At 39.9% G+C, this 248,201-nt stretch overlaps 5 protein-coding genes across 21 annotated transcripts; 1 reads left to right on the top strand and 4 right to left on the bottom strand.

Moving 5' to 3' along the window:
* Nucleotides 1-13,322: 13,322 nt before the first annotated feature.
* Nucleotides 13,323-24,661, bottom strand: pofut3 (protein O-fucosyltransferase 3). Of its 2 annotated transcripts, XR_013820102.1 has the most exons (5): nucleotides 24,381-24,661; nucleotides 20,833-21,043; nucleotides 15,976-16,811; nucleotides 14,074-14,377; nucleotides 13,323-13,648 (listed from the first exon to the last, which is right to left on the bottom strand). XR_013820102.1 is itself a non-coding variant. In XM_079862264.1 (4 exons), the coding sequence occupies exons 1-4, from the start codon at nucleotides 24,459-24,461 to the stop codon at nucleotides 14,141-14,143; spliced, it is 1,365 nt and encodes a 454-aa protein (XP_079718390.1). In that variant the 5' UTR covers nucleotides 24,462-24,651; the 3' UTR covers nucleotides 13,323-14,140. The 2 variants fall into 2 exon arrangements, 1 of the variants encoding a protein (XP_079718390.1); XM_079862264.1 differs by having other exon boundaries at nucleotides 13,323-14,377; nucleotides 24,381-24,651.
* Nucleotides 24,662-36,427: 11,766 nt separating this feature from the next.
* psd3l (pleckstrin and Sec7 domain containing 3, like) lies at nucleotides 36,428-163,661 on the bottom strand. 7 transcript variants are annotated; one of them, XM_079862232.1, is made up of 16 exons: nucleotides 162,142-163,661; nucleotides 143,945-144,056; nucleotides 139,946-140,702; nucleotides 137,260-137,643; nucleotides 111,794-111,985; nucleotides 107,423-107,503; nucleotides 106,068-106,180; nucleotides 104,837-104,895; nucleotides 95,907-95,996; nucleotides 62,778-62,821; nucleotides 49,349-49,539; nucleotides 45,071-45,141; nucleotides 43,402-43,559; nucleotides 43,039-43,183; nucleotides 42,319-42,462; nucleotides 36,428-39,176 (listed from the first exon to the last, which is right to left on the bottom strand). In XM_079862232.1, the coding sequence occupies exons 1-16, from the start codon at nucleotides 162,673-162,675 to the stop codon at nucleotides 38,976-38,978; spliced, it is 3,276 nt and encodes a 1,091-aa protein (XP_079718358.1). In that variant the 5' UTR covers nucleotides 162,676-163,661; the 3' UTR covers nucleotides 36,428-38,975. The 7 variants fall into 7 exon arrangements, with proteins under 7 accessions (XP_079718358.1, XP_079718359.1, XP_079718360.1 ...); XM_079862233.1 differs by having other exon boundaries at nucleotides 111,794-111,982; XM_079862234.1 differs by lacking the exon at nucleotides 162,142-163,661 and adding an exon at nucleotides 157,363-157,496.
* Nucleotides 146,143-198,897, top strand: sh2d4a (SH2 domain containing 4A). Of its 2 annotated transcripts, XM_079862266.1 has the most exons (10): nucleotides 146,143-146,253; nucleotides 181,611-181,714; nucleotides 182,393-182,624; nucleotides 184,112-184,271; nucleotides 192,218-192,341; nucleotides 192,425-192,560; nucleotides 194,037-194,232; nucleotides 195,211-195,341; nucleotides 197,745-197,962; nucleotides 198,698-198,897. In XM_079862266.1, exons 3-10 carry the CDS (start codon nucleotides 182,450-182,452, stop codon nucleotides 198,791-198,793), a joined length of 1,236 nt encoding a protein of 411 aa, XP_079718392.1. In that variant the 5' UTR covers nucleotides 146,143-146,253; nucleotides 181,611-181,714; nucleotides 182,393-182,449; the 3' UTR covers nucleotides 198,794-198,897. The 2 variants fall into 2 exon arrangements, with proteins under 2 accessions (XP_079718392.1, XP_079718391.1); XM_079862265.1 differs by lacking the exon at nucleotides 146,143-146,253 and having other exon boundaries at nucleotides 181,498-181,714.
* A 670-nt stretch (nucleotides 198,898-199,567) lies between these two features.
* Nucleotides 199,568-220,174, bottom strand: slc38a9 (solute carrier family 38 member 9). Of its 2 annotated transcripts, none has more exons than XM_079862262.1 (15): nucleotides 220,071-220,174; nucleotides 217,588-217,700; nucleotides 216,559-216,691; nucleotides 212,551-212,669; nucleotides 212,324-212,387; nucleotides 212,142-212,235; nucleotides 204,824-204,994; nucleotides 204,652-204,708; nucleotides 203,795-203,992; nucleotides 203,198-203,308; nucleotides 202,600-202,706; nucleotides 201,359-201,472; nucleotides 201,119-201,267; nucleotides 200,798-200,887; nucleotides 199,568-200,723 (listed from the first exon to the last, which is right to left on the bottom strand). In XM_079862262.1, exons 2-15 carry the CDS (start codon nucleotides 217,668-217,670, stop codon nucleotides 200,558-200,560), a joined length of 1,656 nt encoding a protein of 551 aa, XP_079718388.1. In that variant the 5' UTR covers nucleotides 217,671-217,700; nucleotides 220,071-220,174; the 3' UTR covers nucleotides 199,568-200,557. The 2 variants fall into 2 exon arrangements, with proteins under 2 accessions (XP_079718388.1, XP_079718389.1); XM_079862263.1 differs by having other exon boundaries at nucleotides 217,588-217,833; nucleotides 220,071-220,138.
* Nucleotides 220,175-221,455: 1,281 nt separating this feature from the next.
* On the bottom strand, nucleotides 221,456-243,454 carry ddx4 (DEAD (Asp-Glu-Ala-Asp) box polypeptide 4). Of its 8 annotated transcripts, none has more exons than XM_079862253.1 (24): nucleotides 243,377-243,454; nucleotides 242,901-242,970; nucleotides 241,305-241,335; nucleotides 240,203-240,247; nucleotides 239,871-239,903; nucleotides 238,422-238,469; nucleotides 238,060-238,116; nucleotides 236,924-236,950; nucleotides 236,785-236,844; nucleotides 236,481-236,507; nucleotides 236,340-236,408; nucleotides 236,086-236,127; nucleotides 235,953-235,988; nucleotides 235,822-235,866; nucleotides 234,069-234,211; nucleotides 232,241-232,393; nucleotides 231,947-232,101; nucleotides 231,264-231,393; nucleotides 231,001-231,167; nucleotides 230,419-230,564; nucleotides 224,932-225,031; nucleotides 224,494-224,764; nucleotides 222,165-222,272; nucleotides 221,456-221,919 (listed from the first exon to the last, which is right to left on the bottom strand). In XM_079862253.1, exons 2-24 carry the CDS (start codon nucleotides 242,922-242,924, stop codon nucleotides 221,836-221,838), a joined length of 2,001 nt encoding a protein of 666 aa, XP_079718379.1. In that variant the 5' UTR covers nucleotides 242,925-242,970; nucleotides 243,377-243,454; the 3' UTR covers nucleotides 221,456-221,835. The 8 variants fall into 8 exon arrangements, with proteins under 8 accessions (XP_079718379.1, XP_079718381.1, XP_079718380.1 ...); XM_079862255.1 differs by having other exon boundaries at nucleotides 236,355-236,408; XM_079862254.1 differs by having other exon boundaries at nucleotides 243,371-243,443.
* Between the last annotated feature and the right edge of the window lie 4,747 nt (nucleotides 243,455-248,201).

Here is a 248,201-nt window from a genome sequence, read left to right as displayed (position 1 = left end):
TACAGTTTTTACTCTAAAATTAGCAAAGAAATGTTAAAAACAAGCATGTCCCACTGATGCTTTCATAATGTCAGCAGTTGCTGTTAAATTAATATTAAAATGTTTCATTTTGTGTTTACAGTCTAACAAATCTAACAAATTTCAAACAAAAACCTGTGAACAGACATGCAGTGTGAAGGTCTGTCCACGGGTCGGACACGGAAAGAAAATCAATGTATAGTCTCAAGAACACTGCAGCGTTTGAGCTGTGGATATCACACAACACTTCTGCTTCAGATGGGTTCTTCAGGCCTATTTCTCTCTGCCACTCTTGCAACTGCTGAAGATAATCACAGAAGAACATCCAACCAGAAATGAACCATCACTGAACTTACTTAAGATGGACTATGACACTATTTTCTTCTAGATCTGCCACAGCAGAAACAATCTTTGTTGCATTATTTTCCTGTTATCACTGTAAAGCTGATTTGAAACAATCTGTATTGTAATAAGCACTAAATAACGGAGACTTGATAAACCTTTTATAGAAGTATATCCGTAAATTACAGCACAATCATAGTAATTGCTTCAAAAGTCACAGGAATGTTCCTGTTACACTAAAGCAAAGAATGAGGTTTTACCTCGTGGGATAGAAACTCTTTAATGCCATCCGGTATGTGCTATCAGAGATCTAAAATGACTGAAATGCTTTTCATTTAACCTGTAACTGGTCTGTCAGGATTTCTTTCATTAAAGGTACCAAAAACCTTTAAGCTGGCCATGATTAAACCGCTTGTTAAAAAAACACAACTTGATCCTACAGAATTAGTCAATTACAGGCTGATCTCGAATCTACCTTTTCTGTCAAAGATATTAGAAAAAGCAGTGTCTTCACAACTGTGTTCCTTTCTTGAAAGAAATTATATCTGCGAGGATTTCCAGTCCGGATTTAGACCATACCATAGTACCAAGACAGCTCTCATTAGAGTAACAAATGATTTGCTCTTATCATCGTGGTTGTGTCTCTCTAGTGTTACTCGATCTTAGTGCTGCATTTGACACTATCGACCACAACATTCTTTTAAATAGACTCGAAAATTATGTTGGCATTAGTGGAATTGCACTAGCATGGTTTAAATCATACTTATCTGACCGTTATCAGTTTGTAGCAGTAAATGATGAGATGTCTCATCGATCACAAGTTCAGTATGGCGTACCACAAGGCTCAGTACTAGGACCGCTGCTGTTCACTCTGTACATGCTACCATTAGGAGATATCATTAGGAAACATGGCATTAGTTTTCACTGTTATGCTGATGATACTCAGCTCTATATTTCTTCAAAACCTAATGAAACTTACCAACTCACAAAATTAACGGAATGCATAGCTGATATAAAAAATTGGATGACTCGTATTTTCCTACTTCTAAATTCTGAAAAAACAGAGATTCTAATTATTGGACAAAAAACTTCCTCACGTAATAATCTAGAATACTGTCTAACACTCGATGGCTGCTCTGTTAAGTCTTCGTCGTCAGTTAGGAACCTGGGTGTGCTCTTTGATACCAATCTTTCATTTGAAAGTCACGTGTCTAGTATCTGTAAAACCGCATTTTTCCATCTTAAAAATATATCTAAATTACGCCATATGCTCTCAATGACAAATGCGGAGCAATTAGTCCATGCGTTCATGACCTCACGGCTAGATTACTGTAATGCTCTACTGGGTGGTTGCCCTGCACGCTTAATAAACAAACTACAGCTAGTTCAAAACGCAGCAGCTCGAGTTCTTACCAGAACCAGGAAGTATGACCATATTAGCCCGGTTCTGTCAAAACTGCATTGGCTCCCTATTAAACATCACATCAATTTTAAAATATTGCTGATTACTTACAAAGCACTAAATGGTTTAGCTCCGCAGTACTTGAGCGAGCTCTTAACGCATTATAGTCCTTCACGTCTATTGTGATCTCAAAATTCCGGCCAGTTGATAATACCTAGAATATCAAAATCGACTACAGATCCTTTTCCTATTTAGCACCAAAACTCTGGAACTGTCTTCTTACCATTGTCCGGGAAGCAGACACACTCTGTCAATTCAAAGCTAGATTAAAGACACATCTCTTTGGCCTAGCATACACATAACACATTATAGACTTCTATAATTCAATGTTAGGCTGCATAGATTAGGTCAGCCGGAACCGGGAACACTTCCCATAAATCCTGATGTACTCGTTACATCATGAGAAGAATGGCATCTACGCTAATTTTAGTGTCTTTGTTTATCCCGAGGTTTTCCCGCAGCCTGCCGGATCCAGGCCGTATCCAGATCTGACGAAGGACCTGCGCCTGGATCCGATGTCAACGCAGTGCTGAAGTGCCAACTAGTCTCTCCCTATGGAGGATCCCTTTACCACTCTACAGATAAAGCTTTTTCGGGAATTTCGTTTCACGTATCTACCCCGAACTGATAAAATAAAATAAAATTCTGTATCAAAATTTATAAGGAAAGACCAGTAATTTGTTTAGGCTTGGTCTGTAGGGAATTCCAAACCTGCGCACATATATTCAAACGCACATAACTATAGAACCAATTCTTAATGCGCATGTGACCGCCATCAGCGTTTCTCACAGGTTCGCGTTTAAAGTCTGTGTAGAGAGAATGGTGTCGTCTTAGCGGCCCCTAATTTAATAACAAATGATCGTTGCGACGGAAGCGAATCAATCAAAACTAACTTTAGCTGGAAAATAACTTTATTAAAGAACCGCTATAAAGCCAAAACAATCTCTGTTACCATAAATTATATGCTTATCTCTGTAAAGTTGCTTTGAAACAATCTACATTGTTAAAAGCGCTATATAAATGAAAATGACTTGACTTGACTTAAAGGAATAGTTCTCCCAAAAATGAAAGTTCTCTCATCATTCACTCATCTTCATGCCATCCCAGACAATCCCAGAGTCAAGTCAAGTCACCTTCATTTATATAGCGCTTTTAATAATGTGAAATGTTTCAAAGCAGCTTTACAGTGATAATAGGAAATTACAGTAACAGATTGTTTAGGGTTTACAGCAGCTCTAGGATAAAGTTATTGTCCAGCTAAAGTTAGCTTTGACTGATTGATTCACTTCCGTTGCGAAGATCATTAGTTATTAACTTAGGGGCCGCTAGGACGACACCATTCTAACAGGAAAACCCTCAACGCGCTCCGGCCGCTCATCCGCACAAAACAGTGCCTGGTGTCTCGAGAACGCACTCCCTGAAATAGGTTCCAAGGTGCAAACGATTATCACTTATCTCTGCGCAAACCTCTGCGCAAACACAGACGTGTCGCGCACATGCGCATCACGTGTTCAGTGCGCGTTTGAATATATATATATATAAACTGTATATATATATATATATATATGCGCTAGCGTGTAGTTCTTCTTTACAGATCAACCCTCAACAAACTACTTGTCTGGCCTTAAAAATGTATAATGCAGAATTATTTATCGCGTCCATGTAGCCATGTGAACCGGAACTATTTTGACAATGTTTTATCTGAAGAGAGGTAAAGGGAGGGGAAGGAGGCCTTCACAGGGGAGAGTCTAGTTGATACTTCAGCATTGCATTGTCGTCGTGTCCAGGCGCAGGTCCTTCATCAGATCTGGATACGGCCTGGATCTGGACTGCGGTAAACCTCGGGAAAAATAGAGAGACTAATATTAGCATAGACGCCATTCTTCTTATGATGTAGCGAGTACATCAGGATTTATGGGAAGTGTTCCCGGTTCCGGCTGACCTAATCTATGCAGCCTAACATTGAATTATAGAAGTCTATAATGTATTAGGTGAATGCTAGGTCAAAGAGATGTGTCTTTAATCTAGCTTTGTACTGACAGAGTGTGTCTGCTTCCCGGACAATGTTAGGAAGACTGTTCCAAAGTTTTGGTGCTAAATAGGAGAAGGATCTACCGCCAGCAGTCGATTTTGATATTCTAGGTATTATCAACTGGCCGGAATTTTGAGATCGCAATAGACGTGAAGGACTATAATGCGTTAAGAGCTCGCTCAAGTACTGCGGAGCTAAACCATTTAGTGCTTTGTAAGTAATCAGCAATATTTAAAAATGTATACAATGTTTAATAGGGAGCCAATGCAGTGTTGACAGAACCGGGCTAATATGGTCATACTTCCTGGTTCTGGTAAGAACTCGAGCTGCTGCGTTTTGAACTAGCTGTAGTTTGTTTATTAAGCGTGCAGGGCAACCACCCAGTAGAGCATTACAATAATCTAGCCTTGATGTCATGAACGCATGAACTAATTTTTAAGCATTTGTCATTGAGAGCACAAACAACGTCTCTGCAGCTCAGCATAAGTAATCCACGACTTCTCAAGAGATCTAATCAGTTTGGTGTGAAAACAGACTAAAAATTTACTTTTTTCTTCACTGCACTAGCCATTGCAACAGTCTCTACCCTTGTGCATAAATACACTTTGGTCATGCTTTAGTTTAGGGCTCAATTCTCACTAATAACTAACTATTAACTATGACTTTTGACTAATTACTGCTTATTAATAGTTAGTAAGTTGTTAAGTTTTGGTATTGAGTAGATTAAGTATGTAGAATATGGTCATGCAGAATAAGGCATTAATATGTTCTTTATAAGTACTATTAAACAGACAATATCCTAGTAATATGCATGATAATAAGCAACTAGTTGATTGTAAGAATTGGACCCTAAACTAAAGTGTTACCTACTCTTTAGCATAATACTGATTGCATGTCTTGTGGTCTGTAAAATCTGATTGCGATTAAACCAGATGATAGCAAAATTAGTGAACAAAAAATATTATTAGTTTGGGCTCCTAAACTTTACGTTGGCATTAGTAGAATTGCATTGGCATGTTTCAAATCATAGTTATCTGACCGTTATCAGTTCATAGTAGTAACCGAAGAGATGTCGATCACAAGTTCAGTATGGAGTACCACAAGGCTCAGTACTAGGACTGTTGCTGTTCACTCTGTACATGCCTTGGGAGATATCATTAGGAAGCATGGCATTAGCTTTCACTGTTACACCACGACTTCAAGACTGGATTATTGTAATGTGCTAGTTGGTTGTCCTGCATTGTCCATAAAAAAGCTACACAGTTAGTTCAATATTTGAGAAAATATGATCATATCACCCCAAATTCTATCATCAAATTTTGCATAAAATATAAAATACTGCTACTTATTAAACAGCTCTAAACGGCCTAGCTCATTTATATTTAACCAGTCTTCTATGCTACAATCCATTTTAAGGTAAAAAACTATTGATTGTACATATAGCAAAGTCCACGAAAGGAGGAAAAGCTTTTTTTACGTTTTGCTTCTAAACTCTGGAATAGCCGTCCTGATAATATTCGGGGCTCAAACACTGAACATGGCACTTTATAAATGTCTTGATCCTTAGGAAATGCTCTGGTTTAACTTTTCCACTCACTAAGCTCCATGGACAAGCGCAACTTTGTTTTATGATAGAGAAAAATTCCCCGAGAAGCATCTGCCTTCAGAAATGTGATTGAGCGTGTCTGGTGGAGGGGCTCCACGGCTCTGCTGGTGTCCTGAGCTCTTGATCGGAGTGAGTGAGTGAGTAACCCTCCAGAGTCCAGTCAAACTGTTTCGCACTGCTCCACTGCCACAGCTGTTGCTGAATTACTGGGAAAACTCCCTTGGAGGTGGAATGGACAGAACTTTCCCTGGATGATTCAGACTCCTAATATAGATGATGAAAACAAATTCTCTAAAGTCAAGCATGAAATATAGTGATAATTGAGGTACTCTGTGTGTAAAGTTGCAGGTTTTTTTTTTGTATTAAGCAGAATTTTTATAATTTGCTAGAGCTAAACTGTCTAGGGCAGTGGCTGTTCAGGAGCAGGACTGAAGGACTCTACTTTCCTGCAGAGTTTAACTCAACCTGATCAAACTCACCCGCCTGCAGCTTTCTAGTGCTGCTGAAGACATTGATTATCTGGTTCAGAGGAGTTTGATCAGGGTTGGAGCTGAACTCTTCAGGATCCCGAGGGACAGGGTTGCCCAGCGCTGGCAGATTACAGTGGGTGCACTGGAGAGAGGAAAATACCGTTCATTACAGTTCTGATCTTTCTGAATAGCCTCATGTCATTTGGTTTGTGCAATGTTGTCACCTTTTAGAGCAAACCTCAAGGACCTTGAGGGCCAGAATTGCCCATCCTTGTTCAAGAGGCCATTGAGGGAAATGTTCATTGTGGACTTCAGTGGAATAATCTGTTATTTATTTGGACGACATTATCATGCTGGCTAAAATAACTGGACGCGAGCCTTGGCCGACTGGTGTTCCAGCATCTTGACAGCTGTGGTTTGCACTTGCATCATTTGACAGTGGACATGTTGTCATCTTCAGTAGCAGCCATTTTGTGCATAAATCACGTCAACCTTACCTTATTACTCACCCAGCAAGTCAAGTCCCCTTCATTTATATAGTGCTTTTTACAATACAGATCGTTTTAAAGCAGGTTTACAGTGATAACAGGAAAATAATGCAACAAAGTTTGTTTTGGCTGTACGGCAGATCTAGAAGAAAGTCATTGTCTAGCTTAAGTAAGTTTTTAATTGATTAATTTCCGTTGTAAAAAACAGTTATTAACTTGGGGCCACAGTTTTCAGCTGGCTGTTCAAGCACTAGAAGAATGACTGCTTCACTGGCTGAAAGAACTAGTGTGATATTGCAAAGAGCCAAAGTGGATGTAATGTTGTAAGACCAAAAGAACTTGTTAGGCCTAACTTGTTGCACTGTTAGGCCAGAGAAAATGTCTGATCTGCCACACAAGGTTGTAAACGGATCAAAAGACTATGTTTAAGGAAAACAATAGAATATAATTGTGTACTTTCCTATTGCGCCTCTGGTGTTCAGTGCAAATAACCATGGATGTTTACTTGATTTTAGACTTACTAAAGTCATAGTCAAACTAGACTTAACACTTCTATTAGTACAAATGTTAGCAGAAAAGTTTCATCTTCCACTGCATACCAAAATTCAAACTAGTAATTTGAGAAATCTGAAGTAATTATGTGTGCATTACAAGGCTTTACATTGAAAGAATTACTCTCTTCATTACAAGTTATGTAGAGTAACTGGTACTGAGAAGCACACAGAATTTACTTTAGCATGAGGATTTATTAAATGCTTTTGCAGATCCGCAACGTGAGTGCTAACTCATCAGCAGCAAGTACTGGCATGTGATTGGTTCATAGGAAAACACAAGAATACTACAATTCTTACTCTTTGTTCTTGCAGCTTTTTGGTTTTTGCACAGATTAGAAGAGAATCAGTATTTCTATTTTTAATTACTTTTTGCCGAAAGTTATTGTTCTGATGCAAGAAATGTACAGAGACTTGCTATTGCAAATACATCCACAGACAAGCTGATATGTGACCCTGGACCACAAAACCAGTCACATGGGTCAATTTTTTGCAATTGAGATTCATACATCATATGAAAGCTGAATAAATAAGCTTTCCGTTGAAGTGTGGTTTGTTATGACAGGACAATATTTGCCCGAGATGTGACTATTTGAAAATCTGGAAAAAAATCAAAACATTGAGAAAATCGCCTTTAAAGTTGTACTTTTATGTTGGCGATTGTGCTGCGTTCACTCACAAAAATAAATGTTTTATATATTTACGGTAGGAAATTTACAAAATATCTTTATGGAACATGATCTTTACTTAATATCTTAATGATTTTTGCCATAAAAGAAAATTCAATAATTTTGACCCATACAATGTGTTGTTGGCTATTGCCACAAATATACCCGTGCGACTTGTGACTGGTTTTGTGATCCAGGGTCACATTTGAGCATGTAAGACATACTGCTTCTGCACTAACAACACATGAAATCACACACAGCAGATCTATACGGGTGGAGCTGGAGGAGGTGGAGGGTTTCTGAAGTCCTGCTTACAGCGAACACTGAACCAAAGGATCTGACTCTATCACCGCCCTTGTTTTTTTAAAAGTTGCCAACCACTGTTTTATTATTATTATGTTATTTATTATTATTCAGTTATTTTTGATAATTCTCACAAAACTTTCATGGTCCCCAGATTATTTTGTTGTATGACAATCTGAACATGCAATATAACAAAAGAAGGAACAGAGTTTTTTTTCTAGCTTCATTTATTCTTTTGTATCAACGCTTGAATGAGGGTAAGTTTGATAAAAAACAAAAACTAAATTTTGAACAAAAAGCTGAGAAAATCTCTCCTATTTTTTTTTTAAAGACTACAGCGTGCATAATCAATGCTTTTATCGCTTGTTTCTGCTCCTTTTTTGCCTGTGTTTTGCTCTGGAGATTCTGTACTCTTTCAGAAGTTGTGTAATAGCGCCACCTACCGTATAACAGTGAAAACACGGAAAGCTAGAAAATTCTGTCAGTGGCGAGGAAAGAGTTAAAGGAATAGTTCACTTTAAAATGAAAATTCTGTCATCATATACTCACCCTCATGTTGTTTCAAACCTGTATGAATTTCTTTCTTCTGCTGAAGAGAAAGGAAGATATTTAGAAGAATGTCAGTAACTAGACAGTTTCTGGGTCCCATTGACTTCCATAGTAGGAAAAAAATATACTATGGAAGTCAATGGGACCCAGAAACTGTCTGGTTACTGACATTCTTCTAAATATCTTCCTTTCTCTTCAGCAGAAGAAAGAAATTCATACAGGTTTGAAACAACATGAGGGTGAGTATATGATGACAGAATTTTCATTTTAAAGTGAACTATTCCTTTAAATGTTGATTAAGAAGCTCACTGGATGCAAATGCAACAGAGACCCATCAGTTTGTGCCATGTAGTGAATTATGGACCAATCAGCCTGAGTTTCATGACTGAACTAGATATCTAACCCTTTAGAATTGGTAGAAACCTACCAATTCACTAAATTAACGGAATGCATAGCTGATATAAAAAATTGGATGACTCGTAATTTCCTACTTCTAAATTCTGAAAAAACAGAGTTTCTAATTATTTGACAAAAAACTTTCTCACTTAATAACCTAGAATACTGTCTAACACTTGATGGCTGCTCTGTTAAGTCTTCGTCGTCGGTTAGGAACCTGGGTGTGCTCTTTGATACCAATCTTTCATTTGAAAGTCACATGTCTAGTATCTGTAAAACTGCATTTTTCCATCTTAAAAATATATCTAAATTACGTCATATGCTCTCATTGACAAATGCGGAACAATTAGTTCATGCTTTCATGACATCAAGGCTAGATTATTGTAATGCTCTACTGGGTGGTTGCCCTGCACGCTTAATAAACAAACTACAGCTAGTTCAAAACGTAGCAGCTCGAGTTCTTACCAGAACCAGGAAGTATGACCATATTAGCCCGGTTCTGTCAAAACTGCATTGCTCCCTATTAAACATAGCATAAATTTTAAAATATTGCTGATTACTTACAAAGCACTAAATGGTTTAGCTCCGCAGTACTTGAGCGAGCTCTTAACGCATTATAGTCCTTCACGTCTATTGCGATCTCAAAATTCCGGCCAGTTACTAATACCTAGAATATCAAAATCGACTGCTGGCGGTAGATCCTTCTCCTATTTAGCACCAAAACTTTGGAACAGTCTTCCTAACATTGTCCGGGAAGCAGACACACTCTGTCAGTTTAAAGCTATACTAAAGACACATCTCTTTGACCTAGCATTCACATAATACATTATAGACTTCTATAATCCAATGTTAGGCTGCATAGTTTAGGTCAGCTGGAACCGGGAACACTTCCCATAAATCCTGATGTACTCGTTACATCATAAGAAGAATGGCATCTACGCTAATTTTAGTGTCCTTTGTTTATCCCGAGGTTTTCCCGCACCCTGCCGGATCCAGGCCGTATCCAGATCTGAGAAGGACCTTCGCCTGGACCCGATGACAAGTGCCAAGTGCCAAGTGCCAACTAGTCTCTCCCTATGGAGGATCCCTTTCCCACTCTACAGATAAAGCGTCGTCGGGAAAACTCAATTCGCGTATCTACACCGAACTGATAAAATAAAATAAAATTCTGTATCAAAAACTATAAGGAAACACCAGTACTTTGTTTAGGCTTGGTTTGTAGGGAATTCCAAACCTGCGTATTTTCAAACGCACATATATAGAACCAATTCTTAATGCGCATGTGAACGCCATCAGCGTTTCTCACAGGATCGCGTTTAAAGTCTGTGTAGAGAGAATGGTGTCGTCTTAGCGGCCCCTAATTTAATAACAAATGATCGTTGCGACGGAAGCGAATCAATCAAAACTAACTTTAGCTGGAAAATAACTTTATTAAAGAACCGCTATAAAGCCAAAACAATCTCTGTTACCTTAAATTATACGTTTATCTCTGTAAAGCTGCTTTGAAACAATCTACATTGTTAAAAGCGCTATATAAAGATGACTTGACGACTAGTGTGGGTTCTACTCCTCATTAACTAACACTGTAAGTATTATGCTTCGCTCTGTGTCAGTCAGTTTAGCTCCATCTGAAGCAGTTTTTCTTTATTCTGCAAGCGTGAGTGTTGTTTCCTCTTCATCCACTTTGCTTCCCAAGAATGAGCCTGTGTGAGGAAGTGTTTTTGAGATAACAGTGGTTAAAGAGGCTGTTTCTCTCACAACCATCATCATCATCAGCAGCATCTGTGCTGGACACAGTATGAGTTTATCTGCGGGTGTCCACTGAGGACCAGTGACCTACAATTACATCAAATATAGACATTACTGTTGTACTTTCTCTTTTGGTGACAGACATCTGTTGGTCTGCTGCTGCTCTTCTCAAGAGACCGAGCCAGAGAAACCTCTTCTGTTCTTCTTTACCCATGCACTTCTATCTTTCCTTTAACATCTAGGGCTAATATGAAGAAGACTTAGATTTATAGTTTCCACACTTTTTAGATTAAGCTTGGATAACTTCTGAAGGCACCACCATGACTCGGCAGTAAAGACCAACTTTGACCAGCATGAATATCCATGCAAAAACGCTGGTCAGCCACCAGTCTCCGCTGAAGCCGGCTGAGCAAGGATCTCACGGTGGTTAGGCTAGTTAAGGATCTACTGTAAGTGGGGAAACAAACAAGCATCCAAAGCACTGCTTTCCTGCTGAGCATCTATGCTGCTTGTAACAGATTATCAGGCATGAAGCATAACCCTGGCTCTTGAGGGACATATCTGGCTCAACGTGACGCTTATCACAGCCTCTTTCCAGAAAACAGCACTGCGTTCATCCTATCAGAGCCTGTTGATCTCCAGACCAATGCTCCAGTATCAGTATGGTTTACCATTCTTGGCTTTCACATGTCGCTATATTGCTAATCTTTGGATCAGTTTAACATTCCTTTAAGTTGGCTATCAACCTATCAGAAGTTTATCACTGCATTACATGAAAAAACTCGCCAACAGCTAAAACTCATAGAATGATGATTTCTGGACTTAACCAAAGAAAAGTAAGCAATGATTCATACTGTCTACATTGTTCAGCGGTGTAGAGATAACAAGTACTCACTTGAATTTGAAAAATATCTGCAATTCCAGTTTCTGTATGTCTCCAGTTCAGGTTTTAGGTATCTAAGGTGTTTCTGTCTGACATGCCACTGGTCACTATCAAAATAATCTGATGGACGGATAAAAGTGAACCAGTGACTTGTTGCTGTTTAAGTTTTAACAAGTTATTAAAACATTTGAATCCATAATTGTACTTTTGTAGCAGATTAACAGAACTTTACATGGACTAAACCACACCTATAGTACATGCATTTCATTTTAAACCTACTATACAATCATCTTCAATATCAGATATACACTGACGAATCAAAACATTATGAGCAGTCACAGGTGAAGTGAATATCATTGATCTTCTCCTGACAAGGCCACATATCAAGGTCTGGATACAGGTTGGATGCAGGAGAGATGGACAGGAATGAAGATCTGAGCGACTTTGACCAGTTATCTCTGAATCGTCGAGGCTTGTATGTTGCTCCCGGTCAGCAGTGCTGAGGAGGATCAAACACAAACCGGAGACAGGGTGTTGAGCAGCGAAGTCTATCCCATCAGGTCCGAGCCAACAGAAGGTCCACTGTGGCACAAGTCACACAAAACTTTAATGCTGTTATGGGAGGAATTTCACACACAGTGTGTCGCACTTCGCTGTGTATATTGTCAACTCATGACCCTGTCCACCGGCGAAAGCGCCTACAATGGGCAAGAGTCAGAACTGGACCTTAGAGGAGTTGAAGAAGGTCGTCTGGTCCAGTGAGTCCCACTTTATTTCACATCACGTGGCCTGCTGTGTACATGTGCGCTGTTTACCTGGGGAAGTGATGCATCAGGATCACTGTGTGACGACATGAGCTGGCAGAGGGAGTGTGATGATCTGGGAGACGTTCTGCTGGGAAACCCTGGGTCCGGCCATTCCTGTGGACGTCAATCTGCCACCTACACCTGCCTAAACACTGCTGCACACCAGCCCTTCGTGACACCGCTGATCCCTGGTGGAAGTGGCTCCTTCTGCAGGATAATGCCCCGTCACACTGCACTCACTGATCAGGAGGTGTTTGAGGAACATCATTATGAGTTTGAGGTCTTGTCCTCCAAATACCCCAGATCTCAAACCTATTGAACGTGCTGCACCAACAAGTTCAATCCACTTTTGGCTCATCGGTGTGTATATATTCACAAATGTGTGCTGGTAACCTACGTATAACTCATTGTAAATATTACTGCTCAGTAAGCATTAGCTATAACATTTTGTACACTTTTTCAACATTGTACTAAAGAACCAAATCCTTATTCTAACTGAACAACCTATCAAAAAGATACAGAAGTAAAAAGTAGCACTTCGAGCAGCAATACAGCGGAGAATATTATCAACGTCACTATTATATTGTTATTTGTCTACATTCAGAGACGAAATACAGAAAGGCACATGTGTGTACATTCATTGTGGATGTTTGTCTCCATCTAGTGTCAAAAAGGGTGAAGAGGAAGCACTTCTTCTCAAGACTACACTGCAATAAACGAGGGAATTTTGTTTTTTGAAAAGCCTTTTATACAAGAAACCTGTGACTCCTATCATCTATACTAGAATGTGTAAAGTTGTCATTTGTTTAAAGAATATCAGGCAACGTCTGCTGCCTTGAGGACTAATATTAAAACAAAGGAGATGCTCAGGAAACACAGTGCTGTAAATATATAAAAAAAACTTTGCTTCTCCCTGATTTTCTGACAGGTTGCAGATCTTCAACCAGAATCTATGAATAAAACTATGAATGTCACAGTCAATGAACAAAAAACACAATGCCACACATCTTTCATGTTTTTATTACAGAGAGTTATACAACACTCAGTGTGAAGTGATTGTACCTTATGAACTGGTAAAAAAAAAATCCTTCTTTATTTAATAATTAGAAATTACTTAAAAAAAAAAAAAAAAAGCCATAAATCATAACCATAAATTGCATGTTAGTTTGTTTTAATTAAGGGTTTTTATTGACCTGTTTTACTATTGTTGTAGAGTAGGGGTGTCCAACCCTGCCTCGTCCTGCTCACACACACCTGATGATCCCGAAGATCTTTACAGCGGCATCACGTGTGTTTACTGGGTCGCAGGATTAGACACCCCAGCCCTGTTGAAGACATTTTGGAAACACGTTACAATAAGTCCCATTTGCAAGTCCCATTCAACTACATTATGAACAATTAAAATACTTCAAAAGCATTAATTTCAACATTTACAAATACATTATCATCATCTGTAAATATTATTTGAATTGAACAGTTTTTTAAACTAACATTAAAAAAGACAAATAAACTGTAACATTAACAAAGATTAATAAATACTGTAACAAATGTATTGATCATTGTTAATGCATTAACATGAACTAACAGGACATTATTGTAAAGTGTAACTGTAAATTAGTAATTAAGTAACACATGGTTAGTGCATATCCTGAGCATTGCACTGACTGATGTCCATATAAAGATTATGTGTGATAATGTTATGAATGACATAACTTTCCATATGAAAATAGCCCTATAAATTACACATTACCTTGAAGTCCTTTCTCGTCCTGAAATGCAGCCCACAGGTTTACCATCAACATGAACATGACTAGAGTTCAGGTGTCGGTTTCCTCTGGGTCGGTAAAGACTTCTCTCCAGAACTGTGTGACGGTGAAGTTTCTGTTCCTGCGCAGCATCAGTCCGAGCGCTCTGGCTTCTCTCTTGGACTGCTCATAACTGGATCTCCACATCTGCCGAAGAGGCGAGCTTGAGCTCTTGGCAAAGTCAAACAGTTTTGGAGATGGGCACTTGAGGTGGCTCTCTTCAGCCCGCCAGACTTTAGACGGCAGCTTCTGTCATCGACCGAATAAAAGAGAACTAGTTAACAATAGCAAAAAGTTTTGACTTAAGTTAAATCAACTCAAGTTAAATCAACTCAACAACTTAACTCAACTTAAGTTAGGCTAAATCAACTCAACAACTCAACTAAATTTACCTCAACTAAACTAAACTAAACTCAACTCAAGTCAACTCAATTCAAGTCAACTTTACTCAAGTCAACTTAACTCAAGTCAACTCAAGTCAACTCAACTCAAGTCAACTTTACTCAAGTCAACTTAACTCAAGTCAACTCAACTCAAGTCAACTCAACTCAACTCAAGTCAACTTTACTCAAGTCAACTCAACTCAAGTCAACTTTACTCAAGTCAACTCAACTCAAGTCAACTCTACTCAAGTCAACTCAACTCAAGTCAACTTAACTCAAGTCAACTCAACTCAAGTCAACTTTACTCAAGTCAACTCAACTCAAGTCAACTTTACTCAAGTCAACTCAACTCAAGTCAACTTTACTCAAGTCAACTTTACTCAAGTCAACTTAACTCAAGTCAACTCAACAATGTATCTTAACTCACATCAGCTCAACTCAAATTTAAATCAACTCAACAATTTAACTTTACTCAACTCAACAATTTAACTTTACTCAACTCAACAATTTATCTTAACACAAGTCAAGTCAACTCAACAATTGAACTTTCGTGTAAAAGCATAATTAGAATGGAAACACCACTTTTAAGTTTGACCGTATTTTCGTTTTCGGTCAAATTGCCCTTTGAATGGGAGTGCTTGGGGCACGACTATGATAGCATCAAAATCGCTATTTTTAAAACACTAAGAAGGCTCGACACAACATGAAACTTTGCTCAAAGTATCACCAGGGGCTCTACACATGAATTCCAGCATTGAGAACATTGTTTGTGTACACAGAGTTTACTAAAAAGAAAGATTTTGAACAACTCACTGTAGCTGTGTCCGCCGGCATTTTGACAGTCAAAAATAGTCGATCTCTGAATGCGAATGAACTGACTCTGAATTTTAGTATTGTTTCTTATATGAGCATCCTTTTTCAAATACAAGGTCAATATTGACTTTCACTAACGACAAAACAACAAATTATTCGTGAATTTATATGGAACTAAGCTTTAGGAGCTTTCCATCCTTACTCTCCTCCCTGTTACGTTGCATTCGGAGATCGACTATTTTTGACTGACAAAATGCCGGCGGACGGAAACACTAACTGATAAAGTGAGTCGTACAAAACCTTTCTTTTTAGTAAACTCTCTGTACACAAACAATGTTCTCAATGCTGGAGTTCATGTGTAGAGCCCCTGGTGATACTTTGAGCACAGTTTCATGTTGTGTCGAGCCTTCTTAGTGTTTTAAAAATAGCCATTTTGATGCTATCACTGTAGTGCCCCATGCACTCCCATTCAAATGGCATTTTGACCTAAAACGAAAATACGGTCAATCTTATAAGTGGTGTTTCCATTCTAATTATGTTTTTACACGAATGTTTGACTCGGGTAGATTAACAAAAATAGCCTAGGTTGCAATTTGGCGAGAGTTACCCTTTACCTCAAAACAAGTAAATGTAGAAACATCAAGTCATTACCTTTTCCTGCCTGTGGATATTCTCCCAGACCCTGTTGCACACCATGCACTCAAAGACGTCGATGAAGTTATCCTGACCGATATCCTGAACACCCCACGGACGTTCCTTCAGTTCTGTCACCAGATTCACATTCGAGATTTCACGTTTGTGCTTCCACTCCAGGTACTTAAGATATTCCCAGTCATTCTTGTCCAGCCTCTTTAAATACTGAGCGAGCTTCTCCGGCGGCTCGTCGGGATGGACCACGACCGCGCTCCTGTTATCCGGCAGCCACATGTGTACGTTGGGAGCTCCGTAATACACTGGCACAACACCTATCTTGAGCGGCCTCCACAGTTTCTCAGTGATATAGTCCTCACAGATGGCATTCTCAAAGGCCAGGACGAACTTGTACTGGGCGAGGATCTGGTAGAAATCCTGATCATCCATTGCAGTGGAGTCTCTCAGATGGGGCGGCAGGTCTTTATTATGAAGACACTGCCCGTACGAGTCCACTTGAATGTGCTGCATCAGCTCTTGAACGTAGACATCTCTATCGGACGGCGGGTGGCAGTCAGACTGGACGTACACCACAGGCGCCAGGGTTTTCCTCAGGTGGTTTTTGTAGGCCAGAGGGAACAGATGTGTGTGAGCGGTGAGCGCGCGGATGCCCTCCAGGTGTTGTGTGGTAAGGGGCAGGTGAGCGTGCCGGCTGAAGCTCGCCGTGTGGTTGAACAGGGTAATGAGCGGCTCGTGGAAAAGCTTGTAGTTATTCTTGGGCGACTCCTCGTGAAACAGCGCCCACTGGTGCTGCTCGAGTCTCGGGAGAGGGAGACTGTCAACGCTGAAATCGGTACCTGATGAAAACAAAGAAGTAGAAGGAAATGGGTGAGTTCAGTACAAGGTCTGTAAACACTATTTGTACAATTATGTTGAATGCTATTGGTCCTTTGGTTTAATGTTAAAATTGAAAATAATATTAAGATTTAATAAATAAACATGGGATTGCTGTTCCAGGTGGATGAGCTTTTATTTATGTGATCTCACATGAGATCCACCAAAAGCAAACCACAACATTCATGATGAAGGAGGTCCAAAAATATATAAAAAGCATAAATAAAGCAAACCACTATACAAACAAGAACCAACAATGGGGTATATATACACACACACACACACAAGACTAAATAAGTCAATAAACGAGGAACAGGTGAACACAATGGGTTGCCATGGAAACACATAACACATTAGAAAACTAGAGAAAACTAGACGCATGAACAAGTAGAACTAAAGCAAACCCGAAACAGAGGTTGCGTCCGAAATCGCGTCCTTTTTTTGAATAAGTAATTACTTTGCTAGCACTAAAGAAGTATGTTCTGTGTAGTATGAATTCAATTCAATTCAATTCACATTTATTTGTATAGCACTTTTCACAATACATAGTTTCAAAGCAGCTTTACAGAAAATGCATGTTTCAACACATTACAATTTAGGTTATTATTTTGGTTACAAGGTTATGAGATGCATTATGCTTGCTCAAGCAATTAGAAAAGATGTAGAAATACCAGGATTCCAATTTAAAGGAAATAAACACAAAATATGTCTATATGCGGATGATATTCTTATGACAATCTCCAACTCAGACTCAGTTTACCTAAACTTATGCCATGCCTTGAACTATTTGGTTGGAAGTCAGGATACAGATTAAATTTAGACAAAACTCAAACCCTCTTTTTTAATTATTAACCACAGGAGAACATACGAACAAAACAAATAATATTAATTATTTAGAAGTTATGTGACAAAAAAGTATCCATATCCATATCCATATCCATAACAAAAGAACTAAAAGTAGATTTGGATAGATGGATGGCTGCCCTTAATCAGCTGTATAATCCAATTGAAATTATAAGAATAAACGTTACATTAGTTTCTATTCCAATCACTGCCTGTAGAGATTCCCCAAAAACAGTTTAATGACTGGAACTGCATGATCTCTAGATTAATATGGCAAAATCAGAAGCCTAGGGTCAGACCTTAAACACTACAATTATCGAAGGAGAGAGGAAGACTGTCTCTTCCCTGTTTGGAGGATTATTACACAGCAGCACAGTTGAAATATCCAGTTTGTCTGTGTAATGATGAGTATGAAGCGAAATGGAAAGAATTAGCCGAACATTCCTCTCCCCTTCTTATTAGGGGATAAAGCCACTAAGATTAAGCACTCTAATTAACTGAGCCGTTGGACATTGGTTCCTCTCAATATTTGGTTCAAGGAATGTAAAAATGTTGAGCTCGAGAAACAAACAGGGTTGTTAAGATGGGTGGCCTATGACAAACATGTTAAACCTGCACAGTTGCATTCAAGGTTTAAACAATGGACCATAACCCTATACCCTACAATCTCATCCAATACGAAAAATAAAAAAATTACCAATCAGAATCAAGGACTGGAACTAACCGTTTAATAAACTGAAATAAAATTGTTATTGGGATTCGAGATGGAGTACAGCTTCGGTACAGTATATTTAGGAAACATACCAACTGATCTTCATACTCAAGACAAGTACCTATACCTAAAGAATTACTGGTTGCTGGTAAGAAAGCAAAAACTAAGAAATGGCTGAATGACAATCCACCAACAAAATACAGTGGATAGTGTTGTAAAAGATATGAATGATATGAACAAAACTGACCTTCTCGCTAAGATTAAACATAGATACATTTTACATCGGGAGATATTGTAAATGTACTGCTATGTGTGTTTTATCATTATTAGTATACTGATAATCTCTTCCTATTTTTCGGTATGTGAAATATTTGTCTAATGAAAATATTCTGGATTTGGATGTTTTATGAGGGGACCTTGAACCTTTTATGGACTTGAAAGGAACATTACCAAATGTCTGTCTGTCTGTCCATTGGGAGAGTAACCCCTAATATGAAGTGAACTGTATATGAACAACATAACTGTGTGTGATACCCCTAGTGACCAGTCTGTTCTGTTCTACTAAAAGAATATATTAAAAAAGTATTAAAAAAAAAATGAACCAGTATAATATAAGCATGATTTTCAGTGGATAAACAAAGTTTAAGTTGAGTTTATGTTTGGAAACTACCCCCATATGACCCAGAGATTTCTGTCCATTCAATAAAAAGCATATAAAATGTGGTATATATTAAGGATGCATGATATATTGATACTATATTCCCAATATTACAGATTCTTCATTTTATCAATTCGGCTGATATTAGATATTTACATTTTTACATGTAGATAACCTTTGCTGTCATCTAACATTCATCTGTAAAACTGCATTTTTCCATCTTAAAAATATATCTAAATTACGTCATATGCTCTCATTGACAAATGCGGAGCAATTAGTCCATGCGTTCATGACCTCAAGGCTAGATTATTGTAATGCTCTACTGGGTGGTTGCCCTGCACGCTTAATAAACAAACTACAGCTAGTTCAAAACGCAGCAGCTCGAGTTCTTACAAGAACCAGGAAGTATGACCATATTAGCCCGTTTCTGTCAAAACTGCACTGGCTCCCTATTAAACATCGCATCAATTTTAAAATATTGCTGATGACTTACAAAGCACTAAATGGTTTAGCTCCGCAGTACTTGAGCGAGCTCTTAACGCATTATAGTCCTTCACGTCTATTGTGATCTCAAAATTCCGGCCAGTTGATAATACCTAGAATATCAAAATCGACTGCTGGCGGTAGATCCTTCTCCTATTTAGCACCAAAACTCTGGAACAGTCTTCCTAACATTGTCCGGGAAGCAGACACACTCTGTCAGTTCAAAGCTAGATTAAAGACACATCTCTTTGACCTAGCATTCACCTAATACATTATAAACTTCTATAATTCAGTGTTAGGCTGCATAGATTAGGTCAGCCGGAACCGGGAACACTTCCCATAAATCCTGATGTACTCGTTACATCATAAGAAGAATGGCATCTACGCTAATTTTAGTGTCTTTGTTTATCCCGAGGTTTTCCCGCAGCCTGCCGGATCCAGGCCGTATCCAGATCTGATGAAGGACCTTCGCCTGGACCCGATGTCAACGCAGTGCTGAAGTGCCAACTAGTCTCTCCCTATGGAGGATCCCTTTCCCACTCTACAGATAAAGCGTCGTCGGGAAACTCAATTTGCGTATCTACACCGAACTGATAAATAAAATAAAATTCTGTATCAAAAATTATAAGGAAACGCCAGTTTAGGCTTGGTCTGTAGGGAATTACAAACCTGCACACATATATTCAAACGCACATAACTATAGAACCCGTTCTTAATGCGCATGTGAACGCCATCAGCGTTTCTCACAGGTTCGCGTTTAAAGTCTGTGTAGAGAGAATGGTGTCGTCTTAGCGGCCCCTAATTTAATAACAAATGATCGTTGTGACGGAAGCGAATCAATCAAAACTAATTTTAGCTGGAAAATAACTTTATTAAAGAACCGCTATAAAGCCAAAACAATCTCTGTTACCTTAAATTATACGCTTATCTCTGTAAAGCTGCTTTGAAACAATCTACATTGTCAAAAGCGCTATATAAATGAAGATGACTTGACTTGACTTGACCTGAACGTTAAACACTAATAATTGAATTACACTGTTAAATGTAATCTTTAGCAAATCTCCAAATATATTTCCATTTTCCTACTGTACATCATAATGTTGTGATGGCTACATTTATTTGTAGCATTTAAAACAATTGATACTTGTTTATAGCATTTTATTTAGACAATCTTAATATCGGCTTGTTGGTATTGGACCGAATTGTAATATTGGTGCATCCTTCCTCAATATATATACCAAATGAATATGAATGAGGGAATAAAATTAATGTTTACACCACAACTCACCATAGAAAAGAAAAGCTTTTGTCTGTGGATGTGAATGATAGGACCTGTTAACAGTGAAGAAGCATCTGTTGCGGCCACAGTGTCCGAGGCGTCCCAGCTCTCCCGTCAGAGGAGACCACCACACGATCACAGGGTACGGGCCCTCAGGCGCCTGTCCCGGGACCTGCCGTCTGCTGTGTGCCTGCTCAAACCGGCCCAGCTCCTCAACAACCTGCAGAGAGAGACACGAGTACAGGACGGCTGAGACCACTGCACACATGAAGAGGAGGAGGAGGAGGAGGAGGAGGAGGACAAGAGTACAGGACGGCTGAGACCACTGCACACATGAAGAGGAGGAGGAGGAGGAGGAGGAGGAGGAGGACACGAGTACAGGACGGCTGAGACCACTGCACACATGAGGAGGAGGAGGAGGAGGAGGACACGAGTACAGGACGGCTGAGACCACTGCATACATGAGGAGGAGGAGGAGGAGGAGGACACGAGTACAGGACGGCTGAGACCACTGCACACATGAGGAGGAGGAGGAGGAGGAGGACACGAGTACAGGACGGCTGAGACCACTGCATACATGAGGAGGAGGAGGAGGAGGAGGACACGAGTACAGGACGGCTGAGACCACCACACACATGAAGAGGAGGAGGAGGAGGAGGAGGAGGAGGACAAGAGTACAGGACGGCTGAGACCACTGCACACATGAAGAGGAGGAGGAGGAGGAGGAGGAGGAGGAGGACAAGAGTACAGGACGGCTGAGACCACTGCACACATGAAGAGGAGGAGGAGGAGGAGGAGGAGGAGGAGGAGGAGGAGGAGGAGGAGGACACGAGTACAGGACGGCTGAGACCACTGCACACATGAGGAGGAGGAGGAGGAGGAGGACACGAGTACAGGACGGCTGAGACCACTGCACACATGAGGAGGAGGAGGAGGAGGAGGAGGAGGAGGACACGAGTACAGGACGGCTGAGACCACCACACACATGAAGAGGAGGAGGAGGAGGAGGACACGAGTACAGGACGGCTGAGACCACTGCACTCATGAGGAGGAGGAGGAGGACACGAGTACAGGACGGCTGAGACCACCACACACATGAAGAGGAGGAGGAGGAGGACACAAGTACAGGACGGCTGAGACCACCACACACATGAAGAGGAGGAGGAGGAGGAGGAGGAGGAGGAGGAGGAGGACACGAGTACAGGACGGCTGAGACCACTGCACACATGAGGAGGAGGAGGAGGAGGAGGACACGAGTACAGGACGGCTGAGACCACCACACACATGAGGAGGAGGAGGAGGAGGAGGAGGAGGAGGAGGAGGACACGAGTACAGGACGGCTGAGACCACCACACACAGGAGGAGGAGGAGGAGGAGGAGGAGGAGGAGGAGGAGGACACGAGTACAGGACGGCTGAGACCACTGCACACACGAGGAGGAGGAGGAGGACACGAGTACAGGACGGCTGAGACCACCACACACATGAAGAGGAGGAGGAGGAGGAGGACACGAGTACAGGACGGCTGAGACCACCACACACATGAGGAGGAGGAGGAGGAGGAGGAGGAGGAGGAGGACACGAGTACAGGACGGCTGAGACCACCACACACAGGAGGAGGAGGAGGAGGAGGAGGAGGAGGACACGAGTACAGGACGGCTGAGACCACCACACACATGAAGAGGAGGAGGAGGAGGAGGACACGAGTACAGGACGGCTGAGACCACTGCACACACGAGGAGGAGGAGGAGGACACGAGTACAGGACGGCTGAGACCACCACACACATGAAGAGGAGGAGGAGGAGGAGGACACGAGTACAGGACGGCTGAGACCACCACACACATGAAGAGGAGGAGGAGGAGGAGGACACGAGTACAGGACGGCTGAGACCACCACACACATGAGGAGGAGGAGGAGGAGGAGGACACGAGTACAGGACGGCTGAGACCACCACACACATGAAGAGGAGGAGGAGGAGGAGGACACGAGTACAGGACGGCTGAGACCACCACACACATGAGGAGGAGGAGGAGGAGGAGGAGGACACGAGTACAGGACGGCTGAGACCACCACACACAGGAGGAGGAGGAGGAGGAGGAGGAGGAGGAGGAGGAGGAGGAGAAGGAGGAGGAGGAGGAGGAGAAGGAGGAGGAGGAGGAGGAGGAAGAGGAGGAGGAGGAGGAGGAGGAGGAGGAGGACACGAGTACAGGACGGCTGAGACCACTGCACACATGAGGAGGAGGAGGAGGAAGAGGAGGATGAGGAGGAGGAGGACAAGAGTACAGGACGGCTGAGACCACTACACACATGAGGAGGAGGAGGAGGAAGAGGAGGATGAGGAGGAGGAGGACAAGAGTACAGGACGGCTGAGACCACTGCACACACGAGGAGGAGGAGGAGGAGGAGGAGGAGGAGGAGGATGAGGAGGACAAGAGTACAGGACGGCTGAGACCACTGCACACATGAGGAGGAGGAGGAGGAGGATGAGGAGGAGGAGGAGGAGGAGGACAAGAGTACAGGACGGCTGAGACCACTGCACACATGAGGAGGAGGAGGAGGAGGAGGATGAGGAGGAGGAGGACAAGAGTACAGGACGGCTGAGACCACTGCACACACGAGGAGGAGGAGGAGGAGGAGGAGGAGGAGGAGGATGAGGAGGAGGAGGACAAGAGTACAGGACGGCTGAGACCACTGCACACATGAGGAGGAGGAGGAGGAGGAGGATGAGGAGGAGGAGGACAAGAGTACAGGACGGCTGAGACCACTGCACACATGAGGAGGAGAAGGAGGAGGAAGAGGAGGATGAGGAGGAGGAGGACAAGAGTACAGGACGGCTGAGACCACCACACACATGAGGAGGAGGAGAAGGAGGAGGAGGAAGAGGAGGAGGAGAAGGAGGAGGAGGAAGAGGAGGAGGAGAACAAGAGTACAGGACGGCTGAGACCACTGCACACATGAGGAGGAGGAGAAGGAGGAGGAGGAAGAGGAGGAGGAGAACAAGAGCACAGGACAGCGGAGACCACTGCACACATGAGGAGGAGGAGGAGGACATCTCACTCTGTCTGCAGACACAAACTTCTTCTACAAGCTGTTTTATTTGTTAGAGAGGTGGAGAAAACTCCTATATGAGACATGCAATACATCTAATAGTGAAAATATCAACCAAATCAGCTGTTATATATTTCATATGTCAGGTTGCAAGGATGGAAAAGGGGAGATTTTAGTAAAAGGAAATACCAGGGATGAGGAAAAGGACAGAGATTTATCCAGATGTTAGTGAGAGACTTGAGCAGATCCCGAGAGCCACCTGTGAACAAGAGACACTTTAAAGCGAGCACACTTATGGTTGTGTTCTGCATGGCCGTGTCTCAAACCCCAGTGAGCTGCTACGAGTAGGCGCGTTCACGCCACGGAATCGAGCGCGTGCACGGGCTAGGTGAGACGCTTAGAAGTTTAGAAACAAAGGCTCTCGCCATAAAACAACATTTGATGGTTAGGTGTTCAAATCTTTGCCGACTATTTGAAGCTTCAGATAAAAGATAAAGTTAATATTTTACCTGAAATGTCATGATTAAAAACACAAACGCACACGCGCAGAGACAAAAAGCACAAAGTTTTTTAACAGAGATTCGCCACATGTCAAATACGCTGTCCGTGAGCGTGACATTAAAAAGTTAATACTTCCAGCTTATTTCTTTGAATTCTATGTTGTTGTTGTTGTTGTTGTTGTTTTAAAATAGGCATATCTGCATGTTTTTATTCCTGTAAATATATTGATCCTGTAGCGGCTGTCCGACGAGCGTCTTTCCGTATAACTTCATCGTCACTTCCGTTATGCGCCCCTTTAAACTACAGAGAGGAAGTTACCATGGAAACACATGCTTTGAGCATAGACAGTAAAATAAAGGCTTTGAGGCGAGTGATGTCGAAAGTTTCAGGTTTTGTTTCGTCCGTGGTTTTGCTATTTGCTGTGTGTGACATTAGTGTCTATAGAAAAATATTGCGCACAACTTTAGCCTGATATAAATATTTACAAAAAAAAAAAAAAAGTACTCATGGAAGCTTATGTCCTCCTGAAGATACACCAAACCAGGTTTGTACAGAAGTATATGTTCGACATAATCAACACACATCTCGCTAAATATGAAGCTCATCACAGTCTGTGCATTTGACCACATGCTCTTTTATCTAGTGATAGATGATTTGTCCTTAAACATGACATTTAATGCAATGTAAGATACATACATTCACTCATATAGCCTAACTAATCTTCAGACCAAATCTGCGAAACAAGCAGATCATGATTCACCAAAAACTATCGTGCTAAAATGTATTCTAGATTTACGAAGAAAATGTAGGAACAACTGAAACCACACGTATACAAAAAAGCTCTTTCTTAATAATTATATTATATCATATTATATTAGTATATATTATATTTTATTAGCCTATATTATATTATAAATTATAAAATTAATAAATAATACAATATTTGATCATATACAGTGAAAGAGTAAGAAAAGCTGCCATATACCGCAGCTGGCGAATGAGAGGTCTGTATAAAGGAGTTATTCATTTGTGTGGTTTATGAACTGGTTTTGAGAATGATCGAGGATCTGGCGACGAGAGTGACGAAAGGCTGAGCGGAAAACCCTTATATGGAGATGATGATGAGCGTCTTTATGCAAATGACTAGCCTCGTGCACGCGCCCGCTCATGTACAGCACTTCAAGTTCACTTTCAAACTCATGTGTCTGTGAATCCTATGTGCACACAATGAATGAGACCCAGTGTTTGAGAGACATGTGCTGAGATAACTCCTGTAACTCCACTACACACTGAACAAGCTGAAGACACGAGAGAGAGTGTTTGACATGTTTCACATCTGTGTGTAGTGTGGTGTGTATGTGGCTAATCATTTGATGTTTGTGTGTGGAGTTACTGTGCAAAAACACAATTTTTAGAAGAGTGAATATAGTTTTGAACGAAGTGTTTGCTTTTGCAAGAGATGAGTGAAGTTTTGCATGTTGTGTGTGTTTTGTGTGTGTGTGTGTATGTGGAGTTTAGATAAAATGAGCTATAGTTAGAGACATTTTGTATAAGCAATTACATTACAAAAAAAAACTAATGTACAATATATAAACTATTCTATGTTGACACAGAATACAGTTTGACACAGTTTGACAATTTAGTTGAATAATTAAGAAACCGATGACAGGCAAAGCAGAATCCCAGAACAGGATTTGACTGACAGCGTTACATTTATTCAATGACAGGCATAAGCATACATGTTTAATAGCCCATATTTTAATGTATATTTCATTTTTTTATGTTTTAATAATATGTCTGAAATGTAATCTAACTACTAGGGGGAGGGATGCACACACACACACACACACACACACACACACTCACTCACACACTCACTCACACACACACACACACACACACACACACACACACACACACACACTCACTCACTCACTCAAACACACACACACACACACACACACACACACACACACACACACACACACACACACACACGTCTGCATTAATAGATGAAGTTCACCGGGGCAACAGTGAGTCATACCTGTTAGCTGCCATGGCAACAACACAAATACTTTGAGTGTTTGTTCTCCTTCATGTTTGAGAGGAGAAATCCTTCTCCTCCAGTGAACGACAAACACACTACTTCACACTCAAACAAATCAAACACACATTATTTTTCGTAAAGACTTTACAAAATAGAAATGCTTTTGAGGGTCTTTTTTATTTTACGACTGGCTGTTGTTTGATTTTATTGTGTCTTTAATTCATAAATGTGTAGTTTTTGACAAACATATTCCTGTCCAGCTCTTCTGGCAAAATCAAACAATCGGATTTGACTTTCAGATCATACACACATCAGTCAATACACACACACTACAGATCATTCATCACACACAGGGAAAATACGTAACGTGTGTTTTTTTGCATTAAAAAAACCCTCTTCCTCATCATCTTCCTCTTCCTCATCCCCTTCCTCATCATCTTCCTCTTCCACATCCTCATCATCTTCCTCTTCCTCATCATCTTCCTCATCCTCATCATCTTCCTCATCCCCTTCCTCTTCCTCATCATCTTCCTCTTCCACATCCTCATCCTCATCATCTTCCTCATCCCCTTCCTCATCATCTTCCTCTTCCACATCCTCTTTCTCATCATCTTCCTCTTCCACATCCTCATCCTCTTTCTCATCATCTTCCTCATCCTCATCATCTTCCTCATCCCCTTCCTCTTCCTCTTCCTCATCATCTTCCTCATCCTCTTCCCCATCCTCTTCCTCTTTCCCATCCTCTTCCTCTTCCTCATCCTCTTCCCCATCCTCTTCCTCATCCTCTTCCTCATCATCTTCCTCTTCCTCTTCCTCTCATATGTTCATATCATCATCTGTGCACCTGAACTGCTTATTGCGTACAGTTGGAGTATTTTGAGTCGTTGTGTGTAAACCATGACAACTGTGTGTTATTGTGTTTAACTTCTGCCTGCCTGTGTTTAATGTTTTAGTGAGTGAGAATGTGTTCAGAGTTTTGCAGAAGAGTGCATGAGGTCTGCAGACGGTGTCTAACCGCCTGAACCTGAGTGATGTATTCGACTGATTGGTTTAGGCCTTTGGTCCAGAGAACGAGGTTTAGTGTTTTAGCAGTTCAGATCAACTGTAATACTATTACAAAAGAGTTCAATTTAAAATTAATGCTGTTCATTTCAACTTTCTATTTTTCAGAGAATCCTTCCACAGAAATATGAATCAGCAGCACAACACCGATAATAATCAGAAATGTTTCATCATATTAGAGTGATTTCTGAAGGATCATGTGACACTGAAGACTGGAGCAATGATGCTGAAAATGCAGCTTTGATCACAGGAATAAATTACACTTTAATATATATTCACATAGAACACAGCTGATTTACATTGTAATAATATTTCACATTATTACTGTATTTTTGATCAAATAAATGCAGCATTGGTGGTTCTTTCATAAACATTAAAAATGATACTGACTCCAAACATCTGAACGGTGGTGTGTATAAATAAGCACAAATCTCATGTTAGCAACACTCTCTTGTGTGTATCATATAACAACTGTATCTGAGGATCATATAGTATTACAGTCTGAAAACACAAGTTCATTGTGATCGGAAAGAGAACAAAAGGAACAAACTAAGAGTTATCTGAGAGACAGCACAAGAAAGAGAGTAACATGTTATTCTCTGGAAAGTTTAGAGCTGCTAATTATAACTAGAGCAAATGCATGTTTTGGATTTGGTTGCTAGTGGCAACATGTGTAGGTGGCCACAGATTTATACACTGAAGAAAGACATAAGAGTCCAATTATGAGAAGCACAATGGGCACTTACACGAAGACCAGCGCTCTGCTTGACTTTGATAATATGTCTGCTATTGACACACATTAATCACACATTAAAATCTGCCTGGATTTAATGGAGAGTTTCTAACATTGCACATATCATTAGAACATAAGAGTGTTGAGTTATAATATTGGCCCGTTTTGCATGAATTACAATCAAGTCACCTATAGCGCTTTACACAATACAGATATCTTCAATCCTACAGTGGATACAATCCTAACTACACTCTCAGAAAAACAGGCACAAAAGATGTCTCTGGGATGGGACGCTTTCAGAAGGTACACAGAGACACCTTTTGTCTGATATAAAGCATTAGACATACTCAAGTATCACATTGAGAGATATATGTGTAAGTTTGATTTCATTCATGCGATTCTGAAACTGAAATACTGTGTCCTGAGGTCAGAAACCCTTTAATCGCTCTTTACTTTGAGGAAAACTACATACAGACATTCAGTGCCTTCCCTGTCCAGAAATGTCAAAGTGCTCGTGTGTAGAGAAGCAAACCCACACAGATGTCCTTGCTGTCCATTAGCTCCTCCATCATCTCAAGAGCATCTCAGACATCAGGTTTCCAAGCAACTGTTTCCAGTCAGCACTTTCATCAAACTCTCTCTCGCCCATTAAAGACGGCAAAGACAACATTACAGCTTTGATTCATTTCAATCTCTTGATTCAACGAGGTACACGAGGATCCTTACACACGAGGCTTCTGCCTAAGTGCCGTTTAATGTTGAGAGTCAATGAGATTTCACATCCAGAACTTCCTTTTGTTGCAGTTCTTCTCCTCTTCTACCTTTTGTTCAGCGCCTCTGGGTGTTTAATGGTGCGATTCATTTGACAGAGGTTTTGTGAGAAATGCCAGTGATACATTTTTATCTAACATAATACTTCACCCAAATCCTTTAATAATAATATAGTGTACAATGGGATTATCAAGCTATTTTGGCATAAGAATAACCTTTACTATTGACACCCAATGATAAATTCAGAGGGTTTTCAGTGAACGATGATCTGTAACTGAAAGATGCTCACATATCTGCCATGTTTAACAATAAAGTAGACTATAAACCTGTATATTTTGTATAAACCAAACATGCTACTGGGTTGCAAATATTCTACTTAAAACACGTGTTCCTGAGAGCAAGAGCCGGTTCACAAAGAACGCACTTTTGCTGTTAAAAAAGTGAGACGCAGGTTAGTAGAGCGGAAAAGCGGTCTAGAATAGAGATGGTTAAAGATGTCCGTCTAGGGCGTATTTACATTGAAAAACAATGGAAAAGTAGCGCAGTGGAATGGGAAAGGGCATTCTGTGTAACCGGCCCCTTAATTGTTTAATTATGGTTTATACATGCTAGCAAACACTATAGAATAACACAAGATGTGTTACTCATATTGTTTTGAATCAGTTTTGAATGGGGAAGAGTGCAACGCTCAATATAGTGGAATAAGTCCCGCCTTCTAAATAAGAGCCAATCGCTGATTGGTAAAGTCATCGTGTCACTAAAGCTCCGGTTCCTATAGAGACAGTCAGATGCAGCCTCAAAAATGTCATTCTGTCATGATTAGAGCATTTAGAAACTAAATTTATGAGACAGTTATTGTCTGATTTCATTGGTGATATCAAAAATGAGATTTAATCGTAAGCTTTGGACAATTTGATGTTTCCTCATTCAAAGAGATAGGAGCTGCACTTGCATGAGGCGTTTCAAAGATGGCCACCGAGTGAAATGACTTGTCTTAAAGGGACTTTGATGCTAGTTTCCATGACAGAGTTCAAGATAAATCTTTTCATATACTGGAGCTGCCAGTTTGCTATGATTATTAAACAGCACAAACTATGCAAAATCAGCAGTCTGAATTCACTGACTCATTTTTTATCAACTCCTTCAAGTGGACATTATTAGTGGAGTAATGTAGGGAACAGTGAATGAGGGTATAGAGGGTGATTTCAGACACAGCAGCAAAAGACCAATGGTGCAATAGTCAAACACGTCCATCTAGCGTGTGTTTACATAGAAAAATACAGGGAAATAGTGCAGTGGAAAGGGAAATAATACAGTGGAAAGGGAAATAGTGCAGTGGAATGGGGAATATTGCAGTGGAATGGGAAATAGTGCAGTGGAATGGGAAATAGTGCAGTGGAAAGGGAAATAGTGCAGTGGAAAGGGAAATAGTGCAGTGGAATGGGAAATAGTGCAGTGGAAAGGGAAATAGTGCAGTGGAAAGGGAAATAGTGCAGTGGAATGGGGAATAGTGCAGTGGAAAGGGAAATAGTGCAGTGGAATGGGGAATAGTGCAGTGGAATGGGAAATAGTGCAGTGGAATGGGAAATAGTGCAGTGGAAAGGGAAATAGTGCAGTGGAAAGGGAAATAGTGCAGTGGAATGGGAAATAGTGCAGTGGAATGGGAAATAGTGCAGTGGAAAGGGAAATAGTGCAGTGGAATGGGGAATAGTGCAGTGGAATGGGAAATAGTGCAGTGGAAAGGGAACTAGTGCAGTGGAAAGGGAAATAGTGCAGTGGAAAGGGAAATAGTGCAGTGGAATGGGGAATAGTGCAGTGGAATGGGAATAGTGCAGTGGGATGGGGAATAGTGCAGTGGAATGGGGAATAGTGCAGTGGAATGGGGAATGGGGAATAGTGCAGTGGAAAGGGAAATAGTGCAGTGGAAAGGGAAATAGTGCAGGGGAATGGGGAATAGTGCAGTGGGAAATAGTGCAGGGGAATGGGGAATAGTGCAGTGGGAAATAGTGAAGAGGAATGGGGAATAGTGCAGTGGAATGGGAATAGTGCAGTGGAATGGGAATAGTGCAGTGGAAAGGGGAATGGGGAATAGTGCAGTGGAATGGGGAATGGCTAATAGTGCAGTGGAAAGGGGAATGGGGAATAGTGCAGTGGAATTGGTAATAGTGCAGTGGAATGGGGAATAGTGCAGTGGAATGGGAAATAGTGCAGTGGAAAGGGAAATAGTGCAGTGGAAAGGGAAGCAGTGGAAAGGGAAATAGTGCACTGGAAAGGGAAATAGTGCAGTGGAATGGGGAATGGGGAATGGGGAATAGTGCAGTGGAATGGGGAATGGGGAATAGTGCAGTGGAATGGGTAATAGTGCAGTGGAATGGGGAATAGTGCAGTGGAATGGGGAATGGGGAATAGTGCAGTGGAATGGGGAATGGGTAATAGTGCAGTGGAATGGGGAATAGTGCAGTGGAATGGGAAATAGTGCAGTGGAAAGGGAAATAGTGCAGTGGAATGGGGAATGGGGAATAGTGCAGTGGAATGGGGAATGGGGAATAGTGCAGTGGAATGGGTAATAGTGCAGTGGAATGGGGAATAGTGCAGTGGAATGGGGAATGGGGAATAGTGCAGTGGAATGGGGAATGGGTAATAGTGCAGTGGAATGGGGAATAGTGCAGTGGAATGGGAAATAGTGCAGTGGAAAGGGAAATAGTGCAGTGGAATGGGGAATGGGGAATAGTGCAGTGGAATGGGTAATAGTGCAGTGGAATGGGGAATGGGGAATAGTGCAGTGGAATGGGTAATGGGTAATAGTGCAGTGGAATGGGGAATAGTGCAGTGGAAAGGGAAATAGTGCAGTGGAATGGGGAATAGTGCAGTGGAAAGGGAAATAGTGCAGTGGAATGGGGAATAGTGCAGTGGAATGAGGAATGGGGAATAGTGCAGTGGAAAGGGGAATAGTGCAGTGGAATGGGGAATAGTGCAGTGGAATGAGGAATGGGGAATAGTGCAGTGGAAAGGGGAATAGTGCAGTGGAAAGGGGAATAGTGCAGTGGAATGAGGAATGGGGAATAGTGCAGTGGAAAGGGGAATAGTGCAGTGGAATGGGGAATAGTGCAGTTGAATGGGGAATAGTAGCCTGGTAATACCAAACTCTGCTACTTCGCTTTGCTTCGTAGACAGAGTCTGGCATGGCATAATTGAAAAGCGGTTTCTGTCTCGCGGGGGGGGGGGGGGGGGGGGGGGGGGGGGGCTGGTATGAAGTTTAAAATCATTGGTTACCTGTAAGCCAATCACATAACGTTTGGTTATGGCGTGTGTTATGCGCAGGCTCAGCCGCATCTAACTTCCACTGTAAACATGATACGAAAACAAAACCATGGCTGTGAACGACTTTTGCAAATTATGTGAAGTAAATTTACGCATCCATGGTACAATCAGCGTCTACGTCACGGCTCTCAGCTCGCCCTCTGTTCGTTGATTGGCCGGCTGTTTTCAGGACGGAGGAAAACGGTCGCTATCTCAGACTGAGTACAGAAGCGAACTGAAATTGAGCGGAAGTACGAAGTCTGACAGTCAGGCTAGGGGAATAGTGCAGTGGAATGGGAATAGTGCAGTGGAATGGGAGATAGTGCAGTGGAATGGGAAATAGTGCAGTGGAATGGGAGATAGTGCAGTGGAATGGGGAATAGTGCAGTGGAATGGGGAATAGTGCAGTGGAATGGGTGATAGTGCAGTGGAATGGGAAAAGGCGTTCTGTGTGAACGGCCCCTTAGTTTGTCAGATCAATGATATTCCACTTGTTCACCCTAATCCTCTCCTATTTTCTCCCATATCTTCCCTCTCTCTTCTTCATCTGTTCCTCCTATTCCCTCACTTCTTCTTCACCCACTCCACCTCTTCTCAGTCCAGAGCTGGGAAAGCTACTGAAAAAATGTAACTACCACAGAAAAATGGACTAAGCTAAACTAAAACTGAACTGAACCAGCTAGCTGTACAACAAACTACATGACAAAAGTCTTACAGCATTTAAGATCATTCATATTTTCCTTTTATAAATATGAAATGTTCAATATGTGAAAAGAGGGTGATGTTAAAAGGAGAGTTTTGATGTAAATTGGTTACACAAATGCAAATAAATAAAAAGAACATCAATCCAACTGAAGATATTTTGTATTATATTCTAGGTGTAAGTATTTAGGCATGACTTTCAATGAACTTTTCAGTTAATCTGCTTATGGACAGGCGTTATAACCAATATCTTAAACCATGTCATTGTAAATACAGTATGCCTCATTTAACTGTAGCAGTGATACAGAAAAACAAATAGTATTTAGGTTTTTACACCACTAAAATCAGATTTCAAGATCCTCCATATCACTGCACAGTCAATAACTCCAACTTGCAACTAATATAATTATATATTCAGCTTTATCCGCATACATACTCACATAAAGTGATATTTACTATACAGCAACTCTAAACTGCTGGATTGTTTAAATTGCCCCGCTCCAAACGGCTCAATGGCATTCAAGAATAATAATCACAATCTTTCTGTAAAGCTGAAACAATGTGTATTGTGAAAAGCGTAATACAAATAAAAGTGACATGACTTGATTACTCCTCGTGGTCAATAATTACTATGAATAAATCTATTCATGTCACCCTTGTTTATGTGACTGCTACATTTCTCTGGTTATATCCACAGTATTGCTGTCCTCTGTTTTTGCTTGGCATTTAATGGTCCAAGAAAAATCATTTAATAAAAATGGTGCAAAGTGAAGGTATAAATGGAGATATCTGATGAGAGAATCTGGAGTGAATGTCAATTTTTGCAGGTTATGACTGTAGTTTGGTGATCATAAACGATAAACCTTTTATTCTTTTATCCAGCTTGTGTGTGTGATATGTGTGAAGGACGAAGGTGATCCTGTGAGGAGAGTGTGATCTAGCGCTGTCAGACCATCCTCATAGTCTAAAGTTCACTATTAACTCTAACCTTTTCCACATCACAAAACACTTCCACATTACCCGGGCATTGCTCCAAACATGATGCTGAAGGGTTGAACTATCAGCCATGCATTTAAATGTGTTTGCACACGTTTGATATCATTCTCTTGATGGATATGTAGAGGATGAGCTGCAGTTAGTTCTGCGCTTGTTTTCCCAGACACATGGCCAGGCCAGTTAATGTTCTGTTTCTCCTGAAAATCCTTACATTATCCATTTGAGTGTCCAACCTGTGTTGTGTATCAGCCTCACCACCTTCATTAAAGCAATCGGGCTCCATTACATTCATTTCCAGTGCATGTGAAGGCACTGGTTACGAAGTGTTTCCCAGTCACAGCTGTTGATGAGTGTAACCCGCCTCTCGCTCCTAAAGCTGGTGTCTTATCCGAGGACAAACAGCATTTATGTTCTTGACAGAAACATGGCTTATGTAAGCAGATAACAGTGTTCTTGAAGGCTCTTGAAGTAGGGTGTGCAAGACTAGTCGATTAAACAGCTCGTCGACATTGTAAATACTAATCGATTATGAAAATGCGTTGAAAATGAAAATCAGGTTGATGTCAGAATCCAATGTCAGATTGACATTAATCTCCAACGTTGGACAGACGTATTGTGGTTGAAAATTAAATTTGGATTGACGTCAGAAACCAACATCAGTCGGGACGTCAATCTGACTTTCATTTCCAACCAAAATCATCCCCTGACTGACGTTACTCTCTACTCAAGACCTTGGCAGAAATGTAGTGGAGTAAAAAGTACGATATTTGTCTTTCAAATGTAGTGAAGTTAGAGTAAAAAGTTTCCAGAAAAAAATAATACTCAAGTAAAGTACAGATACTCAAAAAGTGTACTTTTACAAGTAAATGTACATTGATGCTGTCCACCTCTGGGTTGAGGGTTGTCTAGTGTCTGCGCAGGCAGGGTGGGTTATCTGGATATCTTTAAAGCTTATTGAGGAAGAGGGTTCACTGTAAATTAATTCATGAAAAAACTGGATTCAGCTCAGATAGGCCTTTGATGGATCCAGCTTGGAGGCCTTTGCCACTATTCAGATAAGAAATGAACTAATATAAGGGAAAAGTCTGGAAACGGTGTCATGTTAGCGGCCCCTAAGTTAACAACTAATGATCTTTGCAACGGAAGTGAATCAATCAAAGCTAACTTTAGCTGGACTTTAAACTTTAACTTTATTCTAGAGCTGCTGTAAAGCCAAACAATCTGTTACTGTAATTTCCTCTTATCACTGTAAAGCTGCTTTGAAACAGTCTATATTGTTAAAAGCGCAATATAAATGAAGATGACTTGACTGGCCGTTTAGAGGGCTTTGGGGGAAGGGTAAACACCGTAGAGAGACAGTACTGTACGGTGCATGAGAACTGGATGTCTGAATTGATCAGAGCTTGTCTAAGTGCTTTAACTGTCCATTTCTAGAAGACATGGTAGAAGAAGACATGAAGGAAGACAGTGATGTCTCGCTGGCGGGGGAGACCTGATGTCTTGAGGTTCGGGACCGCTCGGGTAGGCTGGCGCCCTCGCTCCTCGGGCCACTGGATCGCAGAGGAGATTCCTCAGAGACCAAAGATCCTTCATCGGACTGGAAGAGCTGGATCTGGGACATGATGAGCGGGGCCGAATGCCGGAAAACTGTCGAGGAACAGAGGTGAGAGACGGCGATTTACAGGCTTCCTTAGAGCTGATTGGCTGGATTATCTGAACACGCTCCTCACAAACTTTATTAAAATAAACTTAATAGTGCACATATATGTTTTGCTTTAATGTATGTTTGGCTATCTTCAAACTTCTGTCATGTTAATGTTACTTTTATGTAATGTTTATTTCACCTCAGACAATTTCACAATTTAATTTTACCTCAGATTGCATGTTTTCTCCGTCACTCAGAGAAATGTCCACTCAGACGACAAGAACATTATGAATGACAATTATATAGTCAACAAAACTTTTTTTTATGGAATATTGCAGTTTTTTTTTTTTCAAGTGGCTCGTAATCTTGAATCAGAATACCTTCCACTTGCAGCATCTCTTCTCTTCTCTGATGACGAGGGCGGAGCAATAACCTGTCACTCACATGACATCCAAACCACAACCATCAAATCATCCAATCATTTCCCCACAGACAAAATCAAGCCCCGCCCACATTTGATCTTGTTCCAGAAGAGTTTCACTCGGATATACGTCACAATAGAAGAAAAGATGAGCACAACAACAGTTGCTATATCAATATCCTGACGAATACAATAGCTTTAAGTAATGTATAGTTGCTGGTCAAGGTTTTCATTTGCATTTATACACAACGCCTGCTAATTCAATATGTGTTGACTTACAATAAGCAGGCTAACTGTTATTTGAGGAAATTGGTTTATATTAAGCTTGAATCAATTTGTCCCACATATACTAAATGACAAATGAGTGCAGATGCAATGAACGATTAAATACAGTATTTTATTCACTGAAGCCAACATTGTGTCCCTGATCTTAGTGGGCAGGCGTAAGACACGCATGCCGAGAGACCACAACCAACACATCCAGTCTTCTGAACACAGGGCAACAGGCATATTTAACAACATTTACAGATTGAAAGGAGTGGTACAGGATCACAGCTAAAAAAGGTATTTCACTCTATCTGAGTTTGGACACCAATCGGCCCAACTGATGGCTAAGGCGCATTAAAACCAGCAGCTCTCCTTCAATACTCACACAATTGCATTTTGAGAGGAGATCATACATTACAGGGTTTGATACAGAGTAAACGGACAAAGATGACATCCCTGGAAAAATCAACATCATGGTAAACATGAGCATTTGCACCCAGGAGATAAAAAGGAGTATTCCAGTCAAAATATTGTCATTAAGAAAGAAAGATATTCCACTTTTCATTGCAAACCTCTTCACTGCTTCACTGCACGCAAGTCACACTTTATGCGGTTTTTCATTTGCGTTGTTATTGTTATTTTGAAACCCTACAGTGCACTTGCATGCCACCATCTCTTTGTTAACCCTTTTTCTGATTTTCTTGTATTGTTCTCCTCATCCTATGTAAAATATGAACAAACTATTTAAAAGGACTAAATCTGTGTACAACGTGCACTGTTAAAGGGTTAGTGCCAGAGTCACAGCTCACAGAAAACTGTTTGGTCTGGAGAAGCGGTGAACACCAGTCAACATAACACAGACTAACACATGAGAGGAAGAGTCCATCTCTTCATATATATCACCACTCATCCCGATGACAGTTCTGTAGCATTCATTACTATCTGTGTATATACTGCTCAAAAGTAATTGCATTTTTTTGTTCTAAACAGCAACAAATAAATAAAAAATAAACATTGTCTAAGTGCTTCTGTGTGAGCAACAATATAAAGTCTGTTGAAAGAGCTAGTAATGACAAAAACACAAAGTAGATATGAACGAATCCTTTCTATCTGTCAAATTCGAACAAAAATAAAGTGTCCTTAAAAACATTTCAAGTAAACAAATGTCATTATAGACGGCAGGGACTAATATCTGTAATGTGAATAGCTTTCCATGTAGATTCCTTTTAAACCCTTAAAAGTTCAAACAAGTGAATAGATCCGGCATTGACGGTCGCTGTTGGTGTGTAATAAACACGTTCATATAGTGTTCACGTCAGTTCTGTCTGTAATGAAAATGACATCGTAAAATTCAAGATCAGCATCACGTAAAGCAACGGTTTCAAACCTAAATGCTCTAAACTCTTCTAGAAAACGTGTCTTTGAACAACCTAAACATGACAGCAAAAATACACAAGCACAGACAAACACACACAACTTTACACGAGTGAAAATGTACCTTCGGCTGTGTACCTTCAATAAAATCAACCAGCGATTTGGTTATGCTTGAAAAACCTGCGATATAATGAAGTAACATATCACTACCCTTTATAAAGCTCTCTAAAAGAGTCAAAAGAACTGATAAAGTGCACTATAAATACTACTGTCATCTTTACAACAATAATGCTCTCAACTGAGAATTAAAAATTCAAATATATAAGATTATAAAATACAGAAAAGGAGCATTGGCATTTACACTACTGAAAAAGCAGAAGTATACTCTTTACTTCAACAAACAGATAAAAAAATAAATGGCACAAACTGCACAGTTGTTGATGTGAAGATCAACATCATCTCGCAGTCTGAGACGCCGCCACTCAGCAAGTCCCTCCAAATCATCATTAGAAAATAATCTATGTAGAGTTTCGGTCCTTTGCTGCGACATGCTGGTACAATCCATTAACGATAAGTGTGAGCAGATATTATACTGAGAGTCTGGTGGTTTGTTAGTAGGTGGTTAGTATGTCGGTAGTGGATATATCAGCGACGACAGCGGGAGGCTTTCGTCACAAATTCGGTTTCATAACCATGCGCCGAAATCCTGAAACTCTTCTCGCGTCACATCAGGCCACCGCTGTCGGTTTATATCCGCCGCTTGTTTGTATGCTAAAATAACAGCTAACGCTCCGAGTGAGACTATATCTACCGCCTAGCATATGTATGTATGTGGACGTTTCCAAGAAAATACTTCTCTTGAAAGAAAAGCAAATTAGGGGACAGCACAATCAAGAGAGTCACGTTCTCTGAACGACACCGGTAGCACTTTATTTTACAGTCCCGCTCTGCATGCACGTACTATAGTAACTATAGATGCTAACCCTGAAACTAACCTTAACCCATGTAGTTACCTAATACTACGCTTGTGTTCGCACTCGTACTGTAAAATAAAATGCGACCATGAAATCTTTACACGCTAACAAATAAAAAGAAAACCACACTATTTGCTCCACAAGCACCAGCTGGTCAAGGGAGACACCGAGATTTACAACTTCCAATCAATTGATCAATTTACATTTTACACAAATGTTACCCGATACAACTGTCGGCAGGTAAATAAATTACATCAAAATACAGTCACGCGTGATATACAATGGCTCTCCGTGAGGAAGCAGAAGGCCGCCTATGTGAGCTTGGGCGTTTCGGGCCGGTAGTCCTTGCGCTCGGATGTGTTGCGCTTGACCTTGGCGCTGGCCGGCTGAGACTCTTGGTTGAGAGAAGGGCTGGACTGGGACTTCTTCAGCGCTGGGTCCCCGTCCCGGGCCGTCAGGATCTCCTTCACACCCTCCTTCAGAAGCTTCACGTACATCTCGTAACGGTTCTCCTTCAGAGAGGAATCAGAAAACCCATTAGACTCCATTATCATGTCATCAGCTCCAACAACGGCTCAGCTCTGAACCCTGGCTGTGACTCGGACAGATACTGAACCTTTGAAGACGTCCCTCGCGACTCACTCGTCTAAAGGAGTAGTTCACTTCAGAATTAAAATTCTGATAATTTACTCTCTCCCACGTCATCCAAGATGTTTATGTCTTTCTTTCTTCAGTCAAAAAGAAATGAAGGTTTTTGAGGAAAACATTTCAGGATGTTTCTCCATATAGTGACTTCAATGGTGTCCAACGGGTCGAAGGTCCAAATGTGAGTTTCAGTGCAGCTTCAAAGTCTCGACACGATCCAGCCGAGGAATAAGATTCTTATCTAGACAAACCAGCGGACATTTTCTAAACAAAATAAACCATTATATACTTTTTATCCACAAATGCTGGTCTTGCACTAGCTGTGATCACGTTGAAAGGTCACGCGTGTTCCGGTTAAAAAATGTAGGGCGAAAAACTCCAACTTCAAAATCGCCCAACATCGTTGTTTTACCTTTTTTCACGTTATAAATGGCGTTTGACTTAGTCTTTGCACATTCGGTTTGTAAACACTGGGTCTCAACGTAATTACGTAATGTGTACAGCTAGTGCAAGACGAGCATTTGTGGTTAAAAAGTATATAATGGTTTATTTTGTTTAGAAAATGGTTTGTCTAGATAAGACTCTTATTCCTCGGCTGGATCGTGTCGAGACTTTGAAGCTGCACTGAAACTCACATTTGGACCTTCGACGCGTTGGACCCCATTGAAGACACTATATGGAGAAACATCCTGGAATGTTTTCCTCAAAAACCTTCATTTCTTTTCGACTGAAGAAAGAAAGACATGAATATCTTGGATGACATTGGGGAGAGAAAATCATCAGGAAAACTTAATTCTGAAGTGAACTACTTGTTTAAGGCAAGACCACTGTTTTTTCATGCACTGGAGCTATTTTGCTTCCATAACAAGTCTTCTTTCAGACTAGTGGATAGAGAATATCCAAAACACACATTTAAGTGTCTATTTCATTACACTTCATCTATTACGTCTGTAGATTTCAATTACAATACATATCTTAGAAGGCATTTTCAGAAAGTCTGAAATATCGACTTCAGCAGCTCTAGCAAACACCAGACTTTACAGTTGTATTCCTTATCTGTGATCTGAAGGGTTTCACAGAGGGGTTTGTTCATGTATAATTTGCCTGATTAAATATGTTATATATTTTATTCCTAAAAACCTGGTGAAAATGTATATTTTTTCTGGCTGTTGACAGCATTTTTTAATTTATGTTAAAAGAGATCCTAAATCCCCCCTGTAAAAACCTTTGACTTTAGCGTGTCAACAAAACGAAACAAGAATTTTGAACTTTATAAAATATGTTTAGATTTCTGTCTTTGGAAATGTATGCAAATGTAATTTAACAATGCTCATTTTGCATATAACATAACATTTCAGAAACCTGTATTAGAAAACAATTTAATGTACTGTGGACACATGTTGGGGAAGTATGGTGAAATCGCAGATGTTTTGGTGTCTTGCTCAGAGCACACACACAGCACTCCTCACATTTGATTTCAGCAGCATGTTGCTTTTCTAGCACAAAAATGCACACTGGGTAAACTTTGTAACGTGGGACTATTCTCTGTTGATCGTTTTCTGTACTGAATGAAATCTAGTTATAATAAATCTATTATAATTTTCCTCAGTTTCTACCATTTGGAATTCATTTTATTCACTGAGCTTGTTGCAGTGCATTCTGGGATTGGCTTATCTGGGAAGGATATATGCGATGCTGCAAAGAGTTTGCCCAAAGCCTGCGGTCTTAAACAGCTGTTGTGTTGAAGGTGCACATAAAGATGTGGCCTAAACACACCAATCACTAATGTCTGGAACGGAGCTAAACTCTAATACAGTGTAATAAACATTAACTTACAAAAGTACGAAATAAATCTCATATCATTCTGATTATGGGATATATTTCTCAGGGTGGTCCTGGCAGTTAAAAGGAGCGATTCATTAAAGATCCACGTTCAGGAGGGTCTTTTACCCTTCAACTGTAAAACACACGGACTGGATATTGATCCTGATGCCTGGCCAAAGGACTTTAAAGGGTTTATTTCTTCCCACAGAGGTGTTTCTTTTATTAACTGTGGCTGAAAGCCCATCAGAGTGGATGTGTGTTGCATCGGTGTGTGATTGGTCCAGTTTGTTATTAGGAAGGGTTAATACACTGCATTACCAGAGAACTAATAAAACTGAGTTCACTTTAACCAATTACATCATTCCACTGGGTTAACCATAATAGAGTGTATAATCTACATGTGTATATATTTGTGTTATTTGTGTCTCAGTGTTGTATTATTTATGGCACACATTGCACCCCCTGCGCTTGATGACGAGCCATTATCCATCTGTTCAACTGACTCACTCAACGCAGCTCGATAGTTCACACTAAAATGAACATTGTCATCATTTACTCTGCCTCATGTCGTTCCAAACCTGCATGGCTTTCTTTCTTCAAAGAAGATGTCTGAAGAATGTTGAAAGAAGATGAATGTTGGTAAACAAACAATTTTGGTTCCCATTGACTTAGCTGCTTCTCGGTAGAAAATATTTGTTTGATGATTTTGATCAAAAACATCTTTGATAACAGGAATGAATGGTGTACACTGTCAACACAACAACTGTGTATCAACAGACTTCAAAGATTATTTGATTTTTGGAGATGTTTTAAACAAAATTGTTACAATATTAATTATTATTTATGCTTTAAGACTACATCAAATGATTAAGGTACATCAAAAAGCGCTGATTTGAATTCATTAAATATGAACAAGTATTTACACAGCATCTTGTTTAAAGTTTAAAGCGCAGCCTCTCTGATAAGAGCACAGTTTGATTCTCCTCCTCTGACCTTAACTATCAATCTCAGCCAGAAAATGAAACGGCTTCAGTAAACACATTTCCATAAATTCTGGGCGAGTTCATCCCTGACAGTCTAGATGAGGAAACGTCAAAGACTATGAATGCGAGTGGAAAATACGGCCAAGGTAAACCTGAGATGCTTGATTGTGTCTCTTGATCATAAAAAGGCAAGGCCGCCTACCTCAAACTCTAGGTAGTGCTCCTTCAAGCGGTACTCATCGATCTCTTTGGCTTTGACCTTCTTATCTGGCGGGTAGGATCTGTGCTCGGCTAACTCTGTGGAGACGTGCTTCAGCTTGGCCTCGTGCGACTTGAGCTGCTCTTCCTGAAACACAACAGACACATCAAACCATCACCAGTTATCCCAGACCTCAGCTCGTCCCGTCAGCGGCGCCTCAAGCTGGTGCACACTGTGAGATTCTGGCCACGGTTTGGCCGTCTGAGACTATTTAGCAAAGCCTAAAAGAATCCTCTGATCCTAGGCTAAAATCTGAAGTCTTTGATTGTTAGTTTGACATGTTCAGCCAATTAATGACCGTTGTGATCACATTTTACCTCTGACAATTCTGGCAGTGTCAGAAGATTCGACTCACAGTCCTGCAGTGTCCTTGTTTTTCAAGAGATTTCTTTGTAGCCACCGTTTCAATCCCGCGTATAATGCAGCTCACAATCACTGAACACGTCATTGACTAATAATGTAAAACTCCAGATGAGTTTGCTTGTGTGCGTCTGTGTTTAACGTGTCTTAACTGTTGTACAGTCTGACATTAATGACAACTGAGATCTTACAGTGTGACATGACTTACAGTGATGATCATGTTCGTACAGTCTGACAAGCAACAATCGTAAAGGACTATAATAAATCGCAGTGTGCACCGGCTTTCCTCTCCTGTGAACACACCTGAGACATGCGTGTGGTGGTGGCCGGCAGCAGCGGGCGGCTGAACTTCTTCTGAGAGCCAATGGCAGCGGGGAAGGACGGGGCCGAAAACATGGCCGCCACTGAGTTTATTATTCCAATCCAGGACTCCATTTCCTCAGGGCTCCTGCAGAGAAGAGATTTCACATGTTCACTTGAGGAAGGCCATGCGACAGTTGTGCAAACTCACAGTCAGCCTCACGCAGGAATAAAAGGCCTGCGGGCAGACCAATGGAAGAGATAAACGAGGCTTAATTGAGCTTGAACTGAAGCATGAAATTAGATTTGTGGTTGAGTTTGCAGTGTTTCAGTGTAGAAGTGCTGGTGTCTGCGAGCGGATCTTACTGGGCCTGGAAGAGGAACACTCTCCAGTCAGCCGTCTTGAGCTTCAGCACATTGGGCTTCTTCTCGTAGTCCATGGCCTTGATGGCGAGAGCGTGATGCACGCTGATGGCGTTCTTCAGATCGTCCTCCGACAGGGCCTTCTCCGGCTTATACTCGTCCTGCAGAGGCACACACACACACACACACGACAACGTTGAACAACGGATCAGCACAGGGAACTGAGGAATTACACTAGACTGCTTCAGATTACAGTACCTTACAGATTCAGTAGATGTGTGTGTGTGTGTGTTTGTGTGAGAGTGCATGCGAGCGAGCGTGTGAGTGAGCGTGTGTGAGAGTGCTTGTGTGCGAGCGTATGAGTGTGTGCGAGTGAGTGTTTTGTGTGATAGTATGAGTGTGTGTTTGTGTGTGTGAGTGTGAGTGGAGCGTATGAGTGTGAGTGAGCGTGTGTGTGAGAGTATGAGTGTGTTACAGTGTGTGTGTGTGTGTGTGCGCAAGCGTGTGTGAGTGTGTTTGTGAGTGCAAGTGTGTGTGCGTGCGCAAGTGTGTGTATGAGTGAGTGTTTGTGTAAGCACTATGTATTTGAAGAACTTCAAACTAAAAATACACTTTACTCCTGTTCGCCGTTGTGATGAGATACTTAGTAAATTGTGTTCACTCAATGGCTGGCTGTCTAAGTGGTGTCCGCAAAATAATACAGAATTCATAGATGATTGGAAAAGTTTTTGGGGCAGACCTGACCTGTTGAAAAGAGATCCCAAACCCATTTAAGGGTAATAATTTAATTGATGTTCAACAAATAAAAAACAGCAATAATACAAATGAACAAATTATAAAGCTCGGGTTGCTGAATATTCGATCCCTTACTTCAAAAGCACTTATTGTTAATGATATGGGACCAGGATGTTGGAGCCATAAAGTTACAGAGACAGAATATAATATTGTTACACAATGGACTAACAGGATGAATTGCATGTTTTGCATTTCCTGCAGACAGCCATTTTAAACAGGAAGTGATGTAGGAAGGGGGAGTGCATTTTTTTAACCTCTTTTTCGTTTACTTGCTTGAAACAAAGTTTTGCTCAAACTGGTTTGGAGTAGAATCAAATATACTTTCCTATATAGAAGCAGCCACAAACAAAAGGAAGCCATTACAAGTATAATCTTTCTAAGCATATTATTTCCTCCACAGTAAAGGGCCTGAATGAAATGATAATGAGGAAGCCATCCAGCAGCACATCTCCTGCTCCTCTGATGAGAGTCGTTCGCTATGATTGCTGAACATCATTAGCTGATAAAGCCTTGCAAACCTGAGGCTGCGGGGACAGTCAGTCACCAGCACTAATATATGCACAGGTAGACATTTCACGCCATTGTCTCACGCCTGTGACTTCTACATCACTGCACAGCTAACTAATGCAAGATGAAATGGAGCACATAAATAAACTATTGTACTGGAGAATGTGTGGTGCTGGGACACTTCTTTCTTTGATGGGCTCTGAAAAGGTTTGTCAGACCCGAAATAAACGTGTGAATGTGATTACCTCTCAGCATCCGAGTCTCCCAGGAGGAGAAATTGAATTATTATTGATCATGTTAGCGGGTAATGATGGAAATTTGATTAATATGCAGTGCGGGGAGGGGACAATGAAAGAGTGGAAAAACAAACCTTCTGCAAATAGAGGATCATGCCTTTGAGAACAGCATAAAAGGTTTTCCAGCCTCGCTTTCCTCTTGGTGCTAGAGAATACAAAAAATGTAAATATTAAAATCATGATGATAACATTATTACAGAGGAATTAAAAATGTCTCCACGCCATTAAAACAACTGGTTGTGTGATGTAAAAAATTAAACATAGATAAATCAAATTATAACTTTTGCTCCATTCATGTAAAAATGACAGCCTATGCAATGCCACTGAAAACCAAAGTGACACATTTGAGAGAGAAAAATAAATAAATAAACCCACCCTAACTGCATACGTGTGCACACCCTTTTATAAACGGGTATGTGACTGTGTTGAGAATGAACTAATGGTAAAGCTCAAGCTCTGTCTTCAGCTGAAGGGACTCGGATCAACTCCAAATAAACCTCGGCTGCTCTTGTAGGATCTTCTAAGTTGCTGCTACTACAAGAGCCATGGATCATTGTTGAAAGGTTTTGCTCAAGAAAGAGCTACAAAAACATTTCCAAGGCATCAGATAAACCATGGAGCGCAGTGAAGACAGTCATCAACAAGTGGAGAAAGTGCGGCGCAACAGTCACATGATCAGGAACAGGGCCGAAACTGATGAGAAGACAGCTCTTTCTGGCAAGCCCTGGTTGCTCCCTACATGTGACGACTACAGTCAAACCAAAATTTATTCAGACAACTTTAACATCTCTCATCTTATCACAGTTATTCACTATAGTTTAGAAAATGGTAATAAAATATGACATGAACTCAAATCAGTTGATATTTCTCTGGTTTTGTCCATCCTTCTGTTAGACTGTCTCACACATGAAATATGCTGAATATCTGTCAGCTGTTAAATGTAACTACACAATTAGATAATACCAGTTTAGCTCAACCGATTACCAAGCGATGCTTCATTTTGTTCAGTCTGTGTGTAAAAAGGTCGCATTAGCAATTAAAGAAAAAACACGAGATGGTCAGGTCAAAGTGTCTCAGTAATTTTTGGTCCCAAATTTGTATAAATGTTACTGGTAGTCACTGTATGAATTTTTGGGTATAATGTCACAGTTTACTTTATTTTGCAATCCTCACTTACATAAATGAACTATAGAGTCCTGCACCCACTAGTGAAAAAAAAAAGAATAAATTATATCTGGTGTCGAAATAATTTTTGGTTTGACTGGATCTCCCATATTCGCCATCTGTCTGGGTTATTGGGCAGAATGGCAAGATGCAAGCCTTTCTGACACAAAAACATCCAAGCCTAACTAAACTCTGCAAAAACATTTATTCATTCTCCCAAAACCATGTGGAAAAATTGAAAGTGGAAATATTGAACTTTTAGGACAAAGTCTGCATGGCGCAAAAACAAAAGAACAGCATGCCCATGGTGAAGCATGATGGTGCAGAATCAGGCTTTTCTGGAGCCGGGCTTCAGTGGAGGTGGAGGGAACCATGGGTCGCTCCAAGTACCAGTCAGTTTTTGGCACAGAACCTTCTGGCATCTGATGGAAAGCTGAAAATGAAGAGAACTTTCACCTTTCAGCATGACTGATCCAAAACACTCATCTAAATCAACAGCAGAATGACTTCAGTAAAGAAAGATGAATGTTTTGGAATGAGCCAGTCCGGATCTGAAGTCCTGAAGAGGGCTGGGCACAGGACGTGCAAAATGTGTCATTTGGGTTTTCAGTGGCATTGCATAGGTTGTAGTTTTACATTAAACATGCAAAAAGTTCTGAAATGATCAGATTTATTGATCAGATGATTTACATCACAAACTGGCTGTTTTAACAGGGGTGTGAGGACTTTTTATATTCAATGGCAGTTCACAGTGACAATGGCTGTTAAACTCCAAAAATGACAAATAAAAAGATATAAAAATATCATAACTGTAATCCATCTATGACTCATGCACTATTTTTCAAGTCCCCTGAAGTCCTATGCTTTGTGTGAGGAACAAACATGATACATGATCATTTTTGATGTTATCGTTATCGGTCCAATAAGAAAATTAGGCAGAAATATTAAAGTCGATAAATAATGGATTATTTCCTTCAAGCTGGGACACTTTGCGCACTGTTCTCAATGTTTTTGAATTGCTTGAAATATGATTGGAATCCCTTCAAAAAAGGAAAATCCAGTTAAGTGCAACGAGAAGCGCAAGTGCAAGTATCGGCTACATAAAATTATAATGAGAACTTTATAATTGTGTGCTTGGGACATGGATTTTAATGGTGAGACTTTTGTTTTTTTAATCAGGCTCTCAAAAATTATATAAAATTTGGATTTAGATTAATCAGCCGATATATCGGTTATCGGCTTTCAAATATAAAGAATTATGGGTTATTGGCATGATCCAAAATGTTGATATCGGTGCATCCCTAATTAAGATGCTATTCACTGATAATATGCTTCTGCATACTAATCATCACAATCAGTAACAACATAGTAAAAGTAACATGGACTGCTTTTGGAGCTCAACAGAATCTGTTCTCATTCACTTTGTGTTCACATTGGATTCAGATTGACATGAGGGTGAGTACATTTTTTTTTTTTTTTTTAACTGTTCCTTTAGTCCTGTATTTTCCATACTGTTGTGTTAGAAAGGGTCAAACATAGGATGAGCATTACCCTTTGAGTGAGACACTTCAGCACTCTGCTCCCCCTCTGAAGGGCATCACTTTTTTCTGTCGAATGATTCCCGTGATGGTGCCTCTGCAGAACAGCTTTATTTACGGCAGTGCTTTAGGAGCTTTGGGAAGCATCCGAACACTTTAGGGTTCTCAGAAGTGTGCCGCGTCTCACTGATGGCACCTCTGGGACCCTGGCCTGAATGCTCTCAGCATGTGATGCATCAGATCACTAAAGCCCTGCTGTTTTTATCCTGGTTGTAATGCGCTCATTAGACCGCACTGGCATGGCTGGCATTGGAGCGTGGCGTGCCCAATAAACTCATGTCTTCTGCCAGAGCCGGCCAGTAAATCACAAACCAGTGCAGGTCTCAGTTTACCCCGTTAGACATGTTCAAACACCTTCTCTATATTATTATATATCTAACCCTGTTACACAGACTACTGTTCAAAGGTTTGGAGTCAGTAAGATGTTTTCTCTTCTGCACACTAAATCTGCATTTATTTGATCAAAAATACAGTAAAAACAGTGAAATATTATTACAATTTAAACAAGCTGTTTTCTATGTGATATACAGTTTTCTATGTGATATAGAGTGAAGTGTAATTTATTTCTGTGATCAAAGCTGAATTTTCAGCATCATTACTCCAGTCTTCAGTGTCACATGATCCATCAGAAATCATTCTAACATGATAATTTGCTGCACAAGAAACATTTCTGATAATAATCAATGTTGAACTTTTTTTTTTGCTGAATTTATTCTTTGATGAATAGAAAGTTCAAAAGAATAACTTTTATATAATTAATGTTGTAAATGGCTTTACAGTTACTTTTGATTATTTAATGCGTTCATGCTGAATACAACGCATTGTACTGATCCCAAAAGTTTGATCGGTAGTGTATATTATACAAAGTCAGAGATATTTACAGTTTTTGAAAGCATCATCTTAAATGTTCCTTTTGATCATATCAACTGTCCGTATTTGAGATTGTTTTCCCGCATGTTTGCTGGACGAGCTGAAATCGGTACGTCTCTTCAAACGGACACGAACAGCTCAGCAGGTTTTCAAGTGACTCTAGAATCTCATTAGGAAGGAAAAATAAGTGGGCATAATATATGAGAACCTACGGCCAAAATCCCATCTCACCATGTGTGCTTGCCAAAGCACTGAATCACACCTGCTTTAGCCTCGTTCACATCACACAGCGCTTATTTAATGCTCTTCCCCTGCTTACCCAGAAGCTTTACTTGTGAAGCGTCATAAATATAACCTGCTTATGAAAAAGGCTTTTAATTACACAAAGAATTAATGCATTAAAATGCTTCCAATATCTAAGTCATTCAAATGACCTGCCCAGCTTTTTAGCAAAATAAATGTTTAGTTAAACTGCTTTTTATCATGGTGTTTTAAACTTTAAATAAAAATAATAAATCATGGTTTGAGTCTAAGTTTAAGTTTAAGTTTAAGTTTAAGTCTTAAATCGAGTTAAACAATACAGTTTCAGAGTATTTTACTGTATTACCGTATCAAAATCCTTCTGCATGGATCATATACACTTTACATACAGTTGTTGTATTTGAGATGTTGCAAATGAAATGAACAGCACAAACGTCAGAACTCTGGACTGAATCTTACTTTTCTTCCCGTCCATGTCGGCGTGTATTTTGCGCGTCAGGAAGCCGGTTCTGTAGACGGCAGCGTTGGGGTCATGTGCGATGTCCAGGAACGGGTTACTGCCGCTGCTGATGCGACTGATGCTCTTCGTGTGAGAGTGATGGTTCTTATCGGCCAGCTCAGACAGAGACTTCTTCAGCTCATCTCCATCGCTAGAACACACACACACACACACATCCCATCAATGCATGCATGACAACTCTTCCATAGCCCTGACCATCATACGTACACCATAAAGTATCTATAGTGAGAGTTTGAACAGGTTCTGTATAATGTACGTGTGGAAATACAACTTGTGTGCGATGGTCTGATGTGTGGGAGAGTCTGCAGTTATTTAACATCACTGCAGGAATCCCCACAGAAACACACTGACTCATCTGTCATTTGCAGGAAAAAGCAGTTGACTGCATCTAAATGCCTCTTTTGCATGCATTTAAATGACAGCAAAAAAACAAATAAAGACAATTCATGCATCTGATTGGAATGAACAGTCCAATTTATACTAGGTCACATAGATGTTTCTCCACAAAATGGATATAAATGCACTATATGCAACTATTACAGAGTTCCCTTCTGCAATGCTCCCCATATGGCCGTTAGTGCTTCACAGTCACTCCATCATGACTGCTCACTCCTGTATGGATGTCAGCGCTCTTACACATCTATCCATCCTCCTGTCTATCTCGAAAGAGTCTTGGCTGGATTTTACACTTTTTTTTTTTTTTTTATGACCCGACACCTGTCCGATCGATAGAAACGCATTAAGTAACCAAATGTAAATAAATACCCCCAATAATAGAATTGGGATGAAACTGGTGTGCATTTCAGCAAGAACTAAAATTTACAATTTACTTGTTACAATTCAACCAGATATAGTGCCGCACCGTGTAGTTAAGGGTGTGTGGATCAGTTTGCTTGGTCCGGAGCCCAAAAAAAAAAACATTTAGTCCTGTTTAGAGTTCACATTAGCCTTTTTAACACCGAACATTATCAGGGATATGTTCACAGCCTGATTGGTCAGCTTTTATGAAGTAAATTTTGCGACTGAACTTACTGAGCATCTAAAACAATGCAGTGTTTTGGGCTAAACCGCACCAGAGTTAGTTTGGAAGCGGACAGAGACACATCTTTTCAGCGTCTCGGTTCGCTTGTTTGGCGTACACCAGGGTTCACACTTATTCAAGTGAGTCGCACTAACAGAGCAATCGCACCAGAGTTCGCTTTAATCCAACCAAACCTGCCCAGTGTCAACACACCCTGAGTCATTGCCATTCTTGCAAATGTAATTCATGTGCTCTTTTATAGCAACTTATTCACAAAAGTCAGCTATATGCCAGCTGCAGTTAACACACTAAACTGAATTTTGTATAAAAAATATTATATTATAATGTATTATGTTATAGATATTAGTAAATTTTTTGGCCAAGTTTGGCCGATTATATGATTTGCAAAATAGTAAATTGAGTCCCAAAACAACACATATTTATTTGAAATTGAGTCCCAAAATCAACACATATTTATCTTAGATAATGCAAAGATATTAATTCTAAGAGAATTCCCCTGTGCACGTCATTTATATTGTTATTTCCAACTTTAACATTTTAAATTTGTTTTTGCGATTAACCTTTGATGCATGATGAATGTATACTACCATTCAAAAGTTTGTGGATAGTAAGATGTATATTTTTTAAGGATTTCTATTTCAAATAAATACTGTTTATTTGAACTTTCCATTCATTAAAGAATCCTGATAATATAATAATGATAAATATGATAATAATCATAAATGTTCCTTGCCTGAAGGATCATGTGACACTGAAGACTGGAGTAATGATGCTGAAAATTCAGCTTTGATCACAGGAATACATTACATTTTACTATATATATATTCACATAGAAAACAGAAAACATTTTAAATTGTCATAATATTTCTCAGTGTTTACTGTATTTGTATCAAATATATGCAGCCTTGGTGAGCAGAAGAGACTTTTGAACAGCAGTGCATGACTTTAGTTTAGGTTTGTATAAACTACTTTTAAGGTGTTTTGAATCCTTTTCAAGGCTTGAAAGCTTCAATGCTCATTCATTTACTGCAACCAGTTCTTCAAAACTTCTCCTTTGTGTTCAACAGGAGGTGCAAAACCGGTTAAAGGTTTTAAAAAAATCGTTTTTGGGTGAAATATGCATTAAAGGGGACCTATTATGCCCCTTTTCACAAGATGTAAAATAAGTCTCTGATGAGTGTGTATGTGAAGTTTTAGCTCAAATACCCAACAGATCATTTTTTACAGCATGTTTAAATTGTCATTTTTTGGTGCTCAGAAAAAAGCGCTGTTTTAGTGTGTGCCCTTTAAATGCAAATGAGCTGCTGCTGCACGACACAGGGGGCGGAGCTTCAAGAGCTCACGCTTAGTCTCTCAGGACAATTTCATCTCACGGAATGATGATAATATCAGAAACTCTCAGTAACGGCGTTCATTTCGAGTCGGACAATAATGCCTACAGAGTCAGAGTGCTGTATAGAGATGGAACAGGTATAGTTTAGTAGTTTAATTACGGTTATATTAACGTTTGTCATCTGCTTGTATGTATCCACTATTAATAGCCTACAAGTCTGCTGTTTCGACCAGGTCAGAATGATGATCAAAAATATACTGATGAGTTTAATAAAGTTTATTGTACATCACACAAAAGATAAAGCGTCAGTTTTACTTCAGAAAATCACCGTAAGAGCTGAGTAAACACAGTATAAGAAGTGCATAAGTACATAAACGAATTTTGGTAGAGATGAGGGAGCATTTTCTTTGAATACAAAATAATTCCACCTCGTCTTCAGCGGCTGCCTCAGATTTCAGGAGTAAATAGAGAGAGCTATGTGGATTAATACATCCAGCCACACAACACCTACAACGCTTGGGAGACATTCTCGCAGTCAGTGCAGGAGCTGTGGACTCGATCAGGGCGGGGCTATGTTAGAACGGCAGTGTCTGTCAACACTCGTGGGCGGGGCCTGTGCTTAGTGACGTCACTAAAGCCGCATGCTGAAGACAGGTCGTTGGGAGACACTGCTGATGATTTATGGGGATTAATAAAAAAGGAGTGAGTGGATTTTTATCACTATTGGGTGGTTGTGCACACACACTGCCAACACACATTTATGTCCAAACAGCATGCAAAAGTGAATTTTGCATAATAGCTCGCCTTTAAGTTTTAATCTAACAGTGGTAAATCTGGTGTCCTTCTCTTTGTTTCACACAGCAGGAGGAGAAGATTAAAGACAGACAGCTTTAATCATGTGACCGCCGCATGACCATCAGAGGTCACAACTTGAAGAGGGTCTGTAACTGGGCACATGCCACTAAACGGACACTTCACTACCGCGCCTCTACACATTAATGGTTGAGGAGATGCATGAAGGGACAAAGACTGCAAGGTTCTCCAGTAAATGCGAGCACTCTGCCGGACTCTGTCCTGAAGGTCTGAGCTTCTGTCAGTCACGTTGCTAGGAAACTAACAATCCCAATAGCAGCCATTTACCTCGGCTTGCAATAATATGTTTGAAGCTCGAGACCACTACTTCCTCTGTGACATTAGTCGAGTGTCAGGAGGAGTATAAATGCTCAAAGATGCCCTTTACGTACACAGAATATTCTTCAAAAGAAAAGCTGACAAAAAGAAACATTAATAAATACTGACTTAGGCATCGAGTCAGTGTAGTCTCAGCCTGCAGACAGACTCACAGCACAGTCCCTAGTCTCGGTATATAAATAACCCTTTTAGAAGTTTTCCTGCACTTACTCGAGCTGAATCACACCATTAACCGGCAGATGGGATTTACTTACTCGCAAAATAAACCATCCACATACTTCAAATCAGAAAACAATTCATTTCACCCTCATTTCAACTTCACATTACAGGTCCTTTCATTCTCCCTCTCTCTGTTTGGTGCTCAGTCTCTACGTACTGTAGAAAACGCTATATAAACCCAGATATATGATGATGGAGGCAGATTATTTCAGCAAGATGACAAATGAACAGACTTTAATAACACAACCGCACTTTATGTGAATCGGCCGCACTTTTGCACATTTAAATAAAACCATCTAATGAAATAGGGCTGGAAACGTCTGCGCAACATACACAAAGAAATACTTTACATATTAAACCATCACCAGATGAGAAATGTTGACAATCTATTAAAATATCAATTGGAACTGACATTTCATACATCTGACGATAGCGGTTTCATTTTCATTAGTTTATGATTTTCTAATACAATATAAAATACAGCAGCAAACATTTTTAAATGAGTCGATTATTTACAGCTATTGACCAAAAGTTCACAGGTCGCATGTGTTTCCACTGGCTCTTTCACTCTGATTTACACTGGACAGGGCCAGACTAAATAAGTGCTGCTTGTATAGCAGAGCAATCAGAAAGAGTTCACCGTTGTTGGAGGGCAAAGGCTATTTCACATGTGAAGAATGTATAATTGTAACCAGGAAGTATGACCATATTAGCCCGGTTCTGTCAACACTGCACTGGCTTCCTATTAAACATCGCATCAATTTTAAAATATTACTGATTACTTACAAAGCACTAAATGGTTTCCTACCATTGTCCGGGAAGCAGACACACTCTGTCAGTTCAAAGCTAGACTAAAGACACATCTCTTTGACCTAGCATTCACATAATACATTATAGACTTCTATAATTCAGTGTTAGGCTGCATAGATTAGGTCAGCCGGAACCAGGAACACTTCCCATAAATCTTGATGTACTCGTTACATCATAAGAAGGATGGCATCTACACTAATATTAGTCTCTCTGTTTATCCCGAGGTTTTCCCGCAGCCTGCCGGATCCAGGCCGTATCCAGATCTGATGAAGGACCTGCGCCTGGACACGACGACAACGCAGTGCTGAAGTGCCAACTAGTCTCTCCCCTGTCAAGGCCTCCTTCCCTTCCCTTACCTCTGTACAGATAAAACGTTGTCGGGATAATTCCAGTTTGCGTGGCTACGTGGAAGCGATAGGAATTCTGTATTATTAATTTTAAGGCCAGACAAGTAGTTTGTTGAGTGTTGGTTTGTAGGGAAGGACTACACGCCTGCGCACATATATTCAAACACGCATACCTCTAGACTGAACTCGTAATACGCATGTGCACGTCGTCGGCGTTCTCACTGGTTCGCGTTTTTGAAGTTTGCGCAGAAAGAACTTAAGAGTTTTCTGTTAAAACGGTGTCGTGTTAGCGGCCCCTAAGGTAATAACTAATGATCGTTGCGACGGAAGTGAATCAAAACTACCTTTAGATGGACAATAACTTTATTCTAGAGCTGCTGTAAAGCCAAAACACTTTACTGTAATTTCCTCTTATCACTGTAAAGCTGCTTTGGAACAATCTGTATTGTTAAAAGCGCTATATAAATGAAGATGACATGACTTGACTTGTAACCTTTGACACCAAAGAAATGAAAGATGGATTTGTGTCCATTTTACCCCAAGACAAAATGAAATATCTGAAAACATACTGAAATTACTTTAGATGTTAAAATATATTCTCAAAACTCATAAGATTTGTAAACAAAGACAACAAGCCATATTTGTTTGTTGGCAGCAGGGGAGTCGCTAGGAATACGGGCTTGTGACTGTGTGTTGCTCTCGGCCCCTTTGTAGCCCTTACAGATCCAGCTGAGTGGCTGAGATTAGGGTGAGATACAGAGACATCTCCATCAGATTGTGGGTGAGGGACTGATATGTGCCCCTGTTTGGGTCTGTTCCATCCCTGAAAGTCATCCTGAAGGCCAGGGTATACTTCATTTTCAGCGTTACGCTCCGTCTCGCGCACAGTTTAGCACGCAAGCCTTTCAAAAGTGTACTCCGTTGGCCGGGAGCGTGGAAAGAGGCGTTACAGTGGACTCTGTTTCAAGCGCTCAAGTCACTTGCACATGTGCTGTTGTTCTCTGGACACAAAAGTTGGGCTGCACACGACAGTGTGGACGGACCCTGCTGATGATGTCACACGGAGAGTGCGCATACTTTCACCACAGTGCTGAGTGCAGACAGAGAGGTTAGGTAATAACAGTCCGTTACGGTATTTTCTGGTGTTCTGCTGGCAGCGTTGGGGAATGTTATTTTTTTAGAAGTAATGCTTTTCAATATTGCGCTACTCGCTAAAAAGGTAACTAAATATGTTAGTTACTTTTTATGGAAAGTAATGCATTACGTTACTTTAGCGTCACTTTTTCTCTTCTGGACTGGGCTTGCTTGATTGTTTTTTAATAACACACACGGTACATTTTTGGTAAATGCAACAGCCCTTTCCTACAGTGAAATGAATAGCCTCAGGCTGAAGGAAATGTGAGTTCACGTCTGTACAGTAGAGGGCGCCGCTCAAACAAACCCTTCAGCTGCTGCAGTTCTGGGTCAAAGAAGAATAGGACGCAGGAGAAGAAAGTTCAACACTCTTACTTCAGCAATAAAAACAAAGTCATTTTTGCTTATTGGTATGGCTGCATTGGATCATTGAAGGTCAGCAGCGAAGACATTGGTTAATAAAGTGAGATTAAATACAAAGTATATTTGTGTAATTTAACACATTTAATTATTGAAGGTTTGCGTAATAATTAGAGTTTGCTTTTCACGTTTTTATTCATTTTGAGGAACACTGAATGTGTTTTTGTGCAAGTGAGATGAGTAAAATGATGTTCACATTTAGTCTAGAACCACAATACTCATGTTTTCACACACACACACACACACACACACACACACACACACACACGCCTCTGCACTTACGATTCTCTCAACATGGGGAAAATAGAGCTGTCGGTCAGTACATGGGAAAACAAAGTCACTTGTCTTAATTGTATGCATAACAGATATTATTTTGTACATTTTAAAAGTTATGTGCCACTTTACTAGTTGAAAAAAGTAATCTGATTACATAACTTGTGTTACTTGTAATGTTACCAACACTGTGTACCGGTTCTAAGAAGTGTGATGGATTTTTTAATTAACTATAACTAACATTTATTTGTATTGCAGGATTAACAATTATATGCTTTTGAAACCTGAAATGTTCAGTTCAAGTCAGTCAGTGTGACTGAATAATGTCCGAATATAACAAAAGGTGAAATGAAAGACAGATATCTAAATGTATAAACTCATGACTTTGAATAACAAAGCTTCTACCTAGTAACAGAAGGGTTTTCTGAATAAGAACCAATCACATTGTAGGAAAATGATGTAAAGAATCATGTCACCTTTGCCGTGGTATATACAGTATTCTATAAAAACTGTTGTATTTTTTTTGCTGGTGGGATTCTCTCTGAAATTGCTCTGAGATCCTCCGGCGTGATTAAAGCCTATTCGAAGGCATGGTCTGGTTAATGCTGCGGGGCAGGTTAGGGGAACACTAGAGATCTTATTCCCCAGTGATAGTGTTCAAAAAGGAACGAGACGTCGTTCGACTCAGTGTGAGACTCTTAGGTAAGGTTAGATTGTGGTCCGGTAACTATAATTCTTAGGCATTTTATGCGGTCAGAATTGACTTGTCAGATGTGAATTTAAGTCAGGTGCGAAAGAAGAGAAAAATCTACAGCAGAATACACTATTGTGGTGAAACTGTTGGCCCTCATGGCATCGTTCCAGGGTCACCTTATCATGTAAAAGCATTGCTAAGACATAGCAGCACTTGTCTTCACGGTCAACTTTATTAGTGAATTAACTTTGGCCATTGAAATCTAAAGAGACCACTCTCACAACTTGACATGCCTACTGTAATTACTCATGTGTTAACCATCTTTACTGAGATTTCTGGGGCAGAAGTCGGTGTTGTCCCATGATTCTTCCGGTACATTCAGGGTAAGATGGCAATAACATTTACCAAGTATCATTTCAATATGCCTCTCCTCCTGTTCATGAGCGCATTGATGAGCAACAATTTTTATTTAAAAAAATAAAATACAAACTGTAACTTTTGTAAGGTTTACACCAAAGAACCTTTGAGCCAAATTTGTACATAATGAACAAAATTGGTGGGATTTTTTTTAAATGAAAAGTTCCAAAGAATCCCAGTAAAAACTGAATGCGGACCAAACAAGTTTTAAAAGTGTAAGTTCAAGGGTTAAACTAAATGAGAAATGTTCAGACCCTTTACAGTCAATGTGCCAAATTTCAAAATGTCTGTTACATTTTTTAATCTTCAACAAATAGAAAGGGATAGTTCACCCAACATTACAATTCTGTCATCCTTGTCAGACTTCAGTCATTGAAACAGAAACAGATTTTATTTGTTATTTTTTACATTTTTCTACATCTATGAACTCCATTTTTAGCCAAATTCCCTCTTTGCAAAATATTTGATGTTTGCAGCTGTTGTAAAATACTCTATAAACACACCTGTGACCTCATTAATTCAGTATTACTGCACCACTGTGGTCGGTGTGTTGTTTGGCGGTGTTTGGTGTTTTAAGCCCCCAACGGCGCCTTCCAGGCAGCGAGGGGATGGGTAGGTTTAAGGTTGAGGGTAGGGTTAGCTGCCTCTAAGGAGCCATTGGGGGCTTAAAACACCATCGAGCGTTGTTTGGCAACCATTCTGCTGAACACTGCTTTGTAGAAATGTTGATTTCAAGTAGGGATGTCCCGATCCGATCACGTGATCGGAAATCGGGCCCATCCACGTGGTTTCAGACTCGATCGGAATCGGACGTTACCTCCCGATCAGGACTCGGATATATATGTATATATATTCTCATTATTTTTTAACACATCTATAGTTATGCGGTGGCACAGAGTTACGCCGGTTTCACACTGCACGCGTTAGCAGAGCGTATGGTGAGCAGGAGCAGGACACGCGCGTTTTGCTTTCACACTGGCAGCGTTTGTCACGCGCGGCTGAACCGCGGGTTGTGTAAAGACAGAGTACTCTATAATGGATAAGTTGGCATTGCTTTATTTCGTTTTCAAATACATTTAAGAGAAAAGACTTGTCAAGAAGCTTATTTTATTAATAATTTCATATAACTTTTGGTTCATCTTTGTTTTTATTGTTCTGGCAACAAGTTTGTTTTTGGACATTTGTTTTATTTTTAAATGGCTGTTGGTCATTTGATCGACTGTTTAAAACACAATAGATATCATCAATGCACTTTTTGGATAAAACTGCGGTGTATTTTGGCCATGATCAATGCATTGTCACTTTAATTCTGCGTAAGCGGCGCAGCAAAAATAGACTCGGCGCCGAAACGATCGCGGCACTGCTGCTTCTGCTCTGCACCTGCTACGCGCTGCCGCGCCGCCTCTGCGCGCGGTGTGAATGCTCTAATCTGTTAACATGGGCGCCGAAAAAAATACGCGCTGCACGCTCTGCTAACGTGTGCCGTGTGAAACCGGCGAGTGCAGTTCCTAAAAGCACATTACTGGCTTTGCAAACACTGTGGCACTTTTATTTTTTTATTTGTTTACATGTCTGCTGGGTATTTTAAGTTGAGGTGCTATTTGTTTATATATTACACTTTTTTTTATATTTACTGTTGCACGCAGTCCAAAAGTGAAGAACTTATGTTATTTATTACTTGATTGTTCAAGCTACCTCACAGAAGTGCTCTGTTTGTTTACATAGTTGTTGAATGTTAAAATAAGGCGAATTAAATTAAAAATAAGGAACATCCTGGATCTGTTTTTCGCTCTTCTTTATTCTTTTTTTATGTATTATAGAAGTATCGGATCGGGACTCGGTATCGGTAGATACTCAAAATCAAATGACTCAGACTCGGACTCGAGGGCAAAAAAACCTGATCGGGACATCCCTAATTTAAAGAAACATTCCAGCTTCAATACTAAATCAGGCATAATGTTGATTACCGCAGTTTTTTTTTTTCTTTTTTTGTCCTTTTTTTATTTACGCAATCACATATATGTATATGTTTTGTGTTCTTATCTTGTGTTTATACATTCAAAACAGTGCATGTTTTAATGTTTATTGCTTTGTTTTCTTTGTACAATGGTTTCTTAGGGTGTATTGCTTTAATAAACAGAATATATTCAAACATGATAGCACTTTATATTTAATCTGCAAATAACTACTGTATACTCCATGTACATCGTTTCTGGTTTGTGGTTGGAGTGGGGTGTGTGATATATATCGTCTGCGATAATATCGTAATTGTTGTTTTAACGATGTGCGATCTGACATTATCCAGTATTTCCCTCAAACACACACCCAGAGAGAGCATGGGTGTAAGCACATGACGTGATGTAGTCTTGTAGATTAGACTAGTGCGGGTGCGCATTTACAGCATTTATTTATATCACTTAATATAGTTTATAAATATTACACAAAGAGTGCAGTTTTTCTCCAGATATCAGCTTGATAACAAATGTGATTTTGTACTTTTAAGTATTATTAAGTTAATAAACGAAGTTAATATCAAGTGACTTACATTTTAGACACCACATTGCCTGTTTTTGCTCTATTTTGCCAACGGAAATTGTCACCAAAAAAAAGACACAGCACTATAATTGCATCTCTGTAGCTTTCAGCTTTTTGACCGAATCAGTTGAATCAATGACTAAGATTGATTAAGACAGTCACATGCTTCGTTCCTGAATGAATCAGCCATTTGAAAGAATCGGTTGAATGACTAACTCATTAACGGTGACCTGCTGCCACCTACTGGTGGTTTTAATTTATTTCACATTTAAAGTATCTTTTCATGTTGTAAATCATTTCAAATATCAATATTCAACGTTTTATGTTTAAAACATTATTTCTGCATTTGTAGCTGCAGGTTATTCATGTCACCTCTGAGCTGCATTGAACAGTCTGTGTAAATGCATCTAAATGCAGCTTCTGTGTTTCCTCTGCACTGCAAAGATGCATTTTGTTCATACTTAATTTGATTGGTAACAGCCCTATTGTGTCTTATTATAATTGAATTCGATTTAATTGATAAAATTGACACAAAAGATGATGCATGCATTTAATTAGATTTAAAAAATAGATTTATAAAAGTAAAAATGCCCATAAAAGGTAAAAATCTATTAAAACATATTGGAAAAAAAATATTTCTGTCCCTGCTGTGAACAGACCACCACACAGAGTATGAAGAAAATCAAAAACTTTTAGAGTCAACAGTCCATGGCAGTCCTAAACCTATGAAGGACTAAAAATGACAGAACGAAAAATAAATAAATAAATAAATAAAAGTAGAAATAAATAAATAAATGCAGAAATAATAGTAAAAATAAATACATTTTGGTAATATAAATGGCTATTTCTGTATTTTTACATGTATTTATTTATTTATTTATGCATTTCTATATGTATTTATTTATGTATTTATACATTTATTTATATATTTATGTATTTATATATTTATTTATTTATATATTTATATATGTATTTATTTATACATTTATTTATTCCTACATTTATTTATTTCTGTATTTCCACATTTCTACATTTATTTATTTCTGTATTTCCACATTTCTACATTTATTTATTTCTGTATTTCCACATTTCTACATTTATTTTTCCCTGCGCATGTATGCTAATTGCCAATGGCTAACCACGCCCCCTCCACTCACTCTGTCAACATTCGGTAACAGGCGCTATGGCAGCTGTCACAGTCGGAGACATTTCACAGGAGGCAATTGATGATTTTTTAGAGACAGAAAGATTATATATCATCTAGATGTCACCAAAAGGGCCTTAAATATGCATTGGAGGGTTATATTAATAATTTTATTGTTGAGAAGGTCGATAAGCTTCAGCTCCAGAACAAAGATTTACAGTTCACACTTCACAGTGTAAACGTCATAGTTTGGTGCTATTTCGCTTCAAACGCTCGCTTTATACGCGCGTCCTATTCGCTTTGGATTCAAAATGTTCAAGCGTCGAACTAGACGCGGATACGCGCGAATTTGACGCTCTATTCGCGTTTGGTGGGAGCGCAGAAGAACAGGCTGCGATGTCAAGATTGCATGCTGGATGTGTGTGTGTGTCAGAGAGCGGGCGCCGGGGCGCGATGAACAGTGGAAACATAAAAAACATACTCCATTTTGTTCATACAGGACATAATTAAAACTGCAAAGTGTTTAGCCTACTTATATTTGTGTAAAACACAACATTGTGCTTTTGTCAAACTGTAAACTCTTGTCAAACTGTAACCTACAACTGTCACCCAACCAAAATCACACACACACGCTGTTTAAAAGCTAAAATGACAAGAAAAAACATAAAAACGAATGAAAACTGATAACCGCAATGCATTGCAATGGACGAGGAAGCAGAGAATGTCCGAGTGTATTGGGTTAGCTATGCGTACTGTGATTGGCTCATCGCGTTTGGGGGCGTGGCTTAGCCATTGGTCAATTAGCATACAAGCGCAGGGAAAAATAAATGTAGAAATGTGGAAATACAGAAATAAATAAATGTAGAAATGTGGAAATACAGAAATAAATAAATGTAGAAATGTGGAAATACAGAAATAAATAAATGTAGGAATAAATAAATGTATAAATAAATACATATATAAATATATAAATAAATAAATATATAAATACATAAATATATAAATAAATGTATAAATACATAAATAAATACATATAGAAATGCATAAATAAATAAATAAATACATGTAAAAATACAGAAATAGCCATTTATATTACCAAAATGTATTTATTTTTACTATTATTTCTGCATTTATTTATTTATTTCTACTTTTATTTATTTATTTATTTATTTTTCGTTCTGTCATTTTTAGTCCTTCATATAAACCTGCCAAGGTACCAGAAATATCGTCTAATTATCGTTACTGATAAAATCCCAGAAAATATCGAGAGAGATATGTTTTGTCAATATCGCACACCCCTAGGTTGGAGCAGAGAGTTGGCGAGGGCTGGCTGTAATCTGGCACAACGGGACGATGTCTCGCTCTATGACTGTTATCAGTGAGGAACACTGACAGTCTAATGTCATGTTTTCAAGATCATAATTACAGCTCATGTCTCACATGCCACCAATCTAATCATTTGACTGAAAAGCACACCATCACACATGTTTTGGGCCTTAATTGGAGCATGTATTTGATGTGTATTGGTGAGTTACGGGCACCAGAGCCAGCGATGACTAAGATAAAAATAAAACCAGTCATTTCTTTCACCCCTTGTAAGGACTCGAGGCTTTAGAAAGGTGGTGGTGTAGGGTCTGCGGGCCAGTGAATATTGCATGTGCTCAAGGGAATGCCAGCTTGAATCCAGCCTGCACATTTCCAGATCTTATAAAGCACAATTCATTGCTTTTTCTCCACAATTGTCTGTCAACTCTTTTTATTTCTGCTTTAACAGACATGAATGGTGGTGGTGAATGTGTAAGTACTTACACGGCCCATTCCAGCTTCTCATTCTTGATGGAGTTATACAACACCTGCATGGAAAAAAACAGAAAAAGAAAAAGGCTTAGTATGGTATGCATTCAGTTTTAATAGAATTCATATTCACCTGAAGCAGAAGATACTCATTTAGCCTCCTGAAATAACTGTTCTTAACATATGAGATCTGTCCCATGTTATGTGTGATCTGTGTGACTGTAACATCATGGCTGTGTAAAACGTACCAGAACGATGCTTGTGGTCTTTAATTTAATATACCATCTCACTGAGTTATTATGAAGTCAGCCACTGTAGAATCGGTTATAATGAAACACTGTCTCCTCTGGACACTAATGGATCTTTCTCATGCAATGTCATCAGTGAAATTCATTGTGAAAATGTCACACAATTCATTTGCAGTATTTATGCAAATGCACCCCCAGACTCCTGCGTGAAGTATGAGCGAAAAGGTCAAGCTAAACCTCAAAATGCTGCAGATATCTCATTTGTTAGCATGAATATTAGGACACAGACCACATGCAGAACCACGCCACACATCCGTGCAGGTCTCAAATGACAAGCGTCGCTACATTCATGAGCATGCCAGATACAATAGACAGACTGTCATCTGATACACATTTCACATGAAGTAACCTCACCGTAACACTGATGCGACCCTGAGAAGACTCTCATAACACTGAACACACGTCAGCTGAGGTTACGTGAAGCTGCTAGACCACACATGATGGGTCATGACCGTATGGCTGTGGTCTTGTAGTACTGGGAAGTACTGGTGCAAAAAAAAAAGAAGTCATGAAACCAGTCTGTGCTTTCTGACTGACACATGTCTGCTTTTGAACGCATGTATGTGTAAGCGCACACGAGATCGGTGAACACTGATGTGAATCAAATGCACTTCTTGCTCAATGCCTGTCGTGGCGAGGTTTCAAAGCCAAACCAGTTCAGTGTTGTAGATCATGCAATGTGTCACAGTTAGGGCTGGGCAATGATTAATCGCATCCAAAATAAAAGTTTGTGTTTACATAATATATGTGTGTGTACTGTGTATAATTATTTTGTATTTATACTGTAAATACACACATATGCATGTATATATTTAAGAAAAATGTGTTATTTATATATAAAATATTTATATATGTAATATAAATTATGAAAAAAAAAATATAGACAGTATACATGCAAATATTTCTTAAATAAATGCATGTATATATTTAAGAAATATTTGCATGTATACTGTCTAATTTTTTTCATAATTTATATTACATATAAATATTTTATATATAAATAACACATTTTTCTTAAATGTATACATGCATATGTGTGTATACAAAATAATTATAAACAGTACACACACGTATATTATGTAAACACAAACATGATTAATCGTTGCCTAGCACTAGTCAGAATATATAATCTTTGCATTAGATATATCTAATAGATATATCTCAAACAATAATACAGAGAACACTCACTGTGTAGAGTTGATTTCTTTGTTCTTTATGCCTGTTGACTTGAATAATTACACGAAAAATCTGAAGCGGCGTTTACTTCACTGACAAATACTTGAAGCTACACTCCAGCCATTGATTTAATTAAATTATTTAATATTTATATTTCCCTTTCTAAATAGTTTATTAGTTTTTGCTGACACACACATGAAGACTCGACACGTTCAGTGACGCGAGCAGTGTTTACATGCGGGACAGGAATGGTGGCCAGCAGACAAAAACAGTCTCCAGCCAGTGTTGGTTTGTTGTTGTGTCACTAATTGCATTATCAGGTTCTGCGCTCCTATTGGTCTCTGAGTTGACGGCTGGCGCAGGAGAAGTCACACGGCAGGACTGAGCCTCAAACCTTCAGACACAGGCAGAACTTATTCAGAGCTCAGATTTGATCACAATGGTCATTAATCAGCTGTCGGTGAACATGTCAAAATGATTTTGGTCCAGGATCAGATTTTGGCCAAGCATCCGAGGAATCTTTCAGGATTCACAAAATGAGTCTCAGACGGCCAAATCGTCCAGTGTGAACCCGGCTTTACCCATGTTGCAATAGGGGGTGATGTGGCCTAGTCTGATAACTGGAAGGTTTTAAGTTGCAAAGGATAATGCATACTGTACTGTAAGGCACTTTAGGTAAGAAAATTAGCAAATGAGAAAATAGTGTCAACTATATTTTATATTTAAATAATAAAACTAAGTAGACTGATTTCCGGAAGAGTGTAAACAATGTGGAGTTTCCAAAACACTGACATGTTTGTTTGAGACCAAACTAATAGCGCGAGTTTGAATGATTAAGTGTACTGGAGGAATTGAAACCCGTTTGAAAATATTATTTTGTCTTTCTGCCTTCAGCTTAAAATTACTGAAAAAATGTGATCTGATGCATGTAAAATATAGTAATACCATGTTTCAAAAAAATCTGTCGTAGTCAATAGCCGTGTGGGCGTCACTTCAACATACAGCTGATGCTCGGCTCACGGTGGTTTCCGATCTCATCGCCTCTCGCTGTCTCCCACATTGCTTCCTGCCAAATCTATACTGTACTATACGTCTAGAGGAGGAAAATGCTAAAGATTATATAAAATCTATTCTAAATACAATTAAACACAATTATAAAATCTTAAATATATTTAATAATATTATAATATTACAATTTGTGTGTGTGTATATATACATATATACATACACTCAAACAAATCTGAACCAGTGATTATTTAACAAAAGCTATTCAGTAAAATAAATGGTCAAATATACCCATAAACTCCAATATGCTCCAACTCGCATCACTTAAGCCTCTAAATCCAGCTAAATCATCAGTTTTCTTTAAAGGAATTGCAGCCAATGCACAAACAATAACCACAGCCGTTTACTATAAGCGTGTGTAGTAATTTTCCCATGTTAGTTTACCCAAAGTGAGAAGTGTCAATGTTAATGTGTGTACAAACACAAAGCCATGTTCCTCTCACATGAGCTGTGTGTCAGTGGCAGCGGGATGCCGCCCGCAGGACGACACACACATCACACACATCCGACCGAACAGAAAACACACGGGTGTGAAAGAGGGAGCGGGTTACGCTGACATGAACCATATCTGCGAATCATAAATCAAACACAGTGACCAATAAAGCAGAGACGCTGTTAACCTGGGTCAAGGTGACACGTTAATGCGGTCACAATAACAGATGTTAACAACAGCATGCATGTCATTCAATAACAGCAAGAAAGCCATCTATCATGTTGGCTTCAGGTACAGACATAAATCCAGTGTAAGAACACAGACACGTCTCATCCAGAGGGAAATGCAGTGTTTTGTTGAGTGCAAGTATTGCGTCCAGTGCTGCAGACACGATCACACCACACTGAACTACACCACCAGAGCTGCACTATCTGAAGAGCGTTAGTGCGCGTGCAGGAGAACAGCTGCATGTCACTGATCACAAAAACACCAGAGTCCAATAACCACAGGGATTATGTTAATATGCATCACAATGCCCAATAAATCATCTCCATTCCAGGCACACAAACACCACAGCAAATGTCAGGCTGGTTACCTTCTCCTTCTTGGGCAGTCCGGTGTTGAATTCGGCAGAATTGGACACTTTGAGGGACTTGGAGCGGTGCTGGGGCTGACGCCTGAGCGACTCCTCCCTGCCGTACTTCACGGACCCGCCGGGCCGCATGCGGACCTTCCCCGTGCCCTGAACACTGTTCACCCCGATCATCTCCGGCGCTTAGAGCCCTCACACACACACACACACGCGCGTGGAGCGGAGCGAGAGAGGAGGCAGCGGAGTGGAGAAGAGTCAAACCAACAGACGAGCAAAGCAGAACGGCACACACACGTCCCTGCCTTCAAGACTCGACCGAAGCTGCTTTCTCCCGCATCGCTCGCCGGAGTGTGTGGATACAGAGCGATAGTTTCCCTGAAGCAACACGTCAGTGACTGGTAGAGTGAGAGAGACACAGAGAGAGAGAGAGAGAGAGAGAAGGGGAGAGGAGGTGCTCCTCCCATTCTGAAGTGAGCCAATGTTGAGATCGATTAATTTACATTTCACACAGCCGACGCGAGCTGCCCAACAGACTCTGAGAACACAGGCCATCCTGGTCCTGCTCACAGATGTTCAGCAGAAGACACCAGCACTGGCTGCAGATCAGCTCTCGCTCACATGATCACGAGCCAGACGACAGCGCAGCGCTGCCCCGAGGCATGCACACACTACGCACGGTAATAATGCAGTTTATTGGAAAAACGGCCAAATAAGATTCTACATTTGAACGCAATAAGACTTTCACGCACAGCTTTGGGTGTCTTGAGGTGGTTTATGAAAATAATATTAAAAACAGCTCTGCAATAATGAGGCAGATTCTTCCAAACATGCCTTGCCTTAGGCAGTAATTCACAGATCTACTGTGAGAAATCCATCACCTCAGTTTGATTTCATCTGAATCTATAATTCAAAGCGTTCAAAGCGCATACTAATGCTCTGTAAACACACCATGACTGGCTGAAATAAAACAAATTATGAGCAGGCAGGTTTAATCATTTAAGTTTCAGACGTAAAAAAACGGCAAAAGCTCTAATCCGATTGGCTGACAGTCATGTTTACAAGGTTGCTACAATGGACACTTTGGAGGAATAACTCAATTTGCGTGAAAACTTTGTGAAAACTACAAGAAGCTGAACTGCCATCCGCCACGTTTACGATTCTCTTTAAGAGGAAAATATTTCCCCCTCAGTAGTGTAGTTTACTTTCTATGTAAATAAGTTGGACTACAGTATCCGAGCCATGATGGATGGTGTCTGCAGTGACCAATTAACAGAAAATACTTCTGGACAAATGGATAATGGGGAAAAATGACTCAATGTAGATCTGGAGCAGATCATCAGTGTGATTAAACTCACACCGGTCGCTCAGCTTGTGCAGATCATGAACAGCAGGCAGTGATGTCAGTTCTGGAGTGATGCTTACAACACAAATGCAAACATGTCTTGGCATCATTCTTTCCATAGAAACATACAGCACAGGCATGTTATGGGGATAATATATGTGTGAATGATGGTTTACTCTGCTTAATGTGCTGAGCAACTTTATTTCAGCCCTACAGTATTCGGCAGAACAGATGATGTCCTCTGCACTACAGCTCAGGCACTGTGGTACCGACAGACAGACCATGATCACAATAAAGATGAATGGATGGAGGAACGGATGGATGGAGGAATGGATGGATGTATGGAGGAACGGATGGATGGGTGGACAGACAGACGGATTGGTGGATGGGTGAACGGATGGATGGACGGAATAGTGGATGGATGGATTAACGGATGGATGGAAGGGTAGATGGATGGAAGGGTAGATGGATGGAAGGGTAGATGGATGGATGGATGGACGGATGGATGGATGAACAGATGGATGATGGGTGAACGAATGGATGGATGGATGGATGGATGGATGGATGGACGGATGGATGGATGAACAGATGGATGATGGGTGAACGAATGGATGGATGGATGGATGGAAGGGTAGATGGATGGATGGGCGGAAGGGTAGATGGATGGATGGATGGATGGATGGAGGAACGGATGGATGGATGGATGGAGGAATGGATGGATGGATGGACAGAAGGGTGAACGGATGGATGCATGGAAGGGTAGATGGATGGATGGATGGACGGACAGATGGATGGATGGACGGAAGGGTAGATGGATGGATGGATGGATGAACGGATGCATGGAAGGGTAGATGGATGGATGGATGGATGGGTAGATGGATTGATGGGAGGAAGGGTAGATGATGGATGGATGGATGGATGGATGGATGGAGGAACGGATGGATGGAGGAACGGATGGATGGACGGACAGAAAAATGGATGGATGGATAGATGGAGGAATGGATGGATGGATGGACGGAAGGGTGAACAGATGGATGGATGGAAGGGTAGATGGATGGATGGATGGAAGGGTAGATGGATGGATGGATGGATGGACGGACAGATGGATGGATGGACGGAAGGGTGAACGGATGGATGGATGGAAGGGTAGATGGATGGAGGAACGGATGGATGGACGGACAGAAAAATGGATGGATGGATGGATAGATGGAGGAATGGATGGATGGATGGATGGATGGATGGACGGACGGAAGGGTGAACGGATGGATGGATGGAAGGGTAGATGGATGGATGGAAGGGTAGATGGATGGATGGATGGATGGACGGAAGGGTGAACGGATGGATGGATGGAAGGGTAGATGGATGGATGGATGGAAGGGTAGATGGATGGATGGATGGATGGACGGAAGGGTGAACAGATGGATGGATGGAAGGGTAGATGGATGGATGGATGGATGGATGGAAGGGTAGATGGATGGATGGATGGATGGAAGGGTAGATGGATGGATGGATGGAAGGGTAGATGGATGGATGGATGGAAGGGTAGATGGATGGATGGATGGATGGATGGATGGACGGACATATGGATGGATGGACGGAAGGGTAGATGGATGGATGGATGGATGGAAGGGTAGATGGATGGATGGATGGACGGACGGACAGATGGATGGATGGACGGAAGGGTGAATGGATGGATGGACGGAAGGGTGAACGGATGGATGGATGGAAGGGTAGATGGATGGATGGATGGAAGGGTGGATGGATGGATGGACGGACAGATGGATGGATGGACGGAAGGGTGAACGGATGGATGGATGGAAGGGTAGATGGATGGATGGATGGAGGAACGGATGGATGCTACTTTTATCTCAACCAGTTATCTTCAGATTTTGCTTTGTTAGAAATCCATGTCTCATGACAGCCGAATAATAATTAATGATAACAAAAAGGAAAATCCAAGTTTATTCCTCATTTATGCAATCTGCTCATTCTCCCTCAAGTTTAGCATCTTCAGAACATCCAAACCGGTCCTAGTTGAGTTTGAGTCAGAAGAAGATTTATGACCCCGAGGACTGAAATGCATATCCTACTTCATTAGTTCATGTGGACTATATAGCGCAGATAATGCAGAAGACAGAGCACTTCGAGAGGTTTTGTTCATTTTATTCTCAGCAGGTTTGTCATCGGGTTGCTTAAGACGTTATGGTCACTTGCCAGACAATATGCCTTAATGTGAGGAGTGAGCCAACGGGCTGATGCATCATCGTGTCCATCTGTTCCCCACAGTGAAGCAGAGCAACACACTCCAGTCCCTCGCACAAGATGGAGGAGCTCATCGCATCATCATAACTACAGTAAAGCTTCACGCCTTGCAGAATCACATCTAAGAGTTACACGCAAATAATCAACACAAAGTATTAAACAATAATTAGAATTAGTTAAAAAATAGAATACAATTAATTATAAAAACAAAGTTGGAAAACGTGTATAACTGTATTTAAGTATGTTGTAAGATTGTGAATAAATTAACAGATATCTGTGATAAATCACAATTCTTAATCAAATATATTGGCAAATCAAAACAATCTGATATATGTGTAAATATCAAGAACATTTTGATTCTCCATTTCATGACCCGTGTAAGGGAAGTGAACTAATGAACCATGATCTCATTTAAATCCACTTTACTACCATTTTGTATTGAATTATAAAAAAACCTGAAGGCATGACAGAAGTTTTTCACAGCAAATGCATATTTGTAACTGTATTTATTTATAATACCTTGATCTTTCAATTGGTTAAAAGTAAACCACGAGTGAGACCGTGGCCGCTCACGCTCTCTTAAGTCCTAGTGAACATTATGTAGTGGAGGTGTGGATATTCAAATGATGAACACATCCTGACATCACGACCCAGGACCATGTTTTTACAGTAGCATGACCTCTTTCTCTGACTGATGTGCCGGAGATAAAAGCCCCGTTTTTGGAAGGTAATTCCGATATCTTTAAGTAAAAACACAAAAACAAGATTCATGAACGTCTCTGTATTTTCACTCACTCATTAAAGCCAATTGTTTTTTGCATTGAGTGCCTGACAAGTGTGAATGTTGGACTGTGTTGGTACTGACGCCATGTCACGCAGCGCATCAGCCTTCCTGTGCTCTCATTAAAGGCGTTCACACTGACACTGATCTACAGAGACACAGCCATGGAAGTCTGTGTTCTGAGGAGACATGAGCAACAACGACCTCTGGCAATGCAACAAAGTTGAGTTATATGAACTTTGTAAATGAGCAGTGATGTGGCGACGACCATCAAGTCATTTCATATTCATAACGACCTTGGCCAGTGACTTCCTAAGATTACAATGCTAAGATATTTTGTGCTTCTTAATATCAACTCGTACAGAAAGAAACAAACATGTTAAAGGCCAGATCAGCTAATGCACATTCTACTTCTAAAAACAACAACAACTTGACATTTGAATGTAATTTGGGACTAGAGGCGGGATATAAAGTGTTGATTTGATCTATAAATACATGTATGAGTGTAGCTGTGTGGTTCTAGAGCATCTGCCACCAGTGAGGGTGAAGAGCGTGGAGCGCATGACACTGCAGATCGCAACCATTAATCGCATACAAAATAAAAGTTTGTGTTTGCATAATATGTGTGTGTGTACTGTGTATGATTATTTTGTATATATAAATACACACACATGCATGAATATATTTAAGAAATATTTGCATGTGTATATATATATATATATATATATATATACACAATTTATATTATTTATAAATATTTTATATATAAATAACACATTTTTCTTAAATATACACATGCATGTGTGTGTGTATTTATATATACAAAATAATCATACACAGTACACACACACATATTATGCAAACACAAACTTTTATTTTGGATGCGATTAATCACGATTAATGGTTGCACAGCCTTATTTGTATAATTAAGCCATAATTTTGGTTTATTTCACGTGTCAGTATCTTGATAGCACAGTGGCTGATATATTATATATATTTTGGGGCCATCAACTTAAGCGATTAATTACATGAATTATGCAGAAAGACACTATTTATTTATTTATTTATAACTAAAAACAGACAGGATGTCTAACAAAAGTAGTTATTTGCAGTTCTTAGAAATGTACTCTTCTCTTTGTAAGACTCAACACCTGATCATGAATATAGTAGGGGTGACCCCGAATAGTCGAAGATTCGATGCTTTGATAGGAGGAGCCTGATTCGACTACCGATCTCACGGTCGAATCTTCGCAGAGGTGTTATGAAACGAGGATCATGCCACTTTGGCTATATGAGGGCGCTCAATGTCTGATTTCACACAGAACTGCCGGTTTTCTGTCAATACGTTAATATTCAGCCTATTATGATAATGCTGTATATAAAAATGTGCAAAGAAAGAAGCTTTTAATAAATATTTTTTTAACGTGCGTGAATAAATCAAAACACCCCGTGACAGATTTAAGTTTCACTTTCAATCCGTGACCGACAGAGGAGCGTCTTGGCGGCAAGGATTTAAATCTTTAACAATGTCTGGGATAAGAAAATTAAAGTGTGGATGTACACCCGGGCTATTCAATTGGCGGCCCGCAGGCCAAATGCGGCCCACCAATCATCTCCATCCGGCCCGACGGCACCTACCTCCCTCCTCCTCTTTTCCTGGCGGTGCGACAAATTTAGTTTGATACTCGCTCCGATTGACCTGAGAAACGTTTTACGTGCGAATATTTCAGCAGTTATTATATGTGTCCTGAATTTATGTCGACTAAACCAGCGATGCCAATCATTCGTGAATGAATCATTCTTTTGGTTCAATTCTTTCTAAACGCGCTTGCATGCGCGTTCACACCGCCGCCGGAGAGAGCGTCAAAGTGGCCGGTCAGTAACGGTCTAAAACTATTCGGATTCATTCGGACCGCTCCGTCGCTGAATCATCTGAAGCGGTTTCTCGGTCAGTACAGTAACAACAAATAGTTGCGTTTTCTCCCGGTCCCGGACACTATTATTAAACAGCGTTGCGACAACCAGTGGGAAGCGTTTCAGTTCGACAGAAACCTCTCTGTTACAAACCACAAATCACTCGATGATTTAACTAGTATTAAATCAGATGAAACAGCCTCAACATTCCCAACAAGACTGATGAGGAAAGCAGGAGAAACATTGTGGCATGAACAAAATTAGAAGACTTTAATCCCCTAATCACCCTACAAACATTTACCATGAATGTAGCCCTACTGTAGTAATTTACCATGGTTGGGCAGAAATGTGCAATATTTATATTGAATACTATGTAGTAATAAATAAATAAATATAGTGATTTATATTGCATTAGATTTATTAGGTGAGTAGAGGAATATATAATTAATGTTTGTTATGAAATTATGTCAGTTTCTTTGTAAAGGTGTGTATAGTTTTTAACTTGTGTTTAGGCATTTTTTATACAGTGGGAGCGAGTAGCCTGTGGTTATCAAGTCTCACTGTCAGAATATTTTCATTTTAAGCATAACAATTATAAATAAAATAATTATTATTTCTCACCAACAGCTATGAGTTTGTATAATTTATTTATTTGTTCCAAGAAAAATAGTTGTACACAGCTGTAAATGATCAAGTTTTTTATTTATTATGGTTTTATATATCTGCATACTATTGGGTACCACATTTCCAAGTAAATACCATACTTTTTTAGGGTTACTTTAACTTATTTATTGAAATTGTTATGTTTCAATAAATAAGCTAAACCCCCAAACCAACCCACCGGCCCACCTCAACTTTTCGATTTGATAATCCGGCCCTCGAATGAAGCTAATTGAATAGCCCTGATGTACACCATCAGAAAGGATATTCTCCAAGGCTGGATTTAGCAGCAGGAAAACCATGATCGCACTTCTGCCGGCCAACGTTAACAAGTTGGTTTTCCACGGGACATTCTAAAATGCTTAACGTGAAAAAAGCTTTTAAAACGCTTAAAAGGCACTTTAACGTGGCTTAATTCATGTACACAGTACACATTTTATTAAGAAACCATACTATGTGCAGATAAGCAGATGAACCCAGAACAAGTGATTTCAAAACTTTTCAGCCAGTTCTGATTTGATCTTTGGATGCTGTGAACATTTTTAGCTAAAAAGACTGCCACTCCAGTTTAGCATTTATTGAGTTTAGCATTTATAAAGTTGAAAATTCTGGCTACTATCGTTATTTTAATCATTTCTTTATATTATTTTATTTATTTATCTGTCAGGGTTATCTAATCTAACTATTTGTGGCTTGTGTTTTGAATATATGTTCCCCTGCACTTTAGGCATTTTGCACACATTTGCTCCTCATCTTGTGACTTGATTCTGATTTATTTTGTTTTGTATTTTTATTTATTAGAAAGGTATATTCTGTTCTAATTTAATTTAGTAAATTAATTGTTTATTTTTTCAGTGCATCGATGTTGTGCTGTACTTAGAGCCTGCTCGCACAGGTGATTTAGCCGATTTAATTTGATTTGCATGTGAAATGCAAATGCTGTCTTCAGTGTGGCCTTTCTGGAGTTATTTATGTTATTTCTTAGTTTTATTGATCCAAAATGTTTTTATACATTTTCTTCTATATCTTTGTGTGATTTTCTGTACATCGCCACTTTGAAACGTTAAAGCCCCGCCCCCAGCCCCACCCCCAACCCCCTTACACATGATTCGACTATTAGTCGACTATAGGCAAGACTTGACGATTCTGATTCGACTATGAAAATCCATAGTCGGGGACACCCCTAGAATATAGCTTTTAAATATATTAAAAGGCATAGGTAATTTTTTGTTTTGTTTAAATGTGTCTGAATTGGTAATTGATAAACATCAATAATAAACAAATTCCGTTGATCTTTTGCCATATAAGAGGTCATTCTACTATAAAAAATACCACGTTTTCCAAAAATATCATGTGTCCAAGCTGCTAAAATCACTCGTTTGCTACGTCCGCCGCACTGCGCCGTCCCACTGTGGCAGATATTAGCATCACACGTCAACTCCCACTTTAACTGATCGGTTCCATAGCCCGTCCAGTATTACATTTACATTTATGCATTTGGCAGACGCCTTTACCCAAGCCATTCCCTTCCTGCTGCCACTGGCAAGTCGAGACGAGCACTCAATCCAGTGTTCCTGACAGCGGATCAGGGTGAGCGTGGAGAAGAAGCATGCTTTGCACATTTGTAAACTGTATTTTGTGCACAAATCTTTAGACATGAGCATCAAGCAATATACTACAAAACAGGAACGTCATGACCCCTAAGTGTTTAGGGAGTCGCACCGCATGACGTTTTACAGCCTGTGCTAAAAAGGCCTGATATTTGTAGCCGTACTGCCCTTGACACTCAGCCATGAAGCTCTGCACGTGTCCTCTCTGGCTGCTCTACATGCATGTTGTTAGTTTTATCCCACTACATTGCAGATTACATTTTGCAAGTTTTTCACATAAAACAGATAGTTCTGGTCCTTGATTCTGATTGGCTGAGCCGCGCTCAAACACACACCTGTGACCTCATGACATCAGTATTACTGTGCCACTGCAGAAAATATTAATCTTTTTATTGATTAACCGATTTATAAATGCAATAAGCTCTGTGAAGCTGAGGTTTCCAGTGAACAGCTAAAGAGGTTTCTTTGCTCTGCATCAGGCTTAATAACACTGTTTTAAATTCACTGTAAACCTCGCCGTCACAAGGCTTATCGCTTTATTAAGCACTGAAACCGTTTTTTTAATGTCCTTTAAAATATTATTTTGTCCTTTAAAATATTAGAAGAGCATGCCAAACTATTTAATAAGGTTTTCTCTTCAAGAGTTCTTGTAACGAGGCATTTTCCACTGATTTAAGGGCAGAAACACTGAGGTTTGTTAAGAGCGTCTCTTCTGAAGGACTATGGCTGTGGACACAAATAAACTTGAAAGCCTCAGTGTCTGTAACTGTGAAGGTCTGTAACTGTGTGACTTCGTGTCTCCAGTTGATTGGCACACACCGTACACATGGAGCATTTCTCTCATATCTCACATGTCTCCTGCAGTCGGCTTTGATATTTCTAATATCTCATTTCTCATCTGCTCTAGTCACATACTGTGATTTGGTGGCGGACTGTTCAGTGTCATTTACAGTTTTAATGTTTCTGTGTTTATGATTAAAGCCTTGTTTGTAGTGGAGTCACGATGATCAGCCATGTACGTCACAACTGATTGCCTCTATATTTCCTCGCTGCTACCATAGTCACATTAAAGTTTCATGTTGCTGATTAATGACTGTGTTCTTGAGACGGACAGCATCACTGAATATTTCCATGTATTTGTGTATTTGTCACTAACACAAGTTAACCATAGCTGAGCCTGGTTTGCTGATTAGTGTTGCTTTATTACAGCTGCTCATTCATAAGTTTAGGGGTTTGATCCCTAGCTCGAAATATTATTGCATTAAGCATTGTGTCAGTCTGTAAAGGTCATGTGATCCCTCTGTCATCCTTCAGTGGACGTATTATGCGAGCTCAGCTTTATCCTCCACCATGTAAGGAGGAACCTGAGCCCCGTCCAGAGATACAGGCCTGGGGTCTCATTTATAAAACTGTGCGTAGGATCCTTCCTAAAAGTCTACGTCAAACGTCAAAAAGGGCATACGGAAAACCATATTCAGACTTAGGCAAATATGAGGTGCCAATGTGCCGTCACATTACAATGCTAAAATTCATTTAGTTTTTTTCAATCTTTTAAAGCACAATTTTTAAGTGCTTTATATTTTGAATGGAAACAGATAGGCCTTATTGTGCATTATTAAACACTATTTGTGCAAAACTATTTTCTCAGATACGAGTTCTGCTATTATCATGCGCTGAGCAATCCTCGCTGTAGTTAAAACATTAAAACAGCACGCCACAGGAAAAGTGTTCAAAAGCATCGCATCCACTACAAGCATTTCTATTTATTAGAATATACTTTTTTTTTGTAACTTCACGGTAATGATTTTACTGTCTGTAATTCAAGTGCTTAATGAGAATGGCATATTTAATCTAAATGTGTATATCAGATGTAAAACAGTTTTAACTCATTCTTTTATTTACTGTTATTGTGAGCATGCACTGTATTTCTTATTAGGACTCATAAAGAGGATCTAAAGTGGTTTTCCATCATCAGTCCCTCAGATCACCATCGGTGTCGCCAAACTGATCCGTCTCCAAAACGTTGGTGCGCACGGCTCAGAGTTTACTTGCAGGTGCGCACATTATCCCGTCAAGTTTGTTTTTAATTGATCACAACCTTTGCGTGGGAAATGGCGTATGCACGTTTCCAGCCCCGTTTTGAGCATACGCTATGTTTATAAATGAGACCCCAGAGTATCACCGACTCTTCTGAGCTCTTGACTGTGGTCAGTCATTAAGACGTTGTTTAAGAGTGCGAGTAGTGTTCACACTGAAAATCCCACATAGAAAGTGCACACTTTAAACACCCGGATGAAGCACTTAATTAACGTAAAAAACAAGGTGTGGAATATTGGACACTTCATGCACTCGACTGTCACCGCTTTACGTAGCAGAGCAGGGGGAGGGGCTTCAGACTCCATGATGAATGACAAAATTACTGTATTAAATCCATACACTACACAGTTGAGTACATAATGCATAAGTGCATAGTGCGTCATTTGGGATGCAACCTGAGAACTCAGGCATTTACACAGGCATCACTTACATTCTTCAAGAAATGTAAACATCTTGTTTTTATTGGATTATATATTTGTCTACTCTTTTTGCACACGTATCCAACTATACATATGAAACTACTTTTTATCTGATCCCTGTTAAGGCAATATGGCTTGTTTTTAATTTAATATTTGTTGGAATAGTTCATATTTGTGGCATTTTTAATCGTTCATTTTAGTATTCAGAACCATACCGAATATATATGAATATAAACGGATAATGTACTGCAGACAGCTGAAGTGTTGACCAGTTGACGAGGATTAACGGCGGTAATGTTTGAATCGGGGATCGAGTCCGGGGATATTGAAGACCCTCGGATCTTTGGATTTGCCTGAAGTCTGGCTTTGAAACAGAAAGATGATTGACAGCACGCCTCTGTGTAATCAGACACCGATCACTTCTACAACACACACGTATGACGCTTCTATTCTTATCAGACCTATTTTAGCTGAACTCAACACACACACATAATGCTGAAGGTGTTGGCCAAGCTCTTGACCTGCGATGAATTCAACAGAAACACAAACCTTTTCAACACGACATCCATTGTATCTTCCTGGCTTATGTAGTTGTCTCTATTGCACTACAGTTTAATATCTTGATAGAAGCTTTAATAAACACATTGATTTGGTGAGATCAATAACTGATCCGAATGATTCTGATCGTCCCGCTGGTCCAGAAGTGTGTCAAGTGTGTCATTTAATAGAGATTGTTTGTCTTCGCGGCAAGATTGTCTGATATCAGGTTTATAAACGCAGGCAATGGCACAGCTCGTCTGTCTGAAAATAAAACGTTAAATCAAAGGTCAAAAGATTAATTACTGGATATTAGATGGAAAATCGCAGAGACTATCTTTAGACAACGGCTGCTTTGCACAAGCAGAGGAGAAACCTTTGAGCTCGCTCGTCAGGATCACAGAACACAATGTTGTGATGCTTTTCGTTCTTCTATGGCTGATAGGAGTTCAGAGGTATGAACCCGTGCATATAGAAAGTGTTTTTATTACACCACTGAAGAGGATTCAAATATACATTATCAGCAGAAAAAGTGAAAGCTAACTTCTACAGAAGTATATAAAATAAATCTGCACAAGTGCAAGCTGGCCAGAAACGTATTACTCGCACTTGCCACTTGATGCGTTTTACTTGTGTCTGGTTGGACTGATGGCATGTAACGTGAAGCGCCAGTGTTGATGAAGGCCTGTTCATCGTGATTTACAACACTGCCTTACTGATTCAGTTTTGTAATTATTGGTTTACGTGTAAATCTTCAGGAGTCTCCTGCTCTGTGCTTTTCAGTCTCCTTTCCAGGGAGTTGCTTGGAGGATTCATAATGTGCTTATGTGGTCATGCAAGCGCATGCCGTTTGCAAAGAGCGTGTAGATGTAAACGTTTCATTCTTAAGCGGTTAAACTGGCTTTCTGGTTCGCATGTGAACGCACTAACTGTCTTCAGGAGGTTTCTCGAGGAGGACTGATATGCTGAATGTTTTTCTGAGAAATCTAAATGTGATCTTTATCTAGTTGTGGAAGGTGACCGCCTCCAGAGAACAGCGTTACTGAAATACTGATATTCTTGCTGATGAGATAAATTGATGAAATTTATCGAAAATGACGAAACTCGGCTCATTCATCGGTCCACTGATAAAGCTCACATTACTTACATCTTAATCTGAGTAAGAACTAATGAATCACTCATTAAGCCATGTAATTAAAAGCAGTTTTTACAACATACCAGGGATGGAAATTAGCACCCGCCACCAGCCAAATGCGGGTGATTTTGTGTTGTGGCGGGTAAACTCGTTTCACCTACCGGCCACCGTGGCGGGTAAATAAAAATAGCATACTGTTTCACACGGATAGCGGACACTTTTAGAGGCACACCTTCAAAAAAATGTGGCGTTACATCGCAGCCGTTAAGAGGTCTGCAGAGAAAACATCTCAGGAGGAGCCAGTGGACAAAGAGGTGAAGGTCAAAAAACGTTTTTTTTTTTTAAAGAACGATAGAGAAAAGCAGACAATGGGGAGTCCCGCAATTGGTTAGTTTACGACGAAACAAGTTCTGCTCGGTATGTCGTCAACACGCCTCAGAAGATTGTGTGTGTCAGGCACGGCGCCAGGATTTCAGTTTTGGATGGGCCAGACCAATTGTGGGTGGGCCTTAATTTAAAAACGTTATTCAATCACTGTTTAACCTAATAAAAATTACTGACTAATATACCGTTATATTATCTGTGCGTATAATATAGATTTTAATAGCTTGGTGCTCTTTAAATATTTTGTTGCATTTTAAAAAGTGTCGGTGCATAGGACGGACCTATCCGCGATCGCTCTCCATGGTTCTGACCAAAGAAGAGCGCTTTGGAATCTCCATTACGCATCATACCTGGCGTTGTCTCTTAGTGCGCTACGAAGACTCTTGGGGTATAACTTAACTAAAGGTATACCATTGCTAGGCGTCTTCAGGGCTATCATCCACTCGCGAGGCAGAGGCGCTGGCGCCCTCCTAGCAACGGCGCTGGTCGCCGAGAAGGATATGATACATCATGAGATGCGCAAATATGTCTGGAGACAAGACATGTAAGACATGATTTTGACCACTTCATTGAGTTTTGTTTTGTAGAAAGTCTCTTTTTAAAAGATTTTCGTTTTGTATAAATTGTATCTTAATTTTGATCAATGTATTTAATAAATAAGAAGAAAATATATAGCAGACAATGTAAAAAGGCATGATCACTTGCATTGCACGTGAACTGAAGGGCGCCGAAACTCAGCTTGTGCCTCACAGATTTTAGAAATATAGGCTATTATAGAAAGCTTGAAATGTCTACTTTTAAACGAAAATATTCAAAACCAAAAGAAATAAGCTCTCTGATTGTGAAATCCATATGAAATGTGCATTTCTCTCTGGCGTTCATGGCGAGTCCGCATTGTCAACTTCATCTTTGCAGCGCCAAAGAAAACAGCAGTTTATTAATAAATAATTAAAATGTCTCCTTGCTATTTTAGACACATTCATAATCATTACTTTAACCGGTTCTTTGTGGCTAGCTTTAAGCGTGCGGTCGTGCGCTTGAGTGCGGCTATATTACGTAAACGCTCATTATCCTGTGTAGGCTATATAGCCTATTTAAGTAGCATAATTAAAATAATATACAGGGGCGATTTGTCCACGAATGGCTTAAATGAACAATTAATAGTCGACTATAAAAAAAATTTAAAGTCGGAGGCAGCCCTTATTCCACATATTTTCGAGCCAGACTCAGTTGAGCGAGCGACCCTGCGGAATGAGCGAGCGGAGTGGAATATTCAGAAATGCGCTCTCCATTCACATGCTCTGATCAGAACAAACCCGAACCTCACTGTGTGCTGAATTTGCGCAGAAACATCAAAATAGACACAACCAGCTTTTTAAATTTTTTAAAACTAAACATTTAGACTATTTTAGCACAAATTATGAGCTTATTGACGATTTTTTTTATAGTTCTTGACAAAAATAGAATATATTAAACGTTTTTTTTTGTTGTTTTTTTTTTTAAGAAAAGTTTTGGATGGGCCTGTTGAAAAGTGTGCCTGGTGTGTGTATAAGAAAGAAAGAGAAAATGTCAGTATTTCATTGAGACTTGAGATTAAATAAACTGCTTAAGTATTGTAGATCTTGTAGTATTAATTTTCACATGCAGTTACACATTGTCGGTTAAAAACAAGAAAGTGGCTGGTAAAAACATTGAGTGGCTGGTAGATTTTGAAATCCACCAGCCACAGTGGCCGGTGGACAAAAAAGTTAATTTCCATCCCTGCAACATACCCAAAGATTCTGGATCATAAAAAAAAAAAAAAACTCACGTTCTTCACACGAGAGAGACGATGCAGCATTTGGCATTAACATTTGACATGTATACATTTGGCATATACACTCACCTAAAGGATTATTAGGAACACCATACTAATACTGTGTTTGACCCCCTTTCGCCTTCAGAACTGCCTTAATTCTACGTGGCATTGATTCAACAAGGTGCTGAAAGCATTCTTTAGAAATGTTGGCCCATATTGATAGGATAGCATCTTGCAGTTGATGGAGATTTGTGGGATGCACATCCAGGGCACGAAGCTCCCGTTCCACCACATCCCAAAGATGCTCTATTGCAGGGGTGGGGAACGTACGGCCCCCGGGCCGTAACCGGCCCGCGAAACAGTTTAATGCGGCCCGCGAGTCAATTCCTCCCAAAAAAAAAAAAAAAAAAAAAAAACTTCAGAAACAAAAATCTCAGCAATTACTTTTCCTGTTATAGAAAACACAAAATAGACAAAGTGGCAAGCAGCACGAGTCCACGAGCCGTGAGAGCAGGGCGAGGCCAGTAGCGCGAGAGTTAATGAGTCACCTGGGCGCCGCATCGGTTTCAAGTTTCTCACTGATCAGCTTCGGGGCGCATAAAAGGATCGGAACGAAGACAGCGGAGGACCAGACATGGACTTTACTGTGTGTGCGTGTGTTGCGTGTGCGTGTGTGTGTTGCGTGTGCATGTGTGTGGTAGTCGTTCCACGAGGGGCTGCTGCTTTTACTTTCGTTTTGTCATTTGCGTATTAAAGTGGAATGAGTAGCCGACTAAAAGTGGCCGACAGCAAGTGGAATGTGTGGCCGACTAAAAAAATTATTTTAACTATAACCAACCCAATTTGTCTAGATCTGCATTATTTCCTTTGTATAATGAGCTTAAATATTGCTGCGCAGTCGTGTGATTTAGGCTGCTTGATTAACATTATTACAATGTATTCCTATTTAACTCTGATATGTAGCCTATATATATAAGGTCCTCGAATGTGTTGGAATGTTTCACCAGCATTAGCCTTTTCACAGTTTGTATCACACCGCTTGTCTGTGTTTGCACAACTTGCATCATTAAGCCAGTAGGTGGTGACAAGTGACTGTCTTTATGAGTGAACAATTGAAATTTAATTGAACTGATTTAATAGTGCCAAAAACATTGATTAACTCAAGAAAGAAACAAGTTGCTGAAACCAATCTTTAATGCTAAAAAGTTTACATCTATGCAAAATAATCCTTGAAAGATTTCTCATTTAAGGCCATTCCTGTTTGGAATATGTGATTGTGTATTGTCAACAATAAGCAGAAACATTTTGCATTTCCATTTTGTAGTGTGGATCATTCATTTCAACATTTATCCTCATTCTCATGTTTAAGAATCTGTTATCTTGACAAATAATTTATGCTACTGCCCACTGACATGTTTTTAAAGCTATTGTTATCAAAAAATGTTGGCCTTCAAACACCTTAAAATGCACATATGTAGGTCCGAGAAATCCAAATTTTCTCGGGGGAGCATGCCCCCGAACCCCCCTAACTACCTCACATTTGAATGTGTGTGTGTGTGTGGTAATATGGGCTGGTGCGGCTTCAGTGCCAGGATGGAATTTTTTAACCAGTCTGCCCCCCTGCATATAGGCCTAAAATATACATTATTCTCTGTATCGAATCATGTTATCTTGTTACCCACCACCAGCCCCTGATATTTCGGGCTCATCCCCTGATGTTTTTAAAACCTAGAAACGCCCCTGCTCATTACAATGGCCCTTAAAGAATGTTAAAAAATTGTAAATGGCCCTTGATAGGAAAAAGGTTCCCCACCCCTGCTCTATTGGGTTGAGATCTGGTGACTGTGGGGGCCATTTTAGTACAGTGAACTCATTGTCATGTTCAAGAAACCAATTTGAAATGATTCGAGCTTTGTGACATGGTGCATTATCCTGCTGGAATTAGCCATCAGAGGATGGGTACATGGTGGTCATAAAGGGATGGACATGGTCAGAAACAATGCTCAGGTAGGCCGTGGCATTTAAACGATGCCCAATTGGCACTAAGGGGCCTAAAGTGTGCCAAGAAAACATCCCCCACACCACCACCACCAGCCTGCACAGTGGTAACAAGGCATGATGGATCCATGTTCTCATTCTGTTTACGCCAAATTCTGACTCTACCATCTGAATGTCTCAACAGAAATCGAGACTCATCAGACCAGGCAACATTTTTCCAGTCTTCAACTGTCCAATTTTGGTGAGCTCGTGCAAATTGTAGCCTCTTTTCCCTATTTGTAGTCGAGATGAGTGGTACCCGGTGGGGTCTTCTGCTGTTGTAGCCCATCCGCCTCAAGGTTGTGCTTGTTGTGGCTTCACAAATGCTTTGCTGCATACCTCGGTTGTAACGAGTGGTTATTTCAGTCAAAGTTGCTCTTCTATCAGCTTGAATCAGTCGGCCCATTCTCCTCTGACCTCTAGCATCAACAAGGCATTTTCGCCCACAGGACTGCCGCATACTGGATGTTTTTCCCTTTTCACACCATTCTTTGTAAACCCTAGAAATGGTTGTGCGTGAAAATCCCAGTAACTGAGCAGATTGTGAAATACTCAGACCGGCCTGTCTGGCACCAACAACCATGCCACGCTCAAAATTGCTTAAATCACCTTTCTTTCCCATTCTGACATTCAGTTTGGAGTTCAGGAGATTGTCTTGACCAGGACCACACCCCTAAATGCATTGAAGCAACTGCCATGTGATTGGTTGATTAGATAATTGCATTAATGAGAAATTGAACAGGTGTTCCTAATAATCCTTTAGGTGAGTGTATATTAAAATTTTTTAAAATCTGCTGTTCTTTTGAACTTTCTATTCATCAAAGAATCCTGGAAAATTAAACGTATCATGGTTTCCACAAAAAAAGCAAAAACTTATTAATAAGAAATATTAAGCTTTGCCATCACAGTAATAAATTACATTTTAAAATATATTCAAATAGAAAAGTTATTTTAAATTGTAATAATATTTCACAGTTACTGTTTTTACTGTATTTTTGATCACATAATGCAGTCTTGGGCAAAAGATACTGAATGGTAGAGTGTGTGTGTGTATATATATATATATATATATTATATTATATTATATTTATATTATATTATATTATATTATATATATATATATATATATAAGCTGTAAAAAACTGTTAAGTTAATGCATTCCCTGGGAACCGAACCCATGACCTTGGCCTTGTTAGCACCATGCTCTACAGTTTTGACCTCAAGGACCTGATGGCAGTGTGTTGATTAAATGATATTTCTCATGAGAAATGACAGCAGCTGTGACATTCACAAAACTGCACTGGTTTATTGTGTTGTTAGTGTGTGATTGCATCACTCACTGCTTTATGGCATGTACCCGCTATAAACCGGTCGAGCGAACGGTGGTTTATTCTGAGCATCAGTGGATCGCCCGTCTGTGTGTGTTCTGAGACGGGCTCGACTGCCGCCAGCGCCTCATCCTACACATGCAGGTCCACACCGCTTCAAGGGCTTTATTTTTATAGAGCATACAGACACTAACACGCTCTCCTGTAGATTTTTGAGAAGCATAGTGTTTTGGATATGCATGTCTTCATCAACTTTGAGCCGCATGTAGACATTCAGCAACAGTGTAATGCTTTCACTTGATGTCTAATAAAACCAGTTCTGTGATGTCATTCTGAAAGTGGCCAAACCGTTGTTTAGACTGAATCTTTCTCAATGCCTGAATGATCAAGATCTGAATTGCATGTGCGCTGCCCATTAACCTGTAGGTCACACTGAGCCGGGCCGCTTTAATGAGGGTATAAAGTAAGGTGAGTTTAATGGTCAGCAGGAAACAGACCCTATAAAGATTTCATTCAATTAGAGTGCATCAGCTGAAGTGCTTTATTTCAGTATATCAGACGCTCTTAACTGCGGGATGGAGAGTGTCCACTGTTCACCATGTTGTTACCAGGCGCTACATGACGAGTTGCCAGCGTCAAGTCATCTTTTTGTCCTCATTAAATGCCAAATGCAGCATGAAGTAGCAAAGTCACAGTCAGTCACAAGGCTTTGCAGCTTCAGAAAGTTCAAGACCAGTGAGATCTCACTGTGGGCGGAGCTCTCCAACTACATGAAAATATACTATTGAAATGGATTTTTGTCAGTGGTTGACCTAATATATTGCCACGGGCGTTATATTGACTGATATTTAGCATTTATTTATTAACAACACAATATGGTTTTCTGTTTGGCCGATAAGTGTGTGAAATTTATTTTGACAGTTACAGCCCTACAGTTACAGTTACAGATATTTAAACATAACATTTGACTTGGATAACATTTAAACCTGTAGTATTTTTATTTCTCCATTCTGACTTTATAACTCGTAATTGATAGTTTATCACAATAACGAGTTTAGATTTCTCGCAATTCAGATTTTTCTTCTCTTAATTGAGATTTAAATGAAGAATTGCAAGGAAAAAGTCAGAATTGTGAGGTATAAACCTCGAAATTAGCTTTTTACTCTTTTATTCAGGGCCGGATTATCCATAGACGGGATTGGGCGAGTGCCCTGGGGCACCAGCCAATAGGAGGGCACCAGATGATTTAGAGAATGACTAAACCTTTAAAATAGTTGTTTTGTATTATTTTGCTATAAGAGATATAGAGTTATAAGAGATGCAGATACAAAATGAACAGTTAATGATACAATATATACAGAGAAATTATAAAATATATGCATATAAAGAATTGCGATTGGGTCAGGTCACAGTGGATTTGCCCCCTCCCCCCAGTCAGAGTGGAGCCCGCCAATACTATTAAATTCAAAATGGACAGGCAGCATCAGATTAGTGGTTGTGTGAAACGTAAATTAAAAAAAGAGAATATATCACGACAGCTACCCTTCAAAAAGTACCAGCAAGATAAAAAAAATTTATTCGAAATCAAGAAAAGACAGAGACATCGATCGGCATCACCAGCAGAAGGCACTAGCAGCGAAATAATGCCTCAAACGACACGACTCAAGCAGCAGCTAATGTTGTGAGCAAAGGCGGTAACACAAAGTCTAAAAAAAGCTGTTCTGCTAAAGGTAAGGATTATTTACCATTATTTCTGCAAACGTGACACTGTTGTCGATTTGGCATTTGTGGAATGGTTTTCTCTTTTAGCTGGTTGCTTATAGATGCTTATTACATGCTTTTGTTTCAGTCGGACTGAATTCATTCCTATTGATGATTCTGAATGTAGTGTTTACATGAACGCTAAACATGTGATCAGGTCGATGTGCGAGTGGGTATAGGCTACTGCTTGAGTATACAGAGTTTCCTGCTGTTTGCGCATAATATCCATCTTCTACATTGGTTTTTGTTTGTTTTAAGCAGTAGGATTAATATTTATCCATTTCTGGTCATAATTTGGGGATAATGAGCATATGACCGTTGTTGTACCGTGTTTTATCACGCAGTAAAAACGCCCAAAACCAATGACGGGACACTCATTTATATGACACTTTATTCTGCAGGATGAACAGCTCGTTCAGCGCGTCATACGTCATTACGCTATTTCAACGTCATTGCACATACTGGGTCTCATTCATGAAACACGAGCAGAACAAATTTTTGTGTAAATCGTGTGTAAAGTGGTTCTGGCGTAAATTTTCGGATTCATTAAAATGTTCGTATTTCCCAAATGTTAGTTGGTACGAAAGAAATCTACACCTGCTCCCAGCCATGCGTAAATAGTGCGTTTAACATCTGAACGTTTTGCTCATTAATAAGGCTGCATTTTAATTCACTTTAATCGGGTACATATTTACACAGCATTTTGAAAAAATATTATATATAGTAATTACATACGGTTTTTCTTTTTACTTTTATTATGAGAGCCAGTAATAGCATCTGCAAACGGAACACAAGTCCGCAAGTCTTTTTTTATTTTATTTTTATTTATTTTTATATTCAAGCTGTTTATTCTTTTTTTTTTTTTACAAGTCCACAAGTCACAAGTGTTGCAGTCAAGCTTCATGTCGAACCATTTTCTTTTCACTTCTGGGACTGCTCGATTAACAGATGAAACTCCATTAACTGCATCTGTAATATGCTGCCAAGATTTTTTACCTAAAGCATTTAGGTATTACCTAAAAAAAAATTTTTTTTAGGACCTGATACGCCACTATGTACGCTTGAAAATAAAATGTGGCGTTTTGAATGAACTTCTGATAATAAAAACTTCAATTTCTGCATCAGAGAAATCTCTCTTCTTCGTTCGCTTTTGAGAAGACATGTTGAAATCCTTCGTTTCGTGTCATATGATGCCCATATATAGTTGTCAGTCTGATTTAATGGGCGGGATTTATGGTAATTAAGAATGAGCGTGCACGCGCGTCCCATTTACGACTGATTGGAATTCATTAACCCACACACACATTTCACAATCAAATCTGACGTTTACGAAGTATTTGTGAATCAGGAGAAGAATTTTCGGGAATGTCTCTTTACGTGCAAATCACTCACATATTTACTCGTATATTTACGAATGTTTCATGACTGAGACCCACTGTACGCAGTCCTTTCAGTTTGTTTTCAATCCGATCAAGTGTTTTCGTGTTCTCCCAATCGGACTAGAAAATGAATAAACCATCCCTTTCAATCCAATAGAAATTTCATTCGGATCGAGCTCAATCAGATCAATAAGGATGTTTACATGAAGGCTTTTCAGAATCAGTAGTCCGATTGAGCCGTCAATCCGATTACTAATGGATTTGGTTGCATTTAAACATTTTTGCTGCTGTGCGTCTCTGTGGTGCTGAATTGATCTGATTCTGTATCTGTATTTATCTGTTATATTCACTTTGTCCTGTATATAAAATTAGGGTGACCTGGTCTTTATTTGTGAAAATATGATGTTGGTGTTGGTTACGGTGTTTACTTCGTTTTTAAGAATTTCTTTATTTGTGAAAATACCACAATATAGACCTTATGTAGCTCCGCCCCTTTTCAGCGCTGCGTTCGTTGTCTTTGGTCTCCCGGTCTGTATTTTCACAGCGATCTTGCATATAATGAATGAATGGCTCGTTTTAAAATCTTCCCGGTCTACTGACATTTGATAAGACATCTGCTTTAAACATTACAATCCTCATGATAACTTTCGTTAACTTTACATTAAGTAAATCCACTTCAAGAGCTAATTACTCCTGGACAGCGATGCCATAGAGATATACAGAGCGACCGCAAAAACGGAAGTTCAAAGACAATATTCTAGAGATGGCGGCGCCCTCGTTTCTCTGGCACATAAGGTCTATAGGGAAGCTTGTTTCCGCCACACAATAAAAAATAAAAAAGGTAATTGAGACATTTTATCTCACAATTCTGACTTTTATCTCAGAATTGGGTGCTATAAAATCGCAATTGCGAGTTATAAAGTCAGAATTGTGAGAAATAAACTCTAAATTCTGACTTTTTTCTCTCGCAATTGCGAGCATTATATATGAAAACAAGCTTCCATAACAAAAGGATTACACAAACAAGAAGATTTTTTATTTCTAATTTTGTAAGTATTATGTAAAATAAATGTAATTCCATAGCAGCATGTGTTATTTACGGTCTTTAAATGTAGCAAGCAGCCTCGGCCACCCTGCTCTTTAAAATCTTGGTATGGGCCATCAAAAAATCCATATCTTTCTACCACCAATTTGCATGCATCAATTATCATAGCGGGTTATAAAAAGACGGATCAAGAGAGTGATCACCTGTTGTGCTGGTCGTGTCTATTTAGAACGCAGTGTAATTTTGTCTGCGCACTGACAGCAATTAAATCGTTTAAGTTCTGCTACGAAGGTGCTGCTGGCGCTATGAGACTCAGTCTGCCATTACCAGACTTCCTTCAGATGCCAGCCTAGAAATATGAGAGGATATTATATAATTAATATAAGCCATCAATATATTTTGAGTTTTGGCAGGTAATCAACCTGAGAGATAATATCACTGCAGAAAACAAGACAGTGACTCACACTAGAGAAAAACTTGACCTTGTCCTCAGAGTGTGTCACTGTAATGGGCTGAAAACAACTTCAATGATTCTGACCTCGCACTCTCAGATCTTCATAAACTGGTCTGACCCGTCAATATGACCGAGGCACGACTGTCAAAGATGCTTCTTTCCACAGCACTGAACTAACTCATCCTAGACGATAGGGCTGCACGATTAATCGGAAAAAAATCACGATCTCGATTCAAACATAAATGCGATCTCATTTCTTAATGATGGCGATTCACTTCCGTGTATTTCCCTGCATTCAGATCATGCTGCACTCACGCGTTATTGGTCACACTCACACAATAACAAAATAGGGTTGTGATGGCTGACCGACATCACTATGGAAAGCTACCATCGTGATGCCACGCCCCCCACCCTGTCAGACCAGCCCAGTCTCACGGCAGTTCGTGAAAGGTCACGTGTATCTATTGATTCGTGTACACTAGTGGTTGGGAACGGAACCTATGGCTCGCGAGGTCTCTCACCCTTTACCAACAAACGATAAAAAAAATTCACATCAACAGGGATCGGCTCTCTGCAGAAAAAGCAGCCAATTACAAGTCCCTTGTTGTACTACCGAAGTTAATGAAAGTGTATGATAATAATAATAATAATATTCAAGTGCGTGTTCAGTGCTGTTCGCGAGTGTCACGACTCACCACAGCAATCAACTAACCGCTTACGTTTCTGTGGTAAAGTGTAACCTACAGCTCCTGCACTGGGATTCAAGCCAATAGAACAGCAGCGAAAATGTAAAAGTAGGCTATATAAACTTTAATATATCCTTTTATTGAAACGGGTGTTTTGCTGTGCTTTTACTTTCACTTTTGCCGCAGAGACAATTTTATGTCCTAGAAATGTGTCGTATTTTTGATAATCTGCCCAGATTTCAGTTGAAGATTCTGTTTAAAGTTATTAATAACAAATCATGAATGAAAGATAAAGAAAAGAGCAGAATGTGCTTTAAATTGAAAAGAAATATTAAAAGCGCGATAAGTCGTGAAAGAGAACTGAATACTGACAGGAAGCTGTGCGTGCGCTCCGAGCGCCACACGGACACGCAGTCTTTGTCTCCGGTTGAGCGCTTAAATGGCCAAATAAACAGAGAGATATTTCAAAATGCCAAGTCGAGTATCCCCGTAAACACAGTAGATGTAAGTACTATGTACATTCTGTGCCAATTGGAGCAAAAAGCACAGGTTCTATTTAGTTATTTTTATTTATTATTGTATATGTTAATGTTCTCTTATGTTCAACAACATAAAGCTTTAAAATAATTCACTTTAATAAGGGGTCTAAAATAAAGAAAAGAGACTATTTTTTGTTACTCATGTACTTTATTATACTGAATGTCCTTTGTTTTTTTGTTGTTGTTGTTTTTTTTGTACTTGATTGCAATAAATTTTGATTAAAAAAATCAGAATCGTGATCTCAGTTCCCATGGAGAAAAATTGCGATTTACATTTTAGCAAGAATCTTGCAGCCCTACTAGACGAGATAATCTGCGTCCATTACAAGAACTCTTGAGACTAACATCAGTAAGACATACACTGCCGTTCAAAAGTTTTCAATCTGTAAGATTTTTAATGTTTTTAAAAGAGGTCTCTTCTGCTCACCAAGGCTGCATTTATTTTATTTGAAATAGTAATATTGGGAAATATTATTACAATGTAAACAAGCTGTTTTCTATGTGAATATATAGTAAAGTGTCATTTATTCCTGTGATCAAAGCTGGATTTTCAGCATCATTACTCCAGTCTTCAGTGTCACATGATCCTTCAGAAATCACTCTGATATGATGATTTGATCCTAAAAAAACATTTCTGACTATTATCAGTGTTGAAAACAGTTATTTACATTTTTATTTCAGGATTCTTTGATGAATAGAAAGAAATAGAACAGCATTAATCTGAAATAGAAACCTTTGCAACATTATACACTATTATACATCAAACGTTTGGAGTCAGTAAGAATTTTTATTTTATATTTTGGGGGAAAGAAAATAAATCAATACTTTTATTCATCAAGGATGAATTAAATTGATCAAAAGTTACAGTAAAGATGTATTATTTCAAATAAATGCTGTTCTTTTGAACCTTCTATTCATCAAAGAATCCTGAAAAAAAAAGTCAACATGGATAATAATAATAAATGTTTTTTTGATCATCAAATCATCATAATAGAGTGATTTCTGAAGGATCATGTGACACTGAAGACTGGAGTAATGATGCTGAAAATCCAGCTTTGATCACAGAAATAAATTACACTTTAAAATATATTAAAATAGAAAACAGTCATTTTAAATTGTAATAATATGTCACAATTTAACTCTCCTATCCTCTTCCTCTCCTCTCCCTCATCCTCTCCTATCCTCTTCCTCATCCTCTCCTATCCTCTTCCTCATCCTCTCCCTCATCCTCTTCCCCTCCTCATCCTCTCCTATCCTCTTCCTCATCCTCTCCTATCCTCTTCCTCTCCTCCTCTTCCTCATCCTCTCCTCTCCTCTCATCTTCCTCTCCCTCATCCTCTTCCTCATCCTCTCCTATCCTTTTCCTCTCCTCCTCTTCCTCTCCTCTTCCTCTCCCTCATCCTCTCCCTCATCCTCTTCCTCTCCCTCATCCTCTCCTATCCTCTTCCTCTCCTCTTCCTCTTCCTCTCCTCTTCCTCATCCTCTTCCTCTCCTCTTCTCTTCCTCTCCTCTCCTCTTCCTCTCCCTCTCCTCCATCCTCTCCTCTTCTCTTCTCCTCTTCCTCTCCTCATCCTCTTCCTCTCCTCATCCTCTTCTCCTCTCCTCTCCGATACCTGCGATCAGGCCATGAGAGGCTCATAAACGCAGGCGTCTCGTGGAGTTGGCAGAGGACAGTCACGACAGACGCTCGGCAAGGGCACTCAGTTTTGGTGCAGCTTTACATAACGTCATATAAAGTGCGCACTGAAGTTACTGCCAAATTATTAAGCATGCAATACACATTCTGTTAGTGTGTGAAGAGTCTTCATTTTAATAAAGCGGGACAGAAAGGGGCGGAGGTGCACTATCCGGAAGAGCTGGTCGTTGGGGGGGTATTTAATTATTTATGCGCACTGATTTTGGCAGCTCACACACACTGGAGCTGGAGTCCATGCGGGCAGTTTCGGCCTGTTGCTGATTGAGCTGATTGAGCTGTGCCAGCACCGGACATTGCAGAGGCATCATGGGACAAAGATAGTGTAGCAGCAGGGCCACAGATCTGACTGAGAATCAAACCACCTCAAAAAAGGGCACAATCAATCAAAGTTTCCGGTAGATGTCTGAATAGCCTTCCAATAACTGGCTATTGCATTTACGATTAATCTCTCATCTGGACACTCGTGTTATGTTTCGTCAAGAACTGACAAATGATATTACCTTAAGTAACATACTGTAGTGCTGAGTGGCCCTAGAAGGTACATATGCAGGTTTTAAGGGGCTATATGTAGGACTTTTCAGGAATGAATTGCTTTTTTTATTGAGAACAGTTTGTAATGAAATTTTACTTTCACTTTACTTTATTTATAAAGCACTTTACAACTGCACCAAAGTGCTGTACAATCAACAGCATAAAACACATAAACAACATACAACTTCCTAATCCAGATGCTAGCCCAACCTCTCAAAGGCGTAGGAGTAACAAGAAGTCATTTTTAACACGAGCTTTAAAAACATTTAAAGATGTGATCTCTCCTAGTTCAAGAGGCAGACTATTCCACAGCCTCGGACCCGCGACAGTGAAGGCCGGGTGCCTTTGAACTCTAAATCAGATCGAGGGACAGAAAGCAATGACTCATTATTTGATCGTAAAGACCTAGGTGATGATGAAGAGCAATTAGCTCAGACACATAAGCAGGAGCTACCCCATGCACTGCTTTAAAACATACAGCAGAATTTCATATTTTATCCAGGAATCCCTGAGAGAAGCTAAAATAGGTGAGTGTATGATGACTTCTCTTAGCAGTCTAATTGCAAGCGTGATGGTCTGACAGGACCCCACATACAAAACAAGGCGAGACCGAACAAAGGCATTAATAACCTTTTCTAAATCGTTTCTCAACAGAATAGGCTTTACGTAATCTGGAAAAAGCAACTCTTAACCGCAGCATTAATCTGCTTATCAAATTTCAGCTCTAGCTCAAACAAAACCCCTACATGTTTTACTTGGTCATGGCAATATTCTGACCATGTGCCGAAATAAGTGGCAATATCTAAGCATCCTCTGGCAACAAAAAAACCCGAGACCTTCCCAGACTTCCTAGGTTGTGTATGAAAGCCTGTAGACTGATTATTATGTGAAGGATTCGGGCCGGTTTTGCCGGGAAAATCTAAAGGATGTGATGTTTAATCTCCTGAGAGCCTCTTCAGGATAACGCAGAACGAGCCGTTCTGTACTGTAATGTGTCATGCAAAGAAAAGGAATTGATTCAAACTATAGTCTGACATAGCCAGATCTATATAGTCTACAGTCTTAATTATAATTTATAATCAAACTTTCATAACAGTGTAGTCTGAATGACCTCATCTGTCGACATGATGCCGGTGAATCGCAGATCTGCTGCAAACATATCCTCATCGCTATGATCAGATGCTTTCTGAACTGCTGTTTTCTCACCGCTGTCATTTTTGTTGTGTTTATTCTGTTATTGAGGAAAGCACACAGCACATATTCACGTTCATCTAAACGTCGCTCTCAGCAGCGTTGACGGCGTCGGGATGTTGTTAACAGTATATCGCTGTAAAGGTATTTCTGAATTCTTTTACTTCTAAGCAAAGAATGAAAAAGACCTCCGCAGAGAGTATATCAGGGTCTTGAATCACACTCGGTCTCATGAGCAATAAGCTGCAGTTCACTCAACGGCCACCGGTGCTGCTAATAACAAGGGCTTCTCCTGTGTTTAACCCTCCTATGCTTTTAATAAATTACAAGCAGGGCCAGAGTGGGGCCACTTTTCAGCCCGGGAGTTTCAGGCCCAAGACCGGCCCACTTTTTCCATGGTGGAATTCCAAATTAGCACTTTTTCCAAATTGGATAAATGAAGCAACAGTTCAGCTCTTACTATTGTGTAGTTTGTATTAATTACCATGGTTCAACAAATAATATAAAGGTTAAATAATAATTCACTTAGACTTTATAAGAAGCAATTGCAACTTTATTTCACACAATTCTGACTTTATATCTTGCAATTGTGACTTTATAACACGCAATTGTGACTTTATTTCACGCAATTCTGACTTTATATCTCGCAATTCTGAGAAATAAAGTCAGAATTGCGAGATGTAAACTCGCAATTGTGAGATAAAAAGTCGCAATTATCTTTTAATATGTTTTATTCTGTGGCGGAAACAAGCTTCCATACCTCCTGGCCTCTTCCTCCCATCCATCCTCCCTGACGCGTACCATTACGGTAGGGCCGGCCCAGCTATCGGTAGGCGGTGCCGCGGTAGCCTACCTGAGAAAACGTTTTTGAAAAGACGGGCTATGGACCCAACCAACTCTATAGGAGGGAAGGGGAGAACTCCTTCACATGGTACAACCCATGCAGAGGCTGCGCGCTGCGGTGTCAGAATGCGGAACGTGTGTAGCCTAATGTAACTAACGTGACAAATGTGGAAAAAAAAAAATCCTCGACCGGCCCAAAAGTGAAGCGGCCCACCGGGAATTCTCCCGATTACCCACCCCGGGCCTGATTACAAGTTATATTTGTGGATTATAATTAAATTCAGGGCATTAATTTTTTCTTTAAAAAAATATGGTTTAATAACAGTTTGTATTCATTTTTGTTGATCTACTGCAGGGTTCACCAATCTCGGTCCTGGAGGGCCGCTGTCCTGCAGAGTTTAGCTCCAACCAGCTCCAACACACCTGTTTGAAAGTTTCTAGTATGCCTAGTGAGACCTTGATTAGCTGGTTCAGGTGTGTTTAATTGAGCTAAACTCTGCAGGACAGCGGCCCTCCAGGACCGAGATTGGTGAACCCTGATCTACTGCAACTTTTGTTGTTCCTGTAGCTCAAACAACAACGTAATGTCGAAAGCTTTCGATTAGCATCTGCCAAATGCATACATTTAAATCTGTGTGAGCATTACTTGCGATCACAACTCAACATCGGAAAATTTACATAAACTATTAACTCCATATAAAGAGGAAAAACAAATAAATCCTCTCCTGCTCTGTCTTATTGTAAACGCAGACACTTCTAGCCACACAAGTTTGATATCGCACATCATTGCATTCAGCATTCCCACAAGATATATTTGTATTTTCACTTTTAACCATCCTGCTGCATTAGTTAAAGCCTCCAAACGCCCCTGTCGGTCTCCAATAACAGCATCCATTAATAATGAATCCAAGTCAAGAGCGCTTTTGTCCTGAACTTGTATCATGTGTACAAACATCAGGTTGATGGTGATTGATTAGTATCAGATGATCTTCTGAAAACAGGGGAAAGTGGAAGGCATTGTGTGTTCTGGAATATCACCGGGCTTCACGGATCTGGAGAAGCCGATTTACATTTTCAATGTAATGCATCCTTTCACACGTGATCTCACAGAGGAATGCTGGGAGAAGTGTTCGAGTCTTACCTTCAGCAGCTCCCGGGGGAAATCTTGTCCTCCGTTCAGTCCTTCCAGGTTATTGATGAATTCCTGGCACGTCATCTTCTTCCCAATATTCTGTGGGGCATGAGAAACATTTATTGGGCTGTTAATGGGACAGGATGGCACTGCATCTCCCTGATGTAACCCGGACGTGTCCGGAGCAGATCTCTAATGCACTCATCCCAGTGAATCAGCCAGTCCTGCTTTCTCATCACATTTACAGACTCAGGAGAAGCTGGTATGAAAATAAGGAGCCATATTCACAGCTGGGGTGAGATCTTATATCACAGTATTTATCACTATGTAGGAAGTGTCTTTGCTGGAAGTTCAATCTAAAACAGTTTATATATTAAACACACTAGCGTAAGATTTAAAAAAGAAAGAAGGAAATGAATACTTTCATTCAGTAAAGATCTATTAAACTGATCAAAGTGACAATAAAAATAACATGTTATAAACTATTTCTATTTCAAATTAATTCTATTCTTTTGAACTTAATATTCATCAATGAATTCTGAGCAAAGTATCACAGTTTCCTTAAAAATATGAATCAGCACAGCTATTTTCAACACTGATAATAATCAGAAATGTTTCTTGATCATCAAATCATCATATTAGAGTGATTTCTGAAGGATCATGTGACTCTGAAGACTGGAGTAATGATGCTGAAAATACAGCTTTGATCACAGAATAAATTACACTTTACTATATACACACACACACATATTCACATAGAAAACAGCTGTTTTAAACCAATTTTCATCATATATGCTTGATCAAATAAACGCAGCCTCGGTGAGCAGTAGAGACTTCTTTCAAAAACATTAAGAGAAAATACAGACCCCAAATATAGGCCTCTTTTTGGATAATTCAATAAAAATATCTTCATATTATTTGATTGCTTTCTCTCCACATGTGTAACTTGATGGATGCAAAGCAAAGGGTGATTTATAAATGAATGTCTGACATCATATAATGCCAAGCTCATGTAATAATTCACAGACTGATGCAGTGGACCAAACTCTGCTGGAGGAGGCGACGTCTTTAACATCATGCGCAGGATTAAGAATATCAATTACAGCGCCGGAACTGATCTGATCTAATAACATAATATAATTTAACTGTACTGTGTAATTGCTCACTAATGAGTCATTACTGATGGGTCCATGAATATTTGCTCTTTTTACAGTTTGTGTACATAAAATTGTTTTTTTTAAATGTTTTTATATAAAACATTTAATAATATAATGTAACTATTCATTGAATCACTAAAACAGTTCGCATAATGTTAGAGCATTAACTATCCAATGAAAAGTATCTATGTTTTTGGGATTGACCACTGCTTTTACAGGTGTGAGTCTCTAAAAGGCTACGTTCAGACTGTCAGTCCAAATCCGATTTTTGTGCATATCCGCTTGAAATCAGATCAGAATGAGCTAGTGTGAACAGCAAAAAAATCACATGAAATCTGTTTCAAGCTACATCCATATGTGGAAGATGTGAACTTCATATGTGGTTTGAAATCCTGTTCAAATCGCATTTCTGGAGATTCAGTCTGACCGCTCTGATCGGATTTCATGTGGTTCATGTGACTTTCTCACGCCACGTAAATCATAAACATCAGATGTTACACAAACCCCTCCATGTTGCGGTTGTTGTTGTTGCTGTATTTGGCGTATTCCTGTCAATGCCACAGAAACCAATGCAGATATTCCCGAAAACGAAAGAGGCATGGACACACAAATGGGATCTGAACAGTTTCGATACACAGTGCGGACATCAGATTACAATCGCATACACAAATAATCTGATTTGGACTGACAGTGTGAACATAGCCAAAATGTCCCGTTCAATCAGCGACTTACAGTAGCGTCTAGAATACTGACAGAAACCAGATGTCAGTCCGGTTCTGTTCATACAGCGCGGCTTTTCCTAGAATGCTTTTGTCAGTCCTGAATATTTCCAGGTGTGAGTTCGGTTATAGAAAGCGGTTGTCATTCCCGTAAATATCTGAACAGTGTGTGTGAACGTAACCGTATTAAAGACTCAAATACAGGACTGACAACCGCATTCTGCTGCTGTGTGAACTAGGGATGCACCGATTGGGAAATTCTGGGCCGATACCGATACCAATGTTTAACATAACAACTTGGCCGATGGCCGATGCCGATGTTTTTTCTTTTTGTTATTTATTCCTTCTTTTGTGCCACGGAAACATACACGTCTTTCGGCTCTTGATCACACTATCCTAGAATGAGCACAAATTCAATCAGACCAATTTATGAAACAAAAACAAACTTTAATGTCACTTTCTGGTTGACATTAGTTATAACCTTATTTATGACAAGTTCTTTTTCAGTGGTTATGAGGAGCAATATGAGAGAGAAATTTGGTAATCATTGTCTGACCCAACAAAAAAACATTATAATATTCATTTTATTTTTCGTGTTCGCATTTATGAGGGAAAAAACAACGTCAGTTCTCTGTTACGGACGTGAGCGCTCTGAAAGCGGCACTAAAAGACTACTTTAAAACTTTCACAGAGACCTCAAACAGAACAGCTGCCTTTCTTTAAATTGAATTTCGTTTTGAATTAATTATATCTTAATTTTAATCAATGTTTCATGAACCAATTGCCTGGATTTAATAAATAAGAATTAAATATAGCAGAATCACGACACGGAGGCGCCGGCGAGTGAACTGGAGTTCGTCCCATAAATGAACCGAAACTCAGCGTATAATGCACATTCACATTCACAGCGTATTTAGACACATTTAGACGCATTCATAATCATTACTTTTACCGGTTCTTTGTGGCAAGCTTTATGCGTGCGGTCGTGCGCTTGAGTGCGGCTATATTACGTAAACGCTCATTTATCCTGTAGGCTATATAAGTAATTAAATTAATATAAAGGGGCGATTTGTCCACGAATGACTTAAATGAACAACTAGCCTACTACTCGACTAGAAAAAAACTTTTAGTCGGAAGCAGCCCTTATTCCACATATTTTCGAACCAAGCAACAGGACATCTGGGTTGAGCGAGCGACCCTGCGGAATGAGTGAGCGGAGCGGAATATTCAGAAATGCGTTCTCCACTCACGAGCTCTGATCGGAACAAACCCGAACCTTACTGTCTGCTGAACTTGCGCAGAAACATCAAAATATAACCAGTTTTTTAAAACTACACTATTTTAGCACAAATTATGAGCTTATTGGCGATTTTTTTTATAATTATTGACAAAATTAGAATATAGTAAAAGTTTTTTTGTTTGTTTGTTTTTTCTTACATTTTTTTTTTTTTTTAAGTTTTGGGTGGGCCTGTTGAAAAGTGGGGCCGTGCCTGAGCTACAGGACATCGTCTTTCAAAACATAACCTGCGCGAAAGAGAGAAAAAAAATGAATGCGTCATGTACCCAGCACTTCTGAAAATGCACTTCCGAATGCGTCTCTGTCCCCAGCACATTTCAAACCAAACTGACGCCCATGTGACATCGGCGAATGTCATTTTTATTTCCCGATGGCCGATGGCAGTTAACGAGGCAAATATCGCCCGTTACCGATGTTCAGCCGATGCATCGGTGCATCCCTAGTGTGAACGCAGACTTTCTACAATACGTGAGAAACATGTTATGTGAGAAAGCAAAAGCGGAGACACAAGCAGAGAACAATACGAACAATCCTGCGACCAGCCGTGAGATCTGCGACGTAACTCACCGTTTACAGTGAGCTTTAGGCTTTTCACTGACTGCTGCTATTAGACAAGCACGTCTACAATTACTCTGTCTGAACCTTGATTTCTCAGATCGCTGCTTTTATAAAGGCATGAGAAAGACTGCAGGAGCGGCCGCTTGCCTTCTAAAATAAAGCGCAGCCGGTGTTTGTTCCACTGACTTCACTGTTCCTGCCAGCACCAGCCGAGTTTGTAGGTGGATGGCACTGACAAATGTTCAGACTGGCACGAGAAATCAAAGAGAGACGCAGGCTGCTTCCAAACACGACTCCACAAGATCTCGCTCGGCGGCTTCGTCGCGAATTTCATCGCGTCATCCATCACTTTAACAGCTATTGCTCTCTTTCTGTGTGATCTGACATGGATCTGCAATGCACACAGATCACAACATCAGCAAAGTCGCTATGTTGCAAGCACAATAAATCATTCTTAAAAGAAACATTTGAGTCTTGCCCAGTAACCATATATTATACTCATAAATACAAGGCAAATGGTTTAATTCTCATTACTGTAATGCAGGAAAGGACCATCTCATATTTTATTTCATTCTGAAGTAATCATGTTAGCATTTGTTATACCTAATGATATTTATGTTCCTAAAAAACATTGTTCTTATAAAGGATGAGTTCCATTATGTTTTACAGTAAGTGTAATGAAATTGCATTATGGGAAAATGCAGTTAATTGTCCTGTCACAAACAATGCCCTAATAAAAAGAGATGTACGTGATATGGCTTGATGAGTGCGGTTTTGTTTTCCTGTATTGACGTACGCTGTTGTTTCTCAAGAATTACATCAAGAATATTGTGAAGTATTATTACAATTCAATAATTCTGTTTTCTATGTGAATATATAGTAAAGTGTAATTTATTCTGTGATCAAAGCTGAATTTTCAGCATCATAACATGATCCTTCAGAAATCACTCTAATAAGATGATTTGATGATGAAGAAACATGTCTGATTATCATCAATTGTGCTGATTCATATTTCTGTGGAAACCATTCAAATGAATAATTTCTTTAGACATTTTTCACAACAATGGAAAAGTCTTTACTGTTTTGTAATCAATTTTAATCATTCTTTGCTGAAGAAAATTTTTTGCTGTATTAATTTAAAAACAAAAGCTCTTTCTGACTCCAGACTTTTGAATGGTAGTGTAATGTACCGTTGAAACCGGACGTTTGGTCGGGAAATACCAAAGACCCTTTTCTTGAATGGGCTTCAGTGATGTCGCCACTGTTTGCCACGGGACACATCCTCATTCTGAAGAGCATGAGTGAGCAAACATCTGGATATCTGGAGTTCATTCCGACAGCTTTCAGGAATTCAGTACGGCTACGCTCACACCCCGAGCCGTAGCGCTCAATTCTGATTAACTGCTCAGATCTGATTTGTTTTGATTGGCTGCTCACTTTTTATTTTTAAAGGAGTGTGAACAGGTCCCGGTCCCGTAAAATGCGGAAGCAAACACTGAGCTGACTGAAGTCAGTATTACGGGCTCATCTATAAGCCGATGTGCCGCAGAAGTCCACAAACTCATGCGCAGGCAATAAGGAGGACTAAGCCGAGGATGAGGAGAGATAGTTTTCCCTCACTGTCCGTCCACTGATTAACTTCACTGTCACACATAGCCTATATATATATATATATATATATATATATATATATATATATATATATATATATATATATATATATATATATATATATATATATATATAGGCTATGTATATATATACAAATTTTTGTGTATTTATATATCCAGATATATGAGTGTATGTGTATATATATATATATATATATATATATATATATATATATATATACACACACACACACTCATATAAATACACAAACATTTTCATAATGGCTTACACAGAAATAGTACAGAAATTTAAATATTTCTCTTGAAATTTGTTTTAGATTTAGATGGAGAATTTAATAGTATTTATAACTCCTAGATGCACCGATTACAATTTTCTAGGCCGATTCCGATTTCCGATTTTTCATTGAGTTTGACCTGCCGATTCCGATTTCTTTTTTCTAACCACTTTACAGCACACAGAAAAAAAAAAAAAAAAAAAAAAAAAAAAAAAAAAAAATTATATATATATATATATATATATATATATATATATATATATATTTATATATATAAAAAAAATTTTTTTTTTTTTTTAATAAAATATATCCTTTTAACCAATAATAAAAACAAGTTTAAATGGGTAAATTTTATATAAATATTTTTGAGTCTTCATTTTCTTTTATTTCTGACATAACCTAATCCAGTTCTTGTTAAAACACACTAGACATGCACATTCTGTGCATTTTGGGCACTTTTGTTTGAAATCATATTTATTTTGTCCATCAAATGTGTGCTTTCACTTTAATTGGGCGTGAGCAGCGCAGACAAAATAGACTCGGCGGCGAAACCCTCGCTTCACTGCTGCTCATGCGACGCTCCTGTTGGGCGCTCACGCGCTGAGCTCCTGCTCCCGGTGTGAATGCACTCATTGATTAACATGCACGCCGAAAAAAATATGCGTGAAACGGCCGTAATTCACGAGGTTTTCTACATGTGTGTTCCGTGTGCACATGTGATGCTGGTGTTGCGCGATGTTAATCATGGGGAGCCCGAGTGCATTTGACCGGCATAAAATCGGCATATGTCAGACTGACTGGCCGATCACGTGAAAATCGGCTAATTTCGGTCACCAGCGGATCAATCGGTGCATCTCTACTCCTAACTTAATAAAATAAGCTTTTTTTTACAATGAGGAATTATTACATCAAAATGTAGATCTGTGTGCAGGTAGACTACTTTATCTGAATGAAATACGTACACTTCTCTCGCATTTGCTTGCGTGCCACCGATTAACCCTCCTCCGTGCCTTAGGTTGCTGACGTCTGCTCTAGAGTGATGTAAAAGTCGCATGAATCCCAATATGAATGTTCAGACTGAGGTCGCATTGCAAAACATCTGATTTATTACTACATATGTGACTCAGATCTGATTTTGTCATGACAGTGCACACTTTGTTGACTATGCATGACTGTTTACACTGCAGGTCTTGATGCCCAATTCTGATTTGTTGTCTATATCCGTCTGTTTATACGTTCTTTCAATTGTGAGCCATATCCGATTCACGTGTTTACACTTACGCCATACTAGGTGAAACATCGCGCATGCTTGAAGGGGGTTCTTGCACAGATGGGCGAACGTGAAATATGCATGGTAAATGGTAAATGGTAAATGGACTGCATTTATATAGCGCTTTCACAGACCCAATGGCCACCAAAGCGCTTTACAATATTGCCTCACATTCACCCATTCACTCACTCATTCATACACCGACGGCGGTGTCAGCCATGCAAGGCGATCCAGCTCGTCGGGAGCAGCTGGGGTTAGGTGTCTTGCTCAAGGACACCTCGACACTTGGTCAGGTGGAACCGGGGATTGAACCACCAACATGGTGCTAGCTCTGCGATATATGCGAAGTTCACCAAACATCTCCATGATTTTGAGCCGGCGGACGAAAAGTGCCATCATAGCACCCTCCGCATATGCTTCAGTTATTGTGTGCGAGAGAGATCTCAGGACTGGTGGGAGCATACAACACGATCTAATGAAAGTGCGTATCTATACCACTAATTTTATTTCTCGTGCCATTTTATACGCCAAAAATATTTTGTTGCGTGCATGATACGCACTGTAAACCCCTTGGGTAGGATTAGGGGTGTGGAGTGTGTGTGTATTACACGCCATAAAGTGTGTATCATATGCACGCAAAAACAATTTTTGACTTAAATGGCACGAGAAATTAAATTTGTGCTATAGATACGCACTTTCATGAGATCGGGGCGGGCTTTAACGAGGAGCAGTGTTGTTGTTTTTTAGGATTTTAGGATGAGCAAGCCAACCTTTGATATGTTGTGTCAACGTTCGTCCACATTCCTCTTCTACGATGACACAGCGTTTCGTCGGGCCGTCCGTCCCTTTGCAGAAGCGCGTCGGCGTCATTAAACCGCGGAGACGTTGCCTAATGCCTCAGAAAATCCGATCTGCCTGTTCACATGACAGTCGCATTGGCACATATCCGATTTATACCTGATTTATTTCCACATATGAGCGAGGCCTAAAACCGATCTGGAAATATCTGAATGCATGCGTTTTTTTCCTGTTTACACGGTCATAGAACACATCCGATCTGTGTCACTTAGGAGCAAAAAATCGGAATTGCGTCACATTTCACTGACAGTGTAAACGAGGCCAGTGTGATCGGCACAGACTACATGGAATCGGATCTTTTCAATTCAGATTTGTGGCACTAAATCCGGTACAGGTCAGATGTTTTGCAAGAGTCAACAGTCTGAACAGTCATATTGCATAAAACACAAATATCTTCTTTAATCTTTCAAACGTCGTCTTTTTGAGGTTTAACGGGCCCGGGACAGGCTTTGAGGAGATTCCCTGCTCTGCCTCATATAACCTGTGTGATGTGCACAACGCTTCCCTCCACAAGCGCAGTCGTGTATGTGTGTGTGGGTGTCTGGCATACATTTCTGAACAGATCCGCGGCTGCGCAACTTTCAGCTGCATTCACCCACATGACACGAAATCAAACAATGTTTGAAACGAACACGTCTAGAGAAGTGCTGCGGCGTGGGCATGAGATCTCCACGTCTCCACGGCACATGCGTCCTACTGAATGTGTCAAACTAACTCCAAGACACATGATCAAACTCCATGGAGACCAATGAGAGGAGCTATTCTTAGAGTACCCACAATGCACCTCACATTTCACTTAGGAAGTAGTGGGGGGTGCAAAACTTTCTCGTTCCTTCACTGTAGTTACTGATGGCACATACCCAAATCATTTATTTTTGTTTTCTTCCTGTGGTTACAACCAGCTGCAGATCTGACAGGTTTAACCTTCAATATTTGATCACAGATAATTAAATAAATTAAAAAAGCTGACATCCTTGACGCACCCTCCCCAAAAAGCTTTTTTTGAGTAAATATGACTCAGTCATATCCTCCTCCTCCAGTGGGATCTTTACATCCGCTGATAAGGTCAAACGGCGTCTGATTTCATGTGCTTGTGGCAAAGAGGGAACATACTGTCATTTCTCATTTAGCTGCTAACACAAGCAACCCTACCAGAGGGTCAAAGGTCACTTACATGGCCATGAAGGTCAGTGTTGAGCAGCATTAGCGCACAGGTAAGGCAATGAACTCCATCTGCAAGCATCAATGAAACATTATCAACACACTCACTTACAGGTCAAACAGAGAGAACATTATTTTTATCAGGACTTCTGAGATCACACACACATAATCATCTCTGCATCAGGAGAAAATCTAACATCACTTCCATGGCAACAGTCTTAGCAACAAGGAGACGGTTTAGCTTTTTACCCATATACTGGTCATAGCGGTTACTAAGATGGTTGCTATGGAAGAAACGCAACACTGTGATACTGAATGAGCGATTAGACTCAATCATGCTTTATGGAGAATTAGTCAACAGAGGATTTAAACTGATTATCGAACAGAAAACTAATGTTGTGCAAAACCACAATATTTCATATGGAGCGAATTCTATATGACAAAACATTAAACACTAAAATAGTCCTCAGGTAACATTTGAGACAGTATTAGCTGTGCTAGTTTCATGTATTTTGTGTTACTCCACACTCGCTTTCTTCTCTCATAAGAAAGAAAAAATATGTGATCACACTTTAGTTTAGGGTCCAATTCTCACTATTAACTATGACTTTTGCTTCAATAAACTCCTAATTGCTGATTATTAAAAGTTAGTAAGGTAGTTGTTAAGTTTAGGTATTGGGTGGATTATGCGATGTAGAATATGGTCATGCAGAATAAGGCATTAATATGTGCATTATAAGTACTAATAAACAGACAATATCCTAGTAATATGCATGATAATAAGCAACTAGTTAACAGAGAGAATTGGACCCTAAAGTGTTAACAAATATATGTATCACAATAATCTTAAAATTCAGTTCATAACGATATATATCATAATATACACATTTTTATGGAAATGTGTTAGAAGAAATTACCACAAATCTATACACAGATAAACAGTCATGAATGTTGAAATGAAACAGTTTTATCAATATCTGTTCAACATTTTAACTGGTATAACACCCTCTCCTATTCTTGCATTATTCATTTCCACTCATATCAATATCCATGTATGTATTATTTGGCAAGTAGCCATGCAATAAGCAGCATAATGAACAGTCACACAGTCAATGTAGTGAAATAAACTCCAGCTGGGTGATCAGGACACAAACACAAAGTGAACGTCTGTCCCACATATTCTCATACTGATGTAAAATACCTAATCTTGTAAGTAGTGAGTGAATGAGGTGGACATGCAGTACCTTGTGCAGTGATGATGGTGGGGTTACACTGGTAGTACCGATTAGAGAAATGAATTAACACCCGCTCCCTCTCCTGAGTCTCGCCCATTAGTGAGAATGCTTTCAGAAAACATCTGCAACAGAAAAACAGCAATATAACATGACCATCACAAGACACACCAACATCATGCCTCTTGTTTGTGGAGCCACAAAGTGCCCCAATCACAGCAGAAAACAGGAGCGACTTGTGTGGGCAGAAATAAAGCTCCAGGACCACACAAGCAGATGAATGAAAAAGTTTGTGAACACTGGCTGATTATCTGAACTAACTCCTGAACTGTGACCTAAAGTAACTTTATAATAATGATAAAAATAAACTTTTTTAAACAACACAATAATCTTAATTTTTTGTTGCCTACAGGGCTTGGCATTAACTTTTTTGCTCACCAGCCACTGTGGATACTGGTTTTCCAAAGTTACTGGCCACTCAGCATTTTCACTGGCCACAATTTTGACGTCACCATAGGGAAAAACGGCCTTATAGATATTTTTAATATTATCTCATGATTTGGCAGCAGGTATTTAGGCTACTGTCGCTTTAAGACCTGACGCACGGGCACGGATCCATTATAGTGTTTTATATAGCCAACTCCACTGCTGAAATACACACGCATTCGGCGGGTTGGCGGGTGTCAAGCCCTGGTTGCTTAGATGATCTTGATTGATGATCTTGAAACAGCAATGAAGACTGCAGCAAAAACACCACATACTCCTTTCACAACTTTGAAACCTATGTTCTATAAATCACATTGCAGTATGACTAATCTTATATAACAGTATATATCACAATATTGCATTTTTGCAGGAAATTTAATTACTTATTACACAACTATTCCTATTTTTGATATTACAAATTAAACTTTATGTGATTAGATTTTTTTGGGGGACCGAGAAACAACCACAAGGCAAGATTATAATATATGTACTGTGATTATATGTAATCAGTGACGTCATTGCGAGAAAAACTAATTTGTACTATTTAGCACTTGAGTTAAAAACGAAAGACTGTAAACATTTAACCAGATGAGGCACATTTCTAGACATTGCAAAACAGCAGCGATATGGACCGTATGACTGCACATTAGTTGAGACGCTGCTTGGCAACTGTGACCAGCCTTCAGTTACAGCATCAACACTACATCAGAAGCACTCACTTTTACTGATGCACGGTATATAATGTTATACCATCCAGCAGTCCTAACATGGAAATATGTATTAAATAAAAGCCACTTCTAATGAGCTCCACCTTAACAGTGAAGCATGCAGTCAATCACACATCAGATGATGAATCACCCACATGATGACACGAGAAGTACCTGAGCGATTGGTCCAATGTCTGGTCTGTAAACTCGAAGAATGTGAGGTACTCTTCTGCAACCATCTTGCTGAAGTCATTACTGTGGATGCAAACACAAGAAATATATTACATTACTACAGAGAAAACAAAAAAACATTAGCAACAGTTCAACTGGACACAATAATAACACATCACATCTTTTTATACTCACAGACTGTACGTGTGAAATATCAGAGTGACACAGAAATCAGATCTAGTGAAGTTCAGAGCGTTACACTAGCTTATGATGAGCAACCCTGAATAGACACTAGTTTACCCTGACACACCTCTATATTGGAGAGGTTTGCTCAAGAGAAACCACAGCAGAGTAAGCAGATTACATAAGAAACATACATTTCCAGACGCACGTGTGAATGAGTTTGACATTCAGGGTCCACAAACGAATTTCAATATAGAGGCTATCAAGCATTGGTATTAATATATTCAGTCATGATGCTTAGTGTACCAATAACTTCAATGGGGAAGGCAGGGCAGTCAACAAATATATATTTATGAATATAAAATATAAAAATATATATTTATGAATATATATTTGGCCTGTAGTTTGTATTTGTGCTGTGTTGGTAACCCACTATTTTAATCACTCTCCATTCCTCTACTAAAACACTTTAACTTTTAATTTAGTGTACAGTGCAAATTGTTGCGCTTATACTGCATACTGTGGACAGTGATGGTCTACAGACAGCAGGAGAGTGAGACAGCAGGAGAGTGAGACAACAGGAGAGTGAGGCAGCAGGAGAGTGAGGCAGCAGGAGAGTGAGGCAGGAGAGTGAGGCAGCAGCAGGAGAGTGAGACAGCAGGAGAGTGAGACAGCAGGAGAGTGAGACAGCAGGAGAGTGAGGCAGCAGGAGAGTGAGGCAGCAGCAGGAGAGTGAGGCAGGAGAGTGAAGCAGCAGCAGGAGAGTGAGACAGCAGGAAAGTGAGGCAGCAGGAGAGTGAGACAGCAGGAGAGTGAGACAGCATGAGAGTGAGGCAGCAGCAGGAGAGTGAGACAGCAGGAGAGTGAGACAGCAGCAGGAGAGTGAGATAGCAGCAGGAGAGTGAGACAGCAGCAGGAGAGTGAGATAGCAGCAGGAGAGTGAGGCAGCAGCAGAGTGAGGCAGCAGCAGAGTGAGACAGCAGCAGGAGAGTGAGGCACCAGGAGAGTGAGACAGCAGCAGGAGAGTGAGGCAGCAGCAGGAGAGTGAGGCACCAGGAGAGTGAGGCACCAGGAGAGTGAGACAGCAGCAGGAGAGTGAGGCAGCAGCAGGAGAGTGAGGCACCAGGAGAGTGAGACAGCAGCAGGAGAGTGAGGCAGCAGCAGGAGAGTGAGGCACCAGGAGAGTGAGGCACCAGGAGAGTGAGACAGCAGGAGAGTGAGGCAGCAGCAGAGTGAGGCAGCAGCAGGAGAGTGAGACAGCAACAGAGTGAGACAGCAGCAGGAGAGTGAGACAGCAGCAGGAGAGTGAGACAGCAGCAGGAGAGTGAGGCAGCAGGAGAGTGAGGCAGCAGCAGGAGAGTGAGACAGCAGCAGGAGAGTGAGGCAGCAGGAGAGTGAGACAGCAGCAGGAGAGTGAGGCAGCAGCAGGAGAGTGAGGCACCAGGAGAGTGAGGCAGCAGCAGAGTGAGACAGCAGCAGGAGAGTGAGACAGCAGCAGGAGAGTGAGACAGCAGCAGGAGAGTGAGGCAGCAGCAGAGTGAGACAGCAGCAGGAGAGTGAGACAGCAGCAGGAGAGTGAGGCAGCAGGAGAGTGAGGCAGCAGCAGAGTGAGACAGCAGCAGGAGAGTGAGACAGCAGCAGGAGAGTGAGACAGCAGCAGGAGAGTGAGGCACCAGGAGAGTGAGGCAGCAGGAGAGTGAGGCAGCAGCAGGAGCGTGAGACAGCAGCAGGAGCGTGAGACAGCAGGAGAGTGAGACAGCAGCAGGAGAGTGAGACAGCAGGAGAGTGAGACAGCAGGAGAGTGAGGCAGGATGAGCTCATGCTGTGGACAGTGATGGTCTACAGACAGCAGGAGAGTGAGACAGCAGGAGAGTGAGACAGCAGGAGAGTGAGGCAGGATGAGCTCATGCTGTGGACAGTGATGGTCTACAGACAGCAGGAGAGTGAGACAGCAGGAGAGTGAGGCAGGATGAGCTCATGCTGTGGACAGTGATGGTCTACAGACAGCAGGAGAGTGAGACAGCAGGAGAGTGAGGCAGCAGGAGAGTGAGACAGCAGGAGAGTGAGACAGCAGCAGGAGAGTGAGGCAGCAGGAGAGTGAGGAGGCAGGAGAGTGAGGAGGCAGGAGAGTGAGACAGCAGCAGGAGAGTGAGGCAGCAGGAGAGTGAGACAGCAGGAGAGTGAGACAGCTGCAGGAGAGTGAGACAGCAGGAGAGTGAGACAGCAGGAGAGTGAGACAGTTGCAGGAGAGTGAGGCAGTTGCAGGAGAGTGAGGCAGCTGCAGGAGAGTGAGGCAGCTGCAGGAGAGTGAGGCAGCTGCAGGAGAGTGAGGCAGCAGCAGGAGAGTGAGGCAGCAGCAGGAGAGTGAGACAGCAGGAGAGTGAAGCAGCAGGAGAGTGAGGCAGCAGCAGGAGAGTGAGACAGCAGCAGGAGAGTGAGACAGCAGCAGGAGAGTGAGACAGCAGCAGGAGAGTGAGGCAGCAGGAGAGTGAGGCAGGAGAGTGAGGCAGCAGCAGGAGAGTGAGACAGCAGGAGAGTGAGGCAGGAGAGTGAGGCAGCAGCAGGAGAGTGAGACAGCAGGAGAGTGAGGCAGCAGGAGAGTGAGACAGCAGGAGAGTGAGACAGCAGGAGAGTGAGGCAGCAGCAGGAGAGTGAGACAGCAGGAGAGTGAGACAGCTGCAGGAGAGTGAAACAGCTGCAGGAGAGTGAGACAGCTGTGGAGGCGATGCTAGAGAGCACACTGGAGTAATGATGCTCTCCTCTGGAGGACCGTGTCTGGCACTGAGAGTGCTTATGAATATGGATGAGTGCCTGTATGTTCAAATCTGTGTTTAGTGTGTGAGAATGAGAGGGCTGAGGGCAGTTCTTTAAGAGGACTGAGGGTGTTTAACTGCTCCAGTGCAGTCACTGACACACACATCAGACAGAACCATATCTGAGAAAACACTGAGCACAGTTTACCGCAGTAAACTAGAAGATTACTGAAATTAAGCTGTTTTGGATGCTCTTATCCAGGCTATGCAATGTATGAATCCCATTATAATCAGCTTGTAGTTACAAGATCTTTGTTGAGAAAATATAAATTTTCAAGGCATGGACAGAGCTGTGCCAATTTAAACATCAAGAGGGAATACAATGAATTGGGTTTCCACATGCACAACTGGACCCACCTCTGACATTAAACTCACAGCATTTATTTATATAGCTCTTTTCAAAGCAGCTTTAAAGAGTAATACTGCAATAATGAGGGATTAAATTCTGTTTAAAATATGATGCCTTAATGTATTTGTCTGTAAATCCCAAGTAACCAAGTCAAAGTCTTGACTGTGTCAAGGAACGAAAAACTACAGGAGTCTGAAGTGGAAATGTACGGCAAAACATTTGTATTGAAACATTCATGCACCATTTTTTTGCGCAAACTTTGGAATTTATTTTTTAAAAATCTGGCATAAACTGTGCCTACACACTCTTTTAGTGTGAGCAAATTGATGGCCAGGGAATGCTTTTAAACATGCTATATTTTTTTTTTTTAAGTTATGCTTTTGGCCTTTTTGTGGCTTTATTGGATAGGACATTAGAGATTTTGACAGGAAAGCGTGGGGTAGAGAGAGAGGGGAACAGGATCGGTAAAGGATCTCAAGCTGGGAATCGGCCTCGGTTCGCCGAAGTTGCGCTATATGTCGGTACACTAACCACGAGGCTAACGGCTCCGACCATGCTACGTTTTAATGCTGCAACAGCAAGCATTGCCTGGCTCATGGTAATTCCTTTTTGAATTGTGCTCTAAATTGCAGAAATCATGCTCTGGTTGCAAATAAAACATTTTCACCTTAATAACAATAAATATGTGATGTGCCCTTAACTAAGAAGATGGCTTAGCAACATAAGGTACATGCCGGACTCATTCAGTGGTTAAACGGTCGATTAGTTGGTTTCTGCAGTGGCTTTATCAGAGAGAATTCATAGAGAACATGGTGAAGTGATACAGAAGTGTAATGTGGTCAATAAACCCAGAACTACCTGCCAACCAGTCAGACTCAAAGCAAGCATCTATTTCTGCAGGTTGTCGTTCTTCAGATTCAAGTTAGAGGCCAATGTTTTCATGTTCCTCTGGTTTGTGGTTATAAAACGGGTATCCAATCAAACAAAGGAGGAAAACCCCGAACTGAATGTATGTCTGAAAGCACTCACTTCTTGCCCAGGTGTTTGGCCACATCGGAGCGCCGGAAGCCCTCGAGGTGGTAAAGCCGCCGGGCCAGACGCCGGGCCGCTTCATGGTCCCTCCGGCTGCCATTGTGGAGAACATCTGAGTCCTTAAGACAGTCCACAGCATCCATGTCTGAGTCCCAGTCCGACAGCACGTCCTTCAGCCCTGCATCGCTGCTACACAACACACAACCGCACATTACACCGGTACAATCACACAACAATCGGCTAGTCAGTTAGACATTTTTTTTTATATATGTTTTAGGCCTTGTCCACACTAATTTCTCTCCGTCTTGGCCTTCCGTCCACACTGAGACGGCGTTTTTATCAATGAAAACAAAGCTTTTTGAAAACGCTCTTCAAAGTGGATAAATTTGAAAACGCTGTTTTAGCAGTGTAGTGTGGACTGTCAGAACGGAGGCATTTAAAAACGATGACGTAAGTTTAGTCATGTGACGCATACTGTACCAATATTCATGTTTATTATGCCTGTTATGTGCTGTTCACTTTCACACAGTTGCTAAAATACTGTATGTTACTTTGCACTCTTCATATTACAGTCCTGCAAAGATGACAGAAAATTCACTCGCATTTGCTGTCCTGCGGTGTGAACACACAGTTAATCATGCAGACTGTGCACTTTTATTTTGTTAAGCCACACTTTTATTTACCCTTTTTCTCTCTTTTTTTTAGTCTTCTCTCTTTTCTCTTTTCTGGGTATTATTATTTGATTTTGTCTTTTGTTTTGCTTTGTTGTAATATTGTCTTGAAACTATTGTCCTGAGACGACTTTTGAGCAACCGTCTGATATCTCTCTAACAGTAACAGGCATATCTGAAATCTCTGTGTCTAGACCGCATCATCAGACACATTTCACCAGAGAGAAACAAATGCAAAGCCAAATCCACAGGCCGCCGATACAGAAGACCAATGTCACCACAGGCCTCTGCCAATAGAGACGACAGCCAAAACTACACCAGAAACTGTCCTCCCACATCAATGACATCATCCAAGATCTCAGAGTCCAATCTGTGTTCTTCTGTTCGGGCCACTGAGGGATAATACACACAAACACTAGCTGTGTCATGAAGGACAGCATCTGAAGAAGGTTATGGTCATTCACACAGAGACGTGACACTGAGATGCAGTGAGGAGGTTGACCGAATAAGATGAATGACCATGAAAACTTTAATTAAATAGTATTGTTCACTGAGGTTGTCTGTACTTCATTTCATCAAATATACTGTATTAGTCCAGTATCCGCTATCCTCAAGTCCTCACACACGCCTCACCGCAGTTTAACAGTGCCATCTGTTGAGTGCCTGAACAAATGACAACAAGAAGGAAAAGAGTAGTTCCTGATATCCAGTCGGAGATCTGTGTGCGCTCATTGGCAGGAGAGGCGGTTATGCAACCGTGTCTTTGCTCCTCTACTTTGATTGGACAAGAGCGCTGTCACTTCTTCACTGTATAAACGGTGACACAAAAACAAATAGAAATTTCCTTGCACTAATTTCTGTTTCCCTAGTTTAGAAACATGGGCACAGTAAATGATGCTAATTGTGAATAAAAATAGAGAGAATAAAGTTCCTCACTTTTTTTAAGGGAAAAATGAACAAACTTTTTACAGTTGTCCATAAAACTTTATAAACTTTTGTAGTCTGACTGAAAGGGATTTAACATTAAAAATGATATAGGACTAATACTGCACAGATAATGTACCATGCATTATACAGAATTAGAAAATAAGATATTTAATTACTGAAAATACTGGGCATGTCAATATGGCATACTGATTTACATGCAAACAATGGCACATAAAAATAGACAATCACAGAGTTTAACATTACCTTTATGATATATCCTACAAAACAAAATGATATTAGTATGAGTGAAGAGATTGCGCAGTGCAGTTTATGAATGTGACGAATAACTCAAGATCTGAGACACTTGCGCGAGACTTAGAGACACATTAATGCCATCTAAACTAATCCAGAAAACACTTTAAAAGGTATTTTACCATTTAAATGTCATGTGTGAACTGATAAAACACTTGTACCTGTTAAAAATCAATTTATAGAGACTGTAACATTAGTGGTAAAAATGATGAAGAAAACGCTGCAGCTTTTAAAAGTCATTCCTAATGACTGACGTCTCAGAGTTTGTCTATACTGTGTGCTTTGCTGCTGATGTGTGAACGCAGTAAAAGACTGAAAGCTGTTGCTTGTGTGAGCAGCAAATGTGATGCCTTCACTAATCTGCCAATTTTACAGCAATTTAGCAGGTTTAATGTGTGAAAGTGTCTGAAACAGAGACGCACTATATCTGTACATCTGTTTGTGGCTGAACTCGTTTCTCTTTCGACTTTCTGAACGCACTTATTTTTTTCAATATGCAACAAATATGCTAATACTGTCTTCAGAAACACATAAATTATTCATAATATCACACAAGTACATGTGAAATACAGTCTAAATACTGTAATCAAAAACACATTACATTTATTCAGCCTTCAAGTGTTTCTTAATGGTCAACATTGCTTCAAGCTTTTTAATGTCATTTTTCAAGTAAACAGTAAAAAAAAAAAAAAAAATTAAAATAAATTATTGTTTTAGTCACTATAGTTGTTTGATTAATATTTGTCATAATTAAAGGGTTAGTTCACCCAAAAATGAAAATTCTGTCAGTAATTACTCACCCTCATGTTGTTCCAACCCCGTAAGACCTTCGTTCATCTTCAGAACACAAATTAAGATATTTTTGATGAAATCTGAGAGCTGGATCACTCCTCCATAGGCTTCTAAGTGTTTGAAACTTGCTGGCCCAGAAAAGTTATTATACACATCGTTAATATAGTCAAAGTGACTACAGTGGCTCAATCTTAAGTTTATCAAGCGACGAGAATACTTTTTGTGCGCAAAAAAAATGACTTTATTCCACTACTCATTTCCTTCTCTCTGGGCCTCGAGTTAGTTCACGTAGTGTAACAGCGTAGCGCTTCTGGGTTGTACGTAACACACATCACACACATGACCAGCGTCGGCCAATAGTGAGCTTACGTGTGACGTACAACCCAGAAGCGCTACGCTGTTACACTACGTGAACTCACTCGAGGCCCAGAGAGAAGGAAATGAATAGTGGAATAAAGTCGGGTTTTTTGGTTTTTTTGCGCACAAAAAGTATTCTCGTCGCTTCAAAAACTTCTAACTAACCCACTGATGTCACATGGACTACTTTGATGATGTTTTTATTACCTTTCTGGACATGGACAGTATACCGTACATACATTTTCAATGGAGGGACAGAAAGCTCTCGGACTAAATCTAAAATATCTTAAACTGTGTTGCGAAGATGAACGGAGGTCTTACGGGCTTGGAACGACATGAGGGTGAGTCATTAATGACATAATTTTCATTTTTGGGTGAACTAACCCTTTAACAGCAGCAGGACTATTTATACTACATTCATTACTCTGCTATTTAATTGTGTTTTTGATATCAACCAAGATCTTTTTGTCCTACCTGTCTACATTTACTAAACCTGTCTGTACAGTAACATGAGTTTGTTGCCAATCAATCACTAATATTTTACCACTGTGATCACACTGATACTATTGGCCGACACTAATCTGATTATCTTCATCTGTTCAGGAAGTATCTTGCCACACTTTTATTCAAAGACATCACACTGTAACAGTACAGACATTTACATTTTCTGAAATGACTAAATTATTATATTTTTATACATCGGGATCCATAGAAAACTAATATTAACGGTGACATACAACTATTAGCATTAAGGGTTCAATATCACATCCTACTGGAAATACATTCAAAAAAACAAGAAGGATATAATCGATACAAGCACTACACGTCTCTAGTTATTAGCGTCTAGGATTTGTTTGCCCTCTTCAGCATTAAGTTCAGGAATGCAAATAGCTAATAATCAAGCATTTACATAAAGGCAATTCACTGCAGGGTAAACGGTTATTGTGGAGCCGATACTTGTAGAGTTTGACACAAACACAGAGCTGAGACGAGTGACTAATTATTTAAACTTATCCAAAATAATGGTAAAATAGTAAATAATAGTGGACCCAGGTTCAAGTGCCGATCACATTTCTTCTCTTTTCTCTCTACACTATGCTTTACAAAACTAGACAAAGGCAAAGTCTTATTTAAAAATATTTATGCATTTAAAATGCCTTTCTCTTGTTATTGTTATAAATATATTTCCATAATGTTGCCAGGTAGTTACACAAGCTACAACACTTACTATAGGCACCCGGACAGGGTACAAGAGGTATTTTATTTAAATCTTTAAAAAGAAGTACATGCTCTGTATTAAATTATGATTTTGTCATCCTCACTCTCAAATGAGCATATAAAAATCAGTAAATAATAATCTTAATGTCAAGCACTGAAATATATTAATATTACCATGAAATTGATAAGAGCAAAAACATGGCAAAATATTAACTTGATTATTAAAACTGACAATTAGGTTTTTTTTAATGTCTGAAGCAATAATTCCCAGAACTTTGACGTTTTGTTCTACAGCGTAACTGCACACACACACTCCTAATGTTCTCTTATCTAGTTAAGAGTAAAGAGAGAAGTGTTTCTGATATTGGGGGTGTTGTAAGTCTAGTGTTTCACCACAGGGAGGCAGTCATAACAGATCATCAAACATCTGTTTTCACACTCCAGTCCATCAAAACATCATACAGCACACATGAATACAGACAGGTGTGAAAACAATGAAGATGTCCAGGCAGAATGTCTCATATCCTCACCCTTGATATCAGCTTAATATCTATCACACACACTCAACGCCGCAGCAGTTAAACATTACAACTGGGCATTAGGGCACAAGTGCATGATGTGTTTAAAGTGTAGACTTATTGGACAAGTGCAGTGTGTGTGTGTGTGTGTGTGTAGTTACAATTCACTGTGCCATGGTCAGACACAACAAGAGGATCTAATAATAATAGATAGATGTTTGACCAAAAAAAAAACAAAAAAAACGTGTTTTCTAAATGAAAAAAGGAGTTTGTTTGTGCGTTATGGAAGACTCCATGTAATTTACCAAAGAGAGAAACATTAAAACATTTCACTCCAACGTTTGCCCTGCACGCGACGCGACGCGACGCGTACCGTCACAATAGAACTCAACGCTCCCGTTAAAAATGACCGAAGTTGTTTGTATGAATAACCCATGCGCGTCAACTATTCACAGCATCGTCGATTATAAAGCGCGCGTCGCGTTCTGATGTGTCGCGTCGCGTGCAGTTCTCAAACTTTCACTAGTGTCTTTGTTTACCTGCGGATTTCACGTACACGTCCAGAGCGCGAACCTCCCGCTCTCGCACGGCGCTCTCACGAACATCTCGACGGAGACGCGGGCTCAAACGCGCCGGTAAACTTCACACATCGCCGGTCAAAGTAGGAAAATAAAGCGCTGTTGAAAGTTCAGCGCATACTAGTGTCTGCTGCTCATCTCTCGACTCCAGCATTTCCCACAAACCCTTGCTTCTCCCAGCCAGACCTCAGAGGAGGAGAAGAAGAAGAGCAAACTATTCTTCCTCAAAACAACTGAAGGAAGACTGAGGAGGAAAGTAGTATGCTAATGTGTGTGAAGTGCGCATGAGTAGGGTGCTTTAAACATCACCGACATGGCATTACATACTAAAGAGTTGATTTCTTTTTGTTTCAGATAGTAATATAGATAGGCTACATAAATTAATGAGCACATTTTTTTCTCTTAGCCTTCGACAGAGATCCTGTGCTTACCAGTATGAAATCACAGATAACTTACAATAATAACCAAGTTAAAAAAAATATATTTTTAAAGCTAATTTAGCCATTGTTTGGGATGAGAGAAGTGACTTTATTTCTGGCATGTGAGAACCACAACTAGAACATTTCATTGGTTTTAAGAGCACCACTATAAAACTAAGAAGTGACCACACCTCTCACTCGAAAAAGCTGTCTGAAGACCTACAGTCAAACCAAAAATTAATCAGAAACCAGATATCATTTTTTTTACTAGTGGGTGCAGGACTCTAGTTCATTTATGTAAGTGAGGATAGAAAAATAATGTGAACTGTGACAAAATTCTTCATACAGCGACTACCAGTGACATTTATACAAATTTGGGACCAAAAATTACTGAGACACTTTGACCTGACCATGTTTTGCTGAAGTGTTTTGTCTGTAATTGCTAATGCGACCTTTTTACACACAGACTGAACAAAATGAAGCATCGCTTGGTAATCGTTTGAGCTAAACTGGTATTATCTAATTGTGTAGTTACATTTAACAGCTGACAGATAATCAACATAATTCATGTGTGAGACAGTCTAACAGAAGGACAGACAAAACCAGAGAAATATCAACTAAGTTCGTCAAATTTTACTACCATTTTCTAAACTATAGTGAATAACTGTGAAAATGTGAGAAATGTTGAAGGTGTCTGAATAAATGTTGGTTTGAGTATATGTTAAAAGTGCTCTAAGCGATGTTGGGTGACCTCACGTTCGAAGTATTGTCAAACAGAACGAGCTCGACCCCTCCCCCCTCCTCATCCCGTCCCCCCCCCCCCCCCTCCCTTCCGTGCTTCCTGAAACAGTCATGAACAAGTCGAGGGCTTTTCCAATGTAAATTTGCATGTTGCATTTCGGATGTAAAAGCGCAAACAAACTGAATTATTAATGCAGGACTGAATGTAGGCTAATAGTTAAATAACCCTGTAACAGTGATAATAATGTATCATTACTGCAGGGCTAAAAATGGAAAATTCAGCATCTACAGCAGGCCATAAGGTAGGGTTGGGCAATAGCCAACTGCCAAAGAAAGCTGAATTTTTGGGCTAAACGGCGATGTATGGTATAATCTCAGTATTTATTTATTTTTTCTATTTGAATAATAAAAAATAAAAAAACGATTTAATAAAAAAAAAAAAAATCATATCCTGATTAACATTGTCCTGCAAACAATGTCCATATTGAAGGCTATGAAAACAAACATAGTGAATGTAACCTTGCAGTCTATCCAAAAAAAGGGGTCAAATCACATTACATCCTAACATTGCAACATTACAACGAGCTTTTTAAAGAAGTAGTTAAATTCACTAAACTTAAAATGAAAATAAATAAAAACAAAACTGATATCATAAAAATACACTTGTAGGTTTGAAATTCTTTAGCATTTATGTTCCCCACAACAACACATATTCAACAACAAATATTTTAGCTAAATATATTTATAATTTAGTGTTAATATATATTTTAGTCAGAATTATTGCGCTCCGTGTGTTCGGCGCGCTCGTTCACGGCAGTTTAGCCTGCGGACCCTCGTCCACTCCTGACAGCAAAATGGAAATATTTGCTTGACTTTCTAACATTTACAGATGGAGAATATGTCCGTGGAATGTAAGTTATGCACTGAGGAAATTATTGGATGTCACTTCAGCTTAAAGATTATTAATAGAGGTATATTTGTTTCCACCAATCGCTGCACAAGTGAAGTTTACGTATGATGACGAAAGCACGTTAGCGCTAGCCCTCCCAGAACCCATAGAGAATGCATTGCCTGCAGTTCTTAAAAAAAATATCTGTGTATGGAAGTCTATGGGAACACTGTGGGTGATTCTCGGCCAGTGAAATCGCCCAAAAAGAGGCGGTACTCCGCAGAACGAGACTTGACGCTGATTGGACTATATCCAGAAGCAGAACAACAGTGACGGCTAATGTGATTGAAAAAGTCCCTTTCACACTTTGGTGGTGCGTCGCCCAATCGCCCTAATGAAGAAACCGCCCGTTTCAAACTATAAAGAATTATTATGAGCTCTACAAAAGTAAGGGACAGAGAGGCGATGCATGAAGTGCTCTGTGCTGAGACGCGTGATGCATGATGGGAAACAGTGGCGTATGGCTCATGACCACACATGTTGGGTTTCTCTGAGGCCCTGAAGGGAGAGTCTGTCCAGCTGTGGATCTACAGCACAGAAGACCTTCTGACTGCAACACTTCTGCTGCTGAGAATCAGGCCTGAAGAGGCTGAGACCAAGCTAAACTGATATCACAATAAGCTTAACATTCACAACGTGTAATTATGACACTTTAAAAAAAGGGTTGAGAATCAAACAGCAAATCGCGTGAATGATATAACGATAACACAATTGTTGTTTGAATGATAAAGTGATTGCAGGGTACAGACCAAATTGGAGAACGAACTGGTATGACGTCATTTTGAACAAAATCAGGCCAAATTGAAGTTTGAACTTTGAACTGCCATTGGTCCGTGGTGATGATGCAATAGGTGGGTGTGGCTCTGAGGCTCCGCCTTCTCCGGTTCATTTCTTCATTGGTAGGTTGATTTCCCTCAAAAAACTCTGTTAAAGTTATTAAAGGGTTAGTTCACCCCAAAATGAAAAGTCTGTCATTAGTTACTCTCCCTCATGTCGTTCCAAACCTGTAAACCGTCATTCTCAGAACACAAATTAAGATATTTTTGATTAAATCCGAGAGCTTTCTGTCCCTCCATAGACAGTCTACGTTATTACAACTTTCAAGCCCCAGAAAGGTAGTAAAGTTAAAATAGTCCATGTGACTACAGTGGTTCAACCTTTATGTTATGATGAAGTGATGAGAATACTTTTTGTGTGCAAAAAACAAACAAAAATAATGACTTTATTCAACAATATGTTCTCTTCCCTTCACTTCTCTGACGCTATTCGCGTAGCGTAAACAGCGCTTCCAGGTTCTACGTCAGACCGGCTCACTATTGGCCGCCTCCTGCGTCAGCATCACACGCTTGTGTCGTGCTGCTCACATGTACAGCGTCGGAGAAGACACGGAACAGAAGACATTACATTCACATTCATAACATTAAGGTTGAACCACTGTAGTCACATGTACTATTTTAACTACGTTTCAGGGCCTTGAAAGTGGTAGTTGCATTGCTGTCAATGGAGGGACAGAAAGCTCAAAAAGATCTTAATTTGTGTTCTGAAGATGAACAAAGGTCTTACGGGGTTTGAAACAACATGAGGGTGAGTAATTAATGACAGAAATTTCATTTTTGGGAGAACTAACCCTTTAAGCAACCCAGTAGTGGCATTCATGAATTAATCAGTTTTTTGCATGAATGATTCAATGACTTAGTCCAGGGATGGGCAACTTCGGTCCTGGAGGGCCACTGTCCAACAGAGTTTAGCTCCAACCCTGAAAAAATCACCTGCCTGTAACTTTCTAGTAATCCTGAGGACCTTGATTAGCTTGTTCAGGTGTGTTTGATTAGGGTTGGAGCTAAACTCTATAGGACATTGGCCCTCCAGGACCGAAGTTGCCCATCCCTGACTTAGTCACTTGCCGCCACCTATTGTTGTGTCGATTTCAGAGTCACTGAAAAAAACACCACTAATGCACAGATTAAAGGGCTGTCACATCAAGGACGATGACTATAAATGATAATTTAATATTTAATAATTTAGTATTTAATAATCAACTCTAAGAATAAGAAAGTCCACAACCGCTGTAACGATGACGACACAGAAGAGCGGTATTGTTTTAATCACTTTCATAATGATTTTTTAGCTGATAAAAACATTGACAGCCAATCAGAAATGAACCAGCGTTAAAGAGCTCGAGCATTTAAAGCAACAGATGATATAACTGGAGCGCACGCTTATAATAAACAATGTTATCATCCATTGGAGGACACTGGAACAAACACAGACATAAAAAACAACACCGTAAGAAAAAAATTTTACGTATGCTGATGAATTGTTGATGAATCATTCACAAAATAGATGGTGAGTTTTCATTTCATGCCGTGTTTTCCATTTGAATTTTTTGGAATCCCGTTTCAATAGCTTGACTTCATTTTAATAAAAAAAAAAAATAAACCGAAGAATCAGTTGAATTCATATTCAAACTTTACTAATTTCATAATTTACTCAAATTGATGCATTTGACTGGCATTGGCAGACAGGGGGAAAGTTTGGGGGGGGGAAAAAGACCTGTAACTACTGCAATTAACCAATCAGAATCAAGAATTTCAAGAATCATACTATGATTACATAACATACTACATAACTATGAAGTTATATCATGTTTCAGAATATTTCTTTAGAGGACCACTTCTTGCACAGAGCTCTACAAATATCACAGCGGGATCTATATCGTGGGAATATGAAATGATTTACTCTCCCATGATACTACTCAAGCAGGAAGTCTTTCTTCCACAACACACAGCTGAAATAAAAGGCCATGGAGTTAATTCAATCACAGAAGACTGAAACACAATGAGAGAGAAAGAGCAGAGAGAGCAGAACACACACTGAAGATCACCAGCACAAACAGCCCTGGGTAAGAGAAAGAAGACATTTCCCACATCACCATCCTGAGCCAAGAGAGCCACTGACCTGAGAGCAGACTGAAGTCCAAACGACAGTAAGGAAAAGTGGTTGTACACTCGTTGACCAGAGCTTCAGAGAGTCTGCAATAGCAACAGACCAGAGGAGTCCAGATAAAGGTCTGAAAGCGCCTCCCTCCATCTATACTACTGAGCAAAGTTAGTTTTTCTTCATTCCCTCTCACTGAAAGTATGAAGTGAAAGCCTGCACGTGTCAGCCTCCCACCCTTTCCAAACATTCTCCAACTTCCCTGTTGCTGCTCCCACATTTCAGCAGCACTAAGATTGACCTCAGATTCTCTCCAGGCGTCTGCAGAATGCCGGAATAACAGCAGACGACGACACACTCACTGATACAGCCTGTTCTTACACAGATTACCACAGGAACGCTTCCCAGAGTTTAACAGCAGAAGTCCCTGTAAAAGCACATGAGTGTGTGAGTGTGTGTGTGTGTGTGTGTGTGTGTGTGACCTCAGTAAGGATCTGTGCAGATATCTGAGGCTGTTTGTGGTGTTTTATCATGAGATGGGGTGGTGTCTGTAAAACGCTCAGCCTTGAGCAGAAGGGCAGGTCGGTGAAATATGAGGCTGATGAGCAATGACTTCAACTCGCTAGAGTCAGCCAACACACACACACACACACACACAGCATCTCTCCTCCGGTCAGATCTCACCCGGGTCAGGTGATTAGCAGGGTGTGTGCTGATTCATTCAATCCCAACAGCGCAGATCAGCCATAAGCCTAATGAAAAGAAAAACACACTTTGCCATTTGCCATAGCGATACCCTCATGTCACGATTCAATCACGATACATGACTAGCTATTAGGGGTGTAACGAGACCCTCATGTCACGATATGATACAGATCACGAGACTGAACTCACGATACCATATTATTGCGATACTCCAAGACATATGATAAAAGGTTCACAAAAATGTACTGTTGATTAAAATGCTAAATTTGATATTACATTGAGTGTGTAAATGAATAGTCTTGGACTTGGTGTTGGAAACCCAAAGCTCAGGACAATAGAGACACCAGAATAACAATATTCATGATTCTGGAGCTGAACATACAGGATTATTGTAGATGAATATGCTTGTTCTCTGTTACTGATTTGTTATATTTATAATAATGTATTCCACTTTTAACTGGTAACATCAGACATTTGTCATTATCAGGACCCACAGATATTCCCCCATTGCTTTACTATCATTATATTCAACATTATATATAGTAGTTTAATGTGGTACTGACACAAAAACTCTGAAAACTTGATTTTTTTCCTCGCACAGAGTGAGAAATTATCCACAATACATATTGTCACTATCCATGATACATATTGATGTATTTTTGTATTGCAATATATTGTTACCCCCCTAATTACAACTATTCCATTTAAGCTTGGCCACATAACTCTATCTCATGAATGAATCTGATCTCCAATTCCTGCGTAATTTGCAAATTTAACAAGTTCACATCACGGAGAGTATTTCGAATTTATTTAGCATCAGCTAAGTTTATAGTCAAAATCTGCAGTAAGAGAGAGCAGACCATCAGCACTGGGGAGAGAATTTAGAAATCACTCCAATTCATTTCGGAGGCCATTCACAGCTATCCGATCGAGTGTCCAGTGTAAATAGGCCCATTGAGACACATTAGACACATTTCAGTCTCTAACAGCCTATACATGTCATGACAAAAAACTCACAGACAAGCCACAGGCACATGAAGGGTGGTTAACCGAAACCGGTGTGTGTGTGGGACCTCCAGCACTGGCACAAACCCAGACCCTGCTGAGAGACACGTCACATGACATCAGCACCTGCCCCACACACACACACACACTGTGTACCTCCGAGTGTGTGGCCATGTGGACGTAAAGGATGGCAGAAGTGCTGATCACTGCTTTAATCAGCCACACTGAGAACAACACGCATGTTCTGAGGAATATAAAGAGCATGAAGATTTAAAGGGTTTGTTTCACTGAAATGTCACTAATGAGTCCACACCTTTACCCTAATACGAGCCTAAATGACCTGCATTTGCACTCAAGACAGAATTGTTAATTAGTTCTTCAAGTTATACAGCAATAAATAAACAGCAGAAAAAGGTAAAGGTTTGCAGTTCCATGACTCAGCAGTACATGAGTAATGATAATTACAATACGAGCAACTTTATCTCCATTACTAAACCTCAGCTGTGTTTAGAGTTATCATCATTCAAGATGTGCTTCAGGATCAGCCCACTGGAGTCGAGCGGGAGGGGAGAATCACACACACACAGAAAGCTTCAACCTTTCAGCTGTAGAGGACATTGACAGCGGACAGACACGAGGGCTGGTGCTGAGACGTCACTGCAGTCACACACACTCACTCACACACACACACACACACACGCTGGGAGCTGCTGTACGCGTGAATCGCCACAGCGTTTGAGAAGCGTTTGTCATGCAAGCCGAAGGTCAAGACTTACTGGACGGACACACTCTCGGCGTCGGACAGGCCCGGCTGGGAGAAGCAGCCTGACACTACGGAGCCCATGACCGTCGGCTGGCGTGTGTGTGTGCGTGTGTGTGAGGACACACTCCTGATGCTCGGCTCTGACCTACATGGACACGGCGCTCTGCTTGTGCTTATTCATTACTGGAGCGAGTCTCATCACTACAGCTCAACTCCGGCGTCTCACTCCATCTGCGGGCCGGCCGGGGGTTGGGCCAAACACACGCGTGAGTGTGTGTGTGTGCTTTATTTACATCCATCATGCTCTGGGGCACAAGGCTGCAGCCTGCGGTTTGATGCTGCGCCGGAGCTATAAATAACAGCAGGGTTGATGGGTCTGATGATGAGGAAATGTAGCGTGATTTCTGACGAGGACGCATGTTTACTGAGACTGGTACAGTGTGTTTCTCTTGCTGCATGTTGAGTCTCAAATGTGCTTTACAGATTATATTATATCCATATATAAGCACTGATTCAGTTTCTCTTGCTGCATGTTGAGTCTCAAATTTGCTTTACAGATTATATTATATCCATATATAAGCACTGATTCAGTTTCTCTTGCTGCATGTTGGTCTCAAATGTGCTTTACATATTATATTATATCCATGCACAAGCACTGATTCATCAAATTATCCACATGAGAGGTTGAATGCAGTGAACAGCCGGTTTAATTAAGTGTATAAGCTGCATTTACTCGTCCATAAAACACATGAGCTCCTTCAATTCTGTGCAGTTTAAACTCAGCTGATCAGTATCTCACTGGTCTTCCGAGTGTTTAATATTGTTCTGTACACACACAGTTTGGTTATATACAAGAATCACAACCACATTGTAGAAAACATTCATTCCAAATCCACAAAAACTGAATTCACTTCAAATTCGCATATTGTGAACAGAGCCAAGCTGAACATCGCTTCTTATGCAGTGACATCACTCTCTTTTAGAAACGATTTTCTATAAAATCCCGTAACAGGTGTTTGTGCCTTGACTCACTCCTCTGAACTCCATCGTTTCCCATTAGCCCTCAGTCTCAGGGTGGAGAGATGTTTAAAAGCAACATCTTAAAGGTGCAGTGAGCAGTTTCTGAGAAACACTGTTGATGTTTGAAATCGACACAAACAAACACACCCCTCCCTTCACTGCTCCGCAATGCAAGAGTGGATGTCTTTCTGAAGCCAAGCAAGATAATGCTTTGTAAATATAAAGCAAAGATGACTAATGAACGACAAGGAAGAACAAAAAATGAACATACAGTACACAACAGTATATAAGCAAGAGTTTGTTGTTAGTCACCAGCAGCTCCAGACAAAGAATGACACTCAAACTGTCCTGTTACTAGAGCTAACATTACAACAACAGCACATCTTGGTTCTGTAAAACAAAGCAAAACCACTGTTACTCACGTATGCAGTAGAAAGAACACTAGTGTCCGTTATCAGGCCTTCCCGCTGAGCTCTCTCCAGCGCTGGACAGCTTTTCTAGTATTAACGCAGATCCTAAAGCTCTTGCCTGATCATAACTGTTAATTTCCAGTGATATTCCTCTGAGCTTTTCTCTTTTGTAATGTCTCTCAGCCATCTCTCTTTCCACAGTCTTTCTTCAAATCTCCCTCTTGCTCTCTCTCTCTCTCCTCCCCCATCATGAGTGGACACGCCCCCTACAGCTGATTGGCTCACCCTCCTCCCCCATCATGAGTGGAAATGCCCTTCTGCTGATTGGCTCATTCTCTGACCTCCCCCATCATGAGTAGACACGCCCCCTACTGCTGATTGGCTCACTCTCCTCCTCCATCATGAGTGGACACACCCCTTACTGCTGATTGGCTGACTCTCTCCTCCCCAATCATGAGTGGACACGCCCCCTACTGCTGATTGGCTCACTCTCCTCCTCCATCATGAGTAGACACACCCCCTACTGCTGATTGGCTCACGCTCTCTCCTCCCCCATAATGAGTGGACACACCCCCTACTGCTGATTGGCTCACTCTCTCCTCCCCAATCATGAGTGGACACACCCCCTACTGCTGATTGGCTCACTCTCTCCTCCCCAATCATGAGTGGACACACCCCCTACTGCTGATTGGCTCACTCTCCTCCCCAATCATGAGTGGACACACCCCCTACTGCTGATTGGCTCACTCTCCTCCCCAATCATGAGTGGACACACCCCCTACTGCTGATTGGCTCACTCTCTCCTCCCCCATCATGAGTGGACATGCCCCCTACTGCTGATTGGCTCACTCTCTCCTCCCCAATCATGAGTGGACACACCCCCTACTGCTGATTGGCTACAAGTGTATTGTGCTGCTCGGTTCAATCCATTTTCAACAGAAATTGTTTACTGCACCTTTAACAGTATTTTTTTTTTTAAATAAATACTTTTATTCAGCAAAGCCACATTCAATTGTCAAAAAGTGACAAAAGTGAGAGTAAAGACATTTATAACGTTACAAAAGATTTCCATTTCAAATAAATGCTGTACTTTTGAAATTTCTATTCTTCAAAGAATACTGAAAAATAAATGTAACACGGTTTCCACAAAAATATGAAGCAGCATAACTGTTTTCAACATTGATTATAATAATCAGAAATGTTTCTTGATCATCAAATCATCATATCAGAGTGATTTCTGAAGGATCATGTGACACTGAAGACTGGAGTAATGATGCTGAAAATACAGCTTTGATCACAGGAATAAATTACATTTTACTATATACAACCCCAAATCAGAAAAAAGTTGGGACACTGTGCAAATTGTGAATAAAAACAGAATGCAATGATGTGGAAGTTTCAAATTTCAATATTTTATTCAGAATACAACATAGATGACATATCAAATGCTTAAACTGAGAAAATGTATCACTTTAAGGGAAAAATAAGTTGATTTTAAATTTCATGACATCAACACATCTCAAAAAAGTTGGGACAAGGCCATGTTTACCACTGTGTGGCATGCCCTCTTCTTTTTATAACAGTCTGCAAACGTCTGGGGACTGAGGAGACAAGTTGCTCAAGTTTAGGAATAGGAATGTTGTCCCATCTTGTCTAATACAGGCTTCTAGTTGCTCAACTGTCTTAGGTCTTCTTTGCCGCATCTTCCTCTTTATGATGCACCAAATGTTTTCTATGGGTGAAAGATCTGGACTGCAGGCTGGCCATTTCAATACCCGGATCCTTCTTCTACACAGGCATGATATTGTAATTGATGCAGTATATGGTCTGGCATTGTCATGTTGGAAAATGCAAGGTCTTCCCTGAAAGAGATGACGTCTGGATGAGAGCATATGTTGTTCTAGAACTTGGATATACCTTTCAGCATTGATGGTGCCTTTCCAGATGTGTAAGCTGCCCATGCCACGCGCACTCATGCAACCCCATACCATCAGAGATGCAGGCTTCTGAACTGAGCGCTGATAACAACTTGGGTTGTCCTTGTCCTCTTTAGTCCGGATGACATGGCGTCCCAGTTTTCCAAAAAGAACTTCAAATTTTGATTCGTCTGACCACAGAACAGTTTTCCACTTTGCCACAGTCCATTTTTAATGAGCCTTGGCCCAGAGAAAACGCCTGCGCTTCTAGATCCTGTTTAGATATGGCTTCTTTTTTGACCCATAGAGTTTTAGCTGGCAACGGCGAATGGCACGGTGGATTGTGTTCACCGACAATGTTTTCTGGAAGTATTCCTGAGCCCATGCTGTGATTTCCATTACAGGAGCATTCCTGTATGTGATGCAGTGCCGTCTAAGGGCCCGAAGATCACGGGCATCCAGTATGGTTTTCCGGCCTTGACCCTTACGCACAGAGATTGTTCCAGATTCTCTGAATCTTTGGATGATATTATGCACTGTAGATGATGATAACTTCAAACTCTTTGCAATTTTTCTCTGAGAAACTCCTTTCTGATATTGCTCCACTATTTTTCGCCGCAGCATTGGGGGAATTAGTGATCCTCTGCCCATCTTGACTTCTGAGAGACACTGCCACTCTGAGAGGCTCTTTTTATACCCAATCATGTTGCCAATTGACCTAATAAGTTGCAAATTTTGTCCTCCAGCTGTTCCTTATATGTACATTTAACTTTTCCGGCCTCTTATTGCTACCTGTCCCAACTTTTTTTGGAATGTGTAGCTCTCATGAAATCCAAAATGAGCCAATATTTGGCATGACATTTCAAATTGTCTCACTTTCAACATTTGATATGTTATCTATATTCTATTGTGAATAAAATATAAGTTTATGAGATTTGTAAATTATTCCATTCCTTTTTTACTCACAATTTGTACAGTGTCCCAACTTTTTCTGATTTGGGGTTGTATATTCACATAGAAAACAGCTTGTTTAAATTGTAATACTATTTCACAATGTTACTGTTTTCACTGTATTTTTGATCAAACAAATTGTGTACACAGTAGCTGCTTTATATTTTATGAAGGGTCCCTTCTGAAGGGTCCTTGGCATTAAAAAGCTTTAAAACCCTTAAAAACATAATACACTGGCTCTGTCATCAGAGGTTTAATAATCATATCGGACATTAAATGTCTGGTTTGTTCTTTGCATCCACAAGGCTTGAAAATGTTGCTTTGATTACCACACGTGAGTTTACTCCCAGATCTTTTCAAATGCGAGTCACTTTGCAGTGTGTGTATGACCATAGAGGAAGCACAAGCAGTCACTGTATAAAATGAGCTTCAGTCACGATAAATATGAAATAATGAAAGTGTACTGAAACTGTAAAGAACACCTCTAAAAATAAATATGAAACTATCGACATCAGCAAAATCAGAAATGAGTTTATCTACTGGGTTTCTGTTCCAGTTTAAATAAGACAAATTATTAATACAGTTGATTTTATAAAGTAATTTAAGCAATAGTTGCAAATGGTGGCTTTTAAAAAGATCATAGTAAGAAAAGATCAATAAACATATTTGTAATGTAATGAAAGTCAAATAAGGTCGATGTAATAAATCATTTAGCTCTGACTGTGACACTGGGATTGGATGAGCCCCGCTTGACGACACTGTAAAATGAGCACTGATGCTGCAGCCTGAGATGATGCTTTACAATGACACCGCTTACAGTCAGTGCTGCTAACAGTCTGTTTCCAGCAGCAAGCACTTAAAATACGTGAAAAACACGATCAATCACAAAACACAGCCGATCAGGACAGGTCTATGGGTTTGCGTACTCGGCTCATCTGACCATACAGTCGAGCTCTGCTGATGCTCACTAGCACTCGCTCGCTGTCTCTCTTGCCACTGGAAGAGTACGAACGAGTCCCGTCATACGGTCATCAGTTACATTAACTTTACCACAGTTTTTCAGGCATTGCCTAAAGGCTGATTCACACTGGCCCAACAAAACAGCAAGATTCAAAAGTTGACAATGTTGGGAAACATAACTGTCAGTTTCACTGTATCAACCAGCACTAACAGCGAGAACACAATTATCCCACAAAAAACACACAATTTGTGGGAATCAGCCTTATCACTGTAATGCACTACTCATGGCTTTTCTTTTTTCATTTTTATAATTTTCAATTTTATAAAATATAATTTCATTATTATATATTTATGCATTTTTAATTGCTTTACTTTATCTGACCTTTGTGATGCCATACAATCAGCGTTCCCATTTTCAATTTTAAGAATTCCTTACTTTTCCAGACTCAAATTTCCAAACGTCACTGTAGATTATCAGACAATATTTAACATAAATGGCTCATACAGCATTATATTTGATATATAGTACAATCATTGGTTTGATGTTGCATGATCACCAAACAACAAAGTACGGTCTGAATTAAATCATTGTTTGCTCCTTTCTCTGTTGCTGGTTTGAGTGGCATTTGAGTAAATATTATTTTTCTGAAGTTTATGGGTAAGACAAGCAGTTTTGCATAATGAAAGTGTCGCCTTGAATTCCATATTAATGTTCGACAACAAACTAAACAATCACCAAACAATCACTAAACTTTTGCTATAATATCACTCTGCTTGTATGATCAATTTATTCTTAATTTTATATTGTAGAAAACTAAATAGGGGAAATAGTCTGGAAACACAAATATGTTCATACTTTTCCAGACCTGGAAATCCCGTACTTTTCCAAACTGCGTAGGAACCTTGTATAATAACTATAAAACTGTTGTGACGTACTAGAGTCTGATGTCTTTCAGACAACTTTTTAACGCCAATGACAAGCACACAAAACAACTCATTAACTTATCAACTCTTATTTATGGATTACAGTTATCTTGAAAAAAGACTTTCTGAAAATGATTTTAGTATCACTGTGATTAGTATAGTTTTATCAATATTTTGAATTAGGTTTTACTGTTAAACCTTCCATTTTAATTTTAATTTGAAAGTTTCAGTAATTCTGTTTTGGTATTTCGTTTTATTTGTCATTTTTTTAAATTTATGAATATAGTATAATAATCATTTTTATTTCTATTATAAAAAAAAATGTTTTTTTTTAAGCTTTTAAATTTTGCTGTTTTAGTTTTAGTTATTTTAGTACATCAAGTTAAAATAAATGGAAATTAGAAATGCTGTCCAGGAAACTAGCTGAAATTATATAAGTTATATATAAATTTATAAAAATATAAGTTATTTTATCTAAAGTGACGAAGGTGTTTGATGGTTTTAGTTAAAGTCCCTCTGTGGTGAAAATCCAGCTTTTAATAATGTCTATGTGGTGTTTTTAATACGCTTTAAGACAAAGCATGTGTAAATTCATAAGTCGACACCATTGCTGAGTATTTCCTCCTTAAAACTGCAGTGAATCAAAGACGGTCTTAAAAACACGCTTTGAAATCGCTGGTGTTTCTGACGTCACAAACTACCTTGTAACCAATCAGATCAACGTGTGATCGTCAACCAGTGGATCTCTGAGCTGAGTGATTGAGTGGAGGCGGGGCTCATTTGCATATTCATAGAACCGCGCATACTAAACGAGGCAAGGGTGTCGAGTTACATTCAAGATATTTTAAGCAATGAAGAATTTTTTTTCAAGACAAAAACACTTAAATATGTAATTTTGGTGATCAAAGATGAGTTAAGGGATACAATTATTGACTAAAGGGGGACTTTAACTAAGTGCAGCTGATAATATTTTTCACCAGAGGGCGCCATATAATAATCTCTCTCTCTCTCTCTCTCTCTCTCTCTGCATGCTGGGAGTTTTGGGGTGAGAGTGGGAACTGAGCTGCAAAACTTATTCTTTTTCTCTTTTTCTTTTCACTTTTTTCTCTTTTGCATGTTCTGACAGGTTTCTATTTGAAAGTGTTTAATCTTTGAGAGACGGCATCTCTATCTTTGCAGCATGGTGTGCGGTGTGTACCTGACGGCGGTGTTAAGGTGGAGGACGTTCTCATGGCAGTGGGAGATGAGGAAGGGTTTGAAAGTATTATGTTTGCCTCCCGAATGAACAAAGCGGTTGTTGTGTTTGTAAAAGAGAAAAACACTGCTAGCAGGTTGATTGAAAATGGTATTGTCATACGTGATAATCTTGTGCAAGGTTACTCCGCTTTATGCACCTGCCAGTAAAATCATTATTTAAAATATTCCGCCCTTCATTTCTAATGAGGCGTTGGACTGAGAATTACTGAGATTCGGTGAGTTTGCTAGCGAGTTAAGAACGATCTCTTGAGGTTGTAAACATCCCACTTTAAAACATGTTCAGTCTTAGAAGACAAGTGTACATGTTTTTGGACTCTCCAGAAAATACATGGGATGTTTCTTTCTGTGTAAAGTATGGAGGAAGATCATATATGATTTATGCAACTACTGGTAACTGGTGCGATGTGTTGACTGTGGTGACACAGGGCATAAGCAGATTGCGTGTCCACATAAGGAGCATGGAGGGGCGCAAACATACTGTTTCAGAGGGGGAGGTTGATGCCGTGATCACCTCAGAATAATCTGTAGACAGTGAAAGCACAGGTCCTTCTGGGTGACAGTCAGATACGTGCGTCATCTCTGAGCCAGCGCCTGAGGTGCCGATGCAGTCAGCTGAGCGCAGCGCTAGTGACGCCACAGCTGGAACTAGCGTTATTGTACCAGGTATCAGCAACGTTGAGCAAAGTGACTATAATGGTGAGGAATCTGATGAAATGTATCCGAGTGGGTCATTAACTTGTACAGCCAATGACAGCATTGATGCCATGTCTGATGATACAGACTCTACTGACATTGACAGCTCACAGGGAGACCTTCAAAGGGAAACTTCCTTATATCCCCTTGAGGAAATAAATCACTTCTTGGATGATACCTTTGGCAATTGGTGAATGTTAAAGATTTTTTCTTATCTTTTCTCTATTTCTTAAAGATTTTTTTATCTTTTGAGTGAAAAGAAGCGTTTTCGGCTAAAGCATCTTACAGTGATAAGAAAATGTAGGAAGGGAAAAAAAAAGTTCTTGAAAAACTGATCAGAAATGCATCACATGGGTTTCCTCTCTTTCTTTCTTTTTCTGTTATGTCTGTCTTTCCTCCTCTTAAATACACATATGGATATTTTAAGGGTGGGCTCCATTAATGTTAATGGTGGGAGGGATAGACATAAACGTGATTTGTTATTGGAAAGCATACAGCTAAAAAGACTGACTGTTGTATTGCTTCAGGAAACCTCAGGAAGCCGATTGGAAAATGTGCAGGAAGGGGCAATAGATACTTAGTCATGGGACAAATCTTGGTGCAGATGTGGCGACTCTTTTCTCTCCGGAAACTAGAGTTAATCTTTTAAGCTCTGAAGAAGTTATACAAGGTTGTCTTTTTTTAGTGAAGGCTGAAATTTAAGGTTTTCTTTTTTGTGTCATAAATGTGTACCGAATGTGGGACATGAGAGAGCCACGTTTTTTTTAAGATTTTAAGTGGAATATTGAAACAGTGTCACAATAATGACAATGTGATGGCTGGGGGAGACTGGAATTGCACAGAAAATTTTACCATTGATCGAACTTCTGAGGAACCTCATAGGCAATCTTCCATTTACCTGTCTAAAACAGTAAAATAAGCTGAACTATTAGATATGTGGAGGATTAAACAATACTGCCAGACATTATACTTGGGTAAAAGTATCTGATAATAGAGTGAGTGCGGCAGAATTTATATATCTAAATGTTCTAGTAATCGGGTCATTGAGTGCTCAATTTTACCAGTGGGGTTTTCAGATCATCATATGGTTTTTATGTCATTAGTTTTGTCACAGTCTTCAAGGAAATCTTCATATTGGCACTTTAATGCCAAGTTATTACAAGATGTTAATTTCTGTAAACATTTTGAAGTTTTCTGGGAATGTTGGAAAAAAACAAAACATACTTTTGAAAATTGAAGACAATGGTGGGAAATTGGAAAAACACAAATACAAATGTTTTGTCAGCAATACACAGTTAATTCCACAAATATGACCAAAAAAAAAAGCTATTCAAACTCTTGAAAGATCTGTAGATTCAATAGAGAAAGATTGGTTGGATAAACATGATCCTGGTTTGTCTCACAGTTTACAACCAATAAAGAGTGAGTTGGGGTCCTTTTTAAATGAAAGGGTGAAAGGAGCCTTTGGTGAGGTCTCGTTTTATTGCAGTAAATGAGATGGATGCCCCAAGTGCATGTTACTTTAACTCGGACCGTTCAGTAGCACAAACAAACGGCCTGCCTCCGTCTGCCCGATGGAAGGGTCCCCACTAACACTGCAGAAATGCGTCATCATGCAGTGGACTTTTATTCCTGGTTATATACTGCAGAACATTGTGACTTGGACTGTGCTGAACAGTTCTTCAAGGTCTTCCTAAATTGGACTCTGATTCAAAGGAACTTTCATCTGCTGCCACACAGCTCAGCTCGGGGCGTTCCCCTGGTGTTGATGGGTTGACATCAGAGTTTTACAAACACTTTAGGGACCTTCTTGGTGTTGATCTCTATGAGGTTTTCTGTGAATGTTACAAAGATGTATTTTTGCCTGTCACATGTCGCCGTGCTGTTCTTTCTTTGCTTCCTAAAAAGGGAGATCTGTCTTTGTTAAAGACCTGGAGGCCTGTTGCCTTATTGACCACGGAATATAAGATCTTGTTAAAATGTCTTGCTAACAGGTTAAAGAAATATGTACATACAATACTGCATAAAGATCAGACATACTGCATACCAAATAGGTCAATAATGGATCATTTGTTTTTAGTACGAGACATTTTAGACATTTGTAAAACATTTAATTTAGGAGTTGGATTAGTTGCCCTAGATCAGGAAAAAGCTTTTGATCGGGTAGATCACAGTTATTTATTCAACTTACTTAAAGTTTTTGGTTTTGGGGAAGGGTTTTTAAATTGGATTCAACTCCTTTATGCTGGCGCTTCATGTATAGTAAAAGTTGGGGGCGGTTTGAGTAAACCAGTTTCTGTCCAAAGAGGAATACGGCAAGGCTGTCTGTTGTCTGGTTAGTGGTATAGTATTGCCATTGCACCTCTACATTTTAATTTAAGAAAGACTTTATGTGAGCTTTCAATACCAAATGTGATTCAGAATGCAAATGTCTCTATTCCAGCTTATGCTGATGATGTGACTGTGTTGGTTAGCGGTGGGCAAGATATTAATGCTCTGTCTGAAGTCCTTCATTTATATGAGAAGGCTTCATCAGCAAAGGTAAATTGGGACAGAAGTGAGGCTTATTGGGCAAGTCAAGATACTCTACATTGTTTGCCATCACTGCCAGGAAAGCTTAATTGGGGCAAAGAAGGGTTAAAAATCCTGGGAGTTTATTTTGGTTCAAATGATTTTCAGAAGTTAAATTGGGAGGGTGTAATGGAGAAAGTATGCACCCGTTGTTACCCTAACTATCCTACAGGGGGAGAGTCTTGATTGTCAATCACTTGGTTGCTTCCACATTGTGGCACAGATTTAATGTGTTACAACCACCGGCTGAACTAGTGCAAAAAGTACAAAGAAAGTTGGTGACCTTTTTCTGGTCCGGACAACATTGGGTGCGTTCCTCTGTAATGTTTCTTCCGATACAAGGAGGAGGCCACAGTTTGGTGGATATCAGGTCCAGGTTAATGACATATCGTTTACAAGCTGCCCAGAGACTATTATACAACAATGATAGCGCTTGGTTTGACACCGCAGTGGCACTTTTGAGAAGAGCTGGTGGAATGGGACTTGATAAGCATTTGTTTCTGATGAAGCTAGAAGAGACTGAGTTTACAGATCTGACTCCTTTCTACAAATCTGTTCTGGAAGCCTGGAAAGTTTTCGCATTTTCAAGATCACCTGAAGTACCTGCGGGGATGTGGCTGTTGGAGGACCCATTGTTTCTTAACTCTTTCCTGCCTTTGAGACTTCTATCCTCAGCTTTTCTGCGTGCACGTCTACTGTCTGCTGGGTGCACAAAGCTGGGGCATTTACTACACACCAGTTCGTAATCCTTGGGCAGGAAAACTGGGGTTAAGTCAACACGAATATTACAAAAGCTCATCACAGAGGTGACTGGAGAACTGGATCGTTCTTTCCTGGACAATCCAGCTATGATAGATGTGGATGTGAGTATTGTTTCCCCTCTCTGTGGTGGGGGACTGGCAGGAACAGAGGAAAGGTCTACTGTCAGTCAGAACTCCACAAATGGATGGATTTGAGTCAGTGGGAAGAAAGCCCTTTATGTCACCTGTGTAAAGGTTATTTACATTCTTTGACTGGGGTTCTTTCAACGAATGGACAGGTTTTAGGCACTGACTCTTCCCCTAAAGGTAGTTGGCGTATCCTGTACAAACGTCCGATCGACCAGCGGACTGGTGCCCTCCAGTGGAGGATTGTACACGGATCTATAGCTACAAACAGACATGTGGTGCATCTTGTTAGTGTGGGTTGTCCTTTTTGTGTAGACATTGAATCTGTTTTTCATTTGTTTATGCAAAGTACAAGGTTGATAGATTTGTTTTCCCCGTTAACAGAGTGGGTTACATCTTTGGGTGAAACTTTTTCTTTTCAGTTGTTTATCTTTGGTCCAAAGTTGTCTTGGTTTTACTTACTTTCTTATTTGGTAATGCAAAATTAGCCATTTGAAAAACTAGGAAAAATAAGATATCAGGACAATTTTATGTTTTTGGGCCTGGTGGGTTATCGTCGTATTACAATACGCGTATTACAAATAGGTTGGATGTTTACAACCTGGAAATTTGGGGGATAAACCATGTCTTATGTACAGTTTATGAAGATGAAGTGTTTATAATTGGTGTTAAAGTGTGTTAATCCTCTCTCTCTCTCTCTCTCTCTCTCTCTCTCTCTCTCTGCATGCTGGGAGTTTTGGAGTGAGAGTGACGTTGAGTGAGAACGGAGCTGCAAAACTTTTTCTTTTTTTTCCTTTTCTTTTCACTTTTTTCTCTTTTGCATGTTCTGACAGTTTTTTTTGTTAGTAAGCGTTTCATCTTTGAGTGTTTTAATCAGACTATGCCCAGTGCTTAAAAAAAGATTTTTGCAACCATGTCAAAGTCAAAAAGAGTTGCTGTCCATTCTTGCAGCGTTTTTCTGAAGTGAACTGTGTGTTCTTACCTTAAACAGCCCGTCAGCCAGTCTCTGTGGTTTCCACCGTTCGCTGTGGAGAGGAACGACGAGGTGACCTCCAGCGCCGCCCCCCCGCCCGGCTTCGAGACGCTCAGCACCTCAGTGTCCGAGCTCGAGTCCGGGGGCGCCAGGAACAGGCTTCTGTCCTTCAGCCGCTGCTGGATCATGGGAGTGAGGGGGATGTCGAGGGCGAAGAAGGGCTCCGGGGCGGTCTGGGAACGGGGTTCAGGTTCAGGTTCAGGTTTAGGGGTGGAGAGGGTGTCCAGCGAGTCCATGCTGCTGTAGAGAGTCGCCCGCAGACGCTCAGACTCCAGGATGCTCTCGAACCGGCAGCTGAAGACATCTGTGGAGTCACTCTCACCTTCAGGACTCCTATAACACACAAACACAGCTCAATTACAGCTCAGCACACAGGGCGAGAGGGAACAGGAACACCTAAGCAGAAGTTGGCTGTGTGACATACGTACGCTTACATGTCCTACTTGAGGAGTAAGTAAGCCCTTGTTAGAGAATTCATGATGGGTAAAACTCAAGCGTATGCTACGACATATGCTAATCTGGCAGCGAGTGAATTGCACAAAAACAGGGAGGGTCACATCTCACCACAGAATGAAAAGAATGAATCGAATCACATTTGCATTACAAAAAAAAGAATAAAGCCTTTTAGAAGCATAGTTAATAAATTAAGGACATTTCTTCTCAAACTATCATTTCCATAAAGCATTTATGCATCTTATTACTGAAACACAGTATTATTTTACCAATTTGGTAACACTTTACAATAAGGTTCATTAGTTAACTACCCTAGTTAACATGAACTAAGAATAAACACTACTTATACGGCATTTATTAATCTTAGTTCATATTAATTTCAACATTTAAATGAATTTGTTAACATTAGTTAATGCACCGTGAACTAACATGAACAAACAATGAACAGCTGTATTTTTATTAACTAACGTTAACAAAGATTAATAAATACTGTAACTAATGTATTGCTCATTGTTAGTTCATGCATTAACTAATGTTAACTAATGAACCTTATTGTAAAGTGTTACCAATGATTTTTATGCAAATCCACATAATTTAAGGTCAACAAATGTGTTAATTGCCATGACAATGCAACTTTATGCAAGATATTATTTATGATCTGTACTGTATTTGTTCTAGAGAAATTCACGAGAGCCGCCCACAGGAAGTTACAAATGCCCAATTCCATTATAAAGCCACAAGCCTGGTTCCTCTTAGCAGCTGAAAGTGAAGAGCGCTTCCTCTATTGTGCTTGATCAGTTCGTACGAACACCAAGCAGAAAGAATAAAGGAAGTGAAAGCCATAGAGAGCTGACTGTATACAGTAAGCAGATGAGCTGATGAACAGGACGCTTGAACTCTGTATTGTGTAAAGTGCAGGCGTGTCTCTCTATGGCCCTGTTCACACAATTTACATATGAACTGATGGAAAAACACACGGAGAGCATCAGCTTTAGTTTCTGCTCTGATCCCAACCGAACACAGTGAGTGTGTGTTAGAAATCAGGAATGGTGAAAGGACATTGGGCCTCATTCACCAATATCTTCCTAAGAATTTTCGAATAAACTTCCTAAGAAAAGTCTACATCGGATGACATGTTCTTAAACAACAGAATTGTTCGCACCTGTGTTCTTAGGATTGATGAATCCCACGTCTTCGTAATTGAAAGCGCGTGCCAGTTGTTCCTAATTAGCATAAGAAAACGCCACTCAAATTCCCATATAAGGACATGACACTTCAGGACAGTGCGCAAGAAAAGTTGGAGAATGTCCAAAAGACGCACAGACGGCGGTGGTCCACCGATCACCAAACCAAAAAAACAACTCTGAAATAGAAATTCTACTGCAACAGGTAAATGCCAAACGAGGCATAATATTTGATTTAGTCAGCTTAATTGCTGATGTAAATTGCAGTGTTAGTGTTTCTTTGCATACTTTGATTTTTTTTTTTTTTAAACAAAATATGAACGATGTCAACAAAATATGTCGAAATACATTACAATAAAATGAAACGACTGTCGAATGAAATAAAATGCAGTAACCAATTATTTGGAGCAAACTGTCATCACTCAAACGTGCGTAAGAGTGTGCGTAGAGTTTGTTCTTAGCTAAGAACAAATCCAAGATAAGAAAACATTAGTGAATGTCAGAATCTTCGTAAAAGTGGGGTTTAAGAACACATTTCTTCATAAGAAGAACCAAACCAAACTTGTGTCTCCAGTCTCAAGTCTAAATCCCGTCTGGCTAGAGCTCTTCCCATCATGTTTACACATTAGGTCATTAGGTGGAGAGTATAAACATATATATACACATATACATAGCTGTGCTCCAGACATGACGGCTATACTCCTAAAGGTTGACAGCAAAACTATATTGCCTTCTAGATTGTGGCAATACCGAAATGCATTGAGACAATCAGTGAAATAATAATTTCAAGTCAGCAAACATAGATTTATAATAATTATAAATGTCCAAATTTTTCAGTTTAAACCTAAAAACATCACAGTAACAGCCCATGCAGAGCGTTTCACTTAGTTAAGATGCTGTCTATGAAAGATGCTGTGTTCATTTAAAAATTAATTTTAAAATGAAAAGTTAAATCTGCCTTTAGGCAAGTGAAGGACTGTGATGAAGAGGCACTGTACCTGTCAGAGGCGTTGTGTCCTGTGCGTGTGTGCTCGAGCTCTCGCCCCTGAGCCGCTCCTGTGGCGTCTGAGATCTGTGTGTCCCGACTCACTTCCTCTTTCACACTGCAGTTCTGCACGTCTCCGTTCGCTACACCCTCTGCCCTGCTCTCCACAAACCGCAGCTTCTTCGGCGGCTTGTCCCGCAGTTTGCCCCCTTCCAGAAAGCCGCTGAAGATGCCCGGGATCTCGGCCAGGATTTTGTTGGATTCCTCTAGAGACTCGTCCCCGAGTTCTTCTGCTCCTGCCCTCTTGCCCTCCGTCTCCTTCCCAGTGTTTTCTGCAGCTGGAGTCGGGCTGGCGTGGGGGTTATTCTGGCTGGGCGCTGCAGTCCTGGGGTCCCGTGTGAAGCAGCTTATCTCGCTGGCGGCCGCCAGGACGGAGCTGGGGTCCTTGATGAGCGCCTCACACCACGAGTCGAACAGCAGAGAGTCTCCCGCGAGCTCAGACGGGCCGTTCTGAAGGTCCAGGCCCTGCTTGGCCATGTCCAGGGCTGGCGTCGGGCTTGGGCTGTGTCCGCTGCAGGGGATCATGGGTGAGGCGGGCGCGTCTCCTGGCGTCGAGTCCTGTTGGGCCGAGGCATGCTGACTGCGAGCGCTCAGGCCACTCAACAGCTTCGACAGCTCACGGTCAATCTCCTGGAAGAGGGACGTCTGGTCAATGTCATCGTCCTCAAGATCTGAGCCGCTTCCCTGGTTCGCTTGGGTTGGAGAGGTCACTGTTTGAGAAAACACAACATGAAGAATAGAGATCAGTAGGTGTTGACTGTAAAATAGTTAAAGGGATAGTTCACCCAAAAATGAAAATTACTATATTTATTCAAAATATTGTTGTTGGTTTTTTACAAATATCATGCATTATTACATTTATAAATGTTTTAGGGAGTTGCACCACAATATATATATTTTTTAACCTGAACAAACCTTTTCTTATCATAAAAAGGTAAAATTATTTGCCATTTAAAGAGACTTGTTGACTTTGAAAATCTGCATGTTGGTTTTACCAAATGATTCTATTTTGACAGACAAACATATTTCATTTATTAACCCTTTTAAACCGGCTGTGTCGTCGCCGACACGCACCAGCAAGCTTAATTTTACCGTAACTCTTCAACCGTTTGCACTATCAAAACCATTCGAATTGCCCCTGACAGTAGACAACATGTGCTTTTCAGATGTGCAATGTGCAATACATGGCTTATTACGGTAATTTCATGCTTTCCGTCAACAAATGACAGCAGCTTTCTGGCAGAGCGAGAAGGAAGGATTTGAACAGAGAGATACGAAGCACGGCAGGTTAGAGTGTTCTGTATTGCATAAAATAATAAAAGAAACGAACAAATACATGGCGAAAGAAGTGTTAGACAGCAGAAGAGGGGATTGGGATGATTTTTAATGAAACTTGGGAGGTGGATGGCCGTTACTCTTTCATGTATCTTTGCATGTGGTGTGTGCATGTGTATGTATGCATGTATTTGTATATATGTGTGTGTGTGTGTGAAAAAAAGTCTCCTAAATGAAAACTGTGCAACCCAATGTCATGTTACAGGTCATTTTTCAACTTTAAAGTGTTAGTGTCTTTCATTCGTGATTTTTCAGGGGTTTTTTCTAAATACAAATCCGAAAAAACATTTTTTTATTTTTGTCTATTTGAATTCTATTTACAAACTCACCACACAGTAATGGCCAATAACTGTAATTTTTTGAAAGCTATTTTTTTCCTGAAAAAAAATGACACCTTGCACATGAAGATAGTGAAAAACACCTACCGGTATTTTAGCTTCAGGTTCTAAAGGGTTAATAAGCATTTTTTTACCCCTAAGAACAAACAATGAAAAGAATGTGTCAAACTTAATAAGGTTTTCTTTCCATAATGTATTGAGAACTTTTCTATGACATCTGGACAACTATATTACCCTGACATTTTTTTTACTTTATGCGATTTCAAAATTATAAAAAATAATTTTAATTCAGAAATTAAAAAGTGTAATCTGGTCATTGTATGTGAGAATTGTATTTTTTTAATGCACAGGTTGAAATGTGAGGGTCTATAAAACATGAATCATCTAACTGTGATGCAGATTAGTCATGTTTGTTGAACTGCTGAACTCTCTTCACCAGGGGGCAGCAAGCCACTATAGATGACTTACAGACTGAGTGAAATGTACAATACAGCTCTTACAGTTCAGTGTGTGACATTGAGATTAGACACATGAATCTTAGACACTTAGAAATGTCTGAATGTCAAAAGATATAAAATATTAAAGCTGGTGGCATTTATTGTAAAGAAAAACATCACAGGCATAAGCAAAACATTTGGCAAAGAGAAGTTTTTTAGGTTTGAAATGATAAAGCCATATATAGATCTAGTGAACAAAATATAGACACAAAAATTATACTTATAATAATAATTCTCAAATCACTGAAAGATGCAGCTTTTTGGAGAGAAGTTTGTACACACTGATCGTGTATTGTGATTTAGCATGTAAAACCTTCTCAGAAAAAAACTGGTTTCTTAATTAATCTTACTAAAAGCTACAGCCAACAAAGCAGGGCTTGTCTTTAACAATTAATTTCAAGACAAACATTAAAAGACTTCTTTTGCTTGAGAGAAATATTCCCTCTTGTGTGCAGTTTGCACAGCTCTGCTTCAGGCGCACAGGAGATTATATGGATTGGGATGTAAGGTGTTGCTGTGCTCTGTTGGTTTCTGTGTCGTTTGTAGAAGCACAAGGAAACAGTGAGCCTCTGAGCTTCGTGACTCATGTATGAATCCTCCTGAAACAGGTTTCATCATGAACGCTGCCACTGAAGCATGGCACCCGTGATACAGAAGCACTAGGATCCTGGAGGAGCGTGTCTTTACTGAGAGCTTAATCACGTTCTGTTTGCACAGTTCATTAATCATGTCAGTGATAACCACATTAAACAACTAAACTACATAAGAGACAATCACATTCATATAACATCTGAACAACTAGCCGATAACACAGTGACATCACCTTCTTTTTTTACAATGCCAGCTCAAAACTGGATGCCATTAGATACTAAACAAAGGTGTGTTTCTTCACTGAAACTTTATTTGGTATGTTCTCTCTCACTTTCTCCCATGAGCTCCGTCGTCTTAGGGAAATCCCATACATTACTCTCCGGAAAGACCAGTGTTGCCAGATCTTGCTAGAAAAACTGGGTCTGACATGCCCAAAAAACGTCTCTCCAAAATAAGGCCAAATACATGACTGTATTCTGAAAATAACTTTTAAAAACAAGCCCAAAGACGCTTATAATAAGCGTTATAATGGCACCACTGAAAGAAAATATGCTGTTTACCAGCAGCCGCTTCATGAGTCAACAGTTGTTTACTTCAGTTGCCAGACAAAATGCGTTGGCTGGATAATAGAGAAATATGCCAAAAATAGCCGACATCGAATGAATTCAACTGAAGCCTAAATGTTGCTATAATTATCACTACATCAATAATCACAATTTTGGTTGGTGACTCATGTTGATGACAATTTATGGATCTACTCTCCAGTTGGTTGCCTCTCTCAAAAGTGCATGATGTATGAGGACTGAGTATTATTATTATAAAAATAATCCCATTGACTCAAATGCACTTCATTGACTGGCTTCAGGTTTCACCAGTAAAGCGTTATGTTTACTATAGAGTGGCAACCTGCAATTGTGATCTTAAGAGCTATTTCTATATGCTTCAACACATGAAAAGTCGTGTTGGTATAAATGGATGCATTTAGGTTGATTCAGTGACTTTTAAAAAACAAAAAAAAACTGTGTTTTTAATGATTTCGTTATAAAAAACCACACAGATGTCACAATTAGAAGAAAAGAATGTTAGCAGCAGAAAATACAGCATCACACACAGAAGTGATAGGGAAAAATGGTCTAGTGTAAGAATACAATACATCACATGCAAGTAAAAGTAGGCAAGAACATAAAGTACCGCAATCTGATGAGCTTGTGTCTTCTGAGTTTCCAAAGAGAAACTGGTACTTGGCTTTGGCAACACTCTGTGCGTGTGCAGAGGAGCCGCCGACACGATCAAACGCTTCTCCCTGCAAGAACAAGACACAGTTAAACTCACATGCTTCACACTGACATCATGTTAACTGAACTGGATGACGAGGCTGGTCCAAATATCGGCTCATCATCAGTTGCAGGAGGACATGACGTCAGATCAGAACAGAGACTATGGCCCCTCTCATACAAGTGTGTTTTGCTAGTTTCAGCCCGACGCAGTTTTCATTTTCACATCCTGCGCCACAATGTTTAAATAGCAAGTGCTGCGGGTCTGAGAACCAGGTGTGTGTTCAGGCGTATTGCTGGAGCATTGCTATTTTGAGGAACTGAAATAGACTGAGACATTGACCAACTGAAACCTGGTCTAAAGTCAATGGCGCTGTATTTTTTGCTATTTAAAGAGCGTGTTAGTAATGTGCGCCTATGGCGGGTGCACAACGCACTACACTTTGTCCCGTAGATGGTCTGCTTGCTCGCTTTAACCTCACACACACACACACACAGCATTAACCTCACGCATGAGCAGTTCAGTTTGCGCTCTGGAGAAGCGTTCAGTTTTTCCACTATCAAACTCCTCCATGTAAATGGCGAATCCGCCATGGCGCGAGTACTGGCTTTTAAAGGGAATGGGAGATGAGACTCTGATTGGTTTATAACACGTTACGCACAAAACACACCCATTACTCATTAAGAGAATAGGGACAACCCTTGTAGACCATGCGCGGGGAGCGCTGACCATTTTCCCCGTCATTAAACTAGCAAAAGTGGATTCGGACCGACCTAAGTGCGCTTGCGCCGTGCGCTTTAGACCATGCGCTTAGATCCTTAAAATAGGGCCCTCAGTCTTTCAGTTACCAAAAGATGTGCAAATGAGAGGAATTCTTCCACATTCAGTGCAGCTCAAAGTACACTGAAAGAAAGAAACACAAGTTAAAACGAGTTTTACATGATGGACGCTGTCAAAACAAAATGACTTGTGCGCTATATTCATCTTCTCATGTCAAGTCAAGTCAAGTCACATTTATTTATATAACGCTTTTTACAATACAGATTGATTCAAAGTAGCTTTACAGAGATAACAGGAAAATACTGCAACAAAGTGTCTAGAAGAAAACAGTGTCACAGTTCAGCTTAAGAAAGTTAAGAAACAACGTTTCATTTTTGTTGTAAAAAAGTAATTAATTTAATTTAAAGAGCGCGTAAATATATTTAATTTAAATATATATATATAAGGGATAATGTATAATAATAATAAATAAATATATATATATATATATATATATATATATATATATATATATAAGGGATAATGTATAATAATAATAATATATATATATATATAAGGGATAATGTATAATAATAATAATAATAATAATAATAATAAGGGATAATGTAGAGCGAGGCTGTTGTTATAGCGAATATAACCCCGTCAGGCTGATCAGGACACCGATGCGAAGAGGAGGTAACATTATTACATGGCTACCTACCAAATAAATCAATAATTTGACACAAAATATTGATTTAAAAAGGAGTTTATTGATTAAAAAACGATTGTATTGCTTCCGCTGAAGAAAATAGTCCGTTCCGTCTCTACGGTTAGCATCCTGCGTCCATAGCAACACTCTGTTTTTCATGGCAACGGTGTGTTATACTTAGCAGCGTCTGTTATCAAGAAATAACACACCGCATTCTACATTAGAATTCAACCAAGCCATGTAATATATATATATATATATATATATATATATATATATATATATATATATATATATATAAATATATATATATATATATATATATATATATATATCCACTCTGAAGAAAACTGTTGTCATCATCCAGCTCAGTTCAGTTCTCATACAATGGTGTCAGTGCAGGCAGATCAGTAATATTGTTGAATATTAAATGCCATATGATAGCTTTGTGAAGTTATTTTTCATTGAAAGTCTCTCCCCTCCTCCACAGCTCTCTCATCTATTTTGTAGTTGTACATATTCAAATGTACTGAGTCAAAGCGTGTCGCGGCAGGTTTCGCAAAAATGATGCTAAATGGAAACAAACCAAGTTTAGAAATGCAAATAAGTATTTCTGTGAACAGTTGTATTTTGGTGTGCACCTCACACAGAGGACATATGACTTCAGAGGACTAGACAAGATGAACAGTGCGAACATTGTGCTACACATCCTTTGAGCTCCACAGGAGAAAGTCGGTCTAACAGAATTGGGCCATTGGTGAGTAAATGAACCTTTTAATGTTAGGATAAGCTGTTGGTTTAACTCCAGCAGGAGTATAAGACTGTGAGTGTGAATCCAGCGTTCCTGGCGCTCCCGCAGGAGGCCGGTCACTATGACTCGATGCCGGCGCCTCAGGAATGTTTCTGTTTCCAGAAGCGGCTGATTTTTTAATGCCAGTGTCTTTTGTATCTGGCGAGTAATGGACCACACTAGAGCCACATGACGGAGCATGAGGAATTACTGGAACTGAACTCGAAACGCTGTCCACTTTCAATTTCACAAGAGAAGTCAGGAGCATTAGTGAAAATCGGACCTCAGAGTTTAGGTTTTCCCTTGTTTGTTAAGATCAGAGTTCATAGACTGTGGAAATCAGACATCTTTATCAGACACCGTCTATAAAACCAGCTCAAAGTCTAACGCCAGCTTGGGAGCTGAGCATGTTTCAGTCGGATCTGAGTGAAGTGTCCCATTCCTGACACTAACAGCAGCTTCCCGTCAGGAATCTAGTGTGATAAACCCAGTTATTGACTAGATCTCCACTGAAGACATGAGTCTGTTTAAAGGTCACCAGTGATTGGAGACAGAAACACTCAGAGATCCCTCTGTTTAGTAAGTAATGTTATCTACTTATGGCCATGGAAAAAACATTGTGAAATGAATGTGTTTCCATTCAAACCGTTTTGAGCGTAATGAATGCAATGTTCTCGCAGCGGTTATGAAGAAAACTCACTGAGCTTTCATTATCCTGTTACGGCGGCAGCTAGAAACCTCGTGAGATGATGCTTGGACAGCATTTTTAGGCATAGACACAGGAATGAATGCTGTCAGCTCAGAATATCCTCAGGTGAAATCCACTGCAAACACAGCATGCAGAAAAACAAGCAAAACACAAAATAGGAAGTGATATCAGAGCGCACCACTGCACTTTCTCCCAGTCAAAAAGGTTAATCAGGTTGTAACGAGACCCTCATGTCACGATTCATTCGATACAGATCACGAGACTGAACTCACGATACGATATTATTGCGATACTCCAAGACATACGGTAAAAGGTTCATAAAAAAATGTACTGTTGATTAAAATGCTAAATTTGGTGTTACATTGAGTGTGTAAATGAATAGTCTTGGACTTGGTGTTGGAAACCCAAAGCTCAGGACAATAGAGACACCAGAATAACAATATTCATGATTCTGGAGCTGAACATACAGGATTATTGTAGATGAATATGCTTGTTCTCTGTCACTGACTAGATATATTTATAATAATGTATTCCACTTTTACTGGTAACATCAGACATTTGTCATTATCAGGACCCACAGATATTCCCCCATTGCTTTATTATCATTATATTCAACATTATATATAGTAGTTTAATGTAGTACTGACACTAAAACTCTGTGAACTTGCATGTTTTCTCACAGTTATTTTTATTTTGAGTGAACTATACACAATACATATTGTTGCATTTTTGTATTCCGATATATCGTGACACGATATATTGTTTCACCCCTATCAAGTTGTAAAATGTCACGTGGTACAACTCCAAAAAGTTTTTACATTACATTTATTCTATTCATTTTTAATACTATACAAGTTTTTTTCAATAGGTTATTACTTATTACATGATGCTTACACCACATGACTTATTAGATATTTTAAAATTAAAATGAAAAGTTTTTCAAAATCATAAGAACATTCTTATTTGGACATTCTCAACAAATTATTAACAAATAATGTTATTTTTCTGACAATTCCTTCAATGAATGAGTGGTCTTTTTCTTCAGTCACTTCAGATGAAGCAGCAACTGTTTTATGTCACAAGACTCATGGTTTCATTGACTGGTTGTTCAAACTGAACACTTCATTCTTACAGACAAAAGTTTCACAAAGGTCTTTGCACTTCTGAAAAAGAAGAACAATGTGACAATGAGGAGCTTGAAGGTTGATATGAAGTGGTGCAACTCTGCCAACTGAAAGATTATAAATAGTGACATTTATTCCGAAACTTCTGTAAATGTAGCCAAGGCTTTGCTCATGCTGTCATACAAACTTATACTGACAAATTGCCTTCAGAAGTCAAAATCTGCAAAACTGGAACAACAGTTTAAAAAAGTGATTTTTCACTATTATTTAAAACAGGACCTGCATTTTCATGGGTTTAAATAAAAGATTTTTGTTATAAGAGACAACTTTGTGCATCAAAACCACTCCTTTCCTGGTAAAAAAGGAAACTTGATTTTCAGGTCAATGAACTTGCGGCAGCTGAATGTTACATTTTTGACAAGCTAAACATATCAGTCTCTGAGTAAAATATTATTTATTTATGCCACGAAATAAACATTAAAAAAGTATAATGAACTACACAAAAAGCATTTTGAACTTCTAGCAGCAGCAAATGTGATTTGCAGCCAGTGTCGTCTAGCAACTCTCCGTTGGCTTGCGAGCTGGAAAAACCAAACTCTAGTCAGGCCAATCACAGCGTGTATAGAGTCGGTGGGCGGGCTTAACATAATGACGGCAGAGTTGTGACGGTTCCACGTGAATTCCCTGCTACTTGAAAACACAGAAGAGCTGATGCTGCTGGCGAACAGCGGTCTTTCCAATCGGCTTTGGCCGCGACTCTGGAGGACTTGGAGTTAAGCTTTTCTTTGAGAAAAGAACAAAGAACGGCATTTAAGTCATTCTTAAAAAAGGAAGATGTGTTCGGAGTTTTGCCAGTTTCACTAGTTTCGCTCTGGTTGGTTGTAGCGCGATCCTATTGCGTGCAGAGGGAATCTGAAAGACAGCCGTTTATCCCGCCCCTCGGATTGAGCCGTGCCAATGGTGTGTTCCCAGACCCAACATCTTGATGTGGGTCTGGCTTGTCAGGCTAGCATGTTTTATAATTACCCAAAAATCAAACATAGTTCACCTCTTACGCATTTTATCACGTCCGTCAAATACAGCCGCTGGCTGACAGAATATTAGAACTAAAAACAGGCTCACTCATGGCCATCAATCACTTCACTGAATACTTGCTAAGAAATAAATCATTACCTTACGATCCGTATTTACGAGAAGCGAGTTCACGCATTTCCTGGGAAACCCACACTACTGGATGTTTGAATCCAGCATCGCTTTCCGAGAAGAGGGAAAAATGGCGGCCTGAGTGGCTTCAACAAGCTGTCTGTCAGAGACGATAACGTACGTAATACATAGCGCACGCGAGTGTGAATGTTCTTCCCTCGCTGAAACTGAATGATCAGGAAAAGAATTTTCTTTTTTTGACTGACCTTAATTTTGGCAACAGATGAAGTGTTTAAATGAGTGATCCTAAGAGGAGTCGCTGTAGTCGGCCAATTTCACTGATTATATATTATCAACTTTACTTTATTAATGTAGTTTGAATACTATTTTCTCGGTTGCTTATAAGATTAAAACAAATATTAAAGTTTGATAAAATGTTGTTTCATTTTCCAATAAAAGATGATAGATTTTTATATGATTTGTTACATTTAATTAGGCAGATTAATTCTCTTAGCAGATTTTGACTCGTATAAACAATGCATCTTCTATTCTACGTTGCATGTGTCCCTTGGTAACAACTTTTGAAGGCTTAGTTTTGAGAAAACATAAAGTTAATAAAAATTATGTGATTGGAGCTAAATGGAGTTCTGAGTAGCCACAGAAGTCATAGCTGGACACCACTGTTGGATGCCAGGGCACAATGAGTACCTTCATAGAAAACAATGGTGTTGAATTGAATTTTAGGATGCTGTATGTCCTCCACCTGCCACAACTCATTTAGTATGCGCGGTTCTATGAATATGCAAATGAGCCCCGCCTCCACTCACTCACTCGGCTCAGAGATCCACTGGTTGACGATCACACGTTGATCTGATTGGTTACAAGGTAGTTTGTGACGTCAGAAACACCAGCGATTTCAAAGCGTGTTTTTGAGACTGTCTTTGGTTCACTGCAGTTTTAAGGAGGAAATACTCAGCAATGCTGTCGACTTATGAATTTACACATGGTTTGCCTTAAAGCGCATTAAAAACACCACATAGACATATAAACAACATTAAAAGCTTGATTTTCACCACAGGGGGACTTTAAAGACAAGAAGTTCACAAAGTAGGGGCGAACTGGGAAAAACCATGAAGATGAACCAATTCTGACAATCCAGATTCGTCATAACAGTGAGCAGTCTTGAGGTTTTGCCCTCAGGGTAGAACATGTATTCAAGACCCATAGACACTGTGTCAGCCTGTGATCTTCTGTCTTCTAACTCAATAATTACTCTCAGAGAATAGAGGAATAACACGCTCTCTCTGAGCACGTTTAAGAGCTACAGCAGAGCACGGTTTAGGTTTCCACTTCATTTAATATGGTGAACCATTTTAAAGGGTTTTACAATCTAAATACACTTCAGATAAGTGTCGTGATCACCTACAGTAACATCTCAGGCAAAACTGCGGCCGTTATCCCGTCAGAATAAGAGTTTTATCTGCCATCATCAAACAGAATATATAGTAAAGCATATGAGTTGGCTATTCATTTATTAAAAGGTTAAGTGTACATGTCAGGTCCTGAAACTGCTCCCAATTTCTTAAAAAAAAGAAGAAAAAAAAGAAGAAGAATCTTTTTGTCTTTACTAGTTCATTACAAATGGTTATGTGGAGAGACAAATGAATTTTAAATGCAAATATTCTATGTAGTGTCTCTTAATATAAGCTCAAGAAAACTTTACAAAAGAATTACAAAAATAATGTATAGATGGAATATAGATTATCGCACTCCTACCAACTTAAAATAACAAATGCATTTGATGTAAAACTAGACAGAGTCTTATTAATAGCAACACTTAAAGATGAAGTAAGTAACAAAGATTCCCAAAACCCACAATGAGTTTGTTAGCTCATTTATTCATAGGAATAAATCTTTTGTGTCTGCATGATACTGGATCCACAGAGATACTTTAAAATCCCAGACCACTGCCATATCAGCCAGAGAAATGAGAATTAGAAACAGAGATGCTCCGATCGACCGGCCAGGGACAAAATCGGCAGATTATCCGCATGATCGGCCCGGGCCGGTAATGTTGCCAGCGGCACAGGCAATCTCTCTCTGTGTAGTGACACACAAGAGAAACACACTTCTGAGAAAGATAACGCAGGTTGTGTATCAGTATATTGGATCTGTGCATAAGCTAATAAACCTGCTTCTGTCTGCCATGTTAATCAAAGAACGAAAGACTGAGAAAATCACTCTGCTCTTCACTAAGTAACTTTTGTAACAAATTATATGCATTAATCTGTATTTAATTTTTACAATGAAGACTATCCAGTGTTATTTTACATTTGATTATTTTTATTTCTTACCTGAATATACTGCGTGTCCACCAGCAAAAACTTAAAGGTTGGGTAGGTAAGAATTGTCTAAAGAACTTTTTTTCAAATTGGCTTAAACTGTCTTTATATACCAATACATAATTAAAATGTAAGTACTTTGAAAAAGAGCGTATAAAAATTGAGTGACTATAGTGTATTTAATCTTCAAAAAACACAGCTCATTAATTCCTACCGGGACGAAACAAGTGATTGGCTTGCGCGACTGTCACTCTCCGTCGCCATGACTACCGCCGCTATTACTGGCTCTGCCCACGTGCGCGCAGTCGCGCACCCGTTTTTAGGTGGGAGTGAATGGAATTAATGAGCTGTGTTTATTGAAGATTAAATACACTAGAGTCACTCAATTTTTTATACTCTCTATTTCAGAGTACTTGCATTTTAATTATGTATTGGTATATAAAGACAGTTTAAACAAATTTGAATAAAAGTTTTTTTAGACAATTCTGACCTACCCTACCTTTAAAGCCGCGTTTATTTCATTTCTCTCTTGCATTTATTTGTGCTGTTGTTTGAAATGTGTTTATTATTTATTGTTATCAATTATTTTTTTATGAAACTTATTACTGTCTTTTTACTTATGTAAATAAAATTTGGCATTACAAAAAAAAAAAAAAAAATCGGCCAAGAAAATTTCAATTGGTGCATCTCTAATTCTGAACAACTAAGTAGATTTTTAATATCAGTAGAGCAGAAGTATTTAGTTGCTACTGTGGGAAAGGCCCCTGAAATGCACTAAAGTGTGTCATTATGGCCAAGCGGTGCCAAGCCTGCTGTCAAAATAAGGAAGCACCTTGTGAGAGTATTTTGGTTATAAACCGAGTGCACTCAGTCATGTAGGTTGCGGGTGGTTTCTCAAAGGGAAAATCCAACAAACCTCTTGAGTCAGCTCGAGCACAACATGCTATAAGAGCAGCGTCCAGCGAATAGTCTGCAAGTGTGGGGAGATCTCACCCTCCTCCCAAACCAGGACTAAAGTAGCCAGTTAAACTGGCTCTTCCTCCAGAACAGTGTTGCTCAATCGGTGGGTTGCAAAACCATTTTGAGTGGGTCGTGGAGTGTGTAGTCAAAGTGTGTAGTCAAAACAACAGTCAAGAAACGTCATTCTGTAAAAATGACTATTATTTTGAACGCAGTTTAAGTAAAGACTAAGAAAGACTAAGAGAGCCAGAGATAAACATGTTGTCCTGATTCAGTATCTGCTGTCAGATGAGATGTCAGTGTCATTATTTTAAGGTTATTTTCCTAACTTGTTACGAAATAAACGTTTCTCACCTCAGGAAAGCTAACCGTCCTGTCCTGTGTGACGTGCTGTGCTCGAGTTACGCTGTCTATCACTTCACTAGCCTATATATTAAGAGCTAATTAAAAGTTCATTGTAAATTTCATCAATGTCCCTTCAGTAGAAGACTTGCTCTGGAGAAACAGCAGCGATGGCTTTATTACTAGGGAAGGTATTGATGTGTCATCGTTTTCTTTAAATCAACTGAATTTCTGAAATTGATTTGACTCATATCATCACATTTAACATTCCTCCTCCTTATTGTGAAGCCCTAACCAGACACATGAAACACACCTGATCTAGTTACGTCTGAAACATATTTATGATGCTTACAAATCAACATGAAATCAAAATCTTCATTATTTTCCTCTGAAACTTCAGAGCTTATTTTTCATCCCACCGCCTCCAACCAGCCATCCATCACACATGACCATCCAGCCAACCCACCAAAGAGCAAACCCCGTCATTATTCCTCACACCTCAGAGAATATCCTCAACTTTATTATGGATGACTCTTGATTTCTTCTATTTTCACTTGGAAATAAATTGCATTAAGGAGGTAAAATTATTTTAAAGGTTTATAGCACATTATATGAGTTGATCAGTTACATATCTCCATTATAAAACACTCGACACGTGTGAGATTCTTCTAAATGACTACGGCTGTATGAAGATGAATGTTTAGGAGATTATGATCCTTCAGTTTTAGTTTTTATGAGTTAATGACAGCAAAGTCAGCCCCGTTCTTATGCCTGGTTTCAATACTGCAGATGAAAGGCAAAAATAACTCCATTAAAAAGCAATCAGTCAATGAAAATGCTCAAAGTCCAAATGCTCTGCATGCAGACGTGTCACAGTAAGGGAAATGCTGGAAACTTCTGCGAAGAGAAAGGTGGAAACATGTGCTGAGACTCGAGTCTCTGCCAGTGATCCAGCGCAGGACGACCGCAGCACCGATGAACTAATCCGCTCCTTTATATAACGGCATGAGAATAAAACAGCATACATGCAAACCCGAGAGCTGAGGCTGATGTCCGAGCACTGCTCCCACACGAGCTGTTGCATGGATCATAATCACTCTCTGACTGAAGGCTGATGATGGTAGTATCTTATAGAGGTTGAAGGGTCAGTAACCCAAAGGTCAAAGGTCAAACCCTGATGGCTGAATCATAAACTTGAGAACAGGACTGCATAATTAAGGCCAGGGGATTGCTTTCCGGGATCATTAATACAAAATTAATACAAAAATCTAAATCAAAAAACAGTGTGAATGTGGCCTATGGAAACTCTTGTTTTCACCTCCTATATGAAAACTTTTAAAGGGGCCCTGTTATGCTTTTATCCATGTTGAACTGTTTTCAGAGATCTAAAGCAGGTATTCCCTCCAGCGGGAGTCATTCTCTATATCAGTGCGCACCACGCCGTCAACATGACCGTTACGTACACACTACACACCTCGGCTTTTTTATTAAACCGTGCAGGTTTACTGAACTAATTGTGTCTGTGCCTTTAAATAAATTAAATTATAATTAAAAAATGTCTTAAGGATAGAAAATCTATCTATCCGTAAACTATATGACTATATGGGGAGCCATATATTGATTATTAAATAATCAAGACACTATAGGCACTCTTTGGCTAAATATATGCACTATATTAGCCTATACAGCGATCTGTCATGCCACATCAAAGAAAGCTGCATTTACTGTTTGAATTTTGTGATAAAATGGACAGAATTTGAGAGATGAGACTTTGTTTCTTACTGAAAGTAACAACACACAGAGCTTATTGCGATTACTGGTGGTTAAAAGTGGTTAATGGGCCACAAAAGTGGTTCATCGATACACATGTACCGAACCGAATGACACGTACCGAAAATTCTCGGTACGAACATGTGTACCGTTACACCCCTGACGCACGTTTCTGAACTCCCTGAAACACCTCCATTGTAGTCTTGAGTTACGAACACGTCACAATATTCCTCATTTAAATAATTCCCGCCCAAGGCATTTGCAGAATAAAGGGGAAACAGTAGTGTGTTGAATCCGGCGGTTATGGTTAGGGACGGGACATGTCGCAAACACGCTCGACCAATCACAACACACCGATCCAGCAGACCAATCAGAGCACAGTGTGCTTTTCAGAAGGAGGGGCTTCATAGAGACAGGAAGTAAACAGAGCGTTACTGACAGACTGGGAGGAGAGGAGCCGCAACAGTGGAGGATATGAGGAAAATCATGTGATTTTTGAACATTCAAGCATAAGGAAAGCCTCAGCTTTCAACAATGGAGAATATGGGGAAAATGGAAAATTTGAAAAAATGGAAGGAGCTAAAAATACATTTCAACAGCACTTATGAGTGAGCCTTTCCCCAGATTCAGCTCGCAGACATTACTAATGAAGAGCAATAGACTGGATGTGTGTGACACTGGCTCAGATTCTGTGTGAAGAACACATCAGCTCCTCAGTTCCCGGGACATCCACGAGCCGGATGAAGAGCTGAGGCTGCAGATGGAGGACTGGAATCAAGCGTTTAATAGAGTAAAACATGTCTAATCTTATATTGCACATAATTTGGCAACTATTTTATTTCTTATAGCCAATGGTTACTTAACAGAGTGATGTTTAAAACATGATGAATTGTAATTAAGGAACAGTTTGTTTTGAAAGTGCAGCTACATCAAGAATATAACATGCAGTTTCTCAACACAACAGTATTTCCAAGTCATCCAAATTACTGCAATATCAAGGGAAATAATCAGCAATTAGCCTATGGTTTTTGTCATAATCATGCAGCCGCACCAGAGTTATTGAGCTGGTCTATCCCTGTGTCCTGAGACATCAAGAGTCCGGTTACTCCATAGGGTCTGTCCTCTTATTAGGAAACTGTCAGGGAAAACATCTGCAACATGACTGATGTCAATGCTGTGGCCGGCGTGAAACCAGAGAGCATGATGCAATACATGCTAACGGAAATAACCGTACAAAACCTTGAAAGCTTGCCCGATATCTCAGAGAAAGCACTGTGGCAGAAACACACGCTGTCCTGTCCTTTCACTGCCCGTTTCTTACATATTCAGGCTAATCTGATAAATCTACCAATAAGAGTGTATTCATTTTTACTCTGTACGTTAGAGTATGTTGAAATCGCTAAAAAAGCGTCTGAAGATTGGCTTTAATGCTCAACAATAAGGGCTGTATATATGATGACCCCTGTACTAACGGCCAACATTCCTGCCACAAATATGACGCTATTCTTAACTAGCTTATTGACGATTAATAACATTAGGTTTTTAAACACTATTGATGGAAAAGAAGATCAATAATGCAACATTAAGTGCATTTACATACAAAATATGGTGATTACTAACAAAAAATGTACTTTTAAAAGTACAAAATCCTTTAATGTTTTTAATTATTAAGTGTGCAGTGCAATTCTACATTTAATGTTCAACTTCTCATTGATATACAGTCGTTTAGAGTCTGCAAATGTGTACATGACAGTGACAGTTCAATCAAAAATCAGCATCACATTTGCCATAACAATTGTAGCACCATGGAAGAACAAAATGCTAAAACAAAATCCATGTTTTCCAAGACAGATCCATGTTTTCCATGTTTTCACGCAAGGTTGGCCGGTGTGGTGTAGCTTCGTGGTTAATGATGGGATGGTCACTGAAAGGTTGCTGCCTCAAGTCTCTAAATATTTCATCCATAAACTATAAGCACTGTGCCACCAAACACTGAAGCTCAGGATGGATGTGTCACGTGACAGTGCTGTGTCTCTGGAAGCAGACCTACAGGACCAGAGCTCAGTGAAGCACACTGCTGATTGGCTGGTTTGATCAAACATCAGCAGACAATGAACACAAAGGCTGAACAGTGATGTTTGTGCTGAGGGTCTATCGTAACTCTCACCCAGCACTGATCATTCAACTCAAATACACTGTTAATATTATTATTATTACACTATATTTACAGTGTTATAACGCGCATTTAGGTCAGAGGCACAGCATCATCACATGGAAATCAAATCATCGTTCATCTCGCCAGCCAGCAAACAACAGTAAAGCTCTGTCCTGAATGAAGACGAAAAAACTGAATATAGAGAGGAATCGCAGTGTGTTTTTCTTCTCCTCTTCCTCCTCCTCCTCCTCATCACTATTTGATTCTCATTTATTTTTCACTCATTCATATCCTTGTGCTAAAGTCTGTTAGCTTCACTACTAACGTTAGATGTGAACGAGAAGCTGCAGCTACACACATAAACATGTTTAAAGTGTGTTTTCTGTCAAACACACACACAATCGCGTTTAGACTGAAACTGAATGTATGACACCAACAGGGAATATTGCAGAAGTGAAAGCGCGTGAAGCGAGTTATCGGGAATCGCGCAAAACACTGAACGAAAACAGCAAAACAAACAGGGAAACTCACCGGCAGAATGATTCACATTCAGCAACAGTCATTTAAAGCTGGATGTTGAGCATCACTGTGATTTACTTCAGCTCAGTTTAAGAGCAGCAGCGTGTGTGCGTGTGTGTGTGTGTTGTTGCGCGTCCCCTCAGTCTGGCGTCAGTTGGTACAGTCCTGTGAGAGTGCGCGCGGGAGCTCGTGTGCGCGCGCTCTGACGTCATCATGCATGGCACTGTTTTAAATCCAGATGTTAAATCTTCACCAGGACATCCGGGGCTTTTCTTTACAAGCAACTTTTTTAGGGTGTGGCCAATATGATAAGATAATATTAGGCTATGTCTTTGATATACTGTAGCCTATATACATTTTAAACTACTTTAAATGTAATAATTAAATGCATATAGGCATACTTAAAGTTAAGACTGTGCTGATGCATTTTATTTTTTACACATTTTATGCATCTCTCTTTCTTTTATCCTACTATAGCTACACATGAAACTTGGTGCCATGTACTGCAAATCACTGTTGGTTGGTTTCTATTAACAAATTGCTTGCAACGATCCACTTTTGTAAGTCACTCTGGATAAAAGCATCTGCTTTATAATTCAATGTGAGTGTAAAAGAGGTTCAAATACACACCCAATATTCAGGGCCACATTCAAAGCTTGATGCTTTATTTTTCATTAGAGGAGAAAAGAATAGGCCTATATACACAAAATGACTGCCCACATTTTAACATAACTCTAAATTACTCAGTATTAAAGGTAGGGTAGGCAATTTTCGGAGAGGCTAGCAATAGCGAGCTAGCTTTGAAAGCATGAGATCCCACCCTTCCTTCAAAGCGCCTCTAACGCCACTCCTCCTCCAAACACATGAACACACACACACAACAGTCTGCAAAGCGCCACGAGAGACGGCGTTAAACTACCTCATGTTTTAAAGTACATAACATTACAATAATAATAAACAGCTTACAGAGCGCTGACCTGTACCACCTGACTGCTGCAGATTGATTTCGGCGTTGATAATGTTGCCATTGAAACACCATAAATTCGAGTCACAAACCGCTCAGAGAATAACGTCACGGGTTTGCATCTCTCCAGATTACAGTAGATATGGTGTGTGAACAGCATCAGCTGGTTGTTTTGGTTCAGGAGGAACTGTAAAAGGCGGCTGCTGTTTGTGGCGCTCGGTGACTGACGTCTGTCTAAAGCCCTATTCGGACGGGATCAACTTTACTAGGGTAGATGGAGTAATGTAGCCTAATTTTACCACAGGACGTCTGTAATATTAATGGCCAGTTCGCACTGGATAAGAGATCTCAGTAAAACTAGCAGAAGTGGGGGAGTAACTCGATTTACACACCGCCGTCACTCCTGTCCTCATGTGTGTGTTACGCTGCTTCCTGATATCACGTGCGCAAACACATCTAACCTTTATATATATAAAACAGTTATGTCCGGTCGAACGATGTATTAATTAACTTCAGATTGGATTGTGTTGGTAATAGGCACTTACCTAACGCTAAAAGATGTTTCGTGCCTCTAACAAGTGCTGTCGATCTTCTCTCTGATCTGAATGGTGTGTGTGAAACACTTGAGTTTTGCCACAGACTCGTCCCAGCGTCTAGAACGCAACTGATGCTTCTTCAAGGGTCTCCATACTTGAAAAACCAGGGAAAAATCATTTTAAACAGGAAATTATGGAATATTTACGTACATATTTACAGCGGGTCTATCCGCACGGGATTAGGATCACCTAAAGTCATTTTTCCTGACCTTTTTACTGAAGGTAAAAGTCGCCGAAATCTTTCCTGACATTGTCCGTCATGATCGCTGAGATGCACATTCGGACGGGACTAAAATCCCTGAGAAGCTCTGCTAATAATGACTTTACCCCACCTCTCCATGTCACACTAGTCCTGTCGAATAGGGCTTAACTCTGGAGAGCATGAAACACTGATGTACACACACTGACAGGCAGGACATCGCATCATTGCATTCAGACCAAATGCAAGGATTGGACGAATATTTTATGGTCTTACTCCTTTCCACAGAAAATAAATACACATATAAATACATTATTTACTCTAAATACTACACTTAGACCACTTAACTTAGTGATTGCTATCAGGATGTGAAGACTTTCAACCAGTATAACATAAAATGTTTCTGGAACAAATCAGCTACCCATCCTTTAACTTTTACTCACAATTGTGCTATTGTACTAGCCTGGAAAAACCCAGACAACTTCCGGCAAATTTAGATTTGCTCTGCAAGTAGTCTGGCAAAGATCTCAATCAAGTCCATTTCCATGCCGTCGAAATCGCGGCACCAATCAGAAACGTTGAGGCGGGCTTTACACAATGACGATCGCTCTGATTGGTTTTAGGTCTATCCAATTGCGCCCAGAGGCATTTGAGTGACGTCCGTTCAACTTTTAAATGCATTATTATATTCAAATTGCAAACACATGAGGACAGTCTCCATGAAAGACCCACTGGCAGATGAACGTGCTACTGCATTTCTCTCCGAAACGGTAGGAAATTAAATTAGATTTAATAGAGGATTTTAACTGTGACACGATGATTGACAGGGCAGTTTACGTGACAGGATGCACGCGACAGATCCGTCCGATAAAGATGATGAAGTAGTATGTCCCAAAGCTTGCCTTCTTTTTTGCTACACATTCAAAAGTAAATACCTTTTCTTCACAAAAAGAGTACATACTTTTATGGCGTAGTGTAACTTTGGGACACCGCATATGGCTTTACATGATGCCGATCGCTCTGATTGGTTTTAGGAGTTTTAGGTCTATCCAATTGCGCCCAGAGGCATTTGAGCGACGTCCGTTGGTGACGCCCCTTTGAAAATGAGTTATTAAAGCAGCTTTGCCAGACCATAACTCAGTTACTACTGAGAATGGTCTGGTTTTAACCAGGCTACTATTGTACTATCATAGTGATATCTATAACAGCAGCATTTGTACTCCTGTGATATTGCTAAATTGAACATTTATTGTAGAGGGAAACTGCAGAGCTTTTGTAACTCACGTGTATGAGTATGTGCTGCAAACGGCAGTGACGTTCCCAGGAGGCACACATGCAATTACATGTGATCAGTCTCTGAGTGACCACCAGGTCTTTGGTTACCTCTGGCTTTTTCACCTATGGTAATTGATTTCTCTTTTGATGTAATCTGTGCTGATTCATTTTGTTTGTTCATTTTGTTGTGATGCTTGCATTACTTTACTAAGAAAGATTATTATTATTATTATACATTATTTTATTTACAAACACATCATATACTCAACAAAAATATCTTTGGCTGATGAAAAACATGATGGTTCCACACGATGAAAACATGTTATCTCTTGGAGATAGCATGAAGTTTTGTAATAAGTTGCATAAATACTTGCTTGAATCAAGTTACTGGATTCATCGAAGTTGAATTCGGTTTAGTTCATCCTACATGTTTCCATCATGTGAAATCATTGTCCACTATTGAATAAAATTCAGCCAAATATACTTTTCTGTACACATGATGGGTGTTGGCAGCCAGAGGATGGTACTGGTTAATCCATGGCATTCCCATATAGTTGCACTTTTATGTAACTTGAACTCTTGTTAGCTGGTCCTCCTCAACCCAAACACATCCTCAACACTTCACCAAAGTGCTAAACCCCCAGAAACACCAACACAAACTCTTTTCAATACCAAAGTAATAGATTAACAAGTCTCCTCATTTCACATCTTGTTAAAAATGCATAAAATAACACTATTTCAACACTTACGCTGTGTCTAAAAATGAATAGTTATCTACTAATACATGCAAAAAACAGAGCACCAACCGAGTAGTTTGTCCGAATACATATCTGAAAAACAAAAGTCCCGGGATGGCCTTCTGCTTCCGGCGAGATTCTGACAGTAATAACATGGCGAATGTAGTATGTCCTAATTTCATAGTACCCATTTTCATACTACAGTATATACAGGCAGAGCATACTTTTCGCGAAGTAAATTCAAATTAAAATGTAGTACCTACCTATACCAGACAGTACGAGATTTCAGACGCACCGCCGATCTCCCTAACCAGCCCTGTACAAAGCATGATGGCAAGTGGGAATCCAGCTTTCTACTTGATTGAAACATGTTCTTTCAGCATGAAAACATGGAGTTAAGCCAAAGAGTGGCTGTTTTAAGTCAGTTTCACATGATACAATCATGTTTGAATGAGAAACCTGACACAATGTTGTTAAATCCATTTTCATTAAATCAATCATATTTAAGGAAGTGAAATTCTACAGGAAGAATGCACTGCCCCAAGAAGAGTTGACCCTAAATCACTCTTGATGTCAAGTGCACTTTCACAATAAATAACAGTTGCTTTCATATTTTCTCCATACAAAATACATTCACTCATTTTAAGTATGAACTAAATGTCCAAATATGTTTTGGGGCCATTGTGCAATCCTCAAAACTTGTAAAAAGTAAAAGAGGAAGTTGAAAATTGGTTCTAGTCCATTTAATGTGAGGAATGGCCAAGATGGGCTTCAGATATCAGCTGTAATCAGCACATCTGGGTGGAGAGACAAACAACACTCAAAACACTCAAATCCCAAAGAGGCGCTCTTCAAATCAGTCTAAAACAGTGCTGTGATGACACTGTGAGTCTGAACACATGCATATACCAGTGGTAAATTAACCATAATACAACATATCTGTAAATCCATCAGATGTGCTTTAATGTACAGTGTGAGTTAAAGACAGAGAAGAAGCATTATTAGTGGAAGCGCATGTACCTTGACAGGAACGGCAGGTCTGAGTCTTGCCGACGGCACCATGATGATCTGTGTTTCTGCCGTCACTGGCGAAGTCTCAGCGGAGTCCTGGACAGGAAGTGATGTCATGCCCGCGTCAGGTGCGTCCTGGACAGGAAGTGATGTCATGCCCGCGTCAGGTGCGTCCCCTGAGGAGCTGTGCCGCAGGACAGGTGTGTGTCGGTCCCCATACAGCTTGGAGGAGCGCTCGACGACCGCGCACAGGAAGGACCTCTTGCTCTCGCTCGCTCTGCTCTTGGCACAGGCTTCCTCTTTCTGTTTGGCGCTGTGCACCCAGCTGGTGTGCGGCGCCCGAGGCTTGCTGAGGCTCACCACGGGGACAGCAGGAACCGGGGGGAGAACGAGAGGCTTCGGGCTCAGTGCGGGTCTGATCCCGGCAGTCCTGGCTCTGGCCAACGCTCCCGCTCCCGCTCCCGCTCCTGGATGGAGGAAGCTCACTCTGGTGAGCGCTGAGAGGGAAGAGCTCCCCTCTGAAGCAGGACTCATCTGGCTCATGATTTCAGATTTCCCTTGACGTAAAATCCAATTAGGGAATTCTGTGTCTCATCTAGTGTCGGCTGTCCTAATTTCGATTCTCAGTGAAGAGCTCCAATCTGTAGTTTCTTCTTGGGAAGCGCTGTAATCCAACGCTACGGCGCTATGAGTGTCAATACAATTACTCGTAATATTGTAATATTTTGGTGCAGGTCCTCGAAGAGACAGGTCTAGGCGACCCCTGGCAGAGGCTCTCCGGATGGTGAAACTGTCCCGTGAGCTGGTATGAGGCTGGCGCTGATGGACCTGGAGAGTGACTGAAGCTGGACCCAGAGGAAGGAAGTCTTACCATGATGATGATCTCCAGTTTCCTGAGGAGAGGCTAATCTTCTTGAGTTTGGTGTGAGGGGCTCTGGAGAGCTCACCAAGGAGAAGTCCCAGAATCATAAGGGCCAGGGTGGCAGGATTATGACAAAAATCATAACTGTCGATTATTCCCTTGAAATTGTAATTGCGATTATTAATTACGATTATCACAATTTTGAACATTGAATGATGTTTTGAATAGCTTTATGCCATTGTTTGAAGCGACTGCTTGCCATATTGTTATAAACAAGCTGAAAACACTCTTTTTTTTGCTTTTCTATAGCATTAAGCCTCAAATGTCAAATATAAAAAAAAAATTATGATTTAAGACACCAAACAAAAGTAAATATATGCATGTTATTATAATGTTTTACTAAAACTAAATTTAAAACAATGGGGGAAAACCCTTAATATAAGCTGTAGAAAGAAAAAAACACATCTTAAGCACACAGAATAATGTAAGTGAACATTTTTTTTGTAATTGCGCCTTTAAACGAGTACAGAATTGTGGCATCCGTATGTAATCGCAATTATAAATTCGATTAATTGTGCAGCCCTACTGGTCCACCTATTGTTGATCCACCCAAACTGCATTAACTAAAAACTGCATTTCGTCACTCCAGGCAAATACAGTACATACATAAAGTTGGAGAAGTATTTTATTTCAAAGAAGAACGTTTCTGACATGATTTATTAGACTATGATGAATAGTGCTGCAGTGATGGTGTGTTATTGTAGGCCAAACCGAAATTTAGCATCACCCTGGATCCCTCAACAACAAAAAACAATTTTTTCATAAAATAAGTTTTAAAAAAAAGTTCATGATTCTTACATACTTTGTTCATCATAATAATCTTTACAAATGAACACAAATTGAAGCCTAACTACAATCGGCAGAAGTAAAAAGCTAAATGTAGTCTGTAAACGGACACCACAATTGCATCTGAGTTAGAATAGTTTGCAAGGTCGTGACTGTGCAGGAGAAAGTTACTGTTAAAAGTAAAGTTACAATATTGTGTTACTTTAAAAGTAACTAATTGCGTAACTTAGTTACTTTTTATGGACAGTATAATGTGATCCATTATTTTTGCATTACTTTTACTTGCTTGTATATTTTTAATAAATTTAAAAAAAACATTTTTATTTTTGGCAAATATAGTTTCAGCTATTTTCAGCTGCTGCCATTCTAGATCGTAGAAGAAGTTGGGGTTGTTTATCTAAAGTGATTTTTGCTTATTGATATGGCTGCATTGGATAATTGAAGGTCAGCAGCGAAGACATTGGTTAATAAAGTGAGATTAAATTCATAAAGTATATTTGTGTAATTTAAACTATTTAATAATTGCAGGTTTGCATAATATGCAGAGTTTGCATTTTACTTCATTTTGAGGAACACTGAATGTGTTTTTGTGCAAGTGAGATGAGTAAACGGATGTTCACATTTAGTCTACAATACTCATGTTTTCACTCACGCCTCTGCACTCACCATTCTCCCAACATGGGGACAATAGAGCTGTCAGTCAATACATGGGAAAAGTCACTTTTGAAAACTCAGATATTTTGTTGTAAATTTAAAAGTAATGTGTTACTTTACTAAGTAATCTGATAAAGTAACTCACGTTACTTGCAATGCATTTTTTTACGGTTTAAAACGCACAATGAAGAAGATACAAAGTAATCTAATAGCATACCACCACGTTAACACAAACATTAACCAGTGATGACTGAACAGAACAGGACATATAAATACACATGTAAATGAGGACACTAAACAGGAACAGCTGGATCAAAATTAACTAATCAGACACCATAGCAACTAATGAGATCCTCATACAGACACCACAGGAACAACTGAACAGAGCATAACTGTGACAGCGTTATCCCCAACACTGATTATGTGAGACTTCATGGGTTTTCCTGTTCGGGGTGATGATGTTAATGCCAACAACCTCTGTAGTGCCTTTTTTAAAAGCTGAGATTTTACAGAGGAGAAGACCGAGCATGTGCCCGTCAGAGTCACATGACACACATTATTGAGCTTGAACGTCCAGGAAATGACCACTGAACTGAAAGGGAACAGTGACTGAAGCCTTAAACATTCAAAACAGTCAACTATACAGTCAGCCCTGAAAAATATCTATATCCAATATATGAAGGATTAAGGCACTGAGTGCTTGATATCTTAAATCCTAAAATTCAACACACCTCTAAACCTACAGTACATCATTATTTAGTGATAGAAAAACAAAATTTAGTCTGTTGAGATCATCAGCATGTGTCTTCTGTCCACTAAGACTTCTGATTTAAGGAAGTATTGTAAGACTATTAGATTTGTTTTCCCTCTCAGTCCTAATGATGAATCTTCCTGTCAGTCTGATCATGTTAAATGTTAAAAGTATTCATACAGTAACTGTGAGCTGTGTGTTTCATGCACTGCTCATGTATAGGAGATTCAAGATAAATGGACAAGTATTTGCATACTTTATACCTGCGATAGAAGGTGGCACACTGAAATTTAATCTGTGTTTAGTGTGTCACCTGAAAAAGTTGACAGTGGCCTTTGTTTCATGCGGTCCTCCTGTCAAATAATGGAGACAGGACTGATAATGTTGTGAAATTGTGAACTGGGTTACATCAGAACTTTCCAGCTCAGAAAATGAGGGCATTCTACAATTGAAATTAACCTGCTACTGATAAGAGGCCAGAGATTATTCGAGAAACAGACTGACAGTGTCTTAAAATAAAAAAATGGGTCAAACTGTGATTGAGCTGTGAAAAGAGCATCAGGACTCATTACTTGAACTAGTTCTAGCAATAATAGTAATAATAGTTTTGCATAATGCACCTGCCATCTCACATATACAGCATGCTTCATTCCAGACAGGACTGCTGACTTTAGCAAAGGCTCAGTGTTTCTCGATGATATAATGAGCCTCTCGGTCTGAAAGTTCCTGTTCACTGAATGTCACTCACACCAGGTTCAATGACACTTTCATATACGGTTCCCTGACAAAGTCGCTGACAAAATGTACAGCTGTCTCATTCCAGTTCTTTACATCACTATCAGTGTGTGGTGCTAGTGTAAAAGTTTGGCAGTGACAAAAGTGGGGTTTTCACAGTGTTGCGATAGAAGAACCATTTTCGGTTCCCCAATGCCCTTTCAGTGAACGGTTCTGAACCATGTTTTCTTAGTGTGAACCTTATTCAACTATAAAGGACCTTCTGTGCAATGGAAAGGTTCCATGGATGTTAAAGTTTCTTCATGGAACAACAGATGCAGATAAAAACCTGTATTTTTGAGAGTGTTTGGACGGATTGAATTGTGTGGCACAGAACGCTTGTCGCAATACCTCTATATTAAATACAGCCGTGGCAGTGACGTAAATTTTGTGTTTCGCAAAGCTTGCTGCTTCAGTGTTTGTAGATAATTCTTTTCACATGTTACTGGAAAACAATGAAAAGCATTTCATAAGTTTTAAAGGCTTTTATTGGTAAAAACATTCAATATATGTCAATGTTTACAGTGTTGACCTTTCTTCGTAACCTCTGCAGTTCGCTCTGGCATGCTGGATATAAGCATCTGGGCCAAATCCTGACTGACGGCGATCCACTCTTGCTCCATAAGTGCTCGGAGTTGATCACTCTTTGTGGGCTTCTGCTTGTCCACAAATCTTTTGAGGATTGACCACAGGTTCTCTATGGGTTTAAGGTCTGGAGTTGCATGGCTAGGATCCAAAATTTCAATGTAACGATATCCGAGCACTCTTGCCTTGTGACATGGTCATCCATCATCAAGAAATTAACAGAATGCATAGCTGATATAAAAATTTGGATGACTAGTAAATTTCCTATTACTTAATTACTTAAAACTGAGTTTCTAATGACTGGACCAAAAAGCTTTGCACGTAATAATCTAGAATACTGTCTAACACTTGATGGCTGCTCTGTCAAGTCTTCGTCGTCGGTTAGGAACCTGGGTGTGCTCTTTGATACCAATCTTTCATTTGAAAGTCATGTGTCTAGTATCTGTAAAACCGCATTCTTCCATCTTAAAAATATATCTGAATTACGTCATATGCTTTCAATGGCAAATGCGGAACAATTAGTTCATGCGTTCATGACCTCAAGGCTAGACTATTGTAATGCTCTACTGGGTGGTTGCCCTGCACGCTTAATAAACAAACTACAGCTGGTTCAAAACGCAGCAACTCGAGTTCTTACCAGAACCAGGAAGTATGACCATATTAGCCCAGTTCTGTCAACACTGCATTGGCTGCCTATTAAACATCGTATAAACTTTAAAATATTGCTGATTACTTACAAAGCACTAAATGGTTTAGCTCCGCAGTACTTGAGCGAGCTCTTAACGCATTATAGTCCTTCACGTCTATTGCGATCTCAAAATTCCGGCCAGTTGATAATACCTAGAATATCAAAATCGACTGCTGGCGGTAGATCCTTCTCCTATTTAGCACCAAAACTCTGGCACTGTCTTCCTAACATTGTCCGGGAAGCAGACACACTCTGTTTGTTAAAATCTAGACTAAAAACAAATCACTTTAACCTTGCATACACACCCTATTATTCAAATCAGTTAAATAATTATTAGGCTGCATAAATTAGGTCAGCGGGAACCGGGAACACTTCCTATAACACCCGATTTACTCGATGTAACACCTGTATCCAGATCAGATGGTGGACCTGCGCCTAGACACGACCACAACGCAAGATGTAGTCAGCCGGATCCGGGCCGTCTCCAGATCAGATGGAGGACCTGCGCCTAGACACGACCACAACGCATGATGTAGTCAGCCGGATCAGATGGAGGACCTGTGCCTAGAAATGACCGCAATGCATCCCTGAAGTGTCAGCAGAGATTGTGTCAACGAGACTCCACCCTGTAAGGCCTCATCGACACGACAGCCATCGGCACTGATCCTCAACAAACCCGTCTCCATACCGGTGTGACTCCGATCTTCAACCAGATGGAACTGGATAATATTCTGATTGTTTCAATCCAATCTGACTTCTGACCTGTAATGCTGCCTGAATCATAATCATACACTGTTCCTTCGTTGACCAGAGGAGAACTGGCCCCCCAAATGATCCAGACACTGTTCCTTCGTTGACCAGAGGAGAACTGGCCCCCCAAATGATCCAGGTTTTTTTCTCCATTCTGTCACTGATGGAGTTTTGGTTCCTTGCCACTGTCGCCTTTGTCGCCTTTTTTCATCTTTGTTGCCATTGGCTTTTGGCTTGCTTAGTTCGGGACATTAAATTTAACATTTAATTTAATATTCAACAATAATATTGATCTGTCTGCATTGACACCATTATATGAGAACTGATAGCTGGACGATGACATCATGGTTTTCTCCAGAGCGGCTATATATAAAAATAATGAACTAAATACACTGAACTTAAGCTGGACTGTGACGCTATTTTCTTCTGGAAACAAACTTTGTTGCATAATTTTCCTGTTATCACTGTAAAGCTGCTTTGAAACAATCTGTATTGTAAAAAGCGTCATATAAATAAATGTGACTTTAGATCATGCTGGAAAATGCACGGATCATCACCAGATTGCTCCTGGGTTGTTGGGAGAACTCCTCTTGCAGGACGTTTTGATGCCATTCTTTATTCATGGCATTGTTTTTGGGCAGAATTGTGAGAGAGCAATTCATTGAGCATTCATAGTGAATGAAAAGCAACACATGGATGGTCCCAGGATGCTTCACTATTGGCACGACACAGGACTCCTGGTAGCGTTCACTTTTTCTTCTCCGGACAATCAATTAGCCTCTACGTGGCCTCCCCTACTAGTAGCAAGGAGTAGTTGCAAGGTTGCATGCTCCAAAGCGAAACTGATGTCTTCACAACGGCCGTAGACCGCAGCCCTAGCGTTAACGCTACTTCAGCTCAACGTAAACAACCCCAAGGGATACCGGCCCGTCTCACTGCTCTGCGTTCCATACAAGCTCCTTGAACGACTTATTCTGGTGCGTCTCAATCCAGTGGTCGACTCCCAACTGCCCAAAGAACAAGCTGGCTTTCGTAGCGGTAGGTCAATAACAAACCAGGTGACCCTCCTGTGCCAAGACATAGAGGACAGCTTCCAGACAGGAGAGAAGGCTGGCACCGTTTTCCTTGACCTCACAGCCGCATATTATACTGTCTGGCTGCGCGGACTACATATGAAGCTTCTGGAAACCATCCCAGACAAGCGCATTGTGAGCCTCATAATGGAGATGCTGAGTAACTGCAGCTTTCGGCTACACATCAGCAATGGCCAAAGCAGTAGGGTGAGAAAGCTCAAGAACGGTGTCCCACAAGGCTCAGTGCTGTCACCTACAGGTATGCTGTTCAACATCTACATCCACGATCTACCTGCTACACAATCGAGGAAGTTAGGCTATGCAAATGACCTGGCCATCTTATTGAGCAAGCCATCCTGGGAAGCAGTAGAGGAGGGCCTCTCTAAAGACATGAACATCCTGTCTTCATACCTGAAGAACTGGCGCCTCAAGCTTAGCACTGACAAGACCGTATCATCAATGTTGCACCTCTACAACAAAGAGGCGTCCCACGAAATGAACATCATGGTTGACAACCAGGGCCTGAAGTTAACTTTTTTGACCACCAGCCACTGTGGCAGGTGGATTTAAAAATCCACCTGCCACAGTAACTTTTTACCAGCCGGTTTTTTTTTTTTTTTTGGCCTCATAAAAGGTGAAAAAAAGGAATTGCACAAACATTTGTTCTTTAACTTGTAAGAATACACATTTAAGTGCTGTCAAGTTATTAACGAGATCCATACAAGTAATAATAACTCTTAGAATACAGATATAGACCTAGTGCAGCTCGTATGTAAACAAATCACACGCGGCTGTGTTGATGGCTGGGCAGCTGTTAGTTACAGCGTTCAGGAACCGTTAAGCAGAACTAAATTAATATTGTTATTACTGGTAAAGTTACCGGGTAGGCTACCGCTATTTTCTCACCGGTTCCCAATTCCCAAAATCTGTGCAACTCAGCGTTGCATTATCATCTCATCTCACCAACAGTTTAACTCACACATTCAAACGTAGTCAGAGAAGGGCCTCATCTTTCTCTCCGATCACATATACGTTCCGAAACACTCAAACTGCGCTGCTTTCACAGATGCTTTCTTTACTCCAGTAATGGGCCACCACATTTTTTAGCTAAAATCCAACGAAATGGCTGACTTCGTTTAAATGTCAAAGAACAACAGTTGCAAAAAAAAAAAAAAAAAACCTTTGCAAAGACCCGGCCCCTTTAGTTACTGTTGCTATGTCCGACAAGCTACACCGCGCTCACGCCAAACCATGATCTCACGCAATGAAAAACACATCGCGCAGCAGAGAGGACACTGACAACACGCTGGCAGACAACACAGTCCTAGTTACTTTTGATTTTAAACAAAGTATCAACGTTAAAATTTGGTAATTTTTAAAGAAATTTAGACAATACCGTTTTGTGACTCTGTAGCCTAATGTGTCTTGACAGATCACTGTGCCTCAGTTAAAGCTGCTCGTGAACCGATCATCTCTTCCTTCTAGTTAATTTATAGCATCAAATAAACATGAATTAACATAAGTAGGAATGTGGTTAGTTTTAACTGCGGAAAGATGTCAGTAGGCCTACTCAGTATACTCCGTTTTTTCAAGTTCAAATCCTCCAACGTTGAACTCTCCTGACTGCTTTGTCGGACAAAAAAAGCCGGATTCGGCGGATTATGATTGGCCAGATCGCCTGTCAATCAAACTCCCCGCGAAGGGGCTCAGTGGCTACCTGCCAATGTGGCAGGTAGATTGACAGTGTTACCCGCCAATTGCAGAATTCACCCGCATTTGGCGTGTGGTCGGGTGTTAATTTCAGCCCCTGTTGACAACACCCGGCTACAGTACCAGCCCTTCCCCACATACCTTGGCGTGAAGCTTGACAGAACACTGTCATTTAGACAACACCTGGACACGGTCAAGGCAAAGACAACCTACTGTGCCACGCTGATATGGCGCCTAGCCGGCACTACATGGGGAGCCTCCACAAAGACGCTTTGCATCTCCACCGAGGCCCTGGTGTTCTCAAGTGCCGAATACTGTGCTCCGGCCTGGTGCCGTAGCCCCCATGTCATTAATTAAGCTGGACACTGCCCTTAACACCGCCTTACAGACTATCTCCAGATGCCTACGAGCCACTCCAACCAACCAACTGCCCATCCTCAGAGGAATTCCCCCTGCAGAGTTCAGGTGAATAGGAGCAATTCTGGCTCTCGCTCGAGAGGCACAGGCTCACTCGCTGGACACCCATCCTGTTGCAAAAGGTCGCCGGGACATGAGGCGCATGTGCTGTGGTGTCTCCGTGGCGATTTTCTGGAGGAGGTGGGATGAATCCTCAAGTCCCGGTGACCTTTTGCAACACATGCCCAAGAACTGCTCCACACTACACCAGTCAACATATGCAAGGCTAAATGGAAGGACCAGTGGAAGTCAGCAGAACCATCTCGGTTACACCTCTACGTTGAAGACCCACGGACGTTCCTGCCCAGAGCCTGCCCAGAAAGCAGTGGACAATCCACAACAGCCTGAGGACAGGTGTGGGGCGCTTCGGGGCAGCAGTGATGAAGTGGGGCAGAGCGGAAAGTCTTCAATGCGAGTGTGGAGACCCACTACAAACTGTGGAACACATTTTAACTAGCTGCCCCATATATCGGCCCCCGAACGGCGAACGTGATTTAACTGACCTTGATCATAGGACGCTGGACTGGCTCACCTCAACAGAACTGAAGGTCTAAGGACATACGCCAGAGAAAGAGACTCCCACCTGCTGCCAAAACTGAGCAGCTCTGAGCTGGTGAGACACGATTCTGCAGCGACTCTTCACTGAACACCTTTGGGATCATTTGGAAGAGCAGGACAGACCCCATCACTGACCTCACTGATGCTCACATGGGAATAACTCAATAACTCATAGTGACCAGTGTTTCCCAGCACTGCACATTTGATATGTCCCCTTAATCAAACACATCTGACTCAACTCTGATCGATACTATATTTTAACTCAGTTCAATGTAAATGCCCAAGCATACCAAACGTCATCAAAGCATTGGCGGTGATGAAAGCCGACTGTTGTGTCACCTTACGTCGCCAAAATGTTGTGCTTGAACACACCCTAAAGACTACATCCATCGCCCAAATAGCATGTGTGTTCTGTGCGTGTGTGTGAGATGAAATAACTCTCCACACCAGCAGGTGGCAGCAGCAGGTGGCAGCAGTCCATATGCAAAATTCAAAAAAGGAAACCAGAAGTGCCAGGACTGTGGACCAAACCCTAAACAAAGCAGAGCGTGCTTTCAGACCAGTCGTGCTCACCACAGATGGATTCTAGGGCTGTACTCAACCAAAGAAAATCTTGGTCGACTGAAGTCCTGAAATTGTCGACTAAAAATCGACTAAAATCGACTAAAAATGACGTTAGAAAAAAAAACGTTAAATTAATTAGATGCGCACTGTGCGCAGTACTTGGTAGCCTTGTTGTCCGCCTAAATGAATTATAAATAAACATAAACAACTAACATTAGTAGGCTATTTGCAGTATATTAAATCGTTTTTGACCTAATTATTTTGCACTGAAATGAGTCTGACACTCGAGTCTGTCAGCTCTGACAGCGCTGCATCACGTGCACCTGCGCAATATCATAGCTTATGATTTCCGAAAATAGTACTATGTTGTCAACTAGTGATATCATCACAAGAACTGTTGAGGAATATGCAACATAATTTAGACAATTATTTTTGTCATATGTTATAATAATAAGTTATAACTGTCAGACACTATCATTTCACCGTGCATGTCCTCGCAGCGAGCGAGGCTGAACATGAGCTCAGCTTCGCAGCTGAGACACGAATAGACTATTAGCTTAAAGCTTTTACTCTTAATAAACACAAAAGGCACGTCCACTTTAATAAAAAAATAATATTTATTAAACAAACCAGATCAAGAGCAGAAACGAAATAAAGTGCATAACTGAAAAATAAAGCATCCTAGGCTCAAAACTAACACAACCAACAGCACAGCGCAATTGCGCATTAGGCTCCAAATAAAAAAGTTAGGTTATCACACTAAAACATTGAAATATGCAAATTCTGATATGTTCATAGCCTACTCAAAACAGACAGGGCAAGCTAACGCAGACAAGTGAGCTTACCACTTTTAGATGATATGTCATGTTTGTCGTCAAGCTGTGGAAAACTGTTGCTTGCAAACTTTGCATTCGACCTTTTTCCTGTTATCAATTTTAACAAAATGCTGCCACACTGTCGATTTCTTTGTTGTTGACATGTTAGAAGAGGACTGACTATTAAACGCTCTCACATAAATAATATTCAGCATCAAACCTTCTACGCTCGACGCTCTCTCTTGGGTTGAACTAATCCAAAAAAGGTGAAAACAAGGGGGGTGTTTTGAAGACAGACTGTTACAGTGAAACAAGGGTACTCTGAAAACACCCCCATTAGCAGTTAGTGCTTTCCACCTGATGAAATGAGCGCGCCTCAGCGCGGCAAAACTGATGAAATAAACGCGGCAGAAAATCGACCAATCAGAATTTTGGTCGAACCAGAACGTATCGACCAACTAATCGACTAATCGACTAGGACAGTACAGCCCTAATGGATTCGGTGAAATCATGTAAAATTAAAAGAGTGCCCCCTCTTGACTTTGTTGTTTGCTTGTTTTCATCACGTTTTTTTTTCTTCTCATGCACTGGTTCTCTAAGCTGAACATCCAATCAGAGTGATCTCTCTCACCGATAGTTCTGCCGCCAATTCAACATGCGCAATCGCCCGAAAAGCAACGGGTCCAAAAAGTGCCAACAGTGCAGAACACAACACACAAACGAAGTCGACTGATGCTCAATGACAGCCGGGGCCAGTAGCATAAACTTAGACATTATGTTAAGATCTAGTATGGCCCACTAGCAGTTATTTAAGGGATGGTTAGTCTTACTTTTCGGTATCAAATTATGCCAATGTACGTTTTTATGTAACTGACTTAAAGCTGCAGTCCGTAACTTTTATGGGTTAAAAATTATCCAAAATAAATTTGAGCATGTACATAATCAGCCAATGTTCAAAATTATATGCTTGCCTTATCTTAATTCAAAACGGTAAGCTTGTAATAATGTTTTTAATTCCAGTGGTACTGGTGGATTTCCATGGGAAATTCGAGCATGTCATTACGTCACATCTGTACACAAAAAGAAGAGTCTCGGCTAGTAGGCTATATTGCGTGTGAGGATGTCGGTGGTGGAGATTTATAGTCTTTTCTCGCAGCACTTGATATAATTAAACTTATCAATTTGATGGTGGATCCAGAAAGGTTCAAACGACAATCACCAGTGACAACTGGAGTAGGGATGCACCGATACCGATACCGGTATCGGCCTCGATACCACATTTTCTAAAGTACTCATACTCGTTAAAAGTCCCCCAATACCGGGGACCGATACCACGGTCTGAGAAATGTCTATGTTTGAGCGGCGTGTAAGGGGTTAATCACAGGCACCGAGTGCCCGCCCCCAGGCCCCGGCTGCAGCTCAGAGCGGGGAGAAGGCGAGGCGAAACATGTCAGCCGTGTGGAACTATTTCAAAGTGAATGAAGATGACAAAACAAAGGCGGACTGCAAATTGTGCTCAGCGAAATTGTCCAGAGGAGGTTTAAATGGTAGCGCATTTAACACAAGTAATTTAATCAAGCACCTAAAATCCCAACACGACCACGAGTACAAAGAGTTTACCCACGCTTCTAAACCAACACAACCCACGCTGCAGCAAACTCTTGCAAGACGAGAGAAAATGTCCAGAGACAATCCACGTGCTGTGAAAATAACACAGGCAATTATCGAGTACATTGCATTGAGTGACCAGCCACTCTCAAGTAAAAAATGTGGGATTCCTGCGTCTCCTCCATGTTCTGGAGCCCAGATATGATGTCCAAAGCCGCCGCTACATGACTGATACGGAGCTGCCTAAACTACACGACTCCGTGAAAAAACATATCCACAGCCTACTGCAAGCCTCCTCTGCGTTTAGTTTCACCACGGATATTTGGACAAGCAGTGTTAGCCCCGTGTCGCTAATTAGCCTAACCTCCCAGTGGATAGACGAGAGTTTCACGCAGCAACGAGCCATATTACATGCGAAACAATTCCGCGGCTCGCACACCAGCCAGGCTATAGCGCATGTGTTTGAGGAAATGCTCCAGACATGGGGTATACCTAAAACATCAGTACATGTTGTGCTTCGTGACAATGCCAAAAACATGATTAAAGCCATGAATGACGCAGGGCTCCCAAGTCTGCCGTGTGTCGCGCACACGCTCCAACTGGCTGTTCACGAGGGCTTATTAGCACAGAGGAGCATAGCTGATGCTATAGCAGTGGGGCGGAAAATAGTTTTCATTTTAAACATTCCGTAACTAAAATACACAAATACAAATGTATGCAATATATATAATATGAAATATATTTCCCTTATTACTACCAGAAAGCCAAATGGCTGGCATTTGTGACAGTGGTTTAGGGGAAACTAAAATCTGTCCTATTTTTGCACATATTAATACATTCATGAATTTTGTTCAGGTATAAAGATCGCTTCTTCTCCAACAACACTGCTCCGGAGGCCAAGCTGCACCTGAAGCAGGAGCTGCAGATGATGTCCAGAGCTGAGGCAGAGGGGAGTCGGGCAGAAGCTGCAGAACCTCCTGCTAAACTGTTCCTCAAGGCCCAGGCCAGCACTAGCAGCAGTCTGGACACTGTATTTGAAGAAACCGCTGAGGAGCAGCCCCAGGCAGCACAGCCGCTGGCAGCAGGTGCTGCCATTGAGCTCGACACATACCTCAGAGAGGCCCCAAGCCCTCGTGAAGACAGTCCTCTGAAGTACTGGGGTGTCAACAAAATCAGGTTCCCCACTTTGGCTAAAATGGCCCATAAATACCTCTCAGCCCCATGTAGCAGTGTGGAAAGTGAAAGGCTTTTTAGCTCAGTGTCACACATTATAGATGAAAACAGAAACAGGCTGACTGCTGATAATGCAGAAAAGCTACTTTTCTTAAAAAAAAACCTGCCACTCACTTTTTCTAAACAGGCTCCATTAAGTGAGTCGTCTTAGACTTGATGTTAATACCTACCTCAGTTGCACTGACTGCCACAGTTCTATGTTGGTAGATGTTGTTAGTTTATTCAAATATTGTGCACTAAATAGCAAAGATGTTTATTAATGCCCCTTGTGTTGTCCAAAGCGGCAGAGTTTACAACAAACTGAAAAAAATACTTGAGTTGCACTGTCACTGTTTAAAAATTTTTTTATAATTATTTATTCTGTAATATGTTGCATACAACATGCTTTTCATTTTAAATAAATGTTCTTAATTCCAAACTAGTCCCTTGTTTTTTTGTTAAATTATATGACTAAAGCTGTTACCTGTAAATTTAAATCATGTTTTTTTTATTAAGTACTCGGTATCGGTATCGGTATCGGCGAGTACTGAAATGCAAGTACTCGTAGCTCGTACTCGTTTTCCAAAAAAGTGGTATCGCTGCATCCCTAAACTGGAGATTCACCCATTGTAAAATGCAAAAGACTTCAGAGTGACTACAGAACAAAAGAGACTGCAACCGGGCCATGCGAAAACAAGGATAAATATCAGAAGGGCATTAAATGTAGTCACTCAGTGCTGATGTTGTTAACATTAACAATTTGAGAACAAAGTATAATTTGCACAGTTTGACGTGATATGATAAGCGATCGTTAGATTTAATCAGCGTGATTTACTGCAATGCTTCTTTTTGCTTAGTTGGTCAGAACAAAAGTGGATGTTACTTGTTCAGATTACATTTTCTGGTGAAAATTCTTATGTTGGTCATACTTCCAAAAAGTAGAATCTGTGATTGCGAATGACAGTATCACACCATTGACAGCCGCACATTCTCCTCAAAACACTGGATTCATCCGTGCTGTGCCGTGCCGAGGCACAACCCACGTAAAGTTGACAATTCCGCAAATAACTGCAATTGCAGATTTTGAAAAGAGATGGCGACAAAGAGAAAAAACTATGGACTGCAGCTTTAAAGCATTAAAAAACTATGGACTGCAGACTAACTTGTAAGACTAGTCTAAGTGGTTTATGCAACCGGCCCCTAGTCGTGGCATTAAACACATCTGCCATTGACCACACAGTGCTTGCTGACCAACTGAGGACATGTCTTTTGTATCTGCACATAATTATTTTGACCTGTGAAGAATAAGACAATCTTTGTTTTCCAATGAACATGTTCTGACAAAGACAAAACTCTCACTATTTCAAACACTTTCTATTTGGGCGCAGACACAAGCAGTCATTCTTTAAGGGTTTCAGGGACAGCTGAGGTCTCTCAGATCCCGCACAGAGGATCCATTCAGTCACTGAGATACTGCCTTCTCCCTGAGATCTGAAGCAGTGCGTTATGTCAACAGCTTTGACCTTCCTTCCCGTCTGGTTGAACTCAATAATGGGACTCAATGTTCTGTTGTGGGGTCGTGACCTGAAACAGTTGCTAATATGTAAACTTCCGCTGGAAGAAGCAAGATTATTGGGATATGGGTTAGGGTTATGTTTTTAAGCCCCAAGTGAGCCAACTAAGGGTGACTGTGGCTATGGAAAATCCACACTCCAAATCTGAGTTTTTTAACCACCATGCGTTGGACAAACATGTCTATGGCTTTACAATTAAATTAGCAGTCTTCATAAATAGTGTATTAGGCGCTGTTTACATGACACCGTTTTCAACTAAAACTTAAAACGTTTTATGTGTTTTCGCCGTTCATTTACACGACAATGGCGTTTTGGGTGCATGAAAATGCAAAATTTTGAAAACAGGTTTCAAAGTGCAAGTTTTTGAAAACGGTCTCCGTGTAAACAACAAAAGCATCATGCACATGCGTATTACGTGTTTAGTCTTTAGTGTTTCATCGCCATCTACTGGCCTGGCAGCAGAATGCAGCGTTTTTAGCTGTTTTCACGGATCCGTGTGAATGGGGATCATTTTGACAATAGTGTCGTCTCTACAGGGGGAAATTCAAATGAAAAACTCCGTTTGAAGCAAATCGTTGTCGTGTAAACGTACCCTTAGGGTGCTTTCACACTTGGTGCAATTACCTGACCCAAACACAGTTGGGTTGCAACTGCATTCTCATTGCAGTGTATCACTCATGCTTGTCAGGACAGTGAGTGAGAACACACACACAAGCACACAGTTTTATCCAATAATATTCCACCAATAGTGGTTCACTCCCGCAATTAAGTACAATTGCTTTCAAATCACTAGCGAACCGTACCGGAGTTCACATGAACCGTACCCCATACCACCCTTTTTATGCAGACTCGGGTTGGGTTCGTGGGTGCGCACTTGAGAACACAGCCTTCACATCATCCAAATGAACTGAACCCAGATGCGCACCAGAACTGCAAGAGTGAAAGCATCCTTAAACGCATTGTTTCCAAACAGGTTTCCCAAACACTCATACCACCAATTAAAGGTCACATTAGCTCAATTTTAGGTCACATTTTGCAGGAAAAAAGGTCCATTGTCTATTGCCAAGATTGTACTGATGTATGAGGCAAAGCTCACACAGAAGTCACTTTCACACCAAGCATCTTTCTGCTGGTCAATGTGATGAATCTGCATGACCAACTTGAACCTGTGGGGGAATATTTTTTCCCTTATGCGAAATACCAGATTACTATTGAAATGACTGGATTTCATACATGAAAATTCACCTCAATTCTGCCCCGCCCCCAGTCTTCTATTGAAACAGTCCAACTCACGTCCTTTAACATGCTGAGACGCCACAGAATCACAGTGTTACACTCTTTAGGAAGTCATACAATTAACATCTGAAAGCTGATTGGGAAAAATTCAGAAAATTACACACATCAACTTTAAATCATGAAAATGAGAGCCTTTCCAATGACTGCCTGCACTAGCAGTTGGCACCGTTTGTTCTGCTCAAAAAAGCCAGTTACTATATAGACATCACTAGAGAAGGTAACATCATGGGCCTTTCTAGGACAGAAGCCAAATATATTCTCAGTTATCTGGTTTAAAGGAGTTCAGCAATTCACCAAATCACATTGGTGAAAACAGAAAACAGAAACTGCAACCATGAACCTTCAGTGCAGTTCAGCTTTCAGAATGAATTAGCCCTGAGGTGTTTGTCTGTGATTATCTCCCCTCACTGACCCTCCATCAGCCAGCGATCGGCTCATGCTGTAACACTGCACCTCCCAACACTGCTGACATCAAACGGGACAAATATGTAAACCATCATGGATCACTACTAATTACACCCTTGATATATCCAACATCCAAGGCCACATGAAGCCCCAGACAGATATCATCACAGCCTCATATAAACATGGGTAAATTACAGAGCTCCATTCCAGCATGAGGCAGGAAATGCCTTCTTCCTTAAACTTATACTATTGCAAACGCTTTGCAGTGTTTTTGAAAATATCTGAGCAAATAGTGGTTGATGTAAACAGTCATGCTGATGTAAGAAACTGTGTTTAGGTTTTCGAGCAACAACTCAAATGCATTTTTAAACTAATGACAATCCCAGACTTGACCAAATAGAATAATTGTACACATAGTGAACCACAAGATAGTCCATCCATAATAAATTAGATTAGGTGATAACTCAGAAATAGGCATATTAACAAGTAAAAATATTTTAATAAAGTGATTTATCACCACATGACAAATAATTGAAAAAAGCTACAGCAACAACAGCATAAATATAAAAGCAGAAAATGGTAAATCATTTTTAAACAGAAGGGGGGAAAAGTCTGGGAAACGCTTTATAAAGGTTTCTGTGTAAAAGGCCTGTTTCAGTTTAGTTTTGTTGTTGTTTTTTGCTCAAAATCAGTTTTATTTTTGCAAATAATCGCGCCTCAGCGGTGCTCGGCGATAAGAGCGGCCCGCTGACCCAGGGTCAGTGTGTGACAGAACTGACACCAGCTGCACTGCCACTGACATTTACAGGCTTTAATCTTGTATTACATTTATTTATCTATTTGAATACCTTGCAAACATTTGGCTTTCTGTGTTCTACATGTTTCAAATTCTGCTGATTTGTCACGGTATCAAACTTGCTAATAATTTTGTCAAAATTGCAAAATGTATAGTAGTATATAATTTGTGGCTTGTTGTAATTTTTTGTAAATACATTTAATTAAGAATATAAAAATATAGATATTTCTATATATAAAGAGCATTGCTAAAAAACAAATTTTCATTGCTTTTGGGGAAAAATCCTTAATGCTGAGCCCTTATTCACAGTTATGTTGGCAGTTGAAGTGACAGCAGTGTCCTGCAAGGTGAACAGCTGTAACTCATTAAATATTTATGTATAATATTTATTATATAAGCTGTTTTATGTTTCATGTTAATTGGGAGTCTACATGAAATATTTGATTACAAAAAAAAAATCCTTTGTCACTCTAAAAGCTAAAAGATTCTTAAAAAAGTTTAAAAACGTAAAATAATAACCAGTTACGGGACCCAAAATATATGCTAATACATCAGCTACATACAGAGCTGAAAAAGGTATGTTATTTGTCAACACTCTGGGATGCACGTGTATGTACAGAATGATTATTTTTGTGCTTTCTCTTGAAAAGAAACGGCTCATCATCACACTTGCAGTGGTTCTGGCGAGAAGACGTCTTTCTCAACAAGCACAAAGATATTTAAACTGCAGTGTACATCAGAATCCACAGTTATCTGAAACGGATCAGATTTTATTTGAGTGTTTTGAGAAAGATACTGCAAAATAAGGGTTATGAAGGTAAAAGGATGCATAGTTGGCGAGTTAGGCCCCAAACCACCAGGTCCACCCCTGCTCACTGTAGCATGAGCATCGAGCATGTGCAGATTCACTGGAGGTTTGTGACACGTGCGCCACCTAGTGCACACATCAAGAAACTGCAAAACCTGTCGATGATGATGCTGTAATGATGTAGCAAAACGTGGATCATGCTCAGTCACGATCTATTTATACTCTTTCCTTAATTTTTTTTTTTTTTTTTTTTTGTTGAAAGTCACAGTTTGAGGGTAATTTTTCTCCAATCCGTGTCAGACGTCACTAAACCATCCTCCACACACTTTATCATGATCTGCACTGAGAGGGTCGCTAAACTGCGGGATGAATATGGTCACACGACACGTGTGAAAGAAAGCTGGAGTTAGAGTAGACCCTACTACAGCAACTGAGAGCACTTTTTCATATTTTTATTTTTAATAACTTTAAAGTTGCATGTATAAATGTGAGATTGATGTGTACTGGAGAGATTCCGCGCTGATCATACAAATGGATAGCCTATAGAGCCGCTTCCATGGGTGTTTCACAGCAGCAGCGCGCAGCCGGAGTGTGTAGGAGGGAACTCAAGTTTGACCTGTAACTAAGGGCTGAGTTAAGGGTGTGTACAGTACATTACCACACACTTCACTCGACATTTACCTTTCTGTACAGGTATCAAGAGCTCTAAGCTTTATCCTCGGCAGAGATTGTTCTGGTTCTGTACAGCTGGTGTGGTGTTCTGGACTGGTCCTCCTCGCGCGTGTGTGTATGAAGCGGTAAGTCAGTCAGCGCGTGTCAGCAACGCCGCTGCCATTGATTGATTGACGGCTCTTTGTCCCGCTTCCTGTTCCTTATTTACATTCAAATGTTGACTGGATCAGATTTCTGTTTGTTTGTTTGTTTGTTTGTTTGTTTGAATATATGTGTGTCGAGATTGACCGATATCCCTCTTTTCATTTATTTAGCAGAATTGAATTCCACCTTACTGTGGCTATTTATGAAAAAAGAAAATGTTTTTTTATTTTCATTTTATACATTAATGTCATATTTTAATTTTCAACAAAAAATATTATGGTATAATACTGTTTTTTAAGAGGTTTTGTTGTTGTAGTGTTTTTTTTAAAAGTACTATGAATGAAGGCCAGTATTGCTTTTTCTCCTTCAATTTTTTAATAGCCATTCAACATTACAGCATAATTAAAGGTTTATATTTAACAATTATACAGAACTTTAAAAGTATAATAACAACCTAAGTTATTAACTGAACTTAACTTAAAGCTAATTTCACAAACCCATTGAAAAGTAACATTTGTATAGTATGTTTGGTGATGTTTCTGCCTGTAAATATTCTATTATCAGCCCTCTCTCTCTCTCTCTCTCTCTCTCTGGGCTAGTTTACACTGCATGACGTCCTGTGGTGTTAGGCTACTTCTTCTTTTGAATCTGTTTTACAGAGTCCAAACCCAAGCGAGACCAGTAGACGCCCGTGTGTTTGTGAGTGAAGCGTGAAGATGCTGCAGCAGATCCTGGCGGACATGTACATCGAGCCGGAGCTGCTGTCCGAGCTCAACGAGGAGCAGAAGCAGGTGCTGTTCCTCAAGATGAGAGAAGAGCAGATCAGGAGATGGAGAGAACGAGAGACACAGCTGGAGAAGGAGGAGGCTGCACGTCTGAAAGACAAAAAAGGTTTTCGTTTACACATCTTTACTGTCAATAAGATGTGAATATACAGGGCTAAGGATCTGTCATACATATTAGCAGAAATGTATGGATTTCTGAATTTGACTGACAAGAGTTTTATAAAAGGTAGGGCTAATAAATCTGTTCAGGAGAAACAGTTGAGATATTAAAGTCAATATGAAATCAGAATGCCCTTTTACAGTCTATAGCCCTATTCAGACAGGAATTGTTTCTCTGTAAAAATAAATGTGCATGGCTCGTCAGTGATAAACTCATGCATTCAGATGGAGATTTCTATGAACCCAGTAATGTGGTCAGTCACATGATTGTCTGCTGTAAATAAAGTGTAATATGCTCCTTCGAATAATAAGAATTAATCCAATTCATATTTAACTTAATAATAGGGAAATAATATCCTATTTATTATTGGATTATTTAATCTGCTGTTTAAAAATAGGAGGATAGATGCACTATAGTTAAAAGGGTTTTCTGTCTTGTATTTTACCTCAAAATGATGGATGTTATTTAAAAATTGTGGGAATTAGCAGAAATAAGTTAATACAGCCTCTTATTTACATGAGGTTAACATAAAGCGGCTTGGATTATATTTTTCATGTATATAATTGCTGCCATAATTTTAAATGTTTACATGCTTTTCTGCTCTTTCTCCTTGATATGAAATAATATTGTTCTTCCAGCATTTCAGAAATAAAAGCTTAGGCTAGATCTTATCTTAGGCTAACACTACAGTTTTCGTACGGTGCTCGGCAGTGATCAAAAAGGATTTAAACAGTGAATTTTAAAGTTATCTCTTCTTGTAAAGTCAGAGATGTGGATTCGGACGGCAATAAAATCACAAACTAGCCCCTGTAAATGTTGAAAATACATTACGACCCCATGAGAAACAATTACCGTCTGAAAGGGGCTATTATTAACGATTTGTTGATTCACATTATCCCAAAGAAACAAATCTGTCAAAATATATTAGCTTGTTCTTTCTGTGTAACAGCTTTCCTTTTTCTGCTGGATGTTCATGTTAAATAATAGGTATTCAGTGTCTCGTTCAGTCTTTCACTATCCAATCAGTTTCCAATCGATATAATCAGGTTTTCTACATTTATTGGCTTTAAGGAAGTGAAAATGGGATGGGTACGACTTTAAAGAGATGTCATGTGATTTTGGATGGCACTTGAAGAGAGACGAAGTCAACACATCATAGCGTTGTGCTGTTGAAATCTTGTCGAAAATGCTTTTCGTAATCCGTGTCTACACCAGGCGCTAAGTGGCGCCACTAAAGCAAACCCATTATAATCAGTGATGCTGTCTACACTGGTCATGGTGTGACGTCACATGACCGATCCTCGACAGTAAACTGATCATTCTATTTCTGACGTACTTCAAGCTCTTGCGATACTTCTGACCAGAACAAATGGGTTTGCAACGTTCTCTGTCAGATCCGGTGTAGAAATGTGTGTGTGTGTGTGTGTGTGTAGTTTCAGGAAAGTTTGTGTCATGGATGAAGGGTCTTGATGATGATGTGTGGGTTTGGGTGATGGGAGAACATCGTGACGACAAACCTTACGATCAAATCTGTGACGAGATCATGGCCGAGAGAGCAGCGCTGCAGGCGCAGAGAGAGGCTGAGCAGCTCAGGTGAAACACACACACACACACACACACACACACACACACACACACACACACACACACACACTCACACTCACTCACTCTCTCTCTTCATTCATGCAGCGCAAACACAACTACACACTCGCTATAGGCAGATCGGGTATGGATGTAACACTTTTGACTTCAAGTCAAGTCACCTTCATTTATATAGCGCGTTTAACAGTATGGACTGTTTCAAAGCAGCTTTACAGTGATAATAGGAAATTACAGTAACAGAGATTGTTTTGGCTTTACAGCAGCTCTAGAATAAAGTTATTGTCCAGCTAAAGTTAGCTTTTGATTGATTCACTTCCGTTGCAAAGATCATTAGTTATTAACTGTATTAGCAAAAATATGTGTTCACAAACCTGTGAAAACGCTGACAGCGTGCACATGCGTATTACGTGTTTAGTCTATTGGTATGCGCGTTTCAGTATATATGTGCGCAGGCGTGTAGTCTTTCTTTACAAATTGACCTCAACAAATTACTTGTCTGGCCTAAATAAGATTTATAATACAGAATTATTTATCGCTTCAGTGTAGCCACATGAACCGGAACTATTTTGACAACGTTTTATCTGTACAGAGGTGAAGGGAAGGGAAGGAGGCCTTCACAGGGCTCCCGGTTCCAGCTGACCTAATCTATGCAGCCTAACATTGAACTATAGAAGTCTATAATGTATTAGGTGAATGCTAGGGCAAAGGTATGTGTTTTTAGTCTAGCTTTGAACTGACAGAGTGTGTCTGCTTCCCGGACAATGTTAGGAAGATTGTTCCAGAGTTTTGGTGCTAAATAGGAAAAGGATCTACCGCCAGCAGTCGATTTTGATATTCTAGGTATTATCAACTGGCCGGAATTTTGAGATCACAATAGACGTGAAGGACTATAATGCGTTAAGAGCTCGCTCAAGTACTGCGGAGCTAAACCATTTAGTGCTTTGTAAGTGATCAGCAATATTTTAAAATTGATGCGATGTTTAATAGGCAGCCAATGTAGTTTTGACAGAACTGGGCTAATATGGTCATACTTCCTGGTTCTGATAAGAACTCGAGCTGCTGCGTTTTGAACTAGCTGTAGTTTGTTTATTAAGCGTGCAGGGCAACCACCCAGTAGAGCATTACAGTAATCTAGCCTTGAGGTCATGAACGCATGAACTAATTGCTCCGCATTTGTCAATGAGAGCATATGACGTAATTTAGATATATTTTTAAGATGGAAAAATGCAGTTTTACAGATACTAGACACGTGACTTTCAAATGAAAGATTGGTATCAAAGAGCACACCCAGGTTCCTAACCGACGACGAAGACGTAACAGAGCAGCCATCGAGTGTTAGACAGTATTCTAGGTTATTACATGAGGAAGTTTTTTGTCCAATAATTAGAAACTCTGTTTTTTCAGAATTTAGAAGTAGGAAATTACGAGTCATCCAATTTTTTATATCTGCTATGCATTCCGTTAATTTTGTGAGTTGGTAAGTTTCATTAGGTTTTGAAGAAATATAGAGCTGAGTATCATCGGCATAACAGTGAAAGCTAATGCCATGCTTCCTAATGATATCTCCTAATGGTAGCATGTACAGAGTGAACAGCAGCGGTCCTAGTACTGAGCCTTGTGGTACACCATACTGAACTTGTGATCGATGAGACATCTCTTCATTTACTGCTACAAACTGATAACGGTCAGATAAGTATGATTTAAACCATGCTAGTGCAATTCCACTAATGCCAACATAATTTTCGAGTCTATTTAAAAGAATGTTGTGGTCAATGGTGTCAAATGCAGCACTAAGATCGAGTAACACTAATAGAGAGACACAACCACGATCGGATGATAAGAGCAAATAATTTGTGACTCTAATGAGAGCAGTCTCAGTACTATGGTACGGTCTAAATCCTGACTGAAAATCCTCGCAGATATAATTTCTTTCTAAAAATGAACACAGTTGTGAAGACACTGCTTTTTCTAGTATCTTTGTCAGAAAAGGTAGATTCGAGATCGGCCTGTAATTGACTAATTCTGTAGGATCAAGTTGCGTTTTTTTAACAAGCGGTTTAATCATAGCCAGCTTAAACGTTTTTGGTACATATCCTAGTGACAAAGATGAATTAATGATATTAAGAAGAGGATCTGTGACCTCTGGAAGTATTTCTTTCAGTAGCTTAGTCGGTATAGGGTCTAACATACATGTTGTCGATTTAGATGATTTAACGAGTTTAGTAAATTCTTCCTCTCCTATAGCAACGAATGAATCAAATTTTTCCTCAGGGAGACTACAATGCACTGCCTGATGTGATACTGTAGTAGACGGTTGCATAGTTATAATTTTCTCCCTGATATTATCAGTCTTATAAGTGAAGAAGTTCATAAAGTCATTACTGCTGTGCTGCTTGGAAACTTCGGTGCTTGAAGCTTTATTTTTCGTTAGTTTAGCCACTGTTTCAAATAAATACCTAGGATTATGTTTATTTTCTTCTAATAGGGTTGTAAAATAAGCAGATCTAGCAGCTTTTAAGGCCTCTCTGTAAGCAATCGAGCTCTCTTTCCATGAAATGTGAAATGCGAAATGCCTCTAGTTTTGTTTTCTTCCAGTTGCGCTCCCTTTTTCTGGCTGCTCTCTTAAGGGCCTGAGTGTGCTCGTTGTACCACGGCGTTGGACTATTTTCTTTAATCTTCTTTAAGCGCAAAGGAGCAACTGTGTCTAAAGTGCTGGAAAAGAGAGAGTTAAAAGTTTCTGTTGCAATATCTAGTTCTTCTAAGCTATCCGGGATGCTGAGGAGATGATACTGATCAGGAAGATTATTAATAAAGCAATCTTTAGTGGCAGAAGTGATAGGTCTAACATATTTGTAACAAAGAGTTGGTTTTGCAGCCTTGGCTAAATGAAGTTTACACGAGAATCAGCAAATTCTTTGATAAAGTCTGTATGGTGCCCTGGTGAGGTGTATATAGTAGCCAGCACAAATCTCAAACGTGATTTATCATTTACACTATATAGTGTTACATTAAGCACCAACACTTCAAAAGAATTATATTTGAAAGAAGACTTCTCAGTAATTCTGAAGATATTTCTATAAATTCAGCTTCAGCATCTTTATTGTTGAGTGCTCAAAAGTGCTCAAGCTTTTACTACAATGCAAACCTCTGTAAGAATATCACAGCCCTTATGAGTTGATGTCAAATACACTGTGTGCCTTTGTTACAGTTTCTACCGGGGTAGTTTGTAACGCATGCTGGGGTAAGTTGTAGCAATTAGACAAACAAAGCAGAGGCCACATTATGCAATATGCTACAAAAATAGGTTTATTGATCAATCCATATGAACAACCTAAAACACGCCTCTCTCTGTGACTGACCATAACTTAAATCCACTTAGGCTACATTTACATTTAGTCATTTAGCAGACGCCTTTATCCAAAGCGACTTACAAATGAGGAGTACAGCAAGCGAGTCATCATGAAGAGGCAAACAACGCCAGAAGTGCTCAAAATACAAAGTTTCAGACATTGCTTAGAGTAGCATAAGCCAGACAAGGGAGGGATTCAGGGAAAAGGAAAGAAAACCTCTTTTTTTTAAGAGGTTAAGTGCTCACAGAAGAGTTGAGTTTCCAGCTGTCTTTTGATTGTTGTCAGGGATTCTGCATTCCGGATGAGGGAGATCATTCCACCAGCAAGGAACCGTGAGCGAGAATGTTCTGGAGAGGACTGTTCGACTCAGGAGTGTGTGTGTTGTGTGTGTAAATGAGTATACTAGAGCAAACTTCCTTAATGAACACTCAACTGCAGTGTACTGTGTAAAGAACATGTAGATCTACAGTGAGGAAAATAAGTATTTGAACACCCTGCTATTTTGCAAGTTCTCCCACTTGGAAATCATGGAGGGGTCTGAAATTGTCATCGTAGGTGCATGTCCACTGTGAGAGACATAATCTAAAAAAAAAAATCCAGAAATCACAATATATGATTTTAAGTATAAAAAATTTGGCAAATAAGTATTTGAACACCTGTCTATCAGCTAGAATTCTGACCCTCAGAGACCTGTTAGTCTGCCTTTAAAATGTCCACCTCCACTCCATTTATTATCCTAAATTAGATGCACCTGTTTGAGGTCATTAGCTGCATAAAGACACCTGTCCACCCCATACAATCAGTAAGAATCCAACTACTAACATGGCCAAGACCAAAGAGCTGTCCAAAGACACTAGAGACAAAATTGTACACCTCCACAAGGCTGGAAAGGGCTACGGGGAAATTGCCAAGCAGCTTGGTGAAAAAAGGTCCACTGTTGGAGCAATCATTAGAAAATGGAAGAAGCTAAACATGACTGTCAATCTCCCTCGAACTGGGGCTCCATGCAAGATCTCACCTCGTGGGGTCTCAATGATCCTAAGAAAGGTGAGAAATCAGCCCAGAACTACACGGGAGGAGCTGGTCAATGACCTGAAAAGAGCTGGGACCACCGTTTCCAAGGTTACTGTTGGTAATACACTAAGACGTCATGGTTTGAAATCATGCATGGCACGGAAGGTTCCCCTGCTTAAACCAGCACATGTCAAGGCCCGTCTTAAGTTTGCCAATGACCATTTGGATGATCCAGAGGAGTCATGGGAGAAAGTCATGTGGTCAGATGAGACCAAAATAGAACTTTTTGGTCATAATTCCACTAAACGTGTTTGGAGGAAGAAGAATGATGAGTACCATCCCAAGAACACCATCCCTACTGTGAAGCATGGGGGTGGTAGCATCATGCTTTGGGGGTGTTTTTCTGCACATGGGACAGGGCGACTGCAGTGTATTAAGGAGAGGATGACCGGGGCCATGTATTGCGAGATTTTGGGGAACAACCTCCTTCCCTCAGTTAGAGCATTGAAGATGGGTCGAGGCTGGGTCTTCCAACATGACAATGACCCGAAGCACACAGCCAGGATAACCAAGGAGTGGCTCTGTAAGAAGCATATCAAGGTTCTGGCGTGGCCTAGCCAGTCTCCAGACCTAAACCCAATAGAGAATCTTTGGAGGGAGCTCAAACTCCGTGTTTCTCAGCGACAGCCCAGAAACCTGACTGATCTAGAGAAGATCTGTGTGGAGGAGTGGGCCAAAATCCCTCCTGCAGTGTGTGCAAACCTGGTGAAAAACTACAGGAAACGTTTGACCTCTGTAATTGCAAACAAAGGCTACTGTACCAAATATTAACATTGATTTTCTCAGGTGTTCAAATACTTATTTGCAGCTGTATCATACAAATAAATAGTTAAAAAATCATACATTGTGATTTCTGGATTTTTTTTTTTTAGATTATGTCTCTCACAGTGGACATGCACCTACGATGACAATTTCAGACCCCTCCATGATTTCTAAGTGGGAGAACTTGCAAAATAGCAGGGTGTTCAAATACTTATTTTCCTCACTGTAACTAAAAACAAAGGAGATTCAGGGAGATTGTGTGTCTGTGTGTGAATATTACAATATCAGAATCACAATGGTGACACATGAATGTCGTTAACTCTGGAGTGCAGGCTTACTGGGCACAGACACTGCATTGGACGCATTTTACACACACTTCCTTTGGCTTAGTTGCCAAATGTCTCCATGCACACAATCTCATTCAACAATTTCATTGTCTGAGGTCTCATAATCCTCACCACTGGCGTTTATCACAACTGATCTGTCTGTCCTGCCCTTCTTTAAATCCTCTCAACTTCCTTTTTTTAACGGACACTGTCCGTCACACCTTTATCTGTCTTTCATTTCCATCATCCAGCTATTCTGTAAGATTATTACAAATTATTAATCTTATTATTAAGATTATTATTAGAAATTGTCCTGAGTTGTATGTAAGGGTAACACTTTAGTGTCATTGTTACACGTTACATGTGGTTACTGTAGTACTAACAATAAATTAGTCATGCATAATTATATGCAACTAACCCTGAAACAAACCCTAATCTAACCCTATAGTAAATTCATGTAGTTAACTATTATTACTCAGTACTTAAATGTATAATTACAGTGTAACACTGACACCTTAAAATAAAGTGTAACCGGGGATTGTTGTAACACTTTTTAAAGATGTGTTACAGCCCACCCCAGTGTTTAGCTAGCTGTATTAGCATAATCTTTATCTGCAAAAGTTTAAGGACTAGATGAAATATAATTTTGGTCAAAAAACCTATATTCTTACCTATAAATCTGATTTTTTTTTTATAAAATGATGATTGGAGTAATTGATGGCGTTACAACTATACCCGGTCTCATAATGTTATTTATTGTGCTGCCTCTCATTTATGCATATTTAAATAAAAAAAAACTTTATTACAGTAATAATTCATGTAATACTGTATCATGAGAATCATTATTGACAATCAGTTATTTTTGTAGTTTTTATTTATATTTTGAATGTAGCTTTTATTTTTATATTTTCTGTTTAATTTTTAGTAACTTTGTAATATGCTTTTGTCACTTTTTTAAATATTATTATTTAGGTTTATTTCATTTTTATTTTATTTCAGTTTAGTTATTTTTTTTTATCTATTTAAAGTTAGTCATTTTAGTGCTACAAATTAAACATTTATAAATGTAATTTAGTTTAAGTTTTTCATCTAATATTTGTATTTTATTTTATTTCACTTTTATTTCAATTAACAACAGAAAAATACTTTTAACAATAATAACCTTGTTGAGAATAAAGTACGTAAAAATACATACAAACTTATTTTAGAAGTTTGCTGTATTGTCTACAAAATAAAACTGTTAAAATAGGCTTAAGATTTCATTGCTTTCAATTTTGAGGAGAATTATGACCCATACATAAATATTTTTGAGAGTGTAACCCAGTTATACTCTGCAACAGCACATATTATTCAGTATTGTTCTCATGTGTTGTGTTACATTAGAGATTATTTCAGTGGTAAAACTGATGAAATACAAATAATCAAAGAGTATATTTTCTCTGATCTGGGCCAATGAATAGTTTAATAAGTAAAATAAACATAGCAATAATCTATAAATGATGATTACAAAAAAAAAGAATAATAAAATAATCAATAAAAGTGATGAAAGTTGTAAGAGTAAATAAAAAGAGATGATGAGCTGAGTAATGGCTCGTCTTCTGGAGCTGCTTTACAGCTGAATTGAACTATAAATATTCTTTGAACATGTATTGTTTGGCAATAACTACAGAGTAATCCACTAGTTTAATATTTGACCAGTGTAAAGGAATGTTATCAGCACAGGGCTTGTGCGTTCAGTTCCTCCTCGTGTGCTTGATCTCGTCAGTGGGACTTCCAGACAGAGCTTAATATGACGATTTGTCTCTGTTTTTAGAGGCACTTCTGATGTGAGATTATGATGATCACAGTTGTGGTGTGTATCAGTTCAAGCACAACCTGTATGATCTGTATCTCCATGATGCAATGTGTGTTGTAGATAACTGCACTGAGCCAAAGGGCAAAACCTGAAGAGGCTTCTGCAGTATTTATCATCAGCTGTGAGACAGATGTGCTCTGTTATCCAGTCATAACTAGTGACAATAACGGTTTATGCAACATTAAGCAACTGCAGAATGAAATAGGGGCTGAAATCCAACACAAACTGATGGCTGCATGATTTCATATCACGGAAAATATGTGGGAAAACACGTTTGACTGCTTTTCTTTTCACGTTGACAACTAGACAATGAGCAAAAGGAATTTTTCTGTGTGTGTGTGCGTGTGTGCGTGTGCGTGTGCGTGTGCGTGTGTGTGTGTGTGTGTGTGTGTGTGTGTGTGTGTGTGTGTGTGTGTGTGTGTGTTTTGTCATTTTATTATGAACGTTCTCATTGACATTCACGCTCTCCTCTCAGAGCAACATTTCTTCTGTTAATAATTAATGACCTCTAATAATAACCTATGCAAGTGGCCTGCATGTTTTAATGTTTTTCCGTGTATAATTGTCCAGGGCTAGGAAAGAAGCTGAGCTGGGGAAGCGTTTCTCTGGACTGCATGTTGAGCCGGAGCAGGTTGTGTTGTCGGATCAGCTGAAGGCCAGAGAGGAACAGAGAAGAGCAGACGAGGAACTCGAGGTATGCCGTCACACACGCACTGACACACACACACACACGTTCAGCCCTGGTCTCAGTGTGTTGTGTGTGTGTGTGTGTGTCAGGAGGAGAGGCGTAAGGCTGAGGAGGAGCTGAGGAGGCTGGAGCAGGAGAGAAAACAGCAGATCTACATCAGCCTGAAGGAGAAGCAGCGCAGCAAACACACACTCGACCAGCAGGACAACCACTGGCAGCAGACATGTAAACAACAACACACACTCTGATCACAACCACTTATCATATATCTAATCTGCAGGATTCATGGGAATTATGGTTCATCTCACAAAAAAAGTCATATATCACCCCAAAAACCACAAGGAAAAAATAATAAACCTAATAAAGACAATTAAGAGTTTTTTGGGGGAATTTCCATCAAAATGATTGTTATTTTAAAGTGCCCCTATTATGCTATTTTAAAGTTTCCTAATGTTGTTGTGGAGTCTCCTACAACAGGTTTACATGCATCAAAGGTCAAAAAACTGTTTCATTTCCTCATAATATTTGCACATCACCACATCATCATTGATTCTCAAACGGCTCGTCAGGTGAATCAATCTCTCTAAATCCCGCCTTTCCGCGAGCTACTCTTCTCTGATTGGCCAGTCTGCTCAGTCTGTTGTGATTGGTTTACCGCGTACAGCGTGTACAGCGTCAGATTTAAAACTTTGCAGGATGTTTTCATTCACTTAGAGCTGTGTTACACACTACACGAAAGGTCATTTTCAAAAATCCATAATGAGGCACTTTAATCATAAAACTTTGGGGTGGGCGATATGGACAAATTCTTAAAGGGTAACTCTCGCCAAAATTGAACCTAGGCTATTTTTGTTAGTCTACCCAAGTCAAACTTTCATGTAAAAGCATAATTAGAATGGAAACACCACTTTTAAGTTTGACCGTATTTTCGTTTTAGGTCTAAATGCGTTTTGAATGGGAGTGAATGGGGCACTACAGTGATAGCATCAAAATTATTAAAACGCTATTTTTAAAACACTAAGAAGGCTCGACACAACATGAAACTGTGCTCGAAGTATCACCAGGGGCTCTACACATGAATTCCAGCATTGAGAACATTGTTTGTGTACAGAGAGTTTACTAAAAAGAAAGGTTTTGTACGACTCACTTTATCAGTTAGTGTTGTTGTTTCCATATAAATTCACGGATAATTTTTTATCTAACTTATCATGCTTTTCATTGAAATTACAAGTTCATGACATTTCCTCATATGGAGTCAGTTCATTACATTGCATTCGGAGATCGACTACTTTTGACTGACAAAATTCCACTGAATTCACGAACTGAATTCACGATCGCATGCTTGCTGAGAGACGTGTCTTTCTGTGTGCGCAATTATGCTTTCTTCTTCACTGCTTATTGTGCTTAGTAACACTTCTATCATCGAGCATGTGCCAAATTCGTATATGTATACAGTGAATACAAATACTGATGCATGATTGCTTTATTCTGCTTTACAGTAAAAATAATCAAATGAAAAAATCATCATGGAGAATAATGAGAATAACTTGTTTATCTGGTGTGAGGTTGGTGACAGTGACTCATGACAGTTGTAGCCTGAATAGGGAAGTTGTGTTCTGTGCGGTTGTGTTTGTGTTATTTCTCAGCGGTGCGTACATGTACAGTAGGACTAACGGTGTGGTTTTGCATATGTGGCTCCAGTGCAGAAGTCAAAAGCCGCAGACGTGCGCAGACGGTCTCTAGCCAAGCAGACGATGGAGGACCACCGCAGGCGCTCAGTGAAGGCTCTGGAGAGAGGACGTGTAGCGGCCGCCACCAAGGCCTTCGCCAGCTCAAACCCAGACCCCAACCCTCCACCTAAACCCAAACCCAGAAACACCAGCGCTGCCGTCAGCCGGTGAGTCCCGGCACGTGCTCCGCTTCACAGCCAGTGTCCTTCATTTCTGTGACAATAATTCAACAATAATGACATAATTAAAAAGAAGAGCTGGTGGTTTACACTGGATTATTCCTGCATTGATGTAATCAGCATCTTCCACATGAACTGTGAAGAACTGTTCTCTTGTGGAAATACTGGAAATGCTTGCTCTTGACTTTGCACTGTAATTTAACTGTATTCCTGCTCCTTCTCTTATGGTGCTGTAGCCCGTCTGTATATTGATGTATGCTCATTTTGTTTAAATGGTTAGTTCTGTTACTAATTACTCGCCCTCACTTCGTTTCAAACCCGTAAGACTTTGGTTTCAGCTACAGCTACAAAAATATGACTTTATATCAATATCTGGGTTATGATGTGATGATATAGCAATTCTTTATGTCTAGGAAACACACACTACACATCAAATGTTTGTGGAGCAGTAATAATATAAGTTTCTTCTGCTCACCAAGGCTGCATTTATTTGATCAAAAATACAGTAAAAACAGTGACACATGATCCTTCAGAAATCATTCTAATATGATAATTTGATGATCAAAAAACTTGAAAAAATTTCTAATTATTATCAGTGTTGAAAACCTGCTTTCTATTTAATGATCAGTAATGTTAGTACATGCCGAGACCTTGACTCATTCCATAACTGGAATGCCACCTGTCTCGTGCTATTAACAGTGATATATCGTACGTCATGTCTCATACTCATCTCAGGAATGTCATACTGCAGACTGTACATATTTTGACAGGAATCTCCCCTCGACTCATCATTGGCAATTCCCTTGTTATCCAGTAGAAGATGCTCAAATCTGAGCTATTCATGGAGCTCAGTGTCTACTGTGTGAACTGTACAGAGCTCATGGTTAAATATCTGTCACACAGCTTCAGTTGCTCAGGTTGTGATGATCCAGATGTGATGAATGTCTCTTCTGTTGTGATTGGCAGGAAGGCTGGTATGCGGCGCTCATTTTCCACGTCTAGTCGAGATCATATCATCCGCTGGTTTCGGGAGGAGCAGTTCCCCCTCAGAGCAGGATTCCAGAGCGACCACAGCCGAATCGCCCCCTGGTTTCACGGTGAGACTACAGCTGTTCATCTGGACCCTCTCCAGTCCTCTCTCCTTCTGGGCTACTGGTGCCTCTGACTTGCTTAGCTGGGGTTTAAAACAATAGTTAACTTTGAAATTAAATGTTGGTATGTTTTAGCTTACCTCAAGGGCATCCAAGATGTAGGTGTCTTTGTTTCCGCGGTAGTTTCAATTTTGATATTTTTAGGTCAAACCGTTCTTGTCTGTCAGTCATATAATGCAGGTCTGTGGTCACTGTCTCAAAGAGCATGCACAGAGAAGTCCAAATTAAACAATTCCCCATCGTCCAAATTAAACAATTCCCCATCGTAAGTACACATTGATGGCCTAAGACACGAAACGAGCAGTTTGTGTGAGAAAACTAAAAGTATTTATATCGTTTTTACCTCTTGTACACTTTCCGGCGCTTGCGCAGACTAAGCCAGAACGCGCGCACACGTCACACACCAGGAAGCGCGCGCGCCCTCAGATCACTTGGACGTGGGTGTGTACAAGAGGTAAAAACGATATAAATACTGTTAGTTTTCTCACACAAACCGCTCGTTTCATGTCTTAGGCCATCAATGTGTACATACGATGGTGAATAGTTTAATTTGGACTTCTCTGTGCATGCTCTTTGAGACAGTGACCACAGACCTGCATTATATGACTGTCAGACAAGAACGATTTGACCTAAAAATATCAAAATTGAAACTACTGCGGAAACAAAGACACCTACATCTTGGATAAGCTTAAACATACCAAAATTTTATTTCAAAGTGAACTATCCCTTTAATATTCAGTAAAATCATCGATCTGATCTGACTGCAGTGACACTATTGGATGAGAATTAAACCTGAATTGAACAGAGCTGAATGAGCTTGTTTGGTCAAACCACAAACCTCAAAGCTTCAGCACTGCCACTCTGAGCTCGACTGCTATGTCTGAGGTAAAACACGCCCCCTCATTAGCATACAGAAGAGGAAATGGAGAAATAAATACATGTAGACATAAATACATATATAGGCCTACATAAATAAATGTAAAAGTGGAAATAAATTAATGCATAAATATATAAATGAAAATACAATTATACATAAATAAGGAAATAAAAGTATAAATACTCATTTATTGTTTTGTTTTTTTACATTTCTTTGTATATTTATTTACAAAGTCACAAATAGACAATCTGAACTTCAACCACAGCAATTTTGGAGTCTCTAATTCAGTCCCTCTAGCGCCACCAACTGTCCAAATTTGCACTGATGTTTATGCTAATAACTTCAGCGGCTCGAAACGATTCGATTGCGCCCTATGACATCATTTTCCATCATGTACATTTTAGTCCTTGGAGGTTTGTCCGATTTTCACCAAAATTGGCTCAGATCATCTTTAGACCTTACTGGCAAAAAGTTACGAAAAAGCATTTTAATAGACCAAACTGTTCTTGAATAATGTGCAAATGAATTTAACGAACAGCACGGCAAAATGAACGTGTGACTGACTGTATCTCCCAACGCTTTAGTGTATTCAGACCAAACTTGGTACATGTCATCACAAGCATGACCTGAGGCTACATGCTGCGTTTCGGCACAGTGCCACCTACTGGTCAGGAGATATGAAAAATAGCCTTTTTTTTCTTTTTTGTTTATAACTTCTGAAATTGTAAAACTAGTCTCTTGATTCAGTCAAAAGTAAAAAAAAATATGAATAGCTTTTGATTAATTTAGCTTATTTTCATTAAACATGTATTGTTAGATTCCTTGAGTCATACTGAGAATAATGATACCAATTATTCCATAGTCAGTCAAAATTGCCGTCCGCCATTTTTTATTTCTTTGAAAACCTACTTTTTTAAACTCTTCCTTCCTAGACTGTTGGTCCGATATTAACCAAAATCAGCTCAAATCATTGTGAGACCAAACCACTGTGGAATAATGCATCAGCCAAACATGATGGCATGATGCCAAGCTGATTCTGAGGCTGTATCTCTGACTCTCTGCACTGCTTTGGCATATTGACACCAGACTTTGCCTCTTCACACTGACCATACAACATCCATTTAGTAACAGCGCCACCTATTGGTCAAAAGTACCAAGTACCAAGTAAAAAATAAGCAATTAAAATCCTATTGCATGTGATTGCTTTGCCTAAAATAAGTGTTGCAGTTGGTCTAATTCTCCCATCTATGCTTGCATAAAAAGTCATTTAGATTTTTTTTTGTGCTTGGCCCCTTGATTGCAGCTTGCAGCTATATTTGTCACTGTGAAGCTGCTTTAAAACATTTTAGCAACATTTTGCCCCAAAAAGGAAAATCTTTACTGTTTAAATGAGTGAATGGTAAATGTTACTGTGCACTGCTGTCCTCTGCTTTGGGTGTCCTGTAACGTGCATCATCTCACATGCCCTGCAGGGATAATCTCCCGTGAACAGGCAGAGGCGCTGCTGAAGGAGGGCGGGCCCGGGCTCTTCCTGGTGCGTGTTAGCGAGAGGATATTTGGATATGTGCTTTCCTATCGATCTAAAGAGGGAGTCAAGCACCTGCTGATCGACGCCTCGGAGAACTGCTACATGCTTCTGGGAGACCAGATCAGATTCACATCACTCAGTGAACTCGTGGAGTATCATCAGGTGATGTACTGCGCACGTCACTCGGGGTAAACTGGGCCGGGACTATACAAAACTGAGCCTGGCTCTAGATTTCATCAGGCTGTGAGGGACAGAAGTACAGTGCGTTGTACTGTTGTTTAACAACATGCCAGTTGTCCAAAAAAACAAGTGATGTCCTTTAATCAGTTCTGTGGTTTTAAACACCATTAGTGTTTTCACACTTAGTTTTACCATTAGTCTGTCTCTCACAAGCTTGAGTAAAATTCAGTATGGTCCTGATATTAGTATTACAGTGAAATCACAATATAAATCAGCCTTAAAGTCTTCAAATGTGTGGCCAGCATTATGTGTATGAGTCATGTTGCATTATCTAAATGTAATGCTCACACTCATACTGAATTGATAAATGTTTTTTTATGTACAGTATGTGGGATGAATGAGATGCTTCACCCCTCAATGTGATTGTTAACATGGTGATAATGAGCACAGAGACAGTTTGGCATCTCACGCCTGCTAACAACAAACATGTGCGTTCACATGCATGCCGGTCATAGGCGGAGAGTCATCAGGTTTAAATAGACGGAGCGCATTCCTTACACCAGGAACGTCACAATACATACCGTACAGCGTTCACAGCTAACACAAATCACTGCTTGATGCACATTAGTTCTCACGCCACATTGATCATCATGGATGAAGTGATTCAGTGTTTGGAGCTCAGCTCAAGCCTCGTGTAACTGTGTGTTTCTGCACCAGGTGGAGCCGCTGAGCTCGTGTGGAGAAGAGGAGTTTCTGCTGCAGCCGTGCGGACAGACAGAGGCCACAGCGGACTACACCGAGCTCTTCACCTGACTCACACACACACACACACACACACACACACACACACACACACACACACACACACACACAAACGGGTAACAAGAACTGACCCCTCATTAAATTATGGAATAATTAAAAAATATATATATATATATATATATATATATTTGTGGAAAAAATATGTAATATTTGAGTTATTAGTGGTCAAGATAGTGGCATTGTTAATGTTAATATTTAGGCTACTAATAGCCTACATTATTGAAATCAAAAGATGTATTTGTTAACATAGTTAATGCACTGTGAAGTAACATGAACAAACAATGAACAGCTGGATTTTTATTAACTAAGATTGACAAATATTAATAAATACAGTAACAAATGTATTGCTCATGGTTAGTTCATGCTAGTCAGAGGAGAGGAAGAGCAAGGGAAAGGGAGAGATCTGGGCGCGGGGGGGCCATCTAAGATTATCTCGTCCCGGGCCCAGGCAAGAGTGTCGGCTGGCCTGCACACACACACACACACACACGCTAATCAACTACTCTCACACGCTCATCAACTACTCTCACATCAATCAGAACAAGACACGATCATAACTCTGATTACAGTCAGGTTCACATTTCATAAACACCCTATTTTAAAAGTATTTTAAGAGTTTAACTGAAAAGTATAAATCCGCAGTTTTCCATCTAAATATACGAGCCTTTTCCTTTGTGTAGAGCAGACTTTTTCCACTTCAGAAACTGAGATGATGTTGTTGATTACTTAAGGTGTGACCGGGAATGATGGACAGGGTGAAGTCATAACTTTGATGGAACATGAACAGTTTATTCTTTTTATTCACAACAGATGTTTAAAACTTTCTTTTTTTTCCTCCGACACTTTATAATAAAAATGTTTGTCTGCGATATGAAAACACATTTACTTGTATAACATTCAACAGTTTTCCTGTAAAAAAGCAGCATGTTTAGTTTTGCACTTTTGAAACATGATGAAGGAAACCATTAAAACACCCTCTCTTAACAAGAACACTTGTACTGGATTGTTTGAGGGTTTCACTATGCTGTTCATTTTATACTCTGAAATGCAAGTTCAAATATAGAAAGGTTACAATGTCACTTCAATTTAATGGTTTAAAAACACACAAGAACATAAGACAGAAAAGTGACTCAAGATTTGGAATCTCACAAAAGTGTGCAAATTTAAGCTTCCCTTATTGTTGTGCACATACTTCATAAAGTGACATGAACTCACCCAGAATGCATCAGTACGCTCAGATTCAGCTGGAGAATGGCATCAGGAAATGTGCGCCAGTAACTCAGTCTAGAGACTTAAGCTTCCCTTTATGTATCCATTAATCACGCAGGTTATATTTCAGTACACTGATGCAACACCGTCACAGCGAGGGCCGGGTCGAGAGCTTCGAGGTCACCTGACTTCATCTCGCTCTCACTGGAAGCAACAGTGATGTTAGGCAGAATCCACTGGCGTTCAGCACAGCTCCAGGAGTGACCCTCATCTGCTCATCACATGTAACACAAGCGTCTTCACTCCGCATTCAACTAAACCGATTATTATGATTATAAAGAAAAATACAATTTTTTTTTTTTTTAAATGATCAAATCCCTGTTGAAATAGCTTGTCTTGAGCTAGTAAGAGCGGTTAAAGGCAATATGACAAATGTATAACTTTTTTCAAATGTCAAAACTTCGATGTTTGGTGCCTTCGAGTGGGTTTCTTGAGTTTAGTAGGTCAATCCTTCCGGCACCAAGACTCGACTCCTGCGAAAGCTTGTCACATGACGAACTGTCCGAGCAGATTGGCCCCCCCGAGGAGGATGAGGAGGCCGTGGAAGAGCGCCGAGGGCCAGCGCAGCTCTCCTCTGCGTCTCAGAGACACCATGTGGATCAGGGAGGGAAGCACGAACACCAGAGCCAGGCCACAGATGGCCCCCGAATACCTGACCGCAAACACAGCACAGTTCAAGAACACCAGTCCAACTGATCCTGTCGGCCAATCCTGCACTGCTCTTACCTGATGATGGAGCCGATGTTGGGGTAAAACCTGGCCGTCACAACTCCAGCTCCGACGACCAGGACGTTCAGCAGAAACACATGGAGGAAACTGGGGATTGATGCGAATCATTCATAAATATACAGTGCGTCTAATAATCAGGCAGTTCTGCTCATAATATATGATTTCCAAGCATTGAGTATGATCATTTTCATGGGGTTTTGTAATGGTTTATGAGTGAGGCCGTGGCGTAATGATGTTGCAGAACTGAACGAAAAGTCGTAGTTAGTTAATAGTGAGCCTGTGTTATTATAGTGATCAGTGACCACAGTTATTACTGACCCTGGGTAATGGTCCCCGAAGAGCTGTCCCATGAGCTGCACGCGCACCAGGTACCCGAGCAGCGGATACACCGTGGTCATCTGGAACAGGAGGAAGGTCCTCGCCACGAACACCAGGACGTCACTGCTGGGAAAGTTGTCCAGGAAGTTCTGCAATCGAGGAGACGACCGCGTCAAGGTTAATATAATGGCTGCACTTCAATCGGCTGAGCGTTTATGATGCTCCATCTGCAGGTCTTACCGGTTCGATGCACTTTTTCGACAGCGGGGGTGATGGGAAAGCAGCGAAGATCAGCACTCCCACATACAGGTACGTCAGTCCCACCAGCAGGTACGCCAACGACAGATCCCGCACCTGAGAGCACACACACACACACACATACAGTCTCACACCAATAACAGCGGTTAGAACAACAGTAAACGCATCATTAGCATTATACTACAATAAAGACTTTATGATGATAATAATGATAAAAAAACAAAACAAAAAAAAACAACGGGACTGAAAGCGAGGCTGTGAGAGACAGACAGACAGATATTTAATGTGTTTTTGGATTGTTCTGCTGACGAAACACTGCAAAAATAGCTTTACAAGAAAATTAAGTAGTCAAAAAACTAAAGACAACATGATCTGTGGAAAATTATGAGTGATCTCTGAGCTTTTTACAGCTTTTTACAGTGAATCTCATTGAAAAGACAGCCTCGCTTTCATACGGGTCATGGCGCTGCTCTGAATAAGGTCTATATGATAATCAGCATGTGAGTAAATGAAAGTGTGTGAGTGAAGACTCTGAAACACACGGACAACAGACTTTATACTTCTTCAGTTAAATCACACTCTTTGATTTGATAAGATATAGTCGCGATTTCAGATTTATTTAAATTCATTGTTCAGGCCAATTTGATTATTTTAATGTTAGATTTGATTTAATGAATGATTAGGTTTTCTTCAGCTCGTGAACCCCCTGCGGTTCCTTCACGAACCCCGGTTTAGGTTTAAAAATATATATATTTTATGATTAATATAATATAATATAATATAATATAATATAATATATGTATGTATATAACCAATTTTGTTGCTGAAATGTTATCTGGGTATTCTTGAAAAGGTTTTGTGAGACTCACTCAAATATAAAAAAAAAGGAAATCTTCATGTTGCCATAATAAACATTTCCTGTTTGCTCAGTGACTAGACAATGTGAAATGAAGCGTTATGACCAAACTACACAAATGTCCAAGAATCATTACGTAGACAGAAAAACGGCTGACAGTGAGGTTATTTCTGTTCCTACTGACAGCTCAATCTCCACCACAACGACTCATCTCCTGTTTCCCCTTTGTAGAAAGTTCAACGCTGTCTTCTTAGCAACACTATCTGTCTCAGTCACTTTTGCACACAACGCACAAGTATAATGTGTGGAAAATGAATGTGCTGAGTGAGTAATCATGCAGTGATGAAGACAGGCGGAGAACACTCACGTTGTTTTCTTGATGTCTGTTGCTCTTCATAAGCGTGATGACGCAGTTGTGAATGAAAAATGCTAATGTGAGAACTCCACTCAGCTGAACAAACAGAGGTCTGAACTCTAAATCAAACCAGAGACAACAACACATTTCACATAAATCAGTACGTGCTTACTCACACCACCACAATTCTCTTTCACATGACTCAACTCAAAAGAAAAGGAAAAGAAAGGACAAAATAAATGCGGGTTTGCTAAACTTTTTGATCTTTGGATGCCTGATTTTGCACTTAAATTGGACATTTAATGTCAAGCAAATTGTCTGGCAATTAAAAATTCTTGTTGTGTGAAAGGGGCTATTGGTTGTTTCAAAAGTTAAACAGCAAATGGGGTCAAAGTTGAATTAGCTTTCTGAAACTTAAGCTTCAACTACACAACGCTGAGCTTGTGGCTTGATGCTCGGCTCTTTTGAGTAAAAAAGGGTAAGAGTCGTGTAAAAAAGGAAATGAATAAAGAACCATAGATGTGCCTTCAAAATGTGTTCACAGGTGATTTCATGACTTCTTTCTCAAGAAGTTGCAAGATTGGAGGAAAAGAAAAAAAGATTCCTTTACCTGGAACAAAAATCTGATTCGAAGAATCGAACCAGTGGAACTCCAGGTGAAAGCCCAGTCGAAAAGCTTTATACGTGACCAAAAAGATGAGATAGATCACCGATATAGTGCCTGTGAAAAACAATGAAAGCCTCTTAGACAACAGGTTGACACTGCTGAAAACACAAGCTGCTGTTCATATCAGTCCTAAAACACCACCGGCAAGATTATTCCATTTCAATAGACCAGAAACTCATGATTTTGAGAGTCTTTCTCTGCTCGGTCTTCTTGACCGATGCAACTGACCCAGTTCAACATTTAACCTCTCCAAGTATTTTCACATCACATCTCTGCTACGCTCCTTCCACTATCTCACCATCCCAGATCAGATCAAGTCCAAAATACTTGTCTTGGAGTGCAAGATCATTAATAAAACTAGTACCCCCAACATCCAGTCTATACTAATACACACATGACAGACTAATATAGCAAAACTTATTACACCCTCAATTCCTAGTGGATACATGTGCATCTGCCAAATGCCTTGATGTCTTTCTTGCCTAAAAAACTATTTTTCATGAAGCATTAGCCCTCTTGCAGGGAAAATAAAGGCCATACCTAGGAAAGTGAACCTGGCGAAGAAGGAGGCGGAGCGGAAGTTGAGCAGCGGCAGCAGCAGAGCGATGAGGTAAAACGGGATGGTGTTGGTTTTACTCCACCAGAGGTCAAACACAAGACCTGTGCTGTTCCCACTCACATCGTTCAGGAGAGAGCTGCTGTTCCAGTCTGGGTCCACATCTGGATACGGGCATATCACTAGTGCGAGAGAAACACACCTCATTTTGAAGCAATGAATGAATGACATGAAATGCAGCTTCAATAGCCAAATGAGCATGTCTAAACATCTCTAATCATCCCAATATTGGACCAATGTTTGAAAAAACTATATGTTTCAGGCAAATCAGCTCTAAAGTTAGATTTAAGTAGATTTTTTTAAAAGCAACAAAAAAACAAAAAAATGAATTTTTACAATTTCATTTCAGTAGATACTTGCATTTTGTGATCTTCATGATCACATTTGTTATAGTGGTTTGGAATATAAAAATATAGTGAATAATTTTTGTGAGGCCATGTCTGAAAATTAAACGGTGCAAAGAACGGTCAAAATTTGTAAGAGGATTGGCAAAAACCTTCTCTAGGCAATATGGCTGACAGACTCATGATTCATGCATAGCTTCCCAACCACTCGATGGTGCCGTCTCAAAATTACTTGGTAAGTGTCAATGGAACGATGCCCTGAAATACTAAGTTTTGTTCAAATAAAATACAGCTTTTTGCGAAAAAAAAGAAAAAAGAATCAAACCATTTAACCCTGGGTATTATTCGAGGAATCCAAAAGACCAGGCTCACGTCTTCAAACCAATTACTACTAATAATAATAATCATAATCATAATAAATCACTATGACGACTCACCTCTGTCTGTTCCATTTGTGCCAAAAATATCTGATGAGCTGACATTGTGAACATAGTCTGTGGATGCAAAATATACAAGCAGTTATAGAGATCTTCCAAGAAAACATCAACATCCCATCAGCTAAAGGACGGCAGAAAAACACGAGGAATGGTGGGGACAACTGTCACTTACTGTAAATGAATTTCCCTGTGTTGAACAGGAAGTTGGACATGAGAACCCAGTAGACCACCATTGCACCAACCAGTGACACCAGTGAGAAGATGAGGCTCGACCATTTTCCAAATGCCCCAAAGTAATATTTACACACGTCAGGAAACTCCCAGTCTGAGGTATCCATATAAGCTATAAAGACAGAGCTGCACATTACACAGAATAATCCCTGTAAACCTGACATATGGAATAAATCAGGAAAATCCCATTTTTTGAAATGGAGCATTAGGCCTGTATAGAACATCAAGGCAAAGAATCCTAAAAGAAAAATAGTGTTTGTTGTGGAGTATAATATTTGATACATCTGGCGTTTATGGCTCATATAGTATGATATCGTGAGAATATAGAGGTCAAACTCAAAGAGACCCAAACAGAGCAAAAATATGCAATTTGGATCAGATGCTGATATTTATATGGCCAAAAAATTTAGATGAAATTTTGATAGCTTGGAATCATCAAGATCTTTAGAAGAGCAGACAACTGACATAAAATGCGTATAAGTATCATTTGTCACACTTAATCTGCCAAAAATGTCTTTGTAAGATGATATTTAAATGCTTTATTTATTTAGTGTTATGGTCAAAGCTCTGTAGTTTTAAAACATAATGCAATGACTGAGAGATGAACAAATAAACATTCCTCAAAAGCCTGATGTAAAATGAAAAATTATGTATGGATAATCAAGTAAACCAAGTTGCTTCAGTCCAGTGTGTGCAGGGTTGCCAGGTTAGCGTAACAAACCCAGCCCAATTGCTATTCAAAACCCACCCAATATATATATATATATATATGATAAAGTAGGCTTTATAGGGTTAAACACTTGATAAGCCTGCCCAATAATGGAAATACTGTAGAATGCAGGGTTATACAAGTTAAAGGGATAGTTCACTTAAAAATTATAATTCTGTCATCATTTATTCACCCTCATGTCATTCCAAACCCGTAAGGCTTTCGTTCATCTTCAGAACACAAAAATCTCTCATCTTCTGAGAGCTTTCTGTCCCTCCATTGACAGCTACGCGACTACCCCTTTGATGCTTCAGATCGTAAGAGATCATAAAACTAATCCATATGAATTGAGCAGTTTAGTCCAAAATTTCTCATTGTTTTATATGATGAACAGATGGAATTTAGGCTTTTATTCACATATAAACATTGATCAACTCACACATCAGTTGTGGTGAACAGAAGATCAAGCATGTTTTCTTGACGTGCGAGATACAATGAGGTTCATTCTCGTCTTACGCAGCACGTTTGAGCTTCAACAAGAACCAATGAGGTCCATTCTTGTGTTACGCAGCACGTTTGAGCTTCTTCAGGAACCAATGAGGTCCATTCTTGTGTTGCGCAGCACATTTGAGCTTCTGCAAGAACCAATGAGGTCCGTTTGAGCTTTTGCAAGAACCAATGAGGTCCATTCTCGTCTTACGCAGCACGTTTGAGCTTCTTCAAGAACCAATGAGGTCCGTTTGAGCTTCTGCAAGAACCAATGAGGTTCATTCTCGTCTTACGCAGCACGTTTGAGCTTCTTCAAGAACCAATGAGGTCCATTCTTGTGTTGCGCAGCACATTTGAGCTTCTTCAAGAACCAATGAGGTCCATTCTCGTGTTACGCAGCACGTTTGAGCTTTTGCAAGAACCAATGAGGTCCATTCTCGTGTTACGCTGCACGTTTGAGCTTCTGCAAGAACCAATGAGGTCCATTCTTGTGTTGCGCAGCACATTTGAGCTTTTGCAAGAACCAATGAGGTCCATTCTCGTGTTACGCTGCACGTTTGAGCTTTTGCAAGAACCAATGAGGTCCATTCTCGTGTTACGCTGCACGTTTGAGCTTCTGCAAGAACCAATGAGGTTCATTCTCGTGTTACGCAGCACGTTTGAGCTTCTGCAAGAACCAATGAGGTTCATTCTCGTCTTACGCAGCACATTTGAGCTTCTGCAAGAACCAGTGAGGTCCATTCTCGTGTTACGCAGCACGTTTGAGCTTCTGCAAGAACCAATGAGGTTCATTCTCGTCTTACGCAGCACATTTGAGCTTCTGCAAGAACCAGTGAGGTCCATTCTTGTGTTGCGCAGCACGTTTGAGCTTCTTCAGGAACCAATGAGGTCCATTCTTGTGTTGCGCAGCACATTTGAGCTTCTTCAAGAACCAATGAGGTCCGTTTGAGCTTTTGCAAGAACCAATGAGGTCCATTCTCGTCTTACGCAGCACGTTTGAGCTTCTTCAAGAACCAATGAGGTCCGTTTGAGCTTCTGCAAGAACCAATGAGGTTCATTCTCGTCTTACGCAGCACGTTTGAGCTTCTTCAAGAACCAATGAGGTCCATTCTTGTGTTGCGCAGCACATTTGAGCTTCTGCAAGAACCAATGAGGTCCATTCTCGTGTTACGCAGCACGTTTGAGCTTCTTCAAGAACCAATGAGGTCCATTCTCGTGTTACGCAGCACGTTTGAGCTTTTGCAAGAACCAATGAGGTCCATTCTCGTGTTACGCTGCACGTTTGAACTTCAGCAAGAACCAATGAGGTCCATTCTTGTGTTGCGCAGCACATTTGAGCTTTTGCAAGAACCAATGAGGTCCATTCTCGTGTTACGCTGCACATTTGAGCTTCTGCAAGAACCAGTGAGGTCCATTCTCGTGTTACGCTGCACATTTGAGCTTTTGCAAGAACCAATGAGGTCCATTCTCGTGTTACGCTGCACGTTTGAGCTTCTGCAAGAACCAATGAGGTCCATTCTTGTGTTGCGCAGCACATTTGAGCTTTTGCAAGAACCAATGAGGTCCATTCTCGTGTTACGCTGCACATTTGAGCTTCTGCAAGAACCAGTGAGGTCCATTCTCATGTTACGCTGCACGTTTGAGCTTCTGCAAGAACCAATGAGGTCCATTCTTGTGTTGCGCAGCACATTTGAGCTTTTGCAAGAACCAATGAGGTCCATTCTCGTGTTACGCTGCACATTTGAGCTTCTGCAAGAACCAATGAGGTCCATTCTCGTGTTACGCTGCACGTTTGAGCTTCTGCAAGAACCAATGAGGTCCATTGTTGTGTTGCGCAGCACATTTGAGCTTTTGCAAGAACCAATGAGGTCCATTCTCGTGTTACGCTGCACATTTGAGCTTCTGCAAGAACCAGTGAGGTCCATTCTTGTGTTGCGCAGCACGTTTGAGCTTTTGCAAGAACCAATGAGGTCCATTCTCGTGTTACGCAGCACGTTTGAGCTTCTTCAAGAACCAATGAGGTCCATTCTCGTGTTACGCAGCACGTTTGAGCTTCTGCAAGAACCAATGAGGTTCATTCTCGTCTTACGCAGCACGTTTGAGCTTCTGCAAGAACCAGTGAGGTTCATTCTCATGTTTCGCAGCACGTTTGAGCTTCTGCAAGAACCAATGAGGTCCATTCTCGTGTTACGCAGCACGTTTGAGCTTTTGCAAGAACCAATGAGGTTCATTCTCGTCTTACGCAGCACGTTTGAGCTTCTGCAAGAACCAGTGAGGTTCATTCTCATGTTTCGCAGCACGTTTGAGCTTCTGCAAGAACCAATGAGGTCCATTCTCGTGTTACGCAGCACGTTTGAGCTTCTTCAAGAACCAATGAGGTTCATTCTCGTGTTACGCAGCACGTTTGAGCTTCTGCAAGAACCAATGAGGTCCATTCTTGTGTTGCGCAGCACGTTTGAGCTTTTGCAAGAACCAATGAGGTTCATTCTCGTCTTACGCAGCACGTTTGAGCTTCTGCAAGAACCAGTGAGGTTCATTCTCATGTTTCGCAGCACGTTTGAGCTTCTGCAAGAACCAATGAGGTCCATTCTCGTGTTACGCAGCACGTTTGAGCTTCTTCAAGAACCAATGAGGTTCATTCTCGTGTTACGCAGCACGTTTGAGCTTCTGCAAGAACCAATGAGGTTCATTCTCGTCTTACGCAGCACATTTGAGCTTCTGCAAGAACCAGTGAGGTCCATTCTTGTGTTGCGCAGCACGTTTGAGCTTTTGCAAGAACCAATGAGGTCCATTCTCGTGTTACGCAGCACGTTTGAGCTTCTTCAAGAACCAATGAGGTCCATTCTCGTGTTACGCAGCACGTTTGAGCTTCTGCAAGAACCAATGAGGTTCATTCTCGTCTTACGCAGCACATTTGAGCTTCTGCAAGAACCAGTGAGGTCCATTCTTGTGTTGCGCAGCACGTTTGAGCTTTTGCAAGAACCAATGAGGTTCATTCTCGTCTTACGCAGCACGTTTGAGCTTCTGCAAGAACCAGTGAGGTTCATTCTCATGTTTCGCAGCACGTTTGAGCTTCTGCAAGAACCAATGAGGTCCATTCTCGTGTTACGCAGCACGTTTGAGCTTCTTCAAGAACCAATGAGGTTCATTCTCGTGTTACGCAGCACGTTTGAGCTTCTGCAAGAACCAATGAGGTTCATTCTCGTCTTACGCAGCACATTTGAGCTTCTGCAAGAACCAATGAGGTCCATTCTCGTGTTACGCAGCACGTTTGAGCTTCTTCAAGAACCAATGAGGTTCATTCTCGTGTTACGCAGCACGTTTGAGCTTCTGCAAGAACCAATGAGGTTCATTCTCGTCTTACGCAGCACATTTGAGCTTCTGCAAGAACCAATGAGGTCCATTCTCGTGTTACGCAGCACGTTTGAGCTTCTTCAAGAACCAATGAGGTCCATTCTCGTGTTACGCAGCACGTTTGAGCTTCTGCAAGAACCAATGAGGTTCATTCTCGTCTTACGCAGCACATTTGAGCTTCTGCAAGAACCAGTGAGGTCCATTCTTGTGTTGCGCAGCACGTTTGAGCTTCTGCAAGAACCAATGAGGTCCATTCTCGTGTCACGCAGCACGTTTGAGCTTCTTCAAGAACCAATGAGGTTCATTCTCATGTTTCGCAGCACGTTTGAGCTTCTGCAAGAACCAATGAGGTCCATTCTCGTGTTACGCAGCACGTTTGAGCTTCTTCAAGAACCAATGAGGTCCATTCTTGTGTTGCGCAGCACGTTTGAGCTTCTTCAAGAACCAATGAGGTTCATTCTCGTGTTACGCAGCACATTTGAGCTTCAGCAAGAACCAATGAGGTCCATTCTCATGTTACGCAACACGTTTGAGCTTCTGCAAGAACCAATGAGGTCCATTCTCGTGTCACGCAGCACGTTTGAGCTTTTGCAAGAACCAATGAGGTTCATTCTCGTCTTACGCAGCACGTTTGAGCTTCTGCAAGAACCAGTGAGGTTCATTCTCATGTTTCGCAGCACGTTTGAGCTTCTGCAAGAACCAATGAGGTCCATTCTCGTGTCACGCAGCACGTTTGAGCTTCTTCAAGAACCAATGAGGTTCATTCTCATGTTTCGCAGCACGTTTGAGCTTCTGCAAGAACCAATGAGGTCCATTCTCGTGTTACGCAGCACGTTTGAGCTTCTTCAAGAACCAATGAGGTCCATTCTTGTGTTGCGCAGCACGTTTGAGCTTCTTCAAGAACCAATGAGGTTCATTCTCGTGTTACGCAGCACATTTGAGCTTCAGCAAGAACCAATGAGGTCCATTCTCATGTTACGCAACACGTTTGAGCTTCTGCAAGAACCAATGAGGTCCATTCTTGTGTTGCGCAGCACATTTGAGCTTTTGCAAGAACCAATGAGGTCCATTCTCGTGTTACGCAGCACGTTTGAGCTTCTTCAAGAACCAATGAGGTCCATTCTCGTGTTACGCAGCACATTTGAGCTTCAGCAAGAACCAATGAGGTCCATTCTCGTGTTACGCAGCACATTTGAGCTTCAGCAAGAACCAATGAGGTCCATTCTCATGTTACGCAACACGTTTGAGCTTCTGCAAGAACCAATGAGGTCCATTCTCGTGTTACGCAGCACATTTGAGCTTCAGCAAGAACCAATGAGGTCCATTCTCATGTTACGCAACACGTTTGAGCTTCTGCAAGAACCAATGAGGTCCATTCTCATGTTACGCAACACGTTTGAGCTTTTGCAAGAACCAATGAGGTCCATTCTCGTGTTACGCAGCACGTTTGAGCTTCAGCAAGAACCAATGAGGTCCATTCTCGTGTCACGCGGCACGTTTGAGCTTCAGCAAGAACCAATGAGGTCCATTCTCGTGTCACGCGGCACGTTTGAGCTTCAGCAAGAACCAATGAGGTCCATTCTCGTGTTACGCAGCACGTTTGAGCTTCAGCAAGAACCAATGAGGTCCATTCTCGTGTCACGCGGCACGTTTGAGCTTCAGCAAGAACCAATGAGGTTCATTCTCGTGTTACGCAGCTCGTTTGAGCTTCTGCAAGAACCAATGAGGTTCATTCTCGTGTTTCGCAGCACGTTTGAGCTTCAGCAAGAACCAATGAGGTCCATTCTCGTGTCACGCGGCACGTTTGAGCTTCAGCAAGAACCAATGAGGTCCATTCTCGTGTCACGCGGCACGTTTGAGCTTCAGCAAGAACCAATGAGGTTCATTCTCGTGTTTCGCAGCACGTTTGAGCTTCTGCAAGAACCAATGAGGTCCATTCTCGTGTTACGCAACACGTTTGAGCTTCTGCAAGAACCAATGAGGTCCATTCTCGTGTTACGCAGCACGTTTGAGCTTCAGCAAGAACCAATGAGGTTCATTCTCGTGTTACGCAGCACGTTTGAGCTTCAGCAAGAACCAATGAGGTCCATTCTCGTGTTACGCAGCACGTTTGAGCTTCAGCAAGAACCAATGAGGTTCATTCTCGTGTTTCGCAGCACGTTTGAGCTTCTGCAAGAACCAATGAGGTCCATTCTCGTGTTACGCAACACGTTTGAGTTTCTGCAAGAACCAATGAGGTCCATTCTCGTGTTACGCAACACGTTTGAGCTTCTGCAAGAACCAATGAGGTTCGCTTACACGCACACTAAACCCCCCACCCAAATTAGGGTCATAATGCTTCTCATTGCACATTAATATGAGAATGATCAAATTAAATTATTAACTTCATGATATATTAACCTATATTCAATTCAATTCAATTCACAATTATCTGTACAGCGCTTTTCACAATACATATTGTTTCAAAGCTGCTTTACAGAAAGTGCATGTCTACATTACAATTTAGTGATCTGTAATCAGAGGTGACTGTCCAAGTTATGCATTTCAGAAATGTACATATACAAATCACACAGTTAGCTAATAATTATAAATGTAAAAAATTTAGCATTGGTGCATATATCTTTCATAAGATGAGCATTGTGTATTGCGGGTGTAAAAATGTGAAAAAATGGCTGTTTATTTGAGTGAAGTCATGTGGTTGGCTTACGTATGGACTTTGTGGACTTTAATACCCTGTAGCAGCAGTAAAGCGTCAGCAGGCCCATGAGAACTATGATGATGATGCCCAGAGTGAAACCAGCCTAAAAGACAGCCAGAAATTATTTATCTTCATAATAGCCTGCAGACAGTAAAATAAATACAGTACACACACAAAAAAAGTAAACTTACTTGTTTTATTCCCCATGGTATACTTAATATAGATGTTCCCATCATAGTGTTCCATATGGCAAAGCTGTGAATATTTAACAAGGCAAGTATTGCTTAGTTTTCTGATTGGTTGTCTATTAGTAATCAACCAGACATAACACTCTGGCTGCGTTTAGCTTTGGCATTCATGACTTCATGACTGGGTGTGAAAAGCACTGCATTCAAAGCCTTTTTGAGATTGGTCTTACATTGTAACAATGCTGGGGTTTTTGGCAGTACTGTCGCCTCCCTGAACTTTGAATGCTGTTCCCAGTGGACTGTAGACATAGATGTCCTCAAGAGAAGGAATCACATGGTCTGGCGGTGCCTGAGGAAGATAAGGTGCATAAACAAATGCATTACATCACAGTACAGGACTAAGATCACAGACTGCAGGAGTCCCCAAACAACTGATACACTGTCCTAAAATACAGCTGGGAGAGAAGTTCATGGTTGAAGACCGTGCTAATCTGGTTTTAGAAATGCATCCTCCACAAACCAAACCAGGATAAACAAAAAAGGAAAATCAAAGCCACTGGAAAATGTAATTATACACCGATTCAAAACAGCATAAATATCAGTGAAATGAGGCAGGATAAAGATGATGTAGTCCTCAAACAACAGCACGATCTCACAGTCTAACTGACTAACAATTACCATTAACAACTCAATCCTCTGTTCTGTTAGTCACAGTGCAAGCTTACGGGTAAAACTGAAAATCTGTCTCTCATGTCGATCCAAACCTGTATTATATGCTGTATAAAAGAAATTACATGAGTCTGAGTACACAATGACTGGATTAAAATTTTTGGGTAAACTATCCATTTAAACCATTGGAAACCAATATTGGAAACCGGTAGAATGAATGTTATGAATGAATGAAAGACATTCTAAATATATTATTTACAATTGTGTTGAATACTTTATCCTAAATTCTCTTTTCATTTGTACTGTATTTTAAGGTGGTCTTTTACTGTTGTTCTGTGAATTTGTGAGGTTAAAATCCAGTAATTTCAATAGGAATCCATGCGATTGTGAATTTCACGAGGGGAGCAGAGAACTTCCCCACGCAGGTTTTGTAATGTGGACGTGTTGTGTTGACCAACGGGAAGTGTGAAAGTGACTTCTGTGTGAGCTGCGCTTCATACATCACTACACTACTGACAACAGACAATGGACCTTTTAGCCCACAAAAAAAAGTTTTGCAGAAAGCACTGAAAAACACACTAGAGCACTACGCTACCTCTGACGTCACAAATTGCACAAGTTGAGCTTTAGGCGTAAGTAGAGTTTGTTTGGCAGGAAGCTAGTTATTTTACTTTGTAACATGTTAAAAATGTATATTTTTCTTACACGAACGCATAGCTTCGCCTCAGAAGGCCTTTATTAACTCCCCGGATAGATGCACTTTAATGATGGATAGATGCACTTTAATGATGGATAGATGCACTTTAATGATGGATAGATGCACTTTAATCATGGATAGATGCACTTTTATCATGATAGATGCACTTTAATGATGGATAGATGCACTTTTAGATGCACTTTAATGATGGATAGATGCACTTTAATGATGGATAGATGCACTTTAATGATGGATAGATGCACTTTAATCATGGATAGATGCACTTTAATGATGGATAGATGCACTTTTAGATGCACTTTAATGATGGATAGATGCACTTTAATGATGGATAGATGCACTTTAATCATGGATAGATGCACTTTAATCATGGATAGATGCACTTTAATGATGGATAGATGCACTTTTAGATGCACTTTAATGATGGATAGATGCACTTTTAGATGCACTTTAATGATGGATAGATGCACTTTAATGATGGATAGATGCACTTTTAGATGCACTTTAATGATGGATAGATGCACTTTTATCATGGATAGATGCACTTTTAGATACACTTTTATCATGGATAAATGCACTTTTATGATGGATAGATACACTTTTATGATGGATAAATGCACTTTTATGATGTATAGATGCACTTTTATCATGGATAGATGCACTTTTAGATGCACTTTAATCATGGATAGATGCACTTTTATGATGGATAGATGCACTTTTATAATGGATAGATGCACTTTTATAATGGATAGATGGACTTTTATAGATGCACTTTTATAATGGATAGATGCACTTTTATAATGGATAGATGCACTTTTAGATGCACTTTTATCATGGATAGATGCACTTTTATCATGATAGATGCACTTTTATCATGGATAGATGCACTTTTATCATGGATAGATGCACTTTTATCATGATAGATGCACTTTTATCATGGATAGATGCACTTATGGATAGATGCATTTTATAATGGATAGATGCACTTTTATAATGGATAGATGCACTTTTATAATGGATAGATGCACTTTAATGATGGATAGATGCACTTTTATAATGGATAGATGCACTTTTATAATGGATAGATGCACTTTTAGATGCACTTTTATCATGGATAAATGCACTTTTATGATGGATAGATACACTTTTATGTTGGATAAATGCACTTTAATCATGGATAGATGCACTTTAATCATGGATAGATGCACTTTTAGATGCACTTTTATCATGGATAGATGCACTTTTATCATGGATAGATGCACTTTTAGATGCACTTTTATCATGGATAAATGCACTTTTATGATGGATAAATGCACTTTTATGATGTATAGATGCACTTTTTATCATGGATAGATGCACTTTTATGATGGATAGATGCACTTTTATCATGGATAGATGCACTTTAATTATGGATAGATGCACTTTTAGATGCACTTTTATCATGGATGCACTTTTATGATGCATAGATGCACTTTTATCATGGATAAATGCACTTTTATGATGGATAGATGCGCTTTTATCATGGATAGATGCACTTTTATCATGGATAGATGCACTTTTAGATGCACTTTTATCATGGATAGATACACTTTTATGATGGACAGATACACTTGTATGATGGATAAATGCACTTTTATGATGTATAGATGCACTTTTATCATGGATAGATGCACTTTTATCATGGATAGATGCACTTTTATCATGGATAGACGCACTTTAATTATGGATAGATGCAATTTTAGATGCACTTTTATCATGGATGCACTTTTATGATGCATAGATGCACTTTTATCATGGATAAATGCACTTTTATGATGGATAGATGCACTTTTATCATGGATAGATTAACTTTTATCATGGATAGATGCACTTTTATCATGGATAGATGAACTTTTATGTTGGATAGATGCACTTTATCATGGATAGATGCACTTTTAGATGCACTTTTATCATGGATAGATGCACTTTTATCATGGATAGATGCACTTTTAGATGCACTTTTATCATGGATAAATGCACTTTTATGATGGATAAATGCACTTTTATGATGTATAGATGCACTTTTTATCATGGATAGATGCACTTTTATGATGGATAGATGCACTTTTATCATGGATAGATGCACTTTTATCATGGATAGATGCACTTTAATTATGGATAGATGCACTTTTAGATGCACTTTTATCATGGATGCACTTTTATGATGCATAGATGCACTTTTATCATGGATAAATGCACTTTTATGATGGATAGATGCGCTTTTATCATGGATAGATGCACTTTTATCATGGATAGATGCACTTTTATCATGGATAGATGCACTTTTAGATGCACTTTTATCATGGATAGATACACTTTTATGATGGATAAATGCACTTTTATGATGCATAGATGCACTTTTATCATGGATAAATGCACTTTTATGATGGATAGATGCGCTTTTATCATGGATAGATGAACTTTTATCATGGATAGATGCACTTTTATCATGGATAGATGAACTTTTATCATGGATAGATGCACTTTATCATGGATAGATGCACTTTTATCATGGATAGATGCACTTTGATGGACTTCAAAACAGAAACGGCCATTCACTGCCATTATAAAGCTTGGAAGAGCCAGGACATTTATTAATATAACTCAGATTGTGTTCGCCTGAAAGAAGAAAGTCATATACACCTAGGATAACTTGAGGGTGAGTAAATCATAGGGTAAATATAATTTTTGGGTGAACCATCCCTTTAATAAACCTCATAAACCTGTTGTTGCTATTGTCATGTTTGTCCTCACACAGAACAGCCCTTGTGGAGCCTGTGCTGGTGTCGGTAGTGAGATGTGGACGGTGACCCACCAGCAGTCGGTCTGAGGAGCCGGTGAGACGGCTGTAGTAGTGGACTCGGCTGCTCAGCACCGCAGCTTCAGCAGAAACCCTCTCCTGGGCCGACGAGTCCTCCACGATGTTCCTCGGCTCCACATGGAACGGCCTGAAGGACAGAGGAGCACACAGGGTTCAGGAGCCTCTCGGAGTGAGAAAGCTGATCTACAGAAGGACGCTGCTCCGCACACATGTCTGGGAAGAGCTGTTACTGTACACTGGGCATTAGTCAACGAGAACAGGATTGGGCAGCGACCCTGCATTAGTGTGTTGTGTGATACTGTGTAAATGAGCTAATGTAATCCACACACACGCTCTAAGCAGCACTAGGGGGTTATTGTTCTGAAGCACACTGCACACAGCGCTACATCTTAGACATTGATTGTGAAATACCAGACTGAGTTAATTCAATCATGCCGCTATTGCTAATTAGTTCTGGAAGGAAACCTAAATAGTTTAGTTAAATTGTAAGGGTCAGAGAGAGGGTGGAAAGTATTCATGAATAAACTAAATTATGGAATTTTGGTGGATACACACACTCTCACTCACACTCAGGGTCACTATCTTTTGAAGGGACTCTCCATTGACATAATGGTTTTTATACTGTACAAACTGTATATTCTCTCCTCTTACACTAACCGACCAATAAACCTACCCATCACACACACACACACACACACACTAACCCTACCCATCTCACTCACACACACACACACACACACACTAACCCTACCCATCTCACTCACACACACACACTAACCCTACCCATCAGACAAAACTTTTTTTAATTCTTTTAATTCTTTTTTAAATTTTTTAATTCTGTATGTTTATTAACCCATTTCCCTCGTGGGGAACCGCTGACTGGTCACCATAATGGTGATCTCAGGTTTCACTATCCTTGTGGGGACATTTGGTTACACAATGTAATATAAACCTGTACACGCGCACACGCACACACACACACACACACACACACACACACACACACACACACACACACAGTACCTCCTCTGTTTGGGGTCCAGTGAATCAGTGTAATACTCCCCAGCTCGCACCGATCCCAGTAACGGTTTGCTGTCCTCATCCATGATGCTGAGCTTCGATTAAGCCGTCATCACCTGTACAGACGGACACACAGACGAGATCTGAGACGCTTCAGCAAGAAAGATGATTTCCTCCTCTGAATCACCACACTAACAGCCAAACAGCAGAAGACCTTCCACAGGAGGACGAAACTTCAATATCAATGTCCTGTGTCAAAAGGTAGACATGACACTTCAAACTCTGCACATACAGATGACTGGATAAGACACGATGACACATGATGAGACGTGATGAGGCATGTCACACACACACTCTAAAGCGTCACACAGATTCCTGTCCTGTGAGTAACGTGGACACACATCCGGCAGGACACTCACAGCCCCTGACAAGAACTTCCACATAGTTACATTATCATCACCTTTTATTAAAAATGTGTTCAAGATATTGTAAGCATAGGCTAATGCGTAGTTGTTGCAGCTTAATTTTTGGCCAGGCTGTCACACAAGAAATTATGATCAAGAGAGAACCAATGAAATATTAATGACTGATTGTGTCGTAGTCAGTGTATGTTTTTTCCTGTAAGGTTTATTGTTTTTCTATGCATTTTCTTTACATAGTAAAATAAAACATGTAGTTTGACTATTTTTTGCCAAATAATTTTGCCAGATAAATACCATAACCAAGTTTAGTGTTTTGTTTTTCCTTCACATTTAAACTACTTAAAGGAGAACTCCGGTCAATTTTAACATTGAGCTCATTTTTTTGTACATTTGGAGTGCTGTCAATACAGAGAACAACGACAAAAATCGGTGTTGCCTACACCGAGTTATTCTATTTTTAAAATTTGCACCCTGTTGACTTCAATAGGGCAAGTAGTAAGCCTGCTTTTTAGCCTCTTAACATCCTTTAAGTGTCATTACAAGTGCACAGAAAATGTGAGTGATTCCTTCCGAGTGAACACGGGTGGATCTGACTGCAGTAGATGTTAGAGATATTAATAAAAACGAAGTTAATTCAGCCAGCGCTCATACCTTTGTTTACATTCTGTTTTCGGTGGAAGGCCATAGTAATCGATTGTCGAGTTCACGCGCATAGGTTTAGTTACCAATGATCACGCGCGTGAACTCGACAATCGATTACTATGGCCTTCCACCGAAAACAGAATGTAAACAAAGGTATGAGCGCTGGCTGAATTAACTTCGTTTTTATTAATATCTCTAACATCTACTGCAGTCAGATCCACCCGTGTTCACTCGGAAGGAATCACTCACATTTTCTGTGCACTTGTAATGACACTTAAAGGATGTTAAAAGGCTAAAAAGCAGGCTTACTACTTGCCCTATTGAAGTCAACAGGGTGCAAATTTTAAAAATAGAATAACTCGGTGTAGGCAACACCGTTTTTTGTCGTAGTTCTCTGTATTGACAGCACTCCAAATGTACAAAAAAATGAGCTCAATGTTAAAATTGACCGGAGTTCTCCTTTAATAAAAAATAGAAAAATCTATTATAATAATATTTTTAAAAATGCATCGCTTAATCAAAGTTGTAAAGTAATAAAAAATAAAATATCCCCTCCGGACGTCACTTTTGGCCACTACTGTTTTTGTGTGTGTGTGTGTGTGTGTGTGTGTGATGGGTAAGTTTAGGGGTAGAGTTAAGAGTAAGAGGAAATAATGTACAGTCTATAAAACATTCGGCTATATGTCTATGGATAGTTCCCACAAAAATAGTGAACCAGATGTGTGTGTGTGTGTGTGTGTGTGTGTGTGTGTGTCATCCACATGATCATCCACATATTCAGCACACAGAAGCAAAGTTATTCAGAAACAGCAACTCTAATCATCACTAAATCCTGTAAACACGCAATGTAAGTAGATTATGTTTCCTGTTGTTTGTGGTCTGGACAAACAAAACATGTTCTGTCAAAAGAGCATTAATGCCCATAATTCTCTTGCTTCTGCATATAAACGCCATTCACTGATAAGCTGAAGCTCGTAATATCATCTCTGCTGTGTGAAGACACCTCTGGAAGTCACCTGACATCATCAGGTGTTATTATATGAGCCCTGCTACGGGGAAAACACATTCATATCCAGTGTCCAATAGTGAAATATGTCTATTCTCAGTTTAAGACACCTGCAGTTTCTCTACAATCATATGATCATAGCACGAATGTGGATGTGTGAGAGCATCATTTTAAGACCCGCCAGTATATGTAAAAGTATATGCGTTTAGTCTTTACCGCGAGACAGATTAACATGATTCATTACTGCATACACTGACATGCCTTCACACCAGCTCAGTCTGTCATGAACAACACTGTTGGATATGTGGCTAACGTTATCTGTTTACATATCCGCATGCGCTTCAGTGAATATCGCGTGTTGCTTTACTTTTTAAATATAAGCTCATCTAAAAAGAAAGTTTTAATAATAAACTTACCAAAACCAGACAAACCGACAATCTGCTGAGACGAATGTTTTGAGAAGGAAACTGAGCATTTAAACGGCACATGCCTGTCAGATGACGTATGGGATTAGTAGTGCGGAGTTCACGGAGAGACAGCGCGCGTGGAGCGTGAGAAAGAGTTCAAACAACTACATTACCCACAATTCCCCAGCGGGCGATGGAAGCTGTTCTGAGAACAGATGCAAATGTGTCCTTTTAATGTAGTAAAAGTTATTAAACACAAAACTAACATTTGATTTTGAGTTCCTAAAATCTTTAATCTGCAAAGAATCCCATTTAATTGTTTCATACAGTTTTTTTATATTGTTAAAATTAAAATGTTTATATTAAGCGTTACAATCTTACTGTAATAGTGTTGCTGTTGGTATTAGAAATTACTCAAGATCTTACGTAATTATTAGAAATTATGAGTTCAAATGTGTCTAATAGAGGCCCCAGGGCAGTGTGGTCCTCAGAATATGTCTAAGGGGCTCAAGATGACTTACAAATATAAAAACAATAAGACAAGACGACTAAAAATCCAGATATTTCTTATTTTAATTCACCCCAATATCATATAATTCCAGGGGTATTTATAAAGTTTTTCTAGTTATGCCAAACTCATATTTTATCGGTATAAATCGATTAGAAATGTATATTTAAAATCCTCAGTAAATCTGAAACTGGAAATACCGTGAGGCCGGGGCTCCTGAGGGGCCGTGTAGTGTTCGCTTCTCCGAGACCAGAATACACTCGAGCTTAAAACAGTAGCCTCAGACTCATTGTAGATTCATTAAGTTATGGATAGTTAGTTATGATTTGTGCCAGTCTTTTGAGACTTTGCTTCCATGCACTGGAGAAAAATAAATGGTGTAGATAAAAGATAATACATGGCGTTCCTAAAACCTTCATGAGCATTCATTACTCCTGCCTCTTCATTTCAGGACACAACTCAGCCAATCAAACCAGAGAAGGACTGTTTATTCACAGTGCTTCATGAAAAACTTCATGCATACATCATGTAGTGAACCAGTACGGGCCACTGCTAACCAGATGCTGTGGTTCAGGGTTACTGTGAGAGAAACGCAGACGTGAACATCGATAGGATCCATTATGGTGAAAACCTCGGTTAGTTTACAGCCATACCACACATTCTCCTCTCGTCAACGCAGAGAAGCTTTTGTTTAAAGATTTATAACAGAAAACTGACCCTTGAGATTTCAGAAGACCTGCATTGAGGAATCAGATTTTGAAACGAAGATGTGCGGTAAACAATCACTTTATTTACCTTCATCTGGCAAGGTACATTGGCAAAACAAGTTTCTTCACTTGTTGTATACTTTGGCTTTAAGACGAAAACGTCAAGAAAAACAACCTGCAAACTGTCACATTTAACAACAGAACTGATTGATAAGATACAACTGTAGGAATGAGCTTCAGGTAAAGACTTACAAAACTCAATACTCTCTTAGCAAAGTGTTAAAATGTGACAACTTAAAACAAATCCACTAATCCAGTCGTGCTCCAGTCAAAACAAGTGATACAAAAAAAAAATCATCAATCCAAACAGCTAAAAGGCATCATGTCTTGATTAGTGTTCTGTCCTTGAGATCAAACCTACAGCTTCAAGAATGTGACTTTATAAATGCAACAGCTTTACTGTAAGGCTACCTTATAATCATTCAACTTAACAAACATGTCGGAGAAATGAAAACTCAAATAAAGTTAATCTACATAAGAACACAAGGTGAAGGAGTAGTTATTCCCATTCCTCGTCATCGGCTGCGGCGGACGCTGGGTTTGATGCTGCCGGCGCCGGCTCGTCGGGCTTGAAGGATCCTCCCTACACACCAAACCAGAAGCCAGCCACACACACACACATCAGCAGAAGCTCAGGACAGGGACAATAAACTTGTTTCAACTTTTTGATTTTTTTCATTAACGTTTTCTGTTCTGTTTTTTTATTGGCATTAATAATAATAAAAAGCTCAGGATAGGGATGTGTGTGTGTGTGTGTGTGTGTGTGTGTGTGTGTGTGTGTGTGTGTGTGTGTGTGTGTGTGTGTGTGTGTGTGTGTGTGTGTCGTACCTTCCGCGTGTCTGTAGACGCAAACGTTCTTCCCCGTGGGTTGAAGCCTGTTGTCCCATGAGCACTGAAAGCTATTTCCTCCAGCCATTTGGGAACCGTCTGCTGAGCCTGCGAGATGGAGGTTTATGGGCGTTATTTTGGTACTTACATTTTATCACTTGTGACCCTTTTGCTGCATCCACTCACAAAAATACACTTTTGATATATTTACAGTAGGAAATGCACAAAATATCCTCATGGAACATGATCTTTACTTACTATCAATGATTTTTGACATAAAAGAAAAAACGATAATTTCGACCCATACAATGTTTTGTTGTCTATTGCCACAAATATACCCGTGCGACATGTGACTGGTTTTGTGGCCCAGGGTCACATTTCACAGACTCTTGTCCAAAGCAACTTAATTAGGAGAACAGAAGCAATCAAACCAGATAAAGGGAAACAATATGCAAGTGCATCAGGATTAACAGCCTCTGATTAGTCTTTTAGTCCTGTGTATATTAAAGTGTTATTTAACATTTGATTACTGTACTCGGTTTCTGTAGTTTCTCTTGTAATACTAGTGCTAGACCTACCCAAAAAAACTTATTTCATTTGTATCTTTAGTTTATTTACTTTTTAAATCTTTGAATTAAATGTAAATCAAGCTTCCCTGGGTCGTATAAACTCTTGAGCAACAAAATGACCCCATTGTAAAAACACAAATACAAATGAATGAGACATTTAGGTGAGAAATGTAATTATATACATTTCATTTGTTAAATTTGCTAAACAGTCAAATATATACAAAAATGTCCGTCTTGGTGAGCATTTACATTAAGACAGTCAGTTGTGTTCAGTTACTATGCAGCATTTAAAGTTTAACTCCGGGTTTAAGGACTATTTTGACAACTGATTGTTCAATGCAATACTGTTATAAATAGTGCAAATATTCCATGGGCTTGATCCAGTCTGGAATATACTTGATACAGGGTTCCTGCAGGTTTCAGTTAGTCAAATTTAAGACCTTTTTAAGACATTTTAAGACCATAAAGATGGAAATTTAAGACCTACACGACGCATTGCCAAAAAATATTCAAATCAAAGAATTCATTTTATTTCAATGAATTCAGTAATTGAAAAAGCATGAACTTAATTTACAGATAAAGCAATCACATTAGTAACCTTCCAGACCCAACAACGCGTCAGAGAAAAGAACAGAATCAGATATAATTTTTTTTATAGAAATTGTACTTTGCATATTATAGGCCTACTGTAAAAAACACATAATTAGTTGATTTTAGTTGATCATAACTAGAGATGAAATGGCATGAACATTTCATTTAATTATTATAGTGCCAAAAATGATCACTTATCACAGAATCCTGTTCAAAAAGTACTAATACTACACAATGAAATCAATTCACCAAGTTTTATGTCGAAAAACAGCAAATAACAAATAAAATTAGCATCAATACGCACTAACATAAACATTAAAATAATACAATTAAAAATGATAGCCAGATTTTAAAAGTGTCTTGCAACATGTTATATACTAACATGTACAAGTTCAAATAAAGTTGACAAAAAAGGTTTTTATAAAAAGTTAAATCTCACATATTTCAGACTTTATCTTTTTTGACTCACTCTTTTTATAAAAAATGATTTAGTGACATTTACAATACACTTTAGCTTATCTTTTATTATTAATAGTAAAATTCGGTCCGATTTTCCCGTGGCGTCTGTCGTTGCTATGCAACTCCACAATGACAAAAGTTTTAGTGGCTAATGGATTTCCACCGCCGAAAAACGCTTGCTGTAGCTCTGCTACAAGATTTATTTACGGAGAAGAGAAAAACACCCGTAGTGTTTGGGTGCACCCGCATCCTTCATGTCTTTTTTCATGTTGCTGCGCCTGGAAAAAAAACGAGCGCGTTGTTTACCGCGCGCCTACATTTGAATGAACTTGAGCGCGGAAAAGACGCGATATGTGAACTGCCTCTTGGCGAGCGACTTCGATACTTTTTTGCTACTTTGTAATAACTTTATGCGGCCAGCGTTTCTGGAAATGAACGAGGGTAAAATCTTTAAGACCTGACTAAATGAAATTTAAGACCGCGGATGAAAATCTGGCTGTTTTTAAGACGTTTTAAGGCCTTAAATTTAAAGTTCAGAATTTAAGACTTTTTAAGACCCCGCGGGAACCCTGTTGATAGTGCATCAGAATTGGAAAGATCGCGATACAGATCGTGATATAAAGTTTTGGGAAGGTTTGCCCCCCCCCCTGCAGTGAACTCCTGCTGAAACCACTGCTGTTAGTGTCTGATGTAGTGTGAGAAGTACAAACCCCTGAGAGGACTTTGACCAGAGAGCGAGCTACTGGAGTGTCTGACTCTGGGTTAAAGAAGGACACGGCCCGACCAGTGTTCCCACAGCGGCCGGTTCTTCCAATGCGATGGACGTACTCGTCGATGCTGCTGGGCAGGTCGAAGTTCACCACATGCTGCACATGCTCGATGTCCAGGCCTCTGGCAGCGACAGACGTGGCCACCAGCACCGGACACTGGCCCGTGCGGAAATCACTGAGAGCCTTCTCTCGCTCCCGCTGCTCCCGGTCACTGATCAGAGAAGAAGAGTGTTCGATTAGCAGGGAATCGTAATACCATACTCAATGATTGATTACCATAAAGAATAGCAGGTCAGAGGTTACAAAGCTACTTTTCAACAGAGTCAGAAAGAACAGGTTATTGTGGGAGGAGAGAGAAGAGAGTGGAGGAAACGGTACCCGTGGATGCTTGTGGTGTTGATCTTCTCCTGACAGAGAAAAGTTGCTATGAAATCAGCACTTCTTTTGGTTTCAACAAAGACCATTGTGCGTTCAGTCCCTGTAATTGCAAACACAAAATGGCATAAAATTGATCATTTAATGTCTTGACAATGAAAAGGTTAGCCAGATTTTATGCATAAAAAAACAACATCTGATGTTATTAGGGGTTTTCACACCAGTTAGTTGTAGGAACGAGCCACCAGTGTGATTCCCAGAGAACTAATGGTTCCTTTAGGAACGTTTTCCTGGTTGCATTCGCACCACCAGTAGGAACTCTGAAGTGACGCAAGACACGCTTAGTTGGCAGCGCTGAGATCACCAGAGCCTGAGCAAACAAACAGCGCTCGCATTCTCAGTGTTCATTAGTTTATGATTTGTCTAACAGTCCCGTCTAACACATTATTAGATGCCGTGTGTTTGATGTCCAGTGTTGCTGAGCAGAAATACATGTTTCTCTTGGATCCTCAAAGTTGTTGGATTTTCTCCTCAGCATGAAGATTAAAAGGTTAATCTATCACTGTTTTCCATGTTCATTAGAGTTAGCTTCTGGTGTAAATATATAGGCTATAATCTGTGTGTTTACACAGCCTAAAATGGCGGGTGCTGGTGTTCAGCATCAGCGTACACTAAAGTCACTGTAGTTCCTACAGCGCTGGTTCAGACCGACTCTGAAGTAGGAGTAAATTAGTTCCTCCAAAAGGAGTTCCTAGAATTAAAATCGTTCCTAGTTCCTGCGGTGCGAACACGCCAAAACACAGGTACTTCCACCAATAGTTCCAGGAACTATGAAAGGGTTCCTCCAGTGTGATGCCCCTATTAAAGTCCGCGTGAACCAGAAGTTGCAAACGACTTTTCTCCAGTGTTGTGACATATTTCCCAGTGAAAGGGAATATTGAACAGAGGGCAGGGTTTACTCTAGCGCTCCTCCTCTCCATCTCTGCTCATGCAGACTGACGGTTTGAGGCGAGTGTTTAAGCGTTTATCAAACCAAGCCGTCAAACTGAAGTCATCAGAGAAGGAACGCCATTCCAGACCGGAAGTAACTTTTCAGATTTTGATTTAAGATTACGACGGCAAACAATTTTTTTCTGTGTATTTACTTGCACGGATTAATTTTTCACCACAAGACTAGTACTATGCGCTAACGAAGTAAATAGGGTCAATTTTGATTTCAGTTGGACTTTAAAGGTGCATTAAGCAAGTCTCTGAGTTTTTGCAGAACTATGCCCCCTCTGGCGGCAAGCGAAACTGCAACCAGAGGTGTGCACGCTCACGGACAAAAGTTTTCTTTTTTTTAATCTTACATGGAGTTTGCGTTGGTGTTTGAAATTAACTATAAGCAGGGGCCTCATGTATCAATCTTGCGTACGCACAAAAACTTTGCGTACGCCAGCTTTCACGCTCACGGTCGTATGTACTAACAGTGAAATTAACGCGAGAATGTGCGTTCCTCCACGCCAATTTCATGACTGGCGTACGTACATTTCTCATTGTTTTTGTCCGTTGGCGACTCTTACAGGCAATGAAGTTAAGTTGCAAACATTACACAATGAATTGTTCTACAAGTCTATCGCACCACCACCTGTGGGAAGCATTGCTATTAATTTGCATTTTATAAAATAATTGACATATATTGTCACACGAGCCTTATGGGAATATTCTATCAATTATGCAAATGAGAACATATAAAAGCATATGCAAATTGATACAACCCATATGGCAATGACAACTTTGGTTTAATGTCCACCTTTATATCAGACCATTTATTTTTAAGGTCATTTAGGGTAGACTGTGTACAGCTGAGACATGTGTACAGTTGAGACACCTTAAATAACTTGCGTTCGCAGCAAGCACAAGTTGTGATTTTTGCTGTGCACGTGCGTATTAGTGTCCTATTTGATCGTGGGAAATTTGAACAACGGACACATTCCCGAAAATATCTGGAAAAGTTTTTTTTTCTAAGATATGACGTTCACTTCACCATGCACTCTCCACAATAAATAGCTTATTTTCCTTATGTGACTGTTAAACGTAACTGGTATTACCACAAACGTTATTCTGTACGTTCCTAAAAACTGGCATATTTCATGGTATTGTGTCATGCAAGGTAATTGCAAAATCTAGAGAAATGTGCGAGGTGGCCAGCGGGGGATAGTTGAGACACGTCTACTGTACCCCCGATAGAGTTTTATTATAGGAAACACACTGTTTAGTTGTTCAGTGTTATGATAACAGTTTAAACGCCGTAATTAGCCATCATAGGACGCAAATGAAAATAAAATGTGATATTTGTTATATTTAAACTGTGTATTATTAATAAATATTGTTACATATCTTGTTCCTGCTGTATACATTTTAACCAGTGCTAATTTAAATAAAATGAATGAATATAAATGGATGAATAAACAAAAATGTTGCCCAATTGTTATTTTCTTTATTTGTCTTTATTTTTTAATATTTACAATGAATGGTTAGTTACCTTCACATCATTAAAAATGGGTGTCTCAACTGTACCATGCACTGTCTCAACTGTACCACACATGGGTACAGTTGAGAAAGTTGAGACAAAAAGCACCTTATTTTTATGAGCTAATTGTGGAAAATATAAACTACCTGTGGGTACTATTGATTGATAATATCTTAGTCTACAAGCTAATGAAATGTCATGTGGAAATTCACTTCTTTTCAGTGTCTATTTTTGTGTGAAAAATCAAAACGCAAAAAGTGTCTCAACTGTACTCCGTCTACTCTACAGTGCGACTTTCAGATCCCACCGCATTGACGGCATCAGACAAACTCTCCCACTCATATTTTTTTCCTTTTGTTATTAATTCCAGAGGACAAAGTTCCAAATAAAACATTTTTTTTCGTTTCTACCTCCAATAGTAGCACCTCCAATTCACTTTCTGTAAAGTTTCGTTTCTTGCCGCCATTTTCTTACTGCTTTCTTTTGCCAAAGTGGACTCATTACCATATTTAAATTAATTTAATTAAGGGAGGAGACTGGGTGGGGCGTTGTGCTCGTGCATGTGCGCTCAATTTTACGTTAACTGGGATGTACAAAGAGAATATGCGTGGGATCCTTCGTACGCAGAGATTCATACATCTGGGTTTTTTTGTGCGTACGCACATTTACAGCTTTGTCCGTACGTAATGTTTTAGTATGAATTCAACGCAAGTCTTTGTACATGAGGCCCCAGGTCTCTTACAATCCATCTTCTACGGAGAATGCCGGCGAATACACAAACCTGCCAGGCATAGCTATGTGAGCGTGCCGTGAACGCGCATGACGTCACGCCCAGTCTAAAATTCCGGCCCGAATCCCTCTTATTTATTTTACTTTACAGGATTATAGAGACAATCTCAGTGATCAGAGAAGGGCTCATTCAGCCCATCAGGCAATTGTTTAAGCATGTATGGGTTAGAAAACGGGTATTTTTAACATGAAAAGTTGCTTAATGCACCTTTAATGTCGATTCAACATCAGTTTTAGGATTCAATTTTAAATGATAGCTTTAATCAACGATCGATAAGTTTATCGATTAAATTATCGACAATTAATTGTTAGCATCCCTAGGCCTAAAAAATTTTTTTTTGGGGTTCCGGTTTCCGACCGACCCTGTGTGCGACCCAAATTTATTTTATGAGCTTGGGGAAGAAATAATACAAATTAAATAAATACACAAAAAACTTTGTGGCGAACTATAATTTACGTTTTTGTACAGCACCGTTTTTGTATAGCACTCTTGCGATAGAGTCCTGCACGGGTCCGATTTTGTAAATCCGCACTTTATCGCCAGGTCATACAGAAGTTATTACACGACAATTAACACGAGGACAACTTCAGCCGAAGCAGTCAAAAGGCCGGTACATGAAGAACATGGCTAACGTTACCACAAAAGTGAGTAACTTAGTCTTATAACATTTTACCAATCGAACAGACGCGGCTACAACACTATCTGCCACGCACTTTCATCTAGCCCACATTTAACAATTTTGGGTTAAAACACACCCTGCACACCACACATACTGAACAGTGTTAAACTTGAAAAATACTGTTCGATAGAACTGCTTGGTTTGTTACCACAGTTATCTGCGTGCTTCCTCAGCGATGAAGTTCCACATTTGCGGCTATCCAACACGAAAATGCATGCAGCAAATAAGCCTTTCACAATATTGTTTTCTTCAGATAACTCCAAATTTCTCCCACATAGTGGATTTGATTTTTGATGACGTATTGTCGACAACTTTACAATCTCCACTAGCTATTCTTTTCTTCAACTCCTCAGCATCCATCTCGATGACTGCAAGCAGATCGCGCGCGTGCACGGATATGATGAATTTTTAAAAGTGAAAGTAGCCTAGGTAACGTTATAGATCCTGGGAGGGCGTGGCGCGTCGGCACAAATAATCTGATGTGGATTTTAAATTATTTTATCAACTTGAAATACAGGAATATTTTTGTAGTTGTGTACCAAAAAATATGCATATATTTTACGTTTGCATGTGATTGTTTTAAACCCGTGTTTCCCCCGTGTGTATTGAGGCTAATACTATTAAAGGTATTAGAGGAAACATTGCTTGAGATGTCTGGTTTCTTGGAGTAGAAAAAAGTACACACATTTAAAATCAGCATGTGTGTGTAACTTGCTGGGACACACTAGGTCAGTGGTTCTCAACTCCAGTCCTCGGGACCCTCTGCTCTGCACATTTTGTATGTCTCCCTTATTTAACACACCTGAATCAGATCATCAGCTCGTTAAGAGAGACTCCATGAACTGAACTGAGTGTGTCAGATAAGAGACATACAAACTGTGTAGAGCAACGGGTCCCGAGGACTGGAGTTGAGAACCACTGCACTAGGTGGTATAGGTACATGTAGCCCACATGTAGTATAGGTAGGCTATGTTATGAAAAAATAGAGTATCCATCACTACTGTAAAGTAAAATTAAAAATATTATAATAATTTCCTACCTATCTCTTGCTGCCACTGAGAAAAAATAAAAAATTCCTACCGACCCATGACCTCAACTGACAACCAACCGGAACCAAACTTTTTTTTTGTAGGCCCTAGCGATCACCAATGGAATCATTCTAGTTCAAAAGGAATATTAACGTATAAACACCGATATTGAATAGAATGTTATCTTAAGCACGTTGACAAATCTGAGAATTTTCGCAGTGTAAATGCAGCCTTTGAGACGGCTGTGCCGTAACCGAACACTGTTTGAAAACGCTGGATGGAGAACGACAGACAGGAACAGCAGAGGGAAGGGCTTCTGTGAACTTGCATATCCTTTTGATAGCTTTGTGAGGAACAGATGGATTTCGACTGACTCTTTTACAAGCATCTTGAGTGTGCTTTCATATATTGCAGTGTGAAATTCAACAAGTCCTCAAGGTAAATTATAATCCCACATGTATGCATGTGAACACACACACACCTGTAGTTTTGAGCAGCTCCAGCAGCTGCTCCCTCTTGGAGAACTGGTCCACCTGAACGACGGTCTGCTCCACATCACTGCAGGCTCCGCCCACCACACCCACAGCGAGGAAGAGGTAGTCCACTTTCAAAAACTCTGATGCCAGCCTGTCATGATACATACATCAGTCCTGCTGAAGCCACTATTAGCATCATTTTATTTTACAGAACAGTAAAAGTGCATTTGGCACTAGTTTCAACCCTGGCTAACATTATGGCCGTATCGCAGATGGCGTTAAAGCAATCAATGCATGAAATAAATGTATTAGAAAACCAGGGTTTCTCAACCCTCGAGGTAAACTTTCCTGCAGAGTTCAGCTCCAACCTTGATCAATCTCTACTGCCTCTATCTTTCTAGTAATCCTGAATACCTTGATTAGGTTGTTCATCTGTGTTTGATCAAGGCTTGAGCTGAACTCTGGCCCTTGAGGTCTGAGAACCCCTGATTAAAGCATGTTTTTATCTTCTATGGAGGAAACTTATACAGGTTTGGAAAAATTAGGTTCTGGAAGAATAACTCTTTTAAAGTGCGTCAGAGTCAGACCTTTGAATTTCTTCAGGGAAGGTGGCACTGAACATGAGGGTTTGCCGTTCCTCTTTTGGAGGCATTCCTGGAGATCCCACTAGCTTTCGCATGTCTGGCTCGAAGCCCATGTCCAGCATCCGGTCTGCTTCATCCAGAACCAAATACCGTAGCTTACTCAGGGCAACCTGATGGGAACAAGTCAAACAACACTCATAAAAATGACAGGCACACAATATTTAGTCAGTTATTAAATGCATGGTATATTAGAGAGAAAAAACTACCTTTCCACGCCCAATGATGTCCAGCAATCGTCCAGGGGTCCCACACAAAACATTGCAGCCCTTCAACACCTCTCGAATAGTGTATCCAGTATTTATACCGCCATACACCACCACAGGACGCACACAGGTCCTACGAGATTCATGACCAATTGTTCAAGGATATTAAATTGCTATACAACTTTCAACTTGGGGACTACAAGCAATATAGAATGAATGAGGGACTTCATGCGAGCCCAAGTGTGGACTATGCTAATAAGCACTTGTAAATCTGAATCAACTCATGAAATCTGTATCAATACTCAGCCTCACTGTGCAAACTGAACTGTAGTAGTCAGCTAGTATCGTTTCCTAGTTATTTTACAGGCATTCATGTCCACATCTCCAACTCTCCTAATTAGGCCTGCACTCCATAAACCTCATCTTTTCTGATAAATAATATCATTAGGTAAAAGTTCACACAGATTAGTTAGTTATTAATTAATGGTAAATTACTTTTATGCAACTATTCAGAAAAATAAATAAATAAATAAATAAACCGTGAGCGGGGGGGGGGGGGGGGGGGGGGGGATGTGATTGAGAGAAAAGATTATTGATAAAAAAAATAAATAAAGAAAAAAACTCTATAGCCCTACTATAAATGAACAAACTACCCAATTTATATGGCTGAAAATGGTAAAGCGTACCCAAATGCGAACTTCCTGGCCTCCAGATAGATCTGGTTGATGAGCTCTCTGGTGGGAGCCACGATTATGGCCTCGGGCTCCTGCACCTCGCTGAACCTGCTGGCCGCCACTCCATCAGTCATGAACTGCTGCAGGATGGGCAGCAGGAACGCCGCCTGGGGGACCACACACAGACCGCAGTCAGCCAGTGTCCTTAAACATGTACAAGTAATCTTCTAACACACTGACAGGTGTGATCATTAAATAAGAAGATGATCATTAAATAAGAACAGCATGCAAGAGAGTGGTTCTTGCCGTTTTTCCTGATCCGGTCTGGGCACAAGCCATTAGATCCCGCCCAGCAGAGATGATGGGGATTCCATATTTCTGGACAGGAGTAGGCTTTACATATCCAGACTTCTTTACATTCTTGTTCAGTGATTCACAAAGTCCTGCTTCGTCAAAGGTCTGAGTGAGAGAGTGAAAGTGTGTGAGCGAGCGAGACACACACTTAAAGAGATATTCTGGCCTATTTTCATAGCTTTTGAACATGCTTTCACACAAAACAGCTCGTGGACACAATCGTATACACAATAGCCCCTTTCACCCAGCGCGTTGATCCCGGAAAATTGCTTGAGTGCCTTCTGTGTGAACGCAAACAAGTCACGGGATTGATGCCGGGATGAGGACCTAGTAACATTGCCGGGATCAGTCCCGGAACGCGCCCTGTGTGAACAAGAGCCAGGACCAATGCCGTAAGGGGCGTGTCGCAGTGATGACGCACATGCCATCGCACAGGCCTTTCTACAACCTATGCTACAGCATATCGGGAACGAGCCACTCGGCAAACCCAGCGGCGCTACTGAGGAGTATGGACTCGTCTTCATGTAGAAATAACGAGGAGTTATCAGCAGAACTGACATCTGACAGGAGTTATCACATCCTAACGTCACGTGTCTTTACGGGATGTGTGTGAACGCAATGATACCGGAAAATCACTGGCAGTTTGAATGAACCCAAATCAAATGATCCCGGGACACATTATCCGTGTATTTTCCGGAATCTCTGTGAAAGGGGCTGTGTAAAGAAGAGTCTTTCTTTCAGTGTCTTGTAAAATCTGATCTACCGAGTTTGTCACATCATTCATTAACATGCAGGCTCCATCTAGTGGCGTTTCAGGTTAAGACACTTCAATAGAAAGCCTTTCTAGTAGATCAAAGGGTGCGGGATAGCAGATCCTTCGAAATCATTTAGAATTTAGAAACAATCAGTATAATTGATTATTAATAAATTAAAAAAATAAAATTACTTTTACAACTACCAACAGCATTATAATAAACACCATAAAGTAACCACTGTCAATTCATTAACGGTTGTTTACAAGCAATCATTTGGAATAAATGTGTAATATTTATTGATTGCAAACTGCTGTAAAAACCACAATCCTATAAAATAGTCCTATAAAAATCCCCTTGTTAAAGGGATATATCGTAAACAAATCGGGAGAAAAGAACTGATCACAAATGCAGAGTACATGTCTTTCATACTGTTAAAGCGAATACAAAGGGGAAAAAAAGAAAATCGGGAGGAAGAGAAAGCAGTGACTGAAAAGAGCTCTTGCCATATTCATGTTATACCATGTCATTAAAATACCAAGCGTTATGTTATCCTCATGATGTCTGAAATAAAACATGAAGGAAAATGTACAGCTTATTCAGTCAAATTTACGATGACAAATATTTGTAGTGCAAGCTTTTATTTTAAAATTACTCATTTCAGTCTTTTCGAATGGAAGTTCCCCAAACCAGAAGCGTCACCCATAATTCAAACCGCAGTAGGCTCGCCAGGAAAAGGTGGACAATTAATGAAACTATGATTAAATATAGTAAATTAAATTCAGTGTTCATAAACAGCAGATGAAAACTGCCCAAATGACCTAATACTTCTGCAGAGAACCTGAAGTGTGCATTTAATGAGCACAAATTCAATCCCCCGAGTCCAGGGGAGAGTGGTGTGAATGGCAGGGAAGCAGAGTAACGAACACATCGTCACAACACGATGGGTGTGGTACATCCACACTGCACTGATCCAATCTTTTTTACTGAAGTTAAAATGGATTGCAAAATCTATCTATATAACTTACCATAATGGCTTTTGGAGGATTGCTGCCGCTCACTTCCACGGGAATATTGTCATATTTATCAAAATTAATGCCTGTGGCAAATTGTGAAAATATGGAGCCCTCATCTTCTGGAGGGGGGGGCGGCACATAGACAACCTTGGGTCCTACAAGACAGACAAACGGGACGTTACTCATTTTGTATATGAAACATTTTATTAAAACTGCAATGATAAACTACAGGATTATATTTGATATATATTTTTTAAGTTATGTTGTCACCGATAACATTCATTTAGAAAATTTTATTTTAGAGATGCACCGATTACAATTTTCTAGGCCGATTACGATTTCCGATTTTTCATTGAGTTTGACCTGCCGATACCGATTTTAGCCGATTCCGATTTATTTATTTTTCTAACCACTTTACAGCACACACAAATATTTATTTTCTATCTTTTCTTTAACCCTTTCACGCGTAATTTTAAAATATTCTAACTGACACCCCCACCCCCAGAGGGAGTTTTTTCAAGGCGAAGGTTCCCTTTAATGTTTCCATGGCGACGCGTCACGCGATACACCGCAGCCACAATAATACTGTATGACAGATGTGTCGCTTTTATTTCGCTTTTCCTTTTTTATTCAAAGTATTCACAAACTTGCTTACCATGTCATCAACTAGCCTATCTGATATTTCTCAAATACGTGCAAGTGAGTGTGTTTGGTCTTTATAAAAACCTTTATAAATAATCTTGATCTATAACATGAGATGGGCGCCGCAATGTTGTCCTGTCAGTCGGATTTACAGCACGTGAATTCATCAGTTTCTCCCGAAATAAATGCAAGAAAGTGGCCGGTGAACTGAGAAGAATAGAGTAAACTTTATAGTTACTTCCACTATGTTTGTCTGATATGAATAACATGTCGGCAAATTATATTTGAATAGATTGTTATTGCTGCTTCCACAGACATCAGTATTTTACAAACTCCAAATGTATTGTTTTACTCCTGCGTATGTGTATTTAAATATCTGAAACCTAAAATAAACATTATGAGGCTGAAAACACTGCTTGTGATATATGACAGCGCTGAACACGTCCGACTCTGGCTCAGCGCCAGCCAACGTGCGAGAGCACAGTTTGAATCTGGCAGTTATGCGACGTCACTGAACATCCTAAATGTGGCGCCGTACTCTCAGGGGCACAGAAATAAAAATCCCATATATGAGACCGCACCGCTCAAAAGGATAATCATGCGGCGCCCGAGTGCATTTGACCGGCATAAAATCGGCATATGTCAGACTGACCGGCCGGTCGCGGCCGATCACGTGGAAATCGGCCAATTCCGGTCACCAGCCGATCAATCGGTGCATCTCTATTTTATTTTCAAAATAATGAAATGGCAAATAATGGCACAGTTTGCTATACTATAAATTTAGATGAAATGTATTTTTTTGGTATTATCACTTTCTCCAAGTCCTCACCCATAAAGTATTCATCCATACGGTTTGAACACATTCATTTAGCCAAGTTCAAAAGACTCACTTATGGTGAAGACAGTTTTGCATAATAAATATGGACCTTGAATTCACTCAGTTGACTGTAACGGTCTATACAACTTTTGGCTGCACCATGAAAAACTCTCGTTGCATCACATTTATTTTAAGAAAACCCAAATCTTAATTTTTTTCCCCATACTTTTCCAGATTTGGAAAAAAATCGAATTCCATACAGCGAAAGAAAAGCTTTGTCTTGCACTGAAGGTATATATGACCCACCTGCATTTTCTCCAGCTTCTTGATCTGTGTTGTCTGATGTTGAGACTGGACAATCAGAGAAAGAGCAAGAGAACTAGTAAGTTAAAGCAGCAGTCTATTACATACTAGTTCCTATAAATGCAGTGAATTACCCTTGGAGAACACTTCCTCATTCTGGCCTCTGAAACCTGAACAGAGCCATTGAAGATATAATTCAGTTAAAACACAGAAGAACCACTTCAAATCACTCAAGCGCCACTTAAAAACAGATGAATTTAACATCACCTCCTCTCCCAAAGCCTCTTTTCCCCGTCTCTTCATCGCCACCTTAAGAGCAAGAGACAAATGTATAAAATTAAATTACACCATTCGATTGTGACTGGTCAAAGGCAGCTGAGGTCATATACATGTATACTAGCTGTATAATTTACCATTGCCCCAGGCAATCAACTTCCAGCATAGCTGTGCTAGATTCATGTCTATCTCCTGCCATCTTCTCTCATAACTACAATTCAAATTAATTTCTTCCATAAACTAACCATCACGAAATCCACCACGGAAACCACCGCGGCCTCTTCCTCGGCCTTCACCTCCACCTCCTTTCCAGCCTGCAACACACAGATGGGCTCCAGGAAACAGTCATAACAACATGTCTGTTATTCAAAAGAAAGAAATATTACCTTCGTCGTTGCCATTTTCGTCACCTTCTGGAAGATAAAGAGCATCATGTAAAAATTCACAAATGAATATTAAAATATCACCTTTCCCAAAGCCTCTTCATTACCACCTCAAGAATTAGACATTAAAATTAACTTGCGCATTACACAACTCAACTGTGATTGGTCAAAGTAAGTGTTTTGTTGTCAACTGCATATAATGAGCACTAAACTATTTAATTCACCATTGCCCCAGACAACCAACTTCCTGCATAGCTGTGCATATTTCAAGTCATCTCTTTTTGCCATTTTCTCACACAACAATTACCTCGAGATCCACCACGGAAACCACCGCGGCCTCTTCCTCGGCTTTCACCTCCTTTCCAGCCTGCAACACAGACGGGCTCCATGAAACAACGAAACAAGAGTCATTAAACATGTCTTGTTATTCGAAAGAGAAATATTACCTTCGTCATTGCCATTTTCATCAATTTCTGAAAAACAAAGCAAGTTTTATGGATAAATTCACATTTTTACACACAGCTTTAAATATAGCTTCCAAGTGTCTGTAGATACTCAAGCCACCAGAAACAACTTATTCAGCGAGGCTGCTACATATGCTGGCAACTGCAATATTATGGTAGATACACACACACCCTGAAGGTGATGATACACTTGGCAACTTTCTGAGCAATGTTACTGGGCAATGTTGCCGTCAATGGGGAACCAGGTGAGACACAGGGCCCAGGGCCGATCTTAATTATCCAGACAGAAATGTGTTGCCCATTCTCAATGGGAAAGTGCCCACACAACAATCGCTCGCAACATTGCTCTAGACGTTGCCCTGTGTATCATCACCTTTAGTGTAACAACCCAGAATTGATTGACAGCATTAATACTGGTGTGATGGCTACGGCCACACAGGGTAACATCACCTCAGTTCTAAACATTTGATTATCGTTTTATTATTTCATCTCTTTAGTTGGTTGCACTGATTATTATTTACAGCCATCTAAACTATGATAATTAAATAACCAACACAATACAGTTTTTTGATTTGGTTTATTTTGCTTTACCTTTACACTGATTTACAGGGAGTGCACTAATCACATGTTTATTTGTGTTGAGTTACCCGGACCTGTTGGGGTCGGTCCCTTCCTGGTGGGGCGAAAGGAGTGGCTGAGGAGACCTATATCCGGGAGCCAGCTCATTAGGCCATACCATGTCTCACCATGTGCCCCGGGGGATTTTGTCCTTAGTTAGCTTTTGAGTTCTCAAGTGTTAGTTTGTTTACCCCTTCTATGTTATTTGGTTTTGTCAAGCCGTTATTATAAGCTCCCTTCTGTGTTTTTGTGGCAGGGTCAGTTTTGTTCAGTTAACTTTGTGTTATGAGTTTATGTATTTGAGTCTATATTCAGTTACTTTTTGTTGACCTCTTTTTAAGGCCTAGATATTAATTTTGGTCTTTATGTAACTTCTCAATATTTTGGGTAATAAAACCCCCTTTTTTGAAAACAGTCTCCTGTGTCCTCTTGCCTCACTGCCTTGGTCCCTGACAACTGGATTTCTGTTGAGGGGGATCAGCGATGGAGTGTAATATCACCTGATTTAAAGGTATTCCTGAAGCCTCCTCTCCCTCCTCGGGATCCTCCCCTGCCTCCTAAAAACACCAGATAAGCAACAGTTACAGGAGTCACACTACACAAGCACAAACAACTCTAGATTTAAACTCAGTAAATGTAACTGAACATAGTTCTTTAAAAAATGGTCAGGTATTTTAAAAGATGTAGTTTTGCACATCCCTAAACCAGGGTTCCTGGACAGTCAAATTTATAATAATTATTAAACTAGGAAACGTTAAACATGTGCAGTGCTTGGGATCACTGGGTTGGAAAAGGAACAGGGTTGAGAAACTGCTTAAGCTGTTGCCGAAACGCTTTATCATTACTTGGTTCAGATCCTCACCTCTGCCTCTGAATCCGTCACCAGCAGGCGACCTCCACGAGTCACTATCTACAAAGATAAAGGCTCACGTTAGACAGGCTCTGAGCTGGATCCTTTCAAGCATCATGCTTCCAGATCATAATAGTATCTGATATGGGATTTTAAATATCCCTAATAATGAGAATTGCTTACACAAGTTATTGCTTCTAATATGCTTGTGAAAACACAGGGCTCCAGACCAAAGAAATTGCCAAAAGGAAATGGGATCCAAAAGGTTCAAATCTCAGAGTTGATTGGTCAATATGGTTGTTTAGAACAGCTTAGTATAATTTAGATCTATACTGATTGTATTTGCATCTACAGTGCATTTAGAAAGTATTCAAACTTTTTTTTGTTGCTTTTTCACTAAAACACCACTGACAAAAGTATTCAGACCCTTAACTCAGTGCTCAGTCGAGGCTGTAATCACTGCCAAAGCAGCTTCAAGAGTTTTCGGCTACTGTATTTTGATGTGCATTCAAGTATAAAATTGGTTACACTTTATTTTAAGATGTCATTGTTACAGTGTAATTATTTAAGTACTGAGTAATATTAAGCAACTACATGTACTTACTATAGGATTAGGATTTGGTTGAGGGTTAGTTGCATGTAATTATATGCATAATTTACTGTTATTACTACGGTAAGTACATGTAACTGTAAAATAAAGTGTTACCAAAATTACTGAAAAATAAATGTAGGACGTTGCACTCCCAAATGGAAGCAGATGAGCGCGAGCTGGCATGGGTGGGTTTAACCCGAACTAAAGGACTGAACAAGTCTTGCAAACGTCACCTGAGAGCAGTCTGAAGTTAAAGTATTGATTAAAAATTACAAGGTAAGAAAAAAAATAAAACCTGAAGCATGCATGCACGGATGATCTTTCACAATAAGATCCATTACATGCATTTGGAAAATAGGGTGAATTTTCTGAACACTTTGTATGCACTGTATAATTAAATACTGTTTTGGAAATATTCCTGCTCGTTAGTGAAGGTTGATTTCAGAATTAGATCTCAAACAAGAAATCTTTGATTTGAATATTTAATAATTTACTATTACCATTAATAAATTATTAATTGCAGCATACGTGTTATGAATATGGGGAAAGTAAGTGCTTTAACTTCTCAGATTAATAATGTAGGACGCTTGCCCACCGCAAGCTCTGTCTGGCTGCCTGGTTTTGATCCTATCAGTAACGCGTTTGTCTCAATCATGAATTGGACACCACGGCTCACACTGCCTGCAGGAAACGTGCACTTAGTACTTAGAGACGATCGTATTAAGACTTTTCCCGACTGTTGACTAGATTCTTGAAATTGTAGCACACGTGTGGCATTTGGGTTGTGGTCTGGAGTCCTGCAACAGAAACTCTTCAAGATTCGAGAGCGGATTCACACAAAGCCTTAGAGGGAAAAAAGGAAAACAAACCTGCATTGTTTGTCTTCTCATTTCCTGCACTTCCTACAAATAAAAAGCATCTTGTTAACAAAATAAACATAGCTGCCACTGCTCTGAGTGATTAAGCTGCTGTGGTGTGTGTGTGTGTGTGTACAGAACGAGGTTAATGAGCATATAAAAAAGCTGCCATCCATGTTCTAGTCTACAGCTGCGAAAACTCAAAGCTATGCTAAAGCTTGACTTCTGTCAATCACTGCCTGACAGCAATGACTCCTGCACACCGTACATGCACACGATAATTTACACTTGAGTATTAATACAAAGGATTTTATGTACAAATTGAGGCTCATGAGATAGTCAACCTGTATAGAAGCTCTTGAATCCTCCATCACTACTGGATCCCACACCTGTAAGTGAAGAGGCACAATACATTTGACATTTAAGGGACATTTAAAGGACACAAATCAAATTTGCCTTGATCTTTTGACATAAGGTGTTGGTACCATTAAAACATCCTGCAAGTTTCAGAGCTTAAAGTTTTTAAAAAGTATTTAATTAAAAAAAGAAAAGAATGTAGGGCGGGCTCTTGGTTCTATGCATCAGCTGTTTATTGGATTTTGGGATTGAGCCAATGCACTCCCAAATGGAATCAAACGAATGCGAGCTTTAACCCGAACTAAAGGGTTGAACAAGTGGTGCAAACGTCACCAGAGAGAAGTCTGAAGTTAAAGCATTGATTCAAAATTACAAGCAAGAAAGAAAACCTGAAGCATACATGTACAGATTAATCTCTCAATAAGATCCATTACATGCATTAGGAAAATAGGGAGAGTTTTCTGAAATTTTTTTTAATGCACTGTATAAATACTGTTTTGGAAATATTTCTGTTTCATCACAGGTCAGAGGTCACTCTCCGCCAGAACGCGACTTGCTTACAGCCATTACCGGAAGCCACTGATTATAGTTTATAAAGTTATAAATATTACTTTAATATTATATAGCTTCGCTTAAGGCCTTTATGGAGCCGTATGGATTACTTTTATGATAGATGGACGCACTTTTTTTGGGCTTCAAAATCTCAGGTACCATTTACTCCCATTATAAAGCTAGGAAGAACCAGGATATTTTTTCATATATCTCCAATTGCGTTTGGCTGAAATAATAGTCATATACACCTAGGACTGACAATGTCTGATTATTAATTGTGTTTCAGTTAACATTAGTCAACATGAAGAAACAAACAAAAAAAAAAGATAATTTGACAACAGTCAAGCAAAAGGCTAGTCTCCTTAATTACCGTTGTGTCAGACATTGTAGAGAACGATACATAAAACGCATTACCATTCTGATCCTGAGTGGATCTCTGAGCAGGTGTGAGTGAGTGGAGGCGGGGGCTTTATGCCCTTTATATTGACACATTTACATACTAAACATTTATGGCACAATGTAAAAAAAAAAACCTACCAAATCCTGAGTTGGAGGACACAACAGGGCTCTGTAGAAGGACAAAAAATAACATTAACAACTTAACTACATTAATCATTCACAGCTTATGATATTCTATTAGGTTTGAGTGAGTTACAAGCAGGAAACCTGTAGTTATTCCCTATAGCTCAGACTGGACTGCAAAAAATGCGATCAATAAGTTATGTTTTAACATTGCTTTAAGAGTCATGGGCTACTCTTTCACCGTAAATCGATGCGTACGGTCGTCTGCCGGAAGCTAGTTATTTTAGCCGATGAAGTTTTAAATATGGATATTTATCTGACACGAATACTTTGCTTCACTTCAGAAGACCTTTATTACGTGAAGACAGTCGTATACACCTAGGATGACTTGAGGGTGAGTAAACCATGGGGTAAATTTAATTTTTGGGTGAATTATCCCTTTAAGTTCAAATGTCCACTTAAACATCCAAGTTGACTGTACTTAATTTAAGGCAGCAACTTTTGTACAGTGAGCAGTGGCTCTGCAGCGCCTCCTGAGCTCATGTTGAGGTCTTCCTCGTCCGACACCTACCTCAGGCTCTGAAGAGCGCACTAGTCCCATCACAGGGTGTTACTTGTAGTGCGCATCAAGTTTTAGGATATGAATGTGATCAACAATTCAATCTCCACCAGATAAAATGCTAATTCTAAATTAAGAATAAGATTTCTACTAGTAACAGTGGAATTTTTTTATATCAGGAATTACATTTCCACTAGTAAAATGTTAATTCTTGATAATGACGTCACCACTCACAGAAATATGAATTATCATCAAAAACTGAATTTCAACTAGTAAAAACTATAATTCTTGATATCTGTAATTGTATTTTCACTAGTTAAGTGTCACTATAGGTTGCCATTCAAATTTAATTGTTAATATAAAGAAACTTCAAACTAATTGAAATAATTTCACATAACATAAATACAATTCTTACTACTATAAATAATCATTTTTAATATCAATAATTACATAGCTACTAGAACAAATATAAATTCCTTATATCAAAAACTTAATTGTTAATAGTCAAAATGTTGAAATACATTTAGATATCAAGAATTAACATGTTACTTTTTTATTTCAGATATCAATAACTAGTAGAGTAATTTCAGATATCTGGAGATGTATTTCTGATAATCAATAACTAGTAGAGTAATTTCAGATATCTGGAGATGTATTTCTGATAATCAATAACTAGTAGAGTAATTTCAGATATCTGGAGATGTATTTCTGATATCAATAACTAGTAGAGTAATTTCAGATATCTGGAGATGTATTTCTGATAATCAATAACTAGTAGAGTAATTTCAGATATCTAAAATGGCACTGCAAGTCATGGATGGATAAAAGTGCTGCCAAATACGTAAATGTAAAACGTAGAAACTCCTGCCAAAACTTAAATTGCAATCAGCTCACACAGTAACTATATATACACATTACATATATATATTTTATATGCTAAATATAAAAGAACAATGGCTAATGTTCGCAACACTGCTGAAGTAAGAGTTAGAGGAGAGCACGTGGCCTTCCACTCATCTCCGCCGGGTGAGGAAGAGTGTGGTCGACTTTACCTGATCTTCCTCCCAGTCATCCATGTTGAGCAGCTTCGGCTGAGAGAAGACGGTTCAATATTTCCCAGATCTGTGACAAAACAATAAAAAGTGAACACCATATCCTAATTTAGGAATCAATAACCAAGGCTAACATTTTGAGTAACTTAGGCCTCAATTTTGAGTAACTTAGGCCGCAAAGCCGGCCATTAGAGTTCCTCTTTCAACGACAACCTACTGTAAAACGCTGTGATATCTAACAAAAGCAGCAGACAATATAGTTTGAATTTGTGGTCACCGTAATAGATCTTCATTTAAAAGCTAATAATTAAACACGCTAGTCAAAATGTGAACCGCGGTAGAAACTAGCATCTCGTCAATTAACGCTTCACTTTGGCTCTAACGACTCAACTTTCTCTTAAATTCGCGTTGATACAAATTTTTAAGAATTAGATAATTTTAGTGTAGTTTATAAAGTTACAACAGCATACGTTTACCCGAAGACCTGATGGCACGTGCGACTGGAGACAGGTCAGGGCGCTCGCGAGAGACCGGGCAGAAGTGACGCAAATCTACTTGTGGGCGGGAAAACCAGAACGCGCTGCGATTCGCGCGTTTGAACAGATTATTTTGAATGAATCAGGCGAACGATTCACACATTCGTTTGAATGTTTCTCTACAACTAGAAGTTATTGTTCTGAATCGATTAGCCAAATGACTCTGAGTCATAATTCTTTCATTGTCTTGAATCAACTTGCGGCGTTTAATGAGTTTTTTATTTTTTATTTATTAAAATAACTAAATTATCCTATAATAAACTAAAGAAATGTAAATTTTAAAATAGTAATTGATTATATTTTTTTTATGGTCACCTGTCTGGATGGTTGGTGGTACGCAGGTTTTGGGATTGGTCCCCCCCCCCAACAGTCCTTAATATGTGGATTGGGAGCAATTAACATCTCAAGTCACCCTAATGATTATTTAAGTGATTACAAATGTGTTGTTAACATCTATATAACAGATTGTTAGACAAGGTTTAGGATAGTGCTGTTAAACACTGAAGACACTGTACATTCCTCCTGTTACCCTTCAAACACTCCTAATTACCACTAGGAGAGTGATAATGTGTGTTTTTCCAACAACAGATCATGACAATCTGACATTCATATAATGTTTAATAACACTGGTGGTAAAGAGAAAGACACATGATGAGTCAAGTTCATCTCAAGTAGCTTTTAAGCTGAGATAAACATTTGGAAGCTGACTCAAAATACAAAACCTACACACAAACACCATCATGCTAACACATATGACATTAAAATAATGCAATAAACAGTAGTTTAACAACATAACATAAGATGTAACATAAAATCATAATGTACATAACACATAACCAAAAGAAGAAAAACTAAGAAGCATAAAATTAAAAACCATCAAATGTGAAGTGCCACACAGGGAATTCTGAATGTCATTTTATGGCTTTCCACTATAAATGATTAGATTTTTTTGTTGTTTTTACTTCCAAAAATAGTGCATTTAACAGTATTTCACAGTAAAAACATAAGGTGAAACTTTATGCTGTGGATCCTGGAGAATATTTTACACTCTTTTCCCAAAGGCTGGCATTTATTTGATTATGTTTAGAGAGATTAATGATTGTGAAGACATACCACAACTTGTTGTTTCAGTGGAGAGATTTTTGAACTCTTGATGTCATTTTTTCATGTATTGATAAGAGGTTTAGAGTGAGTCAAGTCAAGTCAAGTTTATTTATATAGCGCTTTTCACAATACAGATTGTATCAAAGCAGCTTCACAGTATTAAATTAAAATAATACATCAATGTTTGTTTCTAGTGGAAAACGTCCACGTTTGGTAATGCTGATCAATAGTATTGTTGATTGGTTAATTAAATTAAATATCCCCAAATATTCCCAACTGAGCAAGCCAAAGGCAACAGTGGTAAAGAACCTAAAACTCCATCAAGTGACCTAATGGAGAAAAAAAAAAACCTTGGGAGAACCCAGGCTCAGTCGGGGGCCAGTTCTCCTCTGGCGTTTATGAACTAGAGGTCGGATTTAACTGTAAGATTAACAGTATTATATGAATGCCTGGCTGAAGAGATGCGTCTTTAATCTAGTTTTAAACTGGGAGAGCGAGTCTGAGCAACGAACAGTATCCGGAAGACTATTCCAGAGTTTTGGAGCTAAATGTGAAAATGCTCTCCCTCCTTTGGTGGATCTGGATATCCTAGGTATGACCAAAAGCCTCGAATTTAGTGATCTTAAAGAGCGCGATGGATTATAGGGCGATAGAAGATCGGTTAAATAGACTGGAGCTAAGCCGTTTAGGGCTTTATAAGTCAGTAGCAATACCTTGTAATTAATACGGGACTTTATAGGTAACCAATGCAGTGATGATAAAATCGGTGTTATATGATCATATTTTCTTGATCTAGTTAGAACTCTAGCGGCGGCATTTTGGACTAACTGTAGCTTGTTTATTGAGGATGCAGGACAACCAGCTAATAAAGCATTACAGTAATCTAGTCTCGAGGTCATGAATGCATGAACTAACTTTTCTGCGTCAGAAACTGGTAGCATGTTACGTAGCTTAGCAATGTTTCTAAGGTGGAAAAAGGCTGTTCTTGTAACATATGAAATATGATTTTCAAAAGACAGGTTGCAGTCTAATATAACACCCAGGTCTTTTACTGTAGAGGATGAAGTAACAGGACATCCTACTATGTTAAAGTTGTATTGTGAGAGGTTTTGTGGGTGGTTTTTTGAACCGATGATTAGTACCTCTGTCTTGTCTGGATTTAATAAAAGAAAATTGCGCGTCATCCAATCTTTTATATCTTTAACACACTCTGTCAATTTGGATAATTTAGCGTTTTCATCCGGCCGTGATGAAATATAGATTTGAGTGTCATCAGCATAACAATGGAAACTAATTCCATGTTTCCTTATAATATTTCCAAGTGGCAGCATATATATTGAGAATAACAGAGGGCCTAAGACAGATCCTTGCGGCACTCCATAGTTTACTGGAGTTATGATCGATTTTTCTCCATTAGACATAATGGTATCGGTCAGATAGGTATGATCTGAACCAGCTTAATGCTTGTCCTTGAACACCAGTATAATTTTGTAGTCGATCTAAGAGTATTGCGTGATCTATAGTATCGAACGCAGCACTAAGATCAAGTAAAACTAATATTGAGATACAGCCTTGGTCAGAAGCTAAAAGTAAATCATTTGTGATTTTAACGAGCGCAGTTTCAGTGCTATGGTGCGGCCTGAATCCAGACTGAAACTTTAGATGTCATTTTCTTGCAAGAAAGAGCCCAGTTGGGCGGATACAACTTTTGAGGTGCTTTTACAACAGTGAGGTGTTGTAGTGACCTGGTTATACAGGTGTGTCATCACATAATGCTGCTCACGCACTGCATTCACTCACCATGACTCAAGAATCTGTTTGTCCTCACTGCTACACCAGAGAACACACTCGTGAGTCATGACGCTGACTGGCAACACCATCTGCTGAATAATCCAGTATCTCTGTGCACCAGCAGCATTAATGGGTTCGCACACTGGGACCAGCTTAGGATGCTGGTTTGCAAGTGCTATTTTGGAGTGTTGTGGTGATTCTTCTTATAGAAGGAAATTCAGCCAAGAGCTGTATATGTAAATATCATGTGTACTTACTCCCATATTTCAATTTTTTTGTTTGTTAATATATTTGTGCACATTTGGGACTGTCACGGACACGGTAAATAAACATTCTTGCACTGAGGTGCTATTGTGGCTGCGCCGTCGTTACTCCAGTACTTCACCAGCACGCCTCATCATCAGATACAGTCCCAATATACAGAGTAAAAGTAACACTGTTAACAAAATCAATTAATCTATGAGTAATATTTGACCATGATGTCTCTTCATATTTTACCAGAGGATTCTTAAACAACTCCAAAAAAAGCATTATCATGTTCATTTATTATAAACCAGTTTGGCTTTAAAAGTTGGTTGAAGTAACCATTTGTCAGAGTCCTTGATTAGCGTTCCCTTAACTGGACACTTGGCCCTTGACTTTTCTTACAATAATTCTGTTTTAGCAGTTATTGAAAGTGCACGTACAATTTTGTCTACAATTTATGTTCCTGACTGCAATGACACACTTGTTACTGTGTGGATTTTTTGGAGTCTGACTTTGTTTTCAAAGTAACATTGAAAGAGCCGTTGTAATGATCACTGCTATTGTACACACTGCTAATGGTTATGCCCTCCCCCCTTTATTTTCATATCTCTGAATGTTTTTGTTTTGCAAATCACACACGCTTTTGATATGTGTACAGATCCACATTTTGACATATGTGCATGTAAAATGAATCACTGTACAGTTTTCACTGTTCTGTGAAGATTAAGAAAATGTTATGAACCACAGTTATTTTGTCTCTTGAATTGAGGAGAAGAGGATCTGGATGCATCTCTTTTCTTGTATTAATAAGAATCAAAAAGATAATAATCCAAAGGAGAAAAGAAACATAACAGCTTTACATCCAAACGTAAAGACAATACTCAACAATGAACTTAGGTAACTGAGGGCATTAAACACAAAAATAAACAAGGAACTAAACAACACACAGGTGAGGATAATTAAACAAGCTAGCAATTATGGGAACGAAGGAAACAGGGACTAAACAGCAAAGAGTCGGCTAACATACAAACTGAGAGAGCTAAAACCCACATATAACGTGACGGTGACATAAACTGTGATTCACATTTCACCCATTTGAATGTTTTTTTCTTTTGTTATCAAAACTTCAAATGACATTGATTAATCATAAAACTTACCTATAACTAACATAATCAAAATTGTCAGTTGTATTTTCAACAAAAGGGGCAAAAGAATGACAAAGTGATCATGTTATATGGTTAGAAAGAATCATTCATTGTTCCTTTAAGTGCTAAATTTAGAAGTACACAAGCGAAAACAATGCTTGTCCCACAACACTGCTTGCTGACCACTGGCCTACTTACAGTCAACCAAGCAGGACAGTCTTGGTCAACCACCTACATCAGGACAAACCATAGACAGTAAAAAAAGACAAACACTGCATGGTTGTGCAACAGCTCCACTGTATTTGTTTAGCTTGAAAACAGCAACTCTTCATGGTCTGGTCCAGCTGGACCGCACTCTCAGGAAGAAGTGAGGCAGTACTTTTCCATTGCCTTGCTTTGACATAAAAACCTGTTGAATTTGAAAGACTATTCAATAAACTCTGCGAATTTTTACCACCACTTTGTCTCCTGCTCTTCCT

This window comes from Squalius cephalus (assembly GCF_949319135.1).
Source record: "Squalius cephalus genome assembly, chromosome: 24".
Taxonomy (NCBI): Eukaryota; Metazoa; Chordata; class Actinopteri; order Cypriniformes; family Leuciscidae; genus Squalius; species Squalius cephalus.
This window is presented reverse-complemented; position numbering and strand designations above follow the sequence as displayed.

Excerpts from the sequence above, each read along its gene's own strand:
- sh2d4a (XM_079862266.1), top strand. The coding sequence starts at position 182,450 with ATGCTGCAGCAGATCCTGGCGGACATGTACATCGAGCCGGAGCTGCTG. Across the intron at positions 192,561-194,036 it reads CAACCACTGGCAGCAGACAT|TGCAGAAGTCAAAAGCCGCA; the intron begins GTAAACAACAAC and ends ATGTGGCTCCAG. Across the intron at positions 197,963-198,697 it reads AACTCGTGGAGTATCATCAG|GTGGAGCCGCTGAGCTCGTG; the intron begins GTGATGTACTGC and ends TTTCTGCACCAG.
- ddx4 (XM_079862253.1), bottom strand. The coding sequence starts at position 242,924 with ATGGATGACTGGGAGGAAGATCAG. Across the intron at positions 236,845-236,923 it reads TGAAAATGGCAATGACGAAG|GCTGGAAAGGAGGTGAAAGC; the intron begins GTAATATTTCTC and ends TCTGTGTTGCAG. Across the intron at positions 222,273-224,493 it reads TGGTCAAAGTCCTCTCAGGG|GCTCAGCAGACGGTTCCCAA; the intron begins GTTTGTACTTCT and ends TCCATCTCGCAG.
- psd3l (XM_079862232.1), bottom strand. The coding sequence starts at position 162,675 with ATGAGCCAGATGAGTCCTGCTTCAGAGGGGAGCTCTTCCCTCTCAGCG. Across the intron at positions 45,142-49,348 it reads CGACATGGACGGGAAGAAAA|CACCAAGAGGAAAGCGAGGC; the intron begins GTAAGATTCAGT and ends TGTATTCTCTAG. Across the intron at positions 42,463-43,038 it reads CCACCACACGCATGTCTCAG|GAAGAGCAGCTCAAGTCGCA; the intron begins GTGTGTTCACAG and ends GTTGTGTTTCAG.
- slc38a9 (XM_079862262.1), bottom strand. The coding sequence starts at position 217,670 with ATGGATGAGGACAGCAAACCGTTACTGGGATCGGTGCGAGCTGGGGAG. Across the intron at positions 212,236-212,323 it reads TACCATGGGGAATAAAACAA|GCTGGTTTCACTCTGGGCAT; the intron begins GTAAGTTTACTT and ends GCTGTCTTTTAG. Across the intron at positions 200,724-200,797 it reads AACATCGGCTCCATCATCAG|GTATTCGGGGGCCATCTGTG; the intron begins GTAAGAGCAGTG and ends GTTTGCGGTCAG.
- pofut3 (XM_079862264.1), bottom strand. The coding sequence starts at position 24,461 with ATGTGGCGAATCTCTGTTAAAAAACTTTGTGCTTTTTGTCTCTGCGCG. Across the intron at positions 16,812-20,832 it reads AAAAGCTTTTCTTTTCTATG|GTACCGATTTCAGCGTTGAC; the intron begins GTGAGTTGTGGT and ends TGTTTTCATCAG. Across the intron at positions 14,378-15,975 it reads ATATCCACAGGCAGGAAAAG|AAGCTGCCGTCTAAAGTCTG; the intron begins GTAATGACTTGA and ends GGTCGATGACAG.